Genomic DNA, 286814 nt, shown 5'->3' on the forward strand with positions numbered 1-286814 from the left:
TGTTCACGCACCCCAGCTCAGTGGCTGCCTCGGTTTACCCACTTCCACTGTTCCTTTGTCCCTGCCAGAGGGACAGTTCCCAGTTGCCAACCCTGGGGCGCCACACAAGAGAAAAGGAGCCCAGCATGACTGGGAGTGTTAAGCCATCATGTCGGATGCATCCATCAAGGCAAGGGCAGTGACATCAACGCAAACGAGCGAAGAGCCCTACTGACGTCTGGGTAGCCGCAAAGAGGTCCAATCCTGTGGGCGGGTTGTATCCCAGGGGGCCAAATGGACTGGACAAGGAGAGTTCATGCCCCTTTTCCTCGGAGCTGTCCCTTTTTGGAGCTCTATGGACAAAGTGTGCCTCTTGTTTTCCCTCCAGGAAAAAAACCCTGCATCCCAGATTATCAAAAGTTTGGGAAACACCGGATTAGAGATTCAGCTCTCTTAAAGCTATTGCATTTCTCCAGCCTTCGTTTACCTGGATAAACTAATTTCTTTTTTTAAAAAAACAACAACGAAAAACAAAGCAAAACGAAACACACAACCATGTCTCCGTACAAGACATCGTCAGGCGAGATTCGAAGCAAGCAGGTGTCTCCAATCTCCACCATCCTTCTGCCAAGTTGTGCCAAACTAGAAACTGCCCCTCACCTTAAAGCTAATGTCCTTGAGCTGCCTATTGCCCCTGCCACCCAAAGCCTGCAAATAGACACACTTCCTCCTAGCTCTTTGTAACGACTCTGACTTTCCAAAGGCACTCTTCTCTCTCTCGTCTCTACGTTAGGACCAGCCATAGACAAATAAATGGCAGCCTGCCAAGCCTCGCCCCATCTGCCACCCAAGATACCCCACCCTTCCCACCCCCTCCCACCCTAGACGTTTCCTTTCACCAGCCTCGGCCTAGCCCAGGGCTGGCATTCGCACGAGGGGCTGTGTCAGGTGGGACCCAGGGCCGGGAGAGAGTTTGGTGACCAGTGAGGGGGTTTATATAGTCATACTTTTGAGTGGCTCTCAAAACGGTCCTCAAGAGCCTTTTTTTTTTTTAAATGTACTGCATAATGTCGCTAGAACGGACGCCTACAAAATCCTAAAGCTATTTCTCAGGCAGTTTATAATAAGCCCCCCTCCCACCCACCCGGCCCACCCTGTGCCTCCCCCCTCCCACACCTCCCCTCCTCGTCCCCCCCACCTCCCCAACCACTGCCTCCCCCGCCCCCCCAGACACACACGCAGGAGAGCGGAAACCAGCTCTGACGGAGGGCGCTGGGCCACCGGGGGAGGCAGTTATGTCACCCAAGCGTCCAACCGCATGCGCTTCACGGACGGGTTCTCCCCCTCGGCCTCGGCGGTGGGTCTCAGGAGGCCGAGAGAGGAGCCAAAGTCGGCCCGGGACTGATCTTCCCGCTCGTTGCCCTCGTAGGAGCTGGCGTTGCTGCTGAGGCTGTCGACGGGGGAACGTCCCGTAGGCTCATGCCGGGCCTGGTGAGGGAAGGAGGAGAGCGGGGTGGCCGTGTTGCGTTCCCGGTTGGGTGAAACAGGCTCCGACTTGATACTGATGTTGGGGTTGGTGTTGACGGTCAAGGTGCTGGCGTGGGAAAGGTGGGTTCCTTGTCTGCAGGGGGGGGGGGGAAGACAGGCACACAGGGGCTCATTTATTTATCCAGCATATGTTTTGGAAACGGGACTGTCCACCTGTTCTCTGTTGGCGGCTCCCAACAAAAAATAGTAAAAACACAATACAACATCATACACACACATAAAAAGTTGAAGGTTCCTGAGACGGAGGAGGTAGTTTTCATCTATGGGCGCCATTTTGAATCAAGATGGCGGAACGAACCATTCCAAACTTCACTGATTTGGAAATAAGAGGCCTGGGAGGCCGGGACCTGAGATCTCCTAGTTTGATTTCACACCTTTTCCTGAATGCCCCAAGGCTGGGACCACCTACAGGGGGAGTGTGGACCTTTGGGGTTGATTTGCAAGGGGCAGCTTCAAAAAAGAAAAGATAGGGTGGGAAACCCACAGCGAGCAGTCATTTACAGAGAAGTGCATTTAAAAAGGAGAGAGTGAAGGGAAAAAAGAGCAACTAAGTGAGAACTGCAAGTCTGAGTACGGAAAGAGCTAGAGGCTGACTGAGAAATTATTTGGGGGAGGAGCAAACAGCAGCCGAAGAAAAGCACATGAAAAAACTTATTTTCTTCTTTTGGACTTTTTTAGAATTCCCCTGGCCCTGCCTACTACCAGGTGTGGTGAACACTAACATGTAACGCTATGCTTTGGTTTAGTGTTACACGCAGGTCCCACTATCCAAATGCTCGTTATACAAAAACTGACTTATCCAGACACGAGGAATTAGTACCCACACCTTGCTATACACACCGCAGATTCAGACAGCCAAACAGCTGGACCTGCATGTAGGACTGTAAACAAATAAGCAGCCTTAAACAACCCGTATTTTTTGTGGTTTGTGGCAGTCATTTTGCCAGAAACCATGGTAGAAGGGAGGGAGGGAGGGAGGGAGGGAGGGGAAGAGGAAGGAGGAGAGAGCATTTCCCCCCCCCCATTCCTTGTTCGCCCTTTTGCAAGGTTTTGGAAGGTTTCCCCAAGTTTTTTCATTATTCTGGGGGTTGAAATTCTGTGGTCAGGAACACATTAGAAATCTCTCTATAGGAATCAATGGAAATCTTCGTTATGCAAATGCTTGCTTAACAAACCATTTCCTGAGAATGCATTGTGTTTGGATAGCGAGACCTGCAAGTGAGACCAGAGATGCCCACATAAATTTCCTGGAGCCAACAAGGGACTCTCAATGTCTTAGCGTATATACTTTTTAATTTGGCATTCTTATGATCTGTTCAGCTGCAGGTTATTTTACATGTCTGGTGTACTCTCTCTCTATAAATTTGCAAGGAGAAACAAATGCAAAGCAGGTGGTCTAGCACCTTGAAAATGTCAGCATTCAGAGAGTTGTCTTCAACTGCATCAGGCCCTGGGTCCATCTGGCTCTGGATTCTTGGGGCTCTTCAAGGGGTCCTTTGCCTAGAACTGAGGTCCCTTTTGTTGGGAGATACCAGCAAGGGAACCTTGGACCTTCTGAGGGAGAGACTGTCCTCTGCTGCTGAGCTCTGGGCTTTGCAAATGAGCTGCAGAGCTCCTGGGGCAAAAGAGGCGCCTCTTCCACTAGATTCAGTCAACACAGAGTCATTTGGCTGGCCTTGCTTATGTAACCAACCAGCCCTTGGCCTCTCGCAGGTCGGAAGTTGAGGCGGTGACCGGTTGGGTTGTTTGCTCCAGTGACAGATTCATGTCAGTTCCCCCAAGCCGTCCGTCAAGAAATTTCTGCCAGCAGCACAACATGTAACTGAGGAGAGATCATGGCTGAAGGATGCTCTGGGACAGAAAGCAGAGCTCAGCACTGACATTTTTTGGTAACTGTAGACCAGGATATAGTTTCTACCCTGCCCCACAAAAAAGTCTAGTTCTTGAAACAAGCAATTGCAAAATCTGTGTTCCAATTAGATCACGTAACTTTGGATCACAGTCTTGCAAGTGGCGGGAATGTTCTGACCCACGTTCCACCTCATGGTAGTATTGCTTGGGCTCAGCCACCCTCTACACATACACACACCATCCATTTTGCTGACATGGCACACACCAATCTTGTTTGACTCAAACACTGCACACTGGGGAGAAATTCAGAGGTTTTATCGTAAGTGGGGAGCTTTGAGGGCAGAGCTGCATATGCACTCAAAAAGCAAGACAGAATTCTACATTCTGAATTCTGCCGACCTGCCTGAATTGTGGCAATTTGCCTCTATTTGTGCATCACTTATGCTAGAATGGCAAAATGTGTTGCAGGAGGGCTGAAGCTTTGCCCCAACCTTTACTGCTATGTCCCTCTTCAGGCATACTCTATATGTTTTGGATCACAACTCCCATCAGCCCCAGCCAGTATGGCTGGATGATGCTGTGGCTGAGGGGAACTGTAGTCCAAAACATAGAGGGCACCAGGTTGGGGACGTCCTGTTAAAAAGTTATCTGTTTCCACATGCTGTTTGCAATTCACTGGAATAATTTAGCATCCTTCCTCCTCCAGTGACTTTCCTTACCTGTTTCCTCACATCTCTCAGGACAAGATGCTATCGATTCTATGACTGCTATTGCTGCTGTAAAAATCTACATCACTGCCCAGCAGTGGAAAGGCAGGGAGGAGACGAGATGGCAGCAAAAGCATGCATGAAGAAAGCAAGGTCTCAAAGGAAAATCTCAAAGGGACAGAGAGGATGGTTTATCTCAGGGGTGGGGAACCTCAGGCCTAGGGGTCAAATGGAGCCTTACTGGTCTTGTCTCTCCAACCCTTTAGACTCTCTTGAGGGAGAGAAAGAAAGACATTGAGTCCTCCGCGCCTGTATGTTTGGTCAGGGTGTGTGCTGAATGTGCGTGTATGGTGACTGTGTGTAGCCTATATGCACACTCTGTTATCTGTTTGCACACATGTAACGCAACGTCTGGGGATGTGGGTGGCGCTGTGGGTAAAACCTCAGCGCCTAGGACTTGCCGATCATATGGTCGACGGTTCGAATCCCCGCGGCGGGGTGAGCTCCTGTCGTTCGGTCCCAGCTCCTGCCCACCTAGCAGTTCGAAAGCACTCTTAAGTGCAAGTAGATAAATAGGTACCGCTTTATAGCGGGAAGGTAAACGGCGTTTCCGTGTGCTGCGCTGGTGCAGGCTTGCCAGAGCAGCTTCGTCACGCTGGCCACGTGACCCAGAAGTGTCTCCGGACAGCGCTGGCCCCCGGCTTCTTAAGCGAGATGGGCGCGCAACCCCAGTCGGACACGACTGGCCCGTACGGGCAGGGGTACCTTTACCTTTACCTTTAACGCATACACATTGGCCATGCCACTATTCTGCCCTATTTTGCAACAGGGGTGGATTATTGCAATGTACTTACATTAAGTTACTTAGTGATACAGGAACCAGATGCTGTTGCTGTTGTTGCTGCTGCTGCTGCTGTTGTTGCTGCTGCTGCTGCTGCTGTTGTTGCTGCTGCTGCTGTTGTTGCTGCTGCTGTTGCTGCTGCCAAGCAGAAATGTTGCTCAGAGACAGACCAGTGGGTGAACTGAACGATGAGAGGGATGAGAGATCTGCACTGGTCAACTGGTAGTCTGAAAAGAAAAGGGGGACAAGGTTTCAAAAGCCGAAGACACACCAGTAGGGCCTTTGCAAGCAATTTCCCCTAGTACGATGTATTCCTACAGAATCATAGAATCATAGAGTTGGAAGGGACCCAAGGATCCTCTAGTCCAACCCCCTGAATTGCAAAGATTGCAGTATTTTCTTGCAGGTTATTTTCATAAATATACATATTTTTGTGCATGCCTTCCCCACAAGAACGCATTTTTGTACACTTTTTCCATTTACAAAACTGCACTGCAAGATTCAGCAGAGTGCAAATTTCAAAGGTCAGTGGCATTTCGGTTGGCAAGTTGTTTCAAGAAGGGGAAATTCGGTAGGCTCCCATTAAAATGCCAATGGAGCAAGTCTCTGATCCCTCCAGACCAGCCTCAGACACACCGGCATTTGGAAAAGGGGCCCCTTGGAAGGCAAGGCTGTCCCAAACCCTGCGCCAAAAAACACCCAGACATTGTACTGACAGAGAGCCTGTTAAGTGTACCAGAAGCCCAGTTCATCAGATCTAGCAAATGCAAATGAACACACTACTGAAGGGAAGGCATGAGCAAGGTTTATAAAATTACCTACCACAAGATGGCACCCTATGCCCATGCCCATTGCTAACATTAGAATGGAAAAATAGACACACTTTGCTTAAGGTTGAGAGGGGAGGGAGGTGGGCTGCTGAGGACCTGGTCATGTGACCATCTGGATGCAGGATTGCTGCCAAAGAAGCCTGCATATCACAGTTCCCCCCTCCAGCTGTGATGACGAGGGGGGTCATGTGCAGAGGACAACGTATCCATGAACAAGGTAGGAAACTGCCTTGCTGTTGGTCCAGATCAAGGCTTCCTTGAGTCCCGCGTTTGTCTTCTGTGAGCAGCCAACTGCCCCTGGCAGCTTCACAAGCAGAGTATGTGCAGGAATCCATTTTCGGGGAACATTTAGGAGTATTAGCAACCTGCTAATTTCCCAACCTGCTCTAAAAGCAACACAGCTGGATCACCACAGGCTGAAGAGCAGCACACCGTGTGCACTCCATGAGCATTTTGTCACAGTTGCCTGTGACCACAAACAAGCCCAATGAGTCAAAATGTTCCTAGAGGTCTAGTAGTGACATGGCTCCCATCAAACAAAAGGTAGGAAGTATTAACTGCAAGATTATGCAGCACAGGAAGTGTATTTTAACATTAAATATTTATTAGCATTTTCAAGAATTAAACAAGAACAAAAAATAAACAAAACAAAAGAAAGATACAAAAATACATAAACAACAAAAAAAGAAAAAATAGAAAAGAAACACATAAAATTATTCATACTTATTGTTCTTAACCTTATTTCTCAGACCTCCTCACACCTCCCCTTCTTGTATTCCCATTTAAATTATCAGTTCAGCAAGTCCTTAACTTATTTCTTTACCTTAATTTATACATTTATTCTAACATACCATTATTTTACTTTGCTTCTTTTTTCCATTTCCTCCATTTATTTTTTACAATCTTATTTTCAATTAATTTAAAAAAGAAGAAACCAATTTTACCTTATTAAAAACACACATCAATACTTATACCTCATTAATTGATCTTAAACCTTTTTCCTAAAGTCGACCAAAATTTCCCTTCCACGATTTACCCAATTTCCTTACCACTAATTAAAAATGAAAAGAAAAACGAATTATCCTTATGTACCCTTTGGATTCCCAACCTCCACCCGCCCTTTTTCCCGGTTCCAGTCCCCAACCAATGTCCATCAGTCTTTATGTTATTTATTTAGCCTGGAGACCTCACGTCCGAGGCCCTTTTATCTCTCTCAGTTCCTTTCTGCCGGTCTCTTTGATGGTCCTTAATGTTAAACCCCAAGTCTCGGAGGGGCTCCGGCCCAGCAGAATCCTTGTTGCTTCCAGCCAGTCTTCCATACTTGAACGCAAAGCCTATGGGGGGCTCCAACTCTTGTTTCAAATTTCTTACAGATCCAGATGTCCCCAAGGCTCCAGCTTTCACCTTCCGCAGATTTATAATCTCCCATTCAGACCAGGCTTTCCACATCCAATTTTTATTGTCCTTTTTTATCATCATGTCAGGCCTCATATTGTAACTCTCCTTTAACTCCTGCACATCTCCTGCTTCTCCTTCATTTTCTTCAAAGACAGCACCTTGCTCCATCATTTCTGCACTTTCAGTTTCATTTACTTGTTCAGTTAAGTAGACTTCCTGTTTCAAGTCCTTATCAGACTCAAAACTGTTGTTCACTGTCCAGTGTAGTAGTGATATCTTTGTAGACATAACATTGTATTCATCTTTCAAGTTTCCCAAGAGAGCGAGTGTTCTATCCAATTCTGCTTGAAATTTACGTACTCCAGCCATTTTTGTAATGTAGTATCCCTATTACCCCTCTAGGGGGATTTTAGTTCCTTAATATTCCTTTCAGCTCAAAGCCAAAAGTCCAGTTAATTTGTATCAGCCCTCGTTATTTTCAAATAAAACAACAAAAACAGCAGAAACAATGTTCTCTTTTTCCAGCTGGCAACTAGCTGACTCGCAGCTCTCTTGACAGCTGTCAAAATCTTCCATGCAACAGACTTTCTCTTAGGACGTTCCCGGGTCTCGGGGGGGGGGGGTGAAATTTCAGTCCCCAAATTCTTTCTATCCTCCAGTAAATCCTTATAGTGTCAAAACCGTGAAATCAAGATCTTTTCACTAAAAAACAGGTTCTCTCGACCTTAGTTGCCCAGTCCTTTGCTTTAAATTGTTTACAAAGAGGGGGGGTGACTTCCTTTTTAGCCCCTTCCCGCTCGTTCCAAATCCAGAATTAAGTTTTTTAACGTTCCAATCTCCGTATTACTCACGGGTTTATATTTTAGAGTCCAGTCGGTCTTGGAAGAAGTTGGCGCTCTCTGTCTATGGCTTGCGGCTTCACTCCGTAGGCGAGGGAGTACTCTCAGCACCACGCCTCACCCTGCCTCCGTTCCGAAGCCTTTAAAAAGGCTCCGGCGCGGATTGGGGGGGCGCAAATGGTGCCCGCCGAGTCTCTGTGTTCACAGGCATCCGCGCCTGTGATTTTAAGGGTCCCCGCTTCGCCGCAGCGGCCAGACCCAGACGCTACGGAGCCGATTCCCTCCGGAGCTCGGAGGGAATCCGCCATTAAACAATGGCGCCAACCCGGAAGTCCAGGAAGTGTATTTTAAATTGCAAATTCGTTCATTGCATTTATATATAACCAGCCACACCTCACTTGGAATATAACAAAGAGTGAGAGTTGGCAGGTTGGTTTGGTTACGAGATGCAGTTGAACCTCTGCCATTAATCAGTTGCTTAAACACAGAGGAAGAATGGATACTTTGTCTACTAAACAGATACGCTTGGAGGATACAGATCTACAGCTACAAACAATACGCAAATTAGAAAGTTCTGTTGGTGGTCGTGTTAAAAGTAGCAGAGTGTGCAGCGGTAGCCTGCAGAGATTTTATAAGAACAAAAAGAGATAAAGAGGGGAGTGCAAGAACAACTGTCCCGACCTGGTGCCCTCCAGGTGTTTTGCACTACAACTCCCATCAGCCCCAGTCATCACGACCAGGCTTCCATCCAGTGGCAGCATCATATGGCTGGGACTGATGAAAGTCGGGCGTCCAAAGCAGCTGTGCTGGCTGGAGTTGATGGGAGTGTTCTGGTCCAAAGCGACTAGCAGGTTGACAAAGGCAACTTGGACAACAGGGGAGGGGATAAAGGTAAGAATGAAGATGAAGGTGGGAAGCTTAGTTACAGAATTATGTAGATGCTGGGGGAAAAACCTGGCTGATACAGTGGGTTATTTATTTATTTTAAATAAAGTGTGCACTTCTCTCACTATGGACTGTGTATAACCCAGGTTCCTGGCTCGTTTCCGGGGCCAATTCAAGATGCTCATGTAAGTGTTTAAAGCCCTAAATGACTCAGGCCCTAAATATCAGCGAGACCTCCTCCTCCTCTCCAGATCCTCTAGGGTGCTAAGGTCAGTGGGTTGTTCCACTGCCCTTAGATGTTCAGGATGGAGATGACCTGGGAGATGGCCATTTCTGGAGCAGCGCCTAAGATCTGGAACTCCCCACCGGGGTGAGCCTGACACCCTCCCTTAACAGCTTCCATTGAATGCTGAAGACGCCCCTCTTTATGCTGGCCTTTGGCACCTGAGAGGTGTTATTTCTAGACCCCGCTTTATTTCTGTGGCTCTAAGTAGTTTTAAACTTCTTTTTTTAATGTTGTGTTTTAATATCGTAACCCACCCTGGGACTTTAGGGTGAAGGGCAGGAAATGGATTATCACACTCCTCAGCATCATCACCGCTGGCATCTCTAGGTGGGGCTGGCCAAACCATGGGCAGCCACTGCCAGTCAGTGTAGGTAATATGACAACAAATGGCACAACCCACACAGTTCAGCACGACAGGACTGAAAAGTGTGCTAACTATCTCACATGAAAATCAAGGAGAGTTATCAAGGCTGAACAGGCCAAGGTTGTCTGAGAACACACCATCCTGAATCGCCCAGACCGTCAGCAGAAAACTGCAGTGCTCAGGGCTGGGGAAACAATAAGGTTTGGGCCTGTTTTTCTGCATGATTTCCCCCCCCCACACTAAATGATACCCCCCCCCAGTGTTTTGGGGTGGGAAGAGGCACCAGCGCTTCTTAGACCTGCTGTTGTAATTCCGCTTCATGTTGGTTTCAACACCCAAAGTTTATTACAATTAAAAAAGCTTTTTGTGCTTTGAAAAACGGGTCTCTGTCTTCCTTGTGTGAAACTCCCATGACAAGGAGAGGAGGGGAACCCTCTTGGGGTTGCAATCAAACCCCAAGAGACAATGCCTCAAATATTTGAAGAAGGGGAAAATTCACTTGCCTCTCAAGGAGCTGTCAAGCTCCCATCAGGATTCCCTGGAGGCAGTTCTGCTGAGATGCCTTTCTGGGTGTGATGTGAACACAATGCAACCTGAATGCCGGGTGTCCCGTCCTGTCCTGTCTGTCCGTCCATCCCCCCACCCGTCTGCTTGGCTGCACTGTCCCATTCTTGCTTAGGGTGTCTGCAGTTTCTGCCACCCCTCCCCTCCTCAGCTGTCAAAACTGCTTGAGAGCAAAGCGTGAACAGCTGCCAAAGCCTTTGCTGGGAAATTCTGAGGCGACCTGCCTGCCACCCACCCTGCCCGGACAATAGGGTGCAATAGGCTGGATGGGATCTGCGAGATTCTCTTACACAGCAAGGATCAGCGAGATGGGAGGGAGCACCTTCTGCGCTTGAAAAGGCGACAGAAGCAAAGCAGGAGTTAGTGTGTCGAAGACAGGAAAGGGGGCCATCCGATTTTACTTCTGAAGAATCTCAGCTGCTTTGTTTTTCAAAATCAGGTTTTTGAAGGTATGCTCATCAGTTACTGAGCAAACAAGGCCTGCTGATGTCTCAAGGCAGAGAGGTGGCTGTGGATGGTTTCTAGTTGCCCTGGAGGTCAGGTTTCAATGCTCTGCATCACGCCAGGCATCTTATCCACCTCTGCCTGCCAGCCCATCAGAGGAGAAGGGCCAGCGTGGGCGACGGAGAGAGAGAACAGCCGACAGTCTTAAAGCAAACACCCTGCATTGCAAACTATAACCAATGCACACATGTGTTCCTATATGAACATTATCAGCCATGCAGGGAAAGAGAGAGAAAAAAGCTTGAAGCAACAGCCAGAGAAAATGGCAGTATTCACCAGCATGCTGTTCTCCAGGTGTTTGGGATGACAAACACACAGGCAGCCCAGCTGCTTTGGACTCCAACTCCCATCAGCCCGAGGCAGCATGGCAGTTCTGGGCTCCTGGCTGAGGCTAATGGGAGTCGTAGTCCGAACCAACTGGAGAGCTCCAAGTTGGTGAAGGCTGCAGTACCATAATAGAAACAGCAGCCACGTTGGAGAAAGTAGTTCTTGGGCTTGTGTGTCATCTTCTAGGCACCCATTTTGGCTAGCAGGCCATGGCCAATGCTGCGCTTCAGCCCCGTAATTATAATGTTTCAAAGGGGCGTCTCTATTTGCAATATACTGAGCCCCACAGCCCAACTGCTCTCACACACCTCAGGATGATTTGCCGTCACCCCGAGAAAGGCATCGCTTCTGAGCAGACAGGTGTCAGCTCCGTCTGCTAATTAAGATGGGTGTGTTTGACCTCGCACCTCATTCCATTCCTCAGCATCAGAGCTGCTCCTTAAGAGCGGCTCCCTCTCATTTTGTGCGTCAGCTTCAGGCTTCTAGTCCTGGTTTCTGAAACCATCCCCTCTAACCCCACAATCACGCAAGAATGCTGGAACATAGGAAGCTGCCCTATTGTACTGAGTCAGCTAATTGGGTCCACCTAGCTCATTACTGTCTGCGCTGACTGGCAGTGGCTCTTCAGGGGTCTCAGGTACGAGTCTCTCTCTCCCAGTCCTGCCCAGAGAGCCCAGGGATTGAAGATGGGACCTTCTGCATGCAAAACACCTGCTCTGCCACTGAGCTATGCTCCAAAATACAACAGGGTTCTCGTCCACATAGTTCTCTCCACTGAGCAGTTACTTTTCCTGTCCCACTGCTTTTCATTTGTAAAGAAAATAGGTCAAATTAAACCAGCCTTTGCCAACCTGGTCCCTGGCAGATTTAAAAAATGTTTTTGGACTACAACTCCCATCAGACTCAGCGAGCACAACTGTGCTCTTATCAATTTGCTGGCTGGGGCTTAAGGGGTTTTTAGTCCAGAACATCTGGGAAGCATCAGGTTGATGAAGGGTGGTATAGATCAATAACTAAGGACCAGAGAGAGGCAGCTAGTGGCTATGGGCTTCCTGTGCTTGGTTGCAGCCCCTTCCAGCTTGCTCTGTCTGCTTCGAGGGTGGCGGGATCTCCAGATGTTCATCAGTCTGGCTTGCACCCCGTGAATTTAACACACAGCTAGCCCCTAGTGGGTTGCCGTCTGTTTTCCGCAGGACTGCTTTGGAAGCAGAAGGGTGTGCAGGAGAGTTCCCTCCTGCTGTGTTTCACGTGCTGGCCTATGCAGCGGGCTCACCTGTGTTGTACGCTGTCGGCATCGCTGAGAAGGGCAAGCCTTGGGTCAGGAGGCTTGGAGTCGCCACCGAAACAACCGGTGTGGTCAGAGAATGAGTCGCCTGGGAGACCATCAGCCTCTGCGTGTTTTGCTGGGAAAAGGAAGAAGAGGGAAAGAGAGGGAGAGAGAAAGAGAAAGGAGGTCAAAATATATGGAAGGAGGCAATATACGCTTGGAGCCAAAGCGACACAGCCACTTTAAGGAAGTATTTGAAAAGGGTATAACGTCACAGAGGTACAAGCCAGGCCTGTGAAACCCTTTTGCTTTATTCAATCAATTTGAATATACTGGGTGGTGGAGCTGATATAATTTTGTTATTATTTAATTACATTTATATCCCAGCTTTCCCTCCAAAGAGCTCAAGGAGGAGTACACGGTTCTCTTCCTCCCTATTTTGTCCTCAGGACAACCCTGTGAGGTAGGCTAGGCCGAGAGACCCTGGCCCAAGGTCACCCAGTGAGCTTCTTGGCTAAGTGGGAGATTCGAACGCTGATCTCTACCAGGGTCTAGTCCAACACTCTAACCATTACCCCACAGGAAGCTGCCTTATCCTGAGTCAGACCCACTGTCCCATCTAGCTCAGTATTGCCCACACTGACTGGCAGTGGCAAGTTTCAGGCAGGGGTCTTTCCCAGTCCTACCTGGAAATGCCGAAATTGAACCCGGGACATTCTGTGTGCAAGGCAGAAACTCTGCCACTGAGCTATGCCCTTTTACTGCTGGGGCTTTCAAGATGAAGGAAGAAGGTGCTGGCAGTGCTTGTGCCACCCTGAAGCACCCCTTGACTCCCAATTACAGAGTCAAGATGATGCTGAAGATAAGCATTAAGCCCCTGAGCTTGGAGGAGCCTGGCAAGGCACCTGCAGCTTACAATAGCCTGGGATGTGATCGCTGACCCAATAGGCTTAGGGGTATTTAGAACAAATTCCCTCATGGTGCAGCTGCGGGGATTTCCCCTGCCCTCTTCTTCGCTCAGAAGGTCGTATCAGGTCCTTCAAGTGGGAGGCAGAGGTGGGGAGGAATGGGGAGACCGCAGGCAGGCTCTTTTAAGATTCATAACAGAGCATATGGAGAGACTGGCTACCACGGCTGAGTCGAAGCATTTTTATGTGGCTCTGCAGCTTCCATATCAACAAAAATAAACACAGTCCCTCCCTCTCAGGCTTACAATCTAAGAAGACACCACACAAAAGGGGAAAAAAGGGGATGAGGAGGGAAGAGGAAAACAAACAAACCCAGCCAACGAAACAGAACCCTGGGATGGGAATGACCTGCTCACTCTTCAAAAATCAGGCCTTATCAGGATCTGCTGAGAAACAGATGCAACTTTCTTGGAAGTGGCTGTAATATCGCCGGAAATTATCTAGCTGCAATCTGCTGGCCTTATGGCCACTCCTGCCAAAGGCCTACCTAGACCAGCTTCCTCTTTCCTGAGGTGGCCAGGTGGATTCGTCCAAGAAGCCCACAAGCCAAAAGTTGCAAGGAACACCACCCTCCCCAAAGGGCACTGAAGGGGAGAAGGAGTCCCCACTGGCCCCATCAGGCCTCCACGAGAGTCTCAACCTAGGAACTGCCACGTTTCCTAAGGGATACCCCTGAATGTCAACGAAGGAAGAACCGGAACAAGAGGCAGTTTTCCCCACCACCTTGGCCACATCGTGAGTAGGAAGTAGGATTAATAACAATATTAGGAACAATAAATATAAAAACAATAACCTGGGATAGCTCAGTTGGTAGAGCATGAGATTCTTAATTTCAGGGTTGAGGGTTTGAGCCCCATATTGGGCGAAAGATTCCTGCATTGCAGGGGGTTGGACTAGATGACCTTCGGTTCCCTTCCAACTCTACAATTCTAGTAATAGGAATTCCTACAGGGCCAACTCCTTTCAGCCCCCTGGGAGTTGTTTTGTACTGCGTCCCCAATGCTATTCAACATCCACACAAGGCCTCTGGGATCGGTCATTAAGAGATCTGGAGCACAGCATCATGAGTAAGCTGATGACACACAGCTCTATTTCTCTGTAGCATCTGAACCAGGAGGTGCTGAGCCAGTCCTGAACCAGTGCCTGAGCTGGATGAAAGCCAATAAACTTGAAATTGAATCTCGGCAAAGCAGAGGCCCTGGGGTGGGAGTGGTGAGTTGCCTGTTCTGGATTGGGTTGCACTCCCTCTAGAAGAACAAGTGTGTAGTCTTGGGGTCCTTCCTGACCCAAGTGGTCACTGAAGTAGTGCCCTGGAGTGCTTTTCACCAGCTTCGGCTGGTGCACCAGTTACAACCATTCCTGGGAAAGGATAGCTTGGTAACAGCGTTCCACGGACCAGTAACCTCAGGACTTGATTCCTGCAATGTGCTTTACGTGGGGCTGACCTTGAATTTGGTCCAGAAGATGAAGCTAGGGCAGAACACGGCTGCACAGTTGCTCTCTGGAGCAAACTATCACCAACATGTGACACGGCTGTGGAAAGAATTGCACTGGCTGCCAGTCTGCTACCAGCCCCTTAGGATTATGGACCTGGGTATCTGAAAAGCTGTCTCTCCTACTGCACCCCACCCTGGGTCATGTAGACCTGCCCCTGGGGTAAGGCATGCTGTGGCTCAAGCCATGTGCTCTCAGCATTGTGGCACCAGTTCTCAGGAAGGCTCCCTCTTTAGAAGCAGAGCAAGCACCAGCATAATTTTCGGCATTTGTCGAAAGATCTTTCTCTTTGCCCGTGCCTTCCAAAATTAGTCTATTTTATTTCTGCTGCAGGTTTATTTTCCTGCATTATTCTAGGTTTTTATGTTTTAATACTGTTTTCAGGATTTGTATTGTTTGTATATGTTTTATTTCTATACGTTCTCTACCTCACATGCAACACGCACACATACACTTCATTAAAAGAATAAGAATAAGCTTTATGGACTTGCTCAGTCTGCAATGCATCTCCCCCCTATAAGTTGTTGAGCTCTAGATTTCAGAGTCCACTTTTGCTTGAAAAACACAAGAAGTCACACAGTCATGAACACAAGCAGGATGTAATTCAGGCAGGAAAAGAAACTTGGGATAGGGGGAAAGAAGAAAGTGGGGGGCAGAGCAGCAGCCAGACAGAGCATGCAGATGAACACAAAGGCAAGGCACTCCCTTTCCCCATGCAATCTGGGGAGTTAAGTATTGATCAGGGGACTGCGCTTCCATCCGAGGCTCATTTGTAAGTGAATCCTAATTTTATTGCATTTATATGATTCATCTTTGGGGTGTTTTCCTTTTTCAACTGTTTGATTGTTATCTCTTTGTTGATAAGATTTTATTATGCCCACTTGCTTTTAAGTGTGATCTTTTGGGGGTACTTTTATTGTTTTATGTAAACTGCTTCAGAAGTTTGCTTGTTTTTATTTAGCAGAATATAAATCCCACTGGACAAGTAAACAAATGGGGTCAGCCTGATCCCCAGGGATATCTGGGTGGCTGTTCGAGGCAGAATGTGAGAGAGAACAAATTAAAGTAGCTCATGAAGGTGCCAGCCTCACCACAGGGACTCACTTGAGAGCCAAACAGGCAACTTCACACTGTTCTCTGGGTGCTGCTGTTGTCCAGGGTGAGGAGGGTGATGTGTGGCGTGAGAGGGCCTTCTCTGTTGTGGCACCCCACCTCCCTCAGCAGGCTCACCATTCCTCACCACCACCCCAGATTAGCTTTTGCCAACCTGGTGGGAACTCCCACAATCTGCAGGGAAATGCATCACATGCAGTGACAACGCTGAACAGGGGTAGGAGGAGGGCTGTTTGAAGGTAGCCCCTCAGCAGCAGAAAAGATGGGGCAGAGTACCCCACACAGAAAAGGCTGTTGTACAGACAGCTGAAGGAATGAGGCAGAAGAGACCCATATCTAAAGCCAGATGGGATGGACAAAGGGGGCCTTGCTTAAGCAGGCCCAGTGACAGCATGTGAGGGGGGCATTTTCCATTCTCGCCTGGTTTAGAGTTGCAATTCCACCACTCCAGGACACAGGAGAGGCAACGTGCAGGCACACATACCCATTCAATGCAGCTGCTAATGTCGTGCCAGCTGTTGGGAGGGCAGGCTGCCAACCCACCTTCCTGGACCAATCAAGGCACCCTAGAAGAGGCCTGAAAGCAGACTGAGTTTCCTCTAGTAAGTCCCTACATTCCCCTGTCTCACAATTTCAAGACAATTATTCTTTTTAAAAAGGGAACAGAACCCAAAGACACACACACACACACAGAACACTTGCAAGCATGGAAACTCACCAGATCCAAGTGATCCTCTGTCTGGGGTGTGGAATAAAAATGAAACCAAAATGAAATTGTTACGTTTAAAATGCTTAATTTTGATGCCACTTTCAACACTAATTGAGCATCCTGTTCTCTATCATGCAGGGCAGACCAGAAGTTCAAATGTCTGCTGTGTGATATTGGTTGAAAACATTGGGGGGGACGGGGACGATAGGAGGAACACCACAGAAAGAACAGGCTGTGCTTGGGAGTGCCAGATAATATCCAAGATGGAAATGGCTACTAGCTAGGATGGCGATGATACAGCTCCACTGTCAGAGGCAGTATGCCTCTGAATGCAAGTTGCCGAGAATCACATGTGTGGAGAGCAGAAAGGTATTTTCAGTTTCACACATGCTGGTGTCGTATATTTGGAATTCTCGCTGCAACATGTAATCAATTAATTGCTTAGATTAATAGATAATAAACCTTTCACTGCTTGTCACCAACTAACTGGCCATCAGGTTTTTAAAAAAATTAGAAACACGCTCTTAATTTTTTTAATCAATGTATAGACAACTCAATATGTATTTTAAAAATATCTAAGCAGTGTGTTTTTTATTTCAGAAGTTTTATTTGTTTTAGAAGTAGCATTCTGAGTGTGTGTGAGAGAAGAAGGGGCAGATTCATCATCTCTACACCAGGTAGGCAGTCTTCCTTTCTGATACACACATTTATGCAGATGCAATTGATTAACCAACCCGGGATGGAATTCTGCTTGTTAGGCAGTAATTCCCATTGAACTCAGAGGGACTGGCTTCTGCATAAACATACTTAGAATTGTGCCGTAGCAGCCCTGCTTGATACACTTATCTGCAAGCACAGCTATGGGATTTTTGCAGCGCCAGTCTAAACAGTTGTTACAATCGTCACCAGCTCTCAAGAGTGTAGCATGATCGAAAACGTCATGCGTTCTTGCGAAACACTGACAAAAAGATATCCTGAGGATTGTGGGAAGAGGTTTCCATGCAGACCAAAGTCAGGGCTAGTATCTCCTCCTTGGCTCAGCCTTTCAGTAAAATGGAGGGTGGTGGATCAGGCCCAGGAGCCTGCTGAAGTTGGAAACACACAGAATTTCTCTGCCCTAAGTTGGACTCACCAAATGGTGCATGAGACCCTTTCCGCTCTGTGAGGTGATGACGCGCAAGTCTGGTTTGCGGTTGTTGGCAGCCAGCTGAGTGCCGTGGGAGGGTGGTGGCGGCGATTTTGCTGGGATGACCTTGCCTAGGCTGTTGCCATTGGACACGGGAAGGAGACCCGGGGAGGCTCTGGCGCTGACGTAACCATTCCCTGAAGAAAAAGGAGAGAGGGGAAAAAACAGATATTATTTTTCAAAGAATGGACAACGTTGGGAAATATCTTTAACTTGTCCCCATGCCCAAACATAAGTAAGTCAAAGTAAGTGTGCCTCAAGTAATCTGTATTTTCTCCCGGTTTACACAGGAAGCTGCCCTTTGCCAAGTCAGACTCTTGGTCCATTTAGTTCAGTATAGTCTACACTGACTGGCAGTGGCCCTCCAGGGTTTTAGGCTGGGGACATGGCCAGCTCTTCCTGGAGCTGCCAGGGTTGATGATGATAATTTATTACATGTCCTTCACCCTAAGGTCACAATGTGGGTTACAATATTAAAACACAATATTAGAAACAGTTTAAAACAATTTACAAACACAGAAATAAGGTGGGTCTCAAAAACATACACCTCAAGTGTAAAAAACCAGGGTAAAGAGATGTGTCTTCAGAATTTGTCAGATTCTGTATAATGGGGGGGGGGGAGTTCCACAACTTAGGGGCTGCCACAGAGAAGGCCCTGTCCAAGGTTGCCACCACCCTCAAGTTTGTGGAACTAGTAAGAGGACCCCAAGAGGGTCTGCAGGAAGAAGGGGGTCTTTTGGGTGTTTGGGGCCTAAGCTGTACAGTTCTTTAAACACTAATGTGAGCACCTTGAATTGGGCCTGGAAACGAACTGGCAACCATTGCAGCTGTTTTAGAACACGGGTTATGTGAGATCAAAATGGAACCCTAGCCAATAATCTGGCTGCTGTGTTTCAATGTCACAATAAGGCTAGCAGGAGAAATCAAGGCAGGCCTCAGGTCACCAACCCGCCTCATGGCTTTGCGACTGGCACCAAGAGGAGGAACAAGAGGCTAGGAGAGGGCGGGTGGGGGAGGGGGGAGTGTCAAGTCTCCCCACACCCCACAGGTCCTGAGAAAGTCCCAGGGCTTGGCGAGGCCTCTCTGAGGGCCTACCCCCTGGGCTCTCCTGCTTCCCTGCTCCTGTTTCCTGGAATGAGGGGAATGTTTGGGTGACGTCAATGATGACATTCACAGGGCCTGCCAAGTTACAAGCCGGAACAGCCGCGCACGGCAGCTGACATGGGGGCTGCTTTGGAGACAGGAGAGATGCTTGGGGAGGGGGAGACGAGGGGAGAGGCAGGACGTTGTGTGTGTGTGCAGAAGATTGACAGGGACAGCAAGCGTGCCTAGGAGTCTTGGGAAGGGCCAAGGCTCGGCACTCAGGGATCTCAGGTGAAGTTAAAGCAGTATCCGCCTCCCCTTGCCACCCAGTCTGCTGCAGTTTGTTAAGAGTGCTGAAAGTTGTGAGGAGACCCCAATCCCCCTCGTAGAACTACAATTCCCAGAGTTCCCTGCAAAGAGGGACAGTTTGTTACACCACTCTGGAAACTGCAGTTCTGTGAGGAGAATAGGGGGTCAGCGTCCTTAGCAAACTGCAGCTCCCAGAACTCGGGGGGGGAGGAAGCCTTGATTGTTTAAAATGGTGTCATAGTGCTTTAACTGTGTGGTGTGAATGGGGCCTAAGAGGCATTCCCTCCTATGTAAGAAAGAAAAGGGGATACCTCTTTTAAGATGCTGCTGTTATTTATGGGGTTGTTTTTTTAAAAAAATACAGTGGTACCTTGAGTTACATACGCTTCAGGTTACAGACTCAGTTAACCCAGAAATATTACCTCAGGTTAAGAACTTTACTTCAGGATGAGAACAGAAATTGTGCAGCGGCGGCACAGCGGCAGCAGGAGGCCCCATTAGCTAAAGGTGCTTCAGGTTAAGAACAGTTTCAGGTTAAGAACGGACCTCCGGAACGAATTAAGTTCTTAAGCCAAGGTACCACTGTAAAGTTTTTTATTTTCCAATGAGTCTGGTCTCTGAATAGTCAGCACACCTTTTTAAATTATCTTCAAAAAAGCACACCCAATTAAACACTGCAATTCTAAAACAAGCAGTAATTGCCTCTCCACCATGGGGATCTGTGTTTGAGGTTTGAGGCCTTCCATCCAGTCACAGCCTGAGCTTCTCATCAGCCTTACTGTCATCCCTTCTCTCTACCGCCTTAGGCAGACCAGGCATATATCTATATGTGTTTCACTAGGATGTGTAAAATGTAAAGTTGTCATCACACAGCCCCCAATGGAGGATCTGTAGTGCCACCTCACAATCCTGGATTGGGATGAAGTCAGGATGGGGTTGGGGATCAAGCTGAGCAAGGTGGCAGCCCCATTATGTATGTATGACATGTGTATCCATATAAACACACATTTATATATCCATCTTCCAATCTGCCTCCCCCACTGAATCCTAAGTGGGGCACCAAGGTGCAACAAAGGGGGGTGCTGCCAGACTTGCCTTTAAAAGCAGCGGAAGCAGACAGCCCTTGGGAGGGTGCAGCCTCCTCGCCTCCCAGTGCTATCAAGGTGGGAGAAGCCACACCTTCAGAAATTCTCTCTGCTACACAATTATTAAAGCCACGAGAGGCAGGACACCTTGATATATTTCATCTCAAGGCCAGGATGTCTCAATGTCCAATTAGAGCCATCCCTGCCCATTGCCATGCAACGATTAAACCAAACAAAGAGTCGTTTAAAAAGGATTCAGGCATGGTTTCTGAAGCCACCCAGAAGGGTTGTCATTTTAACAGGAGTTTTAAAACAAGGGCTGGTTTTGAAACTGACAAGGTCAAATAAAGTGATCCCAAGTGCAGCACAGTCTCTAATTAAAACTGGCGCGGAAAGACTTGCTTGTCTGGACTCGGCCTGCTTTGGCCCTATAATGCGGGTTCCACCCCTTTCCCTCCTCTAAGGGCAGATTTCTGAAGTGGGTAATTATGTCAGCCTTGCAGATAAGTTTTTCAGAAAGTGTTTCCTAACCATTAGTCGAGCTGCTGTTGCTTTGCCATATTTTTAAACTGTTATTTTATAGTCTTTAAATGAGAATATATTGTCTGATTTATTTTGTTTAATTAACTGACAATAATTACCCGATTTTGGGTTGGGGTGGGGACTCTTTTCTGGGCAACCTTCCAGAAGTCACAAGTCAGCGCTGGGCAGGACCAGAGGCAAAAGTGGATGGAGCCACTAATGTGAAGGTTACCTCTGTAGTGTGGGCTAATTTCTACACACACAGTCCTGGCTCTCTGTTACGTTCCTCTGACCAAGCAAGCATCCATTCCAGCAAGACCAAAACACTCAAGGAAGGTACAAAGCAGGGCTGGGGAGGGATGTGACCTGGAGAGAGTTCTGGGGGCCAGTGAGAGAGGTCTGAGGGCCTGAGGTTGGGGCTCTCCAGGCCAAGCTTTCTCAAGGCCCACTTTGGGGAGCATAAGCAGCTGGCTCCTAGATGCTGACACTGAAATGCATCTCCGCATGACCAGCCCTGGGAGAAAACCATCAAGAGGCCTCCTTGACTCCACTGCCATCTACCCGCTCGCGATGTGAAATTTCTCAAGCTGCTCTGTGTCACCCACATAGATCAGCAGCTCCTTAGATCAACATGTGACCTTATGAGTCATTACACCCCAAACTGCATTAAGTTCTATTTCGGCTCTTTAAGCTTGGAGCTCCTTCCTCTATTGCAAGGGCTGAAAGCTCTGCTGCTCCCTTATAGTCACAGCGCCCAGGATGCAGCTTGCACGCTGACCCTAGGCTGAGTTTGCTGCGTGGGCCTCATCTACATGGCCATTCCCAGTCACCCCCTTTCTTGTCCCTGTGCATGGAATGGCTTGGACCCAAGGCCAACAACCTTCCCACCACAATTCATCCAAGGGAAGGCTCTCCAGAACCCTTTTCCTGACATCTGGCTGTTGGAACAACAAGCTTCCACTTCGCTTCTACTCACCTACTGGGCTCGGGCAGGCTCCATTTGTGTTGTTGAGGTCTCCTCCAAGCATTGCCCCTAAGGAAAAGAATATGGGCAAAGAGAGTTAGACTTGACGTTCCGCCACATTCCAACATGCTGATCCAGAGGAATGAAAGAAGAGCCTGCTGGATCAGGCCAAGGGCTCATCTAACCCAGAAACCTGTTCTCACAGTGACCACCCAGATGCCTGTTGAAAACCCACAAGGAAGATTCAAGAACAAGAGAACCCTCCCCTCCTGTGGTTTCCAGCAACTGGTATTAAGAATCATTACTGCCTCCTACTGTATGTATAGGCAGAGCATAGCCATCATGGCTTGCAGCCATTGATAGCCTCCTCTTAATTTATACAATCCTCTTTTGAAGCCATCCAGGTTGGTGGCCATCACTGCATCCTGTGAGAGTGAGTTCCATAGTTTAACAACCACCACCATCACCTTATTTGTACCCTGCCCATCTGGCTGGCTTGCTCCAGCCACTTTGGGCGGCTTCCAACAGTTATAAAAACATTTTAAAAAACCAAACACTAAAAACTTCCCTATACAGGGCTGCCTTCAGATGTCTTCTAACAGCTGTATAGTTATTTATCTCCTTGACATCTGATAGGAAGGCAATACACATGGTGGGCACCACTACCGAGAAGGCCCTCTGCCTGGTTCCCTATGCACTGCGTGAAGAAAGACTTCCTTGTCCTGAATCTTCCAGCATTCAGCTTCATTGGAAGTTCGTGAGTTCAAGTGTTACGAGAGAGGGGGGAGAACTTTTCTCTAGACACTTTCTACATGCCAGGCATAATTTTATAAACTTTTTGGTACCCATATCACAGAATACAGTTGCTAGGAATCACAAGCAGGAGAGGGACATTGTTCTCATGTCCTACTTATGAGAAACAGGATGCTGGACTAGGGAGTCATTTTGTCTGATCCAGCAGCCAGACCCTTCTGATGTTCTCATCCATTTGTGAAACCAGATATGGATAATCTTTTTGGTCATTTACTATGGTCACAGATATATATGGAAGAAGTATCAAAGTAAAACACAAAACATGTTGACCCAACAACATTAATAAAATGCTGAAAAATAATAATTTAAACATTATATAATATGTTTTAACTGTTTTAAATTATGAATTGTAAAATGTTGTAAACTGCCCTGGGACCTCCTGGTGAATATAATAATAATAATAATAATAATAATAATAATAATAATTCACCAAGAGGTCCCAGGGCGAGAGACAACAATTTAAAATTCAGATTTAAAAACAGCTAAAACATAGTATATTCATGAGAAGAGTGCAGGTCCAGAAAACACACATCTCAGTTGTCACATACAATGTTGATATCTTAAGCTGATCTAATGGTAATTGATTTTCAATGTTCTTAAATATAACTGCTTTCAGAATGTTTTTATCTGTTTTAAAATGTTTGCTTTGTTTTTGTTTTAAATAGTCCATCTTCTTTGGGTTTCTTGGGGAGGAAGGGCAGGGTTATAAATTCAATAAATAATAATAATAATAATAATGATCTGTGAAATATCTGGTACTTGTTTTATGAATGCAATTTAATTGATGTTCACCACCAATTGATGTTCACCACCATGATACACCCCCCCCCCGCTTGCCACCGCCGCCAAAGAGTTCACGGTGCAGAAACTTTTGTAAATAAAACTAGATAAATAAAGAGCGAACCTGCGCTGGCTGGCCTCTGCGGGAGGCCCGGAGAGACTGTGTTTCGCTGGAGGGTCGGTTGCTGTGGTGAGAGGAGGCGCGGGTCAGTCAAGGAGGAGGTCACGAGGGACTGGGTCACTAAGGTGCCTCCTGGGTTGCTGAACTGCAGCGTGTTCTGGTTGGTCACTGGAACCGTAACAGGCATGGCAAAATTTGGAGCTGGAACTGCAGACTGAGGGGAGAGAGAGAGAAGCATGTTTAAAATAGGAAGCTGATAGGAAGGGGGTTTGGTGTTAGGTTTGGCAAGCAGCATTCACAAGACCACAAGTGCATGTTGGAGCCAAGGCTTCCAGCTGGATGCTTTCTGTTATCAGCCACTATCCCTGGACTGTTCCAGGAACAAGAACAGAGAACCTGCAAAGGCAGGTTTCACCAACCAGATGCCTGCCAGGCGTAATGGATGACATCTCCCATCAGCCCCACCCAGGGCTGATGGGAGATTTAGTCCAAAGCAGTTGGGGGTCACATTCACACCATACATTTAAAGTACCATGATAACACTTTAAAACGTAATGGCTTCCCCCCCAAAAAATTCTGGGAGTTGTAGTTTGTTACGGGTCCTGAGAGTTATTGGAGACCCTAATTTGCTTCACAGAACGACAATTCCCAGAGTTCCCTATGAAAAGGGTTTGATTGTCCTGCCAGGTCGTGGTCCAACACTCTAACCACCACACCACACTGGTTGTCTTAAGAGGGAATGATTGTTAAACCAACCCTGGGAATTGTAGTTCAAGGAGGAGAAGTGCAGTCCCCTAACAACTCACCCTTAACAAACCGCAGTTCTCAGGATTCTTTGGGGGAAGACATGTTTCATGGTGCTTTAAATGTATGGTGTAAATGTTGCCCTTAAGAGCACCATTGGGGGTGCTCTTACCTGACATGTTTAGATTACAATCTTCACTGAGGGCACCATGAAACTCGGCAATGTTTTGATGGGTGCAGTTTCAAATGGTTTCCCCACATGGTGTAATAGCAGATGTAAAAAATATGGGGTGGGGCTGGGTTCTGCAGTGCCCCCAGCAAAGATGGTAACCAAAATGTGTTGCCTGAAGGAACATCTGTTTAATAATGTAAGAAGAGCCTGCTGGATCAGGCCAATGGCCCATCTAGCCCAGCATCCTGTTCTCATGGCGAGCAACCAGATGCTTGTGGGAAACTCACAAGCAGGACACAAGCACAAGCTCCCAGATCTCCCCACAACATCAGATTGCCACTTGAGGGCAGGGTGCACTGAAACCAATGTGCTCAGTTCTTGCCTGCCCCTTTCCCCACTTGTCCAGAGGGGAGTTGAAAAGATGCTTAGTGCCATTGAAAGGAACAGGAATGGGCTTCCTAGATCAGGGGTGGGGAACATCAGCCTTATGGGATGATGGCGGTACTCCAGGCATCCCCACCGGGCTCACGAGAATCTCCCCAGGATACACATTCTCTCCACCCCACGTCACGCCCTCCGCAAGTGCTTTTGCCTTGCCGGAGGATGTCCTTGAACTGTGAAAATGTGTCTTGCTGGCGTGGACAGAGGATGGAGAAATTGGTCTGTGTGGAAACCTTGGACTTTTGCATGACTATAGCCTACTGTGGAAAGATGAGAGTTGCATCCATCACACAGCCCATCTTTTGCCTCTGGCCCACCCACTCTTTGCTTCTGCCCATGTCCACCACTGGTATGCGGCCCCCAAAAGGTTGCCCATGACAGGATGTGGCCCTTGGGGTGAAAAAGATTGCCTGCCTATTTGTATCTTAGCCAGATACTACAGAAGTCAAAGAAAAGGGAAGATGAGAGAAAGGGAAGGAGGGTCTTATTTCAGAGCACAAGGTCAGAAAAGTGTGCCAAACAATGAGGATTCAGAAGCAACTGTCTTGGGATCATTACCTCGAGATCACAACTCCTGGCTTAGTGGGCAAGAAGTACCAGGATTTTTCAGACATGAGTCTCTGGGTTAAGGCCATAACTCATCAGCAAAGTATTTTTTTAAAATCTCAGGTAGCAATGAGGGGGAAAGCCCTTGGAGAGGTCCTACCATCAGAGAAGACCAGACTTTAGCCACCCTGGTTACCTCCAGATGATGGTGGACTACAACACCCATGAACCCCAGCCAGCACAGCTGTAGTCCAAAAAGTCTGGAAGGGCGCCAGTGCGGTGAAGGCTGTAATAAACAGTGCCTTGCTTGGATGGACCAAAGGTCTCACCATGCATTAGACAGCTTAATGTCGAGAGATGGAACGGCAACCAGAGAATCCCCCAAGTCTTTCTGCTCAGAAGCCACATTTGACTTGCTCAAAAAAGTCCCAGACCAGGGCGGGGCAGGGCCTGGTCCATCTCTCAGAAGTGCTTGGGGATTTATTTAGTCAGCCAGGTACAAATTTAGCCACACCAACAAGGCAAATTAAAATCCCAAGAATGCGGGAGCTGTTCTTGGTTTACAGGTTAGTTTGGCCAAGGATTTGGGGTTAGTTCTCATGAGAAGCACATGCTGAACCCAAAGAGTTTGAAGCGTGTGGATTTAACGTCACACGGATTGCACCCTCTTCCTTTTTAAAAAATGCTGCCTTGTTGGGACTGAATCATTATTGGTGCTCTGTTCTTGCTTTTTACAGGGTGATTATTTGACATGTGTGTGTTGGTAGCTTCATATGACACTTCTGAAGTAAGGATTGTATAAGGATTATTCTCCACCGCCTCCCCTGAAGAATAGAGCCATCAAACCTCAAACAATGAGATTAATAGATTAATAAATCTTCTGTTGCACCTTTTATAGATGCTAGCACTGTCCAGCTATTGGCACTGGACCAGTTTAAATCTAGTAGCTAGTCTGCTGTTGGTGCAGGGAGCAAACATTGCTTCAGCTTTTCCCTAGAATAGTTCATCACACTCTTTGATATTGTCTTGATCCTTTGTGCCTCACTGGTGCTAGCTGCTTTGAAATCCTGTTAATGAGATCCTTTCCCTAACCTGGTGGCCTCCAGGTGTTGTTAAGACTACATCTCCTGCCGGCACAGCCATTTTTGACTACAGTTTCCCTCAGCTCCAGCCAGCATGGTTAATGGCCAGGGCTGCTGGGAGCTGGAGTCCAAGACATCTGCAGAGCACCAGCTTGAGGAAGGCTGCTCTAGTGGAAGAGGGTGGGAAACAGATAAATAGAAATGTTTAAAATAAAATAAACATCCTCATCCTACTCCTATGCTGAGGGAATGGGAGAGAGGTTTGTATTTCAGAGGTTTATACTAAGGCCTGTCCTTCAGAAGTATTTTTCAAGAGAGCATTTCCAAACAAATTCACAGCGCTGCCTAGCAAGGCCTCGGCGTAACTAAGCATCCCTCGCTGTCCAGTACCTTAGCAACCAGGTACACATTGCCTTCTGGGTGTCAGAGGGACTTTCTCCTAACCATCTTTTTTGCTGTAGGGGTGCAAATTAGCTGAGGCTCTGTGAAAGCCAAACCATGCAAGATTCCCCCCTCCGTAAGATTCTTTTCCCCTCCCTCATGGGTTAGGGCAGCCAACTTTTGCTTAACAAACAAAAAATCCTGGCATCTGGACATGTTCTGAGTGCAATTCCTTCATGACGGGAACTGGCTATTTTATATATATATAGCCACAACTATATATGTATATATATAACTATATATGTAGCCACAACTACATCGGCTTATGGTCCTGTTACCTCTGAGCATGTGCAGAGTGCCTCACCATTAAGACAGCAAGCATGTGCAGAACCATTTCCCTGGAAGGGTGCCATCTCTTTTTTGCTGCTTCTGCGAGATTGCTTTCTTTTGTTAACTATATGAAGAAGGGAAATAATATCAAAATTCTCCTAACCCCCATCTTCCTCGGTTTGCTTCCTTGTGTTCTAAAACCGAGTAGGAAATCCAGGCCAGGCCATCAGCATTCAGGACAAGCGGCTTGACCAGCGCTTAGGCCACTTCAACAGGACAGTTATTCGTATTATTAAGAAATATCGGGCAGGTTGGCAGCCCTATCCATGGGGTGGGCGGGAGGGGCAGGCGTTGGCAGGCCACCAGCTGTTACTCACTGTGAGCCTGTAAGTCTGCATCATTTTATCAAACTCCTCATCAATCTTTTTATATTTCTCTTCCGTCTGAGGCGTCAACGTAAACACGTCGTCCCCGTCAGGGCTCTCACACTCTCTATGCTTCTTGTTCAGCGCCTGTTATGTGGCCGGGTGGGGGAGGGTGGGGGGAGGGTGGGGGGAGAAGGTAGTTTGGGTTGGGAGGGGAGGGATAAATCCAACAAACGAACGAACAAAAAAAAGAAAAAAAAGAGACAATGAAGAATTTTTTGCCTGGGGTGGCGAGCTACTTACACCGTAGCGCTTGAACAGGATGTCAAGATCCTCGCTGGCTTTACGGTATTTGTCTTCCATCAGAGGGCTCTGGTCAATGGAGTCTTCCCCGTCGGGTTCTGGACTGTCGCAACCATTAAAACCTTTCTTTCTTAATGTCTGAAAGCATAACCAGGAGAAGTTTAGGTCCAGAGATAAAACCAGAGGTGGAGAGTGATGAAGAGATAGTGGTCTGGTTCACACAGACCACTAAGCCATGGTTTGTTTAATAAGCAACCTCAAGCTGTCCAATGGGTGATCAAATAAACCATGGCTCATTTCTCCAACAATCAGTTTGTTTTCTTGCAAAATAAACCACAGTAAGGGAAGGCTGCTGAGTTCTCATGTAACACCAAGCCATAGTTCAAATAAAACAAAGGTTTGTAAGGCCAAAATGAGCAATGGCTTCAGATTGTAGTTTGCGAGCTGTAAATAAACCCTAGTTAAGCTGTTAGATAGGGTTCAGATGATCAAACAAACCATAGTTTAAGAACTCATGGCTTAGTGTTATGTATGAATCAGGCTAGGATGGTTGCTATGATGACAAGTCCCGCTGTTATGATTGGCCAAGTATGTTGATGGCAGGAAGGAGTGGAAGCCACCATGTAAATGGATCAGTTCAGATGCCACCTTGACCATGGCTTGTCATAACTACAGGTTTTAGAACTCTGGATCACAGGCTGAACTTCCAAACAACAGGAAAAACAGGTACCATGGCTCGTCTGCTTTCATTTTCCATCTACTTGACATTCCCATATTTAGGTGCAGCAACCCTGGAGGGAAAGTGTGACAACAGTAACTCTGGTTTGTCAGTTCACATGTGGTGCCAAACTAGGGTTCACATAAAACCACTATTTGCAAATTCCCTTCATAAAGCCATATTTTATTCCAGTTTGCTGAGCCATGGTTTGTAAGCATCCTACATCAGGGTTTGGAGTGAGGAGAGCCAAACTGAGCCGCTTCAGATGTTTTGCAACCCCAAACTACAGTGATTCTAGCTCTGAGGTCACCACTGGCTTCTGAAGCAGCTAATAGCAGAGCTAGTTTGAACCAGGGACCATAAATCTCCAGAGGTGGAATTAACTGGAGACTTAAGACGCTGATACTGGGGATTTGCAGTGATCTTAGATTTCCAGAATTACTCAAGGACTAATGAACTGTGAGAGAGGATTGCACTTTTCTCTCTCAAGGGTCACCTACCACTATGAAGAAGAGCAATTATACATTTCATATGCATGCTGGATCTGCATCATTAAGTCCGGGCTCGGAGAGTTGGGGCAGAAAACCTCCATCAAATACCGTGTCTAAGAAGTTTTGGTTCCACGCGTGGCAGCCAATTTGAAGATTGCTTTCCTCAGCCACACTTAATCATTGTATTTTCAAAATACCAGAAGCAATTAGCCCATATTATGGGATCATCACTTGCCAATTTCTTTTAAAAAGTCAACGCTGCAATGTTTCCTGGAAGTCTTGGGCTCTTTGCATGCCAATAAGAAACTGAAAGGGGCATGAGTAAAAGAGAAAATAAAAAGTTCTTCCCCGCCCCTGACTTTCCTAACGACAGTAACCATTTTAGCTCAAAACCCAAGTGAGCAGTCTCTGTGACCAGGCCAGCCACTTGTACCTCACCAAAGAAAAAGAAATGCATGAAAAATGCATATGCTAATATATCTGTATAGCTGAAGATTTGGAAATAATGGGTTATATCCAACATTAGTCATCCTCAGAGTGGACCCACTGAAATTAATGAATGTTATTAATCAATCCCTATCCCTATTTCCTCTTTCTCTCAGCAGTTTCAGAAATGGGGCTAGGAATCATTTTTAGAAATGGGAACCCTGACTGCTTTTGTCTCAGCAGGAAATCTCAAGGCCCATTGAAATGAATGGGCATGATGGCGCTTCTCCGTGCGCAGAACCCATTGATTTCAAAGGAGATGGAGCCCTCACAGAGCTCCAGTCCTCAGAGTGGTTCTTCTTTGGAGGTCTTTAAGCAGAGGCTTGACAACCATATGTCAGGAGTGCTCTGATGGTGTTTCCTGCTTGGCAGGGGGTTGGACTCGATGGCCCTTGTGGTCTCTTCCAACTCTTCTATGATTCTATGATTCTAACATTCAGTTCCTCTTCCCAGGGAACTCTTGGGACTTGTAGCTCTGTGAAAGGGGCTCCTAGCAACTCTCAGCACCCTATACAAACCACAGCTCCCTGGATCCTTTGGGGGAAGCCATGACTGTTTAAAGTTGCACAATACTGCTTTAAATGTATACTGCAGAATGATCCTGATACTTTAAGAAGAGACATGGAAAGCAATGGATTTATAGAAGTTTATAAAACGATGCACGGATAAAGAACAGATAAGAGAAGGGACTTCTTCACACGGCACAGCACATGGTTAAGACAGTGGACCTCACTCTTGGAGACACTGATGGCCACCAACTTGGATGGTTTTTTATAGAGGATTAAAAAACTTCGTGGAGTATAAGGCTACCCGTGACTACTAGCCACCACTCTGCCTTCATGGTCAGAGGCAGCAATGCTTCTGAATATCAGTTGCTGGAAGCCACGGGGGGGGGGGGGAGTCTTGTGTTCGGATTCTGCTTGCAGATTTCCCCATGGGCATTTGTTTGGCTACAGTGAGAACAGGAATTTGATTAGATGGGCCACTGGCCTGATCCACCAGGCTCTTCTTATACAGTGGTACCTTGGGTTAAGAACTTAATTCGTTCCGGAGGTCCGTTCTTAACCTGAAACTGTTCTTAACCTGAAGCACCACTTTAGCTAATGGGGCCTCCTGCTGCCGTCGCACCACCACTGCATAATTTCTGTTCTCATCCTGGGCAAAGTTCTTAACCTGAGGTACTATTTCTGGGTTAGCAGAGTTTGTAACCTGAAGCGTCTGTAACCTGAGGTACCACTGTATTTTTATGTTCAGGTTCAAGGAGCCAGAGACTTGTGCTGTTTCCAGCAACTGGGAGTCTGAAAAGGAAGACTTGCCAGGGACCACACTTCAACCAAAGCTGCTACCCGCAAGGATTGCTTGCTCTTGAGCAGAGCTCTGACTCCAGGTTCATACCCACATATGAAAGTCTTTGCCCTTCATTCTGACCTGGTCCTGCTTGCGGGTTTCCCGCAGTTATCTGGTCAGCCACTGTGAGAACAGGAGGCCGGACTGGATGGATCCATTGGCCTGATCCAGCAGGCTCTTCTTATGTTCATATGAATCTTCAGCATAGAAATTCAGATTGTAGGCTCCTCATCAGAATAAACTCTCCCCCACCTCCGTTTTTTAAATTGCTCCTGTTACTTTGCAAACCACCACAGAAGACTGTATGAGAGCCAGTTAACAACCGTCGTCCTTTCTCTGGGCACAGGGGACAGCCAGTGTTTGGTAGCTCAGCCTGGGGCAGCAGATAAGGGCTCAGCCATGTGCAACGCAGACTGCAGATTTCTTAGGCCCTGCTAATGGGGCCTGCCACCGGCCGGGTCTTTGAGCAGCTGGCTTGGAGTCGGAAGGAGGGAGCTCCGGCTGGGGCGATCCAGCCCGTTCCAGCTGGCAGCCACTACAAGCAACATGCTCTGCTACAGAAAGACGCAAAGTACTTTTATGTCAGTAACCTGAGCAGAGTGTCAACACAAGCAAAAACAAAGCAAAAGAAGGGGCAGCCTGCCGTTTCCTAGATCTCACCACATGGGAATTTGGGGGGGCTCAGGGGCTTTTGTTAAAGCAGCAACAGATATAAGACATACGGACACCAGAAGAATCCTGCTGGGTCAGGTCAATGGCCCATCTAGTCCAGCATCCTGTTCCCACAGTGGCCAAACTTGGAAGCAGGACCCGAGTAGAAGAACTCTCTCCTTTCTTGTGCACCCAGCAACTAGTATTCAGAAGTATTACTGCCTCTGATTGTAGAAGCAGATCATAGGCATTGTGGCTAGTAGCCATTGGTAGCCTTAGCCTCCAAAACTTTGTCCATTCCTCTTTTAAAGTCATCCAAGTTGGTGGCCATCGCTGGCTCCTGTGCCAGGGAGTTCCACAGTTAAACAACGTGCTGTGTGAAGAAGTACTTTCTTTTCTCTGTTCAGAATTTCCCAACATTCAGCTTCACTGGATGTCCGTAAGTTTTCTTCATGCCAGGCATCATTTTATAAGCGCCAACCATGTCGCCTCTACCTCACCTTTTCTCTAAACTAAAAATTCCCTAACGCTACAACCTTTTCTCTTGGAGGAGTCGCTCCATCCCTTTGATCATTCTGGTTGCCCTCTTCTGAACCTTTTCCATCTCTACATAGCTAGTGCAGTGCACGGGGAAGGCCCAAATGCAAATCCCTGCCCAGCCGTGAGCTAGCAAATCTCTACCTTTCAGTCAATCCTCCCTTACAGAGAGGAAGTGAAATGAGGATCACTCTAAACCGGGATTCCCCAAACTTGGGTCTCCAGTGGTTTTTGGACTACAACTCCCATCATTCCCAACTAGCAGAACCAGCAATCAGTGATGATGGGAATTGTAGTCCAGAAACAGACCAAGTTTGAGAAACCCTGCTCTAAATCATGGTTGGTGAACTTCAGGTCTATGGGCCAAATGCGGCGTATCCCAGGCATCACTATGTGGCCCTTGGGAGTCTCCCCAAGGACAAGCCTCTTCCCAGGCCACACCCCTAACCCAATGCTGTTTGACCCCTTCCTTAAGTGCTTTTTGCCAGGCTGGAATGTGTCCTTGCACTGCGAAGTTGCCTCTGAACATGCCTGGATGGAGAGAGGGGTATGCAGGATTCTCTGAGTTGTGTGTGGCTTAAGCGTTGCCTATTTTCCAAAGGCAACATTTGTGGCTCCATCCACTTTTAGCCACACCAAGCACTCCTAGGCAGCCTCTAGGAGGTTGCTCCTGAGGAAACGTGGCCCTCAGGCCGGAAACAGCTCCTAGGCAAACAGGGGCTGCAGAATGTTCTAGCGCTTGCATGGTGAGGCTCTTTGAGCACTTGCAACTGCTTTGGCACCCCTGGGTCCTTGGTATCCCATGACTGGATTCACACCACACCACAGGGGCAGGGGTTTGACTTGTTTCACCCTATGTCACCACCAGGCACCTTCAGTATGTGGCTAAAACAGTCGTCCGGGGCACCCAGAGAGGAGGGTGGGATGTGGCGGCACAGCCAGGCCAGGCCACTAAGGAGCCCCTTCTGAGCCCCTGGGGCCTTGGGCCAGGGCCTGACCTGGGCTACTGCTGGCGCCAGGCCTTTGCTGAAGTCAAATCCCCTCAGCCATGAATCCACTGGGTGACCTTAAACAAACCATCTCAAATCTTGTGGAGAAGTAGGATATAAATGGATTAAATAAATCTCTCAGCCACGATCCTCATCTGTGATAAGGGGATGATGACAGAGGGATGTGGGGTGGGGGAAGACTGCGGTGGAGGGTTGGTGCTTTCTTGCCCTGTGTGTGGGCTTCCTGGAAGAGGCATCTGCCAGCCACTTTGGCAAAGGGTTTGCTGGCCTAGATGGTCTGACCCAGCAGCAGAATCTTGGGTCTTTGTGGGAAAGGGGTTATATAAGCTGACAGAATTATTCATGATAGCTAACTTCCACGTCCCGTTGCAGTCTACCACTGAATACCAGGTGCTGGGGAACAAGTCACAAGGGATGGCCATAACACCCTGCTTTTGGGAGAATCCCAGAATCCTCTGTCTGACTCTCTGAGAGAGAGGGTGCTGGACTAGACTGGAACTTTGATCTGCTCTAACAGAGCTCTTTTTATGTTTCTATTCTGGTTTCCCTTACAGGGTTGTAGAAAGGGTTCCTATAGGCACTTTGGGCAAGTCATCATTGGATGGTCTTGCCTTAAGTGTCCAGATAGTGGATTCAGAGGTGGCACAAGGGTAGAAGAGTCGAGTGGGTATAGCCAAGGAGGCCCCCAGCCTCTCAAGATCTGTGAAAGAGCTCTGAAGTGGAAGGAGAAGATGCAATCTTAGAAAAGGTCAAGAAACACTGGTGTAATCAAATTAGAAGCTGAAGCCAGAAAAGGGCTCATTAAGTCTTGAGATAATTAGTCATGTAAAAAGGAAACCCAAGAAACAATCACCTAAACCAGCTTCCCCCCACCTGGTGCCCTCCAGATGGTTCAAAGTACAATTTGGGGTTTTAGAATGGTGGCACTGACCCTTTGCAATTCCTCTGTTATCTTTTCAGTGCCTGATGAAGACCTTCAGAAAGCCTTTTCAGGGAAGATCTTCATCCAAGGCTGCAGCTGTATTGGAACTATTCTTAACTAGTTTTATAAGTTTGTATTATTTTTATACTGCCTCCCTGGCAGTATAAAAAGAAAAGGTGGGTATACATTGAAATTAATAATAATTAAAAAAAATACTTTGTTTTTACACTTTTATTGTTTTATACTTGTAATTGTTATATTTGTCTAATGATTGTAAAAAACCCAATATACAAGCAAATCAACTCCCATCAGCCCCAGAAAGCATAACCATTTTGGATTCAAACTCCTTGGCAACACTGGCTGGGGCTGATGGGAGTTGTAGTCCAAAACATCTGAACTACACTAGGCTGGGGTGGGCAATTGTAAATAATTACAGCGCCTCTAGAATCTCCTAAGCGCACACCCACCTGTATTTCAACAGCCAATGCTCTCATTTTACCAAAAGTTGAAATAGGACAATCATCTCCCATGTTCTGGACAGTGCATTTGTTTTATTTTTAAATCGGTCTTCCGTTTGCTTAGCACTTTGTGTGGAGAGCACAAGCCCTAATTGTCAGTGGACTTCCCTCTCCTCCTCCTTCCACTGGCCCTACATCTCAGAACGGAAAAATAATAGGCAAGAGCAAAGCCCCGAGAATTAGCTACGTGTAACAGCACGGCAGCTGCAACCTCTCGCATGTGAGGCAGACGAGAGCCTCCTTTGGCTGACAAACAGCGGTGGAGGTTGCAATAGGGAACCGTATAAGAAGCGAAGGGCAAAACGATCACAGGAGACAAAGTAGGTCAGATATTTTTGGGAAAAGAACCACAGAACCAGAGGCCTGCTCATGGCAGGCCTAGCCCTGACCCAGCAGGAGAGATGGACTTCTCAGAGGATGAACCCAACACAGAGACACACACAACCAAGGACCTTGGGGAGCCGGCAAGGTCCCCCAGAACCAGCATTGAGTATCCTCTTGAGGGAGTGTGGTTAGAGTGTGGTCTGGGAGGCCACACCATGTAAGGCCTTCCTTTTTAGACTCCCAGTTATAGGAAACAACACAAATCTTTGGCTCCTTGAACCTGAACACAGAAACATAAGAAGAGCCTGCTGGATCTAGCCAATGTCTGAGCTAGTCCAGCATCCTGTTCCCTGGCCACCCAGATACCTGTGGGGAAATCTGCAAGCAGGACCTGAGCACAACAGCACTCTCCCCTCCTGTGGCTTCCAGTAACTGGTATTCAGAAGCATTACCATTTCTGACCCTTGAGGCAGAGCATAACCATCATGGCTAGTAGACAATGGTAGCCGAATCCTCCATGAAGTTGTCTAATCTATCCAAGTTGGTGGCCATCACTACCTCCGGTGGGAGCAAGTTCAATAGCTGAGCTATGTGCTGCGTGAAGAAGCGCTTTCTTTTCTCTGTCCTGAATTTTCCTTCATTCAGCTTCAGTGGATGAAGATAAAAGCAAATGTGCTTCATTTGCATGAAAGGTGCAAGGTGTGGGATTCAGCTCTGCAGACTCCAGTGAGACTCACTGAGAATAAACATATGTGTCAGGCTCACAAAGGGTGCAGAAATTGACATGAAAAATCAGAGCCCAGAAGCCTGTGCTCAGTTAACATCTTTGGACGCAGCCTCGCATGGTACACCACAGAGGGCTCTTCCCAGTGCCAAGGACTCAAAGCATTTGGAGAGTTCATACCGTGAGGAGGACAGGGAGACACCATTCCAGGTGCTGGTGATGCTTTTGGGCCAAGACAAATGTGTTCAGTATGGTACACTAAGAGAAGTGAATACCATCGGGCAAAGGAATACATCGAAGGTTGGGAATCTCAGACCTGGGGGCTGAATGTGGTCCTCTACCAGGCCATGTTCCTGCATCAACCCTGCTCCACTCCTTCCTTAGGTGCACAGATGGAGGGAATAGTGCTTCCAAGTACCAGTTGCTGGAAGCCACAGGAGGGGACAGTGCTCTTGCGACTGGATCCTGATCCAGTGTTTCCCACAGGCATCTGGCTGGCCACTGTGAGAACAGGATGTTGGACTAGATGGGCCACTGGCCTGATCCAGCAGGGCTTGTCTGATGTTCTTATGCTTTGCATGGCTTGTATGTGTACATAAGCTGTGATAATGCCTCTAAGCTGCTTGAATGAAGGAAAGGGGTAGGTGTATGCGTGTGGAAAAACCTCTTAACTTTTCCATGGCTATTGTACCAAGGGAAGAGTCACATCCAAAATCTCAGAAGCCCACTACACAGCACCTTGGAGCAGGGCTTTTGGTGCAGCTGCCCTTGTCCTGTGAAAAAGCATTCCTGTTGAGATATGGCAGATGCACACTATACTTACCAGAAGCAAATGAAAGCATTTTTGTTTCAACAACCTTTTCCAGCTGGGTGGAAAGGCATTCACATTGAACTGTTTTATAACCTATTTTCAAGTTGCTGTTTTTTTCTGCTTTAAAAACTTTTAAAACCATTTTTTATTTCTCTATAAATCGCCTTGAAGCAGAAATGTAAAAGGCAATTCATAAATTAATCAATACTCCATTGCTCCACCCACTTTCACCTCTGGTCCCACCCACCAGGTCCATGTGGTTCCCGGAAGACTGCCCACACTGCTTTTCTCAGGCTGAAAGGGGTTCCCAGCTCCTGGCCTACAAAGCTGTGGTCCATCCAGCCTGAAAATGTATGCTTTTGAGCATCTCAGCCCAGCCCAGCCCAGCCCAGCCCACCAAGATATTTTGAACCGAAGGCACTGTGGGTTAAACACGGAATCTTCCCCATGCAAAGCAGACCCTGAGACACAACGGCTGGGCTCTGGGACATTCAAGTATCATTTGCTTCCTCCCATCTCTTCTATCCTAGGTGGCTAGCAGTGAAATTGAACAGCCGACTCTGTGGTCTAAAGAGGCCCACCCTGCCGAGGCAGTGGGCATCCACCCTGACTCCAGCTGACATCCAATTGACTACAGGGGATGGGCAACACTCCCTGCTGACAAAGGCATAGGCAGTACGGTGCAGTGGTTCGACATCAGGGCTGAGGAAACCCAGGTTGTCAAAACCCCTGGACAATTGCCAGAAAAGGAGGCCTCATTGTTCACCAAGTATGACAAAAGAACTTCAGTTAAAAAACAGCATTTTGAATTGATATCCATTATTTTTGTCTTCATATATTCCATCTGCTGCAAATCAATGTTAATGCAATATATAGATATAGGAATGCACACGCACACACATATATTACAAACAATGTATTTACTGCAAAAATATGCGCAAACCTGGTAAGAAATGTGCACCTAGCGCCCCCAAAAGGCAACCCTTCCTGGAATGTCTACTCCTGCCCCCCCCACATACACACTCTCCACCGCTGTCCTATTCCATCCCGTCTCGAGCAGATAAATTGAATGACTAAAGGTTTTGCGTGCCTTAATTTCTGCTCACTTGTAATGTCAATAATTACCCAGCCAAACCGTTCATTTGTCTAAATCTTGCCAAGCATAAAAGGGAGCTGCCCACACACAGTTTTTCATTGAAAGGTGACAAAGCAACTGCTCCAATCTCAGCTCTGTCCCACTCTCTGGAACGTAGCGCAGGCAGGAACGAAACCTTTTGTGCTTGCAAATCCGCTAGAGAAAAAGAGGGGGAGAAGCAGCAGGAAGGGGGCAGGCAGGCGGCCACCTGGGAGGCTGAGGACTAAGACCCTGCCAGTCTCTGCCGCAGGGTGCCCTCACTTCAGACTCACATTTTACCTCTGGCCTACTGCCGCAATCACCCTGGAAGTGTTTCTGCCCCAGACACAGGAACACAGGAAGCTGCCTTATACTTAGGTCACATTCACAATGTACTTTAAAAGATCTGTGATACCACTTTAATCAGTCATGGCTTCCCCCAAAGAATCCTGGGAGCTGCAATTTATTAAAGAGCTGTTAGGAGGCCCCTATTCCCCTCACAAAGCTACAATTCCCAGACTTCTCTATGAAGAAAGAGAGATTGTTCCACCACTCTGGAAATTGTAGCTCTATGAGGGCGATAGAGGTCTGCTAACAACTCTCAGCTCCCTTAACAAACTACAGCTCCCATAATTCACTGGGGGAAGCCATGACTGTTTAAACTAGTATTATACTGCCTAAAATGTATGGTGTTAATGTGGCCTTAGTCAGACCCTTGTGTTTCAAGTACAGTGGTACCTTGGTTCACGAACTTAATCCGTTCCGGAAGTCCGTTCTTAAACCAAAACGTTCTTAAACCAAGGTGTGCTTTCCCATAGCACCGGGGGACTCAATTTACACTCAACAGGACGCGAAACATGTTCTGCTTCCAAGGCAAAGTTCACAAACCAAAACACCTACTTCCGGGTTTGCAGCGTTCTTAATCCAAGTTGTTCATAAACTAAGCTGTTCTTAAACTAAGGTAGCACTGTATAGTTTTGGTACCAGTCCTTCCTGGAGATACTGGGGATTGAACTGGGATCTTCTGTGTACAAAGCAAGTGCTCAGCCTACATCACTTGTCTGAGATGCTACAGCTTTCCCCTTCCTTTATCCATAGGAACCAGATATTATCCATAAAACAACATGGTCTGTACATGTTGCACCAACCCTTGCACCAACGGTTGAGGCCTGTGGAGAGTTTTAAATTTGAATAAGGAGGTGGTGGGAGTTTGGCAGACTTTGGCATCTGGTAAGTGCTGCTGGTTTTCTAAAGGGTTTTTCAATCGTTTCCAACTGTTTAGAGGGTGTTTCGAATGTACATAATTTCACTGATGCGTGTGATGCCTTGGAATGTTACCCCCCCTGTAAATTTGGGGTTTCCTATATTGTCTTCATCTTTTGTGCCTTGGTAGTGCCAGCTGCTTTGAGATCTTACTAATGAGATACCTTCCCCAGCCTGGTGCCCTCCAGATGTTGTTAGACTCCCATCAGCCCCTAGCCAGTGGGGCCATTTTGGTACGCAACTCCCACCAGTCCTTCCAAGTGTGTCCATTTTGGATTCCAACTGCCCAAAATACCTGGAAGGCACCACACCACCTAAAGCTAGAACACTGAGCTGTCAACAGCAAAGACAGACCATCCCAACAGATTGGGGTATTGCACTGGCAAATGCTTTGCTAGCTCAACAAGGCTAGGAACCCACAGGTTGCAGGCAGCACATCGTACCTCAATGATATCCGCGTTGGTCCGGCTCTCGTGAGGTTCGTTATACTCTGTGTATTTGAGGAGGACCTTGTCCATGTCGGTGCTGGCATACTGGAACAGCTTGTTTGAGTGGTTGAAGATGATCAGGGCAATCTCGCAGTCGCAGAGGACGCTCAGTTCATAGGCCTTCTTCATCAGCCCAAACTTCCGCTTGGTGAATGTCACCTGTGGGAAGCAAGTCAAGAAAGCAAAGAGGGTCAAATCAGGAGACAGCAACATAACTGAATGGCAGATATCACAAATTATTTGAGGTGGGATGGGGGAAGCCATAGAGATACTTCCACAATTTCTCTCAGCCAAATTTCTGGTTTTGGTGTCAAAACAAACCCAGGGCTGCACTTATGCATTATTACTATTATTTGCATTTTTATCCCACCTCTTCTCCAAGAAGGTCAAGGTGGAGTACATGGCTCTCCCACTCCTTATTTAATCCCCACAACAACCCTGTGAGGTAGGTGAGGCTGAGAGGCAGTGACTGGCCCAAGGTCACCCTTGGGTGCGCTTCATGGCTGAGTGGGGATTTGAACCCTTGTCTTCCAGATCCTACCCAACACTCTAACCACTACACCACACTGGCACACAACATTCACACAGCAGTTTATTCCAATTCCCTGATATTTCCATATCTGCTAATTTCCAGATTGTATTTGAGCTTTCCTACAGTACAAAAGCCGCTTCCAGAATATAGTTCATGTTTAGTGCTCATTTCAGTGTCATGTGATTCTAGAAAATGTCCATTTGCAGTCCCCCTGACCTAGAAAATAGCAGGAGGAAGTATACCAGCATATATATTTCTGTTGTGTTGTTTTCATGGGGGAACAGAATCAGGCATGTGCAGAAGGGGTGGGGGAGCAGTGACATTGTCCACTGATGTTGGTTCTTGTGTCACTTCACACCCAATGGTGTGAATGAAATTTAGCATGACATGCTGGTATATCGGTCAAACAGCCACAGTTCCGTCAAACAGCAGGTACAACTGTGCAAAACTAACATTAGAAAACACTAGCATTGTAATCAGGAAGACGTATGCAATATTCCCCACTTACACCCTAGGTGATTCGGAAGCGGAACTGATGCATTAGTAATTCTCTGTTTCATACCTATATTTCATACCGATATTTTTTGAGGTGTGGTGCGTGGGCAGCTTGCTGCAGCTTTGAATTCTTTCAAGTCTTTTCATCTCCACATTAACAACGCACTGAAGAACACTACGAAAAGGGCGGGGGAAGCAATCTTTTTATATGTGGTAGGCCGGCTGCATCAAGATTGTTTCAGTGTGATCTTTATCAATGCACATACTGTACATGTAGTCGTATCAGGATTATTTCAAAGGTGTTTGACTAAAGTACATTGCTAAAGCTTTATGCAAATGAATCTCCCTTCAATAAAGCCTAGAAATTGCATTTGGGAAGCCCCATCAAGGCTCCCTGTTTTGTTTCGTTTTCCTGCTGCCACAACAATGAAAAGGACTGTCACACCTGACTTTGTCCCAGGCAGGGAGTCCAAAGGAGACAACCCAGATATCCCACTGACCAATGATCCTGAATCCAATGCTGAGGGTGGTACCATGGGATATGGGACCTGGAAGGCAAGGTCATTGTGGACGAGCTCCAGGAGGAAGTGATCAGCAGGGGGAGGTGGAATGGCCTGCCTGTCTTCCAGTCCTTGAGAGCACCAAAAATTTCGGGTCCAGGCCAAAGAGCCATGACACTGTATGCCACTATGGATGGAGTTGTGGGTAGATTGCTGGACAAGTACTAGGAGTCCAGCGCTCAAATCCCCACTCAGCCATGAAGCCCACTGGGTGGCTTTGGGCCAGTCACTGCCTCTCAACCTAGCCTACCTGAGGGGTTGTTCTGAGGATAAAATGGTGAGGGGGCTAAGTTTGAGCTCTTTGGAGAAAAGGTAATAAATAAAATAAAGACCCAAATTGTTGGTCTACTCGCAAGCAAGGGGCCATCCACAAGCAACCAATCCCTGATACTCCTTCATTATCAGCAACTGTGGTAAGGGTCTGGGTTAGGATGACAGAGTAAATAAGGCCTCCCTCCTGAGGCGTCCAGATGCTGGAAGCAACACAGGTCTCTTTGGCTTCTTGTTCTCTGGCGCCTAGTTCCCAATTCTAATTCCTCCGTCTTGCTAGGCTGTACTTTACCTTAACTCCCTGCTTGGACCTAGACTGATTTTCAACTTTAGATGTTGGTTTGTTCAGACTTCGCTGTACTTGCAACCCTGCCCTCATTGGGGAGTTCTTTAAAGAACGCTTACATTTCCTGTAACTGGGACACGACTTCTTTAATTTCATAAAATCTATACACTGCCTGATTATAAGGTGGGGGACACTCAATGTGGTTTACAAAAAGAATAAACCAGTAAAATTATTTTAAAAATAGCTTTTCTGAAAAATAATTAAAACCGGATTTAAACAGCTGTCAACATTCCACATATTTGGGTGGGCTACATGTTTTTAGCAGGTGCCAAAAAGAGTACAGTGAAGACACCTGTCTGGTGTCAATAGGCAGGGAGTTCCAAAGGACACTAGCCCCTGAGGGTGCCCCCTACATTGCCACACTGCCTTTCTCTGAGGGGCCATAATGCTTTGGAGCAGCTGCCCTGATAGTCAGAAGTACATATGGAGATTTACCCACCACTGAGCTTTCAAGCCTGGGAAATCTATGCCAGTTGAATCCCTGCCTGGTATGCAGCTGTTGAAAACAGAACTACAAAAAAAGAGGTGGCAACTTCAGTCTCTAGAAAAGCCTCCCCCAAACTGCTGCCCTTAGACATTTTGGATCAGCACTCACATTAGCCCCAGCCAGCAGAATCATGCTCCCCACATCTGCACCATCATACAGCTGTGCTGTCTGGGAGTGGTAGTGCAAAGCATCTGAAGTTCACCAGGTTGGGGAAAGCCAATCCAAAGGCAACACACAAACATACTAATCAGCAGGAGAATTACTCATACACAGCCATGACACTGGGGGTATGCATGCTCCTGTGCCAAAATCTTTGTGTGTGTGTGTGTGTGTGTGTGTGTGTGTGTGTGTGTGTGTGTTTTTAAGGTAATGCAATGTTAAGGCCTACACAGACACCCTGAGAGTAAAAATCTGTAAAGGAATGGTTAGTACAACCTTTGAAAGAAGTCTGTAATGAAATAATGGAGGGGAAGCTGGCACCAGAGTCGTGGAAGGAAGCATATATTACACTTGTACCGAAAACAGAGACTGAAAAGACGCACCTTAAGAACTACCGTCCCATATCATTGCTTAATGTGGATTACAAAATTTTTGCAGATATTTTAGCTAAAAGACTAAAAAGAGTGTTAGCGGAAGAGATACATAAAGACCAAACAGGTTTTCTCCCAGGAAGACATCTTTCTGATAATGTGAGAAATATAATCAATATCATAGAGAAACTGCAAGAGAATATAAATACTAAGGCAGTTTTGATATTTGTGGATGCGGAGAAAGCCTTTGACAATATTTCTTGGACTTTTATGAAATAGAACCTACAGGGTATGGGGGTAGGCCAAGGTTTTGAAAATGGTATAAGTGCAATATATTCAGAACAAAAGGCAAAATTAATTGTCAACAATGTGGTGACGGAAGAATTTAAAATAGAAAAAGGGACACAACAAGGTTGCCCAATTTCCCCATTGCTTTTTATATCGGTCCTGGAGGTTTTGCTGAACATGATCAGAAGGGATCAGTTGGTTAAAGGTATACAGGTCGGAGCTAGACAGTACAAACTGAGAGCATTTGCAGATGACTTAGTATTGACGTTACAGGAGCCAGAATCTAGCACTAAAAGGGTTTTAGAACTGATTCAAGAATTTGGTCAGGTCGCTGGGTTTAAATTGAATAAATCAAAAACCAAGGTTTTAGAGAAAAACTTAACACAAATTGAGAGAGAAAGGTTTCAGAATATGACAGGTTTAACAGTGGTCAAGAAAGTCAAATACTTGGGGATTAATATGACAGCAAAAAATGGGAACTTATTTAAAGACAATTATGAAAAATGCTGGGGTGAAGTGAAAAAAGATTTAGAAATATGGTCAAATTTGAAACTTTCTTTGCTGGGCCGTATTGCTGCTATAAAAATGAATGTATTGCCTAGAATGTTGTTTTTGTTTCAGGCATTGCAAATTGTAGACAAGATGGATTGTTTCAAGAAGTGGCAGAGAGATATTTCAAGATTTGTCTGGCAGGGCAAGAAGCCTAGAATAAAATTTAAAATATTAACGGATGCAAAGGAAAGAGGTGGATTTGCCCTGCTGGACCTTAAACTTTACTATGAATCAGCAGCTTTTTGCTGGTTGAAAGAATGGCTACTTCTTGAAAACACTGACATTCTGGATCTAGAAGGTTTTAATAATGTATTTGGATGGCATGCATATCTGTGGTATGACAAGGTCAAAGCGCATAAAGCATTTAAAAACCATATTGTTAGGAAAGCATTGTTTAATGTTTGGATAAGATACAAGGATCTACTGGAAAATAAAACCCCAAGGTGGCTGTCACCAATGGAAGCGAAAGCTCAGAAAAAGCTCAATGTGGAGGCTAAATGGCCGAAATATTGGGAAATTTTGGAACAAGATGGAGAAAAATTGAAACTGCAGAGTTTTGAGAAACTAAAGAACAAAGTTGGAGATTGGCTCCATTATTATCAGATAATGGAGGCATACAATCTGGACAAGAAAATTGGCTTCCAAGTGGAAAAATCAAAATTAGAAACAGAATTGTTAGAACCCAAAACTAAGATTTTGTCAAGGATGTATAACTTGCTGTTGAAATGGAATACGCAGGATGAAATGGTGAAATCTGTCATGATTAAATGGGCACAAGATATTGGTCATAACATTATGTTTGCTGACTGGGAACAGTTGTGGACCACCGGTATGAAATTTATGGCATATAATGTCTTAAGAGAGAATATTATGAAAATGATATACAGGTGGTACATGACCCCAGTCAAGCTTGCAAAAATTTATCATTTGCCCAACAATAAATGTTGAAAATGTAAAGAAAATGAAGGCACATTCTTTCACCTTTGGTGGACATGCCCAAGGATTAAGGTTTTCTGGGAGACGATATATAATGAATTGAAAAAGGTATTTAAATATACCTTCTTGAAGAAACCAGAGGCCTTTATTCTGGGCATAGTTGACCAATCGGTGTTAAAGAAGGATAGAACTTTCTTTATGTATGCCACAATAGCAGCAAGAATACTTATCGCAAAATATTGGAAGACACAAGATCTACCCACTTTGGAAGAATGGCAGATGAAGGTGATGGATTACATGGAATTGGCGGAAATGACCGGCAGGATCCGAGATCAGGGAGAAGAGTCAGTGGAAGAAGACTGGAAGAAATTTAAAGACTATTTACAGAGACACTGTAAAATTGATGAATCTTAGAATAATGTTGGATTGAAATTAAGTGGTTTCTAGCTGTAATGGGTTAAAAGAATGTGAAAAAAATGGGTTTATATAAGTAAAAATCTAAGATTGCAATAATTTAAGATTAAAGAGTTGGGTAAAATAAAGAGGGAAAGAAACTGCTGAGCCAATAATTCGAATTGGAATACAAAAAAGGGAGGTATGAGGAGGTCCGAGAAACAAGTAAATGAAAAATAATGTGATGAAAAGATTGATTGTTTTTAACAATTTTTATTTTGTATTTTTTCTTTTTTCTTTTTTTATTTTGTAAGGCAAAATCTTAATAAAAAATTTATATAAAAAAAAAGAGAGTAAAAATCTGGATTGCATCACAGGAAGTCTTTCCACCCCCATCTTCAAACCCTGCTCAAGTATTAACCAATCAAAGTTTATCGTTCTAGCCAAAGGCCTTGCACAACAAACCAGCAACAATACCAATAAAAAATACATCCATAATGAGGGCCAACTTCCATGATGTAAGAGGTTACCAGAGACACCAACAAACTCAAATCTAGCTCGATTTCAAATTAAACCTCCAAATCACCACAAAAATTTATAGTGATTTTATCTAACTCATTTTTCCTGATTGATTGATTGATTTTTGCAGCCAGTGCATGGAGGGCCACTCTGTGTTACAAAACTATGATTGTCACTCAAAATAAACCAAACCGTCACCTGGAAACACAGCTCAATAAAGGCATTTCTTAAGGAAGCTGGTGAGAGTTAGGTCAGATAACTAGCTCTAAAATACTCTGTTCTCAAGAGTGGATTCAAAGGGGGAAATCTGGTATTTTTAATTAGTTGCAGGTCCTTTCTGGATTCTATATAGAAGAGCCAATCCCTTAGTTGACACTTATTCAAGGTCAAAGCAGAACTCATTTCTGGAAAATAATAATAGGCTAAAACATCTTGACAAGCTGCTTTCCAGAGTTGGTTTTCATCCAATTCCATACAGCACAGAGCAGGAAAATGCTCAATAGGCATCATAGCAATTTTTAAAATACTGTATACTTTAATTGAGCACAGCCCACTCTTGTCTCAGTTGTTGGCCACCTGGATTCTGTACAAAGAAGAGCTACTGAAATTCTTGATGGTAGAGAGGATAGCTTCTGAAAAAAAGTATTCTGCAGTTTCTAAAATCTGAATGGAATTTGAATCAGAGCCCCAGATTTCAACAACATATACTAGCTTTTGGAAAAGCACTCTGCTACCAAATATTTTTAGGGCAGGTTCAACCTGCTGCCCTCCCCTACTGTAACAGAACTTCATCAATGCCCCTATGGTTTTCTATGCTTTGACTTTGACTGCCTCCAAACTGTGTGTTGCGACACATTAGTGTGTCGGCTGAGGTGTGTGTGTCATGCGAATGCTCCCTGTGCTCCTCTGAGGGCTAGAAAGGGGTTAGTTTAACCACGTTTGCTAGTAAAATTGAATTACTGTGTTGCAAAATGATGCATGTTTAAAAGTGTGTCACCAACAGGAAAGTTTGGAAAGCTCTGCATTAAAAGTACACCCAAGTATCTACCGGTAAATGAGTGAGTTTGTTCAATAGCCTGATGATCCAAGCACCATATACACCTAGGACTGGGTCTGCCAAAATTCACAATCTTAGTCTTAGAGTAATATATAGATAGGCTTTCCTGTTTACAGTATGTGCTGAACACTTCTAAGAGATTTTTGAGGCCCAATCAGGAAAGAAAGAGAAGCACTAAATCATCTGCATACATAAAGGCTGAAATATTTCTGTTCCTAATTACTGGAGAAGGGGAGATTGCATTGGCTAAATATGGTGCCAAATCATCAATATAAAAGTTAAAAAGAGAGCAAGAGCACAGCCTTGCTTTACTCCTCGTGACTCCTCCTCAAGTAGCCTTGCTGCATTCACATCCTGAATGTCTGGAATGTAAGAAGAGTTTGTTGGATCAGGTTGATGGCCCATCTAATCTCACGGTGGTCAAATAGATGACTGTGGAAAACCAGCACCATAACTTGCTGCAGGGATGAATTTGGGATTCATTGGGGCAGCCAGGGCTTCTTGAGTCCTGACACCCAAGCACCCACCCCCAAAAGGCAGTATGCATGACATTTCTTCCAGTCCTATGGGCCCAGCTGTCTGCTGCATGTAGATGCTGCTTTTGGAGTATAAAAGAGAGGCCCTGGTATTTCTGTGAACTCCAAGGCAATGGAGTCTGCAGAGTGGGGGAAGGGGAGGAAGAGAGGAGGGGAGAGATTCTGTAGTGCTGAGGAGGAGACAGATGGAAGCTCAGCTGGGGACTCGGGTGAAATTTATTTTCCCTTTGATTCCGGGCTACGTGGCTTCCAATAGTGAGAACAGCCTGTGTGTTTTCGTAGCATCTGCCTGCTGAGGATCTCAAAGAATTTTGTTGATAGGGGAAGAGTGAAAGATACCGCACGCATGAGCAACCAGAGAAAGCAGGTGGGCCAGTCTCCTGCTCCACATTGCAGAGGCTGAAACCAAACCAGCAGCAAATCAAGTGTTAAAGCCAGGCAGTCCCACTTCAGGATGGGAGGCGGCGGAGATGGTATGCTCACAGACATACAGGCTCCTCTTCTCACAAAGACCAGAGTCTCCCAAACTGGGCAGTACCATTGGGGGGGAGCTGGGGCTGGGATTCCCTAAGGGGGTGCTAAGAGACTTTAAAGAGCTGGTATCACTGGCTAAAGTTTGTCAAATGTGCTGAATTAATTAAACTAAATAGTTTTAATTGGATTTTGAATAAATGTGCAATGCATTGTTACTGTTTTGAATTTTATTGCAGTGTTATCTTCCTTAGGGGACCATGAAAGCCGTTATACTGGATAATGTTTTTAATAGGGTAAGGTAGGAGGCACTGGGGATGAGTGGAGGAGGAGCAGTCGCCAAAAGGTTGGAACCACTAACATGGACTATCAAGGAAGAAGGCTCAGATGAACACTTTCCCCATATATGCTAGTTTGCACCATGAAGAGAAGGTTTTGGTTTGAGGGTTTCTTTGGGGGCGAGGGCGGGAGAAGAGACATTCTTATGTCTAATCCCCAGCTTGCAGGTGAAAGTACATACAGCTCAGTTTTAATAACTTTATCCAATACAATGACTGAAAACACTGGGCACCCCTGTCCCCCAAAATCTTTTAATTGTGCATTCTTGATTATTTGTGCTTGTGGCAGTACTGTGACAGTTATAGACAAACCACCTCTAATGCTCTTTGCACCTGCAGGACCTTTGAGGTGGACACACAGCAGGCTCTTCTTATATTCACAACAACAACAACGTGTGGTAGGTTAGACCGACAGACATTATAATTGTGGGATTTACTTGCATAAAATGTGCATTTTAGGCAAAATTGCATGCGCAAATGTGTATATTAGGTGAAATGCACACAAAAATGCTGAGGGCTTAAAAAAAAAGGAAGTTGATTTTGGAAATGGAAAAATGAGAGAAACTGAAATTGATAAGATTTGTTCATCCAAACAGCAGAAGAAGACAGGTTGTCTCAGGTCACCTGATCCCATGTCCAGAAGCATTCCGGGCGGAACTGGCAAGAAGCTGTCCTGGTGAATCCCCAGAGTGCCTTGCAAGACCCATCCAGAGCCTCTCACTCCCCCTGAAAGTGGTTAAACCATGAGTAGGCAAACTAAGGCCTGGGCGCTAGATCCGGCCCAATTGCCTTCTAAATCCAGCCTGTGGACGGTCCAGGAATCAGCGTGTTTTTACATGAGTCTCCTTTTATTTAAATTGCATTTCTGGGTTATTTGTGGGGCATAGGAATATGTTCATTTCCCCAAAAAAATATAGTCTGCCCCCCCACAAGGTCTGAGGGACAGTGGACCAGCCCCCTGCTAAAAAAGTTTGCTGACCCCTGGGTTAAACAGTCAGATTAAAGCCCCGTCCCAGACGCTTCTCTAACCCTGCCTGTGAATTTTTCCTTATTGCCCATCACATGCAGAGGGGGGGGGCCACCCTTCCCAGCGCTGTCCTTTGGCAATGTCACTTCCCCACCAGTTCTCAGCTGGACGGATCCTGCCTCCCGCTTTGGCTCCTGACAAATGGAGACAGGCTTGGCTGCCCTTCTCTCCTGATGAAGCCACTTGATCCATGACAGGATGCCCCTGAACATGCCACTGCAGAGGGCAGGCAAGCTGAAACCTGAGATGCCTCAGAGGATTCACTCCTTACCAGGCTCTCTGCCTGTGTGTCAAGGTGGGGCAAAGGGATAGGAGAAGCAAAGGGAGAAGCAGAGAAAACAACCAAAAGGTCCAAGGAATTAATTCCCAGCTTGACAATGCTGTTGTAGACATCTTGTCCAAAGAATTGGTCTTGTATATGACCGTGGCAGCTCGAATAGTAATTGCAACTCAATGGGAAACAGCCAAAAAATCTTACACTGAACTTTTTGGTACCACTCACTCTGGAATACAGCTATAATGGAAAAAATGGCACATAATTTGAGATTTTGACAAGGATGAGAACCTCCAGAAACCTTTCATATGATTTGGCATTCCTTTACTACGTATAAAGCGGGACAACCCTTGTCACAAGTCTGGCAAATCTGTACTTGATAATCAAATGCTCTTTCTTTTTGTGAAGACATTTCTTCTTTCTTCTTTCTTCTATGACTTAGATTTTTTTTTTGTTACTTTAAACCATCTGTAACTGTACTTATTTTTAAGTGCCTATTTTAAAGTTTTGCTTTTCGTCTTTTAATTTTCATCTATTGTTGCTACGGTTCTCTCTGTTTTATATACATTATACAACCGGGGGGGGGGGGGATATTTAAAACAAAACAAAACCCTGCTACAGAAAAAAAAAGTGGGTTGAAGGGGGGATATAGCAGAGGTGTATAGAATTAGATATGGAGTGGAGGAAGAGGTTTCCTCACTCTCACATAGTACTAGAATCCAGTGTAGTGCTCTAAAGCCGTTGTGTATCCAAATATTCTGGACAGACAACAGAAGTCCTTCATGGAGCCTGTAGTTAAACCCTGGGATTCACTGCCACAAGAGGCAGCAATGACCACCAACTTGGAGGGCTTCCCAGAGGAAATTAATGGAGGATAAGGCTACCAATGGGGACGCGGGTGGCGCTGTGGGTTAAACCACAGAGCCTAGGACTTGCCGACTGGAAGGTCGGCAGTTCGAATCCCCGCGATGGGTGAGCTCCTGTTGCTTGGTCCCTGCTCCTGCCAACCTAGCAGTTCGAAAGCACGTCAAAGTGCAAGTAGATAAATAGGTACCGCTCCAGCGGGAAGGTAAACGGCGTTTCTGTGCGCTGCTCTGGTTCGCCAGAAGCGGCTTAGTCATGCTGGCCACATGACCCAGAAACTGTATGCCGGCTCCCTCGGCCAATAAAGCGAGATGAGCACCGCAATCCCAGAGTCGGTCGTGACTGGACCTAATGGTCAGGGGTCCCTTTACCTCTTTACTAAGGCTACCAATGGCTACTAGTCACAATGGCTATGTTCTCCCTCCATTATTGCAGGTGGTCTGCTTCTGAATACAATCTGCTGGGGCCTGCAGCTGAGGACAGCACAGTTGCACTCATGTCCTGCTTGCTGGCTTCCTACTAGGACACTTTGGTTGACCTTTGCAAGAACCAGATGCTGGGCTAGATGGGTCTTTTGTCTGGTCCACCAGCCTGGATCCTCTTATTTTATTTATTACAGGTATACCCAGCATTTGAAATTCGCCTGGCACATTTTGCAACTGGCTATCGGCTGCTTGCGACCTAGAGAAGACACCCGGGCGCCAAGACAGTGCCTGACATCTCTGCCATATGGAGGTGCATGCCTGGGGATCCTTGGGTCTTGCCTGTTTTCACACACTAGCAACACATCCTGTAGAATTCTACCCGTTACATTTGATCTGCACAACCAGAATGAATTTCCAAAACAGGATTCAGATCTAACCCAAGTCAAAAATTATAGGCCGATTTCACTGCTAAACACAGACTACAAAATATTTGCAGGAATCCTTGCAAAGAGGATGAAGAATATATTACTAGAAATTATTCATAAGGACCAGGCAGGTTTTCTTCCAGGCAGGCAGATGAAAGACAATATAAGAAATATAATTAATATGATGGAATATCTGTCTGCCAGGAATGATAAACAAGCCATAGTGATGTTTGTGGATGCAGAGAAGGCTTTCGACAATGTAGTATGGGACTTTATGTTGAAAAATTTGGAACATATGGAAGTCGGCAAAGAATTTTTTAATGGAATAAAGGCAATCTATACAGAACAAAAAGCTAAACTGATTATAAATAATGTAGTCACAGAAGAAATAAAGATACAGAAAGGAACAAGACAGGGATGCCCACTTTCACCACTATTATTTATAACGGTGTTAGAAGTCCTTTTGAATTCGATTAGACAAAATAAGAAAATAAAAGGAGTGACAATCGGACAAAATGAATATAAGATTAAAGCGTTCGCAGATGACTTGGTAATAATGATCGAAGAGCCAATAATTACAGTAAAAGAAGTATTGGAGGAAATGGAACAGTTTGGAGGCGTGGCAGGTTTTAAATTAAATAAGAAGAAAACGAAAATGATCGTGAAGAATATGGACCAAAGTGCAATAGAAATAATGCAACAACAATCACAGATAGAGGTGGTTAAAAAGGTTAAATATCTTGGAATATGGGTAACTCCTAAAAATATAGATTTATACAAGAATAATTACGAGCCAGTGTGGAATGAAATAAGAAAGGACCTGGAGGTGTGAGGAAGAATGAAATTGTCATTTTGGGGAAGGATTTCTACAATTAAGATGAATGTGCTACCAAAAATGTTATTTTTATTTCAGACTATCCCCATAATTAAGGGGAATAGAGTTTTCAAAGAGTGGCAAAGAGCGATTTCAAGATATATTTGGCAGGGCAAAAAGCCAAGAATTCAATTTAAGTTGTTAACAGATATAAGAGAAAGGGGAGGCTTTGCCCTGCCGGATTTGAAATTGTATTATGAGGCATCATGCCTTTGCTGGTTGAAAGATTGGGTTAAACTAGAAAACAACGAACTGCTTGACTTAGAGGGGTTTGACAACAGATTTGGATGGCATGCGTATTTATGGTACGAGAAAAGGAAAGTCCATAAAGGTTTCGAGAACCACATCTTCCGAGGTCCTTTAATTGAAATATGGGATAGGTATAAAAACCTATTAGAACCTAGAGTGCCACACTGGTTATCTCCTCTAGAAGTTTTGAGTGTAAAGAAAATTAATATGAGTAGTAAATGGATAACATATAGTCAACTGTTATTTAAAGAAGGAGGAAAATGGAAAATGAAACCATATGAGCAGGTTAAAGATTATGTATATGATTGGTTGCATTATTTTCAAATAAATGAAATGTTTAGGAAAGACAGTAAGGAACATGGCTATGCGGATAAGGATTCTAAATTTCAGATGGAAATCATAGATAATGATGGGAAAATACTATCCAAAATGTACAAGTTGTTGTTAGAATGGAATCTAAAGGATGAAGAAGTTAAGTCAGTAATGATTCACTGGGCCAGAGATGTGGGTCACAACATACAATTTTAGGACTGGGAAAAACTATGGAAGGAAGGCTTAAAATTTACTGCATGTATGACGTTAAAAGAAAATGTTATGAAAATGTTTTATAGGTGGTATATGACACCCGTAAAATTAGCAAAAACGTATAAGACATGTAATAAGTGTTGGAAGTGCAAAGATAAAGAAGGTTCTTTTTATCATATGTGGTGGGAATGTAAGAAAGTGAAAGACTTCTGGAAAAAAATATATAATGAATTGAAGAAGATTCTAAAATATACATTTATAAAGAAACCAGAAGTCTTTCTGTTAGGGATATTAGGAAACGAGATAAAAAGAAAAGATTGTAAATTTTTTCAATATGCAGTAACAGCAGCAAGAGTGTTACTAGCCCAGAAATGGAAACAGCAAGAAATACCGACTGTGGAAGAATGGAGAATGAAGCTGTTGGACTATGCGGAGCTGGATGAATTGACAGGAAAGATTAGATACTTAAGAGACCAAAAGTTCATCGAGGACTGGGGGAAATTTGTGGAATATCTGGAACATATAAGTGAAGGACAGATAACGCTAATGGGATTTAAAGAAGCACTGTGAAAGACTAAGAAATATTGTCTAAAGGGAATAGAAAGAAAGATATAAATAATGTCAATACAAAATTAAGAAATGCGTAACTTAAATTATAACTACGGATGATTTACGGATAAGCTGGAGGAAGTCCTGAAAAGGAATATGTTGTGAAATTTTGATGTGAAACTAATATGTTTCTTGTTTGTTTTTTCTTTTGATGTAAATTAATAAAAAATTATTTTTTAAAAAAAAGACAGTGCCTGACATCTCTGCCATATGGAGGTGCATGCCTGGGGATCCTTGGGTCTTGCCTGTTTTCACACACTAGCAACACATCCTGTAGAATTCTACCCGTTACATTTGATCTGCACAATCAGAATGAATTTCAGGAAGTCAAAAGTCGTATTGAAAAATGTGACTTTCAAGCCGTCTGATGCAAAAATGGCATCCCGTTTTGCTGACTGTAACCCTGGTTTAAGGAGCCATTTATCGCCTAGCTTAAATATCTGAGTTTCTAACACTGGATACCCCATTTTCTCCAAGGAGCTCAAGGTGGTGTACATTGTTTTTCAGAGATGCTATTAAAGCTGGAGCATGAAGCAGCTTTGCAAAAGAGGCCAAGCCCTTAGGAGGTTCACCACAATCCCACAGGCAAAAATAACAGGCTGGTTTTTGTTTTTGTTTGTTTTTGCAAGGGAGGGGGGCAAGCTAGGAAAGCAGGGCCCAGGTCTGCGAATGCCTCTCTTTCTGCATTCTGCCAGAAGCAGCCCAGGCCCCACCTCCCTCCCTCTCTCTCTCTCTCTCCTAACAAGATTGGGCTCTAATCGCCTCACCCCTTCAGAGCGCAAAGATGGCACACGACACAGCTGTTCCCCGCCACGTGAGGTGGCTAAGCCGCCCCAAACTTTGTCTTCTGGGCTCGCTGCCTCAGAGCCAGCAGCAGTCACGTTGCCAGGGTCTCTGGCCTGCTCCGCGTCAAGCGAATCACTTCATTTCAGAATCAAGGTAGGGGTCAGCGGCCGGCTCTGACCTCCTCCTCCTCTTTCGCCAGCCTGTGCCGACAGACAGGCGAGGCTGCTTAGGCAGGCGGCGTTATGAAGGAGGTTTCGGCTGCAGACTGTAGGCTGCCCGTTAAGCCGAGCGGCCTCTTGCTATTTGCCCATCTGGCTCCCTGGCAAGAGAGGGGGATAAAGCGGTTCCACTGTAGTTGCCAAGTGGTTCCACAGAGAACCAGGGGGTGGAGGTGAGGTGCTTCTCAGTCCAAAGGGCACCAGAGTCACACTCACTACTTCACCAGCCTTGCTTATCTCTCTCTTGCTTATCTCATCCGACATCAGAAGAGCCTGACTCATGGAGGCTGTCAGTAGCTACCAGCCACAACGGCTATGCTCTGCCTCCACAGCAGGAGGCAGCAATGCTTCTGAATACCAGTTACTGGAAAACACATGGGATAGGATAGGGCTCTTGTGCTGGGGTCCTGCTTGGTGGGCATCATCTTGGTGGCCACCGTGAGAACAGGGTGCTGGACTAGATAGGTCATTGGCCTCACCCAGCTGGCTCTTCTTGTGCTCTTATATAACCTAATGCCCCTCCAGATGTTTTGGACAACAACTCCCTTTAAGCTGCGGGCAGTGGGAGTTGTAGCCCAAAACATCTGGAAGGCTTTGCTGCAGACTAGTTAATGCTGCACATCAAATCTCTCTTGCCTGCCTTTTACTGTCTCTCCCTTCTGGACCTTTCCTGTCCATCTATAAGCTGCCCCCTTCAGAGATGCCAAACTGCTGGAATGTTACCAGCCCATCTTTCCTAGCAGTTACTCGCAAAAAAGAATCGAAAATAAAAATTAACTGCTTGGGCAATCCTCTCTTTAAGTGTTTGGTTAATGCAAAACATTGAACCCTTAATAAGAGCAGCCTCTGGAGAAGAGCTGTAGCTCAGTATTAGAGCATGTGCTTTGCATGCACCAGGTCCCAGGTTCAATCCTTGGCATGTCCAAGTGAGGCTGGGAAAGACTCTTCTGTCTGAAACCCTGGAGAGACACTGCCAATCAGTGTAAACAATACTGAGCTAGATGGACCAATGGCCTGTCTCTGTACAAGGCCTCTTGTTATGTTGGGTCAGGTCCATCTTTTCTAGCAACCCACTCCATACAGGTACTTCCAGGAGGACAGGGAAGTGAGAATCCCTTGTGTTTGTCCCTGACATCTGGAGGTACACTGGTCCTAAATCTGGATGTTCCACTTAAAGGTAGCAAACTGCCATGGAGAGAGACCTCCCTGGCCTAAAATCTGTTCAGTCCTTGGTGAGGTTGTATCTAGTCCAGGCAGCAACTCTGAATGCCATTTCTCTGCTTACCTCCATGTCTAGTATTGAGGATATTCTTCTTCAGTACATGGAAGTACTATTCATTTATCTTGGCTAACAGTTGCTGCTCCTTCAGGCAGGGGCAGGACTAGAGCAAGACATTTGGTGCCCCCAACCAAACATCCCCTGTGTACCGTCTCCCTGCCCCTGCCAAGTCAAGGTGCGTAATACTCAAGGCTGGCCAATATATCTTGGCACTCGGGGCAGAAAATCCCACAAGTGCCTCTCCCCAAGAGTAAAAATGCAATAAATTACATAAACAACAATTTGCTGCCCTTTCATGGCCTCACTGTCATATATACAATGGAACCATCATTTTCAATGCAACCATCGTCAGAAGCTTGGCAAATCTGGAACTATACTTGATGATCAGATAACGCTGATATTCTTTACTTGGACTTTGTTATTTTTAACCCATGTGCGTATTCTATGTGACTATTTTATAGTTTTGTTTTTCATCTTTTAATTTCCACCTGCTGTTGTAACTGCTCTCTCTGTTTTATATACGTTATAAAATGACATAAAAATTATTTTACCCCCTCCTCACAAAAAAAAGCACCTCACTGCCTAATGGTAAGATCAACCCTGTAGAAGGAGCACTTTATACATGCTCAGAGGCACTCTCTCCGTCAGTCTGTCCCCACCCCCTGCAACAGAGAGGAGCTGGACGTACTCTGCATTGCTCTGAAGACCTTTTGCTAAAAAACGAAAACTCACATCTCCTTTTGGAGAAGTACTTAGACCAGTGTGAGAGAAATATTTTAAAAACGAGAGATGGCGATCCTCCATTGCTCAGTGTCTTATCTGCATGCAAAATCGGCTATCTTCTCCATAGGCTCCAACTGGCCCTGTGTTCTGGTTTCTCTCCATGATCAATCCGAGTTGCTATCTGTAGATCTGCACATGCCTTGGCAGCATTCTCCTTAAGGCAAAATGGTAGTGTTCTCTTTCACTCATGGGGGCCCAGCCAACCCTTTCGTACAAAGCAGCTGCTGAGTTAGGCCCCATTCGCACTACACATTTAAAGCAGTATCATACCATTTTAAACAGTCGTGACGTCCCCCAAAGAATCCTGGGAGTTGTAGTTTGTCAAAGGAGCTGAGACCCCTTGTTCCCCTCTCAGAGCCACAATGCCCAGAGTTCCCTGTGATGAGAGATTGCCTGTTAAAACTACTCTGGTGGCTCGGAAGTAGATGGGTCTCTCTCCAGCCCTACTTAAACTGAGAGTAGTTGGCTAAGATGGGGGGAAACAGCATTTATACAGCTGAGAGACTGAAGACAAAAACAAATAAAAAGGTTAAGAATGACTGACTTCCATTTATTGTTGTTCTGAAGACTACACCCAGACTTCTATGCATTCTAAAGAGGCAGCGTACTGTTTGGTTTGTTGCTGCAAAGGATATTGCGCCATATGTAAGATTTTATTAAGGCACTAGTCCACTCTAATCTATAACATCTTATGCCAGCCTTAGCCAACCTGGTGCCCTCCAGATATTTTGGACTACAAGTCCTTTCCAGCCCCAGATGATGGGAGTTGTAGTCCAAAATATCTGGAGGGTGCCAAGTTGGTGAAGGCTGGCTTTGGCCACAATAAAATTTTCTAGCCTTTTTTTAAAGGTGCCCCAAAACCCTTGATATTTTAGAAATAATTTAGATACTGCTCAATAGAGAAGTTTATCCTTGTTGTAAATAATGGGGAGTATTCAGAGCAGGTCTGTTGACATCAAATGGACATCAAATGGTCAATCATGAATAACTCAAGTCCATTGATTTCAATAGGTCACCTCTGAGTCTGTCTGAGCTGGATACAACCCAACAGCTTTTCATTTCTATCAATATTTAATGATTGTGTATTTATTCATACAATTTATACATCTATGTATTTCTATCAATATTTCATACAATATTTGTATCAATATTTCATACACACATGGTACTGTGCTGTTTATTTGAATAAATTTAATTTTTTTAAAAAATCAATTTTGTTCTCCCTTCCTCATATTTGCCCTGAGCACCACTTAGGAGCTTTTCAACACAACCTTCTTTTCTTTCAGTTCATTCCCGCCTTCTTCTGCAGGGTTCATGTGCACACATTTGCACAGACAAACCCCGAAAAAACCATCCCAACCAGGAATATCTCAAAACTCTCCATCACTGCAAGAACAGAAGGGAATGGATAGAGGACTTCTCTCCTCCCCTCCCTGCAACTCGGGATTCAGGACATATAAAGGAACGTATTTCTTCATGCAGCGCACAGTTAAATTATGGAACTTGCTCCCACAGGAAGCAGTGATAGTCACAGACTTGGATGGCTTTGAGAAAGGATTGGACAAACTTATGGAAGAGAATATCAATGGCTACTAGCCATGATTGCTATGCTCTGCCTCCTCGGTCAAAGGCAATAATGCTTCCATTTGCTGGAAACCACAGGAGGAGAGATGGCTCTTGTGCTCTGGTCCTGCTTGTGGGTTTCCCGCGGGCACCTGGTCGGCCACTGTGAGAACTAGAAGAGACATTGGCCTGATCCAACAGGCTCTTCCTGTGCTGGTGGGGCTCATTTGACAACAATGAGCCTTTAATCTCACTGGCCCAGTGCTGTGGAACACTCAACCGATAGAGATTCACGGCACCAACTTTTATTTTTTATTTTTTTCAATAATATTTTATTAATTTCCCCAGAATAACCAACTTTTAAATGCCAACTTTTAAACATCTGCTGAATAGTTTTCTATTCCTCAGGGCTTATGCAGGTGCTTAAGAGTATACCCCCCTCAATGGCCTTTTAAATTTCTTTTTGCCTTTAACTTGGTTTTTTGACTTTTTATGTTGCTATTTGTGGTTTTATATTTTTATATTTTTGTAAACTGCTGTGATATATTTTTTATGATACAGTGGTATATAAATATTTTAATAATAATAATAAAATATGTTATATTAACTCAGCACAGCAGAGGCACATTGACTTCTCCAAAGGAATGTGAAAACTACTGGCTACTCCCCCCCCCCACCTGAAGCAAGATTGCTACAGGCTGGCCACCCAGAAGACTAAAACCTTGTCAGAAGCAATAGAAAATAAATAAAAAATTCAGTGATGAATTTCTGAAATCCTAACAACCCCATGAAGTAGGGGAGTGTCAGTCTCCCAGATTGTGGGCAGGGGAGCGCCGAGGGAGAACAGCTTAACAAAGCCACCCTCCATGCGAGTTCCTGGCAGAGGCAAGATTTGAAGTAGGGACCTCCTGATTCACAACTCAGCCTCTTCACTGCCAGGATGCTATGGAAACACCGAGCTTGTCAGGCTTCCAAACTCCGTATGCTGCCATTGTTTGCAAGGTTTCTTGGCACAGAGGTAATTATGGTTCTTTTCTATTCTGCAGCCCCCACCGCCCCTCCTAGGGTTCATCTCTCCCTTCCCCCATTAAACCACAGGCTTCCTCCAGTTTCATTTCTTCAGCTGTCAAAAGGCAGCTGGCACACAACCCCTTCACCTGTTCAGACCACAAGCAACCGCGCACTCCCTCTTGAAGATTGGAGAAAGAAGAGGGGGTCTCCAGTTGGCTGTGTGGAACTCCTAACCCAGAGAGCCCTTTCCCCCCGTCTTTCATTATGAAATTTATTATAAGAAGGAATTAAGCCCTGGTCACTTCTAGACAACATGTTTATTGAGCATTCTTCCAGGAGGTTAGGTGGCACCAGCTATTTACTGCACATTCACTAAGAGCACAAGGCCAATGGCCCATCTAGTCTAGCATCCTGTCCTCACAGTGACCAATGAGATGCCTGTGGGACACTGGCAAGCAGTGCCTGCCGTTTCCAATTCTGGTATTCTAAAGCATTACTAGCCCCAGAACACTTCTAGCAGCTGCATTCTGGACCAGCCAAAGTTTCCAGACACTTTTCAGGGGCAGCCCTACAGAAAGCAGGTAAAACACGGGTGGTGCTGTGGTCTAAACCACTGAGCCTCTTCGGCTTGCTAACGTTAGGTTGGTGGTTCAAATCCGCACAATGGTGGTGAGCTCCCGTTGCTCTGTCCCAGCTTCTGCCAACCTAGCAGTTTGAAGGCATACCGGTGCAAGTAGAAAAATAGGTACTGCTGCAGTGGGAAGGTAACCAGTGTTTCCGTGCGCTCTGGCACTTGTCACGATCCTCCATAAGCCAGTAGCGGTTTAGTCATGCTGGCCACATGACGCAGAAAAGCTGTCTGTGGAAAAACGCCAAGATGAGCACCGCACCCCATAGTCACCTTTGACTGGACTTAACGGTCCAGGGGTCCTTTACCTTTTACAGAGAGCACATTGTAGTAATCCAGCCTTTCACAACTGGATGTCAAGAAGGGCCAGTGATCAAGAATGGTGGGAGTTGTAGTCCAACAACACCAGGAGGGTACAAGATTGGAAAAGGATGCCTGGTCCCATTTGAGACATCACTGTGGCCAGATCGGACCTCTCTAGGGTGTTTCCTAGAACCATCACATAAAAGACAGACACCTTCCTCACCTATCCCAAAAGAGATTAAGAACTTCAGTAAGCCTAAACCTCACCAGGTAGCAAAGTGTCTACCTAGGTCACCATCTTTCCATCCAGAACGAACACACACAGATCCAGCACAAGTCCTGATACCAGACAGAGCCTGAAATAGACTCATCATTTGCCACAGATGTCATGAAATCCTGATCTATTCTTCTGAGAGTGCAGCCTTAGAACATATACTGAACTCCCCCAAAGCCACCAGTTTAGGAGATCTCATTACCATGCCAACACCACCCCTAAGCAGACCTTCCACTTTTAGAGGCAGCATGTCTCCAGATAACAGCTAGGAGCCTAGGATGCTATCTTAATTCAAGTCAGACCGTTGGGTCAATCTAACTTAATATTGTGCACCCGGACTGGCAGCATTTCCTAACATTTCAGACAGAGTCTTTCCCCAGCCCTACTTGGAGATCCCAGGATTTGAACATGGGAACTTCTCCATGCAGAGAGGATGCTCCACCACTGAGCTGTGGCCCTTCCCCCCAAAATAATACAATGGCTTGGTTGGCCACTGCAGGAAACAGGATGCTGAACTCAATGAAGCCGCCTTGGTCTGATGGGGCAACCAGGCTCTTGCTAAGCTACAGAGAACAAGTGGTGGTGTAGTGGTTGGCGTGTCACGCTAGGACCTGGGAGAGACCAGGATTCAATTCCCCACTCAGTCAGGAAGCTCTCTAGGTGTAAATTTAGGTCAGCCACAGTCTAATGTGCCTCACAGGTTTGCTGTGGGGATTAAATGGGGGGGTACCATGTATGACACATTCAGCTCCTTGTAGAAAAAAGAGAAAGATAAACACCATAAATTAAATAAAAAGTATGTTCTTAACAGCTGGAATAGTGCAATGGAGGTCCATCCTATCTATGCATACATCACATTCAGATGTTATTTTGCTGCTGAACAGACTTCCCCAACCAGCAACTTATTTCTTCACTGTCTTTTCAGTAGTGGTGAAGTTAGGGGCCGATAGATATGCAGAAGCAATGGCTGGGGCTGTCTTGACTAGGGCTGACAGGATTTGTGGTTCAAAAGTGCTGTGCTAGCTGGTGATTGGAGTCCAAAACAGCCAGTCAAAACATCTGGAAGCCACCAGGTTGGCCAAGGCTGCACTAACCTCACATCTGCAGCAACGCAGCCAACTCTTAAGGGGTGGGAGGGAAAGGAAAAGGGGAGGGCAAGGCAGAACAATGATAAAAGGCTTTCACTCAGTTTGGGGCTAAGATAGGATTTAGTCAGGCCTCCTCACCCTCATCTGGAGGCATTAACCTTTTAAGACGAAGAGGGTAATCAAATCTCCTTCTCCAGGGTGTAAGCCGTGTGCACCAAGGACTGTGGAAGGAATTACTGGACCGTCCAGGCTGGCATAACTGAAGGAGGATTTCTGTCTCCCTCCCAACACATCAAGGTACCAGCCGCTTCTCCAGCCGGTCAGCCAGGCCCTGAGGACCAGTGGACTGATCTGCAATGGCAAATCCCCTCTGCAAATCCCTGTAATGTCATTAGGAACTATTACAGGCTCGGCATCCTTGCCTTTGGCTTCTGCCAACTCTCCCAGCCCAGTGAAAAACCACCCGCTCATGTCCCCTGCATGAGGGGCAAATCCAGCACTGGAATAGGACATCATCTTCAATGACCCCTCTTGACCAGGGACAGCCCTGAGTTTCTGGGATCTCTTGCAGATAAGCACCACTGTCTTATATCTTGATTTGTGGAGATGATGTGGATGCTTTTAGAAAACACAGACTCCAGGAGCCTCTGTCCTTCTGCCTTAACTTGTCCCCCCTGCCATCCCCAGGTCTCTGGAAGTTAAATCTCTTGACAGATGTGGCAGATACATCATGACCCCAGGCCCAGGGTAACCCACATATAGGAGATCTAAGGCACAGGGTTGGATCCAATAAAGTTAAACTCAGAGTAGACCTAAGTTAGCCCTGTCCATTATTTTCAATGGGCCTGTTCTGAGTAGGACTAGCACTTGATACAACACACAGCCTTCCCACTGAATGGTTCATTTTGTGCCACTGGTAAAGTACACTAGGAAAAAAATCTGCATGCTTTCAGGGCGCTTTGTGGAGTTTGTGCTGGTTTTGCACCACTGTCCTACATCTGTGCAAAATGGGCTACAGCGGAATAACTGAGTATAGTGAAGGCACATACATTGAAGGCACAGAAATACACCTGCCCAACCTCAGATTCTGATGGTTTGTGTGAGTGTAAACACACTGCAAGGTGGCAATAGCTGGCTGAAATGAGGTTTTCCAGGGATGCGGGTGGCGCTGTGGGTTAAACCACAGAGCCTAGGACTTGTCGATCAGAAGGTCAGCGATTCGAATTCCCGCGACAGGATGAGCTCCCGTTGCTCGGTCCCTGCTCCTGCCAGCCTAGCAGTTCGAAAGCACGTCAAAGTGCAAGTAGATAAATAGGTACCGCTCCGGCGGGAAGGTAAACGGCGTTTCCATGCACTGCTCTGGTTTGCCAGAAGCGGCTTAGTTATGCTGGCCACATGACCCGGAAGCTGTACGCTGGCTCCCTTGGCTAATAAAGCGAGATGAGCGCCGCAACCCCAGAGTCGGCCACAACTGGACCTAATAGTCAGGGGTCCCTTTACCCTTATGAGGTTTTCCAGAAACCTTTAGAATGCTTTCAGTACTCACTGAGAACCAGCCACATGCAATGTCTCCCATGGGAACATTTCTGGCTTGGGGACTGCTTGGGGACCACATGCACACCACTTTAGGTTCTGTGACTGAAGAAGAGCTGCAGAAAAATGTAACAAAATAAATAATAAGCCAGGTACTTTAACCTGCTAACCTGAAGAAGCCTCTCTAACAGATCTTCCTTCAACGGCTCTCTCCCGCAAAGCTTAGCTGCACAAACAGCAGCTCAATGGAAAGAGATGAGAAACAGGCAATCGATTTGGCCCTGCACTCTGACACAGGATGCCTCCCCTCCTTCCTGACGGGATTGTGGAACCTGGACTCAATCAAAGCCCCCAAAGAACTGGAAAGTATTTTCCATTCACTTTTACTGCTTCAAATAACCATGGAAAGACATACATCCAGCTTGTCCTTGGCACCTAGCGCTGGCCTTCCCTCTGTTGCAAAGCATGACCACCCCAATAAAAAGTTCCAGCAGCTTTCTTAATAATAATTGCTAATAGGAAGTTTCCTGCTAGCCTTACAAAAACCAAACCAAACAAAATGCTTTGAACAACTGGGATGCTTGCACAATTTCTTCTCCTCCTCAATCACCCCTTCCCCCACCATTTTTTGTATTGTTTTTAAATATGCTTTTATTAAAATATTTTCTTGGGTAACAACAGTACATGCAGAGTCTCTGTTTTCAAGCCATAGTATCCTTCAAACAAGTCAGTCATATTCAGAGTGAGACGTTACTGTTACAGGCAAAATGGCTCCCCCAAACTTTTAAGAAGTAAAACTCAAAAGACCCGTTGTTCCAAAGGGAGCAGGAAAACCACTCCAACCGAATTTGCCTGCCATTGTTTGCTATGGGCAGCATAATGTCCTGTTTGGAATTAAGTAGACTGAAAGGGGTATGTAAAAAAATTAAAACTCCCCACCAAGAAGACAGCTAGAATAGGATGTAGGACTAAGGCAGGGAATCTGGAAGCCTGCCGTTCCATTCTTGCCCCTGCCAGGAACTCACTAGGGAAGCCCCCTCTTCCCCTTAGCCTCATACTCATATTGCAGACAGGAATAATGGAATCATAGAATCTTAGAGTTGGAAGGGACTCCAAGGGTCTTCTAGTCCAACCCCCTGCAATGCAGGAATCTCAGCTAAAGCATCCATGGCAGATGGCTATCCAACCTCTTGTTTAAAAACCTCAAGGATAGTCCACCACCTCTCGGGGGTGTCTGTTCCACTGCTGAACAGCTCTTACTGTCAGAAAGTTTTCCCAAATGTTTAGTCAGAATCTCCTTTCTTGCAACTTGAAGCCATTGGTTCGAGTTTTACCCTCCAGAGCAGGAGAAAACAAGCATGCTTCCTCTTCCATGTGATGACAGCCCTTAAGATATTTGAAGATGGCTATCATATCTCTTCTCAGTCTCCTCTTTTCCAAGCTGAACATACCCGGCTCCTTCAAGCGCTCCTCATAAGGCTTAGTTTCCAGACCCCTGATCATCTTGGTTGCCCTCCTCTGCACACGTTCCAGTCTGTCGGCATCCTTCTTAAATTGTGGTGCCCAGAATTGGACACAGTATTCCAAGTGTGGTCTGACTAAGGCAGAATAGAGTGGTACTATTAGTTCCCTTGATCTGGACACTATACTTCTGTTGATGTAGCCTAGAATAACATTAGCTTTTTTGCTGCTGCATCACACGTTTACTCATGTTAAGCTTGCGGTCCACCAAGACCCCTAGATCCTTTTCACATGTACTGCTAGTAAGCCAGGTGTCCCCCATCCTATATTTGTGTATCTGTTTCTTCCTAAGTGCAGAACCTTACATTTGTCCCTAACTCCATTGCCCTACTGCACAGGGTAGTTGTACTGAGAACTAGATCATGCAAAATGCCTTGAACTCTCTCAAGTGCTGCATGAATGGCACATGGGATCATTATTAGGGCTGCCACTCAACTGAAAGAAATCTTAATGGAAGAATCATGTGCGTTTTAATTAATTTATTCAATAATAAATTTGCAAATGACGAAATGCTTCCATGATGCAAATGAAGAAAGCTCTATTTTTTATTTTAAAAAGGCTTTACTTTGATGGTACATGCACTTGCTGCAGCAGGCAAGACAGTTTCCCTCCTGTATGAGAGAGAAGGGGGCAGTGGAGGGCAGGAAGACAATGCCTCATTCAAGATGGGCACCTGTCAGGGAACTGCCATCGGAACGAGAGGAGGAGGAGGGGCTCCACGATGATGCTGGAGAGGGGCCAAGTAGGGAGAGAGGCAGGTCTCCTGTTGGGGAAGAAAATCAGCGCGACACCAGGGATGGAGGGAGGCCAATGGGGGAAGCGGAGAGCAGGCTCAGAGACTCTTCACTGGACACCAGCGGGGAGAGCACAGGTCCTCCGCTACCCACGCCCACCCTGCGCAGAAGGCTTCCGCGCAGGGAGACTAGGAGGAGACTGGGCGTCAAAGAACTTTTATGTTGGAAAAGGTTGAAGAAACGCCCACTGTCGGATTCTGCCAGCGACTGAACAGCCACGAAGTGAGGGGCTGTCCAGTCAGGAAAGGTTTAACCAGGCCACCTAGCCAGGAGTGGCTGCAACTTACGCACGAGCAACCCCATAACCATTATAGCACCCTTCATGGATTTGTCCATGTAAAAGTAATAAACAATTTAATTTGGAAAATGTCTATCTGATTAGTTTGGGAGCACCTTTTTTAAGATTTTAAAAATCACGCTACGTTGATTTATCAAGTAACACCCCTAATTATTATTACGAGGGATGAACACAATCAGCAAAAAGACAGACACCAGCACAGGAGGCAAGGATTCCACCCAGGAAATTTTTTAGGCTCCTTCCCTAGATTCTTCAGTAGGCTTGCTCAGCTCTGAGTTTTGGTTAAACTAGGAGAATTTCTGAAATAAAAATCTGGAATTGAAAGAGTGCCAAGTTTGCTGCAGTTTCCAATTCCTTCAGCTCAGTTTCTTCTTCCATTCTGCAGTTAGTGCAGAATGCAGTCACAAGAATTTATTTTATTATGTGACACATATTCTGTGGATTCTATTGTTGCTGCCTATATGTTACCAGGCCCACATCAAAGTGCTAACATTAATTATAAAGCCCTCAATAACTTGTGGCCTTGATATTTGTCAGAGCACCTCTTTCCACATCAGCCAGGTTGGGGCTTAAAATCAAGAGGTGGGGGCTGCTTCCAGCCCAAGTAACTGATCCTGCCCATCATGGGGAACCTGGAGCAGGGCCTTCTCTGTGGTAGTGCCCCATGAGTGGAATTTTCTCCCCTTACAGGCGTGAATGTCTACAACACTAAAAGGCTTCTGATGTGTGGTGAAGAACCCTTGGAAACTGTGTTCCAAAGCTGTTAGATTAGCCACGTGTAACTTAATGTCAGCCTTTAACTGCCTTTGCATTTTCATATAGAATGTTGCTGTCATAGCGGTGTTTTAATTGTATTTCATCTCTGTCACACAAAGCTACAATTCCCAGAGAGCTGAGAAGAGTTGCTAAAACACTCTGGGAATTGTAGCTCTGTGAGGGGAACAGGGGCCTTCTAACAGCTCTCATCACCACAAAGAAACTACAGCTCCCAGAATAGTTTGAGGGAACCCATGAGTGTTTGAAGTGAAATCATAGAGCTTTAAATGTTCCATATGAATGAGGCCTAAGTGGTTTCTAACCTTGCACAAGTGCCTTGTGGGGTGGTGGTTGAAACTGTGAGGAAGAGGCCTCTCTAGACAAAGAACAACAAACAATTCATTAACACCCTCCCAAAGCAGCTTGACAGAAGTCCTTAACACTAGAGCTTGCCTTTGTACATGTGAATGCAGCCTTCTCTCTAACCACTCACTCCTGCCCTTGGGCTTTGTCAACAGTGGAGTGAGGGGAAGGAGGGCTGGTGTTTTAATTTCTTGAAATGGGATTCACAGCTCGCTCTCAGGTGTTTATTGAAACAACCTCAGTCTGCATCAAGGGGCCGTTGCCAAGAGAACAGACCTGCTGGGGAGCTGGAAATCGAACTAGGCCATCTGTCACGATGGGTTAATTTTAAGACCTCACAACCTTGAGGGTGGTTCCCTGAAGGGTAGGAAAGTATTTGCCGCAGCAAATTTGCTGCCTGCCAGAACAATCCCTCTGCTAGCAATGGAACAGCAGGTACCTCGTTCCATGTTGTTGTTGTTGTTGTTGTTGTTAACAGTCCTCTACCCCACTTCAACAAGCATGGTGCAGGACACGGTCAAGGCAGGGTGCGGAATTTTGGTGGTAAGAAGAAATTGGGTTTTTAAAAAAGCCTTCCGGATTTCCAGGTCACCCCTGAAAACCCCAAATCTGCTTGCTTTGGGGCAGTCGCTTTTATCCTTGCTTTAAGTACGCAAGTTACAAGTCCTCATGGTGCAGTTAACAAATATGGGAGTTGAAGGAGGCCAAGTCACCCTGGCCAGTGGGAAGCAGATTAGAAATTGCCTAAATGTCCATGTTCATAAAGACACAGAATTTTTGTTATTGTACCTCCTGGTTTATAGCCTGTTGCACCCCAAAGACAGAGGGTGAGCTAAGAAGCACAAAAACCCAATTAGGGCAATTGTATTGCCACTCTAAAACCACCTTGAATAAATATATAATCAACTGAGCTCTGATTCTGGAAGGTGGGGCTTAGGAGGAGCTCCAAGGTAAGGAAATTGTAGGGTTTAAGTAGGCAAGGATTCTATCCTAGGCAGGGGGGGGTGCACATTCACACCATATATTTAAAACGCTATGGTGCCAGTTTAAATAGTCATGGCTTCCCCCAAAGAATCCTGGGAAGTGCAATTTGTTAAGGGCTACAATTCCTAGAGTCTTTTAACAATCCCTCTTCCTAAAGAACTTTGGGGGTTTTAGCTCTGTGAGGAGATGGGGGCCCATCTAGTCCAGCATCTTGTTCTCACTGGGGCCAACCAGATGCTCCACTGGGAAGCCAGAAAGCAGGCCATGAACAGCTACTCTCCCCACTCACGTATCCTAGCAACGGGGGTTGAGAGGCACACCATGTCATTACAGGAGCAGCCTGTATTGTCTTTCCAGTGCCTGTTATAGACCTTTCTTTCCCCACTTTTTTCCAACAAGCCTTTTAAATGAAGGTTGTTTTTATCCCAGTCTGTATCTGCATTGGACTTGAAATGGTTTCTGTTACCAATGTTTTTATGCATTAGATATTTTACCCAGTCTTCAGCAGAAGGCCTACTACTACAACCACCACCACCACCACTACTACTTTTCTTATTATTAACTGCATTTTTATCATACCCCTTTCTCTAAAGAGCACAAAGTAGCTCCCGCTTATTTAATCCCCACAACAAGCCTGTGAGGAATGTTAGGCTAAGAGGCATTGACTGGCCCAAGGTCACCCCCAGTGCGTGGCATGGCCAACAAGTGGGGATTCGAACCCTGGTCCCTGCCAGGTCTTAGTCCGACATTCTTACCACTGCACCACACAAGCAGGATATTAAAACCAGTTAAAACAATTTACCATCAGAAGAATGGGGGAGGGGGTCTAAAACACTATGACATGTTTTAAGGGAAGTAATTTGTAAATGAAACAAATAGATAAACAACACTAGCCACCAAGGCTAGTGGCCACTGATGGCCTTATCCTCCATGAATCTGTCCAACCCCCTTTAAAGCTATCTTAGTTGTCTGCCGCCACTGCATCTTGTGGTAGCCATATTCCTGGCCACTGGATTCATTCCTAATATTTTAGAAGTGCAGGTTATGAAGAAGCGGCTGAAAGAGCCTGGATGGTTTATTTCAGCACTTGACAGAGATAGCGTAGACAGCAAAAACCCTCAAGCCAAGCATGCCTTCCACCACAGACCTTTGATTCTGGGCCATGACTCTGAGATGTCTGTCCTTCCCCAGTGACCTTGACAAGGAAAAAATAAAGCTTTGAGGCTTCAAGCTAGACCTAGCAACGTACTGATGAGTGTTTTTTGGGGGAGATAGTGGCCACATTGGCAATACACACGTTAAGCACTATGATACCACTTTAAACCGTCATGGCTTCCCCCCAAGAAACCTGGGAGCTATAGTTTTTTAAGGGTGCTGAGAGTTGTTAGGAGACACCTTTCTCTCTCAGGGAGCCACAATTCCCAGAATTCTCTGTGAAGAGGGATTGATTGTTAAACCACTCTGGGAATTGAAGCTCTGGGAGGGGAACAGGGCGATCTTCTAACAACTCCCAGTGCCCTTAGCAAACTACAGCTCCCAGTATTCTTTCGGGGAAGAAATGATGGTTTAAAGTGGAATCAGGGTGCTGAAAATGTGTAGTGTGAATGCGACCTCAGTGGTTTCTGGCAGGAAGTTCCATCCCAGAACACACAAGACCCCTGATTTGAGGCCACCCCACATCTTTCCAACGACAATTTTGAACATTGAAATCTATGGAAAGCATCAACTTGCTTTGCTGTGCAGGAGTGACAACAAACTGTGGTGTGAACTGCTCCCCAGATGGGCACATAACCTCCAGCCTTTGCTCCCTGGCCTATAAGACCACACTCTGTAGTTCCTATGCTTCATCCACCATCACAGCTGCTCAGATCCAGAGCATCTGCTTGGCATGAGGCCCCAGCTTCAATCCCAATGGCGCCTTCAAGGAGGCTTGAGAAAGACCCTGCCCCCAGCCTGGAAGACCCTGAAGAGCTGCTCCCAATCAGTGTAGACAATACTGAGCTATATGGGCCAACAGTCCAACTCAACATAAGGCACCTTCCTCTGTTCCATCCCAGTCTCAGGAAAGAGACCTGGAAACCCAGCTAGGCTCCCAAGCAGCTCCAAACCACTTAATTGATGCACCACTCACAAGAGTCTGTGCTACTGAAAAGCACAGGTTCAACTTCAGAGTCAGCAAAGTCAAAGCACAAAGCAAGGGAAAAGTGACGTCCCCTTTGGGACTCTGCAGAAATGGCAAATTCTCCCCACCACCCATAGCACCATAAAGAGAGAAAAATGATGATGTACAATTTCTATCCATTTAATGCAAACTGACCTGCCGGTTCCTCTCGTCCGTAATCCTCTGGATCTGGATCTTTTTTCTCCCCATCTTTTCCGGAGATCCTCACGGTATGGGGCGGCTTAATTTTTTAATTTCCAAAAATTAAAAAAAAAGGAAAACACCTTGTTTTTCAAAGTGCTGTCATCCAAAAAATCGTTTTGAAAAAACAAAAAAAGTAGAGAATCACAAAATAAAAAACTAAGCACAAAAAAAGGTTTGTTGCCGCTTTTTCAGTTCATGGTATTCCCCTTGTCTGTGCAAATCCAGATGCGTTGGGAATTTGTGATGAGGTTTAATAAAAGAAGCCTACAAAAAAAAGAGGGGGGGGGAAAGAATTAACACTATTGCTTTTTTCTCTTGTTATGTGGTACATTCAGAAGTAGCTTGCAGGACAGATTTACAATGAGAAAATGGGGTGGGGTGATTAATCTGCATACATCATAGACACACTTCAGGGTTCAGTGGAGCATGATTTAAATGAAAGGTGGGGGTTCAAAGGTCTGCATGTGACAGACAGAAGAGTGTATCAGAACCCTGCAACCTGAGATGCTGCCTTTCTACCTACAGGGATAAGTGTTAAACATCTGGATATGCTTTATGAGGAATGTAATGTTGGAACAGCTGCTTGGAAGTCAGGTCTTCCCTAGAAATGGTATTATTCCCTCCATAAAGCCCCATATACCTTGTGTTCCCATTACATTACCGGTAGTATTTTAAAGAATAACAAATATTTTATGGCATAATTTAGCTGCAACAGACAAGGTCAGCAACACTTCAGGAACCTGTAGAATTTGAAAGCCACTTCAACCCCCATTTGACCATGACAGTAGTAGTTCAAAAATTGTATTTCACATTCATAAAAATGTACAACAATGGGTGAAAATGGACAACATGAATAAGTATTAAAATGTATATAAAAATGGAAAACAGCACCATTTAAGGCAGCAAAATGGCACCAATCTGTTCTGCCCTAAAAGCAACTGAACTCAGAAGAACCCAACAGCTCAGTTCTGGAACACATTTTTCTGGAGCCCTCCCCCTTCCCCACCCCCAGGGAACACCTTACGGAAAAGTTTCCACACAACTCTTTGTCTTAGAACAAGTCCTGAAAGTGTCAAGGCCATAAACAGGAAGCACTCATTGTACACCTGGAAGACCCAGGGACAAAAGAGACATAACAAACAACTGAATCATTTTCCCCTTTTGCAACTTCGAGAAAAGCAGCTCTTTTAAAGAAAAATAAAGAAGGGGAAAAGCATCAGTTGCTTGACTCCACATTCACAGCATACATTTAAAGCATTATGGTACTACTTTAAACAGCCATGGCTTCCCACAAAGAATTCTGGGAGCTGTCGTTTGCTAAAGGCGCTGAGAGTTGTTAGGAGACCCCTCACAGAGTGGTTAACAATCTATCCCTCTTCCCAAGGAAATCTGGGAATTGTAGCTCTAAGAGAGAGGAGAGTGTCTCCTGACTCAGCCCCCTTAATTATGGCTCCCATAATTCCTTGGGGGGAAGCCATGACTGTTTAAAGTGGTAGGACGCTGCTTTAAATGTATGCTGTGAATGTGGGCTCAATGTGGTATGGTGGTTATTACAATGGAGATCAGAGTTCAAATCCTACTTGGCCCTAAAATCCACCGGTTAAGCATGGAGCCCCTAAGCCTAAACTACTTCAAAGGATTTCCGGAGGGGCATCTAGTGTTTACATGTCACTGCATGAAAACTAGCAAAGACTCTTGTGGCACTTTAAAGACTACAGTTCACTTCATCAGGTGTAGGAGGTATTATCCTGGATACAGGTACACGTCTATGTGGTTGGGGGACAGGGTTGTAAACCAGAGGGAAACAAGTTTTTAAAATGTAAGAACTTAAGAACGTGTTGGATCGGCCAAGGGCCCATCTGCTCCAGCATGCTGTTCTCACAGTGGCCACTCAGATGCATGCGGAGAACCCGCACACAGGACCCAAGTCAAGAGTTCTTTCCTCTCCTGTGGCTTCCAGCAACTGATATTCAGAAGCACTGCTGCCTCTGACCATGGAGGCAGAGCATAGCCATCATGGTTAATAGCCTTTGATAGCCTTGCCCCCCATGAATCTGTCCAATCCTCTTTTAAAGCCGTACAAGTTGGTGGCCATCACTGCCTCTTGTGGGATTGAGTTCTATAGTTTAACTCTGTGCTTTGTGAAGAAGTGCTTTCTTTTATGTAAAGCATGCCAAAGAGTTCCGATGCTATCACTTGTGGATAAAACTGGGACAAAGGATTTTTAGCATACTGTATGTGTTAACTGGCTTACTGATGCCAGGACAGTGTGTGTCATCAAAAACTACTGGGTGATTTACTACTGCGAAGAAGTACGTAATTATCTCTGCAAACTTCTCTGCCTTTCATTTCTCTCTGATCACACCCCGTAACAACTCAATCAATGTGTTGGGGGTGGGGTAGGGAAGAGAAGTTGACCAGGGAGTTCAAAGCCTATAATTTCTACAGCTGTGAGCCTTCCTTGTATTTGCTGGCGAGAAACCACTGGCTCACTGGGACCTTTGCACTGCAATGAAACAATTCTGCAACTTCCCAGGATTGATGGCTCAACACAACACAAACTGGCAGCTTTTTGGAAGGTGGGAAGGAACATGTGGAAGTTTGGAAGCTGGAGCAGGAAAATGGTACCCTCTAAAAGGGTCCAACACACCCCTACTAGCAATAATTAATTTTTGATGGCAAGAAATCATTTATTTATTTACTGTTGTTAATAACAACAGCAACAACTAGACTACTGCAAGTCTACATACATTTTAAAGCAAAGTCAGAAAACAGAAAACATGGTTTTTTGCTTCTCCCCCCACAATCCTATGCTGATTTTCCACTTCCTGACCCCGCTTCCTTCCCTGGCCCAGCTGTCTTCTGAAATTTCACCAACACGGTGTTGCTGCCCACACCTTGGTGCCTGCCTTTGCTATCTTGAGGACTAGAAGCTTTTAATTGTTTGTTTGCTTTTTTAACTACATGAACACCTTTGTGGCATTGATGATGCCAAGCACAGCAATTCGAAGAAGGCCGGACGAAGATGTCCTCAGAAACACTGCGGCCTTTGGAAGCCCAAACGGCTCAGGAGCATCATTAATGCATGCCCTCCTAGTTGCTGGACACTAGATCCTGGGCCACCCAGTGAAATATGGACAATTCTCACACTGTGGGTATATAAACGGTAGAGTCCCCCAAATATCAGTATTGGGACTGGTGCCTTTCAGCTGCCCTAAAACAACCTGGAAAGAAGGAAGAACAATGAGAAAGCCAAATTTACAGATGACTGGGCAGGCAGAGGATTTGACTCTGAGATCTGGATTTCCTATCTGTGGTTTCAAGTTTTGGTGTAGCGGTTAGAGCATCAGATTAGGACCTGGGAGAGACCAAGGTTCAAATCCCCACTCGGCCATGACACTCACCATGGGCCAGTCATTGCCTTTCAGCCTAACCTTCCTCAAGGGGTTGTTGAGGGGATTAAATGAGGAAGGGGACAACCACACATGCCATCTTGGGACTCCTTCGTGGAACAGGTAGGTTATAAATGCAATAAATAACAGTAATAACACAGAGATTTGGCAGCACCAGGTTTTTCGAAGGGATGGGGACTCCTTCAAATCACAAGCTAAGAGCCACTTCATTACACTCTAAGACTTTCAATGAGGCAGAAGATATGACCACCAAGTAACTGAACAATGCAAGCAGAAAACTGTGTAAGGTGCATAAATCCTTCTCATTGCCCTTCATAAACTATTTTGCCCATTAGACCCAACAAGACCACCAAATTAATGCAAGAATCAGGGAATCCTCAGAATACAGGAACCTCAAAATTTACTGCAGTGTAGATGTGGCATAGTGGACAGAATGCTGTCGACTAGGACTGTGGAGACCCATGTTCAGCCATGACCTTAGGGTGAAGGGCGGGCAATAAGTAAATAATGAAGATCACTGGGTGTCTTTATGCCAGTCACTGCCTAACCTACCTCAAAGGGTTGTCATGAGGATTAAGGTGGTGGAGGGTAGAACCTGGTATGCCACCTTGAGATCACTGGCATGTGATTAATAAATACATCGCACAGAATGTAGCATCCCTCTGCAAAATTTTAAAGCACACAGCTATGTGTGTTAGCAACGAATGTTAGCAATGACCATATTGCTCTGTCATGAACAGATCAGTGAGTCTTCAGCACCTCAACTCATTCTTTGAAGGAACAGGAGCAAGCAGTCAAGCGCAAAACTGCAACCCTGTCTTTCAGGCTCAGATTCTTGAAGGACAGGAACTTGCTACTTTGATTTTGGGTTGGGAAAGAGACCAAAAAGAGGCCACTGGGGCAGCCAGTGTGGCGCAGGTTAAGGGTGTTAGACTAGGACCTGAAAGACAAGGGCTTAAATGCCCACTCAGCCGTAAAGCTCACTCAATCACTCGCTCTCAGCCTAACCTACCTCGCAGGGTTGTTGTGGGGATTAAATGGGGAGGGGAATACCATGTATACCACCTTGGAACTCCTTGGATGAAAGGGCCTTCTCGGCAGTGGCACCCACCTTATGGTACGCCCTCCCCTCAGATGTCAAGGAGATGTTTATATGACTTTTAGAAGACATCTGAAGATGAGCCCTGTAGAAGGAAGCTTTTAATGGTTGGTTGTGTTTTTATAGTTAGTTGAAAGCCATCCAGAGTGGCTGGGGCAACCCAGTCAGATGGGTGGAGTACAAATGTTGCTGTTGTTGGATATAAATTCAAGCAAGAAAGCAGGCAGGGACTTCAGACTGTAAGTTTACAGTGGTACCTCGGGTTAAGAACTTAATTCGTTCTGGAGGTCCGTTCTTAACCTGAAACTGTTCTTAACCTGAAGTACCACTTTAGCTAATGGGGCCTCCCACTGCCACCACCGAGCGATTTCTGTTCTCATCCTGAAGCAAAGTTCTTAACTCAAGGTACTGTTTCTGGGTTAGTGGAGTCTGTAACCTGAAGCATCTGTAACCCAAGGTACCACTGTATACATTTAGTGGAGAAAGTGGATAGAGAAAAGTTTTCCCCCCCTCTCTTATAACATTAGAATTCACAGATGTCCAATGAAGTTGAATGTTGGAAAATTCAAGACAAAAGCAGTCTTCATACAGCGTGTAAGTAATACTATGGAACTCACTTTCACAGGAGGTAGCATGGACGGCTTTGAAAGGAGATTAGACAAATTCAAGGAGGAGGAGGCTATCAAAGCTTATTACTCATCATGGCTGTGTACTTCCTCCAGTCTCAGCCTTCGCCTGCCTCTGAATGCCCAGTTGTTGAGAAGTACAAGTGGGGAGAGGGGCTGTTGCATTTGTATCCTACTTGTGAGCTTCCCAGAAGAGACACCTGGTTTGCCACTGTGAGAACAGGATGCTGGATTAGATGGGGCCCACTTTGGCCTGATCCACCTCTAAAGCTCCTCCTGGATTCTTGTGCTAATCTGATGAACCAGGGGGCAGAAGCTCTCATGGATCAAGAGCTGAACCCCAAATGGTGCTACCTGGGATGTTATGGGTCGAACCTGGAAGAATCTGGAGTTTGCCGAATCACTCAGTTTTGGGGTAGGGAGGGAGAGGAGTTGCAGTGCAAAACATCTAGCAGGCAACACATTTGCCAAGACTGGTGAAATGGTTGAGATGGGTGTGTGTGTGTTTTTTTTGCAGGCTTCGAAAATGGAAGAACTAGCCAGGTCTGTGCCGCCCCCCCCCCCGCTGCAACCCGCGCCTGAGCCAAGCAAGCTACCGCCTGGTGCATGGCACCACAAACCTTCTCTGTGAAAACCATTATGCACAAAGTATGATTATCCCAGCAATTAGCAGTCAAGTCAATTACATACAAGCAGGTGCTCGTTAGCACTGTGCCTTGTAATTCATACCCGACTCCCAATAAATTGCCTCAAATTGAAGAGGGGGAGAAGAGTTTGCTTTCTGCAGTAATGGGGGGGTGGCGGGGGGGGAGCGAGTGAGAATTAAATGAAGCCGTGTGTGTGTGTGTGTGTGTGTGTAAAAAAAAAAACCCACCCTCTTTTGGAATATACTTTTGCAAAAGCAAAAGGGTGGGAGCAGAAGTGCTTGCTGTGTGTGTGTGATTTTCTTTTTTAATTGCAGCATTAACCATGAGGAACCATGTGAATCCAACCCGGGAAATCTGAACTGCGAGTGGGGAGGAGGGAGGGAGGAGAGAAAATTCCTTCACCAGCTCCATTCCTGTCATCATCCAGACCTTGAGCCAGGAGCACAATCCAGACATGTCCCAAGGGGAACATCGACATGTTTCCACTGCCCTGTCCAGATCCTTTGTGACCAGCCCTTGCCCAGCTGATCCCGTTTCCCTTTCTGCTTAAGAAACAGGGACGCTCAAAAGAAACAAGGGGCAAGCTTTAGCCAGTTCCAAAGGACTGCTGGCCAGGCCCTTCCACCTGGGAAAAACAGCCAGAGTCCCCTCACTCAACACCAGCAGGTGAGTTCTACCTGCAGGAAGCTCAAATGATAGGACAAATTCCATCAGGTCCCCTGAGGAATTTTAGGGAGGGGAAAGAGAGAGAGAGGACGCACACACGTATATATGTTATATTCCTGACCCAGATTGAATCATTCCCTGGAGAATATCAGGTGCCAGCTGTGGCTTCACAGCCCCTGCCAAATTCTACACTATGCAGGTTGGGGTGAGCAGGAAGGGGAGAAGTGCAATCCTTAATATGTCTCTTTAAAGGGGGGGGCAAGAGGGAGGAAAATGGGCAGCTGGGGGGGGGGAGAAACCCTTTTGTTCCTGCCACTGCTCATTCTGCTCTGCCCTAAACACAATTGCTAGGGGTAGGTCCAGGAAGACTGCCCCCCCCCAATATTTTCCCCAAGTGTTTCCAGGTAGGTAATGCATTGAGGTGGGAGAAGACAACTGAATTGGGAGGTTGATCTGGGTTTAGGGGGTGGAGTATTAATTTGCGAGACTGCATTAATTTCAGATGACTTCATCTAGACATGATTTAGGGGAGATTAATGAATGGGAAGGTGGTCAAAAGGCAATTGATGCAGGCTTCAGAGGTTTTGGAGTTGGGAAATTTATTGGGGGTAAATGAATCAAAGCACAACTGGTTTGATGTGGGAGGGGATACAAATTAATTGCAGGATTTTTTCTGGTGTGAACTGGATGGGAAGATTAGTTGCCTTGCCTTCTTTGAGATTTAAATTCTAAATGCCCATGTGTGTGGGGGGGGAAGAGATAATTTGCACACTGAATTTTTTCTGCAGTGTGTGTTGCCCTCTTCTTTCCCCAGCATGTGTCCCCCCCCCGCTCATCTTTCTCACAAGAACTTCCTCACTTTGTAAAAATACTATCACTTTCTTTTATCTGTCTCACTCTGCAAAAAATCCAGGCACAATGAAAAAGAGATGCAACATCAACTCCTGCAATCAGCAGGCGGCACATGCTTCTGGACTGTCCAGGTCATATGTGGAATGTACATGCAGAAGGTTCTGTGCATGCCTCAACTCAGGATCAACTCAGTGATCATGCTCTGGAACTTTCCTGCTGCAAACCTGGCAGACTGAGCTCTAGATCTACAAGTGCACCACCTAGGCTGCAGTAACAGCCTTCTCAAGCACTTCTCAAGCACTTAGGCCCCATCCTCACTACACATTTAAAACAGTTTAATACCACAGTCATGGCAATTTGTGAGAGGCGCTGAGAGTTATGAGGCGACCCCCTATTCCCCTCACAGAACTACAATTCCCAGGATTCCCTGGGAAGAGGGAATGGCTGTTAATCCCCTCTGGAATTTACAGTGGTATCTCAGGTTACAGACTCCACTAAGAATGGACCTCTTAACCCGAGGTACCACTGTATAGCTCTATGAGGGGAGCAGGGGGTTTCCTAATAACTCTCAGGTTCTTCTTCTTCTCTGTTCAGAAATGACTCCAGGTTTCTCAAACTGCTAGCAGGGTTTACCTGTGCAATCTCAAGACACAGACCAGCAAGTCCCCTGATCTTTGCATCCCATTCTTTTCAAATGGAAGAAGGTGATCACTAATCATTTACTTATCCCTTATTGCGGGGAGGAAGGGGAGTTTAATCAGGGCACATTTTACTAAAGCATATTAGGGGGAAATCAGGTGCCATAGCAACAAGCTGAGAGCAGCCAAGCGCCTGTCTATGCATGGAACTTCGAAGTTTTTGCAGAACAGAGAACAGGCACCTGTTCCAACATACATTCTGGCAAACTAAATTAATAATACTAATAACATGAAAATAAAATAAAATAATCTTTCATCTTTGCTTCTACTGCCCAGGTAAAGGCATTCAAATCAGCAAGTGGAACCAAGACAATTTGGCCATGATGGTAACGCAGAGGAAGGCTTTTCCACTGCTGGCACCAGTCTTGGGCTGAGGTAATGTTTAGTGGGATTTTCTTTGGGGGGGGTGCTGCTGTTACTGATATTAATTCTTGTATCTTTAGATCGTCTTATGATTGATGTGAAAATTGTTCAGTTTGGTAGTGTACTTTTTAATGCGTTTTATTTATCGTTTATTACCATTTTTGAAATGTTTGTAATTATGTACATCTCATGTTGCAAGCCGCCTTGAACATGGTTTCAACTATGGAGAAAGGCGCCATACAAATACAGTGGTACCTCGGGTTAAGTACTTAATTCGTTCCGGAGGTCCCTTCTTAACCTGAAACTGTTCTTAACCTAAAGCACCACTTTAGCTAATGGGGCCTCCTGCTGCTGCCGCGCCACGGGAGCACGATTTCTGTTCTCATGCTGAAGCAAAGTTCTTAACCTGAAGCACTATTTCTGGGTTAGCGGAGTCTGTAACCTGAAGCGTATGTAACCTGAAGCGCATGTAACCCGAGGTACCACTATACAACGATAGTGGCAGTGGTGATGTTGCAGAATGCCCTCTCTGATGAAATACAAGAGGCCCTATCTCTGCCTCCTGTGGGAGTGAGTTCCACAGTTAACTATGCCGCTGAGTGAAGAGTGCTTTCTTTCGTTTATCTGCCCTGAATTCCATTCCAACAAGTTCTATTTGCTTTCTCCGTGCTATGCATCATTTTATAAACTCGCCTTTTCTCCAAACTAAGAAGTCCCAAATGCTGCAACCTTTCCTCCTGCATTCCTGCCCCTCCACTCCCCATGGAAGGGGGAACTGCCAGCTGGCAAGGAGGTTACTGACTGCTTGCCAGAGATGGTTTTCTCACCCTGCATTAGCCCAGGAAAATGTAGAGTAGGATAGAGAGAAGGTTAAGGGGGAAAAGAGGGGGTGGGGCTTTATAGTCTCAGGGCAAAGGAGGACCTGGAAGCAATTATGACAAGCAATTTCCCAAGGAAGCAGGGGCCATCTTCAAACGTCTTCAAAGTGATGGCCCAGCCCCAGGCAAGTAGAAAAAAAAGAGAGCAAGGAAACAGCTCAAGACGCATTATCACATGGCTGGCCCGTGCAATCCCTCTTTCCAGCTTCAACATAAAAAGGGACAAATCAACGCAACACCACTCAATATTGGGGGGGGGGGGACACGGTTAAGCCATAAAGGAGCTGAGCTGCTGCTGGATTAGACCAAAACCACACTGAGTCCAGCATTTTGCTTCAAACATTTTTGCTATCTCTGGAAACTCCCTAAAAGGCAATAGCACCCATTGTTGCTTGTCCCTGGCCCCCAGAAACTACTCTTCAGAGGCACCCAGCTGCTGAATATGGATATGGAAGTTCTCTTTAGCTATGAGAGCCAGTGTGGTATAGTGGTTAAGAGCGGTAGACTCGTAATCTGGTGAACCGGGTTCGTGTCTCCGCTCCTCCACATGCAGCTGCTGGGTGACCTTGGGCTAGTCACACTTCTTTGAAGTCTCTCAGCCCCACTCACCTCACAGAGTGTTTATTGTGGGGGAGGAAGGGAAAGGAGAATGTTAGCAGCTTTGATACTTCTTAGGGTAGTGATAAAGTGGGATATCAAATCCAAACTCTTCTTCTTCTTCTTATCCTGTCTACCAACCGTTAGTCCTCTCCTTTACCATGAACTTCTCGGCTCCAAAATAAGTTCATAACTCCAGACTGACCTGTACAGAGGGAGAGAAGGGGCCTGCATCAAGTCTGCTGAGAAGCCAGCTGCCCCAGGTCCCTCCTTCCCATCAAGTGGGAAAGGAATTAAAGAAGGGAAGCAGAGCCACACCATCAGCACAGCTGAGACTTTTAGGCCCTCTTCTCTTTGTGCGCCTTGTACAACAGAAAATCAAGATTTAAACAAGACTCCCTAATGTCCACAGGTTACTGAATCATATTCCTGCACTTTGGGGGCTCTCCCTCAGTAAAAGAAAAACCAGAAATTGGGGAGGTAACAGAGCAAGTCCTACTTAACAAAGGGAAGTTTCTATTGTCATCCACCAGTGGACTGAAGACCATACCACCCTCTCTGTGTCTGAACCTACAGCAAACCTCTTGAAACAACTGCCTACATCTGCCTTCTCCATGCTGGCGCTCTCCACATGTTTGGGGCTACAACTCCCACTGTGGCTGTGCTAGCTGGGGCTGATGGGAGCTGTAGTCCAAAATATATGGAGTTGAAGGAGCCTGGTCTGCATGGACACGTTTGTGCAACTCCGTTGGATAGGGGCCAATCCACTTCAAACCACATGGGTATTTTTGCTTCTTTTATCCTGTGAGCTGAAGCCTTTTCCTCCGCTCTCCATTTTCCCTTCCCTTCTTCTGATTTTGTTGCTCTCTTGATGAAAGAGGTATGAAAACTGAAAAGCTCAATAGAAGCTTACATTAAGGGATAGGGGGAAATATTTCATTTCTGCCTGAAGACAAACAAAAAAGGGTGGATAAGCAGCAGCTGACTCGAACAGAATCCAAAGTTTCCAGGGATTTCCTGTATGATATACCATAACCCTGTGGTCTTTCTACTGCCACTTTTGGTGTATCTGAAACATAGTCCAATACTTATTTATTTAATTTCATGCAATTTATATACCACTAGATTGTAAGAAAGAAAGAAAGAAATTCAGCTTCACTGGATGCCCCAACAGCCCCTGGCAGCACAGGCAATGGTCAGAGATGATGCAACTTGTAGTCCAACAATGTTTGGAGGGTGCCACATTGCCTACCCCAGTGTAAGGAAATAAGACTGGGCAACTGCCGGTGAATTTCTCTATTTCATCTCCAAGGAGCATTCCACCATCAGTCCAAAGGTACCAGCCGCAAGCCAGGTGATTTGCGTCCCTCAATCAGCCTGCACTAAATAGAACTTCCTCTCTAAATGGAGGGAAGTGAGGGGCCATTAAGCTTGCAGCCTCCACCCACACGCCTTTCAGCACCCTGCAGGGCATGAAATAACCAACTGCCATCTCTCTCTGCAAAAAGGTGGTGCTGGAAGATTTTCTCCCTGTCACTAGCCTCACAGTGGAAATTCAGATCCCTGATAATGAGGAGGTTCAGCATGGAGGATGAGAGGTGTCCTCATTAAAAGAATTACTAAAGAGAAAAATGAAAACCTCTGCTCCTCCAGGTTACCTTATCATCCTCAGCAGGATTTTGCTCTTAAACCGCCACCGGATTTTGCAAAAAAGCGGAAATAGTGCAAAAAGTTGCATTGGCAGGAGCAGGATTTTTACAGGTGTTCGGTTAGCATGAAAGCGAATTCTGTGAACCTGGCAGATGCAGAAATCAGATCTGGAAGGGGCTGGGGGAGAGGGGGAGCCCCCTCCCCAACCTGAACTGAAGCCAGTGAAGTACATGGAGAGGATAATGGACAATTTCCATCAGGATCAGGCCTAGGTTGATCCTGGAAGGCTGAGCCAGTGTGGGATAGGGGTTGAGTGTTGGGCTACGTACTCTGATATGCCAGTCACCACCCTTTTCCTCCAGCACTCCCCTGCTTCCCAGTCTTGGATCCATGGACCAGGCACCCCTAGCCGCAAGGGACGGTTAGAAGGAGCCAGACAAGCAAGACCAGGCTGGCTTGTGTCCAGGAAATGACCTGGTCAAGGCCTGGAAGTATTTTCAGCCAGGGTGTTTGGGTGCGCAGGGTCAGATTGCTCTAAAAACACAATATGATGTTTCAAGCAGCTGCGTGGTGTTTCCCCCCTTTTGGATCAGGTCTCCTCAGGGCCAAAGAGGCAAGGTCTTAGCCGACTGCTTCTTCTTCTGGGTCTCCATGGAAACGCTGTAATGCCTGGTAGCAAGGACAGGGCACCTCCCGCATGAGGAAAGGTTGCAGCGCTTGGGACCTTTTAGTTTAGAGAAAAGTTGAGTAAGAAGTGGCAGGATAGAAATAAATAAAATTATGCCTGGCACGGAGAAAGTGGATACAGAAAAGGTTTTCTCCCTCTTTTCTAACACTAGAACTCAGTGACGTGCGGTGAAGTTGAATGATGGAATATTCAGGACAGGAACAAGAAAGTCCTTCTGCATGCAGCACGTAGTTAGACTGTCAACCTCACTCTAATGGGAGGCACAGATGGCCACACTTGCATGGCTTTAAAAGAGGATTAGAAAAATTCATGGAGGACAAGACTATGAGCCATGGAGGCTATGCTCTGCGTCCAAAGTCAGAGGCAGCAATGCTTCAGAATACCAGTTGCTGAAAACTACAAGGGGGTGAGATGCTCTTGTCAGGGGTGTTTTACCCATAGAGGCTAGTGGCACGGGGCGCCAAGTTCTGGAGGGTGCCAGGGAAGAGGCGGAGACTGGACGCGGCGCCTCCCGGCATCAGCTCGCCACCCTTGCGCCATGCCGCGCCGCACCCGGAGCCTCCGTCTGCTGTGGCCACCGCGGCATGAAGCGTCCAGCTGAGCCGGGAGGCACCGCGTCCAGCCTCAGCCTCTTCCCCACCAGAGGAGTCGCCATCTAGCCGCTGCCTGCCTCCTCCAGCCCCGCCGGCAACGCCACCCTCCTAAAAAAAAGGTTGACAACTCTGGGAAACAGGGGGGCGGGCGCCGGAGGGAGCTTTGCACCACGACGCCGGATATGCTTAAAACGGCCCTGGCCGGGGCCGTTTTCCTCCCAGACCCAGACCCAGTCTTCCCTCACCATACTTTAGTCAAAGCTGTATTCACTTCCAGGCAAACCTCCAGCACTCACTTGCCAGGGGTCTGCAGGGTCAGAAGGAAGTAGGCGGAGCAACCCATGTTAATTTTATCTTCATACAAAAACAGCCCGTCTCTATACATACAAACGTCTCTCTCCCAGGCAAGCAAGACAAATTACCAGACTTCGAGTACGCATTCTAACCCAGCCAAAAACACTCAAGCAGGATGCAGAGCTGAAATGGTATGGGGGAGCGGCTTGGGGAGTCCAAAGGGCCAGGCAGAGGGTCTTGGAGGGCATTCAGCCCCTGGGAGTGACGTTCCCCATCCCTGTCTGTGCTGCTCTCCACACACACCCTTTCACTTGTCATCAGGATTGGCCCAGCAAACATGTTTTGAGGAAACACTGTAATAATTATGCACTGCAGATCAGAGAGATAAGCCGAGGAGGAGAGGCTTAAGGCTTCTTTACAAAAGAAGAAACATCACCAAGGGCAACTAGGTTATGCATCTTTCCCCTAGAGGTGTCGCCCCGACATAGGCGCCGACTCCATGGGGCTTGAGGGGGCCCGAGCCCCCTCAAAAATTCGTTTGGGGGGGCTCCGCCCCCCCAATAATCTCCGGCGCCCCTCCAGCAGAGCGCCATCGCCGCCCCTCCCCCAGCCCAAAATGCACAGGGGGGGCGGGCTGCATGCCTCCTGCCCTCCCTCCCGAGCAAAAGCTCCACCCAATTTCCTTTGGAGCTGATTAATAGGCGCAGCACGCTCTCCCCTATTCGCTCACGAGGAGGCGGCGCCACTTTATTTGCATATTCATGAGCTTATTTATTATTCATGAGCTTTCCCGGGCCCCCCCCAATATTTTTTATAAGTCCGCGTCGCTGCGCCCCGAGGTCAGTCCCCAAGACTTAGACCCTCCAAGGGCCAGTTAATACATTCTGCCTGATCTAGTGGCAAACCTTTTCCTGAGCTGTGCCACTTCACACTGTGTTGAGATGGTGGGCAGCATGAGGGGAAGAAAACACATGATTGTGCACGTCATGAAAAAGTAATCTTCTAGCAGATAGAAAACTAGCAATTCAGGAAGGGGGCAAGATGGAACCCCTTCTCTCCCACATGCAGGGAGTTTTAAATAAGGGTGAGCGGTCAGAGATGTACCTGCAAACGGATAGCATTATATTTTAGACTTGACACTTAAAGGGGAGGTCCACAGTGTATATTTAAAGGACACCCAATGCTCATTTACAGCACATGACTTCCCCTATAAGAATCCTGGGAATTGTAGTTTGTTAAGGCTACTGGCAATTATAGGTGGAATGAGAGTTCCCAGGATTTGGGGGGGGGGGGGAGTTGGATGCTCTAAATGGATGGTGTGGATCTGCCTATGATTCTGCTGAATGTGTCGTTAGAGCAACAAACCAATAAGTGAATTCTACAGCAATTCATAACTGCAAAAATACATACATATCAATGCACACCATAAGGACATGTCTATTCTCAAATTCATTTCACAACATTACAATCACAAACACCATTACTATTCGCTCTATTATACTGACATTCAAGTTCATTGTAAAAGAGCCAGTATATAAAACCAATGGATTTCAAGGTCAATCTTTAGAAATAGCAAAAACCACATCATTTTAAAATTGCTACATATTTACCACCAGAAACACAGCCTTCCCCAGCTTAGTGCCCTCCAGATGTTTTGGACTACAACTCCCATCAGCCCCAACAAGCAGCTAAGGATCATCCTGGCTAAAGATGATGGGAGCTGACATTCAAAACAGCCAAGATGACGTGAGTTTGTGGTCCAAAATGGCAGTGCTGCTTGAAGTCGATGGGAGTTGAGAGTTGGAAATAGCTACTGTACGTTGGTTGGGCTGAAGGAAGTGTGTCATCCAAAACATTTGTAAGGCGACCAGGCTTGGGTAATCAGGGAACATCATTCATCAATATCCAAAACTCTTCCCATCTGTTACCATTCTCTCACTCCACCCCAGCTGGATCCCACCAAAACGTGGCAGAAAGGCAGAGTGTGACCCCTCAGCATCACGCTCCAAAGAGCAACCCCCTTCCAATCATCTCAGAGGTCCCAAACATAGACTGGTGTCTTCTCGCTCATGGAAGCCCCAGGTTTTTCATCAGCAAACCAATAAACAAAAAACTAGAAGCACATAAGAACACAAGAAGAGCCTGCTGGGTCAGATCAATGGCCCATCCAGTCCATCATCCTATTCTCACGATGGCCAACAAGATGCCTGTGGAAAACAGGTAAGCAGGAAGCAAACAGGATTCAAGTATATTATTCCCCCACCAACCAGGCTACCTCCCGCATTACGCTTGGGGCCTCTGTGATGTCTCCCCAACAGAAGGGGTTGAAAAAGCAAGCCCTTTGTAAATACCCTGGAATCTGTCACTCACTGGAAACAAAACACACACACATGCACATAATCTAGGACAGCTGCTGATCAGCTGTGGCAGCACTTGTAAGGAACAGATTTTGCACATTTTTTAAAAAAGGGAAAGCTGTGTGCATAAAGCAAGCCTGCCTCAGTCATTCTCTCATATTAGAACACAAGGATCTACAGCAAAGCTAAAAAATAAAAATGAAGCTGCCTCAGATTCTGTCCCTCTAGGCCAGTGTCGTCTGTTCTGACTGGCAGTAGCTCGGAGGGCCTCGGGTAGAGGCCTTTCCTAGCCCTCTTTCCTCTGCCACTAAGCTATGGGCCTTCAAATCCATCTCACCAGCCTGTAATTCGTTCATAATCCATAAAGATAATCAGATGGGGAGTAAGTGCACACACACATACTTTGCTTTTCCAAGGGGTCTGGGCAAAAGTCAGATCCAGTGCAATTAACCTGAACCTTGAAAAGCAATAGAGCTGAAAGAGGAAGTGGGAGAGAGTGCCACTCCTCCAACTTCCTCCTTCGGAAGACCTGAAGGGCACCATGCTGATGTATACTGTAGGCACAGCCAATCACCTCTGGCATTTCTGTCCAAGCAGGGCTGACCCCAGAGGGCAAAAAGACCCAGAGTCCCATCACTCTCACCTTGCACAGAGTATCAGAAGCAGCAGGAATGGAAGGAATTCCATTTTGTGGAGTGAGCTCCCTGACAAGATTAGGCTCTCACTAACGATAGAGAAGACTTTCGCAAAGGTTAAAGACCCTTCTATCTTCCTGGTGTTTCCTGGTTATCGCTAATGACTTCTTTTATAGTTCTGGCTGCCGTAGCTGCTAGAATTGTGTGTTGTGGCTATCTGGATGTTTTCGTTTTAACGGTTTTCTTTCTTATTTATTTAATTAATTAATTAATGTCCAACCTTTTTCTCCTAGGAGCTCAAGGTGCTGCATCTTCGCCTCCTCATTTAACCCCCACAACAATGAAGGGTAAGTTAAGCAGAGAGGCAGGGGCTGGCCCTTGGTCAACCAGCAAGCTTCGGGGCCAAGTAGGGGATTTGAACCCTGGTCTCCCAGGTCCTAGCCTGATGCTCTAACCACTACACCACACTGGCTCTTGTTAACTTCCTTGAGATTTATAAATGAAAAGTGGCATATAATAATAAAGCAGGAGGAGATTCGTGAGTTGCAGCATATTTCCCTGCCCACTCCCCTTGCAGGGTAAGATGGGTTTCACTGTGGGCATCTTGCTCAAAGTTCTGGGGTTGTCACCAAGCACATGGTGGGGAAATGACGAATACAATCCTGGATGCTTGAAAGTCCCTGCCCTGCATCCACTCTCCTACAGCATATGTTCCAAACAGCCTGTTGTTTCACACCCTGCAACTGGTGGGAGAATATTTTGAACTGTTGATAACATATCTCAAGAGCACTGTGTTTCTTCTTACACAGCTTTAACCCAGAAAACTGTTTCCTATTTGCAGAGTCTGGGCTGTTGCTAATTCAATGAAGGCAACAGACAAAGATAGAGAGGAGCCTCCAACATTGCTTCAGATCCCACTTGACTGATCAGTTTGTCGAAGCTTTGGAGGTCCGCATGTCAGTGGTGGGTGGGGCCAAAGGCAAAAGTAGGTGTGGCAACAGATGTGACAGACGTCTGCCATGCAAGAGTCAGCTCCCTACGCTTCCCCGTCTTCAATTCAGGAAAACAAAAGGCATGGAGGGATATGGTCTGAGGAGAATCCAAAGAGCCCAATAGAGAGGCCTGAAGGGCAACATTTGGGGGACACTTAGGTTCCTCACCCTTAAATTACTGTAAGCTGCTTGTTACTGTAAGGATTGATGGAGCAGACCATTTTCTATCAGTTTTTGCAGGTCTTTATTTTATAAGTCCATTCTGTTCCGTGGCAGCATGAATCTGAAAGCTTTTTATTTATTTATTTTTTAACAACTCCCCACAAGGCTTCAAATGCATACTTAAATGTGTTTCATCACAAAATGCACATCTAAGCATGCTTTTTACCTCAATACATGCATTTCTAAAGATATTTAATATAAAATGCAGACTTTATGACTTTTGCTACAAGAACTGCAATACAAAATGCATAAAATTGAATAGTGGATCACATTACGGTCCTTTTTCTCAGTCCAGGAAGTACAAATTAGGTCGGCTGGCTTAAAAATGTGGGCCATACAAACTTCTCTGCCCCCGCTGGTTTGGACACTTTAAAGGGGTGCCTCTATAGCGTAATAAAAGACATAAATAAATGCCGCTCAGGCAGTGATCCACTGTACAAGAACCGGGGGTGTTACAAGCATGGCTCTCTTTTCCTTTATGAAATCATGAAGGGTACAGTATTTAACCCGACCCTTCTGGGACCTGACACAGCCTCAGAACATCATGATCTGCCTTATACAGTATCAAGTCATCTACTTATTCACGCAGCACATAGGTAGACTGTGGAATTCTCTCCCATAGGAGGCAGTGATGGTCATCAACTTGCCTGGATTTGAAAGAGGATTGGAGAAACTCATGAAAGCTAAAGGCTATCAATGGCTACTGGCCCCAATAGCTATGCTCTGTCTCCGCGGTCAGAGGCCCTAATGCTTGTGAATAACAGTTGCTGTAAACCACAGGAAGGAAGAGGGCTCTTGTGCTCGAGTCCTGCTTGCGGGTTTCCTACAGGCATCTGGTTGGCCACTTTGAGAACAGGATGCCGGACTAGATGGGCCATGGGCCTGATACAACAGGACTCTTACTATGTTCTTATATTTGTTCTCTGTCCTCCGCCCTCCCTCTACATCTGTTTCCCCTCTCCAAACCCACCCCATCCCACCCACACAAATGAAACACAGGCCAATGTTTTTTTGGGGGGGCGACGACAAGGAGAGAACCACAAAGGAACCCTTGCTAAAATACTTACAACATGCAAGGCTTGTGAAACTTCACATCAAGCAAAGAAGAGGCACTGGCAGGTGTCACACTGCAATGTGTGTGTGGGGGGGTCATCACCCAATTTACACACATCACCCATATTATCTCAGGCCTGTGGCCACAAATGTTGCAATGAAGGAGAGGGTGTGTGTCTAAGGGTGTATGTGAGGTGTGGGGCCGGAGAAATCCATACAGAAATTATCAACAACCTAAATCTGGCTTCACCCACCTGACACCAGATGTTTGGGACTCCTATTCCCACCAGCTGAAGACTGGCGGATTAGACAACAGTATTTATTGGTACATGAGGAAATGGGGAAAAGTCTTAGCTGGGCCACTAATCCATTTGGCTCAATGTTGCTTGTGCTGATTGACAGCAACTGTCCAGTGTTTCCAGGCAGGGGACATTTCCAGGGTTATCTGGAGATGTCAGGGATTGAACCCGCAACCTTCTTCGTGCAAAGCAGATGCTCTACCATGGGCTTTCAGATTGTTACTTCCTTACATGCCCATCAACAGGGACATGAAGAGCCCAGGTTATGGTCTGAAGGCGCATGAGGCTCCCACTTTGCTAAAGTTAAGCAGGCCCCAGTCTGATCAGAGCCTAGATGGGAGACAGTCTGGGAACCATGTATGAAATAAATCAATTAATTAACATGCACTGTTTTGGGTGGAAGAAAGGCTGCATGCAAAACCAACAAATAACTTCCAACGTTTCACAGACAAAAATTGGGCATCCTTATTTTCACCCCAAGGAATTTTCCCATCCTCTCATATTCCTGAAGGCTCCGACTGCTATATGATTTTTTATCCATTTACTTTGCAGTAGCACCGTTTCCAAAAGCAACAACAAGAAGAGGAGGAAGACTTTTGGCTAAAGATACGTTTGGAAAACAGACTCTCGTCCTACAATCTGTTATCAACAGTTACTTCTAACAGTTACACAGGTGAACTTTGCCAGTGTGTGAAAAATGACAGGCTGTGTGAGATATGCAGGTGCTATATGCACTCGAGACAAGCTGCCTCCGCCCTCCACAGTTCATATATTGAACTTATACAGGTATAACACATGGGTAGGCAAACTAAGGCCTGGAGGCCGGATCTGGCCCAATCACCTTCTAAATCCGGCTAGTGGACGTTCCGGGAATCAGCGTGTTTTTACATGAGTAGAATGTGTCCTTTTATTTAAAATGCATCTCTGGGTTATTTGCGGGGCATAGGAATTCATTCATTTTCTTTTTTCAAAGAAAGTCCGCCCCCTCACAAGGTCTGAGGGACAGCGGACTGCTGAAAAAGTTTGCTGACCCCTGGCATAACACCAGGGACCAGAAAACGGAGCCTGTTTCTTGTAAGAAGGTGTATAGTAGACCCTGTCCACACACTACAAACTGAATTAGTTTGATGCCACTTTGGTCATGCAGGCATAGTGTCCCCCTCCCTTGCCCAAAGAATCCTGGGAATTCTAGTCTTGCAAAGGTGCTGTAGTTCTCTATTCACAGATATCTGGCAACTTCACAAGCTACTGCTCTCCAGTTTGGGGGGGGGGGACTGCCAGGCATCTGGTGGCACCTTTAAACCAACCAAAGATATTATTTCCAGGGGAGTAGCTGCACTCATCTTTTGTGCAACAAAAACAACAGGGTGTCTTGTGGCACCTTAAAGACTAACAAATAAATTTGTTAAAGGCTAACTAACAAATTTGTTAATGGTTCCCCAAGGTACTATTTGCTGTAAAAAAAAGTTATCATAGAACTCATCTGACAAAACAGGCTCTAGCCTCATCACAGCTTACACCCCAATAAATCTGTTCATCTTTCAAATGCCACAGGGCAGTTGGTTGCCTCTGCTTCAGCAAATGAGTGATTAAACAGGGTGAGACACGGGAGATCCAGGACCAATTCTCCAGATCCCTCCTTTAAAAAGATACAAAATGCAGGTGGGAAGGAATTGGATCAGGGACACAGCACTGTGCGGGGGAGGTATGACAGCAGTAGGTAATAACCCTTTCTTCCTGCACAGTTCTCCCTGTCAATCATCTAAAATACACACACATTGTTGGTCAGTATTTGTCCCATCAGGAGAGAGTTATAGTTATACCTGTAAGCTGTCCCATGAAGGGCAGAATAGGAGACTGTAAACTAGAAATACAAGGAACTAAGAACTCCCAACTAACTTTTCTTCTTCTTCCAAAATTGTCTAGTTTGGCCCTTATAATGAATCAGCCTTTTGACCCACCTAACCTAATATTTTCAGTTCCAGCTCCTCCAATCCAGATGTTTGGGACTACAAATGCCATCAGCCCCACCCAGTGAGGACTGGACCCAATGGGATGGGAGCTGAAGTTCCAAACATCTGGAAGGCCCCAGGGTTGGGGAAGGCTGCTCTCCTCTGACTGGCAGCATGTCTCCAAGGTGAGAAAGCTGAGAAAGGGTCTTTCTGATGCATCAACAGCTATTCCATCCCTTCAGATGCTGCCAGCAACTTAATCTGGGACCTTTGCAGGTGCTCTTCTACTGAGCAACGGTTTAAGTCTATTAGTTAGAATATGCTCACATCAGTCACTCTACGCTGCTGATTTTTTCTTCAATTCAATTCCATTGCAAAGCATCAGGCATAACCGAAAAATACACTCTCTTTTCCATTTAGCGTTCCTTGTTCAGCTCCAGGCATCTTAGTTAAATAAAAGGGCATGGACAAATCTGGAAGGATTCAGTGGAGAAGCTACAGAAGGTTTTGAGAAGAAAAGGATGACCAATGAAGAAAAGTCAGGACTGCCCAGTGAACTAGACACCAGCCTCCCAGTTCTGGGCTCTGCCTTAGTCACTGCTTCTCTGCTTCCAACCTGAAAAACTTCAAGCAGAGCAGGTCCAACTGGCAAGAAACATACGTACATGTGTTGAAGGGTGCTGGAGTCCCACTGGGGTTGCCATTACCCAGCATGGCTCTAATCTCAGTGTTCGGTTCTTTGTTGAAAACAATAACATAAAAGTTCTGATTAAAGTATTTTAGAGCTCTACATGAGGATAGGCAAACTTCAGTTTTGGGGGGATATATTATAAATGTGAGATCCACCACCCTGGTCCACAAACCCAACAATACAACATACACTTAAGATTTCCTCTTCCCTCCGCATTCCTTTTTCCTTTTGTATCATCTCCATTGGATTGTGAGCCTGAGGACAGGGGCTGTCTCACGTTTTTAAAGGATGTACAGTGCTTTAGGAAATTTGATGTGCTCTTACAAATATAATAATGGTAATGGTAATAGAACACTGAGCCCTGCGATTTGTTTTGTGTACAAGAAGTGAGATGAGCTTACAGTCCTTCTATATCAAAACCCACTCCTGGTTACCCCAATGTCTTCATTTCAGCAGTACAATTTAGGATGGGTTCTCAACAACTGGAGGCAATTTCATACCACTGCTGCATTGCCAGTAGGATTCAATTGCATACCTGCAAAATGCACTGGAAAGTGTTGGGTTGAAGTTTGCTTGACACTGTATAACCTCCCCACAAACAAACCAGAATAAATATGCAATATGCAGCCTGTAAACTCTGAGCAAACAAATAAGGGGAAACGCTGAACAAACAGGTGGTTTGGAAGTGAGCAGCCTGCGAGTCAGAAACCCGGCAGTCACACAGAGCCCCTCCAGCAAAACCCAGATCAACCTTCGCCCTGAAAAACCCACGATGGGTTCGCGACCCCCCACCAGCTCGGCCTAGAAGCAACAGAAAAACCTCCCCAGGCAGAAACAAAACAAAAAAGTTGCGGAAAGAAACTCGGCCTCGAGTTCTCTCCGGCCCCGCACCACCTTCAAGAGCCGTCTCCAAACCGCCACGCAGCCAGCAGGAAAACGCGCCCTCCCCCACAAGCAGCACACGCCTCGGCAGGCTCTATTTTGGGAATTGCCAAAAATAAAAAAGATCCAAAAATAAAGAAAGAAATCCGTCGGAAAGAGGGGATCTGAAGCCCCCGGACAGGAAAAAGCGCACAATGGTTTGGGTGCGCGCCCAAGAGCCGGGCCAAGAGGGGAGCTTGGGGGTCCCGGCTGAACTCCCCCCCCCCAACGCTACCCCTCGCCTGGAAAGGGGGGCGGGCGGGAGGCTACCTCTGCGGTTCGCGCTTCCAGCCAAGCCCGCCGGGTCCCTCCCTCCCTCCCGGCCCTGCGGAGGAGCGGCTAATTTTAGCTCTCCAGTGGAAAGACTGAAGCGCAGCGGGACTCACGGCGCGGGGCGGAGACGCGCGGGCGGCGGCGGCGGCCTTTCTTTCCACGTCTGCGCCTCGACGGCCCTGGATCGGGTCCGAGAGGCTATTGCGGGAGCAGCTCGGGCAAGGCTCAGGCGCGCTCGGCTCTCGCCCTCCCTCCAAAGGCCAGCCTCGCCTCTCTCTCCTTCCTTGGCCCAGACCCTGCCCCGGGATGATGGCCCGGCCCGGGCTGGCTAAAGGGCAGCGACAGCTGCAGCGCCGCAGAGCGAGAGGCGAGGAGCGCACGCGGGCAGGACGTGGGGGGGGGGGCTGCAGCAGCTGCCCGAAGCCAGCCGGGGCTCTCTCGCTTCCTTTGTGGCCGAGAGGAGGAGGAGGAGGAGGGAGGGAAGGCGCGCGCGTGTGCATGAGCCGGGTGGAAATTTGGCCGCCCTCTGGCTTTGGCAGGACGGGCTCCCCGAAAGGGATCTTGACATTTTGGTGGGAGAGGCGGACTCGTGGGCCCCCTCAGGAGAGACGGATCCTGGCCGGAAGGTTGGGATTCCAGCGCACAGAAAAACCCGTCGCAACATCAGGAGTGCCCTGCTGGATCAGGCCAAGGGCCCATCTAGCATCCTGTTCCCACAGGGGCCCCTGAGATGCCTCAGTGGGAAACAGGGACCCAGACACAAGCGCACTCTCCGCTTGCGGGGCTTCCAGCAGCTAATATTCAGAAGCGCCTCCTCAATGAATGAACCCAGTCCTCTATTAATAGAACCATTAATATTAATTAATAAATAATCTATTAATAACAATCTATTAATAATAGCCACTCAAGCTGGTGGCCATCACCACCTCCTGCAGGAGTTCCAAAGTTTAACTATGTGCTGAGTGAAGTTCTTTCTTTTATCTGTACTTCATCTTCCACCATTCAGCTTCATTGGACCTCCACTAGTTCTAGTGTCATGAAAGAGGGAAATTACAAAAAAGGATGCACTTTCTCCAGGTACACTCAGAAAACGAAAGGTGGGGGGCTGCACTTAAACAACACACCTGCTGCAATTCCAGCCAAACACACCACATGCATTGTTTTTTCTTAACTAACCTGTGCCATCATCTAAAATGGGAGGCTATGGAAGCCGGGCGGGGGGGAGACAACGGCCATCAAGGAATCCTCTTGGGGTGGCTACTGGATGTGGGATCGGGGACACTGTGTTTTGGCATTTCTATTCATCCCTCACTGGCAAATTCCAGGTGGTGGTACTTTGCGAATTATTGCTCTGCTTCATGACATTTATGCTAGGCTGTATCACATAGATCAGTGTTGTCCTCCTCCGCTGAATGCTGTATACTGAATGCTCTATACTCCACCCATGTATACTGAAGACACCCATCTCTTAGTTCCTTTTTTCATCAAATTCGGGGAATGCTGTTGGAAATTATGAACCAATGCTCAGCCAATAAGGTGAAACTCAGCCATGATAAGATGGAGATGCTGTGGGCAGCTGCTTTGTCCGATTTAGGAAACAGCTGTGCAGCATGTTCTGGATGGTGTTTCATCCAGACTTGCCCTTGTCCATGCTATTAAGACTCTTTCTACAGACCCCGGTAGCCTTGTTGGCACAAAGCACCTTTCAGCAGCTTAGGTTGGTGTGCCAACTATGGACTATCCCAGATGAAGATAGCCTCCCATAGTATCCATGCTTGGAAACATGCTTTGTCTACTGCAACGTATCCAATGTGGGACTGCCCTTGAAGACTATGCTGAAATTGTAAGTTAAAACAAAAAGTAGCGGTGAGGCCTTTGGGACTTGCTGCATCAAATGCATCACATCGGCCCTGAAAGGGTGCCACTGGAGGATGGAAAGACGTATGTGGGTGCAGAAGCCTCTGACCTGTATGTGGCTGGAATGGAAAGGTAAGAATCATGTCCATTTCCCCAACCCTATTTTGGCATGTGGCCTTTGGGCTGAGAAAGTTCCATATCCCGACATTAAAGGAGCTCGGGTGGTACTGCTGGGAAAATCCCCACCCACAAGCTGCCAATCAGACAATTCTGGAGCCAATGGGCCTAGAGATGTCTGTTATCTCAGTGCTTCTGGCATTCCTATGATTTGCATCTCACTCATTTCCTTGGAGCAGGAAGAGCTCTCCAGTTGCCTCCAGGGGTGGGAAACCTCTGGTTCTCCAAATGTTGCTGGACTCCAGCTCCCGGCAGCCAGCATGGCCAATGGTTGGAGGTTATTATGGAAGTTTGGAGTCCAACTTCAAACATCGGCTTGTTACAGCAGACAGTGGTTAAGATTAACCACTGTTTAAGGTTTGAGCATGGGTCACTTCGTGTTTTCTTTTTTTTTTTATCAATACGTTTTTATTCAAATTTATGTAAATAAACAGTTGCTTATAAGTATAAGGTACACAAATAAACATACCAGTAAATATTACAATATATATATAGGTGTACATATATTTCATTTACATAGTTTATTATATCCCTTCCTTAAACAAAACAACAACAAAAAAAAACAAAAAAAAAACCTTTTGGCTCTACCAAGCCTTGGACTCCCCTCTACCCTTTTGGTAAGTATCAAAAAAAAATTCTGTAATCACGTATTTTATTTTTAATCTTATATATTAACTGCTGTTAGTGTTGCTCCATCCCCGCTAATGTCATCTACAAATTATTTCCAATGTATTTCCAGTATTTATTCCAGTTTTTATGAAATTCCTGTTCATAAAACAGGAACAGGAACAGGGTCACTTCGTGTTTTCTTCTAAGCGCTGTTACAGGCTGAAGGCTTAATTTCAGGTTTTCCAATGACTTTCTGCTTGTGGTTTTATGGTTGTGAACCACTTAAAGAGATTTTGTTATATTAAGCGCCATACAAGTTATTAAAATGAATGAAATTAGTCCAGATGTTCTACCATCCCCATTGTACAAGAAATTAAAATATCAATGCTTTCAATCCTGACCTTGCAGGGAGAACATTAACAAAAATGACTTGGTTGAGCAATTTGCATTTCAAATGCATCCAGTCTCAAATACCTTCCACATACCCCCCCCCCCTAAAACCATCATGAACTTAAGATGCCCACATTTGAAGCGCTGGGTTCATTTCCATGTGTATATTTATTTTTTGCTCCCTCCTATTGATTTCTGAACAGCAGAATGTACATTACACAAAACCAAAAACCTTTATTAAATTAAAAAGAAAGAAAGAAATAGTTTTCCCAGTACTCTGCATGCCACAAATCTCATTACAGACGGAAAAGATGCTAGCGTTTACGGTAAGGGCACTAAAACAAGGATATAAATTACAACATGAAGGAAAATATATATTTATATAAAGTGTGCCCATACATTTCTCTAACTTCACCGCCCCTCCTTTACCTTACTCCCTCAGTTTTCTTGAAAGTCATGAAGATAGCTTTAGGAACAACCTGGAGAGCCAGCATGGTATAGTGGTTAGAGTATTGGACTAGGACCTGGTCCCAATTTCAGCTATGCAGCTTGCTGGGTGACCCAGGAACAGTCACTGCCTCTGAGCCTGACTTACCTCACAGGGTTGTTGTGAGGATAAGATATGGTAGAGTTGCCATATCTTGAAGAGCAAAAAAGAGGACAGCCCAAGCTGCTGCCAGCCTGAGCCTGAAAAACCCAGTCATTTCCTTTAAAATGTAAAAATCTGTCCAGATGGGGACTTTGGGCCCAAAAAAGAGGGCATTGTCCACGTTTTCCCGGACGTATGGCAACCCTGAGATATGGAGGAGGAGAAAATCCGTAGGGTTTTGCTCTCAAATCACCACTGGATTTCTCTCACACATAAGTGGAAATGGTGCAAAAAGTCGCATTAGGAGTGGGATTCATGCAGGCCAGATTCTTGCAGGTTTTAAGTTATCATAAAAGTGAATCACAGAAACCTGGCAGATTCAGAAATCAGATCTGGCAGGGGAAAAGGGGAAGCACCCCCCGCCCCATGCTGAACTATAGCCAGTCAAGTACATGCAGAGGTCAATGGGCAATTGCTATCAGGATCAGGACTGGATCAGTCTGGAGTGCTGAACCAGCGTGGGTTAGGGGTTAAAGTGTGGAGCCAGGACTTTAGAGACCAGAGTTCAGTTCCCAGCTCAGCCCCAAATCTTGCTGGGTGAGCCATGGGCCAGTATTAATCTCTCAGCCTAACCTACCTCAGAAGGTGTTTGTGAGGATAAAATGGGGAGGGGGAGAATTACACAGGCCATCTGGTACCGCTAGGAAGAAAGGATATAAATGTCAAAAACCCAAACCCTCAAATCACCCATAATGGGATGGTTTTGTTCTTGTTTCCTACTTTGCCCAAGCGTATGCCTTTCAAAATGCAATTAGCCCAATGGGGGATGCTGGAATTGTGATGGTTGCCTCCTTGCTAGTATGTTAGCCGTCTGATCAGTAAAATCACATTCCAGTGGGCTTCTCTGGGGTCTGAAAACCAAGGCTGCCAATTTGGACTGGGCCACTTCTTTCCCCCACACTGGTTCTGCTCAGGGAGGTCAATATTTCCAGAATCAAAATCAGCAGTCCTCATTCTCTTTATTTTCAAGGTTTTGGAGCTGAAACGTTAAAGTTGTGGGCTGGCAGTCTCCTGAGATGGAAACCTCAGATAGCATCAGTAATGGTATCTGACAGACCATGAGGGTGGGGTGGAAGGGAGGGGGCAGAGAGAATTTCCCAGTAGCCACTAATGGCCAAAAGCCTGGGAACATGAATTCCCTCAGATCCTGACCATGCCTGTGTCCTGCTCCCTGGGAGCTTCTCACCACCCCCTTGACCCAAGGAAGCACAATTTTATTATTTATTATTTTTATTTCAGGCATCTGTATGCCAAATAACCAAGTTCTCAGGGTGGCTTAGGCCGAGATTAACATCAGAGTTACAATATATGAAATAAAACAGGTCAACAATCTCTTATATACCCAACCGGGAGGGGAAAAGAGATTCCTCCCTTCTCCCAAACTCTACCCCCGCCTTTCCTTTTCTGTGCAAAGCAAAAGAAGCCCAGAGACACTGAAAAGGTTGCCGACTTTCACTCTTTTGCCTCAGTTCCTGTGGTGGTAACAACAGGCAGATGTGGCGAGACCATTTATTTCTTTATTTATTGCACTTATTTCCCACCTTTTCACCATGGAGTTCAAGGTGGCACACATTGTTCTCCCTCTCCTCAATTAATCCCGACACCAACCCTGTGAAGTAGGTTAGGCAGAGAGGCCATGACTGGCCCCAAGTCACATCCAGTGAGCTTCACAGCCAAATGGGTATTTGAACCCTGGTCTCTCAGATCGTAGTCTGAAACTCTAACCACTACACCACACTGACTCTATCAGTGAGGCTTTTTCCTGGCATGGAAGCGAAGTAATGAGAACAAGTTCCTCCCACTTAATTCTGGGGAGCAGCTGTCGGGAACAGCACAAGACAGAAGTGGGGAACCACAGACTTGGGAGGCAAATGTGCCCCCCAGGTATCCTTCTCTGGCCCTCACAACTTTCCCCATGCTACACCCCTGACCGGACCTGATTCACCCCCTCCTCAGGTGTTTTTTCCCCTTGTTGCATCATCCCCTGAGCTCTGGATAATGCCTCTTGCTTCCTTGGATGGAAGATAGGGAGGGGCCTGCAGATGTGGGCAGAAACTAGCCTGCTAGCAGAGGCAGATTTAGGGGAGCACGGCCAGTTTTGTCGCACTGGGGTCCTTGGAAGGTTGCCCAGAAGAGAATGTGGCCCTAGGGCTGAAATAAAAGTTCCCCAACCCCAGCATAGGAGCAGGGCTAGCAAAATGAATGGGCAGCTCTGGATGCTTGAGCTAAATTGCAGAAAAACCAGAAGCTAACAACTCAGGTGGAACTTTCCCTCCTACTAAAACGGGGGTGAAAGCACAAGAAACCTCTCCTCAGGCCAATGAGAGTTATAGTTCAAAACTGCTAGGGGGCACCAGGTTGGTGAAGGCTGAATGAAGACACTCATTCTCTTGAGTTCTGTGGTTCTCCTCTGTGAGGCCCGTGGGCTGGCCAGCCCTTGCTTGAACCAGTCTGCAGTCCCTTCTCCGCCTGTCCCTTCTCAAAAGAGGAATCGGTCCATACCTAAAAATACAGGCCAGGAACTGGTCCTTCACCCTCAGTCCATCTCCTAAGGGATGATTCCCTTTGAAGCCTGTTCTTTGTGGGTGGACCACCGGCCTTGAGTGGCTCCAGACTGTGGCCCAGCCTAAGTAGAGCATGCCACAAGGTGTCAATGACATGCTTCTGCTCAATTTGGCCAGGGGAGCAGCTGGCACAAGTGGGTGGGCTCTTGTCAGCAAAAGCTCTTGGCACAGTAAATCAGTTGGCCTTTCAGGTACCCAAAGACCCTTTGTTGCCATGTTCCCCTTCCATCTGGCGTTGAGCAGAACTGTGTGTGTGTGTGTGTGTGTGTGTGTGTGTGTGTGTGTGTAATTACCAAAAAAGAAGAAGAAAAAGCATTAGCAATGGAAAATGCCTTTGCCATCAGCCTGCATCAGAGCCTGGAGCGTGAGGCACCCAATTCCTACAGACAACAGGAGCTGCAAAAGTTTTCCCGGCCCTTCTGGAACAACCAAGTAATCTCCTTAGCGCTAATCGATAAGGCATGGCCAGGGTGAAGTGCCAGCCCTAATCTTACTTGTCAAACAGAAGGTGGCAAAGATTTAACCCCGCCTGGCCTTTTGTGCGTCTTGTTTATGTGACACGTTCAGCTTTTATTTTATTTTTTATTTACAACTTGGGGGGAAGAAGACGGTTGCCTTTCGCAGCAAGCAGTTCCAATGAAAAGGCTTGATTTAACAGCAAACCATGCAAGTATGCTCTCCCTCCCCGCAAAAACAACAGACACACGCGTGCACACACACAGCCTAATGCACTCAAGCTAACCAAGGTCACACCAGGTCAGCTGTTCCCTTCGTGGAGGATAGAAGAGGGTTGGCAACGGGTGGCAGGAATTAAAGCGACACGGCCGCCACAGCAGCTTGCACCACCACCACTCCTCAGTATCCCCATCTTTCCACGCTGGACTAACTTGGCCGGTCACGCATCACCAACAAACACAACAGATTTGCATAAAATATGCACAGGCTAATTTATCATGCACTGCTGCAGATTTAGGCTGTGTACATACACAATGTACCTTTGGAGCACATTCGAATCACATTCTTTCCCTCAAAAATTATGCGCTCTTAAGGTACAGTGTGTCTACACAGCCTCAGAAATAACTGCTCTTGTTTAAATAGAGACACATCTCACGGTATGGAGAAAGAGTGATCAGGAGAGTTGTATGCAGGCCCTCCGTCTGCTGTCCGGGAGGTGTTCATTATGATGATAAGTTATTTATATGCCACATAATGAGCCAAAATGGTTTACAAATGAGTGAGTGTGTGTGTGACACAAAAAATATAAACATCCATTAAAAAAAAACCTGTTGATGGACAATTTCAACATCCCGCTCTCCCTTCTTAGGGTTTAATCAAATGTGGAGCAGAATCAGTCCTTCCAAAGAGAGGACTCTCCCTCCCCATTCAACATGCCAGATGCTACAAGCCAAAGGCAATTTTGTTCAGAGCCAGTAGTCTAAACAGAAAAATGAGTCTAATTTGATAACCATTTCATTTCTGTAAATATACCGTCAGGGTTCAAATAATACTTATGGTATTGATTACATTGCTATTCAAACTCTCCTCCAAGGAGCTTACGGCTTCTCTCCCCGCCCTGCTTCCACTCCGTTTTATCCTCACAACAACCCTGTGAGGTAGGTTAAGGCTGAGGTATATAACTGGCTACCTAAAGTCATACAGTGAGCTTTCATGGTTGTTAAGATTTCAGCCTAGGTCTCTAGCCCATCAGTTTCAACACTACACCACACTGGCTTGTGGTAGCCCAAGGGAAGGGAAGGCCAAGTGGAACACACCCCTGGACTCCACAATACTATTATAACAACCTCCCTCAGGTTCAAATGCAGCTTGCTATGTGACACAGCAGAAGCACTCAAATAAAGTAAGCCCAAAGTCCTTCTGGATTCAACAAATTGTTTTTCACAATTCTTTGAATCCAGGACATGGTCTGTAATGTTTATTCAAAACTGGCAAACGTGCAAGGGACAAAGAAAGGGGACAACTTTCCAAAAGTTTGCCATTCTTTCCTTAGGATGAGACCAAGGCAGGCCCATCTAGTCCCTCACCCTGTTCTCCTCAGTGACAGCCACCAAACACATGCCTCCTGGAAGCCCACAAGCATGGCATTAAGGCAACAGCTCTCCCCAGCATCTGGCACTCAGTGACAAACAGCCTGTGGATATGGAGGGTCCTACAGCTCAGCCTTCGCCAACCTGGCTCCCCTCAAGATGTGACAGCCTACAACTCCCATCAGCCCCAGTCAGCTAGGGGCCAATGGGAAGACAGCTGTGCTCACTGGAGGTGACAGATATTGTAGGCCAAAATATCTGGTGGGCAAAGGCTGCTAAAACCCATCATGCTATCACCACCAGATGAACCACATTTCTCTTTCCTGAAAGTTACTAGTCCCTTTTTAAAAAATAGATTTTAGTTGCTTTTGCGACAAAAACAAAACAAAGTATAGCATCATAAACATACATGCAGCATACAGTTATGAGCATCGGTTAGATCTCTGATGCATAGTGGACCTGCAACTTACACAAGGGTTCACACGAAAAGGTAGAATCACATAAAGTTAGGACGTTCCCAGAACTGTTGCCTGCACAACCATCCCTACCTATCCAGAGCTCTGGGACGGTCATAAGAGGTCTCAGATTGCCCCTTCTGACTCCCCCACCTCCATTTATTTATTTTCTTGCCACCTGCGCAAAGCTGCAATCACATAAGTAAATTACATGTGAGTTGCGAGTCTACTGTACTGTACTGTAAAACATTTACTCTACTTTACTTATGACTGGAATTCTCTCTCTCTCTCTCTCTCTCTCTTTGTCTACAGTGTCATCTTATGTCACTCCACAGAAGGCCACATGTGGCCAGTGATGTTCCTTTTCTGCCATGTATTTAATAAAGAGATCCCATGCCGCTTGAAACTCTCCTTCTGTCTTCTAAAGATTGCTCCTGTATTTCACCTTTTGCATCAGTTTTTCCATCAATGGAACTGCCCGAGTTTGTTGGAACCATTCCGACAGCAAGTTGTCTCCTAAATCCTCCCACTTTTGCTGCCGATAGTAAGTGTCTTATTCACAATATTCTGATTTGCAGCTAACAATGCCATCCTGGAATCTATTTTCTGACCGATCTTAAGTCCCATTTCATAAAATGCCCGCCCCCCCAGACTGCTGTATCTTCTCACATGGCCACCATATCTAAGCTACTACAACCTTATGACCCTGAATTCCATAAATTCATGTTCCGTGTGAAGGAAAGGTTCCTGCAGTCAGTTCTAAATATACTGCAAACCATATTTCACTGAATAAGTCCCTCACCCCACTTGTCCAGGTTCTTGAATTATAAAAAAAAGACTATCCACTTTCTCCACACCATGGCATAATATGTAAACCACTTAGAGTTTTTACGTTGATTAAGCACTATACAAATCTTGTTAAATAAGGAAAAAAACTTCTATCATACCCCCCTCCTACTTACTTACTCTTTTAAAAAACTAAATAACCCCCAAAATTATCATCTTTCCTCCTAGCATATTCAGTCCAACCCCTTTATAATTTAGGATGCCTTTTTTTTTTGCATCTTTTTCTGGCTCCACAACATCCCTTTTTGAAATGTGGTGAACAGAACTGTCCAGGTGTGGTCACACCACAGATCTTAATAAAAGACAAAAGAATGTGATTTTTCATGCAGCGCACAGCTAAACTATGGAACTCTCTCCCACAGGAGGCAATGATGGCCACCAACTTGGATGGCTTTAAAAAAAAGGATTTGACAAAGTCATGGAGGAGAAGGCTATCAATAACTATGAGTCATGATGGCTATGCTCTGCCTCAGCAGTTGGAGGGAGTAATGCTTCTGAATACCAGTCGCTGGAAACCACTGGGGTGGGGGAAATGCTGTTGTGCTCAGGTCCCGCTTGTGGGTTTCACATTGGTGCATCTGGTTGGCTAGTGTGTGAACAGGACACTGGACTAGGCGGGTCCTTAGCCCAACTATGGAGGCTCATCTTATGTTCTTAATAAGACACCTTTTTCATTTTCAAGTCCATAGGGGTCAGCAAACTTTTTCCGCAGGGGGCCAGTCCACTGTCCCTCAGACCATGTGGTGGGCCGGACTATATTTTAAAGGGGGGGGGGAATGAACGAATTCCTATGCCCCACAAATAACCCAGAGATGCATTTTAAATAAAAGGGCACATTCTACTCATGTAAAAACACGCTGATTCCCAGACTGTCTGCGGGCTAGATTTAGAAGGCGATTGGGCCGGATCTGGCCTCCAGGCCTTAGTTTGCCTACCCATGCCATAGAAGAAGAAATTATAGAATAACATGAATGTAGCAATCCGCAAGCGGTGCGCAATGTACAATGGCGCGGAAAGCTTCAGTCAGCAATCTGTGCTAAAAGGGGTGGAGGGTGGGACAAGTGTGGCCCTATTTGGAGGGGGTGTCAGATCAGGAGGGGCAGAGGTAGTTGCAACAATCATAATAACATGAACAGGATGCAGCAGCAGCGTTTTCGTGTGTGTGTGTGTGTGTGTGTGTGTGTGTGTGTGTGTGTGTGTTGCAATAGCATCCAGGCTCACCCTAGGCCTGCCAATCCACAGAGCAATGTGACTGTTAGAACCACGAGTTTCAGTCTCACTGATCAACTTCCTTCTTGCACAGGGAGAGACAGAAGTGAAACCAACAGATGGATTAATGTTGGAAGGGCAAGAGGTAAAAACAATGTTTGTGTGTATGCGCTTTGCGGGTGGGTTGAAGAGAACGAACACCCCTCAGAGTGGCCACAAACATTAGTGGTCAGGGCGTTATTGATAGATTTAAGAGCCTTGTTGTAATACTGCATGCGGGGGGTGGGGAGCCAAAATCTCCTTTTCTGTATCACAATTAAAAAAGCATAGGAGCTCAATCCTCTACGAAGCATCTGGTCACTCTGCTGGCACAGGCAGAAAGGACTTGTCAAGAAAGACTTCAGCGACCTGGTCAAAAGTTAAAATGAACCAAATCACGTTTTGTTGTGTGTGGTGTAGTGGTTAAGAGCGGTAGACTGGTAATCTGGTGAACCGGGTTCGCTTCCCCGCTCCTCCACATGCAGCTGCTGGGTGACCTTGGGCTAGTCACACTTCTTTGAAGTCTCTCAGCCCCACTCACCTCACAGAGTGTTTGTTGTGGGGCCTCAAGGGGAGTGAAAGGCGGGATATCAAATCCAAACTCCTCTTCTTCTTCTTGTTGTAGGTCAGAGTCCTGGACCCAGGTCACCAAAAGTTGACAACCTGTGCAGTTCATATGTTTTTATGTATGGATTGCCCCTCATGTGAAATATGAGGGCGGCGTATACAGCACATCTTTGAGACACCTGAAGCAGGTTAATAGCCAAGATGCCTGCCCAAACTCTGCAGGAGAGTGTTTCTCTGCATAGGGCTGGCGACACTCAATGCCCAATTTCTAGTTCACTCAATGCCCAATTTCTAGTTGAAGTTAGTGGGGTTCCTGAAACATGGGGGGGGGGGCAACTAACAGCACTTCCCCCAGGAGATGTCAGTGATCAAGCTGGGATATAAGAGCTTACTTAGGCAGTCCTTAATGGACCCCAGATTTAATCTGTTTGTGGCTTTCTATATCATTATAAAAACCCTGAACCTGGCCACATAGCATATGGGCAGATATTTCTGCAGAGGTGTCATATGCTGTCAGTTGTCCGCTCTAAAGACAAAGATGAATCCAGGAGTACCCCCAAGCTACATATCTACTCCTTCAGAGGTAGTGCAACCCTGTGTCTGGAACAGGCAATTGGCCCATCTTCTGGACACAGGAGCTATCTACCCACCTTCCCTGGATTGTAGCTCAAGCAACTTTGCATTCCTGAAAAGAGCGTAAGAAGAGCCCAAGGCCTGAGGTAAACAGGGATCTTTCCTTTGCAAAAGGGAATACCTGATCAAATCGGCACACACAGCACAGTTCTTGTTTGAAGTTCACTATCTAGTTCTGCCCCCCCCAACCTCGCACCGCGAAAGAAAACTGGGTTGTAAAAGGATGTTTTTCACCCAGGGCTTGGGTTTAGGATGAACAGGGGGTGCCCCTCAGCCTAGTAAACAACAGAGGACCTGCATGTACAGAAACAGCCACGTCAGACAGATGGGGCCTGGGGTGCATTCCCCACTTGGAGCAGACACTTTTGCCCTTCCCAGGCCAACCTTCTGACCTTCAAGTACTAGATCACACCTAAGCCTAGTTCACATCCCCTGGCGCCAGTCCCAGCAAGCACCTTAGGCTGGAAGGCACCCGTCCCCAGCTCCAGATTTGGTTACAGACGTTATTGTCATCATCCCCCTCGCCACTGCCACCTCCCGAGCCTGTCCCTGGCAGCATCAGAGGTGGCGAAGGCAGCCTCGCTCACTCGCCAACTGCGCTCACGTTCCTGCCTGCCAAGTCTCCGCGCTGCCCTCCCGAATTCTCATCTCATTTCTGACCTACTTAACAGCAAAGATTGCAACGGCATTAATGATTTAGAAGCCTCCGGCTAAGCGCATGCCAAGGTAGGCTGCGGCGTTATATAATACTGTCGTTATCTGCCACGCAATGGCACCTACGAGGAGGGAGCTGAGCTGAGCACCCGCTGGATTTACAGGTCTTTGGTTGCTGGTCTGGAACAGGCTTGCCTTACAGATGGCCAATTCCCACGTAGGCGGAGGTGTCACTTCTCACATATCACAGAGTGAACCTCTTCCCCCACCCTAGGCCACTGAACACACTGCAAGCAAACAGACAAGAACAGTGTGTGTGTGTGTGTGTGTGTGTGTGTGTGTGTGTGTAAAAATATCCTAGGAGGTTTGAAGGCATGGGAAGGAAGCCCTCTCCCATTTAGAAGGTGGGTGTGGGAGGTAGCAGGTAACCTCAAGTAAAGTTTTGTTTTCCAGATACCTGAGAGCAAAGCTGCAAAATCGATATCATGAACTTGCTCTGCATAACAAGCTGGATTTAGCAAATTACAAGTTATGTATATTTATTTAGCTTCCATCATGTATCATGTTTGATAGGAGGGGGTCCAGCAAAGAATTATGTCTTCTGTCCCGTTCTGCCAATGCTAGCATCCCTACTTTGGCTTCAGAGAACACAGAAGGTGCTGCTCATATGTTTTTTGAAACAGAATTCTAGCAGCATCCATGAGGGCTAAAACCTTGCTTGGGTTCTTTCAAACGAAAGGCATGATTCTCAAGCTGCTGAACTGGGAAGCTATTGCAAGAAAAGGAATAGAGGTCAAACTGAACAAGACCTGACAAACACCACCACCACAAAAAAAACAACAACCAGAAATGGGAGGTATTATTTTGGGAAGGAAAGCTGTGTATTGACGCTGGTCTCCCCCTCCCTGCTCCTTTCAAAGCGGGAGAGAAACCCAGCAGGTTGGAGATAGCATCCAGAGATGGTCAAAAGGGGCTCAGGAAGTAATGATCAAGCTATAGATCTTTCCTTCCTTCTCTGGCTCACCTACACAGAAACACACACTTGCCCTTCACATGAGTCAGCAACTTTAAAGAAACACTTCAGGCAGCAAGCCCCCACGCCTCCTGCGCAAACACCCTGCTCCCAGGTTGAGTGACAGCTGGGCCTGTCATCATCCCCATGGAAACCAAACACACACATACAGAGAGCTCCCCAAAAACTGTTTGAAGCAGAACCTCTCCTGGCTGGGGGGCAAAACACACAAGTTCAAGTCCCTCTCCTCCAAAGTCTTTGAAAACTGCCAGGAGGGGCAAACTGCTGGATGAGGTTGGAGGGAAAGCAGAAGGGTAGACATAGCCAAAAGGAGGCCACTCCAAGTGGCTTACGTATGAACACAAAATGTGTCCTGCTAAATCGGGCCAAAGGCCCACTGAGCGCAGCATCCTTTTCTCACAGCGGCAAATCTAAATGCCTCTTCTGGGCAGCTCATCATTCAGGCCAGAGACTGAGATCCACCTTCTGGCGGTTCCCTTGTTGCAAAATGTGGTTACAGGAAACCAGACAGAGGGCCTTCTCGGTAGTTGCGCCCACCCTGTGGGATGCCCTCCCATCAGATGGCAAGGAAATAAACAACTATCTGACTTTTAGAAGGCAACTCTGAATAGGGAAGTTTTTCTATGTTTGATGTTTTACTGTGGTTTGATAACTGTTGAACGGCGCCAGAGTGGATGGGACTACCCAGTCAGATGGGCAGCATATAAATTTATATTATTATTACCCAAACAACTCCTCTCCCAAGGACTATAGTCACACTTTACATTTAAAGCACTATGATACTACTTGAAGTGGTCATGCCTTCTCCCAAAGAATTCTGGGAACTGTAGTTTGTTAAAGGTGCTGAGGGTGTCTAGGAGCTTCCTATCCCCCCCCCCCATACAAAGCTAGAGTGGCTTAAACAATCAATCCCTCTTCAAAGGGAACTCTGTGAATTATAGCTCCATGAAGGGACTAGAGGCCTCCCAATGACTCTCAGCACACTTAACAAACTACAGCTCCCAGGATTCTTTGGGGGAAGCTACTACTGTTTGCAGGGGAACCACAGTGCTTTAAATGTATGGTGTGAATGTGGCCAAGGTGTGATTCTCAGCAACTGAAATGCAAGATAGCCACTTCCTCCATGAATTTGCCTAATCCCCTTGTAAAGCTATCCAAGTTGGTGGCCATCATTGCCTCTTGTGGGAGGAGGTTCCGTAGGTGAGCTACGCGCTGGGTGAAGTTGCTCTTTCTTGTGTCTGCCTGCCATCCCCTCACATGCCCCATGCAGTGGTCATTTCACCTAACCCAGGATGTGTGTGTGTGTGGGGGGGGTTATTTGCTTTTAGTTTTAAAGGAAGGGTTTCAAAAGGTTAGGCGAAAAGGCCTTTGGAGGAGAGAGGCAGCAGCTGCTAGCATTCCTGGGGAGGGGAGCTGTGAACATGAGCTGGGTGGCTCTGAATCACCTCACAGCTTTTCTAACCACAGCCTATCCACATTGCCAGGGCCTGGCAGTCAGGCACACCTGCCAAGCCTTGCAATTGCTGCTGTGCTTAAGCCACAAAATGGAGCTGAAACAGTGGCACCAGAATTTTTGGGCAGGCACAGAAAGGGTAAACTATATTTCTGGGTGGGTGAGTTGTGTACCATATGTTAAAGCTTGGGTAGGCAAACTAGGGCCTGGGGGCCGGATCCGGCTCAATCGCCTTCTAAATCTGGCCCATGGATGGTCTGGGAATCTGCATGTTTTTACATGAGTAGAACGTGTGCTTTTATTTAAAATGCATCTCTGAGTTATTTGTGGGGCATAGGAATTTGTTCATCCCCCCCCCCAAAAAAATATAGTCCGGCCATCCACATGGTCTGAGGAACAGTGGACTGGCCCCCTGCTGAAAAAGTTTGCTGACCCCTGTGTTAAAGTAACAGTACACAAGTACAAACGGAAATTAATTTGCGTACGTCCAACTAACGTGTGACTGCTAACGCATGTGGGGGCCGGAAATGGAATCCCCGTGCAAAATGGTTGACGCCTGCATGTTAATGCCAAGAGTCCAGCAATGGGGGGCAAACTCCTTGTTTGGGGGGGCATTTACCTCCTGCCCTGCCTTTCGGTGCTGCCCATGAGCTGAGGGTGAGGAAATGTGGGGAACTGGCATGCGGGGAACTGGTACAACTAGCATTTGGGGGGCCACTCTAAATGGTCCCCTCCTCCCCAATTATGTACAAAACTTGTGCCAACATAACTGTTCCTACTATTCATACTTCCACAATATACTGGCCCCTGGAAAAAACAAGTGTCCTAAGCACCAGGTGCAGCAGTTACATTCAGAAGTGCAGGAACTTTCCAAGGCTGCATTCACACTGCAGTTCATTCCATTTCCCTAAATGCTAATTTCCACACCATATTTGGGCTTTCACAAGACACAAAAACCACTTCTGGAAAACTAACGGAATATAGTGCACGTTTACCACTCATTTCCATGTTATTTGGTCTGGGGGGGGGGTCTGTTTGCAGCCCACTTAAACTTGGAAAATCGAAGGGATAAAATGGTGAAATTTGGGGCAGTACAACAGCATACAGTTCTTTCCTGCTGTCTCCAGAGAATCGTAGAGTTGGAAGGTACCACCAAAGGTCATCTAGCCCAACCCCCTACAATGCAGGAATCTCAACATGACAGATGGCCATCCAACCTCTGCTTTAAAACCTCCAAGGAAGGAAAGCCCACCACCTCTGGTGGGGGAATCATGGGGGAACAGAAGCAGGCATGCGCAGAAAGGGTGCGGGAGTAGCGATGTTGTCCAAGGACATTCATTCTTGGATCTCAGCATGGTGTGAATGAAGTTTAGCGCATCACGCTGATATATCAGTCAGAAGTACAACTGGGGCCATGACTTTAAAGTTTTGCAGGGCTTCTGAAGGGAAAATGTTGATGGTCATTTCTATAACTTCCCTCAACCTGCTTTGGAATCCAACACGGGAGGGGCTATTCTGGAGTAAAGGAATGTAGGATACCATGGGATCATTTCCAGGTGTCAGGATGTGGCTGTGAGCTTCGGTTTGATTCTTCGGTATCCTCAAGGGGCACACAGCTATATATTTGCCTGAGAGATTCCGCTCTTCAAACTATACTTCCTAGAGCCCTGGCATAGCCAGTTTTCCCTCTTGATCAAACCAGTGCAATAGCTCAATGGTAGAGGGTCTGCTATGTGTGCAGAAAATCGCAGGGGTTGATCCCTGGCATCTCCAGGTAGGGTTGAGAGAGACCCCTGCCTAAAACCCTGGAGAGACGCTGCCAGCAGTACTGAGCTAGATGGTTTGACTCAGTATAAGGGCAATTTCCTATATTCCTACATCTCCTGCCTCTGGGATCCAGCCCTAAACTACCAAGCCACACTCCCTTACCTGTCAGGAATCACCCTCTCATTCCCAGCCTCTGCTCCTTGCATCTGAGGGTCTGAGCTTCCAGAAACTTGGCAACCCTCCTTTACAGGAAATCAGCCTTCTCTAACTTGATGCCCTCCAGTGCTGGTTGGCACTGATGGGAACTGGAATCCAAAATATCAGTACAACTTCCACCGGTCCCAGCCATTTTTGGACTACAACTCCCATTAGCCCCGATACAACTCCCAGCCAGCATGTACATCTTTTGGCTGGGGCTGATGGGGTTGCCAGGTCGGAAGTATGCCAGATCCTGAGATTTCAGGGCCCAAACCTGAGAATTAAGAGGCCACCTTTAGTGATGTCATAGAGAGGGCTCTGGAGATGTTGGTTAATTGGGAGAGGGAAGCAGAGGAGGGTAGCACCCCCCCAAAAAAAATGTCTATGCTATAATTTGCAGCCAGCTCTTGCTGGGCTGAAGCTTGCAATCTGCATGTACAGTCTTAACGTGTTTTAGTTTATTTTTTATTTTTGTTAAAGGCACTCCTGCCCACCTGGAGATTAAAGCCCTCCAGCTGCCACCTGGAGGAGGCCAGGAAAACCTGGAGACTTCAGGTCAGACCTGGAGGTCTCACATCTCTAGCTGTCATCCAAAACATCTGGAGGGTACCAGGTTGGGAAAGACTTCAGTCAATAGAGAAGAGGGTGCAGGGAGGAGAAATACAGAATGAAGGCAGACAGTTTTCTTATGGACTTTGGATGAATGAGCCAAGATGGCAACATTCATAAAGTGCCAACCTGCAAACCTCAGAGAACTAGGTTTCTATCCTTGGGAGGGGAATGAACCTTTATCATGATGCTACCCCTCCAAAAAAAGCCTCTCCTTCCCAATTTGTTCAGTCCATGATAATCACATCAACCTGGGGGGCTCTATATGCCCATGATGTACATTGCTGTTAATGCCCTAAATGGAGCTACTACAACCCACGTCATTTATTTCAGTCTTTTCTGCCGTTGCTACATGACTATATTTATCCCTGTTTTCTCACGTTCAAGCCCTGCAAGGGAGGTGGGACAGTTATTTCCCCCAGATTCTGGATGACATCAAGCTTGCAAACAAAATTTGCCTCATTTGAGGGCGGGGGGCACAGCTCCGTGGCAAAGCCTGAGTCTTATATGGATACAGAAGGTGCCAATCCACAGCGTTCTCAGAGAAAATAATGCTAGGCTAGGATGTGCTTGCGGGAACAGCCTCCCCTTGAGACCTCAGAGAGCCAGAGGCAATAGAGGGCTAGAGATGCACCAATATTCTGATTCCGAGTAAGGCAGGTTCATATGTTCACTCATTGCTAGCAAGCTAACAGAGTGAACACCCTCATACATCCGGAAGGCCAATAGTTCGCCATCCCTGTGAAAAGGTGGATGGGGGAGGGGAATGCCTCCACTCAGGAGCGTCTTGCCCATAGAGGCCAGTGGCGCAGGGCACCAGGGCGCCATTCTGGAGAGCACCAGGGAAGTGGCGGAGGCTGGACCTGGTGCCTCCCAGAATCAGCTCGCTGCCCTCGCCCGCCTCCGCCATGCTGCGCCAAAGCAGCACTGCGCCCAGAGCCTCTGCCTGCCTTGGCCACCACGGCACGAAATGGCCAGCTGAGCTGGAAGCCACCGTGTCCAGCCTCTGCCTCTTCTCTGCCGGAGGAGGCAGCAAAAGGTTGGCAACTCTGGGAAACAGGGGTGGGGGGCGCCAGAGGGATCTTTGCACCACAGTGCCGGATATGCTTAAGACGGCCCTGCTTCCACCCCCTCCAAAATAACTGGGATGGTCTTCAGATGAGCATCAGGGCTCTGCTGAAAGGGCTAGTTGCCATCTGTGAAACTTTGGAGGAGGTGGAGATATTCCCCATCCTATAACCCACCAGCGCTTTCCCCCCAGAAAGTAGTTGCACTATGAGTCAACAGAACAAGCCCCTTCTCAACTCTTTCCCAAGTTGTCAGGCTGCCATACTTTGTCCCATAGAATTCAAAGGAAGCAAACCAGTCCCCATCTGCACAACCAGGCTCCTTCCATCTGTAGTTTACACCCATCCACCATCCTGGGGTTTGGTTAGAGTTGATCCTTGTGTATGTCAGAATGGAGGCTTTTAAGAGCGTAACAAGGAAGAGAATGAAAATGCTGCAAGCCAACTAAGAGTGACTCGTCTATAAAGAGAAGTTGCAGTGTTTGGGACTGGATCACGGCCATGGCCCAGCTGCCCCAGCATCATGCTCTCACAATGGCCACACAATGGAGCAACTCTCCCCTCCTGTGGTTTCCAGCAACTGGTATTCAGAGGCATGACTGCCTCCAAATGTGGAGGCAGAGCACAGACATTGTGGCTAGTAGCCATCAATAGACTTCTCCTCCATGAGTTTTTCTAATCTTCTTTTAAAGCCATCTGAGTTGGTGGCAAGCCATGCCTCCTGTGGGAGCGAGTTCCATGTGCTGCATAAAGTAGTACTTCCTTTTATCTCTCCTGGGTCTTCCAACATTCAGCTTCACTGGATGTTGGCCAGTTCTAGTGTTATGAGAGAGGGAGAAAAGAAACTCATATTTGCCCTTTCTCTAAACTAAAAAGTCTCAAACACTGCAGCGAGCTGCTCCATCCTCTTTTATCATTTTAGTTGCCCTTTCCAACCCTACAATATCCTTTTTGAGGTAAGGTGACCAGAACCATACACAGTATTCCAATTGCAGTCACAGATTTGTATAACGGCATTATGGCATTGGCAGTTTTATTTTCAATTCCTCTGCTAACGATCCCTAACATGGGATTCACCTTTTACACAGCTGTCGCACACTGGGCACAATATGAAAGGAAATTTGATGTGAACCATACCACTTGCATTTGCACTGTGCCCAATGACAATTTTCAAAGGCAATTTTTACACACACACACACACACACACACACACACACTCCTCTTCCTTCTTTCCTATAATTAAACTTGGCCCCTTGCCATCCTGTACTCTGCAGTCCTGGAAAGGGGGTCAGACTTTCTGCGTGCGTTCCAGCCCTAGGAATGTAGCAAAACTTTCTCAGCCAGAAAGAAAAGAACACTGTGGAGCTTTTCATCGAGATAAGAAACCCCAGGGACAAAATCCTCAGCCTCACCTGCCTTCACGAAATACATTCCCTTTGCTCCTTTCTACTCACTAGTTGGCAGGAGGTGAGTGGGGGAGTAATCTTTACATTATTACATGTGCCCTTAAAAAAAAAAACTATGAGAAAAGGCCAGTCTGAAAGGAATCTTAGAACAGCTCAGCCTGGCCAACAGTGCCAGTTTACTAGCTAATAATAATAATAATAATAATCTGCATGCACAACTGCCAATACATACCTATATTGATCATTTGCACTACAACAGCCTGGGAAGGGAAGAATGAGGAGGGGGAAAGGACCGACTCTCTTCCTTAATTACAGAAGGTTCCTGTCTGTTCACCCGAGAAGATTCTCTCTCGCCATAGGCGAAGGTCTATTTATAGAATCGTATTGCTCTCTTGCCAAACTATGCATGCCAGCCTGTAACTAAATAGGCTCAATTTGCAACACTCATCTATAATATTGGGGAGTAGACGCACCTTTGAAAAGAATCTCATTTTTAAAAGGGCCAGCAAGCTATGTGTTTGAAAAAAGAAGTAGTAAATAAGCAACTGGTAAAATAAAATAAAAACCAGAACATTTCAGCTTGGGGGTCCCCCTCAATATTTTTGTTCAGATTTGCTGACTTTTGACAATCTACCTGCCACCCTTTTGTGGTGTGCTTTTATGATGCCCCCTTTATAGGGGGAGGAAGTAGCATACAAAGCTCTTGAAGGAAGAGAGATATTCCCCCATCCCCACAATCCGGAGTCTCTTTGCACAATTAAAAACTCCAAATGTGTAACTGAGAAGCTCCATCCCCTTGGGAAACTCAATCCAGCCGGCAGGTCTACATCACACAAGGGAATGACACTTGCTGTCACTTTGTGTATTTATATGCCCAACCTGGCACAGTATTTGCCTTGCTGGATGAAACCTGGAGCTGGCTAATTTGTTGTTGTTGTTGTTGTTGTTGTTGTTGTTGTTGTTGTTGTTGTTGTTGTTGTTGTTAACGATATTCAAAATTATGCCGGACCTCAAGAGTGATCAATGCTTCTCAAATATATAGTAAACAGGGTGATGGATTTTATGGCTACAGATTCCAGCTCAATAGGGACATAGATTTCAGTGGCCCTAGAGCAGCCTTCCACAATCCAATGCCTTCCAGAAGCTGTTGGATGTCAAACTCCCATCAGCCAGCATGGCCAACTGCCAGGGATCAAGGGTGTTGGAGCTGGAGGGCACGAGATTGCAGGAGGCTGCATTATGCCATTACACCTAATTGAGTTATCCTCTATGAATTTGTCTAGTCAAGGTAGTTCTGTGAAACCTCCATGCTAAGAAACAGTCTAGCTCTGAATAGCAACTTCTGTGGAGCAACAGTGGGGGGATGTCTGTTGTTTTCCTGTCCTGCTGACTGACCTACCAGCTACATCCAGCTGGCCCCTGTGGGAGACTAGAGAGGCCCACCTTGGTCAGATACAACTAATACTGAGGTGTGTGAAATTATGGAGAAAAGGTTTTCTCCAGTGTTCGAAAGTCCCATTTTGCGCATTTTGTGACAGGAAATTTCATTACCATGAACAGTTTCTGAGCTCTGGGCGCAGTACTGTGCCTAAGGTTTCAGATTAAAACTGCAGAGTGGAAGGAAAGGAGGGCCTTTTTCTGCCTCCCCACTTCCAGGTACTCTCTGAAGACTGAAGAAGAGACCCTCTTAAGAATATTAGGGGGGTGCGCAAGGGAAGGACTAGACCATGTGAAAATGAACATAAGATTTTAGCTGCAGTTCTTTCATTTCTAGCTTTGTATTCTTGTTACACCTAAACATTCTGTTGTTGCGCTTATAACCTAGGTTTAAGGTGCCATTTAGAACCTAGCTTTCGTATCTCAGTTTCTAACACTGGCTTTCTCCCTCTCTTATAACACCCGAACTCAGGGCCATCCAATGAAGCTGAAAGCTGGAAGATTCAGGACAGACACAAGAATGTACTTCTTCACACAGTGCATAGATAACACTATGAAACCTGCAGATCTAGAAGATCTGAATGAGGCATGTGGTTAAATGTAAATTAGGTGAGTGATTCTATTTGTCTGTGACCCAATAGCAATTACAAAAAAATGGGAATAGTACAAAGACCTACAATCACAAATTTGCAGTGAATCGAAACCCCCTGCTGGGACAACCAGCAGGGAAGCTGGGACAAAACATAGCACCAATAAAACCGCTAATATATAAAGCTAATAATTATCAATACAAATTGAGAGTAACAACATCAATATAGTATTGCAGATGGTCCTTTTTGCAGTCCACAACAGACATCTTTAGAGAATTGCAGCATTTTTCTTTCTTTAGCTGCAGCTGCAAAACTGGAAATTAGGTAGATTCTATAGCACAGAGATGGGGACCCCTTTTCAGAATAAGGGCCACCTTCCCTTCCGAGCAAGCTTCCAGGGGAAGCAGGATGCATGTTCAGAGTTCAAAGACAAAATCCAGCCTGGCAAGGGCCAGAAAGAGAAGTTCAGAGGCCTGCTTTTGCACCCTCGGGCAGAGATTCTCCACCCTTGCTTTAGCAGGCAATGATTAGAGATCCCACCACACTGCAGAATGTTAGACAAGATGGTCTCCACAGTGCCTCAGAGCGCTATCCTTTTCATTTAAACACTGAACAGTTGCAGACAAATGTGTGTAACACGATAATGCCAATCTCAAATGCCAGGTTTTGGAAAAAGCGAGCCTGTCACTCGTTTCCACCTCCATCTGTCAGAATACCAGAAGTCCTTTCGATTCCCTTCTGGAATATTACCTCTCTCAGGTTTTAGATCCTGGAACAAAACCTACAGCACGAAGGCTGCTATCCTGCCGCCAACTCCACCAACGCCTGCTAAATGGAACTCATAACTAGATAACGAACTTACAACAAGATGCTAATTAAGGATTAGCAAAACAGCACAGGGAAGAGATTAATGGCTGGCCATTTGCGTCCAAACACTTTTGACACAGGCAGCCAGGTGAAAAGCAGCCAGGCCTTCAACTCTGAGGAGGGGGCACTTTTATTCCAAGGGGACGCACAGTGCCCCTTCCAACCACAAAATGCATTTAATTGCTGTGCCCTGCTGCTTGCCCCTCGGCAGCCAGCAATTCAAGGCAGAAGAAGTCTCATCATGGAGGCTCCATTCATGGCTGAAATATCCAAGATCAAGATTTGAAGAGAAGGTGAGCTGCAGTCACCTATGGGAGTGCAAAAATGAGCTGTTATCCTAGCAAAGGTCCCACTGGGAACATGATATCCTCAGGCAGCTCCTCCCGCTTCCTGGTCACCTGCTGGCTCCCAGGGTCCTCTCCTGGCTTCTCCCTGCTCCCATGTAGACCCCAAGAATAAAGGCCCCTGGTGGTCAGATGAGCTCTATACTCCTTCCCTGAAATGACACCATCTGCATCCTGAGGAGGCTGGCAGTGAAAGGGGGGTGTTCCTGCTGCTGGCTTAGTGTGATACCAGGTTATTTGAGGTCTCCTGTTGTGCCAGAAACCGCCCTCCACGAGGTCCCTCCTCTGCTTTGAGGAGATTCCCCCAGGGGTCCTGGGCAAGCTGTGTCACCACTATGCTGCACTGCCTTTTTCATATCATTCTACCTGCCTCTCTCTAATGCTAGAAGATCCTCTTTGGAGATGGGGTGAGGTGACCAGACCTAGACCCTGTTATCCTTAAGTATGGTTTGTATATAATCGTTTCACAGAATCTACATAGAATCATAGAATTGTAGAGCTGGAAAGGACCCCAGGGGTCATCTAGTCCAACCCCCTGCAATGCAGGAATATTTATTTCCTATCCCTTCCATGCAACACAATCCAAACAGGTTGGCTGGTTCAATATCTTGGCCTTTGAAGTAACATATATTTTCTACCCACAAAGAACTATCACGCGACTGGAGTACAGTGGTACCTCGGGTTAAGTACTTAATTCGTTCCGGAGGTCCATACTTAACCTGAAACTGTTCTTAACCTGAAGCACCACTTTAGCTAATGGGGCCTTCCGCTGCTGCCGCGCCGCTGGAGCAGGATTACTGTTCTCATCCTGAAGCAAAGTTCTTAACCTGAAGCATTATTTCTGGGTTAGCAGAGTCTGTAACGTGAAGCGTATGTAACCTGAAGCGTATGTAACCCAAGGTACCACTGTATACAGATGCCCACAATATTTAACAGCTGTGGCCTTATGCAAAAACAACAACAACAACCACGAAACTACCACTCTCAAGTCCATAACCCACCCACCCCAATGTGTTGGACTCAAACTCCCACATTGCCAGTTTGGACTCCCATCAGCCCACACAGCTGGGGCTGAGATGAGTTTCCCTCCAAAACATCTGAGGGGCACCATGTTGGCAATGGTTTCCATAATACAACAGGTGCAATCAAAACGGAAGGGAGAGGAAGAAGACTGAAAAGCTGCAAAAACTCTACAGCAAATGACATGAAGAAGTCTGAAGACAGTCCAGCTGTTTACTGGTGACGCAAATGGGTGTAGAAACAATTATCTTGAAGGAATTAATTCCCCACCCACCCTGCAAAACCATCCTTTTCTTTCTTATCAAATCGGGATCCAGGACAGGCTGTTCCTCCCTCGTTCCCACTGACCAACTGAAAACAAAAACAAACAAAAAAACCTTAAGAAAGCCAGATGCAAAATACAATCACTAGGAATTTAAGATTTTAATCTCATTAATCAACAGGCATTAAGGGCCGAAAGCAATAACCGCTCTGAGGACAGGAGAGAAGAAAACAGTGGGGAAATAGCAAACTGTTGTGGGCTGCGCCTGTTGAGAGGCTCCAGTATTCGTCGCCCGTCTAAACAGGACAGGGGCCATTAGGATGGGACCTCTTTGCACTAAACATAAGAAAAGCCTGCTGGATCAGGCCAATGGCCCATCTAGCATGCTGTTCTCATTGTGACCTCTAGGAAACCCACAAGCAGGATTTGAGAACTCTCCCCTCCTGCCAGCAACCAATTCAGAAGCATTTACAGTCTTCAAATGTGGAGGCACAGAATGAAAGTTGGCTTGTGTTTTAATTAGTTTTTAGCTTATTGCTGATTCTAATTATGATTTGTATGTCTTAAATAGCTGTTTTTATGGATGAATTTATTGTTTCACACTTTTTTGTAACCTGCTTTGAGGTTTGTTTGTTTTTTTACTAACAAGCCACATATAAATTTCTGAAATGAAATAAACAAGTAAAAATTAGTAAGTATCCTCCAAAGGGCAAAAATAGATAGGGATTTTTTTCCCAAGGACAGGAACCAGAAAATGGAGACTCCCCTCAGTTAATTGGGGCAGCTGGAGCCACCTCACACACTGTACAGGTCAAAATGCTCATCATCAGCTTTCAAACTGAGAGAGGCCTGCGGCCCACACAGCTATCCAGTAGGAGAGAACAGGCAGGTTAAGGGCAGTGCCTCCCTGTAGCCACAGGATCCAGCAAATATGACGACAACCACAAGTGACATGTTCACAGTGGTGCCAAAGTGTGACCGTTGACCCTCTCCTTCCAGGAAAGGTTCTCTAGCACAGGGTTGCGTTGACCCAGCATGAACATACCGGTACATACACACACCCCTTTACAAACTGGGTTTCTTCCTGGCCCTGCTCAAAGCTGCAAATATTTAGATACCTCACTGCAACTGTTAGGAGAGTGTCTCTCTCCCTTCTGATGTTTTAAAGATGTGCAAGACATGTCTGAGAAATTCCCCATGCCTAATCAAAACTGTTGTTGTTGTTGTTGTTGTTTAAATCTAGCGACAATCAAGTGATGCAACAGAAGACCTCCCTCAGGTCATTTCACTAGCCTTGATTTAATTATTTGAGCTTCTCTCAGATTTGAGGGGGAAACCCCAGATTTGGCCTGGATTTCTCCATAAGGGCAATTTGGGTGGCAATAAGCAGCTCAAGGATACACCAGCAGCCTGGTGTACTTTGTTCCTGGATCTGACCCTGAGAACAGACTCAGAAGGGCTCCCCATGGCTTTAGAAGCTACACCTTGCTCAGAAAACAGGCTCGCTCCATGAAACACCACCCAGGTCTTTGGCTGGTAGGCCTATACCCCATTTTAGACACCCAAGTCATCAGGGCATAGAGGGAGGTTGAGAACAGCAGCCAACTAGTGTTTGTTGTTATATAGAAACATATACACGACACACACAAACAGAAATATAGATAGATATGGTTATCACACAAAAATACATATGGATAGAATTTAATTTCTATATTTATTGCATTGGTATGCCAGCTTTATCTCCAAGGGGCAAAAGCTGGCATACATGCTTCTCCCTCTCCCTGTTTTCTCTTCGCAACAACCCTGTGAGGTAGGTCAGGCTGAGAGGCAGTGACGGACCCAAGGTCACCCAGTTAGCTTCACAGTCAAGTGGGTATTTGAACCCTGGTCTCTCCCAGGTCCTAGTCCGACATTCTAACCACTACACTACAACTGGATATCAATATCACAAAAACGTGCACACACATTTTCAGTAGGTTACTATTCAAGAGTAGCCAACCAGAACAAAGAAAAATATTTGTTCAGGGGGTTTTACAGTTGGGGAAAAGGCATGAATACTGAGGGAGGAAGATGGGTTGGCCCTGGAGATGAAGGGGTTACGCTGAAAAGGAAAACAAGAAGACTCATTGCTTCCCTGAAAGCCTATAAATGCCAGTCTAAGCTTGGCTTGCCCTAAACTTAGGCAGGAACAATAAAACCTTATGGCTACTAGGGTAATGACTTGGTTGCCACCATGACCCATCAAGGCTTCGTCAGGAAACCTGGATTCTCACACTGCCTTGAGTAGAGAAACCCGTTCAAACTCAGCTCCGAGCATCAAAGGGATGTTGTGAGGTAGATAAAAGAGCTCAGGCACTGGCATAGAGATGCAAATTTGCCAGCGCTAATTGAGATGTGTAGATAGCACATTTAGATGTTAAACGTCTCAGAAGGCAAGGCAACTAATCTCCCACCCAAATGGCCTGAGAGTTCTCCAGAGGGGCACCATTGAGGCTCCCAGCTCTCTCTCTCTCTCTCTCTCTCTCTCTCTCTCTCTCTCTCTCTCTCTCTGTGTGTGTGTGTGTGTCACACACACAAGCACATGGGAGGGGGTGTGCCAAGCTGAGTCCTTGACCCTGGGGAAATAAAGCCTAGTTTTGCCCCTGGCTATGCTGTACTTTCATCCTTAGAGGCAGGAATGCTTCAGTTGTTCCACATCTTAGGAGGGGAGAGTGCTCTTGTGTTTGAATCCTGCTTGCGGCTTTCCCACAGGCATCTGGTTGGCCACTGTGAGAACCAGAGGCTGGGCTAGATGGGTCAGAGTGGACTGATCCAGCAGGCCCATCTTATGTCATGCTCCTATTTATCCCAATACATTCAACAAATTCTGCTCCACATCAATTCAACTTCCATTCAATGACCACCTTTCATTATCCCCAAATCATCTCAAGTTGTTTTCTCTACCACCAAATTGATACCCTACTCAGTAACCAGGATATGCCTCTCAACTCTTCCCCCACACCCCCGTTCATGACCATCCCAAAAACTCTTGGGGCAGCCAGAAAAAGATTTGGGGGCCTTAGCAACCTCCTTGACCCCTGCACATGATAGAAAGCTAGTTTAAGGGCTCTCTTGAAACCTACAGCTTTCTACGGCTCTGTGCTAGGGTTGGGCGATATCAGCTTTTCAACATTGTGGTATATCACCTGCCAAACATACCACGATGCTGAAAAAAGAAGCTGCAATGGCCTCAGCCTGCAAGGTGCTGGGTGATCCACCGCACACATTTAAAGAATATTCAACCCACAATTAAAGCACACAGCTTCCACCCCAAAATCCTGAGCACTGCTGTTTGTTAAGGATGCTGGGAACTGCGATGGGGAAACTACCACTCCCACTGCTCTTTGAGGGGAGCCATGTGCTTTAAATGTACAATGGGCAGGCTTTAAACGTATAGCATATGCCAAGGCCCTCTCCACAATGGCAAGACACATATCTATTTAAGTGAGAGTAATTTGTTTTAAATTTGCATCTATACACAGAAATGAGTACTTGCAAATGTGCATCCTCTTTTTTTGGGGGGGGGGAGCAGACCCTATTCTTTTTTGCAATGGGCAAGCAACCTCACAATGGGACCATCATCCCTCATATCTGAAGGCAGTCAGCTGGCTTAGGGGGCACAGAATAGGCCCTGTGTCCGCACAGACAAACAGACACACTGCTCCATACCTGGACATCTCATTACTGCTCCCTGCTGCCAGCATCCCTGCCAGCATCCTCTGCCGAACAGAACAGGCTGTGGACCGGCCCTTCCACCCACAGCCCAGCATGAGCCACAATGGCTACACTCTCCTTCCACGGTTGGAGGCAGCAATGCTTCTGAATACCAGTTGCTGGAAACCAAAGGAGGGGAGAGGGCTAATGTACTCGGGTCCTGTTTGATTTATTGTTGTTATTTGCTGTCCCCTGCCCTTAAGTAATTTGGGATGTTACCATATAAAACCCCAAGCCAAAAATTACTCAACCCTCAGTGTGCTTATAAACACAGAACATTTGCTTCATTGCTACATCAATGTCCCATTCTTCATCCAAGGATCTCAAGGCTTCATGCATGATCCCCCTCCATTTTACCTTCACACCCACCCTGCAAGGTAGGTTAGGCTGGGAGACAGAGTGACTGACTGTTCCAGTGCCCATCCTGCAAGCTTCATGGCTGAGTGAGAGTTTTGAAATTGGGTTTCCTTAGTCCAGGCCTTCTGGTTATTTGGACTACAATACCCACCAGTCCCAGACAGCACAACTATATTATTATTATTATTATTATTATTATTATTATTATTATTATTTACATCCTGCCCTTCCTCCCCAAGCAGCCTAGGGTAGCAAACAGACATTTGAAAGAAAAACAAAGCAAACTTTCAATAAACAATTATAATTAAAAACATCTGAAACCAGTTACAGTTCAAAACATTCTAAAAGCCGTTAAAAAAAACTGAAAGCATTCTTCCATCCAATGGCCTTTGGGTTGTCTAGGACAGTTTTCTTCAGCCACCAAACGTCTGAATAAATAGGAATGTGTTCAAGTTCCTCCTGAAAGTTATCAATGATGGATACAGCTCTCCTTCACTAGGGAGGGCATTCCACAACCAGGAAACCACTATTGGAAAAAGCCTGCTGTGGGTCAGCACCAACCAGGCAGCCCCGGGTGGCAGCCCCACTACAAGGTCCCACTTGCTGACCAGGTCATAGAGGCTGATGGAAGTTGTAGCCAAAAACATCTAGAGGGCACCAGGCTAGGGAAGTCTATGCCAATGACTAGCCTTTCACAACAAAAATGGGGAATTAGAAAGAATGGAAGAGGGGGTGCATGGGAGAACCACAACCTCCAAATTCTCCAAACTGAACTGTGATAAACTTCTAATTTGATAAACTTCTAATTTGGCCAACAGAACCCTAGCTGGGTTGGCAGACTTTCCTTCCCTACGTGACATGCTTATACACTGGCAATTACTGAGAGACCAAGCATCACTCATTTTTTTTCAAGCACTCCCAGTGTAGCATCATAGTTAAGAACATGATGCACAAGGTTCCCAGTTGAAAACTCAGCCCAGCCACACATTTATTAGGAATGCAGGAAGCTGCCTTTGTCACTGACCAGGGGGTGCATCTAGCTCTGCCTTGCTTACACTGACTGGAAGCAGCTTTCTAGGATTTTGGGCAGGGGTCTTTCCCAGCCTCACCTGGAGGCGCCAGGGATTCAATCTGGGACCTTTCCCATGCAACCACAATGGCTATGCTCTGCCTCCATGGTCAGAGGCAGAAATGCTTCTCAATACGAGTTGCTGGAAGCTATGGGCTCTTGTGCTCCATTCCTGGTAGCTGGCATCTGGTTGGCCCGTGAGAAAAGGATGCTGGACTAGAAAGGCCACTGGCCTGATCCAGGAAGGCTCTTCTTATGTGCTTAACATACATGAAGGGTCCTGAGCACTGAGTGTTTGTACACAGCTTGTTCTTGTATGAGCGTTGCATCTGCAAAAACAAACCCCAACCACAGTACAGTATTCCAGCGTTCACATTACCAACCCCACAAGGTTATTAACCATGGCATTTACATAGAATGGAAATGTACTGGAGAGGTGAGGTTAGATTGTCCAGCCATTTCCTGGAGGGGGGTGGGAATCCTCTAAAAATAAATATCCTAAATAAATAAATAAAAGCCCAACAAAAAGTTTCCCTCCCATTTTATTTCCCCTGTGGCCAAACCTAACTGCTGTGAGTAACTTTTAGAAGGAAGGAGAGCAAGAGAGTTGGGCACTTTGCCATCCACAACAGCAGCTCTGGGGGTGTGGAGAAAAACAACAACAGTGTGTTTATTTGTGTGGAGGGAGGGGGGGGACACAGCAGTGCCTAAACCACAGCGGCAACCCAAAATATGCTGCCTTAACACATGCAATGCTGCACCAGAACCGTGGCTGCATTGGGGGCTGGCAGTGGGAAGAGGGAGAGAGATTCCAAACATATAAAAGGGTGTGTTCAGATATTATGGGACGTCCAGACATACAAGGTGATGTCAGGGACTCTGGGACTTCTTCAGAAGGCAGGAAGCTCTATGTTCACCTAGTTTAGTATCATCAACTGATTGCATTTACATCCCATCTTTTTCTCCAATGAGCTCAAGGTGTGGCAAACATGGTTCTCCCCAAGCTCCTCATTTCATCCCCACAACCACCCTGTGAGGTAGGTTAGGCTGAGTGGCAGTGACTGGCCCCAGGTCACCCAGTGAGTCTTATACCCAGGTGGGATTAGAACACTGGTCTCTCCCAAGCTCTAGTCCATGGGTAGGCAAACTAAGGCCCGGGGGCCGGATCTGGCCCAATCGCCTTCTAAATCCGTCCCGCAGACGGTCCAGGAATCAGCCTGTTTTTACATGAGTAGAATTTGTGATTTTATTTAAAATGCATCTCTGGGTTATTTGTGAGGCATAGGAATTTGTGCTTTTCTTTTTTTTTTCAAAATAGAGTCTGGCCCCCGACAAGGACTGAGGGACAGTGGACCGGCCACTGCTGAAAAAGTTTGCTGACCCTGTCCAAGACTCTAAAACTGCAGCACATTAGTACTTCTTCAACCTGGTACCCTCCAAATATTTTGGAGCTCAACTTCCACCATGGCAGTGCTATGTTACAGTGCCAGTTTCAAGCGAGAACAAGACCCAAGAACATCTGGTGGGCCCCACAATGGCTACCTCTGAATTAGATGAAGGGTCTTAGCTCCCTAGTAGAACACCTGCTTTGGTCACAGAAGGTTCCAGGTTCAACCCCCCAGCATTTCCAGTTGCTGGAAACCACAAGAGGGGACAGGGCTCTTGTGCTCAGGTCCTGCTCGCGGTTTTCCCCACAGGCATCTATCTGGTTGGCCACTGTAAGAACAGGATGTTGAACTAGATGGGCCATTGGCCTGATCCAGCAGGCTCTTCTTATGCTTAACATCTGGAGGGAACCAGGTTGGCAAAGGCTGGCATAGCATCTTCCTGGCTGGCATGCTGTTGGGGGGAAGGATCCATTTCTTAGTATCTAAAAGTGTCCCTGGCATGCAATGAGGCAATATTACTTTCATCCCTATATCGCTTTGCATTTTCTGCCTGTTTGCAAAGTGCAAGCATTTAGAATTCTGAAAGACAAGAGAAGGGGGGGGAGAAAACCCATCCTATTCTCTAGCTCCCTCCTTCACACCTTTACTGCCTGATCCCCCCACAATGAAAACATAATCCCATGACTTGTCTGGATGCCTGGCTTTAAAGAGGGTTGCCATGGGAACCAGCAGGATGCTACAGAATCAGCACCAGCTATTCTAGGGCAGGAAGAGGGTGGGAACAAGGAGGGAGGGTGAACCAGGGTAGAGGATCTAGGAAAAGGAAAAGGAAATCAAATTACCAAAGTATCAAAAAGAGAAAGTCAACGGCTGTTACGGTTTTCGAAACGGCAGGGAGACGCCATTGCAGTCTGTATGACTGCTTGCAAAGGGGATGGCAAGGGGGGGGCAGGGAGAGTCATCTGCTCTCATCTCTGAAGCAAGACTGGCTTCGCTTCAGCAAGCCGCGGCTGTAGCTTCCTTGGGATTCTGACTCCAGGCTGGGGAAAAGCAATCTGAAGGGTGACCTTAGCCAAGGTCACCTGCCGCTTCCTCACTGCCTCAGTTTACAAGCTCTCTCTACATGCACCATCATCATGGCACTGACCTTCTTTCCTTAAAGTGCTCCGAGGTCCTTGACTAAAAAGCCTTACGTAAGTGAGTGAGCGGAGGAGCGAGCGAGCGAGCATTACCTATTATTTATGATGTATACTTGAGGGTGTGAGCAGCTCTGAAAGGAGGCAAGGTCAGGCCAGGGTAGCCACACCACCCCAGGGCCCTTTGGAGAGAGTGCTCTGCTTCATCTTAAGAGGTCAGATCTCCCCGGATGCCCTCTGGGTCCTACAGTGGAGCTCCTTGCTCAAACTGGAGGCGGGTGGCTGCTCATGCTCTTTACCAGACCTGTGGGGGTGACTATGTTTCGTGCAGGGATTCTAGCTTTGGGCTAGGACCTGAGAGACCTGGATTCAAATCCACTGAAGCTCCGTGGATGGCCTTGAGCTCAGTCAGTCACCGTTTCTCAGCCTAACCTACTTTGCAGGTTTGTTGTGAGGATAAAACGGGGAGCCCACCTTGAGCTCTTCGGAGGAGATGCGGGATAGAAATTTAATAATCAATGAGTAAGTGGCAAAGGCTTTCAACTTAGGAGCGACACCCACCAGCACCAAGTCTACTCCGCTTGTCACTTTCAAAAACAATCTCCGCAAGTCGGATGCACACTTTCCAAAGCTGTAATATCTAAATTGCCTGCCCCAAGGAGATATGCTACCGTGCTCATGAGAAGTAAGTTAGTGGCATAATTTACTAAATGGAAACCTGTTTGTGAAATAATCTCCCCTTGCAGGTACATCAAGCAGAGACATCATCATCATTCCGGCACCAAGTGAAGACATTCCTCTTGACTCCAGCTTCTTAGATTCTTAATTAGGAACATAGAAAACCAATTTATACCAAGTCAGACTGGTGGTTCCTTAGCTCAAGACTGTCTACACTGACTGGCAGCTGCTCTCCAGGGTTTCAGGCAGGGGGCCTTTTCTAGGCCTTGCCTGGAAATGGCATTGAGGTTTGAACCTGGGGCCTTCTACGTGAGAAGTAGGTGGCTTAGCAGCCAAATTATCTGCTCCAAGAAGACATTCCCTGTTGCAACTCATAAGATGCCCTCATGCCAAACCCCAAAAGCTCTTCAAGCATAAGAAAGGCTTTTCCTTCAAGATCCATTCAGAAACCCAAGTGCTGCATGAACACTGGACGTTTGGAAAACACTACGGCAGAGTTCCACAATACAGCCCCCTCCTCCAACGCACGTACAGTTCCATTCAAGCACAGCTGGGCTATCGTGAAATCCCAAATGCACCCGTGAACTGTGAGAGGGCAGGAAAAAATTAAGAAGACACGCACACAAAACCCCTTGCAAAGAAAACTGCCTAGCCTGTTCAGCAAAGATCATACAGGAAGCCAAAGGTCTCCCGCTCCCATCAACGCCTCAGCCCATTTCTCCCTTGCAGTTCAGTCTTTGAGCACCTACATCAGTCTCCACCAACCTCATGTCCTCCAGATATTTTAGATAGGGTTGTCATAATCCCAAAAGTGAAAATCCGGACAAAGTTGTTAAGCTTTCTTTTCTTTTCGTCAACATCTCCAAAAAACATCTCCAACATCTCCATTTCTATTGCTGTAATTGATTTTTTAAAAATTATTATTATTTCATTCCTATCCTGCCTTTCCTCCGAAGAGCTCAGGGTGGCAAACATGGTTCTCTTTCTCCCCATTTTCTCATTGCAACAACCCTGTGAGGTAGGTTAGGCTGAGAGACAGTGATTGGGCAACCCAGTGAGCTTCATCGATGAGTGAGTACTAGAACCCTGCTCTCCCAGTTCCTAGTCCAACACTCTAACCACTATGGTTCACCGCCTCTCTTTATTGTACTGTTTTCATATTTTTTCTTTCATATTAATATTCTGCTCACTGCTTTGGGGGTGCCTTTGGGCCAAAAAGCAATGTATAAATAAACCATGACCACAAGCATTATTGCTCCTTTTATTTACTGCTCGCTCTTCGTTTAAAAAATTCCAGAGGGGTTTACAGTACTAAACTAATAAAACTAAGCTAAAATAAGAAATACCAAACTCTACGCATCATTAAAAATGGCACAGACATGAAACAACAAATACATTTAATAATTACAATAAGCAGCAGAAAGGCAGAATTTAAAACTGCACTACAGACCAGAAAGAAGCCCATTGATAATATAAGGTTGCATATATTATTTTGAGAATACTGTACTGTGACGTACTTGAGAGCATTTTGTCTTTGTACACGGGTGACATTGTATAAATGAGAACCAGTGCCACGTAGTGGTTAGAGCATCAAACTAGGGCCCAGAAGATCATGGTTCAGGGGTGTCAACTTGAATAACATATTGGGGTGGGTTCAGATTAGCTCTGCTCCACATAAATCAATCACATGATGCAGCGTGCACACGCCATTTGAATAGCATTGCCCATTAACTTTGCAGGGGCCCAGCTACCTCAAATATTTTATTGGGGGAGGGGAAGAGACCTCGGCCCCAAGGAGTTGGCTCCTATGCCAGGGTTTGAATCCCTACTCTGCTATGAAACTCAATGGGTTGTTGTGGGAATCAAACCATATACGCCACCTTGAGCTCTTTGGAGAAAAAGGTGGGATATAAACACAAACATTAAATAACACTGCCGAGAGGGACAGGGGAATAGTGACCGCTGCCTACCTGATCACCACCTAGCACAGCAACCTCCAACCTGGAGCCCTCCAGATGTTTTAGATGCAACTCCAAGTCTCCCACCAGCTCCAACCAGGGCACCCTGTTGGCCTAATGCTCTAGAGCAGCGGTTCTCAACCTGTGGGTCCCCAGATGCTGTTGGACTACAACTCCCATCATCCCTGAGCTCTGGCCTTGCTAGCTAGGGGTGATGGGAGTTGTAGTTCAATAACATCGGGAGACCCACAGGTTGAGAAAGGCTGCTCTAGAGCCTTTAAAGCACTTCTCCTAATCCTTACAACAACTTTGTAAGGTAGAATGATCCCTCAAAGGGACTGAAGACAGACAGGCCAAGGCAGAGAGCAATGGCCGCATTCAGGGCCACCTAGCAGGTTCACCACAGAAGCAAGATTGTTCTGTGTTGCTTAGTCTCTCAGCTAAGAGGCCTAGCAAGCAACATCCACCCTCTCCCACTCCAATAAATACTCCCTGGTGGGTCCCCACCTAGATCCAGTGACTCAGCAGCGTCAGGCCTTGACAGAGCCAAAAATATTTCTGCTCCCCACCCCCCTCCCATGTCCTTCCTATCCAATTGTGAGTTTGCTTTTCCCAGCTGTCTAGATGTGTCAGATTAAGGTTGTACCATCATGGGGAGGAGGCTCTGTTTATGCATTTTCAAAACAGGAAAGAAGGGGAGACATTTAAAATCAGGGTACACAAAATGAAATTGAAACAGATTGCTGCAGAGGTTCATGTATGTTTGTCTGCATACTGTTCAAAAATTGGGACAGCGGGGAGAAGAGACAGGGATTGGCTGCGTAGGAGGGCAGGTGCTGGTTTTCAAAGGAGACAAAGGTCGCAGTTTCCTGACATGACACTGAACTTGCTGGCACCTTCCTGGCCTATTGATTTTGCTCCCTTCAAGAGAGCCTGGGAATTTACAGGGGATTCCGCTCTTAATGTAAATTAGAGACTGAATGCGTCACAATTTCCAGTAAACGGGTTTGGCGAGAGGCAACTTTTATAGCTACGATACAGCAGAGCTACACAAGACAACTTCAATATACGTGGAAGTCTAAGATCTCCAACAGGCGCAAAATGTTAGAAGTGTTGCCATTAGAGTACCAGTGCTAAAGCCTTGCCTTTCTTGGCTCTTAACATCCAGAGGAAGAATACCATCTAGCTGGATCTAGGAAGTCACAAATGCCTTATTATTAGAGGAAGAGGCCATGGTCAACCTGGAAAACACTGTTGCAAGAACATCTCTCTGGACCAGACTTATCCAACCTGCTGCCTCCAGATGTTTGGTACTACAAAGCCTCACCCAGCGCTGTTTTGTTGTTGTTTTTAAAACTATCATCATTACTGGGGGATTTTTCAGTGCCTGTTCAATAAACCATACACATAAGAGCAACTGTGATCAGAACTATGAGTGCCAAGTTATCACTGTTGGCCACACAGTCCAGCAAAAAACATCTAAGTTTGGAAATTACTTTTACTTGTTGCATTTATATCTCACCTTTTCCTCCAAGGACCTCAAGGTGGTGTACATAACTCTCCCCCTCTTCATTTTATTCTCACAACAAACCTGTGAGGTTAGTTAGCCTGAGAGTGACTGGCCCAAGATCATCCCGTGAGCTTCATTATGAAGTGGGGATTTGACCCCGGTCTCTCAGGACCTAGCCCACAACTCTACAACCACTACACCACACGGGCTCTTCTAATTAATCCTAAAACAGCTGGCCTCAGATTTTCCTAAAACTCCTGAGATAGCCTTGGAAACCACAAATTTTTAAGCTTCTTGTTCAGAATCATCTTTGACATAAGAGATTTCTCCCACCACCCAATATTTTTTTTCTCTCTCTCTACTACAGGGAAAACTTAACAATGAAATCTGGCCCTCATAAAAATAACCAGAGAAATCGCCACCCTTGGGAAAACCAAGATTCTCAGTGTGTGTCTCAAATGCCAGCAAATCTTTTTGTGTGTGCCAGCCCCAAATTTAGCAATATCATAAGCAAAGTCATAATTTTAAAGGCGAAAGCTGTGCCAAAACTCAGCCCGCAAAGGAACTGTTTCTCTGACAGTAGCCTGGGCTGCAATTGCAACTCATTCTAGACCTCTGATCTAACGTCACCACTTCTAGCCAGGTTATTCCCATTCTTTCAGGGGAGGGGAAAATGGCAAATAAGAGATGCATCCTACCCCTTGGAACTCTCCCTCTTCCTTGCCAAAGAAAATCTCATTTCCCTCTGCCTTGCATCTCAGCAAGTCAGGAACAACCAGTATTTAAAAGGATAAAATAGGTCCCAGACATTTTCCAGGAAATCAGGAGGCGGGCTTTCACTGCCCGGCTGGAGGCCAGATCTTGAGTTGAACTGGCACAGAGAATTTAATAATCTGCATGGTGCTTCAAGAGTTGACCAAAAAAGCAAGAGGGAACAAAAGTAATAAAACAATGCCGCTGTCAATTACACACAGACAGAGCAGAGGACTGCAGAACACAGGTATTTCAGGGATGGTGCTCAGCCCCTGAATTCTTCCATGGAAATTGTCCCTGTACAATCCAAGCATATCTTCACAACCATAAGGACTAGAGACTTACTTTTTAAAAGCCAAAACAGAAATGAGGATTTTTGGGTATGTGTCCAGTGCCACCCACCAGCATCCGTGGCCACTGGTCACCTCTGGTAGGGCACCAAACAGACTTATTTTCTTAATCCCAATCAAGTTACTCATCAGATTCTGTCCCTTTCCTCTGTTTTCAAATAACCAGCAGAGCTGCTGAAAGTCCAAACAAGGCAGATGTTCCCCCCCACACAACACATCTGCTCACTTTCACCACTAAACTTCCTGCACCCTCCCAGACTTTGTGCAAAGTGGATCCTGCCACCTGAGGTGGCTGTCTCACCTTGCCTCATGGGGGGCAGGGGCAGCCCTGGAACCAGCCTTCAAATACTGATTGCCCTGATGGCAGCTTAGTTGTTGACCGGGGCTCGCTGGGGGAACCAGGGGAAGACCTAGGTTCAAATCCCTACTCAGCCTTACTTCCTCTTGAGGGCTTTTCCAGAGGCACCTGCCTGGCCACAGCTGGAAACAGAAGACTGGACCAGATGGACCCAGCCTGATCTGACCCAAATGGGTGCTTCTGTTGTTCGTTCAACCAGACTGGTGCTCTGCAGATGTTTTGGACTACAACTCCCATCAGCCACAGTTGGGAATCCAAAATGGCTGTGCTGGCTGGGGACTGTAATGGTTATATGGGGTTGCTCGTGCGTAAGTTGCCGCCGCTCTTGGCAAGGTTGCCTGGTTAAACCTTTTCCTGGCTGGACAGCCCTTCACTTCGTGGCTGTTTCAGTCACTAGCAGAATCCGTCAGTGGGCGTTTCTTGAACCTCTTCCAGCATAAAAGTTCTTTGACGCCAAGTCTCCGCCTACTCTCCCTGCGCAGAAGTCTTCTGCGCAAGGTGGGTGTGGGCAGCGAAGGACCCGTGCTTTCCCCGCTGGTCTCCAACGAGGAGTCCTGGAGCCCCCTCTCCGATTCCCCCATCTGCCCCCCTTTCTCCCTGGTGTCACGCTGATTTCCTTCCCCAGCCGATGAGTCCCCTCTCTCCCTGCTGGGCCCTTCTCCGGCATCGCTTGGGAGCCTTGCCTCCACTCCTGGCTCCGATGTCAGTTCCCTGACAGGGACTGATGGGAGTTGGAGTCATATAACATCTGGAGAAGGGTACCAGGTCAGCAAGGCTGTCTAATAATAAAAATAAGAATATGATTTGATTGGGATTCATAGTCCTCCCTTTAAAAAACTTTCACCTCAAGATTTTGTACGGTACAAATTTATTTTCTTTGCTTGGAGAGTATTTTACAGCTTATAGAAAGAGCTAAAATCAATCATTCAGGAGGCAATTTATAATCAATATCTTTTAAAAAGCCAAGCAGTTGCTATTGACTGCCTGAAAGGTCACTCATAACCACTGGTGTTCTTACAACAATGGCTTAAGCATTAAGGCATTTGCTTTGACCCCAAACCCCTTCTATTAACCTCATCCCAAAATAATTATATCATCCATGACAATAATAAAAGGTCTGACTGGTCCTCCTTTTATAGCTTCTTCAGCTGCATCCTCAACATAAACACTTCAGAGAGAAGGAGTTGAACTTGAAAAGACATTATTATTACTGCAATCCCTTTTACTCTTACTTGGGAGTAAACCCCACCAAATACACCTTGAGTGGACCTGCATCGGGGTTCAGATTCCAGCTCACACTCCCCCTGACTAGTTTTTTCAGTATCTCATCCACAAAATGGGAACATTATTATGGCCTACCTTGCAAAGGGTGGAAAGTCGAATGGCATCAGGCTTGTAAACCAAACACTGCAAGTGCTGAGTAAATGACTAACCATTAATTGGAGCAGTTCAACTTGTCAACATGTTTAGTTAAGGCCCTACATCCTAGAGATGTCTCAGCCAAGAGAAAAATTAAGTCTTGCTGGACATCATTGCTTTGAACTGGTTGAAAAGCAAAGACAGTATCTGTCCTTTCAATTAAATATTATTACTTTATTATTACTTGCTATATTTTTTAGACCACCCTTCATCTGAGAATCCCAAGATGGAGCATAGGAAATATTGTAAAATATATAGTAAAAAATCAACAATAAAACCATACAATCATCACACTCAAAAATCAGCTCCAAATACATCATTCATAGTGAACAGAAAGGAGACCATCTCATCAGTCCCCAACAGCCAAACAGAGTAAGTTTTTGTTTTTTTTAATAGATGGCAGAAACACCTCAGTGAAGGCGGCAGACTTGCCTCTGGTGGTAGAGAGTTCCATAGTTGGGAGCCACAAATAGGGCTGCCATATGTCCAGATTTTCCCAGACATTAACGGGATTTCAAAGGCGGAGTTGACGTCCAGGGGGCAGGGAATTCCAAAAGGCAGAGCTTTGTCCTGGATCTTAGGCCAGTCAATTGAAAAAATGTGTAACAAAAACCTCAACTAATTTTGGGGTGTCCTGGTTTTACTTTTTGAAATATGCTCTGTATTCTTCCTTTAGGCCCCCTGTCATCTACCGACCCTACTTACCAATCCTCCTCTTACCCTCACGTGCCATTTCAATCCCAGTCAAGCTGACAACTGTCCCTTCCCTCACAGTTTCCAAAACAAGACCCAAACATTCTGTGCCACCACAACAGCTCAGCCAATCTCCATTGGGGCTTCAAATCCACAAGGATAGTACAGGCAACTCCCCATTTACACACGTTCAAGACACGTGCACACACGCATCGCTATGAACCTGGAAGTAGCACGAAAAGGGGCAAAAATGACCCTAAAAGAGTTAAAAACGGCAAAAATACCACATAAACAGTGTCTAGCAATCCCACACAAGCCTTTGCAAATGCAATCCCAGGAGCCTTTGCACCGACCTTTGAGGCCTGTGGAGAGTTGGAGTTTGAGCAAGGAGATTTGGAGGGTGTTTGCAGGCTTTTTCAATGGTGTTCCAAAATACATGCAATGCATGGTGCCTTGGAATGTAACCCTGCATAAATGGGGAGTTGCCTGCACAATATTATATAGGCCTGCTGATGGCTACTGACCATGCTAGCTAAGCAGAACCTTGATGAAGAGACTGCTTGATCAGGTCTGTGGTGCATCTTCTAGACTGGCATGCTATCAGTGGCCAACCAGATACCTGCGGGCAATTTGCAAGCGGGACATGTTAGCAACAGTGCTCTCCCCACCTGTGATCCCCAGCATCTGGCATTCAGAAGCATTGATGCCTCTGACTGTGGAGGCAAAGCATAGTCATTGCGGCTAGCAGCCACTGATAGCCTACTCTGTCATGAATTTCTTCAGTTCTCCTTTAAAGCCATTCAAGTTGGTGGTCATCACTGCCTCCTGTGGGAGACAGTTCCACGGTTTAACTATGCACTGCATGAAGAACTTTTATCTGTCCTGAATCTCCCAACATTCAATTTCATTGGACAGTCTCCACTGTCTCTCCACTTTCTCGCTCCACTTTCTCCATGATAGGCATAATTTTATTGTAGCCATTCTCAACTTCCAAGTTAAGATTGTTTCCTTTAGATGTTTTGGACTACAACTTGTGCTGGCTGGGGCTGATGGGTATTGGAGTCCAAAACATCTGGAGGGAACCAGGTTAGCAAAGGCTGTCTTATTAATATCAAACTTGGAACCATTTTATCATACTTGACTCTAGAGGGCTTACACATTTTAACAACAGATAAAGAACAGGAACTGATGTGGTGCTTTAATGATTGACATTGTCTATTTGTAATGAATTTAAAATGTTACAAAGCTGCAATTATGACTGAAACGAGGTGTGCTTTTATTTGGATTGCTGTATTCTGTTTTGAAATTGATTGGTTAAACAATAGACTGTTGTGATGACGCTTTGATATGCATTGCTGTTCTTGTTCTTGATTTCCTCGTCTTGTGAGCAACCATGGACACACTCGTGTAGAAAGATAGAATACAGATTAAAATAATGAGAACTTTAACAGGACACCTGTGGCACCCGTCTGCTGACTTCCTGGAGATTTGGGCATAGAAACAGGATACTGGACTAGGAGGCCTGATCCAGCAGGGGTGTTCTTCTGTTACAAAGAAGGGAAAATCTAGCAATACACACTAACCAAGTATTTCATTCACTTATTGATAATTGAATCAATAGGTTGTTTCATTTATTTAGATTCCAAGACCCACTTAATCAGAAAAAACAAACTTGATTTTATGTATTCCACAGTCTTTTTATATTAATATTTTAAATACATTTTAATTGCTGATATTGGTTTTAATTGGCTGTGGGAACAGTGTTGAAAAGCAGTATATATAGAGAGAGAAGATAAGGACAGGCATTGATCAGGGATGAGGTATCTAAAATCCACGTCACAACCATTGCAAAATAGTTTGAGCAGGTGAAGTCCTACTCTGTAAGAGGGTTTGGGGTGTCCCCAAGACCCAGCAACCCTGAATAGTGGTAGGCCCAAGCCTTCACTCAATTTGTCCTACTCTTCAACTCACTGTCAAGGAGGAGGAGGAGGGCAAATTAACTTCCCTTCACCCTCCAAAAAATTGGTATGAACTGCTTGATATTCCAGCCGATGGGCTTCCTCACTGTGGTTTTGCAATCTTTTTAAAACCTTTGAATCCTATTTCGCAATGTAAATCAAAACAGATCCTCACACATACTTAAAACTGTTGACAACACACAAAAAATAGTAATCCCAATTTTTTTAAAAAATATATATATTGCAAAAGAAGACAAAAAGGGAACACTATGGTGGTTTTCAAATCCTCCCGATGTTTTATCAAAACACATCCCAAATTTGCTATTGCCGTGGCCAATTTCCCCCAGATTACCTGCAGATTTTCTCCACCACAGATTTCTCAACAGTGTTACTGGCCAATAGCTGAACAGAACAGCCCTTTGCCAACCTGGTGCCCTCTAGACGTTTTGGAATACAACTCCCATCACGCCTCACAAGCACAGAGCTGATGGAAGTTATCACCATTCTTTATCAAAAGTTGAATGCTGCTTTTCCATATAAATGTGCTCAAAGCAGCTCACACAAAACAGAACAAAAAAGGCCACATCGACACATCATTACAGTAACAATCAAAAATGAAATCATTTCAAAACACAAACCAGCGGGAGTTGTCGCCAAAACTTCTGGGGTGCAATGAGTTGGCATGGTAGAGGAGGGGAAGGAAAATCAAATTATGGTTTGCGCAAACCAATCGTTCATACAGCCAAATCTATGATTTAAATTTTCAAACAGCGGCCAGCTAGTATCCTCTAACACCCATGCTTCTTAATTTCACTCATGCTTCCCTGGTGCACCAGTCCTGAGTGATGGAAACAGAATTATAACCAAGCTTTACGATTCCATAAGTCAAAAATCAGAGTTACCGTATTTTTCGCTCTATAACACGCACCAGACCACAAGACGCACCTAGTTTTTGGAGGAAGAAAACAAGAAAAAAATATTCTGAATCTCAGAAGCCAGAACAGCAAGGGGGATCGCTGCGCAGTGAAAGCAGCGATCCCTCTTGCTGTTCTGGCTTCTGGGATACCTGCGCAGCCTGCACTCACTCCATAAGACGCACACACACTTCCCCTTTCTTTTTAGGAGGGAAAAAGTGAGTCTTATAGAGCAAAAAATACGGTAAGTTTCCTTAACCATTGCACGACCCCATGTCAGAATTGAGCCACTCTCCCCCAACATAACCTACCATACCTCACAGGATAAAAAAAATAAAATCCTTCCAGTCGCACCTTAGAGACCAACTAAGTTTGTTATTGGTATGAGCTTTCATGTGCATGTACACTTCTTCAGATACCAAGTGCATCAGATACACTGTGATTAGGCTTGAAAGAAGCATCCTGTTGTAGCCAATGTAAGAGGTTGAGATGTCTGTTTGATTGCAGCGTGTGTATGTGTGTGTAAGGCTTGTCTGAATTCTCCAGGTTTTCCAGGGCCCCTCCAGGTGGCAGGAGGAGAGCTTGAATCTCCAGGTGGGGAAGTGCGCCTTAAATTTTATTCTGATGATTACTTATGATGGTGGTGGTGCTGATTAAGAAGACTGTGCATGCAGCTTACAAGCTTTAGCCTGGCAGGAGCCAGCTACAAATTACTGCATAGCCTCTCTGAAGTCCTATGTCCTCCTTCACTCTCTCCTTTTAGATTAAATATTCCCTACCTAGGCTCCCTAAGCAGGTGAGAAGGAACGGTCCTCTCACTTCTGCTTTAGCTAAAGTTTCGATCTTAAATTCCAACCAGCAACATATTTGCTCACTTGTGATACAGTACTTTTTTATTCTAATGACATGCTCTCAGGGACTGTGGTTAAATATAATAACACCACCCCTAGATCTCAGGTTTGGGCCCTGAAAACTCAGGGTCTGAGCAGGCAACCCGTGTGTGTGTGTGTGTGTGTGTGTGTGTGTGTGTCAGAGAGAGAGAGAGAGAGAGAGAGAGAAAGAGAGAGAGAGAGATGCCCACAACAATTTCTCCCATTTGCAAATGTGCCCATGGACCCAACTCCTATCACTAGATTGCCGTTCCTATGGAACCAAGACCCTCTTCTGTCTTGTCTGGATTCAGTCTCAGGTCAGTTATCATTATTAGCTCCAGACAGTGGTTCAGAACCCAAAGACCGTCAACTATCATCTTAATATTATTTTTTTACAACAGGTTCTTTGATGCTGACGATAAAGTGGAGGGAGGAAGGAAACAGGAAGGGGAAAGAGCAATAAGCCCCACCGCACAGCGTTAGAGACATGGCCACAGGCAGGCAGTTGAACCAGCTGGTGGAAGGAAGGAAGAAAAGAGAGAGAGGGAGGGAGGGAGGGAGAGAGAGAGAAAATAAAACTTGAGAATGAAGGCAGAAAAACAGAGTCACCTGCCAGAGACACATTGGGCAGCCAAACAAAAGACTCAAACACTCAGGAACCCAATTTTCCCTAAGGTCATGTGTTAAAACCAAATCTGGGTGTTTTGTGGGTGGCCCTTGAAAATGGCTATGAGTTTGGGAGCCCACACAGATGAGCAATTCAAGGTGTTGATTCTGGCGTATGAAGCCCTGAACGACTTGGGACCCTCTCCAAACACTGTCCTGCCTCTAAGTGGAAACCAGCTAGCGAGGCTCTATTGGTAGCCGCATCATTAGCAAAGATCTGATTGTCCAGAAAAAAACAGAACAGAGCCTTCTTGGGAGTGGCACCCCATACCCAGAGGACTCTCCGCTTTCATATTAGACAGGTACCCATGGCGGGCAGGTTCCAACACCAGGTAAAAATGCTGCTTTTTCATTCTGCCTCTGACCGGCAGGAAGGATTTATTTATTGTGCCACCAAATAAAGGAACTGCACAACAATATTTTCATAGGTGTAAAGTGTTTGCATTGCTGAGTAGTATTTGTGATGCAATGTAACCTGCCCCAACAGCATGTTGTGAAAGACAGGATATAGATTATCTTAGTATATAAATAGAAGTGTGCTCTCTTGGTAAAGTCCATCTCTATCAGGAACAGAGGCCAGATGGACTAGTCCTAAGAGGAACCCAACAAACCTTGTAGAAGCAACACTGTCCATCAAGACATCTAAAAACACGCCACCTTAATACAGCCTTTCCCAACCTGGTGACCTGACCTCCAGATATTTTGGACTACAGTCCCCCTCAAGCCCCAGCCAGCACAGTCATTTTGAACTACAATTCCCATCAGCCCCAGTTGACACCACATTTGGGGAAGGCTGACTTAAGATGTTTCTAGGCCATGAAGAAACCTGAAATCTGAGAGCAAGTGTGGTATAGTGGTTCAAATGCTAGACGAGGACCTAGGGAACCAGGGTTCAAATCCCCACTCAGCCATGACGCTCAGAGGGTGACATTGAGCTCAGCCACTACTTCTTACCCTGACCTACATCACAAGGTTGACGTGAGGATAAAATGAGGAGAGGAAGAACCATGTTGCCATCTTGAGCTCCTTGGAGGAAAGACAAGATATAAATGCAATAGTAATAATAATGATGATAGGGATGCGGGTGGCGCTGTGGGTTAAACCACAGAACCTAGGACTTGCTGATCTGAAGGTCGGCAGTTCGAATCCCCTCGACGGAGTGAGCTCCTGTTGCTTGGTCCCAGCTCCTGCCAACGTAGCAGTTCGAAAGCACGTCAAAGTGCAAGTAGATAAATAGGTACCGCTCTGGCGGGAAGGTAAACGGCGTTTCCGTGCGCTGCTCTGGTTCGCCAGAAGCAGCTTAGTCATGTTGGCCACGTGACCAGGAAGCTGTACACCGGCTCCCTCGGCCAATAAAGCGAGATGAGCGCCGCAACCCCAGAGTCGGTCACGACTGGACCTAATGGTCAGGGGTCCCTTTACCTTTACCTTTGATGATGATGATGGTGATGATACAAGTATCTCAATAGGATATTTTTATATCTAACCATCCAAACTTGGCGTATGAATTTTACAGGATAACAGAGGCCAACATCCCTGCGGAGGGCACATCAAAGCAGAAATGGAGTGCGATACTGGGCTGAGGGTTGTGGAGCTCCCCTTTCTCACACCTGCTTAGAGTTTGGATATGGAGAGAGGGACTCTTAACAGCAACCAAGACTGTGCACCTCTGCTTACAGAAGTGAGCCTATATTTACTTGAGTGAGGGTGGGGTGAACATGTGCACTGATGGTTTATGCCACTGGGCCACATCCCAGCCTGCAAAACGCCTCAACTACAACATTTATAAAAGTGACAAATTATAACAATAACCATAGAAACCAGCAAAAACAACAGGAGGCAATAAGAGTGCGCACAAACCGGTGAAAAGCAGCCAGCTTCATTACCACAGATTATCCCTCTGGAGCTGAACTCAGCCAAGCCTAGATTAAAGGGCAGGTGAGCCAGTTAACATCCTGGGGAAACAGGCTGACGGCTTCAAACCCCAGGCTTTCCATTCTGCCATCCCCTCAACTGTTCAAACAGGCAGCACCAGCAACGGTTTATATGACACAGATACAGTAGATACAAATCCTGTTCTGCCCATTTATAATCTTCTGCAAGAGGGATGGCGATAAATCATACAGGCAAATCATACACCTCAAAGTCTTGAAATGGGGGTACACAAGGAGTTAAAAAAAACCCATTAGCCAACGTCAAACAAACAGATCAAGCACTGAAGACACAGGCCCTGAACTGGCATCTGTCTATTTATTTTATTCACATCATAATCTATATACTTGAAACAAAAAACAAAAAAGACACCTCAAAAAAAGCCAGCTGATGGGAGTTGTAATCCAAAACATATGAGTGGAGGACACCAGCTTGCAATGGTTGCACTAAATGGCAGCAGCAGCAGCAGAATCATCACCCATCAGAACAGAAACAAAGTAGGTCAGCGATGGGGGAACCTGATGTTGCTGGACTACAACTCCCATAATCCTTGCCTATTCACAACTCTGGATTTGGGGAAGAGACAGTTTGCTAAATATAACTACCAGGCCCCATCCACATAGCATATCCAAACAAAACTGCTATTAACATTGACACACATATAAAAGGGTATTGGGAAATGTTTTTAAAACAACACATACTGGTGTGAGAATCTGGAAGGCTTCAGGTTACACACAGCTCTTCATTATTTTCCAGCAGAGAATTCCGTGTAATACAAAGGCTTGCACAGCTGTGTTCCAAGAGAATCAGTCCCACTGGAAGATGGCACTTGGCCTAATTCGAGCTCCGAATTACTTCTGAGGCCAATGAGGTCATAAATAGTTTGTCATATAAATGTCTGTTTGGAGGTTTGGGGTAGCGTAGCAAATCTAATATTACTGCCATAAATCTCTCTCTCTTAAGCACTCAAAACTCTTTACATGCCCTGTGATGGTAATTCTTGCAACGGGGCTGGCAAGAAGGCCAGTATTATGAACTCAAGAATTGCCTTGCTGGGTCAAGTCAAGGTGGGTCCAACAAAGACTCCCAGGAAGACCATATATAGGGCACAGAGGCAACAGCCCTTTCTTCAGAATCTAGCGTCACAGGTACCCTGTCTCCAATTTGGGAGGCTCTATTTGGCTCACCATGGCTAGTAGCAATAATTATTTGCTTTGATCAAGACATATGGGGGCAAGGTGTGTGTGCTGAGGACTTGGCAAAGGGTATCTGGGGAGGTCATGGCAGAGGTAATATCTGAACCCGAGACTTCTTGGCTCATACTCTTGAACCAGCAACAGCAAACATCCTAGAGACTTTGTGATGCTTTAAAATCAAGTGCCTCTGTGAATCTTAAGCCTCCAAGCCAGCCTTCACAAACCTGCCCCCTTCCAGATGTTTTAGACTACAACTCCCATCAGCCCAGGCAGCACAACTGACAGTTGTAGCCCCAAACTTCTGGAGGGTGCTAGGCTTGCAAAGGACACCTCGTAGGGGCATAAAGCAATTCCTCACAGTCCTACACACAACACACAGGACAACCCACAAATCCTGTGTGGCTGCTCTGTTGTTTTGTGCTTATGTTGATAAGGACAGTGAGCTGCCAATGAATATCCACACATAGAGACACAGTTTTCAATTTGGGACAGCAACTGAGGGCCAACATAAAAGGTCCTGAGAAGGGCTGTCCCCAGATGACAGAGCAGATTTCTTTGCTGTTGCTCTAGAACCGATGGATTCAAATGACAAGACAGGGTTTGTGTTTTTTTAATTCAAGCATACTGACTTAGGAACAGCCTTCCTTGGAAGGTGGTGGACTCTCATCTCCATTAGTGGCTTTTAAGCAAACTTAGGCTGAAATACTTTATGTGCTTAATTCTGAGTAGTAAGTGCCATCAAACTAAATGGGGTTTATTTCTGGGTAGGCACATATGCCTGCACTGCTGGTCTCTCTGGGCCTCAGTCCTCCATTTGTCAAATGGGAACACTGTTGACTTGACAGGACTTCAAGATCTAGAGAGGCTAGCACATTTTAAAGAGCACCAGTTACATAAAATAATAGTTGGCTTTTTTGCTCCAAGATGCTCCCCTTTAACCCTCTCCCCCCACCACAAACCCTTACACTTCCTGCAGAATTGCTTTCCACCAGTTCCTTCCACATCTCAAGAAACCATTCCTCCAGTTTTGCATGATTCTTTCCCTTATATTCTTCAGCCAGACTGCATAATTTGTACCCATTGTATTTCCTTATTATCCTTCCTCTTTCCTTTCTAACCACTCACTCTTCCCAAGTCAGTGGGGCGGGGAGGGGTGTATTCTTCCCCTCCTCTCTACGAATGCCGTCTCATAACATCAGAATCTAGGCACCCCAATATTTCTCCCTCAGTTCTCATCATCCTCTTAAAAAAACAACTCACACTTAGAATTATTCTTCCAATGCACTTTTCGCCCCAAACCTTTGACTACACACACCATAATGAAACCTGCATTTCAGGATAACCCCAAGATACGTTATACTGGGACAATTTCCCTATCTATTTTAAAGTTCCCTGTATCTCTCCCTCCCACCTCTGAAGAGGCACCCAAGCACTATGCACCCCACTTTCTAATGCACCCCATTACCTGCACTTTCACCCATAGCTCTCCCTTTCGCCTCATTTTCCAGCAACATTAGATTTCACACCCCAACTCTCCACATCCATCTCAAGTGCTTGCTCCCTTCTCTGCCTCTCTTTTTACACCCCACCACTCCCACCCAAACACACACGGATCAATTCTCTAGCTTTTTCCACTGGAAGCTGCCCATCTCCACTTTCTCCCTCATCTTCCCCTCCCTACCGGTGACCCCTAAAAACACTCACACACATATCTCCCCCCACTTAAGAAAGCAGCCACTTCTGCCCTGACTCTCCTTGGTACATCTCCTCCCCGCTTCCTCGCTTTACAGTACTGTACCATTTTGCTGGTTTGTTTGTTTGCGGGGTGGGAGGAGGGGGGGTGGAAACAGAAATATCATGAGGAAATGAGCTTGGAAGAGTCCATGTCTTATTTTTCTGTTGAGCCTCCTGCCGTCTTCCTCTCCAAACAACCCCAGGCCCCGGGAAGGGGGGGGATCTGGTCTCCCCCACCCAATTTAAGAAATATCCTGCTTTGCACCCCGGAAAGAGACGGGGGTGGGGTTGGAGGACACAAGAACAACACCATCCCCAAGAAAACTGACACAACGCGTGTAAGTTTCACTTACCTTCTCCTCTCTCTGCCTCTGGCTCCTCGGAGCGCCTCCAAAGACAGCTGATCTCCCAAGAACAGGCTGGCTGGCTCAAGGGCCTCTCTCGAACAACAACAACAAAAAGGCGGCGGGGAGTGCGGGGGGGGGGGAGAAAAACCAGGCAACCTCCCTCCCCCTAAAAGGAGGGCAAGCACATTCTCAGCATACAGCCCCGATGCCAATCTCAGTCCCCCTCAGCTTTAAAGTTCGTCCTCCTGGGAGCCGCCGTCGATTCTTTGCAATCCTGCGTCCTTGTTTGATTTTTTTTTTAATTTTTCCTCCTCCTCTTCCTCTTTCTTTCTTCGCTCTGCCTCTCTCTCTCTCTCTCCTCTTCTCGCGCTTCTCTTCCTTCCCTTCCTTCCTAGCGACAATTCTTTTTTAAAAATAATAATAATAAATTAATAACAAGGCAACTACATTGCACAACCGGGGGGGGGAGGAGAGGCTACAACGTTGCCAGAGAGAGATTTTGTGTGTGTGTATGTGTGCGTGTGTGTGTGCAACCCAAGTATTGGAAAAGGAGGGGGGGCTAAGAGGAAGCAAAGCAGATGGCGACGGGGGTCCAATCAGAGGGCCCAGAGAAAGGAAGGGCGGGGCCAACCAGGCCCCAAAATTTTATATATATGCATACATACACACGGACATCTCAATACACACACTCCTCCTCCTTGCAAACATGCAAGCTAGGTTGCAGTGCGGCCTCTGCCTGTATATCCTTCCGCCTGCGGGAAGTTGGTTCAGCTCGCCAAAGGAGCGCTTAAAGCGGCCCGCGCTCCGCCTTGCCCTCTTTTCCCTCCACCTCCGAATTGCAACTGGATTTGGGCCCCCTCTGGGCGGCTTGGCAGAAATGGCAGCACTAGGATTTCCCTCTGCTCCTCCGCACACTTTTTCTTTTAAAAGTGTATTGCATTCTTCCATGCTACCTTTTTCTTCAAAAGGGCAGCGGACGTGGCTTTGCCGCCGCCCCCCCCCCAGTCTTTTACACCAGCCCTGCAAGACGGGTTAAAAGGTCTCGCCCTTTAAAAGATTTATAGCGTTTTAAATGGTTTTACGAGCTATTTTTCAAAGGTTTATTTGCGTTTTAATGCTACCGCTTTCTCAAAAGGGCGATGGGGCCGGTTCTTTCCACACAACAGTCCCGCAAGGCAGGTCAGCTGCGTGGAGAATGCAATGCCTGCTAGCCCCAAGCTCTAACCATTGCACAACACTGTCTCTCGTGTGTGTTTGTTTACCTTTTCTTTCGTTTCTTTTTTCTTAATCAGGCTTTTTTCCCTCCCAGCCTCCAAGAACAGCTGGACACATCAATATTCAGTGCGTTCATTCCTAAAGAAGCCATGAGGGAAAGAGAGAGCAGAATAAACAAGAGGGTGGTGACATTTAACTGATTGGCTGGTTAGATTAATCGCTTAAAACCGCATTTGGTCAAGACAATTCCAATGCAACAACCGGCCTTATGGATTATTTTCACTCATCAAACTTGACATTTTGCTTAAAATGTGATAGAAATCAAGGTCACCTAATACATATATGCAAAGCTCTTTGAACCATAATTGGCTTTTTGTACATGAATACATTGTAATATTGTATTTATATTTCATGCTTACATATATAGAAAACACATTCTATTCTTTTGCAGCTATTTTTTTTCACTTTTTTTTTATAAAGAGAACTTTTCAATCAACTAAAAAGGTAGCCAAAATGTGGCAGCAGGCGTTTTTGGTGGTGGTGGGGGGGTTGTTTCAGTTCAAGTACTATAAAAAGTACTACGGCAGACCAACATGGCTACCTACCTGTAACTAGTAATAATAATAGCAATAGTAATAATAATATTTAACGTCTCTTCCCTGTATGTGTTCGCTTCAAAGTGCCAGAATATCAAAAACACTTCTCTTTAGAGAGCTGACACTGTCCCCTCAAGGTTTGAAGGGCCAGGGAACCGTTTCCACAGGCAACAGCTGGAGGGCCTGTTATCTCTTCTAGAGGGTCACCATCAAATAAATAAATCAGATTCAAAAAGGGGTTTTTTTCCCCTTAGGAGAGGGAAACTCATTGGAACTCAGTTCCAGCACCTTTCAGGGGGGCACCATTGCAATTCTAAGAGAATGAGGGAGGTGTTCCTGGTGAGTTCTGGCACCTCTTTTTCTGGAAAGAAAATAGCACTGAGAGAAGACCTTGTAATATATATACATAGAAGCATTTGCAAGGCCAGTTAGCACTTCTAAATAGGTACAGACTAGAATGAATGAATATAATTCCCTCATGCGTCCATGAGGAGTCTGAAGGGTTCCCCTAGGGCACTGTTTCCAAAAGTGTGGCACACATACCCCCCAGGAGGTACACAAAGGTGTTTCAGAGGGAACACGGCAGACTTTTCTCTAGTCTAGATAAAATAATATTACTAAAACTACCCCCCAAATTATATTCGCCCGAGAAGAGGTATGCCTAGGGGATGGGCTTGAGATACCCTGGTCACGCAGCCTTTCTCAACCTGTGGGTCCCCAGATGTTGGACTACAACTCCCATCACCCCTAGCTAGCAAGGCCAGAGCTCAGGGATGAGGTGAGTTGTAGTCCAACAACATCTGGGGACCCACAGGTTGAGAACTGCGTGAAACTGAAAAATGGGCTTGTCTCTTCTTCAAGAAAATAGGGACGTACTAGATGATAATGATGGTGGTGGTAATGGTGATAATTTTATTATTTATACTCTACCCATCTGACTGGGTTGCCCCAGTCACTCTGCGCAACTTCCAACGTAAATAAAGACATAATAAAGCATTAATCATTAAAAAAACTTCCGTATACAGGGCTGCCTTCAGATATCTTCTAAAGGTTGTATAGTTACTTTTCTCCTTGACTGGAGTCGAATAACTCCATACCCTCCAACATTTCTCCGATGAAAATAAGGATGTTCTAAGGAAAAGCAGAACATTCCATGATCAAATCAGAAACTCGGACGGCTTCTGTAAATCTGGGACTGTCACTGGAAAATACGGACACTTGGAGGGTCTGACCCAATCCCTCTTCACAGGGAATTCTGGGAATTGTGGGTCCATGAGGGGGAAAGTTGTCTCCTAACAACTCTCAGCACCCTTAACAAACTGCAGTTCCCAATATGCTTTGGGAGAAACCATGACTGTTTAAAGTGGTATCATAGTGCTTTAAATGTACCGTCTGAATGTGGCCACAATCTTGCCTGGAAAAAAGTCGCAGGACTTGTGATTCATGGTGAAGTGGGTGAAGATTCCCGTGTGTAATTAAAGAACATTAAATGCACTTGTGATTTCGGCTTTCTTCTCATTTACAGTGCAGCTAGAGAGAATTTCTCCAGGTGCCACAGAGCAAAATCAGCCGCTTGCAATTGGCAAATCAGGAAACAGAAATCTCACACTCACACCCACTCACACCTACACACACCTTACTCGCTTTCCACACAGCTGAGAGACCAGTTACACTGCATGAATTCACACCTAAGCCATTTTCAGTGTCAGAGAACAATGCAACCTCTACAACAAAATATCACATTTCCAGAAGTTTAACTTAGAAACAAGGAGGGTAGGGGACGGGGAGAGAAGAATCCATCTGCGAGTTAATTGTTAAAATGTATTTTGCATGGTGAGTGATTTCCCCTTCTTCAAGCCATTTCAGAGCCTCAGTTGCTTGAGTCTGGTTTTGCAAACAAAGCCATCACACTTCAATTTTTATTCCTGGTCTGACTGCATCTATTTGCTCCTGGAAGAGTTCTCCATCTGGATGTGTCCTAAGTATCCTCATGAAGCTGCATTCTAAAAACACACACACTGACTCACAGCCAAAATAAAATATCAACCACATTCACCAGACTCATTTCCTTGTACTAATTATTTCTTTGTGTGTGTGTTCCACAATCTCCTAGATCAGCTCCAGTATGGGTAATTACATCCAGTTTCCCCAAAGAGCTTCTAAACTGGACATATTATTTGCAAGTTACCCATTACCATTGTACAAACCCCCCATGTAACTAAATAGCTCTCCTTTAGGGCGACAACTTCCTGCGTTGACAATTTGTCCACTGAAGAATCTGTCATCTACAGGGGAAGAGTTTTGTATGTAGAAGAAGCCAAGTCTGATCCCTGGTATCTGCAGGAAGAGCTGGGAATGTCCCCTGCCTAAAATCCTGTAGAGCTGCTGCCAGTCAGTGGAGAGCAATGTGGAGAACCTTTGGCCCTGTAGATGTTGCTGAACTACAACTCCCACCAGCCCCAGCAAGTACGCCCAGTGGGATGATGGGAGTTGTAGTTCAGCAGCCTCTGCAGGGCCAAAGTTTCCCCACACTTTATGTAGGCAATACTGAGGTAGATGGGCCAATAATGTGACAGTATAAGGCAATGGAGCTATGCAGGCAGCCTTCATCTGATTTGCCTATCTTGGCCGTACAGTTCCCAGAACAAGTCACAACCCCAGAAACTTTACTGGTGATTTTTAAAAATGCAAATATTATTCCCACAATCTTTCTGAGGTTCATCTCTAAGACTTCAGAAGAAACATTTTTTAAAAGCATTTTTACTAATTAATGCACTCAAGCATTTTTTTCTTATCATCACACTGACCTTTCTGGTGTTCAAAGACAACCCTTACCATGTTTGGGGCAACAAGGTACAGAGAGGTTGTGGCACTCTATCGCCCTCTGGTGCCGAGTACAAGATTCCAGGAAAATGTTGAGCCGTGCAGGTCTTCTGCAGAGAAGAACGTAAAGCCCCTTATAGGAAATGCCTAATTTTTAAATGTCTTTTCCAAGTCATCTGTCAACTTGCACTCCAGATTTCCTACCTCAAAGCCTCTTCTAGCACAAAAGCTCTGGTCAGCAACAACTTTCCCTGGAAAGGTGGTGTAGAAGATAAGATAGGGGCTATGCGCCACACATGCCATCTCCTTTTGGCAATCTGTGGCAGGGGGTTCTCCACTGCTCATGGCAAATTTTGATCTTGGGGCTGTCAGTCACTGATTCCAGGTGGGAAAAATGGGTTGTCATCTGACAAGGAAAAAAGCCTGGCTTGCTGTTCTGTCTTTAATGACAGCTTGATGTGCATAAATTTTTCACGCCATGAAACTGATTGTTGACTACTGCTGCTGCTAGAAATAAAAATGTGCTAATCAAGCCACAGTTAAGAGGGAATCAGTGGGGACACAGGAGCCCAACTCTATAATGTTAGAATGCTGGCTCCTGCAATACGAGCATAAGAAGAGACCGCTGGATCAGGCCAATGGACTATCTAGTCCAGCATCCTGTTCTTACAGTGGCCAACTACATCTCTGTGAGAAACCCACAAGCTGGATCCAAGCACAAGAGCTCTCCCTCTCTCCACCCCTATCTCCATGGCTTCCGGAAACTCATATTCAGACGCATTACTGCCTCCAACTGTGGAGACAGAGCATAGCCATAATGGGTAGAAGCCACTGATAGCCTTATCTTCCATGAATTTGTCTAATCCTCTTCTAAAGCCATCCCTGTTTAGGGAAGTTTTTAATATTTAATGCTGTACTGTTTTTAACACTCGATTTGGAGCTGCCCAGAGTGGCTGGGGAAACTCAACCAGATGGGTGAGGTATAAATAAATTATTATTATTATTATTATTATTATTATTATTATTATTATTATTATCCCTACCTCTTGTGGGAGGGAGTTCCATTGTTTAACTATCTACTGCATGAAGAAGTATTTTCCTTTATTTGTCCTGAATTTTCCAACATTCAGCTTCACTGGATGTTGCCAAGTTCTAATGCTATTATGAGAGAAGGAGAAAAACTTTTCTCTATCCACTTTCTGTATGCCATGCATGATTTTATACATCCCTATAATGTCACCTTTTCTCTAAACCAGGGTTTCCCAAACTTGGGTCTTCTGCTGTTTTGGGACTACAACACCCATCATCCCTAGCTAGCAGGACCATTGGTCAGAGATGATGGGAATTGTAGTCCCAAAACAGCTGGCGACTCAAGTTTGGGAAACCCTGCTCTAAACTAAAACGTACCTATGCTGCAGCCTGTCCTCAGAGGGGGGGTCACTCCATTCCATTGATCATTCTGGTTGCCCTTTTCCAAACCAATGAAATAGATGGACGACCTGGCCAATCAGAAGAAAGTTTTCCTCCACAGAATGGATACAGAATTCACCACTACAAGGTGTATGGATGACCACCGTTTTAAGAAGGTCAGGTCTATCATTAGCTAATAGGCATAAGAGCTAAATTTGATTTTAAAGAATTTATTTATGCCCATCACCATGCATTTATGCCCATCACCCAGAGCACTTTACACACAGCTCAATACAATTAAACCACTTAATATGTAAATGCCAAATTTGAAAGATATTCTAATCTCATCCTCCAGCCCCCAAAGGCCTGTGCAAAAAGGTGCATCTTGAGCTGACATCAAAATGTGTACAATAAATTTCATCATCATCATCATCATTCTGTCTATTAAATTTCTTGGCTGCCTATTACAATAAAGCATCTAGACAACTTGCATAATGCATACAAAAATTAAAACTGATCCGTACAATAAAAACGCAGCACTAAAAAAAACCTACAGAAGCTCATTAAAATACCCAAATAATCACGTACACAGTCATCAAATGCCAAACGGAAACTAACCATGAATCTCTCAGAAATCAACAACCAGTCCCTCAAATGTCTGGGAGTCAATGGAGCCCCCATGTTCAGAAACAGTCTGCCTCTGAACACCAATTGCTGGAGAGCAACAGCAATGGAAATCTGCCGCTTCCCTCTCCTACCTGTCAGTTTCCTGGTGGCCATGGTGGAAAACAGAACACTGGACTTGATAAAGATCCCAGCAGCAGGCCCCTTCCGTTCTTATCTACACTAAGCTTAAGCACGTGGCTTTCTCTCTCTTCAATACATTATAATTTGGGGAAAATGAAACTGGCCTACCCTACTGAGTTATTGTAAGAATTACAGAAATGAAGCATGTCACACCTGAAATGCGCTGCATAAATGCAGAAGGGTGAGCATTAATCTAGTCCTCCTGCTGCTGCTTAGAAATATATCAGCTCTCCTATTATTGTTCACACTGACCAGCAGTGTCTGTCCACAGTTTCAGGAAGCCCTGTAGCCACAGCTCTACATATGGTATAATGTATTAATATTTTAAATGTGCTGCAAGACTTTTGGGTAGCATCTGACCAACAAGCCTCATAACTAAATGTCTGGAGGTGTTGGAGCTTGGACCTTCTGCATACAAAGCCGGTGCTTGACCATTGAGCTTACACCCTTCCCTCAAAGTAAAGGTTCTAACCCACATAGGTAAAGGTAAAGGGACCCCTAACCATTAGGTCCAGTCGTGACCGACTCTGGGGTTGCGGCGCTCATCTTTCTTTATTGGCTGAAGGAGCTGGCGTACAGCTTCCGGGTCATGTGGCTAGCATGACTAAGCCGCTTCTGGCGAACCAGAACAGTGCACGGAAACGCTGCTTACCTTCCCGCCGAGCGGTACCTATTTATCTACTTGCACTTTGACGTGCTTTCGAACTGCTAGGTTGGCAGGAGCAATGGGAGCGCACCCTGTCGCGGGGATTCGAACTGCCGACCTTCTGATCAGCAAGTCCTAGGCTCTGTGGTTTAACCCACAGCGCCACCCGCGTCCCACCTAACCCACATAGTTCTGTGCAAAGAACTGATTTACATAGGAAGCTGCCTTTTATCAAGTTAGGCCCATCTAGCTCAGGACTGTGCACACTGACTGGCAGGGGCTCTCCCGGGTTCCAGGCAGGGAACTGAACCTGGGACCTCCTGCGTACAAATCACCTGCTCTGCCACTGAGCCACGCAAAATAAAATAAGGTTCTCGCCAACATGGCTATGAATCAATACTTCTGCTGGGTCAGAGCATTAGCCCATCCAGCTCAGTTCTGCCTACACTGGCTGGCAGCAGCTCATCCGGGTTTCAGCCAGGAAACTTTCCTAGATGCCAGGGATGGAACCTGAGGCCTTCTGCATGCCAAGCTGATGCTCTAGCACAGAGTCGAGGTCCTTCCTCCTCTTGAGACATCCAGGGGAAGAGAACCGTTGCCAGAAAAAGTTTCACCTGCTGCCTCAGGCAGGTAAGGAAAGTTGGGGTTAGGGACAGAGTGGCTGCGCCTGGCAGGCGCAACCCGCCCGGCCAACCTCCCTGCCCCCGCTTGCACACGCGCAGCGCTCACGTGTCCCCTCCCTGCCCTCTCGTGCTGCCGCTGCCGCCACCGCGGGCAGCGTGTCACTGAGTGACAGCAGGCGAGGGATTATTTCAGGCTGGTGGCGCGGAAGGACACGCTGTTTACTGCAGGGCCTGCGACTGTGAGGAGACTGCAGAGGGAGCCCGAGCTCGGAGTGGGGGCCTGAGGGGGCGTCTCTGCACTTTGGTGCCCCCCCCACTCCCACCTCCTCGTCGTTTTTCTATTGCGCCCCTTCCCTCTACCAGAGAACCAGGAGGGCGGGGGAGCAAATCCTGGCCGGCCCTTTAATGCAAATGAGCTGACATCTCCCTCTCTCCAGCTTCCCCCTCCCTTCCCCGGCTCTAAATTCTCCCCAGCGCCCATTGACGTCACAAGTGCGTCACCGTCTCCAGCACAACCAGACAGCACGTGGGAGAGAGCGATTTAAAGAGGCAGGCAGCTGTTTTGGCTCCCAGAGGCAGCTGCAGATGGCAAGGGGCGGGGGCGGGGGAGAGAGGGAGGGAGTTGGTTGCCTGCCCGCCTCGCCTGCTTGCTTGCATGCATGCAGCGAGGCAAGCCAGCACGGCCTGATCCTGAGGCCGTTTGCACACCATAAGCGACGCAGTTGACATACTCGCCTTCCGATGCTTTGGTTAAGGGCCCATCGAGTCCAGCATCCTGTTCTCACAGTGGCTGACCAGATGCTTCTTCGGCGAAACCTGCAAGCAGGAGCTGAGCACAAGAGGCCTCTCCCCTCCCGCGATTCCCAGCAACTGAGAGCCAGAAGCATGGCTGCCTCCGATTGTGGATTTGTCCAGTACTCTTTCAAAGCCATCCCTGTTATTGGCCGTCACTGCCTCCTGTGGGAGGGAGTTCCACGGTTTAACTAAGCACTGCGTGAAAAGGGGCACTGTGACCAGACTGAGGGAGAAAAACCTTTCTCATCCCTGTTAAAACCAATGCTTTTTTTAAAAGAAAAAGTGCCAGAACTCACCAGGAAGTGCCACACTCTTAACCTTGGGATAGAGGTGGGGAAGGTGCCGGTACTGCGTACCCTTCAGTACCAGCAGGAAAAAAGCACTGGACTCAGCACATTCAGGTCTGCTGGGAAATAATTACACACCAATGTTCTGCAGCACCACCATCTGCTTTTATGAATTAGATGGGGAGGGGGCTGCCATCGTGATGTGCTCCTGGTGTTGTGGGCTACTACTTACCTCAGTCTCCCCCCTCCTGAAGCCATCATGGCCAGCAATATTCGGAGGGATAATGGGAGGAATAGTCCGAAAACATCTGGGTGGCACCAGTTTGACTACCTCTCTGTTAGATTCACCTGCTGAATTTTTAGATGGATGCTGAAAGCTGGAAGATTCAGAGCAGATAAAGTCCTTTTTCACGCAGTACAGAGTTAAACTGTGGAACTCACTCCAACAGGAGGCAGTGATGGCCATCTGAGGAAAACCTACAGAAGGATTGGGGCACACACCACAAAACTGGGAAGCCTCCAAGCTTTCTCAGCCTTGTACAGGAGTTCCATGCTGCCTTGGTCCAGTGCCAGCATTTCCTTGCAGTGCTGCTGTCTTTTCCCACTCTCCCCAGCCCCCCCCCCCGTTGCTTTCGTTCCCACACTTCACTTCCCTGATGTATATATTGGCCCAGGGAGCCAAGTGCCTTGTTCCACCCAGGAGGCCTGAGTCCCAGAAGGGATGCTGCTTATCAGCGCATGAGGCTACGAAAAGCCCCTATCTCACGGAATAAAAATGCACAGCATCTCAAACGAACCAGCTCTCCCTCCCTCCCTCCCGCAGCCGGGCCTCTACAAGTTTTCCTTTTTTGGTGAGTAATAACATCTCTCTCTCTCTCTCTCTTTCTGAGCCTCTCCAAAGTGAAGCAAGTTCGCTGTCCCACCTAGGCACATCTCTTCAGATGCATAATGAAAACAAAAAGGGAAGCTTTAAAGTTTTACTGGGGAAGGGCTGTAGCTCAGTGGTCAAGCACCTGTCTTGCATACAAAAGGTCCCAGGTTCAAGCCCCAATGGCATCTCCAGGTGGTTCAAAACCCTGGAGAGCCGCTGTGTAGAAGTGAGGATTTCAACAGGTGCTGACTGCAGTTGATGAGAGTTACAGTCCAAAACATCTGCGAAGTATCATGTCAGGAAAGGCTAGTTGGGAGAATTTCAGCTTTTTTTAAAAAGGGGACAAATTCCTAGTCCTTAAGATGGGTTTGATGGATGGTGTGTGCTAAGACCTCAAGGTTTGCTGAAGGCCCTTCCTTGACTGTTTCTTGTGTTCCCCTTAAGTACACCACCCACCCCATATATTTAGGAGGCTGTTGCTCATTTGGCAATATGTGATTTTTCATTCAGGCTACTCAAATTCTCCCCCAAGCATCTTGTGCAGAAATTTAATGCCAAACATGGGCTAGTGGCCAGACTGGTCTTCATTAGGTTACATAAAATTGCATTTATGTTGGGAAAGATGGAGGGCACAAGGAGAAGGGGACGACAGAGGACGAGATGGTTGGACAGTGTTCTCGAAGCTACCAGCATGAGTTTGACTAAACTGTGGGAGGCAGTGGAAGACAGGAGTGCCTGGCGTGCTCTAGTCCATGAGGTCACGAAGAGTCGGGCACGACTAAAGGACTAAACAACAACAACAATGGGCTAGTGGCCAGTCTGGTCTTCATTAGGTTACGTAAAATTGCATTTAAGCTCTTTGACATTTGTGTCTTGGGGGGAGATAGTGGGCGGGGGGGCAGGTTCAGGCTCAGATAAGGGAGGGAACCCTCTCCTCTGATCAGTACTCTGTGGCGTGGCCTATACGTGAACCCACATCTGTCTGGGGCATTGTGGGCAAGGGATGTAGGATTAGCATGTCAACAGGAGGGTTTAAGATATGCAGGTTCAAATCCCACCTCACCCGTGAGGCCAGTTACCATCTCTCCACTTCGCCTACCTCACAGGGTTGCTGTGAGGCTGTAGAACCATTTATGCCCCCCTGAAAATAAAACTTCTGATATCATAACGCCTTTGTACAAATATATGGTGTGACCACATTTGGAATATTGTGTACAGTTCCAATGCCCTGACCTCAAAAAGGATATTGCAGAGTTGGAAAAGGTTGGGGAAGGGCAAGCAAAACGGTCAAGAGGGTGGAGCAACTCCCACTTAGGAGGAAAGGTTGCAGCATTTGGGACTTTTTAGTTTAGGGAAAAGGCAAGTAAGAGGCGACATGATAGAAGTTTATAAAATTATGCCTGGCGTGGAGAAAGCGGATAGAGAAGTTTTCCTCCCTCTCTGATGCTGCTAGAACCAGAGGACATCGAATGAAGCTGAATGTTGGAAGATTCAGGACAGATAAAAGGACTTCTTCATGCAGCACGTAGCTAAACTATGAAACTCGCTCCCACAGGATGCAGTAATGACCACCAACCTGGATAAATTCATGGAGGGTATAAGGCTACTCGCCATGATGGCTGTGCTCTGCCTCCAGGGTTGGATGGAGGCAGCAATGCTTCTGAAAACCTGTTGCTGGGAGCCACAGGACGGAAGAGTGCTGCTCTGCTCAGGTCGCCCTTCCCTCAGGCATCTGGTTGGCCACTGTGAGAAGGAGAGACGCTAGACTAAATGGGCCTGGCTTTGGCCGGATACAACAGGGCTCTTCCTATGTTCTTCAGTCTGTGGAGGAATGGCTGGATTTTAATTCAGTCTTATTTATTTGTTAAATTTATACTCCGCCTCAGGGTGGCTGATAACCACAATACAAACAAAATAAAGTACAATAAACTAGGCACAACAACAACAACCAGGTATGTAAAGCATCAATCAAATTTGTTAAAATAACCACTGAGAACCAATTACCACATATTTACAACTCTGTTTAATAGGGAAGGGTGTCTCTGGGTGATCTAAGCCTGGGCAAGCTCATAAGATTGAGGCGCAAAAAAAAAAAATGTGGGCAAGTTGAAGTCAGGGAGGACCTAAACCTGCTTTGCAGCATAGGCAAAATAAATAAAAAATCAGAGAGGTATTTGCCTGTTCCAAAGAAGCTTTCAAGTATAATAAACCTCCAGAAGATCACATCTCCTTAGAGCCGGAATGTGTTGTAAGCTCCTTTGAACTGAGGGAGAGAGGTGAGGTGTGTGAATGTTTTAAATAAATGCAGCCTACATTTTGAGAGGGAGAGAGAAAATATCTGAATTGAGTGCTATTGCAAAGATTTGTGAATGGTTGGAAGGGCAATGTGAGGCGGGACAGGGTGAGGCGTGGGGAGACCTTCCAGAGGGGAGGCTAGGCCCAGGATAAAGTATTAGAACAGGCAAAGGCCTGAGAAAACACCACAAATGTTTAAAGTAAATGCTGTTATGTGCTCCCCGCTTCCCTGTTGTGAGTTCCTAGGGCAGCACCAAAGAGCCCAAGAACAGAAGAAGAGGCTGGCTGGATTAGGCCAAAGTCCTGTCTGGCCCAGCATCCAGATTTTCACAAGGACATCCTCTCTCTCTCTCTCTCTCTCTCTCTCTCTCTCTCTCTCTCTCTCACACACACACACACACACACACACACACACTTCTCCAAGCACTTTAATGGGTATCTCACTCATGTTTTAATATCTCGGAAACGTTGAATTGTGCACATTATGTTGCTGTATATTTCTGAGGCCAGAGATCTAAGAGTTCCCATGGCCTAGCCCTACAGCAGTCTGTTTTGAATTCCAGTATGGCGATACTGGATGTGGGTGGCACCGTGGTCTAAACCACAGAGCCTAGGGCTTGCTGATCAGAAGGTTGGCGGTTCGAATCCCCGCAATGGGGTGAGCTCCCGTTGCTCGGTCCCAGCTCCTGCTCACCTAGCAGTTCAAAAGCACGTCAAAGTGCAAGTAGATAAATAGGTACCGCTCCGACGGGAAGGTAAACGGCGTTTCCGTGTGCTGCTCTGGTTCGCCAGAAGCAGCTTTGTCATTCTGGAAGCTGTCTGCGGACAAACGCCGGCTCCCTCGGCCAGTAAAGCAAGATGAGTGCCGCAACCCCAGAGTCGTCTGCGACTGGACCTAACAGTCAGGGATCCCTTTACCTTTATGGTGATGCTGACGTAGGCTGAGGAACTTTAGTCCAGACCAGCTGTGTTGGCGGGGGCTGATGGGAACTGTAGTCCCGCATCAGGATGGGGAAGGCTGGTTCATGGCATAGCAATGATGTGTAAGTCATTTCAGCTGAAAGATGGTTCTGACTCATTACTAGTAGGGAGTAAACAGACAAGGATGCTGCTCCCCAGAGAATGCTTCTTTCCCCTTAAATATCCTGCCCACATTTCATAGCTCTCTGTGCTATTTTTGGCTTCCTGTCTGCTTAATTATAGTGAAAAATCTGTCAGCAGCACCCAGGAGTGCTCCATCAGGACATCTGCCTTGACAACCTTCCCCTTCCACCAGAACAAGCTGCATGAGAGGCAGCTTACAAGCTAACCGATCAGCAGCCATTGGTAGAGTAGCTGTGATGTCACAGAAGTTCAACAGACTGATCTTAAAAGAAAAGTGATTGGCCATTATGCTTGAAAGTCTCTCTCTCTCTCTCTCTCTCTCTCTCTCTCTCTCTCTCACACACACACACACACACACACACACACTCCCTGCACCATTTTAATTGGGGAACTTTAGGCATTCACCTTTCAAATGTTCCCATTGTGTGTTGTTTAGTTGTACCTGCTTTGTACCTGTGGATGTTTTCCTGAAAAGCAGGATAATCAAGTGGTATATCAATTATTATTATTATTATTATTATTGAAATAAAGTTATTATAGTTTACAGGCAAAATGGGGTCCACATCTTGAGCAAGGCCTGAAGACATTCAAGGCCACCCACCCCATGTCCCATGCTGCCTTTGGTTCCATGATGGAAGGAAGATGGAATTATTAGAGTAAGGAAATAATGCTGGACAGGCACTAGAGAAACATACTCTGAATAGGGTTTAAATAATCCTAAACCAATGCCTGCAGTTAGTATATTCTGAATCTTACTTCTTTTTTTTTAATGTGTAACATGCATTGTAACAAACAGTATTGATCTTTTTGTTTGTTCTTTTTTCCTTCCTCCTCTTATTTTTTGGCGACAGGGGCTCAGTTGTTTGTGTGAAGGTTAAAAATTATGGAAAATCTTCACAGGCAAAAACATCTAAGTGGGATTTTCAAAACAACCTGTTTATGATAAGCAATGGTACATTTTGTACAACCCAAGCTGCCTGATAAGGGGTGAGGAACCCAGAATGGGTGGGGCCAAACATGCCCCTGGGCAGGGCCATATTCTCTCACACCCTTTCCCCACTCCAGCTGTGACCCCCAAAAAAACAAAATACCCCCCCAACTAGAGTTAGGCTTTTAAAAAAAGCCTTTTATTGATGTCAATAAAAGTGTGGGGTGCGCACCGACCCCTCTCGCTCTCCAGGCTTCAGGAAGCTCTCCGCAAACCTTGGGAGCTCTGCGGGAGTTCCCGTCGGGCTCCCAAGGCTTGCGGATAACAGCCTGCATCCCGAAGCCTGGGGCGCGCTGCACAGCGTGCCCCAGGCTTCGTGCAGATATCGGGCAGCCCCACAAGCTCGGGGGACAGCGGGGAGGCACAGCGCTGCCATCCCGCTGTTCCCCGACCTGGTTTGGAGGCTGGCGCTGGGGAGAAGTGCGCTTCTCCCCAGTGCCAGCCCCACAAGCTCGGGGGACAGCGGGGAGGCAGAGCGCCGGCATCCCGCTGTTCCCTGACTTGGTTTGGATTCCCCGACCTGGTTTTGGGGGGGAAATAAAGGAAAAAAATTTTTCCTTTATTTCCCCCCCAAAAAAACTAGGCGCGCCCTATGGGCCGGTGCGCCCTATGGGGCAAAAAATACGGTACATGCACACCTTCCTCAGCTCACCTGCAAAGATACATGAACACCACCTTCACCAACCTGGTGTTCTCCAGATGTTTGGATTACAACATGCTACCTCTACCCACTGGTTGGCCCCAGAGGGAAGCTTGAATGTGGTGCAAGTCCCCCTGCTTAGCGCTTTCTCTGTGTCCTCCCAACTCCCCCCCCTCACTGTGGCCAGAGGGCCAGCTTAAATGTAGGAGGGCACTGGAGAGTTAGAGGCCTTGGGCCGGCTGCCGCTATCCCGTGGGTGGGAGCTGACTCCTTCTCTCCGCCGCCTCCCCTTTCGGCCCCCCCACTTCAAAAAATTATTCTCGCTTCTCCCCCGTGTTTGCTAACGTGACCCTTTATTAAACTCCGCCAGCTCTGCATCGCCGCGGTTGCCAAGGCGACGTGTCGTCACCTTGGCAACCATGACAACCTTATGTTCATTAATTTTAAGAAGGTTCGCCATCTAACAAATGAAATTGTTCTAGGCACTGGTGTTGAGGGGCTGAAGGAGAAGCCAGACAGCCCCCGGTAATTATTGTGGGAGTGGAAGGGGTCTCATATGGCAGACGCAACTTCTTCTTGCAGTCAGTATGATGCTCACCAAGTTCTTTTTCTTTCAGGCAATACAGAACTTGCATTGGTATCTATACATGCCAGGGATGTGGAACCTGTGGCCTTCCAGATGTTGTTGGGACTACAACTCCCATCAGCCCCGGCCAACATGGCCAATGGTCAGGCCCCAGCCATTGGCCGTGGAGGAAGAGGCTGATGGGAGTTGCAGTTCAGCAACATCTGCAGGGCCACAGGCGCCCCATCCCTGACACAGGCATTGCAGCGTAAGAAGCTACCTTATTAAACCAAGTCAGACCATTGGCCCACCTGGTTCAGTATTGTCCACAGTGATTGGCTGCAGCTTTCTGGGGTTTTCAGCCAGGTGTGTGTGTGTCTCTCCCAGCCTTACCTGGAGAGGCCATTGGAGATCAAAGCAACACTCAACTGCAGCCTTACCCTCAGAGGACCTTGCCCTCCTTTGGGTCTAAATATGGGGAATGTCAACCCCATTTCACATTCATTTTAATATGAGCACTAATACTTAAGCTTGTTTTGAACCAGATTTAAAAACAAGAGAGTAGAAGCTAAGAACAGAATTCTTGGGTCCTTCACAAAATAACGATCCCAACATTTGGGAAGTCGGTTCTTTGGGGAAAGCTGTGACAGGTAAACAGGTATCACTGAGGGATGGAGGAGATTTTCCTTTGGCTCACATTTTAAAGCCAACTCAGCTGATCCACATCTCCTGGACTAACTGATGGGTCAGATCATAATAATCCTTCAGATTTTGCAATCCTTCAGATTTTGCAGTGCAGTTCCAGGTTCAAAAAACATACCAAAGCACATTAAAAGATCCTAAAAATGCATATTTAGAAATGCATGCCTTGAGATAAAATATGTATTTAAGTATATAATTTAAAGAGTATGTAAGGCCTGGTGGGAGCATAACGGCACACTCAGCCCTCGGCTGATTTCTGGACAGCCAGGAAAGTAGTTGAATGCAGAGTCCAGTTTTAGCAAGACACCAACATGGGGGGGTTACATACCACCCAAATAGGACAAAAGATGTGAGTCCTGAGGGCTAGATAGAGAGGGCTTGGACCTGCGTTTCCCCTCCCTTGTTTATATTTTATATATAAATATCAATTTTAATATAAATATCAATAACCTTCCCTGCCCCAAAGCAGCTGACAGGAGCCCCAAAGGGTGTGGGAAGACTCATTCTTTCTCAGTTGACTCAACAAGACGGTGCTGCGTTAGTCTGGATTTAAAGCAATGCAAATGTGCTTTGAATCAGCTCATGCCCCAATTGCAACAGCGAAGCCGGAGAAAAAGGAAGGAAAAACTAGGCCAAGCTTAACATCTAACTGCTGGAGAAGAGAAGTTGGGGTGGGGTGTGTGTGTGTGCGGGTGGAAAGAGAGGATGGGAATCTGCAGCGCAGACTCAGAATGATCAGAGGACGCATCTCCAAAGACTAGAGATCCGTGAAGGAGAAATGAAGGGCGAGGAGACAGGAGGAGGGCATGAAGGGCAAAGAGGAAAGGCAGCCACCCTGGGCCCTGCCAGGCAGAGAAACAGTCCCCCAAGTTTGCCTCTGGCCAAGGAGTGCCTGAAACCATTTTAGACACCTCAAGGGAGGAAAATACCCCAGGAGGACTGTGGCCAAGGCCTGGCTTCTGCCCTCTGCACTTTGATGGACGCTAAGTGTTTTGGCAGGACAGAGATCCCCTGTGTCCTGCAGGGTTCTGGTGCCCTAAGCTAGAACGGCTCCATGGAGTCTCAGAGGTGGAAGGTCTCTCCAAGGCCGTTAGTGCAACCCTCTGCTGACGCAGGAAGGCGCCTCCTACAGCATCCCCAATAGGTGGCTATGAAGGCTTCAAGCTTAAAAGCCTCTAACAAAGGAGAGAGCAGCCTGCTTCCCTGTCCCAACTGCTCATATCGTCAGGAGGTCCAGCCTAACGTTTATTGCAGAAACAGGCAGCCATTTTGAGCCTGAGGATCATGTTTCCTTTCAGGTGGCCTTCTGGGTTACATGGCCAAAGAGGCCAGAGGCAAAAGCGGGAGCAGCAGCAAATTTTTGACCTTGGTGCAATAAACTAGTTTCCACACACACAGAGAGAGAGAGAGAGAGAGAGAGAGAGAGAGAGAGAGAGAGAGAGCGAGAGAGCCCTCTCTGTCCTCCATCCAGGCTATCGTGAGCCAGGCGGAGAGCCAGTGTGGTGTAGTGGTTAAGAGCGGTAGTCTCGTAATCTGGGGAACCGGGTTTGCTTCCCCGCTCCTCCACATGCAGCTACCCGGTGACCTTGGGCCAGTCACACTTCTCTAAAGTCTCTCAGCCCCACTCACCTCACAGAGTATTTGTTGTGGGGGAGGAAGGGAAAGGAGAATGTTAGCCGCTTTGAGACTCCTTAAAGGGAGTGAAAGGCGGGATATCAAATCCAAACTCCTCCTCTTCTTCTTCATCTTGGGGCATCATCCGAATTCAGGGCACATTCTGGCCAGGCCAGAACATTCTAGGAGGGTAGGAAGCAGAGTTGGCATGGGATATGGCCTGTGCAGAGGGGGTGTGATGGAGGTGCAGGCAGAAGAGGAGCTACCCATGGAGAATTCTGGGGGCAGATTGAGAAGCCTGAAGGGCCACATTTACCACTCCCCCGGGCATGAGGTTCCTCATCCCTGGTGTATTTCCTGCAAAGGGAGGTCCCTTGCTATAAGGGGGTGAAATCTATGTAATAAAGGCCTCCACATTGCTGTCCTATTTATTTTTCTATTTAGGTCCCCTTAATGACACATAATATGTTTTACCCCTCATGTCTTCCAAGGAGCACAGCGAGACAGCAATGATGTCCTCCTTTTGTCTCACAACAAACACGTGAGGTAGGCTAGCCTGAATGGCCCATCCCCTTCATGGATGGACAGGGGATTTGATCCTAGGTGCCCCAGTCCTGGTCTGACACCCCACGCACCATCTCTCATGAGAAACTTTCTCTCACACATGTGCATATGGATTTAAAAGCAGGGGTGGCTAACCTGTGGCCCCTTTGGCTATTATTGCTGGACTCCAGCTACCTTCATCCCTGACCATTGAACATGCTGGCTGGGGCTGATGGGAGTTGGATCCAATGACATCTGGAGGGCACTGCGTTGTCTAGCCTTGGTTTAAAGCACAGTTACATATCCTTAATTCAAAACATCTATTTTAATCATCAGCTCCCTTTCCACCCATTACCTCCCCTCCCCCCTGCCTGCCTGCCCACCCGCCTGATCTCCTGGCTTGTCTCCCTTAGAATTTCCATAGCAACAGGAGAAAACACACAAACGCAACAGCAACAACACAGTGCAGACAGTTGGCAAAACATTCGATTCCCTGCTTTCATGCGAACCCGCTTCCCAAAAGGAGGCCGCCGCCGCCACAATCACCACCATCGTGAGGAAACAGCATCACAAAGAAAACTTCCCCATTGGATGTGATGATGGCCACCAACTTGGATGGCCTTAAAAGAGGGTTAGAGAAATTCACAGAGGAGAAGGAGAAGGCTATCAATGGCCACTTGCCAGGTTGGCTATGCATTGCCTTCAGTGGATTTCCCACCTGCATCCAGTTGGCCACTGTGGGAGGCTAGACAGGCCTACCTTGTTCAGATACAACCAAAAATGATGTGGGGAAAGTGGATAGGCAAAAGATTCCACCCCTTGAACATCCAAGGAAGCAGAGTGCGGGAAGACTCAGGACAGATAAAAGGAAGGACTTCTTCACCCAGTGCATAGATGAACTATGGAACTCCTTTCCACAGGAGGCAGTGATAGTTGCCAACATGGATGGCTTTAAAAGCATATTGGACAAATTCATGGAGGACAGGGCTATCAGTGTTTACGGAGCCATGATGGCTATGCTTTGCCTCCATGGTCGGAAGCAGAATTATCATTGTTGTTGTAATTAAATGTGTTTATGTACCGTTTTTCATTAGAAGTGACCCTCAAAGCAGATTACATTAAAAATATATACATTTTTTTACCAATGACAGAACATAATTACAATAGTAAACTTTCCATATTATCCATGAAATAATAAAAGCACAAAAACCAGCACTATAGGAACACAGGGAGTTGCCATAAACCAAGTCAAACCATCTAGCTCTGTATTGTATGGCTCTCTAGGATTTAAGGTAGAAGTTTCTCTCAACCCTTCCCGGAGATGTCAGGGATTGAATGTGGAACGTTCACCACTGAGCTATGGCTCTTTCCCAAACAAAACTGTAAACCAAAACAGGTTCAAGGCTCCAAAACAGACTTTGAATGCCAGTCACTGAGAATCGCAAGTGAGGATAGTTGTTGTTGAGCTACAATTCCTATGAAGTTCCCCATGAAGAGGGATTGGACTGTTAAGCCACTCTGGGAATTGTAGTTCTGTGAGGGGAATAGGGGCATCCTCTCAGTACCCGTAACAAATTACTGCTCCCCAATTATTATTTTTTTTGGGGGGAGCCATGACTGTTTAAAATAGCATCATGGCACTTTATTGGTGGCCTTAGCTACGAAGAAACACCCGCCCTCTGGCATACCTTGAACTTTTGACAGCATTTCAAAGGATCCCCAAATAACACAATATTGGTGGAACACAGTTTTCATTATTTATTTTAAATAAAACTGCACTATTTCACTTGAAAATATGGATGGATTGAAACAATAAGCTCACACAAACTCGTTTCAAAACACCTGTTCATTCACCTGGCCATGTGGGTTGTCTCTCTCCTCCCCAACCCCACACTCCCCCCCCCCGCATATCCTATATTTCTGATTCCATTCCATCCCCAATCTGTCAGTTCATTTAACATACTTTATGCTCACACAAACAATTATGATAAATAATGAGACAAGATGGGGGGGAGGGAGTCAGGCAGGGCAACCATAGAAGAGGAACACGGTTGCTAAGGGGTTGCGTGGCAACTGGGAAAGTGTATGTTTCTCTTGTTTGGTGAGATATCTCTGGCTGGGATGACTGGGAGGGTGGCGAAAGGGCCACCTCAGGAGGGCAGGAAGCTGAGTTAGCAATACGATCCAATTGGTGGTTTCTAAACATGGGACCACACCACAAATTTCAGACGTTTCCAAAAGTGCAAACTGGGGAGTGGACAGTGGTCAGGAAGGTAAGAAGTAGATAGCGGCAGGAGCCATGGAAAACAACCACAGCATGTAGGAAGGAGCGTGACAGGGTACATGGTAAGGATAAAGCAGGGCTCGGTGCAGGAAGCACATCCAATCTGCCATCTTGCAAAATCCACAGGTGGGCAACACCTTTGTTTCAGGGATGGAGAACCCGATGTCCTCCAGCCGTTGCTGGACTGCTGCTCCCATAACTCCTGACCGCTTGCCATGCTAGCAGGAAACTGGAGTCCAAGAACATCTAGAGAACACGAGTGTGGCAAAAAAACAGCACAAAATGCCAGCAGCAGAAGATTCAGCACTGTCTCTCCTCAGACCAGGAAGGGAGCAAGGCAGGACTGGGGACCCTGATATGGCTGGACTACAGTTCCCATAATTCCTGGCTGTTGGCCATTCTGGCCGAGGCTTATGGGAGCTGGAGTCCAACAAGGGCATCAGGTTTCCCCAACCCTGTAGCTGGGGAAGAAACTGCTTCCTAAGGATAATAAGTATTATTATTTACATTCGTATACCGCCCTTCTTCTGAAGATCACAAGACGGTTCACAACATAAAAATACAAAATGAAATAACAAAATACATAATAAAACAAAAGCGTAAGAAACCAATGACCTCCCTCATTTAAAACAGAAGATTAATCAGCCACAGAACATTAATCAGCCCAACACCTGGCTGAAGAGGAACGTTTTCACCAGGTGCCTAAAGATATGTAATGAAGGCGCCAGGTGAGACCGATCAGCACAGCTTCAATGCATCTTTTATCATGTGCAAACAAAAGCGTTATTCATACACACACACACACACACACCAAATGTTGTTTTGAAATAGTTTGGGAACAACATATACTAGTGTGGGAATCTGCAAGGCTTTAGGTTACACCAAACTCTTCCTTTTGCCCAGCACAGAGTTCTGGGCACTTGCACTGTTGTATCCCAAGAGAGCTGATGGGAGCTGTGGTCCAAAACATTTGGAAGGTGCCAGGTTGGTGAAGGTTGCATTAAGCCATCTAACCCAATTTTGTTGGCTCTTGCTGCCTGCAGCTCTCTGGGGTCTCAGGGGAGAGTAGTTCCCAGCCCTGGCTGTTCATAACCTGGGAAATTTACTATGGACAACTGCTAAGTTACAGGCAAAACCAGCCTCCCCCCAGTGGGGCGCTGGCTGGGGCTGATGGGACCTGTCATCCAGAACATCTGGAAGGCACTCAGCTGGGGGAAGGCTGGACACAGGCTGTGCCTTGAAGCTGCCTTGCGATGCAAACTTTTTTCTAAAATAGGGGTTGAAAAATCCATCACTCACCATCCTCGCTTCTTTCCCGTTTGAAGCAGGGTGCCCTTTTGACCTCCAACATCAGCTGCCGACTGGGAGAAAACGGATGCCAACCCTGCCAGCGATTACCGGTCCCCTTTGCCTCTGGTTCCCTGCATAATGATGCCACCTAGTGGAGCAACCTTCTCTGCAACTCTTATTTGGAACGGGTGTTTTTCCATCTATCTCCTATATTTGTAATAGAGGCCACTTTTCTAAATTAGAGGTGAAACAGAGCCAATATTCTGTTTTGGCATCGATGAGTTGTGTTTCAACAAAACTCTGTAATTGCTCATAGGAAACACAGGAGTCAGACTTATACAGAGTCAGACTACTGGGTTCATCTAGCTCAGCATTGTCTGCACTGACTGGCAGCAGCTCTCCAGGGTTTCAAGCAGGGAACATCACCAGTAGGGATTGAGCCTGGGACCTTCTGCACACAGAGCAGATGCTCTGACACTGAGCTATGGGCTAGGCAGGTCAGGTGGCCCACAAATGGTTACAGATGCTGCTTGTTTCTCTCCCTTTAAAAGGATTCGATCATTTTCTACACCAAATGACACTTTATCCCAAAGCAAATGCATTTATTTATTTAAGGCATTTATGTACCAGAACGATTAGCATATCTAAGTGGTGAATTTAGCATTAGGGGAGAAGTTAAGTGAGTTTTTAAAATGCAAATCTGCATTTCAATCACAGTTAATGAAAGTGGCTTTTGTTTGGGTCCCGTCCCCCCCATCTAACATCACAGGAATACAGAAGCAGTTGGAAAGCATGGGATAGAGGTGGGAGGAAAAAAATGTTAATTGTCTTTAGATGGCTATGTGAAGCAGTTAAGTCTTTGGTCTAAATTTATCTAGCTCAGTGGTTTCTCTGGGCCACATTTTCAGAATAAAAACTTGCTCATGCCACACCTATTTTTTTATTCATAAGAACAACACTGGAAAACATAACTAGGATTGTCCTCAATATCACTTGATGCTCTTGCTCTCATTTTGAAGAGATATCTATCCATATTCTGCAAATTAAAAAATAAATAATTTTTTTTATACTATACTATACTATACTCTGTTGCACTGAAATGTCTTCATGTTTCTTTGGTTGTCCCTGAATCTTCACACCACACTTGCCATCCTCTCCTGCTACACTGTTGTATTACGGTATTTTAATATTTTGTTGGAAGCCGCCCAGAGTGGCTGGGGAAGCCTAGCCAGATGGGCGGGGTATAAATAATAAATTATTATTAATGTTATTATTAACCACTGATCTAGCTCCATCACTGACTATAATTCCCATCAGCCCCAGCCAGCACAGCTGTAGCTGCTGATGGGCTTTGTAGTCTAAAGCACCTGGAATGAAGACATTTGGTGAAGGCTGAACTAAGTAACACTCAAGAGGCAGACTAAACCCTTCATATTCAGAAGGAACCTTTTCACTCTCTGGGGTAAATGCTACTAATAAATAATTGTGGTCCAAAATGGCCATGCCAGCTGGGGTCAATGGGAGTTGTCGTCAGAAGCATCTGGAGGGAACCAGGTTGACAAAGGCTGTCCCAAGAACTCATCTTTGAAACTCTATTAAGAGTGAATTATGACCCACAAATTAAATACAATTCTATTTATTTATTATCAAATCCCTTGAATATATAATTTTTAAAAAAGCCCACTAGACTTCCACTAGTTCAGCAATTACATAAACCAAATCTAAATGCTGCTGAATGGTGGAATATATCTTAAAGCAGCAATAATGATATAACCCAGAAGCTGACAGCATTAATGTAAACTAGATATCATAATTAAACATTTGCCGGTCAATACTTGGATTTCCAGAGATCAGGCAGGGGCCCTTAATTTTCAGTATTTTTGCAATAGCATTCCAAGCATTATTTTTAAAAATGCACTGATATATAAATAACTTTTTTTAAAAAGCACACTGGAATTTTAAAAAACAACAGTTGAGGGTCTTTGGTATCTCTAATGTCAAGTAAGTCTATTGGAACTTATTTTCTGTTGTAGTTGCATCAAAGAAGGAAGTAACACAGAAACATATGGAATCAGTAGAAATCAGAGACACAGAAAAACAAAGCAGAATAGGAGTGAAATTTTCCTGGTGTGTAAAATTTCCATCCATCACTAATTGGGGAGTGTATGGCAGTGGTGTAGCGTGGGGGGTGCAGGGGGGGCTGGCCGCACCGGGCGCAACATCTGGGGGGGCGCGCTCGCCACCTCCGGAGTCGCCGAAGAGCCTCGGGCGCAGGCTATAGCAGAGCCCCATGTCTCGGGAAGGAGGAAGCCCCGGCCATGGGCGCTGCCCCCAAGTGGTGCAGCCGGAGCCAGGCGGCGAAGGGGAGCCTGGGGGAGCGGAGGTGCCGCGGGGACACGGCTCGGGAGCTGCCGCTGAGGAGCCAGAGCATCGTCCCCGGGAGGAGAGGAGGAGCGGTGGCAGCGGCTGCTACTGCAAAGCAGGGAGAGAAGGAGGCTGTGGCGGCGGCGGGGAGCCGGGCAGGGAAGTTGCTGCTGGGGATGAAGAGGCGGCGGTGGCGGGAGGCGGACTTCTTTCCCTCTCTGGTGCTGCTGCTGTGAGGCGCTTGCCAGCCCACCGGCCCCTCCTGAGCGGTATATGGGTGGGCGGACGGGGTGGGTGGGGGAGAGGCGCCGGGCCCGCCTCGTGCCCTGACAGGAGCCGCCACTGTGCCCGCGGGCGCCCTTGACGCGGCGCCCCTTATGCCGCCTCGAGAGGCGTTGGGGGGCAGCGAGACTCCGCCGGGCCCCGCCCCTCACTCCGCACTCGGCTTCAGGGCTGTCTTGCGAGGGGGCGGCGGGAAAAGGCTCTGAGGAGAACCCCGCTCGCTGTCCCGCGTCGCTTTTCCTCACGTCGTTTTCCCTTTCCCTTGAGGGGACGGGGAGGTGAAGGGAGCCCGCCTTCCTCCTCGCACGTGGTGAGTCGTCGGTGGAGGTAGAGAAACCACGCACATTAGATATTCATCATCATCATCATCATCATAATGGTTTGAAATTTAAGACTCCCCCCCCCCAAGGAAAAGGCACTTTCTTGCCCTGCCCGTGGACCAGGAGGTCATGGAGGGCGAGACCTTCAGCAGCGGGGCCCTTATTTGCGCTGCCAGCCTGACCTTCACCCTCTTACATATAGAGAGGAAAGGAGACAAGGAGGTGCAAAGGCTTGCGGGGCAGAAGTAAGCCCCGCTGAGTTCATCAGGGGTGCCAACGTGAATACAGTATGATATTGGGGGGGGGGAGGCAGGTAAGCCCCGCCCTGCATAGTTGATCACATTGGCAATGCCCATCAACTGGGGGACTGGCCCCCTCAAATGTTTTATTGGGGGGCCTGAAGCAGTGGCGTAGCGTGGGGGTGCAGGGGGGGGGCGGGCGCAACATCTTGGGGGGGGGCGCGCTCGCACTCGAGTGCTAAAATCCACGGGTTAGGGGGAGCAAATTACTTGCCTTGCCCCGGGTGCTGACAACCCACGCTACGCCACTGGTGTATGGTTGACTCTTCATCAGAGACTGGCTGATGAAGGATTGCAGAGCATGGTTTTCTCCAATCTGGTCACTCCAGAAGTTTTGGACTATTGATCCCAGCATGCACTGGCTAGGGCCAATGGAAGCTGTAGACCAAAACATCTGGAGGGCATCAGGTTGAGGAAGGCTGGCACAGGGCCAGCATAAATATCCCCCTCTCCTCTCTGATAAATCCAGCCTTTGTGACTTTAAAAATACTTGCATCTAGTGACTCTACATGGGGGCCCACATTATTATGGAAGACCCCACTGTACAAGTAAATTCCCAGCACATTGTAAACGATCCCAGAGAGAACAGTTCTACCTTAGACTTCTCCCTGAGATGCAAGCATTCTACATGCCAGGATTAAAAGAAAACAAAAATTTGTGCAGAGAAGCATCTAGTCCTGTCTTTCTGAAGTGGTCCAGCCCGGATGCAGGTTGACCACCACCCCAGTGAGAATTAAGCCAGAATCAGGAATTTTGAGTTGATTATCGTGGGCTTGCTTGCGGTTCAACACAAAAGCACTGTGAGCACCACTGTCTCTTTGGTACCACCGAGCTACACCTAGAAGACGTTGGTGCCCATTTGACCTTCAGGCCTTCAGTTATTTCTTGAAAAACTTCTTATTGAGGAGGAAGATCAGGAGGTTGACGTTGATTCTGGCTTTGTCAAACATTTTCATGATAGCGACACCCTCATACTGGAGCTGGAGGAGGTCCTGAGAAAGAGCAGGTATGGAGAGAGGAAAGTCAGCCGCATTTAAGTGTGGTAGCGTCTGCCCTATGGAACTCCCTGCCTATTGATACAAGGCAGGCACCTTCACTGTACTCTTTGGCTCCTGCTAAAAAAATTGTTTGTTTCAACAAGCCTACCCAGATGTTGTTGTGTGTTTTAGTCTGCTTTTTTGTTTATTTGCTGATTTCAGTCTTTAAAAATGTTTTAAATTGCCTTGAGATTTAGAAGGCGATTAATAAATTAATTATAATAGCAATAAAGCACACTACCTTGAGCTCCTTGGAAATAAACCTAAGAATGGAACTGCCCTTGTGGACCTAGAATTGCACACTGGCAATGCTATAATTTGAGCAAAAGGACAGCTCTGCCAGCTCCTTACCTGGTAGTGGAGCTGAAACTTCTCCATGTCAACTCCCATAAATTTTGCCTTCACCTGGAACTTGCCAGCTTCACCGCAAGGGATTATTTCAAATATCACATTCCTGAGTCTGGGAAAAGAGGGAGGAGGGGGGGAAAATGATGGCAATTTTAAAACCATAGGGGAGAAAGAGGGCAACTGGAGGTCAGGATCCTGGGATAATTCTTGGTACCAAGTGACAGAATGGAATAGTGGCTAGTGGTTTGGTTTTCAGTGGTGAACAAACTGAACTCAGCCACCAAATGCATTTGGGAAAGGTATTCCTGTCTCCACTGACAGGTAGTGGCTCTTGTCAGGGGGGATTTCCAGAGAGGGAAACCAGGGATTGAACCTGTGAGACTCTGCACACACAACACATGGTCTGCCACTGAGCTAAAGCCCTTCCTTATGGAACAGAAACTCTGATTTCGTGCAAGCTTGCCGGTTCGACCTTAGATGGCTCACACTAGCAGACCACGCAAACGAGCTGGCAGCCATTTCAAGAACCAACACTCTGGGGAGAGGCTAAAGTTACAAAAGCCTGAGAGCATGGAGAGAGGAGCTGTAGCTTCTATTGGATGGAACTGGAGAGGGCAGGAGGTGCCTGGACTTACTGGCTGGCTGGCAGGTCTTCAATCTCCAGCAAAACACCTTTCTCAAAGAGGCGGGCTGCCGTGTAATGCAAGGTTGCCTGTTTCTTGCTGGGCCTGTAAAAGAAAGGGATATGCATGGTGTTTGTAGACAGGGCCTTTTTAACAACCCTAATGGTCCCTTCCGACTCTGCCCATCTACTTGCCCTCTTTACTAAACACAAGCCGAGCCAGAGAATGCCTCAACTGCTGGTGTAGCCCAGGGCTGGCTAGTCCTTTTAGGCCAGATGGTCACTCGCACCCTTGGCCAACCCCTGGGGGGAGGTTCATGTAGGCCATCCCCCCACCCTCACACACACTCTTTCTCACATATACAGGATTATAAAATTATAAAAACCATACGATAAAAGCAGTAGTAAAAATATACGAATAAAACTCTTTGGCAAGGATATACAATCGGACCTGGGATCTCAAACGCCTCGGCTCCCGAGTAAATCAGCTCCTGAATGATTGAAATGTGGAAGTGAGTGTTCTGGTTTTCGAATGATTTTCGGAAGCCAAACGTCTGACATGGCTTCCGATTGGCTGTAGGACACTCCTGCAGCCAATTGGAAGCCGTGCCTTGGTTTTCGAACGGTTTCGGGGGTTGAACGGACTCCCGGAACACATTCTGTTAGAGAACCAAGGTACGACTGTATACAGCAGGGGGAGGGGGAAAGTAACTTCAGGCCCAAGTGCCACAATTGGTCCTCCAAACAGCTCTATCCAGCCCTAAGGATTCTCTCCAGCCACAGACCCCCCACGTCAAACTCGCCCTGCTTTGAGCCCTCCCCTCAAGTGCTTTGGCCTGGCCAGAATGTATGAGTGTAGGTAGCATGAACAACTGAATTCAGATAGAAGTGAGATTTATTCATTTCATTTTATTGATTAAATTTATATTGTGCCCTTCATCAGAAGATCTCGGGGTTTTTCACAGAATTAAAAAAAATAGATGATAGAAAATGAAGGTGCCAAGAAGGACAGAGTGGTAATTACCTAAAAGCAAAATCCTTAAGGAAGTCCCATTGCAGTAATCCAACATGGAGGTTACCAGGGCATAGATACCCTTGGCCACACCACATTTTGCCAGGGACCTGATGCAAGCGGAGAACATGCCCTGCGCTACAGCCCCCCCCCCCCAACAATTTCTGGCTCAGGTGCATCAGTTACAAGCCTGAGATTAATACCAGGCTTACTTGTTTCTAGCTGCCAGGTTGTCCAGACACGTCCGGATGTACTGGTTGTAGTAGTCGACCTGCTCCTCAAAGAACATCCTCTTGGTGCTGAGGCTGTGCAGAGTCTGGCGCAGCTTGGACAGCTCCATCTTGCGCTGTTGTCGGTATTTCCTCTGGTTGCGGATGTCCTATGGGCAAGAAGGGCAGGGTATGTGCAAAGGAGATTTGGCCCAGCGTAAGCTGAGACCGTTGGAAGCATAGAGATGTTTGCCTACCAAGCCAAAGCCCTTCCCCCAAAGTGGACTGTCCTGTTTTGTTGGCTAGAAAGAGATCTTATGAGCACCCTCCAGATGGTTTGGACTACAACTCCCATCAGCCACAGCATTATATGGCTATGCCAACAGGGACTTGCAGTTCCAAACAACTTGAGGGTACCAGGTAGGTGAAGGCAGATAGATCCATCCCAGCAATAAAAAATATTTTGCCCCTTGTGATGCATGGTACATCTTCTCCATTTGCTGCTCATTGTCTTGTTCTTCCCTTGAGATTTCTCAGGCACAGAGCCCTGCATACCTTGGCCATCTCATTGATGATGTCCTGGTACTGGTTGGCAGAGTCCACCATGCCCAGGCTCTCAAGACGCCGCAGATTCTTGAGGACGATCCGCTGCTTCTCTGCTATTGAGAGGTGGCTGTTACTGACCAGAGTGTGGTTGCATCTCAACTTGTCTGGGGCTTGGGTGTTGCATAAGGCCCTTCTCTTCATAAGGTGGTGGTGGAGGGCTTCCTGGAGAGAAAGAGAAGACTGGCTCATGCTTTTCTACTTACGCTATAGTGAAAATATTTCACAGTAGGTGGGAAGGGAGAGTGGTGCCTTGCCAATGTCCTGCATGATGGGTTTTATTAGCTTTAAAGCTGCATCGATGGCCAATCGTTACATGCTGAATTTCACTTACTAAGAGTGAGAAATGGTCTCATGATCCTGGTACAAAAACAGTTTTTTCTCCCCAACTGCATACACTCAAGATTTACTTGCAAATATTTATCCATCCAGAAATTGATTTTGTTTTTAACAACTTAAAAACCTTTCGGCTGTGCCTTCCATTTTCTGCAATACACACAGGCACCTATGTTGCAGAATGGACTTACCTGTTCCTCTGATGCCTTCGTCTGCAGTATCTCCACAAGAGAATCGCCTGGTTGGAACTGGATCACATCAACCAGCATCTGCTTAGTACTTTAAGAGATAGAAGAAGATAGTGATCCAGTTTTGGTATCTGCAGAGGAAATTTTCACTTGCCCCACCTCCCCCAAGCATTTCCTAAACTAATAGTGGGGGGGGGGTAAGAGAGCTGGAGGGGGGAATCACATCTGGCAACCAATGAGCCCCTTTGGTTTCAGACAGTACATGGGTTGCCGAGTCTAAAAAGCTCAAGACACAAATTTTCACGGGCCTCTAGCAGCTTTTGTGCTCACTGGAAGGACAGATCGTGAAGCTGAGGCTCCAGTACTTTGGCCACCTCATGAGAAGAGAAGACTCCCTGGAGAAGACACTGATGCTGGGAAAGATGGAGGGCACAAGGAGAAGGGGGCGACAGAGGATGAGATGGTTGGATAGTGTTCTCGAAGCCACAAACATGAGTCTGACCAAACTGCGGGAGGTAGTGGAGGACAGAGGTGCCTGGCGTGCTCTGGTCCATGGGGTCACGAAGAGTCGGACACGACTAAACAACAACAACAACAGCAGCTTTTGTGGCTCATTTACCAGGTGCAATGTATTCAGCATTAACTCTGGAAGTGTATACTTGATTCTGACCAAACTAAGCCTCCTGATGAAATATCTTGTCATTATTTTCAGCTCTGCCACCACACTACAATTACTGTGCTTTAATGCAGGATAGTTGCTTTATCATTCTAGCTGGAGATCTCTATGAAACCTCAGCAAACAGGAGTTGAGGGTCTGCTTTGCAAGCCCAGGTTCAGTTGTTGGAATTTCCAGTTAAAACTACCATGGAAATAAGGGCTGAAAATTACTGTATTCCTTTGGCTGAGCCACTACCTATCAGCGTTGACCAGCCTCCACCAATATCATACTCTCCAGATGTTTTGAACTATAGGTTCCATCAGCCCCAGCCAACTTGGCCTACACGCTGGACTACAGCTTTGCTACCTGGAGTGAAGGGGAGTTGTGGTCTTCAAAACATCTAGACAACACTAGGTTGGGCAAAGCCTGATGTTCAGCAGTACTGAGCTTAATGGACCAATGAGCTGACTCAGTCTAAAGCATCTTCTTACATTCACAGCAAAATAGGATTGACAGGCACCTGGGCAAGGACATCCCTTCTTTAGGCAAAATTTCACACTGGGTTGTTGGAACAAGAACCAGGATCTTAGGCATGGGATTTTGGCTCTAACCCTGCACAAATTTAGGCAGCTTCCTGGGAGCACTTAGATTATATATCTGGCCCAGGAAGTCAATTCACACACAAAACCTGTTTGGGCAGGTTTGCTTGTAATTTTCTGCCAGTTACAAAAATGATAGTGATGCACTCTGCCCTGTCTCTGACATTATTTAATATTTGAAAGGTTTCAGGTCTTTAAATGTGGGCGTGTCCATTGTTTACTCTTGTCACTTTCTTGGTGGTTATTATTCATTGCAATTCTAACTATTCTTCCTGTATGAGCCCAGAGTAGTTATGCATCATCATCCTTTTTAAAAAGGCTTTTGCTATAATTGATACACCTAAAACTATATCTTTAAGATATAGAAACATCCTCATGTTGCTGAGTCCTCAGATAGCATTCGTATCCCAAAAGCCAGGGTAGGCCTGTTACGATGCAGTCATAAACCCACCTCAACAACAAGCTTTCCGTATCCTTTCCCCCCTCAATATTGGCCTCCGCCACATCAAATTTGTTGCCAAGGATGAGTGAAATTTCCGTCTTGGCGAGCTGAGTCAGAGTTTGCTCCGAAGTCCCATTTGCTCCGTGTCCCACACTGTCGCCTGCAAATAATAATAAAACAAACATCAATAATATAAAATAAGAAAAATCAGAAGTACCACTAGCTATCTCAGCTTCAGATTAAACCTCGGCATCTCCAAAACAATTCACAGCAATATAATCTAACTCTTTCCTTCTAGTCTTTTTTTTGCTGCCAGTGCAAAAAAGAGCCACTTTTTGTATCACAAAGCCACTTGTGTCACTCAAAATAAATTTGATTGTTTCTACCAAGGCATTCCTGTTTCAGTATGTCAGCAAAGGTTTCAGAAATCTCTCTTGGAATCCCATATAAAGGACAGATCAACAGACAGTGAACGGCATATTCCACCTGATATTGGCTACAAATACTGCGAAAAAGAAATATTTTTACAAATGAAAAGTAAGTCTTTACTCATGCGTGCAAATGAATAGATGGGGCCTCAATGTTCAGGAAGGGTTGTGGGTAAGCCTGCGGAGGATTGAATTATACTTTATTCTTTTACTTCCCTACCCAGTCTTTATCAGTGATCTCTCCCCCTCCTATCACAGGGACTGTTCAAGATAGCACTTCTACTGCTAGTACTGCCACATTCTTAGGAGTGTTAACTGGGTTATCATTCTGGCAACATGCATCTGATGAAGTGGTCTATGATTCATGGAAGTTTATGCCACAATAAATGTGTTAGTCTTTAAGGTCCCACAAGTCACTCTCGTCGCTTTTCCTGCAAGAGACTAGCACAACTATCCCTCTGGAAAATGAAATTTGTCAAGTTGAAATTTGTGCTGTGCTTTACCCATTAGAGACTGGATGGTGGGCAAGCCTCCAAGGTCTTCTAGAAGTTCGTGTAGAGGGTCTCGAGGATCAGGAGCCACGGAGCGCTGGTGCTCCAGCAGCAACTATCAAAATACCAAAGGCAGAGAGATGGGCAGAGATGAAAGGCCATAAATGCATTGCTTGTTTATTTATGTGCATAAATATCTTAGGCTGCTTTTCTGCCAAAAAGGCATTCAAAGAAACATACAAGGACACCAGAATAAAATAAATGCATCAGAATGCTGAAAGCACCAATCAACCAATATAAATATAAAATGCTATTTTAAAAACAGATGTAAAAATCCAGTTTAAAAGGGGAACAGGAGTTAGAACAAAAATGGAACTGGGAAAGAAAAATGAATCAAGAAGAATAAGGTAGCCAACTGAACTCATTGCCACAAGAGGGTGCTATTACAGCAAATACAAAAGCATCGATGGCACAGTTAATTACTAATATCCACAGAAAATGATAGCTTAGTGTGAACAAGTAAACCTGAAGTATCCCAGAGTGAAGACCACAGCCACATCATTCTTCCCCCAGTGCTGTTGCTACTGGGCTACCCGGCACTAAACCATGGTTTGGTTTAAGGTAACATCTGAACCCAGGATCATGGTTTATGAATGGCAAATCAAGAACAATAAAATTGTGGCTCAGTCGGGTAGCACAGTAGCATCAGAACCAGGCAGGAGCACTGTTGCCACGGTCTTTACTCCAGAAACCCACAGGTTTGAATGTTCCTTCTAAAGTTCCAGCCCTTCTCAACCTTGGGTCCCCAGATGTTTTTGGCCTACAACTCCCATCATCCCTGACCACTGGTCCTGTCAGCTAGGGATCATGGGAGTTGCAGGCCAAAAACATCTGGGGACCCAAGGTTGAGAACCACTGTTTGGCTTAGTGTTTTCTGTGAAGCATTTGTTAATAACTTCATTGTGCATAGTTTGGATCAGTGGTTCCCAAAGCAGATAGACAGATAGAGTGGTGAATGGCACTATTTAGCGGGAAGAAACTCCAATAAAAATCCTTGTTATTACCTATTTTTACATGGCTGTTTGTTTGTATATCTTTCAAAAAAATTTATATATATGGATGTTTTATGATGGCCTATATTTGTAATGCCTAATAAAGGTTTGGCTAAGTAAGTAAGTAAGTAAGTAAGTAAGTAAGTAAGTAAGTATAATTTCACCCCCTCACCTTATGTGTGTTAATTAGCTCCCCAACTGTTATGTAGACCACTGGCTTTGTGATGGCCACCATCTCTGAATACTTGTCAATATTAAACCTCTCTTCTGGTTCAGGGACAGAACAGGCAGCACTGATGAATCTTCTAAAAGGTGCAGAATGAAAAACCAAATCAAACCATGAAGGGTGTCCCCCTCCCCACATACTCATGCTCAAGTCGGGTCGTTTCCTTCAAGGCTAGGATATTTGGAGGCCTGACACTCTCCATGATGCCTTTAATTCAATGCAGTCATGCATAAAAGCCCATACATTTGATTCTTTACTAGTCTGATGTAACATATTAGTGGCTTAAGGTAAAGGTGGCAAGACTTCAGACTTGCAGGATCTAATCTTTTTCTCATCAGTCAACCAACAAAACAAAAAAACCAAGCAGCAGAGCAGCACAGGGATCAGGTGCAATGTAACTGGCTGATACTCCCATTTTACAGATAGAAACATAAAGGCCAAGAGAAAAAAAATTAGTACAAAGCTTGCCAGTGAAGCTTTTGTATGTTCAATTTTAACTTCCAAATATCTTTAGGAAATTGATTAATAAGAACGCAGGAAGCTGCCTTACATTGAGTCAGACCATTGGGTCCATTTAGCAGAGTATTGTCTGAACTGACTGGCAGCAGCTCTCCAAGGTTTCAGGCAGGACTCTCTCTCAGGCCGACCACTGGGGGGCTGAATATGGGACCCCACTCCACACCCCTACAACCCTCTATCCTCCTTCCAGCCAAGCAAGAGATAGGATCACAGTTCAAGAGCACATTCTAGTCAGGCAAAAGCACTCAAAGAGGGCGTGGAACAAGGCCTGTGAGAGCCCCAAGGGCCAAGCAGAGAGGCGCCCATTGTTTCCAGGCCTCATTCCACTCAGCAGTTCTTCAAACCAACCTGAATTTAAGGTGGGTTTCCTCTAGGTACTGGTTCACTACCCGCAAGTGGCTGTTTTCCCCTTCAAAGAGTTGGTTGGCAGCGGCGTGCTGCAAGACCTTCGCAATGGAGCCCAGGTTGCGCCTGTGGTCGGGGTGGAGCGCTACCCCAGCCGAGACGTCAACAATATCAAAGCCATCAGGGGCCACCACAGCCGGGTTCATGAAACGGTAGTAGAGCAGGTTCCCAACCACCTAGGAGAGGGGTTGGCCGACTGTGTTAAACATTTACAGCTGAGCAGGGTCGCCTTCATTAGAGCCCAACTTTTTAAAGCTTCCATCCCAAGCAGAATTGAATAACTGATAATATTTGTTTAACGTATTATACTATGGTGTGGGGAGGCCATTTTTTCTGCCAAAATGCCAGGACTACATCGGTACATCTTCTTTCTCTCAGCCTCGTTGTCAAGTCCCCAATTCCCGCCATTTCTCCTTGCCCTTTTCAATTTCCCTCTGATTATTTTTAAAGGAATGATTAAAAACAGAACAACAGGCAGTACTCATAATGTAGTACTATAAATCTTAGACCCAAGTCCTGCCTTCGAGAAGCCGAGGGTCAGAAGAATACAAAATGGCTAGTGTGGCAGCCATCTTAAAAGTCACTTCCCAGCGCGGCTGCAGCAAGCATTTGGCCCACGCTAACGCACCCCAGAAACCGCAACTCGAACTCTTGTCCTGCTGATTACGGCCATCCGTCCCTCAAGGCCATAAATACACCCACCTTGTAGATCTCGTCCTCTGTAGAATTTGGAAACTTCTCTTGTAAGGACGTCTTCAAGACTTTGGCAATGTAGCGCATCCCATAACTAGAGGCGAGGGCAGAGGGAGAGCAAAGTGCCCATTATAGTGAAAACTGTAGCTCATATTCGTATTCGTCATTTTCATAGGGATACAAGACCCTGATTTATCTCCTCAGTACTTCTTCTGCACCTGGGGAGCTCAGATAAATTCTATGCTTTAAAGACAAATTCTAGCACTAGGTTTACAGAAAGCATAGGCATGGGATGTGGGGGGTTGTGAGGAGCGGAGAAGGGAGAATCCCTGCAAGGTGAGGGGTGTAAGGCTGGTGGCTTGTATGATGCAGAAACTCAAGGAAGGGAAGCAGCGTAAGGCGGCTGGATTTCTAAGATGGGATGGAAAGCTGGGCGGCCATCTTGTTTTCCCCTGTGATGACCAAGCAAAGTGAATCATAAAAACACACACGAAACAACAAGAAATTCATACGGAATTTGGTCCACAGAAGATGTAATGGCCGAGAGGAACTTGTCTGTCACCGCCAGGAGATTGCGGATGGAAATGTCCAACCTCCTCTGCACCTCAGGGTGACCCAGGGCTTGCTCAGGGCTGACATCGTACGGGAGATTACTGTGGAAACACACAAATGCATTCCAGGCCTCATCCAAAACCAACCAAACAACAAGAAAGACATGAGTTGAAATGCCCCCTTTTTCAGGGTAGCAGATTAGACCTGGGAGCTCAAAGCTCACCAGGGGACCTTGTAATTGTTGTAACCCACCCTCAATTCAACCACTTCCTTCCTCTGACCTCCCCCTCAGCCCAGGGAGGAGAAGGAGAGAACCCCTCAACCCCTCCTTCCCAAAACATCATTTGACTTTCGCAGGAAGATTTCCTTTATTTATTTAGAAAAGTTCATACACCTTTTAATCCAGGAGCTCTCTAAAGTGACGTAAACCATAAAATTATGGATAAAAATGAAGTTAAAATCCACAAAACCTACTGAAAAGCAAATATACATAAAGGATAACACAGATAAGAATCAGTCAAACTTCAAAACAAATTATATGCCTAGGCAGGCTTCTGAAATAAAACAGTTTTCGGCCTGCGAAACGCCTATGTTTGAAGAAGTTTTAAGTTAGATCACGCCATATTACGCTTCTGTCAATATTTACCTGTTTGTGAAGAGTCACATAGCTCAATATTTTCTTTTTTAATGAAGCCGAATTAAAAGATACAAAAACACATACAGACGTTCCTCCTGACCTTTTCTGCCCACTCTGAGACTCCATCTGGTTGATCCACCCTCTGTAGATTTCCACAGGGCTGGTACGGATACTCAGGGTCTTGTTCTGCAGGACCTCTTGCACGGGGCCCTCCAAGATCTGGCGCAAGGCATTCTGCCCACGGGCATTGCGGTAGAAGCTCACCACCAGGCGGATAACCGTCGGATTCCCCGTGAGGATGTCACGGATTTGATCGACTTTCGACCTGCAAGAATGCAGCGTGATAGGAGCAGTTGAGCTGCAATGCAACATGAGCACAGTACTCAAAGCACAAGCTTTTTCTGTGGTGGCTCCCTGTTTGTGGAATGCTCTCCCCAGGGAGTTTGGGCTGGCACCTTCATTATACACCTTTAGGCACCAGGAGAAAACGTTCCTCTTTGGCCGATTGACGTCCAATGCCCTTTTTACACCTGGAAAAAAGGTCTACTTTTGGAGCTAGTAAGAGAAACAAATTAGCCCCCCTCTCTATATTCCTGCATACCAGTGATCTGGGTGGGTTCCCAGGTTCCACCAGAGCAGTGACTCACTCGGAGACACACCAGGGAGCCTCCACAAAGGACAGGTCATTCTACCGCATATTTAACCAAATCAGGCCACTGCAAATGATGTGGCGATGCGGCAGTGTGACAAGCCACTCGAAAATAACCAGTTAGAAGACAAAACCAGCACCGCATTCAGAGTCCTCTTCATCATCGCTAGTTAAAAAGGGATGAGGTGATAGGATAAGACCCTTCTCTGCCTGGGATGCCAGAGAGCCGCTGCCAGTGAGGGCAGGGAATACTGGGACTAGGTGGATCTGTGGTCTGACTCAGTTCCTAGGAAAGGGAGGCTGACATCTTTACTAAGGCGAGAATGCTGTCAGCAACCAGGACAAGGAAGGCAGAAGCCTTAAGGGGAGAAGGGAGAAAATGTAGGATCAAGAAACAGGATACTCACTCAATCTCCTCTTGCAAGGCGCTCCTGAAGAGCTGGAGCAGGAGGTAAGCCTCTCTGGCGTTGGAGGCGTAATTGTACAGGGTGAAGACCACAGACTCCATGAACTTTGTGGACTTGTTCTGCGGCATCTGCATGATCAGCCGGGCCAAATAAACCGGGTGGGTCTGGGAGGAGAGACATTTTCATATGCAAAAATCTGCTTCAGCCTTATTGCCTCAGCCTGTGGAAGCTGATTGTGGCTAGTAGCCATAGAGTGCCTTTCCCTGCATAAATTTGCTCAGTCCTCTTTGAAAGACTTCTAGGCTGATGGGCCATTGGTGCCTCCTGCGGGAGGGAGTTCCATAGTTTAACTATGAAGAAATGTTTGGTGTAATGTAACGGAGAAGGGCTTTTCTCTACCCCTCAGTTTGGCAGTAGGGACCAAAATGTTGTCCCATACAAAGCAAACACGTACAGAATAAGTGAGGGTGAGACTTTAAAGCTCAAAACTATGTCCAAGGAAAACCAACCCTGCTGGGTAGCGCTGCCGCCACCCCCCGCAGTCATTCAAATCCTGAGTCAGGGGCACGATGGCTCTTGTGTTTGTGAATCCCAAGGATGCCCAGAAACAAGCCTAACGTTCACTCCTTGTGGTTGGAGCCCCAAGCCCACAAATGGCTCAGTAGCAGATAACCAAGCAATGAGGTACCTGATTCAGGGCCAAAGCTCCCTTTTAACAGGCTGCCCAAGAAAATAAATGCAAATATTTTATTAAGGAGGCTGCAAAACAAAAACAAGAACCTTTTTAACATAAAAAGAGAGTGAAGAAAGGCTAACAGTGTAAAGACAGCTTTGGGAATTTGAGTACAGTACGATCGCATCTTTCGCGGGATTTCAGTTCCAAGGGTTCTGTGTATATGCAAAAATATGAATATTCAGAGCCTCGGCACCATCCCCACGTGAGCATCCTGGGCTTCTGGAGCTGGTGTGCGAGCAAGGCAGAGAGTGTAAAAGCTCTCTTCGCCCCTGGCTGAACTTCCACAAGGGGCTTATGATGCCATCGCCCTTTGCAGACTTAAAGCTAGCTTGCCACACAGACCCCAATTGCTTTTGAGGTTGCTGGTTTTTTATCACATGGTACATAAATTTTATGAAATAAAAAGAATAGACAATACTAATTTTTGCCTTGGGTATAGTATAGGAATACGCCAGCTGACCTGCAGTTGATAGAAGAGGTGCTGATATGCCTCCAGGATCTTCCGCTTCTCCCTGCTGAGGGACTTCAGCCCTTGCTCTTTGCTCCGGCCCATCAGATCAGAGAGTTGCTCCTTGTTCTTCTTCGTCAGCTTCTTGCAGTGAGAGACCACCTCCTGCCAAGGGGAAGAGTTGACGACTGATAGACACACACAAAGCATTCCCCCCCTTGTTTGCAGAGCACCGACGACAAACGAACTCGCCTCTTTCTGAACTCAAAGCTACATCCCCCGGATAGCAGAGAAATCAGGCTGCAAACAGGTTGGTCAGCAAAATCATGGATTAAATGGCAACAACTTCTTTGAGAGAGAAAAAGAATCAGAAGAGGCTGTACTATTAGCAGAACCTTAACTGATCCACAGCACAAATTATCTGCCTGGAAACTAACCTGGCCACAGCAGAAGTGATATGTGGTTTCTCTAACATGGACTTTGCCAACCTGGTGCCCTCCAAAACACCCGGAGGGCACCAGATTGGCAAAGGCTACTCTAGAGCATGCCCTTGGAGGTCACAAAAGCCACACCCCAACAGAAAAGCAAGGGGAAGAAGGACTGAGCAAAGGACGAAGCCCGGCACTGGAGAAGCCCAGATGGCCTTTTAAGAGGTGGGTGGGTAGTGATGCTGCTTCTGGATGGGTGCCTAGCTTGGTTCCCATCCTTGGTGGCCACTTGCCACTTTAGCTCACCCTAAATAAAATGTCCCACCACATAGATCTAAAATGCCACCTGGAGCCCCAGTGAGGAGGAGGATAAATGGTGTGGCTGCCACTGGTCTGGCATTAGTGGCTGCATGAAAAAAGGAAGGGGCAGCCACATTGGGGTGGGGGCCCACGGGAGGCACCGTGTCAAGGGCCCCTGATCTGCTGCTCCCTTCTGACCTGGAGGGTGATCCTGTTCTTGACCAGCAATCCAATCTTGATATCCATGAGGTTGAGGTCACTCTCCAGCCGCTGGTTAAAGCGGATTCCCCTCACCACAGTCTCCTGGAGATCCAGCAGCTCCAGTTCCTCCCAGTAGTCCCTCTGGCTGCGTTCTAGCAGGTGGGCAAAATGCCGGACGATGCTGAGAGGTGGCTTCCCACTGTGTACTAGCAGGAGAGAGAGAGAAAGAGGTTGGTCGGTTTCAGAGTAGGACCTCTTGCCCAAGTACATCACATGAAAACAAGTTCCTCACATCCTTGGGTAAGACACTTAGCTATACAAAAAGCCTGGAAGGTGGTTAGAATAACAACAAAAATATTGAAATGTGAAGCTTCCTTAGATCCAGTACTGAAGCCGCTGAACTACACACACAGTTAATCTGCTGAGCCAAACCAACATCAACACACACCAAATCCTGGCCAACTGAATAATATTTATTGGATCTTAGTCAAGGCTCAGTATGGACTTCCAAGGTTGTTTAGGAGCCAGGGAGAGGTTTGCTTGAAAATAATAATAGTAATAATAATAATAATAAATAATAATAATAACAACAACAACAACAGTAATAAATAACAAGATTGATATACTATTTATAAGAAATCTCAAGCAGTTTACACAAAGCTGTATGAAATAGCCATTGAAAAATAGCAATAAAAATAGTAAGTTATGAAAGCAAATATTTAAAAGTATCAATAGATTTTAAAAACAAAAGCCATGAATAATATCACACATCTGGGTAAGTAGAGAGTTTTGAAGCCATTGATAAAGACTCCACCCTTTGGAGCAGAATCCTGCCAATTTTGAATTTTAAAGTTATTACCTAAATGCAGACACACTGGTCAAGCCTGTGCTAAGTTAGGATTTGTTAAATTATGGTTTATTTGATCACCCAAAACAGGAGTGGGGAACAGGATCCAGCCAGCAGGCCTGATCCTGCACTTCACTACCTCCCCCATTTTGTCAAGCGGCTGAGTCTACCCATCTGCCAAAGGCTTGGTGTCACCATGAAGTCAGGGGACCCAACAAGCCCTGCTTTGTGCCGGGGTCAGATGTACTACGCAGTTCCCAGTGGGTTAACTCTGTAGTTCAACCAGTATCAATGGAGTTTGCTGTAAGCTGACTGGTTCTGACAGGAAGCCCCTGCAGAATCTTTTGAATAGCAAAGGCGCATTTTTCCTTTGCATTTCTAAAATTCAAGCTGAAGGTTCAAAGGAAGAATTCATTTCCATCAAAAAGTTGATGCTTTTTTAATTCAAAAAAGGAATTAGGAGCAAACTTCTTCTGCTTTCCCATGCCTGACATGTACCATCCGGTATGGGACAGGTGGGCACAATTGGCCCCAAACAGCCTGATGGAGCTAACTAGGGCTTTGAGTCCAAAGTTCACACACACACACACGGTCCAAACCCTGCTCAGCGGTTTTGCTATGGTTTGTTTGCTGCCAACAAACCATTACCTGAAGCCATAGTTTCTTGTTCCCTTACAAACCTTGGTTTGCTTTAACTATGGCTTGGTGTTACATGTGTACTCAGCACAGCCGTGGTTTTGTTTGGCTGCCCCACCTCAGATGTTCACCAAGCTACAAAGGCACAAGGCAAGAGCAGCTGCTGAATAAGCCAAATCTTGGGGAAGGGGGAAAACCAAGCCGTGGTACATTCAATGGTCTGTTTGACAACTTGTGGCTAACTCATGGTTTGTTAAACAAACCTCAGCTTAGTGTTACATGCCAATCAGGCCAGGTTGCAAACTCAGGTTGCATGAAACCCAGGTACTTACCCAACATCCTGTAATCTTCTCGTGCCTTGTTAGCTCGTACAAATGCCTGGATTTTGATTACGGCCTTGACCTGTTGAGGGATGTCAAAAGGGGGAAAGTGGTTGGAATGCAGGAGCAGGGAAGGGGTACGAAAACATCCTGGTGGCAAACAGCAGTTGCAAAATCACAGTGGGTATATTTATTATTTATTTAATGCATTTAGAGCCCAACTTTTTCCCAAGTGGGGATTCAAGGCAGCTTTCAGCATTTAAAAACATTATTATAAAATACTCATCTGGCACCTTCGTTATGCATCTGTGGCACCAGGTGAAAACATTCTTCTTCAATCAGGCCTTTGGCTGCTTAATATTCCACGGCCTTTTAAATGTGTTTGTGGGAGGAGGGATTATGGGTTTCATTCTTGTTTTTAATTATGTATTTTGTGGTTTTATTCTGTATTTTTATGCTGTGAACCACCCTGAGATCTTTGGATGAAGGGCAGTACACAAAATTTTAGTAATAATAAAAACAACAACAACTATAATAACCACTATACCACCACTGACTATCTTGGAGCACCTGGCTGACTATGGCTAAAAATTGTTAGAATTCCTGCTCCATGACTGCAGTCATGGGATTTTTGTCTATCACATGACGGTGTATGTTTTGACTTTACAGAGTGGAAAGTGACGGAGACAGGATGTTTGTGTCACTGTGTTCCATGAAGTGGGGCTATTGTCCTTTGTTCTTTTTCTCTTTGATGTCTGATGCTAGAGAGAGAGGGAGCCATGTTGCAGTGCTCCGTGTTTGTTTATATGTAAATAAAATATATTAGCCAAAATGCTGAGTTGCTGAGGTCTGTTACGTAAGCTGTGAAGACTCTGCGGTTCCCTAAGTGTGCCAATTTCTGTTGGCATCGGTCGCTGTGATGCTTGGGCAAAAGCTTTTGAAGCTCCTGAACGATCGACCAGGAAGGAGGGAACATGCCAGTCAGGTGTGTATCTCTGCCAGGGTCCTACTCGAGTGTAGGATGAGCTCCTGACAAAAATGGGTTTGGTATGACCCAACAAGGCAATTTTACAGTGCTGTTATACACAGGTGTGTGTGGGGGGAACACAACTTACTCACATTCTTCCTGAAGTAGGCCAACCTCTGTCGATATCGTCTGCGTATTTGCCACATCCGTACCCAGGCTTGAATCTGAACACAGCAGCAGGAACAGCATAGGTGTGACAAGACCATTTTGGGCTGATGAGTCAAAGAAAAAGAAAGGCAACACCCCCCCCCAAAGTATCTCTTATCTTAACCTGATTTATTTTGTTAACAAATAAATATGGACAGGCATGTAACTGATCTGGTGGTTTATCGTTTGTTTCATAGCCCATAAAATATTGGTGCTGGTGACAGCAAAAGGTGGGCTTTAAAGATAGGAATAAAATAAATACGGTACCTTGATGACAGCACTTGTGTTCTTCTGGAAATGCCGCAGCCTTTCCAGGTAACGCCTCCGTTGTTGGTACCCACGCCAGTAAGCCTGTGAGGAGACAGCATGGGAACTGGTTTGGGGCTGAAAAAGGCCTTGGATACAAATCTGGTCCCAACTACTGCATGATGGCCTTAAGTCAAATTTGCTGCTCTGGCCCACTTCTACCTCCTTTAAGAGGCAGCAAGCTCTGGGGGCTTCCCCCAGCCCAGGAACGCAAACCCAGGATCCAAACTGCCCCCCCCCCCGAGCTGCAGCTCTTCCCAGCTGTGATATTGGAGCATCTAACCTAAGGATCCCACTCTGCAAAGAGCAGGTTCCTCCACCTCTGGGCTGGCAGCCTCCCCCGTAATACCCAGGATTTATGCACCTGTTAAGAACACTCAAAGGTGCCTCACGTAAATGTTGCAACAAGACACTGTACAGCAGGGGTGGCAAACTTTTTCTGGTCTGAATGCCACCTGCACCCTGGTGGCTGCAGGTCATCTGCAGGTGTGGCCAACAGCAGGTGTGGTCACCCCACACTCTCCTCACACCCACAGGACAGTCTCCCCCCCCCCATTGATCTGTGCAGATCCACTGAGGAGGGGGGTGGCGGTTCCAAGATGGTGACAGCTTAGCAAGCAGGCTTCGGAGCACCGCAGATTGAAGGACTGTAATTAGCGTCAATTGCTACCCAGGGAAGTAAATTTTCCTTTTTTTCACTTTTCTACTTTTAAACTTACCAACCTACTGAGATTCTATCAGCACCTTCTTATCTATGCTACGAGAAACACCTTGGGCAAGTTCTGCAAAATATCCTGGGCAGGCCACCAGCTGCTAGCTATTAACCGCCAGCTCCCTTTTATACTTTGCTCCTGGAACTCCTGGCAGTCACCACACAAAGAAACAATTAAATCGAACAAACTGAGCACTGAGGAGAGGACATGATTGCCTCCCCCTCCCCAAGCAACAGATGAATGCCCACTTCCCCGGTCGCCAGACCAATCTTGCATCACTTTGCCCTCGTCAAATTTTCCTTTTGGCCCACCCAAACTAGTGGGGTATCGAGGCAGCAAATTTTGCTCAGAGATCCAGAGCAGGCCCCCAGACTGAAGGCCAGCCACCCTTGTGCCTGTCAGGTAATTCCCATGTTCCTGAGTCAGACTTCTTGTCCATAGAGCCCAGTAATTGGCTGTGCTGACTGACAAAGACTCTCCAGTGCAGAGGAGAGCCTTTACAACCCCTCTGACATGAACCTTTAAATAATAATATTGATAAGCACTAGAAGTCGAGCCGAGGGCATTCTGCATGCCAAGTAGGTGCTCTGCTCCTGAGCCATATCATTGTCCCCACAGCACAGGTGTGAGCTCAAGGCAGAGATGAGATTCAAAGGTGGGGTTTCTAATTATTTGCTACACCCACATCAGCTGCCCCATCACAGGGGAAGAACAACTTTAAAGTATGATGTATGCCTGCAGCAAGAAGTTCTTTGGTCAGGGAATGGAAGACATGATGGGGCTTCAACCTCCCATTGGGGTGCAAGAATATGTGGGCTCTGGCTACTGCAGAGAAAATAATTTACAAATCACGCCTTTCTACGGGTAAGGAAGACCTGGAACATTTCTACACCATTTGGTGGGATTTCATTTCTTCTGTATCAAATTCAGATATACAAAAACTCTTTTCTCCCACCAAATTGTGAAATTTGGTTTTTGTTGTATTTTGCCTCTTTTATTTTTCTGCATTATTTCCTCTCTGGTTTCCCCCCCCCCCCCAGAAAATGCAAACTTCTGTACTGCTCCTATGCCTTGTGTGTAGCTTTGATTATGCTTTTTTGTACTTTCAATTTTATATAAATTAAAACCTTTACTATTGTTATCTGAAAAATATGCAACATAAAGCCACCAAAATTACAGATTTAAATATTTTTTTGGGGGGGAACACAATGAAAAGGACAATTCTTAAAAGTCTAGGCTCAGGGCAGCGGCATCCTCCTACCTGGATCTTGAGAGCGGCTGGCACCTGCTTGAACCATAAGCTGCGCCGGGTTGCAAATTCCTGCCGGGCCAGGAAGCCCCTCATCCGGGCCTGCAGCTTCACAACCAGTGAGGTGCTCGATTCCCACAGACGCTCCCTATCGTGGGCAGCTGTGACCCGGGCAACAGTGGACTGTAGGCACAGAGAGATGCATGGGGTCAGAAGATCATCATAAGAGCTTGGTTGCTGGATCAGGCCAAAGGGGCCCCATCTGGTCGAGGCCTCTGCTCTGAATCAGATGCGCCCCAATGAGAAGCCTGCTCTCACAGCAATTGGTATTCAGAGCTAGACTGCCCCTGGACATGGAGGTTCTGCTATCCCTGTAGAGGCCAACTGGATTGGACCAAAGGCTCCTGCAGTTTATTTAGCTTTACACACACACACACACACACACACACACACACACACACCCAAACATACAGCTTGCTAGTAGGTCAAATCAGAATAGTCATTAAGCAACTCCCTTCAGAAGGTTGCTATGGGGCTGGAGAGTGGGGCAAGGCAGCTGGAACCAGCCACCTCCTGATGGCAAACCCAGACACCCCCAAAACAGCTCTCATCCCCCACAGTTGTCCTTCTGGCAGCAGCTCCCTTTTGAGTTGGAAGATGGGGCACAACAGTTGGGAAAAGCTGCCCCACCCGAGTGGCCAATACAGAGCCTCTCACTCCTCCGTTCTGCTTCCTAGCTCACAGGTACAAAGAGAAAGACCTGGATTTCCTCCCGGCTGAGATGCTCCGCATTAAGGGCACAGGGGCGAGGCTGGTCCCAGGAGCCTTCAAAGGTCTGCAGGCTGAAGTAATACTCTGCCCCATCCTTCAACTTGTGCCGGACCCAAGGTAGTTTGGAGTTCCCTGCAGGTTACGTTTTTAAAAAATGAAAACAAAGTTAGAATTAAAGACCCCACAGAGACACTGTTGTAAGAAAGTGCAAGTTTTCAAATCCTTGAATTTGAGCATTAATGACAAAAAAATGTGGGTGGGGAGAGTGACACACATATCCCACTTTACCTGCAGCTTTTTTGGAAGCCATGAGAGCACTCAGCTGGGCCTGGTAGGAGGCAGCACACTCCATCGCCACACCACAGATAGAGACGTCCGGATTGCGCAGGACCCTGACTGTCTGTGCCGCGTTCCCTTCCTTTATGGCTTGATTGATGGCAGCGGTGCCAAGAGCCACTGTGGGACAGATGGCAAAGGCAAAATATTTTGAAGCATTGGTCCAGGTTCACCCCGCAGGGACAAGAAACCTGACGACTTTGATGCACTTATTTAAAACATTTTTAAATTACACTTCATAAAAAGATCCAGGGTAGTGTACAAGCAGGACCCAACTCTCCCCACCAGTGATTGCAAGAAACTGGTATTCTGAGGCATACAGCAGGGGTAGGGAACATTTTTTGCTCCGAGCGCCAGATCCTTTTCAGGATTGGCACCACAGGCCGTATATGAAAGATGGTTGGGAGGTGCTAACATGCCAATCGCATGTTATCATCATATCGCACGACTGACAGGTAAGCAAGGTTGCCCATCTGTCAAAATCATACCCACAGCTTTGCGAGCCTTCCCGTTTAAACCAGTGTTTAAAAGAGGAGCCTGGGGAGACTTGCAAAAGCGCCCATTGAAGCAGCCTCCACCACCTCCTTCAAAGGGTGCTTTTGCAAAGTCCTTTAAGCTGCCTTTGCTTGCAAAACACACCTCTTTTTCTCTCTTCCCCTTCACACTTGATCAAGTGGATGTGGTATGGGGAAAAACTTGTAGCAGACAGATTTAACCCACTGGCAGGCCAAGAGTAGCCTGCAGACTGAAGGTTCCCCATCCCTGGGCATATGGCCTCTGACAAAGGAGGCTGAGCATGGCCATCATGGCTAGTAGCCGCTTGAATGTGTCAATCTTCTTTCAAGGCCATCCAACTTGGTGGCTGCCGTAACACCTTGTGGGAGGAAAATGCGAGTTTGCCCAGGCTTTCTTGTTCCTGAGCCTTCTCCCACCCCCTTTGCTCAGGCCTCCTCACGGCACCCTAAATGGTAGCAGACAGGACCATCCTTTAAGCCCTGCAGTTCCAATTGAGCCAGGAAGACCCAGACGGTGCACATACTTCTCTTTGCAGCTTCAGTGTCATGGTTAGCTTTGGAGACGCCCTCCTGGATTTCTTCCCACCACAGCATAGCTCCGGTGTCCCCTGCCACCTAAGGTAGAAAAGATAAAAATGATCGCAGAATTGTCTCTTGAGGGAAACACGGGTCAAATATGCACTTGACTCTGAAGTTCACTGGGTGCCTTTGAGTCACCCACTACTTTCTCTCAGCCTAGCCTACCTCACAGGACTGTTGCGAGAATAAAATAGGAGAGGGAAGAATACAAGCACACACACACACACTTCAGGAGATGGGAAGCCAAGCTCACTCCACCATGTCTGCTGTGACAGGCAGACCTCATCAGGCCTCCTCTCCCTTGACTGTTACCTGGAAGCAGTCATTCCATCAGTGGCAGATATAGAAAACAGAGCTCACTCCATCACCTTTACCGAAAGCCCAGCCCAGCTGCATCAAACACCTCCTGCCCCTGAACTATGCCAGTTGGTCATTATAAGATCAATTCTTTAAGAACTGGTGCCTGAGTTTGATCCCCCCCCTGTCCATTTTCCCTTGTGTGTTGCTTTTTTTTTTAGATTGTAAGCCTGCAGGGGCAGAGACCGTCTACTTTCAATTGATTGTTAAGTCAGCCATTCTGGAAGCCATCTTGGTTGAAGAGCAGTGTGGCGTTCGTACGGAGCCCCCGGTCGTCTCACGGACTATTGACCCGTACACCACTAATCCGCTGCCACCAACTAGGTCCTCCCTGGTAAAATCACTTCAGTCTCAGTCAGCTTTTCAATTCATAAAGAAGAGTGTATTTTATTTCAGACTTAAAACAAAACTATTACAGCATTCCAAACAGTGTTCCTCTTTACTTTCTAAGTCTTATGTTCCTCTCTCTATCTCTGCTACCACCCCACACTCAAGGACCAACTGCCCTGTCTCTCTATTACCAACTGCCTTTTCCATCCAGCCAACCCACTCAAACCAACCAACTACCCACCCACAACTCCCAACAAACTAACCCCCAGAACTCCTCTCAGAACTCCTTTATAGACCCACTGACTCCACCCCCCTGGGTCCCGTCGGTGCAACCTATTTAACTATTTTCCCTCCAGCACTCTCATATATGGTAACGTCACAAGCAGGGTTACAGCCGCTCTAAATAAATAATAATTCAGAGATGCAAGTAGCAAGGCAAGACTTAGAGATGGAATTGCAAACATGCACAGCACCAGTCAAAACATACTGGAATAGAACAAAAAACCTCCTAACCCCCAGCCCATGCCAGTTTATTCAGTCTAGTTTATGTGAATTCATAAACACACATTCTGAAGCCATAATAGTCTCCATCAGGCTTCTGGAAATGAACTTCTACAATGAAGTCTCACAGTTCTGGAGAGCCAGAGAATTCTGCAAGAAGTTAGTGTGGTTGCCTACCCCACCACCTTGGAACCTGAACTTCATTCTCCTCTGCCTTCCTCTCCTACCTGGGCCTTCTGCTTCCGCATGCGGGTCAAAACATCATGGTAACGCTTAGCAACGGGGAGCGTCACATCGCAGAGGCCGGAAGAAGGAAGCAGCAGGGCTCTGAGGGTTTTCTCTGAGCTCCTCTGCTCCAGAGCCTCGTTGATCAGTCGGACAGCAAGGATTTCTGGGGACGAAAAGGAGATTTCAGGAGAACCGGGAAAACGTCTTGACCAAGCTCAGTTCAAAGACTGAGTAGTCTATAGGCCTACATTTGACGTATTAAGCTCTGATCTTTGGGCTTTCAATGTGCTTTTCCAAGCCCTTTAAACCTGTCCCAGAGAACTTCCACCAGCACCACCTATGGAATCTCTGGCTCTCCAGATGTTGCTAGACTGCAACCCTTTGGCTGTGTCTGAGTTGAGAGAAAGCAGTCAGTGTACATAATTTGGAGGTGGTGGCAGTGGGGAAACTGGGGTTAAGCTGGGTGCTGTATGGAAAGCCTCTGAGGGTGGGTTTAGGAACACAGGAAGCTGCCTTATGCTGAGGCAGACCATCTGTTGTCTATACTGGGCTCAACTGCATGCCACTTTAACCACTGGAACTATGGTTTGAATGTGAACACACAACATGCTGATGTACACCACTGAAATCATGGGTGCTGTGCTCTAAGCCTGCTCCTGCTGAGAAACAAGCCATGGTTTGGCTTAGCATTAATCCGAAAGCAGGCTTGTGATTCGGAGAGAAACAAACCATGGGGCCAGGTTCAGATGCTGTGCTAAGTCAGACCATGGCTTTGCTTTCGCTAGCAGCAGAGCGGCCAGGGTTTCAGCAGCATGTACTACTTTGCTGTGCATTAGGTTAGCTTGGCTAAGTTTTAGTCTAACTACGGTTTAGAGTGTCATGCAAACCTGGCCACTGACTGTCAATGGCTTTCCATGGATTCAGGCAGGAGTCTTTTCCCAGCTAAACCTGAAGATACTGGGGATTGAACCTGGGACCGTCTGTACGCAAAGCAGATGCTCTACCACTGAGCTGCAGACCTTCCCTAAAGGGCCTCCAGTGCCTGTTTCACATTCACATCACTAAAATCAGAACTGAAAATGTTTTGAAAAGTGAAAGGTGACTTACTATTATTTTCTTCTTGGGCTGAGGCATTCACACTATTCACTGAAGCCTGGATGTCGTTCCAGCTCAGGAAGTCAAACTTTGTGTCCCGAGATCGGTGCTTCCATTGTGACAAGTCGTCAAAATAACTGAGAAATTAAAAACAAAAAAGCAAGACGTCGTCTTTGCATCACCCCTTTTAGGAAAAAAAGCAGCTATTCCCCAGGTTTGTGCACATGGCAGGTAGTTTATAGGAAGTGATTCTTTGGAGGTGCTGAAAGGAATATTGGGCATATCACTTTCAAGCTGCCTTCTTGTTTTTAAGGACAAGTTTCTGGTTGTAAAATTACAACTTACCATACATAATTATAATGATGATATTTATTAATACCCTAAGTCTCATGGTGACTTACAGATAAAATAACAGCTAAATAACATGTACATTAAAGCCAGCATAAAACAAAACAGAGAAAAATCTATAACACATTCATATTTTTCAAAAGGCAGGATTAAAACATCCCACCCGCTCAAGGAGACCACAGATAATTCTGTGCTTCTGTTGCCTCTTACTGACCCGTTTCATATGCAGTACTAAGCCACACCATGGTTTAGCATAAACACACAAGTTTCCAGAGAGGAGACTGAAGCCGTTTTACTCCATTTCCTTCCTGCTGTGCTACCTGGGGCTAAGCCACGGTTTGGCTCAGTGTGTTGTCTGAACTGGGGCTCGTGGTTTGTTTCACTCCAATCAAACCATGAGCTCAGTAAAGATGTGTTCTGAATTGGATAGTGGTTGATAGATCTATGCTTTATTAACCAAGGCAGCTAAGAATAAAACCTCTATGCTCAAAGTACAGGGTCTTAGTGACAGATTGTGCTGGCTAAGATATTTAAAAGCCTGCAGATCTTCAGACCAGCCTGTGCCTCAAGATCTCCAGAGCTACAATTTCCAGAGTGGTTTAACAGTCAATCCCTCTTCCCAGGGAATTATGGGAATTGAAGCTCTGTGAGGGGAACTCTCAGCACCCTTAATAGACTAAAGCTCCCAGAATTCTTTGGGGGAAGCCAAGGCTGTTTATAGTGGTATCAGAGTACTAGGCATGACAGAGAAGAGATTTGGGGGGAAGTGGGTTTACCGCTGCGCATTGCTCTCTTCTATCTCTGACAGGCCCAAAGCAGGGCTGACCAAGCTCCTCCAGAAGCTGGAGGCATCTCCGTCCTTGAGGGCCTGGTTGACCAGTGCCACTGCTGAAAGCATCTCCACAGCGACAAACAGCTCCTCTTGAACCAGCTCCCCCTGCAGAAAAAAAGGAGATTCACAAAGAATTAAATGCAATAGCTTTTTGTGGGTGCTTTTTTTAATGCTGCGTGTTTCCTGAAATTGTTTGGCGGGGGGATCCTTCAGAAAAGGGAGCTGCCTGGGAAACTCAGGGTACGATGGTCTCAGGGCTCCTGGGCTTTAGGAAGTTAAGAGGGGTCCACCAGGGAAATGAGCAAGCTGCTTTGATCTTGGGTGGCAGAAGGCTAATGGAAGCTAGCCCTGCTTTTCCCAGCAATTTGTGATCAGGCTGGACTGCACAGTGCACTGGCTCAGCCTTTTAAAAAAAGTACCATATTTTTCCATACTCAAAAATCATGTCAAAAAACTGGGGCCGTCCAATACACAGATAGTAGCATGAGGAGGGGGGGGGAGAGAAGCACCGCACCAGTCATTCAGTTGGTGGGAGCGTGGCTTCTCCAGATGCCGCAGCGAGCGATCTGGGGGGTGTTTCCTGCCCACAGCTGCATGGGTGGGGTGGGGAAGCTGCGCACCGCCAGCCAGCTCTTTGGTGGGAGTGCAAATTCACCTGATGTCGCTGCGTGCGGGAAATGATCTAGGGAGTGTTTCCTGCTTGCAGCTGCATGGGGTGAGAGGCTCAACAACTTTGGGCCATCTCCCCTCCTTTTCTTTAAATGTAGTCCCCGAATATGGGGTGCGTTTCTTATACAAGCGGGTGTCTTATAGACGGAAAAGTACAGTAATCACTTTGGCACATGCCAGGGCTCTTTCCCATTTGGGCTGCAAGCATGAGTGGGAGGGTGGTAGCAGCCATTACTGGACAGCAAATCTCAACAGCAACAATAGCAGCAATAATAATAACAATGATAATAATACCTTTATTGTCATTGTACAACCTGTGTACAATGAAATTAAACGAGCCTCCCCCGCAAACACTCAATCTCCTATCGAACAACACACCACCTCACAAGTCAATTTTGCTATGTAATTTTCCGTTCAACAGCCTAACAGCCCACAGACAGAAGCTATTTTTTAGCCTGTTGGTACAGCTGATTATACTTCTATATCTCCTGCCCAAGGGTAGAAGATTAAAGAGGTGATGGCCGGGGTGTGAGTCATCCCTGAGAAATTTTCTCGCTCTCCTAAGGCAACAATCCCTTGCAATGTCATCAAGGGACAGCCCATGATGTCATGTGCTGTATTCACCACCCTCAGTAGAGACTTTCTGTCAGTGGCTGTCAGGCCAGCATACCACGCTGTGATACAATATGAAAGGACACTTTCTATTGTACACTAGCAGCACTGCAGGGCTGTTGTGCAAGGAAAGGCCCCTGGCATTGCACTCACCTGCGGGTGCTGCCGCTGAAGGGCAGACAGCTCTCGCTGATAGAGCCCCGCAGCAAAGAGGAAGACATCCGGCAGCTGAGCTTCAGGGTCTGCCAGGGAGCGCACCGTCTCCTCCGCTACCCCTTTCCGAATGGAGGCGTTGATACGGCTCACGGCCTGTGTCACTGTGTGTTAGTAGGGTGAGATAAGAACATAAGAATGCCAGGACTGTTAAAACGGAAAGGGGTCAAACCATTGCAAGCGGTGTTGAAATTTTGGGAGGTTGGATAGTTGCAATGGAATGGTCTTGGGGTGGGATGCACATTTTTATTCTTATTTAAAGGTAAAGGGACCCCCGACCATTAGGTCCAGTCGTGGCCGATTCTGGGGTTGCGATGCTCATCTCACTTTATTGGCTGAGGGAGCCGGCGTATAGCTTCTGGGTCATGTGGCTAGCATGACCAAGCTGCTTCTGGCGAACCAGAGCAGCGCACGCAAGCACTGTTTACCTTCCCGCCGGAGCAGTACCTATATATCTACTTTTTTAAAAAATATTTTTTATTAAGGATTTTCTTGTTTTACAGAAGTGTAGTGGCTCGTATTTTTTTCTTCTTCTTCCATGTAGTATTTTTTTCTTCTTCTTCCATGTAACATTTTTACAAATCCGTTTCATTTTTTGAGGCATTAGGGGGAGAAGAAAAAAGAAAGAAAAAAGAAAGGGGGGGTGGAGAGAGGGAAGATGGATGGGGGTGGGGTCGGGTGGCGGTGTTTCTATTATGTTTAATGTATGTAGAGTTTGGTGTCAGCGTTGCTTGTGTTGTTCACTTGTGTTACCTATATATCTACTTGCACTTTGATGTGCTTTCGAACTGCTAGGTTGGCAGGAGCAGGAACTGAGCAATGGGAACTCACCCCGCGAGGGGGATTCGAACTGGCGACCTTCTAATCAGCAAGTCCTAGGCTCTGTGGTTTAACCCACAGCACCACCCGCGTCCCTTTTTATGATTATTACTTTGTCATAATTAAAAAAACTTTTAAAACACAACTTAAATTGGGTACAACTGTATGAGTCTTGAAATGATCCTCACTGAAATCTAAACATTGGAAATATATGGAGCAAATTTCTCCCCGCTCTTCATATTCTTCCAGTGGAACTTTGCATCTTCTCTAACTGCAATTTCAAACATATTTTTCTGCCACTAACCTCGCACAGGTAAAGTAATGCCTTTGCAGGTCCTCTGTTAATGCACCCCTTGTGATCAAAAGTGCTTTGTGAAGAGACAGTTTCAAGCAGTTGTCAAAGGGGCCAAACAGATGGTATGGATAACCAAGAATTGCGATGATAGCAGAGAGATTATTCAAGCTGCACAGCCAATAATTCTTTCCACTTGCTGCCATAATGAGTACAGTACTGGTCAGCTCCTGGGGGTATGTTGCAACTCTCTAGCACGCGTTCATGGTTACTTGTATTCTGGCAAATCTCTGCAGTACCCAATAAACGTTTAAGTAATTTTTTAAAAAAGACCACCAGGAGAACCTACTCAATCAAGCCAAGGGCCCATCCTGCTCAGTACGTGACTCACAAAGGTGAGTTCAGATCTCTGGTAATGCGTCTCAACCTGGTGCTTGATGACAAAATCTGCTCCTAAGTGGGTAGCAAAACCAGGGGGGCTGATGAGCGCACAGCATCCCACACATGGTATACACAGGGTATATTGGGTTCTTGAGCCATCCACCAACCACAGCTCAGCGACAGAGTATCCCCCTTCCATGCATAACAACCCCACAGGCCTAAGGTTCATCACCACCCCATCCCTAAACAAATGAATACACTAATAATTATTCTGCATGTTACAAATAAAGTATAGGCCAGACAGCAAGTTCCCCCAGGAATGAATGGTTTCTGGCAATTTCTGGCCAAGTGACACATATCAATCATTTGAGGCACAACACACCGAAGAATTCTGAATATGCCTAAACCCCCAGGACCCACTCACTAGAACTCAGTCCTAAGGGCAGATCCTCACTCACCAGCACGTTCTTGATCTCCGCTTTCGTTGGCCACGTAAAGCCCAGCTTGGATTTCCTCTTGCTCAAGCAAGTCCGCGTAGCCCAGCTCCTGAGAAAAAGGGCAAAAGGATGGCTTAAATGCAAGCTAATAGGGAGTGTGATTGGCTGGAAAGAACAAGGTTGGCTGGGGAATCTCACTGCAACTGGGCAGTTTAAGGCATTGCACGGAAGCCCAACGGTAGCCTGGCCTCTGCAGCGGAGTCAGAATTGTAATGAGAAAAGGCTCTTCCAACAGCCTTTGCCAACCTGGTGCCCTCCAGAGGTTTCACACTACAACTCCCATCAGCCCCAGGTAGCCCAAAACCTCTGGAGGCCACCAGGTTGGCAAAAGCTACCTTAGCACAAAATTTGAGCTAAAGTCCCCAGTTGTTTGTACTCCAGAAAGGGCTTTTTGCTTCAATGTGGAGAAGGAGCCTGCAAGCATCTTTACAGATGTGTCCAGAACAAGATTGCTTCTGTCCTTGGGAACTGTCAGTCAACTTCTTTGTACATAGCCAGAGGCCTTTACAAAATATCAGATACAGAATTTCCAAAGCGTTACATGAATTAAAGGAGAAACTTGTTATGGAAGGTCACAGGACCACTGTTAATAATCACGTATACCAGGGATAACAAAACACTGACTTAGAATCGATAATACTTTATAAATCCTGCCTTGGGAATTGTGGCCAATCAGCTGGGGGGGGGCAAATAGTTCCGATTCACAACTGCCCTTCTTCTCCTCCTCCTTCTCACCAAACCAAATGAGCCTTACCAGAGCCTTCTGTTCCCGGTCAGCGCTCAGCTGATCCAAGTACCAGTCCGCATTCTCTCGCCGCAGGTTCCTCAAAGCCAGGGCAGGATCCTGCAAAGCGCAGTACAACCCCTGGGGTTCCTGTTCCTCAAGGGCATCGTCCACCAGCTCCAGAGCACCTTTCGCTATATGTTTTCAGAAAATAAAAAGTAATCGCGAAGAGTGCTTGTGTATCGAAAAGCAAATCGCTTCTCCCTCTTCTCAGGGCCATAGCGCAGTGGTACAGCACCTACCCTGCACTGATGCTTAATCCCCCCCGGGGGGACAAGAGGAATTATTGGGAGCAGTTGGAGGAAAGTAGAATAAATACACCATGTCTCTGCAATTACTAAGTTGGAATATTCATGGACTTAACTCCCTGGAGAAGAGGAGGAAAGTTTTTTATTTATTGAAAAAGGAACAATTGGACTTAATTTGTTTACAGGAAACACATGTGATAAGGCTACACAGGAAAGTATTGATTAATAAAAGATTGGGACAAGAGTTTATTTCATCAGATAAGGTCAAGAAGAGAGGAGTTGTAATTTATGCCAGAGAGCCTGTCACCGAAATTTGTTTTTAAAGATGATCAAGGAAGATTTGTGGCAATCGAAATTCAATCACAAGGAGAAAAATTCTTAATAATAGGAGTTTATGCACCAAATGAGGGGAAATCTGAATTCTTTAAGAAATTGCATGAGACATTGTTAGACTACATGGATTACAACATCATTATGATGGGAGATACGAATGGAGTGGTATCTACAAATATGGACAAGTCGCAGAGACAGATTGTAACTAAAGACGGCAGACTACCAAAAACCTTTTTTTAACTGACTGACAATATGGATTTGATTGACATCTGGAGAACATAGAACCCCTTAGGAAGAGAGGGAACTTTATTTTCTGAAGCCAAAATGACATGGACAAGAATTGACCAAATATGGATAACTAGAGGACTGGCACCTAAGACTCGAAAAGTGGAAATTTGCCCAAAAACTTGCTCCGACCATAATGCGGTGAAGATGGAGATGAAATTAACACCAATTGGTTCTTTCAGATGGAGGATGAATGACACCTTATTTAGAGACCAAGAGGTTACCAAGAAGGCCCAAAAAATCTTGAGAGACTATTTTGAGATAAATTTGAATACTACGGTTGAAAAAAGAGTAATCTGGGACGCAAGTAAAGCGGTCATGAGAGGGTTTCTGATTCAACAGAACACAATAAAGAAGAGAATTCAAAATGAGAAAAAAGATAAAATCCTGGAAAAAATAAAAGGAGAGACGAAATTAAGAGCGAAACCAAAGTCGCAAGAGATTCTGAGAGAAATAAAGTTATATCAGGTACAATACATGAAAATGATAAATCAGGAAATAGAATGGAAAATTAAGCAGATGAGACAAAAGACATTTGAATCGGCTAATAAATGCGGGAAACTGCTAGCTTGGCAGATGAAAAAAAGACAAAAACTAAACACTATCACAAATTTGGATGTGGAAGGAAAGAACATACAGAATCCATTGGAGATCAGATAGTGCTCCCAGAGATATTTTAAACAACTATATACACAAGGGCCACAGAAAGAGACTGAATTAGACCAATTTTTAAGAACAAACAGATTACAAAAAATCTCTCAAGAAAATAAGATAATGTTGAACCACAAAATTACAGAACAGGAGGTGGAAGGTGCCATTCAGAACATGCAGTTGGGTAAATCTCCAGGGCCGGATGGTCTAACCTCCAAATATTATAGATCTTTGAAAGACTGGTTAATTCAGCCACTAAAGGAGGTCTGCAATGAAATTCTGGAGGGGAAAAAGGCGCCAGAGTCGTGGAAGGAAGCTTACATTACACTTATACCGAAAACTGAGTCTGAAAAGACACAACTTAAGAACTACCGTCCCATATCCCTGCTTAATGTGGACTACAAAATTTTTGCTGATATTTTGGCTAACAGATTAAAAAAGGTATTAGTTGAAGAGATGCATAAAGACCAAGCCGGTTTTCTCCCAGGTAGACATTTGTCTGACAATACGAGGAATATAATTAACATTTTGGAGAAGCTGCAAGTGAACATTAATACCAAAGCAGTTTTAATTTTTATAGTCGCGGAAAAAGCCTTTGATAATATTTCCTGGAATTTTATGAAGAAAAATCTTCAGGGAATGGGGGTAGGCCAAGGGTTTGAAAATGGTATAAGTGCAATTTACTCAGAACAAAAGGCTAAGTTAACAGTTAATAATGTGATGACAGAGGAATTTAAGATAGAGAAAGGTACACGACAAGGCCGCCCAATTTCCCCATTGCTTTTTATTTCGGTCCTGGAGGTTTTGCTAAATATGATTAGAAGGGACCGTTTGATTAAAGGTATTCAGGTCGGAGCCAAACAATATAAATTGAAAGCTTTTGCAGATGACCTAGTTTTGACGTTACAGGAGCCAGAATCTAGTACGAAAAGAGTATTAGAATTGATTCAAGAATTTGGTCATGTGGCAGGATTTAAGCTGAACAAGTCAAAAACTAAAGTTCTAGAGAAAAATTTAACACCAATTGAGAAAGAGAGGTTTCAGAAGGAGACAGGTCTAACATTAGTTAAGAAAGTAAAATATTTGGGGGTTAATATGACTGCTAAGAATTTAAATTTATTTAAAGATAACTATGAGAAATGTTGGACAGAAGTGAAAAAAGATTTGGAAATATGGTCAAATTTGAAGCTTTTCTTGTTGGGTCGAATTGCAGCTATAAAGATGAATGTATTGCCAAAAATGTTATTTTCGTTTCAGTCATTGCAAATTTTGGACAAGATGGACTGTTTCAAGAAGTGGCAGAAAGATATTTCTAGATTTGTCTGGCAGGGCAAGAAGCCCAGAATAAAATTTAAAATACTAACTGATGCAAAGGAAAGAGGTGGATTTGCCCTGCCAGACTTTAAACTGTATTATGAGTCAGCAGCATTCTGCTGGCTGAAAGATTGGCTGCTTCTTGAGAACACAGACATTTTGGACTTAGAAGGGTTTAATAATGTTTTTGGGTGGCATGCATATTTGTGGTACGACAAGGTTAAAGCACATAAAGCATTTAAAAACCATATTGTCAGGAAAGCATTGTTTAATGTCTGGATAAGATACAAAGACTTATTGGAAACTAAAACACCAAGGTGGTTGTCACCAATGGAAGCAAAGGCTCAGAAAAAGCTCAATATGGAGGCCAATTGGCCGAAATATTGGGAAATTTTGGAACAGGATGGAGACAAATTGAAATTGCAGAGTTTTGAGAAATTAAAAGACAAAGTGCGAGATTGGCTACATTATTATCAAACAAGAGAAGCCTACAATTTGGACAAAAAAATTGGCTTCCAGGTGGAAAAATCAAAATTGGAAACAGAACTGTTAGATCCCAAAACTAAGATACTTTCAAGAATGTATAGTTTGCTGCTAAAATGGAATACGCAGGATGAAACGGTCAAATCTGCTATGATCAAATGGGTACAAGATGTTGGACATAATATTATGTTTGCTGACTGGGAACAGTTGTGGACCACCAGTATGAAATTTACGGCATGTAATGCCTTAAGAGAGAATATTATGAAAATGATATATAGGTGGTACATGACACCAGTCAAGCTAGCAAAAATCTACCATGTGTCTGATAATAAATGTTGGAAACGTAAAGAGAATGAAGGTACATTCTTTCACCTCTGGTGGACGTGCCCAAAGATTAAGGCTTTCTGGGAGATGATATATAATGAAATGAAAAAGGTATTTAAATATACCTTCCTGAAGAAACCAGAGGCCTTTCTCCTGGGCATAGTCGGCCAATTGGTGCCAAAGAAGGACAGAACTAACTTTATGTACGCAACAACAGCAGCAAGAATATTTATTGCAAAGTATTGGAAGACACAAGATTTACCCACCCTGGAAGAGTGGCAGATGAAGGTGATGGACTATATGGAATTGGCGAAAATGACTGGCAGAATCCGAGACCTGGGAGAAGAGTTGGTGGAAGAAGATTGGAAGAAATTTAAAGACTACCTGCAGAAACACTGTAAAATTAATGAATGTTAAAATGATGTTGGATTGAAAATAAGTGGTATTAGCAACAAAATTAATAAGAATATGCAAAAATGAATTGATATTGGATGAAACTATTGAGTTATAAAATGTTAAGATACAGAGTTAAGGTAAATGAAAGAGGGTAAGGATTTGCTGACCTGATTATGTAAATAGGAATACAAAAAGGGGAGGTGTGAGGAGGTCAAAGAAATAAGCTAAGGAGTTTAAAGTTATGAAAAACGGATTTGTTTTTAATTTTTTCTTATTTTTTGTTTTTTGTATGTTGTATTTTTTATATATTTTTTATTTCTATTTGTTCTTTTTTCATGTATCTTTTCTTTTTTTTCATATATTTCTTTTTTCATGTGTTTTTGTATTTATGTTTTTGTAAAACTTTAATAAATATTTCTTTTTAAAAAAGTGGATTAGTCAAATTCACAGAGAAGAGGGGTATCAATGGTGACTAGCCACAATGCCTCGGCCTCCATGATTTGGGCTCTCAACAAAAGTTGGGGAAGGATGGGGAACCTGCAACCGCCCCAAGGTCAAGGCTGCTGGGGAATTGTGGTCCAAAAACACCCCAAAGGCAAGATATCAGAATCTTATCTTTAATTTCACTCCTTTATTGTGAATAGCATTTTATAGAGGTATAAATAACTGTAAATATGAAAAGAGGAAAAGTATTCTCTAATTTTTTTCCTTGGTTATATGTATTTTCTTTTTCCTTTGTATTTTCTTTTGTTGTAAATATGTATGTTTTCTAATTTGTACTTAATAAAAATTTTAAAAAATTAAAAACATAAACACCCCAAAGGCCACAGGTGAGCCAATGCTGCTTTAGGGCAAATCATGCTTAAGCGCCATATCTAGACTGAACTGCTGAACTCCAAAGAGGTCGCCCTGAGTAGGGCAGAGAGGCTGCTGTTCTGCTTACCATTTGCGTTGTTGATGCTGCTTTGTATCTCGGCCTGGGTCAGGCACCGATCATAAATATCTTCGCCATCGGGGATTTCTTGTAGAGGCTGAGTGTGAGGAAGAAAAAGGCAACACTTTTGGTTTCAATCTGTTGCCCTCCAGACTGTGCTGGCTGGGGCTGATGGGAGTTGTAGTCCCAAACATCTGGAGAGCCCTAGATTGGCAAAGTCTGTTTTAAGAGCATCTCTTCTAGCCAAGCATTCTGGGGGGCTCTAAATTGTGGACGTTGATTGAAAAAAATAATATATATATATATATATATATATATATATATATAGTATACAATGATATTTTTATGATATTGTAAACATAGAATCATAGAGTTGGAAGAGACCACAAGGGCCATCGAGTCCAACCCCCTGCCAAGCAGGAAACACCATCAGAGCACTCCTGACATATGGTTGTCAAGCCTCTGCTTAAAGACCTCCAAAGAAGGAGACTCCACCACACTCCTTGGCAGCAAATTCCACTGTCGAACAGCTCTTACTGTCAGGAAGTTCTTCCTAATGTTTAGGTGGAATCTTCTTTCTTGTAGTTTGGATCCATTGCTCCGTGTCCGCTTCTCTGGAGCAGCAGAAAACAACCTTTCTCCCTCCTCTATGTGACATCCTTTTATATATTTGAACATGGCTATCATATCACCCCTTAACCTCCTCTTCTCCAGGCTAAACATGCCCAGCTCCCTTAGCCGTTCCTCATAAGGCATCGTTTCCAGGCCTTTGACCATTTTGGTTGCCCTCCTCTGGACACGTTCCAGTTTGTCAGTGTCCTTCTTGAACTGTGGTGCCCAGAACTGGACACAGTACTCCAGGTGAGGTCTGACCAGAGCAGAATACAGTGGCACTATTACTTCCCTTGATCTAGATGCTATACTCCTATTGATGCAGCCCAGAATTGCATTGGCTTTTTTAGCTGCCACGTCACACTGTTGGCTCATGTCTAGTTTGTGGTCAACCAAGACTCCTAGATCCTTTTCACATGTAGTGCTCTCAAGCCAGGTGTCACCCATCTTGTATTTGTGCTTCTCATTCTTTTTGCCCAAGTGCAATACTTTACATTTCTCCCTGTTAAAATTCATCTTGTTTGTTTTGGCCCAGTTCTCTAATCTGTCAAGGTCGTTTTGAAGTGTGATCCTGTCCTCTGGGGTGTTAGCCACCCCTCCCAGTTTGGTGTCATCTGCAAATTTGATCAGGATACCCTTGAGTCCATCATCCAAGTCGTTGATAAAGATGTTGAATAAGACCGGGCCCAAGACAGAACCCTGTGGCACCCCACTAGTCACTCTTCTCCAGGATGAAGAGGAACCATTGATGAGCACCCTTTGGGTTCAGTCAGTCAGCCAGTTACAAATCCACTGAGTGGTAGCATAGTCAAGACCACATTTTACCAGCTTCTTTACAAGAATATCATGGGGCACCTTGTCAAATGCCTTGCTGAAATCAAGGTAGGCTACATCCACTGCGTTCACTTCATCTACCAGGCTTCTAATTCTGTCAAAAAACGAGATCAGGTTAGTCTGACATGACTTATTTTTCAGAAATCCATGCTGACTATTGGTGATCACAGCATTCCTTTCTAGGTGCTCACAGACTGTTTGCTTAATGATCTGCTCCAGAATCTTCCCTGGTATTGATGTCAGACTGACTGGGCGGTAATTATTTGGGTCCTCTCTTTTCCCCTTTTTGAAAATAGGGACAACATTTGCCCTCCTCCAGTCTGCCGGGACTTCGCCTGTTCTCCAGGAATTCTCAAAGATGACTGCCAGTGGTTCTGAGATCACATCTGCCAGTTCTTTTAATACTCTTGGATGCAGTTCATCTGGCCCTGGAGACTTGAATACATCTAAACTAGCCAAGTATTCTTGTACTATCTCCTTAGTTATTCTGGGCTGTGTTTCCTCTGCTGAATCATTTGCTCCAAATTCTTCAGGTCGGGCATTGTTTTCTTTATCGGAGAAGACTGAGGCAAAGAAGGCATTGAGGAGTTCAGCCCTTTCTGTGTCCCCTTTGCATTTCACCATCTTCTCCTCTGAGTGACCCCACTGTTTCTTTGTTATTCCTTTTGTTACGAACATACCCATAAAAGCCTTTTTTGTTGCTTTTAACCTCTCTAGCAAGCCTGAGTTCATTCTGTGCTTTAGCTTTTCTGACTTTGTGTCTACACGTGCTGGCTATTTTTTGAATTCCTCTTTGGTGGTTTCCCCCTTTTCCATTTTTTGTACACATCCTTTTTAAATCTTAACTCAGTTAAAAGTTCTTTAGATAGCCACCCTGGCTTCTTTAGGCACCTTCCATGTTTCCGCCTCATTGGTATTGCCTGAAGTTGTGCTTTTACTATCTCCCTCTTAACAAACTCCCAGCCATCATGAACTCCCTTTCCTTTTAGTATTACTGTCCATGGGATCTCACCCAGCACTTCCCTAAGTTTTATGAAGTCGGCTTTCTTAAAGTCAAGAAATTGAGTCCTAGTATGCTTGGCTGCTCCTTTCCGCTGTATAGTAAACTTCAGAAGAGCATGATCACTCGCGCCTAATGATCCTTCCACTTCTACCCCACTAACCAGGTCATCAACATTGGTTAGGACCAGATCTAAAATGGCTGTTCCTCTTGTTGCTTCTCCCACTTTCTGGACAATGAAGTTGTCTGCAAGGCCAGTGAGGAATCTGTTTGACCTTATGCTCTTGGCTGAGTTTGACATCCAACAAATATCCGGGTAATTGAAGTCCCCCATTACTACTATCTCCCTTCCTTTTGCATGCTTGGCCATCTGTTCCAGGAGGGCATCATCTATGTCCTCCGTTTGGCTTGGGGATCTATAGTAAACTCCCACAATGAGGTCACAGTTATTCTTCTCTCCCTTAATTTTGACCCAAATGCTCTCACTTTGGCTTTGAGGTTCTAAATCTTGGATCTTTTCACAGTTATACACATCCCTGACATATAACGCCACTCCTCCTCCTTTCTTGTCTGGTCTGTTTCTCTGAAATAGATTGTATCCCTCCATTATTACATTCCAATCGTGGGACTTATCCCACCAGGTTTCAGTGATGCCTATTATGTCATATTTAGTTTGCTGTACCAAGAGCTCAAGCTCATCTTGTTTATTTCCCATGCTTTGCGCATTAGTGTACAGACATTGAAGTCCATTAATCATTCCCCCGTGTCTCTTATTTAAGGATTTTTTCCTCCCACCACTAGGTCTGCGTGCTGTTTGCTCCATTTGGTCTATGACATTTGGATGATCATCTTCATCAATTGATAGACCTTCAGGAGCACTGTCTCCCTCCCCCACATTAGTCAGTTTAAAGCCCTCCTGATGAGGTTTCTGAGATTTTTGGCAAAAACATTCCTCCCAACCGTTGTGAGGTGCAGCCCATCGCTTGCCAGAAGTCCATCTTCAAGAAACTGCAGTCCGTGATCTAAGAATCCAAACCGTTCCTGTTTACACCATTTGCGAAGCCAGCTGTTCACTTCCACTATTTTCCCCTCTCTCTCTGGGCCACGTCGTTCAACTGGGAGGACAGATGAGATGACAATTTGTGCATTTAATTGCTTCAATTTCCTGCACAGAGCCTCGTAGTCTCTTTTGATCTTCTGGAGGCTATTGCTTGCAGTGTCATTGGTTCCCACATGAACCAAGAAGAAGGGGTATTTGTCAGTGGGTTTTATGATTCCTTGCAGTCATTCAGTTACATCTTGGATCTTAGCCCCAGGGAGACAGCACACTTCCCGAGACATCTTGTCAGGCCCACAGATCACTGCTTCTGTTCCCCTCAGTAGGGAATCCCCTATCACCACTACACACCTCCTCTTAGGTTTGGTCGGGGTTCTTCCGTGAGCTGTCCGTTCCAAGGTCGCCTGCACGTTCCCTGAGGACTGACTTTGCTGCTCGTCTTCATATACCTGATCGACTGTAATGAGGGAGAGATCCTCAAATGGAGTCTGCTCTTCGTCTTCCATACTAGGGGAGAGGACCTCAAAGCGATTGTGTATTCCTAAACAATCAGAGCGAACCCTGGGCCTCCTACTTCTTTGAGTCATGTTTCTCCATATATCTGGCTCCTGTGTTGGTGAACTAGCCTCCTTCTCAGGGGAGTCCCCTGTCTCCTCCTTGGTGGAGACGGTGTGCTCTGTTGCTTCCAAGAAGAGCTCCAGCTCTCTAATTCTTTGGAGCGTAGCTACACGTTCCTCCAGTTGCTGGACTTTGTCTTCTAAGAGGGCAATCAACATGCAATTGCTGCAGGTAAAGCTGCCTGCAACCTTTGGCAAGATGGCAAACATTTCGCAGGAACCGCAGGCGACTGCAGCTGTTCCCTCACCCTCCCTCTTGAGAACGTGTCGTTGGGGGTGGCTACAGCGGTCCTCCATCATAAAAAGCGTGAAGACAGGACAAATAACTCCCCCCAAAAAAAACCTAGGTCTCCCCCAACAAACGTTTGAGACTAGCTCCCCTAAATCTAAAAGATGGATCAAACTGTGCACGCCGCTGCCCTGCAAGCTCTGATAAGCTCCTCCCACAGCTAATCACCTGCCTCAACAGAAACCCTGCCCCCTCTGACCTTTGCACAGGGAGAGCAGCTAATCAGCCACAAAGAAACACACACACACGAGAAAACCCTTTTTGCACCTTCTTCAGCTGCTGCCCTGCAAGCTCAGAGATTTCTTCAAAACAGCTCAGAGATTTCTTCAAAATATGGAAGGGTATACAAATGACCTAAATAAAACCACCACCACCACTTTCACCACTACATTTATCCAAAATGCATCAGTGTGACCACCTCCACCTCAGACAACCTTTGCTTACCTGGTTCTTCCCATTCTTGGCTTTCTCTGCCTTGGCCAGGTAGAGAACTTCCTGGTAGATGGCCCCGAAGCCCTCCCGAAGGCTGGAGAGCATGGCATTGGGGTTGTGCAAGGCCAGGACAGTCTCCTCCGCAACCCCTTTTTCCACTGCTTTGTTGATGGCCAGGACTGCGGCGTGGACTAGGGGGTGGGAATAAGAAAGGCAAAGTCCAGTGTTAGGCAGCAAAGACACAAACGCCAAACGCCCTCCACCCCACAGTGACATAGCACAGTTTCCATCTTGGAACCTGCTTTAAAAACAACGAAGAACAAAGAAACAAAGTACAACGGCTGTGTGGAGTTCATTATTGCAGTTGGAATAGAACAATCAGGAGGTTCGGTGCACTTTTGCAGACACTCCCACAGGATGGGGGAAGCCATGTACCTTAAATGTGTGGTGTAGATGTGGCCTAATATAGTGACATGAGAGAGCCAGCAGTAAATCATACTGAGCAAGCTGGGGTTAACTCTTTATTGGCAAAACAGGATTTGCACAGGAGTGTCAGGTCTAATGAGCACAGCAACTCAGGTCTTGCTCCCATGAAGCAGTTGCCGAGGCCAAAGCTCCCCATCTCCCCACAGTTGGCTAATTCTTGTCTCCAGAGTGTTTCCCAAGCAACTGGGAGACTTTGTCTACATTCTTGCCTTTGCTCCTCCCACCGCATAACTCTCCTGGTTCTGAGAGATCAGAGGGAGGGGAGCTTGTTGCAGCAGGAGGGGGAGACACCCGTGCCTCTTCACCAGCCTGACCCACCTCTGCCTCTTGGCCTCTCTCCTCTCCAGTCTCCACTTCTGCCTCCAATTCTGGACTGCTCTCTGCCACAGCCTCTTCCTGCTCACTAAACCCTGTCACCTCTTCAGCTTCCGACACCTCCTTCCAGTCTTCTCCCTCTGATCACTTATCGCCGTCCCATCATCAATCCCTGAGCTCTGAGCCTTCTTTTGGGGTTCCCCAGCTGGTTCCTCCCACTATTCCTCTGCATCCAACCAGTCCATTATATCTGGCTATCCCTCTGGGCCACCTGTTCTTTTCTTGATTTCTCCCCTGCTGGTTCAGAGGAACAATTTGTTCCTTGCATTTTCTGGCACAGGGCAATGGGAACTCAGCTGGGTTAGACCAAAGGTTCACCTTGCCCAGTATCCTGTTTCCAACAGCGCTTGGCTGCTCGCCTCTGAGAAGCCCGCAAGCAGGGCATAAAGGCAGGAGCTCTCCCTGACACTTGGTACAGAGAGATATACCGTATTTTTCGCACCATAGGACGCACTTTTCCCCCTCCAAAAATGAAGGGGAAATGTGTGTGCGTCCTATGGTGCGAATGCAGGCTTTCGCTGAAGCCTGGAGAGTGAGAGGGGTCGGTGCGCACAGACCCCCCACGCTCTCCAGGCTTCGCACACCTCTCTGCAAGCAGCGGGAGCCCAGCGCTGGGCTCCTGCTGCTTGCGGAGAGTTGCCTGCATGCTCAGGCCTGCGCGCGCTGAGCTCAGCGCGCCCAGGCTTCGCGGACCTCTCCGCAAACAGCGGGAGCGGTCCCGCTGCTTGCGGAGAGTTGCCAGCATGCCGAAGCCTGCGCACGCTGAGATCAGCGCGCCCAGGCTTCGCGGACCTCTCCGCAAACAGCGGGAGCGGTCCCGCTGCTTGCGGAGAGTTGCTAGCATGCCGAAGCCTGCGCGCGCTGAGCTCAGCGCGCCCAGGCTTCGCGGACCTCTCCGCAAACAGCGGGAGCGGTCCCGCTGCTTGCGGAGAGTTGCCAGCATGCGGAAGCCTGCGCGCGCTGAGCTCAGCGCGCCCAGGCTTCGCGGTTCTCTCAGCAAGCAGTGGGAGCGGTCCCGCTGCTTGCGGAGACTTGCCTGCATGCCGAAGCCTGCGCGCGCTGAGATCAGCGCGCCCAGGCTTCGCGGACCTCTCCACAAACAGCGGGAGCGGTCCCGCTGCTTGCGGAGAGTTGCCAGCATGCGGAAGCCTGCGCGCGCTGAGCTCAGCGCGCCCAGGCTTCGCGGATCTCTCCGCAAGCAGCGGGAGCGGTCCCGCTGCTTGCGGAGACTTGCCTGCATGCCGAAGCCTGCGCGCGCTGAGATCAGCGCGCCCAGGCTTCGCGGACCTCTCCACAAACAGCGGGAGCGGTCCCGCTGCTTGCGGAGACTTGCCTGCATGCCGAAGCCTGCGCGCGCTGAGCTCAGCGCGCCCAGGCTTCGCGGATCTCTCCGCAAGCAGCGGGAGCGGTCCCGCTGCTTGCGGAGACTTGCCTGCATGCCGAAGCCTGCGCGCGCTGAGATCAGCGCGCCCAGGCTTCGCGGATCTCTCCGCAAGCAGCGGGAGCGGTCCCGCTGCTTGCGGAGACTTGCCTGCATGCCGAAGCCTGCGCGCGCTGAGATCAGCGCGCCCAGGCTTCGCGGACCTCTCCGCAAGCAGTGGGAGCGCTCCCACGGCTTGCAGAGAGCTGCCTGTTTGGGGGCTGGGGTTGGGGGAAGCTTCCCCCGCCCCAGCCCCGCGCCTGGGGGGGAAATAATTTTTCCCCTTTATTTCCCCCCCAAAAAACTGGGTGCGCCCTATGGTCCGGTGCGCCCTATGGTGCGAAAAATACGGTACTGCCCCTGAACATGGCCATTCCATTGGGTTCTCACAAATGGCCTCTCCTCCTCCACAAATGTTATCTACCTGCAGCCTCGTCCACCGAGAGCTCGTTAGCAAGGATCCCACCAATCTTGCTGAAGGATGGAAGCTGCAGACCATATTTCTCCAGCTCACGTTTCATGTGGTTTATTTCCTCCTCTAGGATAGGGAAAGAGAAAAGGTTCAATACGTCACACTCATTTAGCAGCAGCCACAAAGAGCACAATGCTTGGGCTGGGATTTCCAGGTGAACAGAAAACAAACACAGGGTCAGCAGCTGTCCTCCATCTGCTCCATAACACACAAACTAAGTGTCAACAAGGGAAACACCCAACTCCCCTTCTTACCTGTGAATTTGACTTTCCCATACAAATCCTGGATCTGGGGAGCCAGCCCAAGTTTAAAGAGGTATAAACTAGGAGAGAAGACACACAAAAAAATCTGGATTTGCTTGTGCACACACAAAGGACCCAAGAGACTCCAAAACATGCTCACAGCAAAAAAAGAAGGGGAAATAAAGAACCAACTTCCACTACTCTTGAGGAGCCACAAAAGACTTGCGCTGCAATCCATGGTGTGGGAGGGAGAACAGTCAGAATTCCAGCCCTCGTATGAAGGTTGTCCCGCCTTACCTCAAAGCATGAATACAATACACCACACGAGGCATATTCTTTTTGTCATAGATGTCTGTTGTTTCAGGGTGAAAGATCTGTTGAAAAACAGAAGTGGAATTTCAAAAGATTTACTTCAGAACACCCATCAAGGAAATGCCTTTTTTATTAGGGCAACCAATTCGGACACTGTGGAAGCTTGATGAAGAGCTCTTAAGGACTCAAGAGGCTGCACTTTATTTTTGCTAATATTTAGGTTGGTGTAAATTGAAAAAACACGGCGCTAGTATAGATTTTGGAATTATTTCATAGGGCCCAGCACAGCTACTTTTACTATTCACAGGAGTAATATGGGGGTGAGGAACTGGTTCCAGCCAGCAAACTAAATCCTTATCTCTGCCAGCCTCCCATAAGTCAAGTTTGACAGATGGGCTGGGTGCATCTTGACCTGCCCAACACCTGATGTCATATATGTACAGCAGGTGTAGTGCAGGTGGGTGTGACTTGGCCAAAACTGCCCACCTCTTGGGCCAAATGCAGAGACTCACCAGAACAAAAGAACTGGCTGAATTGGGCCAATGGCCCATCTAGTCCAGCATCCTATTCTCACAGTGGCCTACTAGATGTCCCAATGGGAAACCCATTTGGAAGCATTTACACCATCCGACTGTGGATGTATGATTTCATAACGCCATACATGCATAAAGTAGAATATTCCATGCTGACGCCAAAAATAAACTGTGGAGGCAGAGCATAGCCATCCTGGCTAGTAGCCATTGGTAGCTTTTCCTCCATGTACAGTATTTTTTCGCCCTATAGGGCGCACCGGCCCATAGGGCGCACTTATTTTGGGGGGGGGGAGGGAAAAAATTTATTTCCCCCCCGAGCCCCAAAGAGCAAAGAAGCCATGACAGCTAGCAGGATGGATCCCGCTAGCTGTCTTGGCTTCGTTTTTAGCCTCGGGGCTGGGGGTCCGGGAGCGAAGGCGAAGTTGCGCTCAACCTTGCCATCGCTCCCGCGCTGCCCGGACTTCGGGCTCCAGGCAGCTATTCGCAAGCCTTCGGAGCCCGCGGGAGTTCCCGCCGGGCTCCGCAGGCTTGCGGATAGCTTCCTGAAGCTATCGCTTCAGGAAATGCAGCAAAAGCTGCATTCACCCCATAGGACGCACACACATTTCCCCTTCATTTTTGGAGGGGAAAAAGTGCGTCCTATAGGGCGAAAAATACGGTATTTGGACTTCCGGGTTGGCGCCATTGTTTAATGGCGGATTCCCTCCGAGCTCCGGAGGGAATCGGCTCCGTAGCGTCTGGGTCTGGCCGCTGCGGCGAAGCGGGGACCCTTAAAATCACAGGCGCGGATGCCTGTGAACACAGAGACTCGGCGGGCACCATTTGCGCCCCCCCAATCCGCGCCGGAGCCTTTTTAAAGGCTTCGGAACGGAGGCAGGGTGAGGCGTGGTGCTGAGAGTACTCCCTCGCCTACGGAGTGAAGCCGCAAGCCATAGACAGAGAGCGCCAACTTCTTCCAAGACCGACTGGACTCTAAAATATAAACCCGTGAGTAATACGGAGATTGGAACGTTAAAAAACTTAATTCTGGATTTGGAACGAGCGGGAAGGGGCTAAAAAGGAAGTCACCCCCCCCTATTTGTAAACAATTTAAAGCAAAGGACTGGGCAACTAAGGTCGAGAGAACCTGTTTTTTTAGTGAAAAGATCTTGATTTCACGGTTTTGACACTATAAGGATTTACTGGAGGATAAAAAGAATTTGGGGACTGAAATTTCACACCCCCCCCCGAGACCCGGGAACGTCCTAAGAGAAAGTCTGTTGCATGGAAGATTTTGACAGCTGTCAAGAGAGCTGCGAGTCAGCTAGTTGCCAGCTGGAAAAAGAGAACATTGTTTCTGCTGTTTTTGTTGTTTTATTTGAAAATAACGAGGGCTGATACAAATTAACTGGACTTTTGGTTTTGAGCTGAAAGGAATATTAAGGAACTAAAATCCCCCTAGAGGGGTAATAGGGATACTACATTACAAAAATGGCTGGAGTACGTAAATTTCAAGCAGAACTGGATAGAACATTCGCTCTCTTGGGAAACTTGAAAGATGAATACAATGTTATGTCTACAAAGATATCATTACTACACTGGACAGTGAACAACAGTTTTGAGCCTGATAAGGACTTGAAACAGGAAGCCTATTTAATTGAACAAGTAAATGAAACTGAAAGTGCAGAAATGATGGAGCAAGGTGCTGTCTTTGAAGAAAATGAAGGAGAAGCAGGAGATGTGCAGGAGTTAAAGGAGAGTTACAATATGAGGCCTGACATGATGATAAAAAAGGACAATAAAAATTGGATGTGGAAAGCCTGGTCTGAATGGGAGATTATAAATCTGCGGAAGGTGAAAGCTGGAGCCTTGGGGACATCTGGATCTGTAAGAAATTTGAAACAAGAGTTGGAGCCCCCCATAGGCTTTGCGTTCAAGTATGGAAGACTGGCTGGAAGCAACAAGGATTCTGCTGGGCCGGAGCCCCTCCGAGACTTGGGGTTTAACATTAAGGACCATCAAAGAGACCGGCAGAAAGGAACTGAGAGAGATAAAAGGGCCTCGGACGTGAGGTCTCCAGGTTAAATAAATAACATAAAGACTGATGGACATTGGTTGGGGACTGGAACCGGGAAAAAGGGCGGGTGGAGGTTGGGAATCCAAAGGGTACATAAGGATAATTTGTTTTTCTTTTCATTTTTAATTAGTGGTAAGGAAATTGGGTAAATCGTGGAAGGGAAATTTTGGTCGACTTTAGGAAAAAGGTTTAAGAACAATTAATGAGGTATAAGTATTGATGTGTGTTTTTAATAAGGTAAAATTGGTTTCTTCTTTTTTAAATTAATTGAAAATAAGATTGTAAAAAATAAATGGAGGAAATGGAAAAAAGAAGCAAAGTAAAATAATGGTATGTTAGAATAAATGTATAAATTAAGGTAAAGAAATAAGTTAAGGACTTGCTGAACTGATAATTTAAATTGGAATACAAGAAGGGGAGGTGTGAGGAGGTCTGAGAAATAAGGTTAAGAACAATAAGTATGAATAATTTTATGTGTTTCTTTTCTATTTTTTTTTTTTGTTGTTTATGTATTTTTGTATTTTTTGCTCTTGTTTAATTCTTGAAAATGCTAATAAATATTTAATAAAAAAAAAAGAAAAATACGGTATTTGTCTAATCCTCTTTTAAAGCCATCTAGGTTGATGGCCATCACTGTCGTGCAACGGTAATCGACGGAGAGTCTTCTTTATAAACAGAATGAAACTTTCCTGAAGAAAATAAACTTGTTCAGAAACAGCATAGTTAAAGAGCATACACAGAGGCACAGTCTTAGTGATTTACTAGAGTCCTGGAGCCACTCTGTCTGCCTTAGCTTTTCATAGCAACAACAGCACTATTCCACAGACTACTCCATACACAATCCATACAGCTCTCTGACTGAGGCCCATGGAGAGACTGGCTACTTTTATAGGGAGATTGAGTCATCACCCGTCACAGTGACTTAGCAGTTTGCTGTTAGCAGGCTTAGGCTTGAATAACTGTGTAGGCCTTGTAGGCCTTACTGCTTCTTCTGCTCTCAAGAACCTTTGTCTCATGACAATCACTGCCTCCTGTGGGAGCGAGTTTCATAGAAGGAGGACTGTCTTTTACCTGCCTTGCATCTTCCAACATTCAGAGTCATTGGATGCCCACGAGTCCTAGTGTTACGCAACAGAGGGACAAAACTTATCTCTATCCATGGCATGCATAATTTTATAAACTTCTGTCATGTTGGGCTTGCAGGCTGGAGCTTCCCAGCTGGGGGATTAATGCAACCTTTTTAGGTACCAAGAGACTGGAAGGTGAATCCATTACCGTGGGCAATCCAATGTGGCTCATGGCGTCCCGCCAGCGGTTGATGTTGTCCGTGTGTCGGAAGTGCAGCCCGCAGGCCTAGAATGAAGGAAAGAAGAAGCACTTCATTCGGGGCAGCCTGAGAACCAAGACTGTGGGCCATCTCTCTGCACTTTACTGTGTGCAGTGTTAGAAACTCAGCTATATAATCTAATTGCCAAATGGCGCCTTAAACCTAGGCTGTGGTCGCCACAATGGAATACCTAAGGACCATTCCCCTCCCCCTGACTTGTTATTATTAATATTATTTATTATTTCAATTTCTATACCACTTTATATTTTAAAGAACAAATCTCAAAGCTGTTTATAACACATTAAAGCATCAAATAAAACAATCCAGAATAAAACTAATTCAAGCTTCAAGGAAAATGTTCCAAATCTTTCTGTAAGTGGCATTTTGCTTTCCCCAGTTGCCAGCCTGGCATCCAGAGATCTCCACATGGTCGCAATTGGACCCGTGCAAGTCACGAAACACACCTGGCACCTGGCTAATTTTGATGACTGATTCCGTGGTATCTGATAGGACTGAAGACAGGATATTTACTGTGAGTTTGCTATTACTCACAGTTGCTGTGCGTTGCTCTGCCTCTGAAATTTTGCCCACTATAAGGAAAAGTGAACTGTAGTAGAACCATCAATCCCTATCAATGTATTTTACACGGAATGAGAGGTAAATAGCTACTTCCATGCCAAGTTCTTCCCTTATTATTTTGGTTACTGCAGCTTTTCGATGTTCAATTTTGATGCCTCTCCTTTGAAAGTATTTCAGATTTTATGCCTCTGAAATAGATCAGATTTGTATGTTTGCGGACCCACCTCGTATGCTGAATTTTTATTCTGTTCCATTAATAATGATTTTGTGTCTTTTGTAGCTGTAACTTTTAAAATAATTTTCTATCGCTGTAGCCTGCCCTGGGACCTTATGAAGGGTTGGACAAAAGAAGAAGAAGAAGAAGAAGAAGAAGAAGAAGAAGAAGAAGAAGAAGCTTATAAAATAGAAATAAATAAAAAGAGGGTCTACATTTTCGCTCTCTGGGGCGAGGGGCACACTGCCCTCCATTAAGTATGACTGAGCCCAGCTTCGGTCTCAATCTTGGAGCTGCAGATGGGAGTGGAAGTCACAACCCCACCATTGCACACGGATAATTCCCTTCTTTGGGGGGGGGGTGCGTGTGTGGTGTTGCATAACCAAGGCAGCTGGAGAGCCTTGGACTGTGGAGCGGGGGGGGCAACAATAACCCAACAAGCCCCCTACCCTTTCCATCTCCAACCTCGGAGATGGGTGGTGGAGGAGAGAAGAGAAAGCAAGAGATTGGTGTTCTGCAGAGGTGCAGCAGGAGGAACTGAAGATACTGGCAACTTCATGACCCAACAGAGCCAGTGAAAAAACTGCAGACTCCTGATCAAAATTAAAGCTAAAGCTGCCTGACGCAGAGTCCCACCATGACTCAATCTAGCCCAGTCTTCACCAATTTAGTGCCCTGCAGATGTTTTGGACTACAGTTCCCACCAGCCCCAGTGAGGCAAAATGGTCCTGAGCTGAGCTTCAGCAAGGGGAAGACACTCACCTTGAAACGGGCCTGGTCAAGGTCATAAATCTTCCTCAAGGGACACACGTCAGGTGCAAAGAAATGACCCAGCTTGGCCAGAGTGACCCCATTCCGCAAACTCTCCTCCAGTTCGGTTGGTGAGGCCAGATCCTCCTTCAAACAGCCCTCCATCCAGCTGAAATATGCAGAGAGCAATGGAAAGGATGCCTTTTGTTTCCTCGGCACACATACCCAGAGGTGGCCAGATTTATTCAATGGCTGTCCCCTTGTGCCTTCAAAAGCCATTCCGGGGTCCTTCCAGACCCCATCCCATGCCCCCCAAGCAATAGTGGCAGAAGAACATAAGAAAAGCCCTTCTGGATTAGACCAATGCAGGCCCATCCAGTCTAGTGAGCCTTGTCCTACAGGGTACGGCAGTGTAGTAGTTAGAGACCTCAGACCTGGGTTCAAAACCCCACTTGACCACAAAGCTCCCTCAAGGACCTGATCTAGGCCCTCTTAGACCCTCACCCGACCACAAGCACCCTCACCGTTTGGCTTCTTCTAGATGACAGAGATACTGGTAGGCGATGTTCTGGTGCCTCTTCTCATCCATTTCATCCGCTGTAAGGCGCTCATCTGGGGAAAGCAAGCAAAACTGCTATTTGCACACTCAGTTCAAACTGAGGTTTTCAGAGATCTGACTGGCGTTGATTGGTGACGTATGATCAATCTCATAGCAGCCTCTGGTTGCTACTTTGCTCCTGGAATCAATTCAAGGAGCTGGTCTTGGCCATTTGAAGCTCTAAAGGGCCTAGAATCTCTCTCTCTATATATATGAATGAGATTCTTACAACATTTCATAACACCATACATGCATAAAGTAGAATATTCCACGCTGACACCAAAAATAAACGTTTGTATAGGAGGCAATAAACAGTGTATGCTGCTAATCGCAAAGTTGTATACTGTGAAGGGAGTCCTCTGTTTTCATTCTTAGCCATGTGACTAATGGAGCTGCACCAATCAGTTGTAAAACAGTTTTTTATGCTTCAAACCTTATGCCAATTTTATTTTAATAGTTTCAACATGTGCTATTTGCCAGATTTTATTGTACCTATTTTTTTCAAAGAAGCACCCTCCAGGCTTTTGCAGCACCACACCTCGTTATTACCAGCCAGACTGCCAGTAAAAGATAATTTACCAGGGGTTAGTATTATCTCCCATGAAAAGATTTGAGCCTAACCAGCTCTGGACATTTAGAGTTGTTTAGAGAATGTCTCAAGAAACAGCTTCCTGCCCACCAACTTTGAGCCTAGCTGTGCTCTAACAGCAACGCTATATACAGCCTCTGTCCTGTTGGCATACAAAGCAAATGCAGTTCTGGAGAAGTAGGAAATCATTCCTCCAGAATGGAAAGGAGCCCATTAAAAGAAAGAAAAAGAAAACAGAAGCATAGGTCAAACAGCTCCAGTCAATGTTATGACTCACTCACTTCAGACTGTATCCTTATGCCAAACTGGCAAGGCATTTCACAGGCACTCACTTCATTCCTAACGGTTCTTTCGAAAGCATGTAAACAGATATTTTGCATGGTAGGAGGGGTATGTGTGGTATGTCTGTGTGCTTACTCTCTCTTTCACACACACCCTGCTGCTTTAAGAGGAAAGTTAACAAAACATTGCTTCATAGGCAGTTGGGTGAGAGTGGATAAATATCAATGGAAGAATTGCTTGATAGGATCACATCCAACATCCATATCATCCGGCATCCTTTCCTACGTGGCCAAACCATGCATTGTATCTACCCCCGCAAAAAGAAAAGAGACCCCTGCCTGAACTGCCGCCAGTTAGGGTAGACAATACTAGCTAGATGGAGCATTGGTCTGACTCAGTATAAGGAAGCTTAATATTATTTATTATGATAATTAGGCTTGTCAATCCAATTAAGGTAAGCAACTAATTCCTCTGAGTACACAGCAAAGTTATTTGCCTTTCTGCTGGTCCACAGACACAGGTTTTGTGGTGAGGGGGACCAAGGAGTCCATGGGTCAAAATCAACAGCCCAAAATGTCAATATGGGAAGCTAAACAGGTTTTAACAGCTGCTTAATTTTATTAAGGGCTGATTTTACAATAAAAATAAACTTCCATTCTCATTCACCTTTTGTAAGTTACGATACATACCAAGAGAAACGAAGAAAAATCTGCAAATGGTGGAATGCAAAGTATTTTGAGATGCAGATGGCTGCACACACTAAGCTGGCAGTAAGTTCCATTGAACAAAACGGAGCTTACTTCCAAGGAGATATGCCTGGATAGAATTACATGGTAAGTGAATATGCTGCACCTGGAACAGGGGCATATCCCTGTGGCTCCCCCAGGCACATTTACCGGTACTCAGAAGAAAAGCCTTACTAACTTCAACTGCACCTCCTCCCTGTCACAGGGAGACTTTGGAGGAGACCTTTTTTAATTAGGCTGAGTGTTGTAGCCATGAGGTCACACTTAGGGACTCAGGTCCAAGATAGAGATTTCAGGTTAAATAAGCCCCCCCTTGCTCCTTGCTCCTTGCCCTCCCCCTTTTATGTAATATTTCGTCCGATAAATAGCTCTGAGCAGATTGAAAGCTCGCCACGTTTCGGTCGATCCCACCCACAAAGGTGTGGTCGAACTGTGGATCTCGTTTGCTTGTCTTCAGTTCATAGAATCATAGTTATTATTTCATAATGACATCAAAGAGTGTATAGGATTGCACCTAAATCACTCACCAGGGATGCAAAAGAAAAAAGCGACATAATTTGAAATGCAGTCAGACAAATAGATATCTGTGCTACATTCCCCTCCCCGGGTCCCCCACCTTCGACTCTCTGGGCTTGTGAGCCCGTCCCCCACTAGCCCAGCCCAGCCCAACCTCGACGGTCAACTCACAGGTGGGTCGGGCCTGCCCGCACCCCGCGCGCTGGTGGGTCTGCTCCATCTCCGGCGGCTCCGCTTCCTCTGGGGGAGCCAAGCAAGCTCCGCGCTGGAAGTTTGAATCTCCCGCCGCCTCCCTTCGTTCTCTTTCCAGCTGAGGCCGCCGCGGAGGATCCTGGGATCTGTAGTTTCCTCGGTGAGTCCAGCCAAGGCAGTTGCATTGCGGGATGCTTTGTACGCCTTCCCGGGCGGGGTTTGCAGGGAGAGCTCGGGAAGCAAGGAGGAGCAAAGCGTGTTAGAGCTCCCCAGTTTCCAGAAACCAGGGACGGGGAAACCCGCTGCGGGGCTGCAACAGCTGCTGGACTGCAACTCCCATCATCCCTACCCATTGGGTATGCTGACTGGGGCTGATGGGAGCTGCAGTCCTCAAACTGTCTCCGGAGGGCCACCTAAAGGCGCAGCAAGACTCTTGTTGCTTGTTAGACAAACGGATTTATGGGCGTCCTTTTGCTACAGTCACGAGTATTTGTTCCAGTATTTTCAGTTCATTTGCGCGCATAATCGTGCTTGGTGTCATTTTCCTTTTCAAATGGGCTGATTAAAGAGAGAGGTTCTCCAACTAGTCAGGCCTGCTTGAGAAGAAGTAAAAACGGCAAAGAAGATCGCGCTAGTAAATTTATTGTCGCATACGCTTTCGTGGTCTGAAGTCCCCATTTTTAGTCCTCGCTATCTTTATATGCATGCTTTTGAATTATGGTGCTGGAGGAGACTCTTGAGAGTCCCATGGACTGCAAGAAGATCAAACCTCTCCATTCTTAAGGAAATCAGCCCTGAGTGCTCACTGGAAGGGCAGATCGTGAAGCTGAGGCTCCAATACTTTGGCCACCTCATGAGAAGAGAAGACTCCCTGGAAAAGACCCTGATGTTGGGAAAGACTGAGGGCACAAGGAGAAGGGGATGACAGAGGATGAGATGGTTGGATAGTGTTCTCGAAGCTACCAGCATGAGTTTGACCAAACTGCGGGAGGCAGTGGAAGACAGAAGTGCCTGGCGTGCTCTGGTCCATGGGGTCACGAAGAGTCGGACACGACTAAATGACTAAACAACAACAACATCTTTATATGCATCTGTAAAGAAGAAAGCAAAGGAGGGACTGCTTGCTAAAATTCCAACACGAGGGGGGAAAAGGAAAAGGTGTCAATTGCCAATCTAATCCCTACTTTCACCCACAACTTTTTTTAAAATAAGAACAACTCTGCATAACACTTGTGAAAACAAGAAACTCACTCACCTGTTTTTAAACCAAAATTAAGAAATGGCACTGTACCTGGAAACGCTGCAATTCCCGGTTCAGTGCGTGGAGCAACCCACAAATCCATCTCCTAGTTTCAAAAATCTCTTTAATAACTGGTAATATTCTCCAGGTGTGAACAAAATGTGAAACTGTAAAAAAAACCACAGATACTTCACTTTTATCTCAGCCACGAGATTGAGAAGCGACACCCTCCTTAGAACAAATGCCCAGTGCATTCTAGCCTAGGTTTCTGAGGGCACGGCTGCAAGTTCTGAGGGCACGCTGCCGGGACTGCACGCTTTGCTATCCCTGCACAAACGCAGCTCTTCCGTCCCCTCCACGTGAACAACCTTCTGCTGGGTCATTTTAATCATAAATTTAGGGACCCTCTGCGGTTCGTTCATTTCACAGAATCAGAATTGTAGCGTTGGAAGGGACTTCGCAGATAGGTCTGTGGTTTGCACAAATCACATTTGCATAAACTTTACATGGATCACACAAAAACCCTTTCCTAGAATGCTGTGTCAAATCTTTTGAGCATCGCCGGTATGGTGCTGGTATTGCGGGGGTGGGGGGAGGACTTTTGTTAGCGGGAGGGCAGAGCTATCTGCCACTCAATTGGTCAGTTAGTTGAGTATTTTTATTTATTTACTTGATTTAGAGGGGGCAACTGCTCCCCCTGGCCACACCCGTGACTGCTGGTAGATTTTGTTAGGAGGTGCTTTGCAAAAAGTTTACCTCCTAAGACCAGATGGGAGCAAATGTGGGCACATTGCTATCTAGTTCCTCCTCCTGGGACTCCAAAATACAAACACCTGACCTCAGTCCCACGCCTAGGGGTACCAAGGCAGAGCACCACACACACACACACACACACACACACACACAGAAAGGGGAGCGGATGCTGTCAACAAAAGCTAGTAATAGGCTGCCACCATTGGCTCTCTGCCTACCCAGCCTGAGGCAGGATAGCTCAGGCTGCACCCTGGATGTCCCCAAGATCCCAAAATGTAAGAGCTAAAGTAGCATTCCCTGCATCTGGGTCCTCAGACAAAAGAAGCCAAATCATACAGCAGGAGATGTGACCTAAGAGGTATAATAATAATAATAATAATAATAATAATAATAATAATAATGTATTTGTACCCCACCCATCTGACCAGGTTGCCCCAGCCACTCTGGGTGAATTCCAACATATATAAAAACATAATAAAAGATTACACATTAAAAAGCTTCCCTATACAGGGCTGCCTTCAGATGTCTTCTTAAGGTCTAAGACACTGGTTTTAGAACCAAGGCTTAATCCAAATAAACACGCCAAAATGAATAGGTAGATCCCCGCCCCAGGGTCTGGCCAATTCTCTGTTTACACTTGCATGCTTCTGCCAGGCACAAGTCTGTGCACCTCATAAGAATGTACCTGTGTCTTTAAAAAGCAACAGGAGACTGGCTGCATGCAAATATCATTACAGGTAACCTTGGGGAGAGAGAGAGAGATGTGGGTCCTCAGTTGTTAGAGCTGGTTGTCATGGAGAGAGTCAGCATGTCTCAGGCATACTGAAAAGAAACTTGAATCCTTGCAAGCCATCATGGGAAGGAGGGAGGGAGGCCAGAGTTTGCTCTGCAGGGACTGGGAGATTGGCATGGTGACAATTTCTTACATTTTCCTACAAAAGGCCTCCATCAAATTGCACATCTGAAAGATATATATGTACATGATCTTGAAAAATGTTTGTTGTACTCTACGAAGAAAGCCTGCGCATAAAAATGTCTTTTAAATAAGAAACCCTTGAAAATTTCACCAAATGAACTTTCCTGCGTGATGCTGACATTTGACAGCATTTGCAAAAGTGATCTGTAGCTCCACAAATCAGCGTTCACTAGAAAAATATTACTGACTTTCATCTCGGTGAGTCATAGACCTTTATTATTATTGTAGGCATGTGTTTAAATAAATTAGTTACCAACTTTTCTTCTTCTTCTTCTTCTTCTTCTTCTTGCACAGGGGCTCCTGTTTCTTTCTTTCACGGCTGCAAAACAGGAATAAATTCAACAGCTGAAGCCAACACTCACCCAATTTCCTGTTGTTATCTCTCCTCTCCCTTCTTCCCCATTGCTTTCTCACATCATGTTTTCCCTACACTTTGTTTTTGCATCCATCCAGGTCTCCGGAAGACGCTTTGCACCCTCTCTCTCTTTTTTTAAACCTCCTGAGCTGATTTTGGTGTGGTGGTGTATTGCAAGTGCTGTTAACGACATGAAACGATGACAAGGTTTCCGCTTTACTGGATGTTCTCCACGTGACGCTCTTCCTTGCTCCTATTTCCCCTAGAAATGGACTCCCACCAGCTCAGCAGCAACCACTGATGGCTCTGGAGGAATCCTCTGTACTGGAGGCACAGCTCAGCCCAGAAGAAGGCGGACGGCAGGGCTCTAAGGTGCCCAACAAGAAAAAGAAGAAATGGAAAGGAAAGGCAGAGGCAGAGGCACCCGGGGAACCTGAGAAGGAAGGCGAGGTGCCCTTGAGGAAAGAAGCCAAGATTGAAGACCTCACCAAAGCTGGCCACCAGGCCCTGCAGCTTGGTGCCGTTGGAGAGGCCTTATCATGCTTCAAGAAGGCCTTTGCCCTCTCCTTGGAAACCTCAAGTGCCCAGGCCCGGAAGGTGTGCGCTTTCAACCTGGGTGCAGCCTACGTGGAGGCCGGGAAGCCGGAGAAGGGCCTGGAGTTCCTCCTCAAATCCCACTCTGAGGAAGGGGAAGCCGGGGAGCATCTCGGGGACCTTTTCTTCAACGTTGGGGCAGCCCACGAAGGCCTGCGGGATTTCCCCAAGGCCTTGGAGTCTTTCCGCAAGGCCCAGGATCACTACCACTCGGTCCAGGCCGGCAGCGAGGCCAGCACCTACATGAAGATGGGCTACTGCTACCTGGGCATGGAAGACCCTTCGCGGGCCGCCCAGTGCTTCCAGGAAGCTGGCCGGGCCTACGTGGAAGTCGAGAGCCTAGAAGCCGCCGCAGTGGCCCTCAGCAAAGCTGGCAACTATATGCTTCAGAGCGGAGAGTATGGTGCCAGCGAGATCGTCAAGGTGTTGAACGAGTGCCGTTTGCTGTGTGAGCGTCTCTCGAACAAAGCTCTGCTGGGTATGTCTTAAGGGACCCTGAAAGGAAGAGTTTGGGCCAGCCACATGATGCCTGTGTACCATAGGTAAAAACGTTCCCCTTTTAACCAGGCTTATGGCTGATTGACATCTAATGCCCTTTTAAAATTTGTTGGGGAGCGGGGGATTATTGGATGGTTGTTGTTGTTGTTTTTATTATGTACAGTGGTACCTCGGGTTACATACGCTTCAGGTTACATACGCTTCAGGTTACACACTCCGCTAACCCAGAAATAGTGCTTCAGGTTAAGAACTTTGCTTCAGGATAAGTACAGAAATCGGGCTCCGGCGGCACGGCGGCAGCAGGAGGCCCCATTAGCTAAAGTGGTGCTTCAGGTTAAGAACAGTTTCAGTTTAAGAACGGACCTCCGGAATGAATTAAGTACTTAACCCGAGGTACCACTGTATTTTATGTTTTTATATTGTGATTTGCGCTTGTATTGTAACTGCACTGGGACCTGCTGCTAAAGGCTGGTATACAAATTTAATAATAATAATAATAGGGTTGTGTTTGCCTGGCCTCTTCCAGGTGGTGAGTCAAGGTTTTGAATCTGCAAGTGGTCAAGAGTGCCATATACTCTTGTGTGTGTGTAATCACTATGCATGCAGATTGCAAGCTCCAGAACGGCAGGAGCTGGCAGCAAATTATAGTACAGACCTTCTGGGTGGTCTGCCTTCCTCCACTCCCTTTCTACCAATTAACCTGCATCTCCAAGGTCAGCCTCTGTGACCTCACCAGGAACCTCCTCTAGGTCTCAGGTTTGGGCCCTGAAATATCAGGGGCTGAGATGCTCCTGACCTGGCAACCTTAATGTATTACCTAGGAATCAGGTGAGGTGGGAAGAGGCCCACCCATTTGTCTCTATGACAACATGTCTTTGGACATGTAAATCATGACACTTAACTGACGAGCGAGGGCCATGACCTTAACAAAGGAATTAGTTGGACCTGTTCACCAGGTTCCCTCTTACACATTCAGCCCTCACAGATACAGGATTACTTTCTGAAAGGGACCCATTGGCATCATTCAGACGGAACCCCCCAAACCTATAAAACTATTTTAATATTGAATTGATTCATATATTTATCAATGTATACTGTCTCCCCTCTCTCTCCCTCCCTCTCTGCCGCTCTCCCCACCCCAGGAAAACTCTATAATGACATTGGGATCTGCTTCTCCCAGCTCAAGATCTTCTCCTTAGCAGCGGAAAGCTTTGAGAGAGCTCTTCCACTCTGCCAAACCGATGCTGATGGCCGGTGTGAAGAAGCAGTCGTCCTTCAGAACCTTGGGGCTGCACATAACACCCTTGGGAACTTCCGGAAGGCTCTGGGGTTTCACCGGAGGGCCGCATCACTACACAGTAAGTTGCTGTAGAGGACACCAAACTGGCCCAGGTCACTTGTCCAAATGCCCAGATGGGGTCTGACAAGAAGCACACAAGTGATGTAGAAAACAAGAGACAAAAAGGGGTACAGTGGTGAAATCTGAGATAAAGTAACACTTAATAATTTTTAAAGAGCCTTGTAATCGATAAAGATTTATTGCACCATGAACGTTGGGCATCAAATGCATGGAATGCTATCCTCAGTGAGGAGATCTGTTTACTGAAAGCAACAAAACAGCACTACAAAAACAAGGAGCCTCTGAATTCTAGAAGGACATGAGCCAACTTTAACCTCTTGGGCAAGTAGGGAGTGAATAAAAGATAGCATAAGTAAAAAGAAGAAAAATATATCTGTTCACCAGCCTTTGCCAACCTGGTGCCCACCAGATGTTTCTGTCTACAACTCCTATCAGCCCTAGCCAGCATGGCCATTTTGGACTACAACTCCCATTAGCCCAGTCAGCATGACCTTGCTGACTGCAGCTTATGGGAGTTGTAGTCCAAAACATATGGAGAGTACCAGGTTGGTGAGCGCTGTCCCCTCATATTTGCAGCATTATTCTTTTTCAAGTTGATCTCCTCCTCACTACTGCTGTTGTTTTCCCAGTTGTCTGTTTTAGATCGTAAGCTCCTTTGAAGCAGGGACTCGTTGATTTTTGCCAACAAAGCTCTTTAAGGCCCCATGTACACTGGTGGAACTTAATATGATGGTGATGTCAGAAAACTGGGCAGTTCTTTTGAAAACAAAAATGGCTGTGCCTCAGAATTCAGTCCCTGTTCAACAATCCTTTTACTAGCTGCCTAACTACACATTGGGACGCGGGTGGTGCTGTGGGTTAAACCACAGAGCCTAGGACTTGTCGATCAGAAAGTCGGCGGTTCAAATCCCTGCGACGGGGTGCTCGAGCTCCTGTTGCTTGGTCCCAGCTCCTGCCAACCTAGCAATTCGAAAGCACGTCAAAATGCAATAGATAAATAGGTACTGCTCCAGCGGGAAGGTAAATGGCGTTTCCGTGCGCTGCTCTGGTTCGCCAGAAGCAGCTTAGTCATGCTGGCCACATGACCAGCTGTACGCCAGCTCCCTCGGCCAATAAAGCGAGATGAGTGCCGCAACCCCAGAGTCGGTCACGACTGGACCTAATGGTCAGGGGTCCCTTTACCCTTTTTAATTACACATCTTGGATTGAACATTATCACCTCCTGTGTATTTTACAACAGTGACAGGCAAAAACCCACCAGGTGAAGCTTTTTCCTGGCCCAGATGTCAAGTGAAAGGGAACACTTTGCTCCCCCTCCCCAATCTCTCTGTGTGAGGCACAAGAGTGGGGCCTGTGAAAACAAAAAAATTGTTCAGCAATAGGTGGAACGCTTCATGGAACCCACAATTTGTGGATATTTTTGTGCAGGTGCCCTGGGAAACAGGAGAGCTCAGGGACAGTGTTTTGGCAACTTGGCCTATGCGCTGAGCCAATTGAATGACCACGAAGCTGCTGGGGAACATTACCTTCATGCGCTCCAAGCCTTCAAGGACTCAGGTGAGAAATGAGGTGTGGAGATGGGAAAGATGGGAGAGAGATCCAGGGAAAGTGTTTTCCCAAACTGCATCACCAAGGCCAAAGGGGGTTGTAACTGTTTTGTAAAAAGCAGTGAAGGCAGGTCCAGACTCATGTATTATGATTAGATTTATCACCACCCTTCAGCAGCAAATTCCAGGGCAGGTTACAACAATTTACAATTCAGAATGAAAAACAATTAAAACATAATATATTCAGAAAAATAGGGAGCATCCTGAAGACACACATCTCAGGTGTCAAAGGCCAGCCTAAAGAGGCCAGATAGTGAAGAGGTGAGACGTGGAGAGTTCCACAATTTAGAGGCCGCGGCAGAGAAGGCCTCTTCCAGCGGCCACCCCCTAAACCTATCAGGGTGATGGAACTACTAAGAGGACCCTCTCTGTTGCTCTTAATACCTGGGAGGGTCTGTTGGGAAGGAGGCGGTCCTTCGGATATTTGGTGCCTAAGTCATTTAGGGCTTTGATTAGTAATGCGAGCACCCTGAATTGGGCCCAGCAAAGAACTGGCAGCCTATAACAAGTGCCTCTATCCATGGGGCACTTCCTTTCACTTTTGTGTTTCTGTTTACCTTACCAAAGGCCAACCTAAAGGGCCAAAGCCCCTAGGCTGCATTCTTCCTGGAAGTGGCTGGGGGAGCTGTTGACAGGGAATCTGGCTTCTGAAAGTTTCCTAAACTTAAGATACATGTCGTGACTGGCAGCAGAACTCTGGTTAGGAACACAATACGTAAGAGGAGTAACAATATATATCACACTTTTGCCCTCCCACTGTGGCATTTGATAACCATGTGTTCTCTTACTCTCATTCAAGTTTGAAAATCAGGCTACAAGGGGTAGAAGGATCCACCAATTTCATTTCTCTGTTTCTCATTTGTCAAGTCTTAAATTCAGTCCTTCACATTGTTCAGCAATTTGCAATGGGTTTTTAAAATATATATAAAAATCCTCATGAAAATTCATCAGCATTTTGGTGCAAATTTCTCTTAATAAACAGCTGTGTGCAGTTTTGACATGTGCACATTTTTGTGAGCAATCTTGCATTTGTGCATGGTATTTTCACAAATAGGGACTCGGGTGGCGCTGTGGGTAAAACCTCAGCGCCTAGGACTTGCCGATTGCATGATCGGTGGTTCGAATCCCCGCGGCGGGGTGCGCTCCCATTGCTCAGTCCCAGCGCCTGCCAACCTAGCAGTTCGAAAGCACCCCCGGGTGCAAGTAGATAAATAGGGACCGCTTACTAGCGGGAAGGTAAACGGCGTTTCCGTGTGCTGCGCTGGCTCGCCAGAGCAGCTTCATCACGCTGGCCACGTGACCCGGAAGTGTCTGCGGACAGCGCTGGCCCCCGGCCTCTAGAATGAGATGAGCGCACAACCCTAGAGTCTGTCAAGACTGGCCCATACGGGCAGGGGTACCTTATTTTCACAAATATCCCAATTTTTATGCTTTCCCTTAAAACGTGGATTCTTTTGGAACCAATTGTTTAGCAGGAGAGCTGCATCACAAAATTCAGATAAGGAAGAATTTCAAAGGCTAGCTGTGTTTCGGTTTGCATGCTGTTTTGGAAAATGATAATTTGCTTTAAATGTGAACTGACTCTCATTTCTCCCCCAACCCTACAGACAACAGAGCAAGTGGCTGTGTGGCCATTGTCCCAGCCAACCCATTAGCAGCTGGCCTCCAGAACTTAGAGATGTAACTGCTGTGACTAGCTGTCCATTTTTTACTGAGCCAGGTTCATAGTCCTTGCATTCATTTACAAAGCCCTAAACCTCTTAGGTCCAGGGTACCTCAGGGACCGCTTTAGCCCTTCTATCCCAGCTCATTCATTGAAGTAATCTGCAGGAGTGCCGTTTGTAATTCCCTGAGTTGGCAAGTCTCATTTGATGGCAACAGGAACCTGAGCCTTTTGTGTCATCGGTCCAGCCCTGTGGAATACTCTTCTGATAGACATTCAGCCAGGGATCAACCATGGCAAAACAACAGGAAATGAGAACAGAAGATATGGAACTGGGTGCAAACAGATGAATACATAATATGTAAAGAACTATAGGATCACAGAAGAGAGTCTCTTGTGGACAAAGATGGAAAGACTTATTATTGTTAAAGATGGAGGAATGGTTGTTGAAGTTATTGGAGACAAAGCTGGAATGTTTGGTTACTTTTAAACATCTGCTGAAAACTTTTCTATGCCACTGGATCTGTGCAGACAATTAAGAGTTCATTCTTCCACAGTAGTCTATTTCTGCTTTGATATTTTTTAGAAAGAGCAGTATCAAAATATTTTTTATAAGTAAAACAAAATAAATAATAGGGGGCTCATTTGTCTGTTCTTCAGACTGAACCCTGCTCTGCTTCTCTCCAACCCCTTCTCCTCCTTTTCTGCACAGGTGACCTTCCAGGCCAATGGCAAGCTTACGAAGGGCTTGGGGCATCGCACGCTCACCTGAGAGACCCTGGCAAAGCCATTTTGTATTACAAAGAGGCACTTACCTTGCTCTCTAAATGCCAGGTAAGGCTTGTTGCAATAGCTGGTTCTGCATTTAAATTTCAGCCTGTATTTTGATTATACAAAATGAACCTGTTGCTGACATGCTGTGGACTTGATCAATGTGGATTCAGAATTTAGGAATTTGGACTAACTGATGGCATTTCCAGACTGTCGCTCTTTTTTGGGTGGGATTCAGTCACATACTGGCAAATTCAGGTTGCGCAGTTATGGTTGGCTATTTTTCAAATTTAATTACATAATTGATTTATATCCCCTGCTTGCTCCTGAAGGAGTGCAGGGCGGTGGACAGAGCAATAATTAAAAATAAAAAAGGTAAAGGACCCCTGACAGTTAAGTCCAGTCACAAAGGACTCTGGGGTTGCAGCACTCATCTCGCTTTACAGGCCAAGGGAGCTGACGTTTGTCCGCTCTGCAGACAGTTTTTTCAGGTCATGTGGCCAGCATGACTAAGACGCTTATGGCGCAACGGAACATCAAAACTAGAGCAGCACATGGAAATGCCGTTTCCCTTCCCGCTGGAGCAGTACCTATTTATCTACTTGCACTTTTTGGGGTGCTTCCGAACTGCTTGGTTGGCAGGAGCTGGGACCGAGCAACGGGAGTTCACCCCATCGTGGGGATTTGAACCGCCGACCTTCTGATTGGCAAGCCCAAGAGGCTCAGTTGTTTAGACCACAGCACCACCTGCAGCATCACAAAATAAAATCTAAGAACAGTTTTAAAACATTCTAAAAACAGTTAAAAACATTTTCTCACTCCATGGCCTCAGGGGGCCAGGAACGGTGTCTTTCAGCTGTCAAATGCCTAGGTGAACAGGAATATTTCTAAATTTCTCCTGAAATTTAACAGTGAGGAAGACAAGATGCACCTCACTAGGGAAGGCATTCCACAAATGAGGAACCACCATGGAAAGGGCTCAGTCACAGGTCAGTGCCAGCCAAGCAGTCCTCAGTGACGGTGCCTCCACCAAGACCATGTGGGACACGGAATGTCATGCACAACAAAATAACTTCCCCAGAAGATCAGACTTTTAGTGATGAGGAAAGTGTTGGGGAAATTGGCTGGAAAGTGGGTGACAGCACTTGCGTTGATGCAATTTCTCGTAACCTCTACACAAAGAAAATCAGGAGAAATGATACACAGATCATCTGGAAGTGTCCTATGTCTGTTGCAAATTTGTCTGAGGTGAACAATGGTTGTTGCCTGTTATTGCCCTCGTTTCAAAGATCAGTAGACGTGAGACCCAGATCCTTGAGGTGGTATTTGCTTCTAATAACAAGCAGTTATAAACTTGTAAGCTTTCACCCCTTTTAGAGAAAACCGTGCCTTTTCATCTTAGAAACCTGAAAAGAACCACTGTTGAACCTACACCAAGGCTCCATAGCTCTAACACACTGGCTAGTTAGTTGATTAACTAAAGAAAATTGTGAATCCGCACTAACTTCACTGAACCTATTACATATATCTTTTCTTTAATGCCAGGATGTCTCAGGAACAGCCCAGGAGCGAATTGTGAACAAACTTACAGATGCCCTCCAGAACAAACTGTCTATGAACAGCAATTTCTTCCATGGTGGGGGGATTCTTCCGTCTGCTTCCATGGTGAGTTCCCTGCCTGCCACCTTGTGCCATTTTGTTGGCATTAAACATGTGAGCCCCTGCCCTACCCACCATTGGACAAGCATTTGCAAAGTCATGGAATATTCACAAACATTATTAATTACTGGTGAGGAAAGGTTGTTGTTGTTGTTGTTGTTGTTGTTGTTGTTGTTGTTTTATACCCCATCCCTCTGGCTGGGTTTCCCCAGCCACTCTGGGCGGCTTACAGCATGTCCAGAAACATAATATAAACATCAAGCATGATGAGCAAACCATGTCGGTTCTCTGAGGCAAGTTAAATTTTTTTTTTTGGGGGGGGAATCACATGGGACCCAGATACAGGCCAAAGTCTCCCACATGTTTATAGCAGTCTACATCTGTTTTAACAGCTGTGCTAGAATCTTCTAACATGTTACACAGAGGGAGAACAGCCAGGTAAGAAGAAAATAACAGCGCAAAACTATACTTCAGCTGTTTCACTTCCTCCTAGTGAGAAAAATAATTGAAACTTGTAGAAGTATTTTTTTTAAGCCAGGGGGTTGGGCTAAATCAGCTTCCTCCCAACCTGGTGCCCTCCAAAGATGTTGGACTCTGACTACCATCTGGGTTAACCAGCATGGGATGATGTCTAAAACATCTGGAGGGTATGAAGTTAGGGAAGCCTGGGCTAGACTATCCATTAGGACTCTAGCTATGACCGTTTCTCTCTCTGCTCAGAAACAGCTTCCTACATCACAGACCTCAAGCCAGGTTCGATTTGCTATGTTGCCGCATCGTAAGAATGAGAGCCTCCCTCCCATGCTGTGCCACGCCAGCGAATCGTAAGTAAGGGAAATGTGCATGTTATGGTGCCTCTGTCCAAGTTCTCGTCTCCTTACTGTTTCTCTCTCTCCCTAGACTGATTTCCAGAGATGAGAGAGAATATAAATCACTGAAATAATAAGTGGACTGAATAACTTGGCAAAATTTACAAGATAATAGGACCAGATTTATGATTTATAAATGTATGGAGAACAGCCCATGAGGTAGCAGTACTGAAGAGGGGAAAGAAACAGACACTTTCTATGCCACTAGGTGGCCATTTTTTACACATATTAACATGTCCAGAATGGAGAACGCCATGGGTTTATTCACACATCCATTTGCCCCACCAGTACTGCCCTGGGAACGCCATGGTTTAGCACTGAATTGAGTTTTCCGCAGACTGCCATTGGTTCCAATTTAGCGCCAAAGAGCAGGTTGTCCGAGGGGAAGTGATGGGGCAAAGTCTGTCTGAGTTGAGGGGGGAGTGGCACTGCTTTGCAGTGGTTCCAGTACTCCTTGGAGAGAGATTTCCAGAGGGACTTCCGGGTTGGCGCCTCCGGACAATGGCGGAATTCCTCTGATCGGGAGGAATTCGCTTCGTGGAAATTAGGGTCTGACCACCACGGCGAAGGCAGGGACCCATAAAAATCACAGGCGGGAGAAGCCTGTGAACGTGGGATTCGGCTGGCACCTTTTGCGCCTCCCCTACTCGCGGGGAAACCCGGTTTCGGGGATCCGGAGCGAAGTGGGGTGAGTGGCGTGGTGCTTTGAATCGACTGCTTTTTTCACGGAGTGAAGCCGCATTGCTGTTGCCGGAGAGCGCTGACTTTTTCCTGTGGACAATTTGATTTTAAAACAACTACCCGTGAGTAGAACGGAAAATTGGATTTTTAAACGTCTAAATTTGGCACCGAAACGGGGAGGTTTCAAACAGGAAGTCTGCCTCCCCCTTTTGTAAATAGACTGAAGCAAAGAGGCTGCAAGCTAAAGTCTTGGAAAGCCTTTCGTAAAGGATTAAACCTCCATCGGTTAAAATTATTAAACCCCCCTTGGAAGCAGGAGAAGAGGGGGGAAATTTTGGATCGTGTAAGCCTGCAGGAGAGAGTGAAGAAAGTCAAATTGCCACCGCTCTGAACCTGGAAACGGGCTGCCAGTAAGACACGTTTTGGGAATGCTTATTGACTGTGAATAGAACGTTCGTTGACAGCTAGTTAAATAAGAGAAATATATTGTTTCCATTGTCACCTTCTGCGCTTAAAAAGGAGTAAAAGTAACTGAAAACTGAAACTAACTTTATTGTTTGAATTGTGCTTAAAAGGATTGATACAAATAGAAATTGTTTCCCCCTAGAGGAAGCCTTTGAAATTGTTACATGAGCTGAGCTGGGGGAATTCTCCAGCTGCAAGATAAAATACTGTGAGAATCTGGGATTGACCTTGGAGTGCTAAGAATGTTGACAGAAGAAGCCTTAGTGGTTGCATTATGTAAGATAAATAACTCACTGGAACAGCTCCATAAGAAGACGGATGTTATGACTATAAAAATTGAGAATTTGGGACAAAAAGTGACTAACTTGGGACATTATTACAGAAACTACTCAGGAATTGATACAGGGATCTACTTTGACAGGGCGAATTGTGGAGAAGGCTGGGGAGAAAGTCGTAGTTGATGAACCTAGAGTGGCACAGGTGGAGAGAGAGAGAGCCCCAGCCTTGCAGATGCAATTTGATGATTATAAGTTGATGCTATTTATGAGTGAATTTAGAGAAAGTCAGATTTCGAGAATTGGAGCCCTGCTTGGACTGGAGAAGGAAAGTTGGATAGATCCCTTGATGCAGGGATTTATTGACCTTTGGGACCTGTACTTGGGCCAGGAGGAGACTGGAGTTGTGGGGACCTCCAGATTTGGAGGAACTTTGAAATATGTCCTGAAATATATTTTGAATTTTAGTTTTAATTATGGAGAGCTGGCTGACCTGTCGAGAAGGAATAAAAACATTGCTAGGTGGGAATTTCCCCGAGATCTACTCTTTAGCTTCAAAGGAAGGAAAATAAGAACAAGATCAGAAGAAGACAAAGTAAAGTGTATGTATAAATATGAAGAAGACTCGCAGAAGGGACTTGGAAAAGAGTTAAGAGCCTTGGACAGAAGATCATCAGGTTGATGGACTATATGGAATTGACGGAAAAGACTGGCAGAATCTGAGACCAGGGAGAAGAGACGGTGGAAGAACATTGGAAAAAGTTTAAAGTTTATATATAGAAATAATGTAATATTAATGAGTGTTAGAAAAATGATGGAATGGAATTATATGGCTTTAGTAGAAATGTTATAATGAATTAAGTATAAGTAAGTACTATAGTGTTAATGGAAAATAAGGTTAAAATATGTTAAGATGTGTTAAGATAAATTATAGAACAAAAATTGAGAAAGATGGAAAGGATTTGCTGAAATAGCTAAGTGAACTAGAATACAAAAAAGGGAGGTGTGAGGAGGTCGATGAAACAAGTAAATGAAAGACAAAGATATGGAAATATTGGATGTGTTTTTAATTGTTTTTGTTTTTGCTTTTGTTTTGCCGTATTGTTTTTTTGTTTTTTTATGTATTGTAATGTATTGTTTTGTTTTGTTTAACTTTTCTCTTTTTTTCTTCTTTCTGTAATCTTTAAACTTTTAATAAATATTATTTTTAAAAAAAAGAGAGAGAGAGATTTCCAGAGGATGCTGCTTGGGGACTGTTCTTTGGCCCCATGGAGCCTTTGGTGTGGTGTTCCTCAAGGTTCGATTTTATTCCCTATGTTCTTGTTTCCATTATGTATTTTGTGTTTTCCTCTGGTATTTTTATGTTGTAAACCACCCTGAGATCTGCGGGTGAAGGGCTGTATACAAATTTAATAAATTAAAATAAATTAATTAAAAAGTGATTGTCCCATGCCTAGAAAGCACAGGACAAGTGGGAGTGTGGTCGAGTCTCGTGCCATTTGCTTCAGTACTTCCTGATAGCTTTCCCTTTGTTAAAACTACGTTCCTTTAGGTGACATAGACTAGGGTGATATGATGTTCAAGCTCCCTGTTGAAGGGAAATCAATAATAGGCAGTAAATGAGCATGAATGAAGATCTTACAATAGAGTATGGACAAGAATACTTTCCTGGTTTCTGGCAAGAGAAGGGAGGACGTTTAACATTTTCTCGTTGCATGGTGTTTATCTTTTTCATTTAATGTATATTATCTCAAAGTCAATTAAAAATACATTCCAAATATTATTATTAGAAATAACACATGAACACTGTTTGGTCACAGCTGATCTTTAGGAAATCCTGAGCTTACAACCCCCAGATTAAAAGAACATGGCCACACACAGGCACCATCAAAGGCTCAAAATAAACATTTGTATTGTCTGAATATCACACCTCTGTTTCATGACTCTTTGCAGCTCTGTCACACAACAATGGCACCAGGCGCAGCCCATAGAAGAGCAGTCTGCACTGGCCCCATGGAACCAGAGATCTTCTCAGTGGGGGGAAATGGTAGTCCCTCATAGCAGCCATCTGAAACCACAGCAGGCTGCCTATGGAGCATCAGGTAACCCCCTCTCTACTTCTGGTCCTGCAGTCTTCTCTGCATGGTGCCATTTTTCCCCTAGTACAGAGATGGAGGCTCAAGTCAGACATCAGGCCAAACCATGGTTATGAATAAGAAACCATGACTTGCTATGTGAGTCTTGCCAACCAAGGTTTGTGCCAACCGTGGTTTGGTGTGATGCAGATCCACACCACACAATCTAAAGCACATCAGATGCACATTTAAAGCACACAACCTCCCTCAAATAATCATGGGAAATGTACTTTGTTGAGGGTGCTGGGAACCGTAGCTCTGTGAAGGGCAAACTACAGTTCCCAAGGTTCTTTGGGGGACATCACGTGCTTTAAATGTGCATTGGATGTGCTTTAAATGTATAGTGTAGATCTGTCTGGGACTGACAAACTTATAGAGGTAACTGCAGCTCGAGATGGTTATGCTGAGGAGCTCTTAACCATGGTTGGCCTGTGGTGAAGATGGAAGCTCAAACTGTGGTTAGCGCAAACCTTGACTTAGTGTGATGTGTGAAGACAAGAGCCAAATTTGGTGGTGAAATGGTGAACTTGCAGTTAAGGTGAAATAGGTAGATTGCAGGTCGTCAACCTTTTGAGGACAGTGGAATTTTGAGCAAGTGCTGTCACAAAATGTCTGCAGTGGTGGTGTGGCAAAACGCAAAATTACTGTCACATCTAAAAGAGCAGAAAGAGAGACAGCATCACAAAATAGTGTGGGTATGTCCCCCCCATCAGCCTCCCCATCAATGGGAAAAGGCACCCACATTAGCTGTGCTACATGGGCTCACAGAGAGCAGCTCTTTGCACATACCCTCCATTCAGATCAAAGGGAGGTCCTGGCTTCCAATGAAATGAGGGTATGTTTAAAGGGAGCTTGTTCAACATGGGATAGTCTGAGTCAATGCAAACAGGAACTGAGCAGGAAGAGAAAACAGTCCTTCATGCATTGTGTTTTGAGGGGGTATTTACTGAGACCTTTCATGGGCACCATAACATTGGTGATGCATCCGCAGCTTTTCCTCTCAACCACTTTGCCTCTCAACGCTTTATCTTCCTGTAGTGTTGGTTGCTGCAACACATGGAGACAGGATCTCCACTCCTGGAATTCCGAACGGACGTGCCATGTTTGTCAGCAGTAGCACTGAAGACACCAAGCAGCCCATGGGGACTTCTGCCTGTCGCAATCAGACACAGGCTAACAGGTCAGCTCAGAAGCAATAGCTGCTCCCCAAAAGGTGCTGGCACTGGGTATATCTGCACGTGCCCTTAATTTCGAAAAAGGAAGGTGTTCAAAACATCTTTTCCTTTAATAGTTTAGAACATTTATTTACCTTTTTTGCAATAAATACCGTATTTTTCGCTCTATAACACGCACCAGACCATAACACGCACGTAGTTTTTAGAGGAGGAAAACAAGAAAAAAATATTCTAAATGAAATAGTGGATATATGATTTTTGTGGTTCATGCTGTGGCCACAGACATGTGATCTGACAGTGAGTTTGGAGTAGCCCAATGCAAAAATCCTGAGGATCCATGTGGATCCATGCTTTGTAACCACAGAGGAGGGAAGGAAGGGGAACCATGGATCCTCTGCTCACGACTGCAGCAGATCCCCCCCGCCACCCGCAGGCATTCACTCCATAACACGCACAGACATTTCCCCTTACTTTCTAGGAGGAAAAAAGTGAGTGTTATGGTGCAAAAAATACGGTAAATAGCAACAAATTCCCTTACTCTTCATCTGATCTGCACCAAACCATGGCTGAGTGTTAAGTCATACTCAGAGTAGACCCATTGAGCTCAATGGACAAGTTAGTTGGACCCATCAATTTTCATTGAGTCTGCTCTGAGTAAGTGGAGTCAACCCAAGGCAAGAATGATTTGGGGAAGGAGAAGGCCTGTTTTTCCATGAGCATTTCCACCCACAGTCTCCCTTCCAAATGTTGTGCGTTTGCAAAATTAAAAAAAACAGAGGAGGAAACAGAAAAAAGACATAGTTTAGACTTTAAGTTGTGAATCTGGAAATCAGATCTCAGTGACATCCTTTATTCTTTTCTAGCAATCTCAATGCTTTTCTGCACCTGGATCCCTCCTGCCACAGCTGCTTACAGAACAGGAAGTCCCACAATTCACAACTAAGTAAGTACAGGGATGTCTACAGGGCTCTTGATCAGAAGGGGCAAAACCAGGGCTTTTTTCAGCCGGAACTCAGTTCTGGCACCTCTCAGGTGGGTGCCATTGTCATTATAAGAGAACAAAGGGAGGCGTTCATGGTGAGATCTGGCACCTCTTTTGCTAGAAAAAATAGACCTGAGCCAAACTGTAACCAAGAGGGGTAAATTTTGAAGGAAAGCCTTTCTTTCATCTGTCCTGAAGCTCAATCCAGATAAGACCGAGCTACTGATAGTGGGTGGTTCTGTAGACCGGATGGCTGGGAGATGGCTTGCTTGGGTCAGAAACTGAGGAGGCCTGTTGCAGAAAAATCTTGTCTTTCCAAAATGAATATTTCTAAGTAGGCCAAACAGCATGGCCTCTCATGGCTTTCCCCCAATTCAAAGGTTCTGAGACCTTCTGTCCCCAGGGCTCACTTGAGAGAGGGCTGGGAATTACTGTAGACCATGAGTCACAAAATGGTGGTGGAGGTAGAGTTTGGCATAACCAGCTTGCAATTTACTAACATAGGCCATATCACACCATACCTTTAAAGCACTAGGATGCCACTTTAAACAGCCATGGCTTCCCCTCAAATAATCCTGGGAGCTGTAGTTTGCTAAGGGTGGAGTTACCATCCATACCTGATATTCTCAGGGAACTCTGGGAATTGTAGCTCTGTGAGGGGGAATGTTGGCCTCTTAATAACTCTCAGCACCCTTAACAAAGTACAGCTCCCAGAATTCTTTGCAGGAAGCCACAGCTGTTGAAATTGGCATCATAGCGCTTTAAACATATGGTTTGGAAATTGCTGGAATATTTGCCACAGTACTTTGGTTATGGCAAGGCCATTCCACAGTCTATTTGAGAAACACTGCCCAAAACTCTGGTTTATTCTGCTGTTTTTATGTCACACCCAGCAGGCCCCCACGAGTGCGAGTCTGGTCAACTGAGAGCAAGGGTCTTAGAGAGGTAGGTCGGTTCACAGAATGTATAATAAGGATAATAATTTATTTATTTATATGCTGCCCATCTGGCCGGGTTGCCCCAGCAACGCTGGGCGGCTTCCAACAAATTATAAAACCACAGTAAAAAACTTCCCTGTACAGGGCTGCCTTCAGATGTCTTTTAAAAGTCAGATAGTTGTTTATTTCCTTGACATCTGATAGGAGGGCATTCCACAGGGTGGGTGCCACTACCAATAAGTCCCTCTGCTTGTTTCCTGTAATCTCACTTCTCACAATGAGGGAACCGCCAGAAGGCCCTCGGAGCTGGGCCTGAGTGTCTGGGCTGAACGATTGGGATGGAGATGCTTCTTCTCATGTACAGGGCTGAAGCCCAAGGCACTGTCCACCCAGTGACCCACCTTACCAGCCAAACACATTTTGGCACCTAAGGCGAACCACAAAATGGTGCCTCCCCCCTCCCTCCCTCCCCCAGCCATGGAAGAAGGGGTGAGTGAAGCTCTACATCAGGAACAAAGGGGGAAGAAAGATCTCCACTGGAAGTAAGGGTGGGAGGAGACCTGCAGTGGCTCCTATTTGCCATGATGCCACTGTGGCATAGCGTGGGGGGGTGCCAAGGAGACGGCAGATCCAGCCTCCAAGGAGTGCACTGCAGCAGTTGCTGCCACTGTGGCAGCAGCAGCGGGTGATGCGTTCCTTGGAGGTCGGATCTGCTGCCTCTGTGGATCCTGTCCACAGAGGCGGCCACCTCACCTCAGTGGTGGACCTACATTTTCTGGGCCTCTTCACAATCAGCAACGACGTCTGCATAATCGCTCTTGTCTATTTCAATGGGGTTGTTTACAACCACCTTTACAATATTTGGGTTACTGACTCTCAAACTTTGGGATTGGTGAAATACATACCAATTTATTTATTTATGAATCAATTTGAGTCATGTGGCAAAAATTGGCTCTACCAAACCCATTTTTAAAAAAAGCAGCATGGATTGAAGTTGCACTGACTGGCAGCAGTGGCTGTCCAGGGTTTCAGGCAAGAGCCTCTCCTATCCTAGTTTTCCTGGAGATGACAAGGATTGAACCTGGGACCTTCTGTATGCAAGGCAGAGACTCTACCACTGAGCTGTGGCCCTTTCCTTCCCTCGAGGACCCCTGCTGTGGTGGTCCACAGAGAAGTTTTGGAACTCGCTTCTTCTCTTTTCTTTCTAGGGCTGCACCAACTCCTGCCAGACCCTTTGCCAGCCAAAGTTTGGAGCCTCGCCGCCAGCAAGGATGGGGAAACAGGTTCAAGTCCATAATATGTGCTCTGATGTGACAGGTGTGTCTTGCTGCTGAATTGACTGTCTGGTGGGAGCTTTAGAAGGGTCTTGATGCTCTTCAGGTCCAAACCACCATTCGTAAACTGTGGCACACCGCTTCTCTGAGGAACACAAGTGCTCTTCCGGGCCCAGCCAAAGTGGGACCACCTAGTCCGGCATCCTGTTCTCAGCACTGGCTGGCCGAGCGCTTCTGGGAAGTTCACGCACAAAGCATGAAGGCCACCCCAGGATTAATTGGGTCCCTCAACATCATTGGTGCTCTGATAACACCAGTTTAGTCGCATTGGAAGCTGCCTTCTTAGACCACAGATCCAACTGGCTCACGGCTCACTACTAGATATGTGCACAAAATTTCTTATAAAGTATTGTGTGTTTAATGAGATGATCAAAATTACATATCAACACATCACAAACCCTCCAGAACTTGCATTACTGAATCTGTAATGCAACTGTGCTTCATGGATAAACCACTAATTGGATTTCTTTAAGGGGCCGCATCTATGGCTCTAGATAGACACATTATGGAAGGACTTGGAAGGGACAAGTGTGAGTGCTTGCTACAAGAGAGGATGGCATATTGCCCTTACAGAAAAAAACTGACTTACCAGTTTAGACCAGCAAGGGGAACAAAGCACAAAGTGTGATTGCTATTGTGTGCCTTCATAGAAGCAAGTGCACATTGGGTGAGATTCTGCGAGCGTTTGTGGAATTATGATGCCCTGGACCATATCATTTTCAAATCTTCTTTTTTTTGTAATAATACATCCTGCTACACTAGTGTCACTTCACACAAGTAATCTCCTTTCCATATACATGTATCTCATGTGCCCATAAGAAAATTGCATAAGCCCAAATTTGTTACCAAACACCTGGCTGGAATGCATGTTACGAAACACACATCAAAGATGTCTGAAACAATTGGGTTGCTGCTAATATTACCCAAGTATGGGCTATGGAGTAAATTAAATCTCTTACAGATGCCTCCATCTCTGTCTAAATGTGTGGCTTTGCAAAAGAGCAAAGAGCTCTGGTTGTTCTGTTTTGAAGAGTTGGAAAAACTGAAGTAAAGGAATAATGTTCAAACCAACCGGGGGGCTAGCACAATTTAAGGGCTTCAAATCCTCCACTAAGCTATGAAGCTCATTGGTCGTGATCTTTCAGGCCAGTCACTGCCTCTCAGCCTGGCCTACCTCACAGGGTGGTTGTGTAAATAGAGGTGGAGGGGAAAGAACCATGTACACCACCTTGAGCTCCCTGTAGAAAAGATGGGATATCATTGTGATAACATACACACAATAGCACGCAATCAGAGCTTTCCAAACCGCGTGTTATGACATGTTAGTGTGTCGGCTGCAGTGTGTAGGTGTGTCGCGTGAATGCGCTTCTCTCAGGGCCGGAAAGGGATGAGTTTAACCTCTGGTTTGCTAGTAAAACTGAATTGTAGTACTGTGGCATGAAATGATGCATCCCTAAAAAGTGTGTCGCCAACATGAAAAGTTTGGAAAGCTCTGCACTAAACACACAAGGCACAACAAAGCAGGAAGTTCTCCTGCAGAAGCAGCTTTCAATCCAATGGGAACTCAAGCAACAGCACTGCCCTGTGGGGCAAAGCTGACACACCCAACAAGACAGCCCCAGCCTGCCTTTCCCAAAATTAGAGTTCACATTGGGGTGAAGAGGGCAAAACAAGATTAAGAACAGAAGCAGAAATATTTTGTTATTGGGGGGTGGGAAAGAAAGCATGAAGCGCACAGCACAGGACACACCTGCAGACATTCTCCCTGCCCCATAAAGCTGGGTGACTGTTAAGGAGAAGGGGGATTGGTGCAGGCGGGGGGAGGGGGGAGGTAGCAAAGAAGAGGAGGGAGGGATGTTAGGGTGGAAGGAGAGAAAAACACAGAAGACACTTTGTGATTTCAGGTTTTTTTTACAACCCTCCTTATAGAATTAGGAGACTCTCAAAAAAGAGGGAGGTTATTGATGCTGATGGGGATTTTTTGGGGAGAGGGGTGTTACAAAAAAAAAAGCAAAAACAGCAACACAGGAGAGGGCACACGCTTCCAGGCACACACACCTTCCAGCTATTTTGCTATTTTCTTGCATTTCTCAATCCCTCTCTGTAAAACAAAGGAGCTGTTAGGCAGGGAGTATTACTGAAGGTGGGGAATATTTTATATCCCCACCCTTGGGTTTCACTATGATCCTGTCTAATGTTGGTGTAATTAACTGAGTTCTTAAAAGGTAAAGGTACCCCTGCCCGTACGGGCCAGTCTTGACAGACTCTGGGGTTGTGCGCCCATCTCACTTAAGAGGCCAGGGGCCAGCGCTGTCCGCAGACACTTCCGGATCACGTGGCCAGCGTGACAAAGCTGCATCTGGCGAGCCAGCACAGCACACGGAAACGCCGTTTACCTTCCCGCCAGTAAGCGGTCCCTATTTATCTACTTGCACCTGGGGGTGCTCTCGAACTGCTAGGTTGGCAGGCGCTGGGACCGAGCAACGGGAGCGCACCCCACCGCGGGGATTCGAACCGCCGACCTTTCGATCGGCAAGCCCTAGGCGCTGAGGCTTTTACCCACAGCGCCACCCGCGTTCCTTTCTTGAGTTCTTATTTCCTGAGTTCTTATTACTCGGTTTATCTTATTGCACAGGAGATCCTGCCCTATTGCTAAATAATTAATATTAATACTACATTGTGGAGCGGCAGTTGGAAGAAGCTAACTTGATGACCCAGTTGGATGGCTTTAGAAGAGGATTAGGCAAATTCAATTGCCCACCAACCAGCCATGGCCATTATTCCATGGACTCCATCTTGAACATGATACCATGTCACTCCATTGACCTCTAGTCACTTCTTGAACAACAGCCCATCGTCCCGGAGAACATAATACTTGCAGCTTAAAATGAAAGTATCAGGGAGATAGATGTCCATCTGTCATTGATACGTTCCATGGGGGGGATGCACTGGGACAACCTATCTCAGTGATCACTGGTAGGAGGAGTTACGCTAAGACCAGATCATGTCATTACTGAGGAGGCAGGTTTAGTCGTTATTTGAGGGCTATCCCTGCCTCCGGGTCTGATCTTGTCCAGACGGATACTGGAATCAGCAAGGGATACCCACATGACCTGAAGGTGCTGCTGTGCAATGCCAGGTCAATGATTCACAAGACCATTGCCATCCATGACTTGATCATGGATGGAGGACTTGACATGACATGTGTAACAGAGACTTAGTTGGATGAAGCAGATGGGCCTGTCCTTGCCGCTGCTTGTCCACCAGGTTTCTCTTACACACAGCAACCCAGGCCTTGTGGGCGGGGGGGGGGTTGCAGTGATTTTGAGGAAGTCATTAGTTTGCACCAGCCGTCCTATTGGGAAGACCCAGTTCTCTGAGTGCATGTTCTGGAAGTTGGGCAATAGGAGCAGTACAGGATTCCTTTTGGTGTACTGACCTCTCTGCTGCACCAAGGATTCCCTGCCCAAGCTGCTTCAGGTCGTGGCAGATGTTCTTCTGGAGACACCTAGTTTGGTTGTCCTAGGGGATTTTAACATCCACGCCGACACGACCTTACAAGGGGTCGCTCGGGACTTCGTGGAAAGCATGGCCTCCATGGGGCTGTCCCTGAATAAGTCTGGCCCAACTCATAGCTGCAGACATGCCTTAGACCTGGTGTTCACCTCTATGGATGTTGGTGATCTGACACTAAGTAAAAGTGAAACTAAAGAAGTGTCATGGTCAGATCACTTCCTGGTGCAACTGGACTTCTCTGCGACCCTTCCCCTCAGCAGGGAGGTGGGACCGATTCAGATGGTCCTTCCCCGCCACTTAATGGATCCAAATGGTTTCCAAAGAGTGGTAGGGGATGCTTTGTCCCATGTTGATGGCCTTTCAGCTAATTCCCTGGTGGCCCACTGGAATGTGGAGTTAACCAGGGCTATTGACTGTTTGGCTCTGAAGCATGGAGCCCGGACAGCCCCATGATTTTCCATGGATCTGAGGGCAATGAAACAATCGCTCAGACGGGTAGCGTGCCGGTGGCGGATAATTCATTCTGAAGCTGACCAGACACGAGTTAGAGCTCAATGTTGAGCCTACCAAGTGGCGATAGCGACGGCGAAGAAGACTTTCTTCACCACCTCTATTGCATGGAGAAAATAAACAGCAGTAAGAGACTCTTTCAGGTGGTTTGCAATTTAGCAGAACCACCTGCTCCATCAGGGCCCATTACAGGCCACATGATCTCCTGCAATGATTTTGCAAAGTTTTTTGTAGATAAAGTCACTCAGATTCGGGAAGAGGTAGACTCCACCGTGGGAGCAGGGCCGGGGCGGGAGAGTGCTAGAATCCTGTCTATCAAGTTGCATGGGATCAATTCCAATCTGTTACCTCCGAAGATGTGGACAGGCTGCTTGGACGAGTGAAACCAACCACCTGTCTCCTTGATCCTTGCCCATCCTGGCTTATAAAAGCTAGCCGGGAAGGGCTGGATGATAGGCTTTGCAGGGGGGTGGGGGTGAATGCTTCTCTCTGTGAGGGAGCCTTCCCAGATCTGCTGAAAGAGGCGGTCATTAAACTGCTTCTTAAACAAACATCTCTAGACCCAGCCAATATGGCCAACTATCGCCCACTCTCAAGTCTTCCATTCTTGGGCAAAGTGATTGAGTGAGTGGTTGCTGAACAACTCCAGGCATGCCTGCAAGAAGTGGACCATTTTGGATCCCTTTGTGATGGCCTGGGAATCCGATTCAGAGGCTGAACCGGAGGAATCCCAGCCTGCACAGGAGTCCCCGCCTCCAGGGCCGGCTGAACTGGGGCAGGGTCTTGATTCTGAAGCGCCTGCACCTGTGCCGGATCCTCAGGAGCAGGCACCAGGTGAATCCACTCTGGCTCCGGAGGTGGTTGAGGACTCAGTGCCTACAGGTGAGTCTCCCCCTGGGTCCAGTAACCCTTCAGCCTCTGCAGAGGCTCAGGGCAGAGGCTCAGGGCAGAGAGGCGAAGGGAACTGGTTTCTCCCAGGAGGAGTGCTCGCCTTAAGGCCAGGAGAGGTGGGTCTCCTGGGGGCCGGGGCCGCCCCTGGCCTCAGAGAAGATAAAGGCCAGTCAGCCCGGTCCCAGGTTGCGGGAGCAACGTCGTTAAAGAGCTGTTTTGGCCAGCATCCAGTCCTGTTCCTCCAGTATTCCTGTCCTTGCCCGGCTCCTCGCTTTGAACCCCGCTTCGCCCGTGGAGGACTGTCTGCCGTCCCTTGACTCAGGTCCTGGACCTCGCCCCACAGTAACCTCCCCCTGGGACCAGCACACCCTTCCAGCCAGGATTCAGGCCTCACCATGGGACTGAAACTGCCTTGGTCGCGCTGGCTGATGATCTCCGGCAGGTTAGGGACAAAGGTGAGAGCTGTTTCCTAGTTCTGCTGGATCTTTCAGCGGCTTTTGATACCATCGACCATAACATCTTTCTGGACAGTCTAGAGGGGCTAGTAGCTGGGGGCACTGTTATACGGTGGTTCTGCTCCTTCCTCCAGGGCCGTGTTCAGAAAGTGGTGGTGGCGGATGAGTGTTCAGACCCCTGGGGTCTTACTTGTGGGGTGCCTTAGGGTTCTGTCCTCTCCCCCATGCTTTTCAACATCTACATGCAGCCACTGGGAGAGATCATCAGGGGGTTTGGGTTGGGTGTTCATCAATATGCGGATGATATCCAGCTCTACCTCTCTTTTAAATCAGAACCAGTGAAGGTGGTGAAGGTCCTGTGTGAGTGTCTGGAGGTGGTTGGAGGATGGATGGCAGCTAACAGATTGAGGCTGAATCCTGACAAGACAGAAGTACTGTTTTTGGGGGACAGGAGGCGGGCAGGTGTGGAGGATGCCCTGGTCCTGAATGGGGTAATTGTGCCCCTGAAGGACCAGGTGTGTAGCCTGGGAGTCATTTTGGACTCACAGCTGTCCATGGAGGTGAAGGTCAATTCTGTGTCCAGGGCAGCTGTTTACCAGCTCCATCTGCCCGTGGACTGTATCGCCTCGCAGACGTGGGGATACAGGGCATAGCCCATAACTGGTTGTGCTCTTTTATCTCTGGTCGGGGACAGAGGGTGGCACTAGGGAGGGAAATGTCGTCGCGCCACTTCTTGGTGTGTGGAGTGCCGCAGGGCGCAATTCTCTCCCCGGTGCTTTTTAACATCTTTATGCGCCCCCTTGCCCAGATTATCCGGAGCTTTGGGCTGGGCTGTCACCAATATGCTGATGACACTCAGCTCTATCTGCTGATGGATGGCCACACCGACTCGGCCCCGAACGCACTGACCAGATGCTTGGAAGCTGTGGCTGGATGGTTTCGTGGGAGCCGATTGAAACTAAATCCTTCGAAGACAGAGGTCCTATGGCTAGGTCGGAATGGCATGGGGATGAGGGACCAACTCCCTTCTCTTGCGGGGGCCCAATTAGTGCCATTGCCTTCCGTTAAGAGTTTGGGTGTAATCCTTGACGCCTCCCTTTCCATGGAGGCGCAAGTTACAGCAACAGCCAAGGCGACATTTTTCCACCTTCGCCGCATCAAGCAGTTGGTCCCTTACCTTTCCCGCCCCGACCTGGCCACAGTGATCCATGCAACGGTCATCTCCAGGCTTGACTACTGTAATTCGCTCTACGCGGGGCTGCCCTTGAAGCTGTCCCAGAAACTCCAGTGGGTACAGAATGCTGCAGCGAGGCTCCTCACGGGGTCTCTGCCATGGGAGCATATTCACCCAGTGCTTTTCAAGCTGCACTGGCTCCTGGTGGAGTGCAGGGTCAGATTTAAGGTGTTGCTTTTGACCTTTAAAGCCCTTCACGGCCTAGGACCCTCGTACCTACGGGACCGCCTCTCCCGGTATGCCCCACGGAGAGCCTCAAGGTCCATAAATAACAACACCCTTGTGGTCCTAGGCCCTAAGGAAATTAGATTGGCTTCAACCAGAGCCAGGGCCTTTTCAACTCTGGCTCTGGCCTGGTGGAACGCTCTGCCTCATGAGACCAGGGCCCTGCAGGATCTGATTTCTTTCCGCAGGGCCTGTAAGACAGAGTTGTTCTGCCTGGCCTTTGGCTTGGAGCCAATTTGATTCCCTCCCTCCCTCTCTTTCTTTTTTCTTTTCCTTCTCCTCCTGCGATGAGGCTACATTTTAATATTTTAATGTTCCATTATTTTAATGTTGTTTTTTATTTTTGTTTTTAAGTTGTAATCATTCATCTTGTTTTTATTATTGCTTGTAAGCCGCTCTGAGCCCGGCCTTGGCTGGGGAGGGCGGGGTATAAATAAAGAATTATTATTATTATCGCCAGAGTGGTGCATGCTCTAGTTATATCTCGCTTGGATTACTGCAATGCTCTCTATGTGGGGCTACCTTTGAAGGTGACCCAGGAACTATAACTAATCCAGAATGCAGCAGCTAGACTGGTGACTGGGAGCGGCCGCCGAGACCACATAACACCGGTTTTGAAAGATCTACATTGGCTCCCAGTACATTTCCGAGTACAATTCAAAGCATTGGTGCTGACCTTTAAAGCCCTAAATGGCCTCGGTCCAGAATACCTGAAGGAGCGTCTCCACCCCCATCGTTCTGCTGAGGTCCAGCACCAAGGGCCTTCTGGCAATACCCTCACTGCGAGAAGCCAAGTTACAGGGAACCAGGCAGAAGGCCTTCTCAGTAGTGGTACCCGCCCTGTGGAAACCCTCCCACCAGATGTCAAAGAGAATAACAACTACCAGACTTACAAGACATCTGGAGGCAGCCCTGTTTAGGGAAGCTTTTAATGTTTAACAGACCACTGTATTTTAATACTATGTTGGAAGCCCCCCAGAGTGGCTGGGGTATGAATAACAAATTATTATTATTATTATTATTATTATTATTATTATTATTATTATTACCTCTTTTGTCACCACAATGTCCTGGCAAGGGCAGTGATACTGCTGTTGGCAGGAAATCAACACTGGCATGAATGTGTCATCCATGAGAACCTGGGCTCTCTGAATCATGAGGGATGAAAGAGGCCAAAGTATGAGAACGCTTTGTGAAGATGCGTTGAAGAATGTTTTAATGAGAACAATTTGTGAAGAACAATTTGTGCAGGCATGTTGCAGGGAAAATATTTTAGATAAAAGAAGGATGCATGCCCTGATCTGATTGGCCTTCAGAGTATAGAAATCCCACGCACCTCTTCTTGGCTGAGGATGTTCTCTTGCATATGCTGGAGACTTGTACAAAAGCCACTTGGCATCGGTCAAAGGGAAGGTGCCTACCTCTGTGCTTCTGAGCTGAAGGGAAATGGCATTTGGTGGAACTCTGTGGATGCTGATATTATATATGATCATTTTCATTCACTCCTTGCTGTTTGCACGGGGAGTTTATTATCATTTTACAAGGCCCTGTTGAATGGTTTATTTAAATGTAAAGGTTCATCATTGTTGCACCCGATGTGTATGTCTTTAAGGGGCCAGAGCAAGGGCCAGAGTAAGATAACGCGACCCAGCTTTACAGCTGTGAAACGTAGCAGGTGCTGCTGAGTTGTATTTGATTAAGATGTGTCAGCATTTGGGTGTAGTATATAAGGAGCAGCACCTAGCTCTCCCATTACCCTGGGGGATGGGTTGGTGGTTGGGTCTGGTTTGGTTGTTAATGTATTTAGTGTAAAAGGAGTTTTTCTTTTTCTTATTAAAACCTTGTTTAAGTTATTTTTGAGTCCTTTCTTTTTAATGCATGGTCTCCCCAGCAAGCTCTCTGCGCTACTAAACTGCAAATAGCCAACATCTTTGGTTATGGGCCCAGCTGCTGAGTGGATGACTGCATATTTTTGGACTCTGAGAAAGGTTTGAAAACTCCTTCTCCTGTTAGCGTAGTTCTGTGGGTCTGGAAGAGTTCCAGAATGGTTGACCGGGTTCCTGAAGCTGAGAAGGCTCTGGTCTTCCCACAGCTAACAGATGAGAACTATAGTTTATGGTCTTTTCGGGTGGAGGCGCTTTTGACCTCTAGAGAAGTATGGACCTATGTAACTGATGACCCTCCTGACCCTGTGACTAATGCTTGGTCGAAAGGAGATGCAAAAGCCAGGGCGATAATTAATTTGGCAGTCAGCGACCATCAAGTAGTCTATATAAGAAATAAGAAAACTGCCAAAGAAATGTGGGACAGTCTTGCAGCAGTGCATGTTAGAAAAGAGTCAGCATCTGCATTGACGTTTTTCAAGCAGTTGTACCAGACGAAGTTGCAGCCTGGTGGTGATTTGGCAGCACACTTGAGACGTCTGGAGGCAATACGTGGCGAATTAATTCGAAGAGACATGGACATACCTGATATTCAGTATGTTTTTATCATTCTATGTTCCCTTAATGAGGACTTTGATGGTATAGCTAGCCAGATATCTGCTGTTCCACCAGCACAATTAACTGTGGAAGGGGTGACGGCAAGATTAATGGGCGAGTTGGACAGAAGGGAGGCTTGTGCCATAAGCACTCCTATTTCCAGAAAGAATGAGGAACGCCATATGCAAACCTGTGGTGATACAACTGCATTTAAAGCTGCAAAGCGTTGTTGGTTCTGCAATAAACAAGGACATTTTGCAAAGGACTGCAGATCCAAAAGAAAGCAAAGTACTCCCAAGCCTGTTTCTGTTCGTCAGTCACGGTTGTCAGCCCAGCAGCCGACATCGTATAGTAGAGACAGAAACGAGCCGCGAGTTTTCCATGCTAGGACAACAGATCGTAAAAGACTTAAACGTGCCAAGTGGAAGTCTTTTGTTGTGGACTCAGGAGCATCTCAGCATATTTGCAACGATCGAAGCTTGTTTATTTCTTTCGAAGAGGAAACTGGTAATGTACATTTAGCCAATTCACAAGTCTTGCAGTCGCTTGGCAGGGGTACTGTTAAACTTGACTCTTTAAACATTACGATAGCGAACTGCATTTACTGCCCGTCAGTGGACAATTTATTGTCAGTAAGGTGCTTTGCTCGTCAAGGCATAACTGTGCGTTTCTTAAAGTCAATGTGTGAGTTTTTCGATGGGAACAAACGTCTATTATATGCCCGGGAATCTGATGGTTTATATAGACTGTATTTTCGCACCTACTCCCAATCACCTATAAATTGCAGAGCAGCACAGTCAAGCCAGGGGTTGAGGAATGTAAGGCCACATTCCGGGTGTGTCCATGAGGCACACAGAATTCTGGGACACCTGAATTTTGCTGATGTAATTAAGACAAAGAATATTGTTAATGGCCTCAACTTAAAACCATGTAAATTCTTTATGCAATGTCTATCCTGTTGCAAGAATAAGATTAAGGTTGCACGCAAGGGTAGGTGCTCAGATAGGAAAGTAACTGAGCCATTTGAGCGTGTACATTGTGATTTAGTTGGGCCACTCCCACCATCATTAGGAGGTTCTAAGTACTGGCTTACTCTGATAGACCAGTATAGTAGATATTGTTGGACTTATGCAATAGCTGAGAAGTCCCAAGCATTTGAGAAGTACAAAGTTTTTTGCAACTGGGTAAAAACGCACTTTAACAAACCAATTAAGAACCTGTTTTCTGACCGGGGCGGGGAATTTGTTTCTGAGGATTTTGAGAAATTCCTGGAAGCGCAGGGGACTACTCATGAGTTATCTTGCCCCCGAAGTCCCTGGCAAAATGGGCTTGTTGAAGTTGTGCAGCGTGACCTACAGGCAGGGGTTAAAACGTATCTGCACGATGCTAATCTGCCCAAAGACTTTTGGGCTGAAGCGCTTAATGCGTTTTGTTATGTAAGAAATCGCAGTTATCATTCTGGTTTAGATGTCACCCCCTATGAGAAGCTGTTTAAAAAACGCCCTAATCTGAAATACCTACGCATTTGGGGTTCAGATGTAATTATGCATTATCCCGCTAAGCAGAAATTGGGTGAACGTAGTGTCCAGGGAAAATTAATGGGCTACCAGCAGGGGGCATACAGAATTTACGTACCAGCAACTGGCAAATTTCATATTACCAGAAGCATGATACAAACTGTAAATTGGAATGGAGTTGCTGTCTTCCAAGATACTGATGGTATAGATAATACTGAGGAAGAAGAGGAAGAAGCAGCAGCAGCAGGAAATGGTGCTTCTGAATTAATGGAAAAAGACAAAAAGTCTGTTGAATCTGATTTGTTTGATGATTTAAAGTCACAGGCACCCAAGGGGAGGTTAGATTCTCTTGAGTTTTCTGACCGTGAGCTTAGCCTACAGGCATCTCTTCAATCTGACAATGATTTACAACCTGAAACTAGTGGTTCACTTAGTCCCATTAAGTCTGAGGAGTCTGACTCTCCTTCCGGACTGAGACGTTCAGATAGAAAGAGACAGAAGCCACAACGTTTTGCAGATGAACATTTTAATACTGTGTATGCCAATAAGGCCGTTTTTGAGCCAAAAAGCTACAATGATGTTCAGAAATTACCTAAGCAACAAGCTGCAAATTGGTATAAAGCTATGAACTCTGAGATAGCTTCTTTAAAAGAGCAGAACACTTGGTCTCTTGTACCACAAACCCCAGATATGAGACTTATTGATTCAAAATGGGTTTATAGAGTTAAAATGAATGACAAAAATGAAGTTGTAAGGTACAAGGCTAGATAGTTGCTAGGGTTCTCAACAAATTACAGGTGAAGATTATGATTTGTGTTATTCACCAAGCGTAAAATTTGAAACAGTTAAGCTTTTGTTAAAAGATGCATCACAACGTGGACATTCTGTTTTGAAAGACATGTACAAAGTATGCTTTATGTTTTTGTTCCACAATGATGAACCGCAGGGGAAATGTTGAATGGTTTATTTAAATGTAAAGGTTCATCATTGTTGCACCCGATGTGTATGTCTTTAAGGGGCCAGAGCAAGGGCCAGAGTAAGATAACGCGACCCAGCTTTACAGCTGTGAAACGTAGCAGGTGCTGCTGAGTTGTATTTGATTAAGATGTGTCAGCATTTGGGTGTAGTATATAAGGAGCAGCACCTAGCTCTCCCATTACCCTGGGGGATGGGTTGGTGGTTGGGTCTGGTTTGGTTGTTAATGTATTTAGTGTAAAAGGAGTTTTTCTTTTTCTTATTAAAACCTTGTTTAAGTTATTTTTGAGTCCTTTCTTTTTAATGCATGGTCTCCCCAGCAAGCTCTCTGCGCTACTAAACTGCAAATAGCCAACAGGCCCCACATTCCTCCAGGAATCACCCACGGCAGAAAATTATCTTTTTTATCTTAAGATGTCTTCTGAATGTCAGGTAGTTGTTTATCGCTTTGACATCTGATGGGAGGGCGTTCCACAGGGCGGGCGCCACTACTGAGAAGGCCCTCTGCCTGGTTCCCTGTAGCTTTGCTTCTCGAAATGAGGGAACCGCCAGAAGGCCCTCGGTGCTGGACCTCAGCGTCCGAGCAGAACGATGGGGGTGGAGACGCTCCTTCAGGTATACTGGGCTGAAAAATCCTAAAAATGTCAAAGAAGGTGTTTCTGCTTCATGTACCAAGGGACTTCTATGAAAGGGCTTTAAGAGGTGATCAGAAATAACTGGAAAGAAGCCAAGAAATGTGGGTGGAAGTTTGTTTTTGTTTTTTACCCACTGACACTGCTTGATCTCTGTTACAGATCAGGAGAGGGTAAAACCACAGAATGGTTTTTAGCTAGTGATGCCCCATTTAAAAAGAGTTCAGTGCAACTGAGTTTTTCCCAGAGGAACTTCATTAAAAGTTGTTGTTTTCTACAGTCAAGTGGCATACAGTGTACAATTTATGACATAAAAATAAATAAATAAGCTCATCTAAATTAGCTACCGGTATATCTCTTGATTTCAACAGATTTACTTTTAGGAGGACTAACCCTGTGTCAACTCACAATGATTTCAGTGTGAATGAGCAGGGGAAATTGTAATGGAGGGCTTGTGGGGCTTGTGTTTTCTTCCAGGAGCCTGTGAAAACGTCTGCTGTTCCATTGTCCACGAAAATGATTCAGTGGTTGTGAATGTCGGGTAAGTGGTTTCACTCTCTTGGTATCCGAAACAATGCGTAATGCCTTTCCAACCTTTCCTGAGTCCAGAGGAATGATGCTGATGCTGCTGGATAATAATAATAATAATAATAATAATAATAATAATAATAATAATAATTCTTTTTATGATGCCAATCTGACTGGGTTGCCCAGCCACTCTGCATGGCACCCAATGAAAAAAATAGTAAAAGACAATACACCAAACACTAAAAGCTTCCCTGGACAGGGCTGTCTTCAGATGTCTTTTAAAAATCACATAGATGTTTAACTCCTTGAAATCTGCTGGGGGGGCATTCCACAGGGCGGGTGCAACTACAAAAAAGGCCCTCTGCCTGGTTCCCTGTTACCTCACCTTTCACAATGAAGGAACCACAAGAAGACCCTCAGAGCTGGGTTGGACGATGGGGATGGAAATGCTCCTTCAGGTATACAGGGTCATAGCTGTTTAGGGCTTTAAAGGTTAGTACCAACATTTTGAATTGTGCTCAGAAACCTACTGGAATCTGTGGTAAGAATTCACTTCAACACCACCTTGTTCGTTACTCAGGTGAAAAACCACCTTTTAAATCACATAAAACTATTTTCAGGTCCAGCATCTTGGTTAGGCACCTGGTGTTTTTATTTATCTATTGCAATAGGACAGAGCTCAATTCAATGTGCCCGTTAAGAAGGTCTGTCCGAGGCACATCAGATAGAAAGCTTATATAGTAACACAGCACACAAAGAGTCATAAAACTTCCCCTTTACATGCGTCAAGAAAGGTCATAGGTCATTGGATAGAAAACAAGTATGGCGTCTTCCTGCTGTCAACTCCCCACCCCCCATAACTTGGGACCTGTGCTCTTTAGGGGCACAGTTTCCCCATTCAGTTTCCCGCACACCTCCCCCCGCCTCCGTTCACCAGAAACAGTTGTTGTTGTTTAGTCGTTTAGTCGTGTCCGACTCTTCGTGACCCCATGGACCAGACAATGTTTGCCCCCCTTCTAGCAGAGGATGACATAATCCACCAGCTCCCAGAGACTTTCATTCTAACCTGTGAATATGATGTTCTCCGGGATGATGGGCTGTTGTACAAGAAGCGGTTAGAGGACAACGGTGTGCCAGTGACATGGTATCATGTTCAAGATGGATTCCACGGGATAATGGCCTTTGCTGGTTGGGGGCCACTTGAATTCCCGAGCACACAGAAATGTTTGCAGAGTGTAATACAGTTCTTAAAAGGTTTATAGAAACGAATGACCTTCTTTGTCTTCCAATGGCAGCCTTCCCTTTCTGTGGGGGGAACAATCCCCCTTTCCTATTGTCCCAGTCTTAAAGTAAGAAGAAAAGGTCAGGTCCACAATTCTACCCAGTCAGATTTATTAAAATCACCACGACATCTGTAAGTACATAAGCAGCATTCATTGCCATACAACCTGTCATAATGCAAACGTACCTATAGCCTCCTCCATGAATTGGCCTGATCCTCTTTTAAAGCTACCCAACCAGGTCACCAAGTTAGCTCATTCCATTGATTAGCTGTCGCTCCATAATACCATATTGGTCCAAATATAAGCCACACCTTTAAAATTCAACAGGGGGAAAAAAAGACAATACCCGAATATAAGCCGCTCCCTTAAAATTCCACAGGCACTCACAAACATTCTGTTTTACCATATGTCTGTTTGAGCAGCAATATCGTAAAAAAGCAAATTTTTGTAAGGTCGTGAATTTAAGCCGCACTTTAACTTTTCATGGTTGGAATTTGGGGGGGAAACTGCGGCTTATATTCAGACCAATACAGAATTTGGAAGATATTTAGCAATAAGAAAGGAGCTCCTGGGCAAGAAGGTAAATGGAGCTAAACCCTTGTGAATGATATGAACTCATTTAATTACACCAACATTAGACAGGATTATAGTGAAACTGAAGGGTGGGAATATATTTACCCTTCAAAATTAGGGCCATGATACCTGAAGTATCTTTCTATATGTACCTCTTCCGACCAGATGTGTACACCTGAAAGCAGACTGGGATCTACAAAGAGGGTGAGGGACTGATGAGATATGGTTCTGCTGCACAGCCCCAAGCTATGTCCCCACAGCTATTGTCAGCACTAACCAAAGTTTCCAGAACATTTTGAAGGTCACCTTCATGTGGAACCCATTGCAGTAATCCAAATGGGAGGTCACTAGTGCTGATCCTGACAGGAAGATAATGCCACAGGCCAGCATGGGGAGATGATGGGGGTAAGGAGGAAAATGACACAGAATAAGAGCTCCCTCGTAACTTGCAGACCTCATTTGACTCAGAGGGAATTATCTTACCTGCTCTCTCCAATTTCTGTGTTTGGTGGAAGGAGAACCATGCCTCTATGCAGAAGGAGGACACCAGGATGAGGTGGGTGCTAGAAGCTGGAGTGCAACTCAGCTTGCAGAAGAGGCATGGGGTTAAGGCAGAGTGAGGGCCCCCCAGACTATCCCTGTGCCTTTAACCTCTCAGCTGACTTCTCCATCTCTTCCTTGATTAGTCTGCTTCATCTGAGGTTACAGCCTGTTTTCCTTTTCCTCCTCCTATTTCTCTCTTGGAGCCTTCAAAGTATCCCCTGAGACAACAAACGACCAGGCAGGGCTGCCTTTTTCTTCTCAAGTCTAGTTCATAAGTCTAGAACTTGATACCATTTCCTTCCAAGTATTTCCTACAATAACTAGCTTTCCTGTTTTCTTACGTACAAGAATCTGTCTGTGTGTGATTGCGACAGGTAAAGTCTGCTCTCTAAAGTCTATTCACAAGAACGATGCTATTTACTGACCCAAGAGCTTCAAAAGGTAAAGGGGGTCAATAAGAGCAAGCCTATTTTAACAAATTATTGACCCATTTATCCCAATAGCGTGGGAGAAAGGAGATCTACCTTATAACTAGAGTGAATGATTTCAGCAAGAAAGCAAATACGGTACTTTTTCATTCCCTTCCCCAAAAAAAAGGACGACTTTAAAGGTTCTAAGCTGAAAAGCCCCCTGTGACAGACATCAGAGTCAGACCCCAATCTGGTGATGCAGTTACTTAGAATTCCACCAGAATTTTCACCAGGGAAATGTTAGAGGGTATAGAGTTATGCAAACCCCAAGGCCAAGGAGTAACTACCGGTATATAGCCTTTAGAAGACATCTGTAATGGTTCTAGGGGTTGCTCGTGCGTAAACTGGCGGCACACCTGGCTGGGTTGCCTGAGTGAACCTTTTCTGTCCGGACAGCCACTCGCCCGTGGCTGTCTCAATCGCTGGCAGAATCCGTCAGTGGGCGTTTCTTGAACTTCTTCCAGCAAAGAAGCTCTTTGACGCCTAGTCTCCTCCTACTCTCCCTGCGCGGAAGCCTTCTGTGCAGGGAGGGTGTGGGCAGTGGAGGACCCCTACTCTCCCCGCTGGTTCCCGGCAAGGAGTCATGGAACCGCCTCGCCGCTTCCCCCATCTGCCCCCCTTCTCCACTGGTGCTACGCTGATTCTCTTCCCCAGAAGATGGGCTGCCTCTCCCCATCCCGGGGCGCTCTCTGGAGTCCCTCTGGAGGCCACTCTCTCCCTCCGGCCCTGATGGCAGTTCCCTGAGAACATCTGAAGTCTTGGGAAGTTTTGTAATGTCTTATGTTTTGTTATGTTTTTATATATGTTGGAAGCCACCTAGAGTGGCTGAGGAATCCCAGTCAGATGGCTGGCGTATAAATAATAAAATCATCATCATCATTATCATTATTGAATTGGACTCCCCAATTTTCATCAGAGAAATGTTTGAAGATATACACCATTTGAATGGCAATGCCTGTCATCTTTGAGGGAGGGAGGCCCCCTCAAATATTTTCCCGGTGGGGGAAACACCCTTTAGCCCCTTGGCGTTGGCTCCTTTGTTTTCTGGCTAGAATGTGTCCTTGAACTTCAATAAACGCCTCTTGTTGCCTTGGAAGGAGAAGGGCTTGTATCAAAACTCCATCACTATTTAGAAGACAAAATGTTGTTGTGTTGTTGTTTAGTCATTTAGTCATGTCCAACTCTTTGTGACCCCATGGATGAGAGCACGCCAGACACTTCTGTCTTCCACTGCCTCCCGCAGTTTGGTCAAACTCATGCTGGTAGCTTCGAGAACACTATCCAACCATCTCGTCCTCTGTCGTCCCCTTCTCCTTGTGCCCTCCATCTTTCCCAGCATCAGGGTCTTTTCCAGGGAGTCTTCTCTTCTCATGAGGTGGCCAAAGTATTGGAGCCTCAGCTTCATGATCTGTCCTTCCAGTGAGCACTCAGGGCTGATTTCCTTAAGAATGGATCGGTTTGACCTTCTTGCAGTCCATGGGACTCTCAAGAGTCTCCTCCAGCACCATAATTCAAAAGCATCAATTCTTCGGCGATCAGCCTTCTTTATGGTCCATCTTTCATTTCCATACATTGCTACTAGGAAAACCATAGCTTTTACTAAACGGACCTTTGTTGGCAAGGCGATGTCTCTACTTTTTAAGATGCTGTCTAGGTTTGTCATCGCCTTTCTCCCAAGTAGCAGGTGTCTCTTAATTTCGTGGCTGCTGTTGCCATCTGCAGTGATCATGGAGCCCAAGAAAGTAAAATCTCTCACTGCCTCCATTTCTTCCCTTTCTATTTGCCAGGAGGTGATGGGACCAGTGGCCATGATCTTCGTTTTTTTGATGTTGAGCTTCAGACCATATTTTGCCCTCTCCTCTTTCACCCTCAATAAAAGGTTCTTTAATTCCTCCTCACTTTCTGCCATCAAGGTTGTATCATCTGCATATCTTAATTTCGGCTAGGGATTCATCCAGCCCAGCCTTTCGCATGATGAATTCTGCATATAAGTTAAATAAGCAGGGAGACCATATACAGCCTTGTCATACTCCTTTCCCAATTTTGAACCAATCAGTTGTTCCATATCCAGTTCTAACTGTAGCTTCTTGTCCCACATAGAGATTTCTCAGGAGACAGATGAGGTGATCAGACACTCCCATTTCTTTAAGAACTTGCCATAGTTTGCTGTGGTCGACACAGTCAAAGGCTTTTGCATAGTCAATGAAGCAGAAGTAGATGTCTTTCTGGAACTCTCTAGCTTTCTCCATAATCCAGCGCATGTTTGCAATTTGGTCTCTGGTTCCTCTGCCTCTTCTAAATCCAGCTTGCACTTCTGGGAGTTCTTGGTCCACATACTGCTTGAGCCTTCCTTGTAGAATTTTAAGCATAACCTTACTAGCGCGTGAAATGAGTGCAATTGTGCGGTAGTTGGAGCATTCTTTGGCACTCCCCTTCTTTGGGATTGGGATGTAGACTGATCTTCTCCAATCCTCTGGCCACTTCTGAGTTTTCCAAACTTGCTGGCGTATTGAGTGTAGCACCTTAACAGCATCATCTTTTAAAATTTTAAATAGTTCAGCTGGAATACCATCACTTCCACTGGCCTTGTTACTTCTTTCTAAGGCTCATTTGACTTCACTCTCCAGGATGTCTGGCTCAAGGTCAGCAACCATACTACCTGGGGTGTACGAGCCATCCATATCTTTCTGGTATAATTCCTCTGTGTATTCTTGCCACCTCAAAAATAAAAGTGCCCATTTCTGAAGCCGGTGGCTTTCAGAAAAGTCAAGAACGTCCTGCTGATTTCTACTTCTGGTGGCTGCTGGGAGGGACCCTCCCTGCCCCTGGCAGAAGAGGGAGATTTCTTTGGAAATGTCTTACAGTGTGAACACCTAATCCTTCCTATTCAATGATGTCCCTCTCCTCATCAAGAAAAAGAGTGAGGAGAGTTACACAGTCCTCAGCTGTGCCGTGCTTGACCAGCTGTCCACAGAGAAAACTGAAAAGCTGCATGCTGCCTCTTTTTATAAAGAAATGAAATAAAGAAATAAATGAAAGTGGAGTTGCATGTGCAGCAATCAAATTTGTGCAAGAGCAGGATTGGCTCCCATTGTGTGCATGGACAGTGCCAACCTCTTTGCTCAACACACTGTCCTGACAGGGGCAGTGATACTGCTGTTGGCAGGATGTTAACGCTGACATTGATGTGCCGTCCCTGATAACGTGCGCTCTCTGAATTACGAGGGATGAAAGACTCCAAAGTATTTTGTGTGGGAGGGCAAGCACCACAAAAATGAAGACGTGTTGCAAGAGCAGTCAGTGTCTCTTGTAAGGAAGGATGCTTGTCATGACCTGCTTGGCCTTCAGAGCCTATGGAAATCACATGCACCTCTTCCCTCTGGAGGAGGGATGGGGAAAATTCACACACCTCCACATACACTCCACCCTGTGTGAAAAACAACCACAGCAACCAGGAATGCAAGAAAGCCTGCAATCTCTGAACAGATTACAAAATTACTTTTTTTTCTTCTCAATTGAAAGCAATGTGGGTTGGCCGAGGATGTTCTCTTGCACATGCTGTAGACTGTTCTTCTATAAAAGCCACTTGGCATCAGTCAAAGGGGAGGTGCCTACCTCTGTGCTTCTGAGCTGAAGGGAAATGGCGTTTGGTGGAACTCTGTGGATGCTGATATTATATATGATCATTTTCATTCACTCCTTGCTGTTTGCACGAGGAGTTTATTATCATTTTACAAGGATCCACATTCCTCCAGGAATCACGCACAGCAGAAAATTATATATTTTTTCTTTTGCATTGGGATATCTCCTTGAATTGCTAAGTTTGTTTTACATATATCACAATCAAGGGGTTGGGGTGATACTTCCCCCCCCCCCCCATTAAAAAAGACTGCAGTGTTTGGGATTTTTTAGTTTAGAGAAAAGGCAAGCTGCAGGTGACATGATAGCAGTCTATAAAATTTGTGCATGTCATGGAGAAAGTGGATAGAGAAAAATGTTTCTCCCTGTCTCATGACACTAGAACTAAATGTTGGAAGATTCAGGAAAGATATAAGAAATGACTTCTTCACAACGGACATATTCAAACTATGGAAGTCTCTTTCACAGGGGGCAGTGATGGCTGCCCAATTCACAAAGGAGAAGGCTATAGATGGCTGCTAGCCAGCATGGCTATGCTCTGCCTCTACAGCTCAAGGCAGCAAAGCTTCTGTACACCAGTTAGGGGAAGGGGAGAGGGCTCCTGTGCTCAGATCCTGCTGGAAGGTTTCCCACAGGCACTGTGAGAATAATCTGCTGGACTAGATGGGCCATTGGCCGGGACCAACAGGCTCTTTTTACATTCTTATGGGGGGGGGCGCTTCATGCCAGCCCAAACTCCAAGAGGTGAGTGGTGAATGAAAGGATATACAGTGGTACCTTGCTTTGCATACATATTGGTTTGCATACATTTTGGATTACAAACAAGTCAAACCTGGAAGTGCATGTCCCGGCTTGCAACCTTTTTTTGGATTACAACCCATTTTTTTAGATTATGAAAAAAAAAATTTGGGGAGGCCCCTGTGGCGAAAGCGTGCCTTGGGTTACAACCCAAGGGACCGATTCGGATGGTCTGATTCGGATGGACCGATTCGGATGGTCCGCCCCCGCCACTTAATGGATCCAATTGGCTTCCAGAGAGTGGTAGGTGATGTTTTATCCCAAGTTGATGGCCTTTCAGCTGATTCCCCGCTGGAATGCGGAGTTAACCAGGGCAATTGACTGTCTGGCTCCAAAGTGCCCTCTCCGATTGCATGGAGCCCGGACAGCCCTGTGGTTTTCCCCGGAGCTGAGGGTGATGAAACAATCGTTGAGAGGGCTAGAGCGCCGGTGGCGGAAAACTCATTCTGAATCAGACCGGACATGGGCTAGAGCTCAACGTCGAGCCTACCAAGTGGCAATGGCGATGGCGAAGAGGGCCTTCTTCGCCGCCTCCATTGCATCTGCAGAAAACAGCAGCAGGACACTTTTTCAGGTGGTTCGCAATTTATCAGAACCACCTGTACCACCGGGGCCTGGTAGGGACCCCAAGATCTCCTGCAATGCTTTTCCAAAGTTTTTTGCAGTTAAAGTCGCTCAGATTCAGAGGGAGGTAGACTCCACCGTGGGAGCAGGGCCAGGGCGGGAGAGTGCTAGAGTTCTGTCTAGTCCTGTTACATGGGATCAATTCCAATCTGTTACCTCCGAGGATGTGGACAGGCTGCTTGGACAAGTGAAACCGACCACCTGTCTCCTTGATCCTTGCCCATCCTGGCTGATAAAAGCGAGCCGGGAAGGGCTGGGCGATGGCCTCTGCAGGGTAGTGAATGCTTCCCTCTGTGAGGGAGCCTTCCCAGACCCGCTGAAAGAGGCGGTCATTAAACCGCTTCTTAAAAAAACATCTTTAGACCCAGCCAATTTGGCCAATTATCGCCCAGTCTCAAATTTACCATTCTTGGGCAAGGTGATTGAGCGGGTGGTTGCGAAACAACTCCAAGCACGCCTGCAGGATGCAGACCATTTGGATCCCTTCCAATCGGGATTCAGGCCTCACCATGGGACAGAAACTGCCTTGGTCGCGCTGGCTGATGATCTCCGGCAGGTTAGGGACAAAGGTGAGAGCTGTTTCCTAGTTCTGCTGGATCTCTCAGCGGCCTTTGACACCATCGACCATAACATCCTTCTGGACCGTCTAGACGGGCTGGGAGCTGGGGGCACTGTTATACGGTGGTTCTGCTCCTTTCCCCGGGCCGTGTCCAGAAAGTGGTGGTGGGGGATGAGTGTTCAGACCCCTGGGGTCTTACTTGTGGGGTGCCTTAGGGTTCCGTCCTCTCCCCCATGCTTTTTAATATCTATATGAAGCCGCTGGGAGAGATCATCAGGGGGTTTGGGCTGGGTGTTCATCAGTATGCAGATGACACCCAGCTCTACCTCTCCTTTAAATCAGAACCAGTGAAGGCGGTGAAGGTCCTGTGTGAGTGCCTGGAGGCGGTTGGAGGATGGATGGCGGCTAACAGATTGAGGTTGAATCCTGACAAGACAGAAGTGCTGTTTTTGGGGGACAGGGGGCGGGCGGGTGTGTGGGATTCCCTGGTCCTTAATGGGGTAACTGTGCCCCTGAAGGACCAGGTGCGCAGCCTGGGAGTCATTTTGGACTCACAGCTGTCCATGGAGGCACAGGTTAATTCTGTGTCCAGGGCAGCTGTCTACCAGCTGCACCTGGTACGCAGGCTAAGACCCCACCTGCCCGCGGACTGTCTTGCCAGAGTGGTGCATGCTCTGGTTATCTCCCGCTTGGACTACTGCAACGCGCTCTACGTGGGGCTACCTTTGAAGGTGACCCGGAAACTGCAGTTAATCCAGAATGCGGCAGCTAGACTGGTGACTGGGAGTGGCCGCCGGGACCACATAACACCGGTTCTGAGAGATCTGCATTGGCTCCCGGTACGTTTCCGAGCACAATTCAAAGTGGTGGTGCTGACCTTTAAAGCCCTAAACGGCCTCGGTCCTGTATACCTGAAGGAGCATTTCCACCCCCATCGTTCCGCCCGGACACTGAGATCCAGCGCCGAGGGCCTTCTGGCAGTTCCCTCATTACGAGAAGTAAGGTTACAGGGAACCAGGCAGAGGGCCTTCTTGGTAGTGGCGCCTGCCCTGTGGAACGCCCTCCCAGCAGATGTCAAAGCAATAAACAACTATTTTACTTTTAAAAGACAGCTGAAGGCAGCCCTGTTTAGGGAAGTTTTTAATATCTGATGCTGTACTGTTTTTAATATTCAGTTGGTGCTAAACGAAATCTAAAGAGAAAACAAGATATCACCCACACTCAACATCATACACTTCACAGAAAAGGACCGTTTTCCTGCATTATTATTATTATTATTATTATTATTATTATTATTATTATTATATTAACCTGGTTTGGTTTACAAACGGATCTCCAGAATGGATTATGGTTGTAAAGCAAGGTACCACTGTACAATGTAGTTGCCCCACATATGAGAGGTTCATTCCACAGGCAGTGCATATATGCAAAATATGATTTTTATATGCAAAGCTATCAGAGGCTGATCATAAATGCTGAATGTTTTGGTTTAAACAGGGAGTGTTTCTGGAAAAAATGGGCATTTGCCATAGATATGTCATCTGCAGGGCTGTGTACGATGCCATACCTACAAAGAAGGACTTAAACTTGATCAGAAAGGACCTGGTTTTTGATGGGGTGCCAGTGAGGGTGTACTGGCCCAAGACACCAGCTGCTGGGAACAGGAGAGGAATCATCTATTTTCATGGAGGCGCTGGACTCCTTGGAAGCATTCGTAAGTTCTTTGAAAGAGTCTCAAAATGGTTCACTGTATTGTTTGAGGAGAATTTGGGCTGGCACATTAGTATAAAAGTCCTGAAATGTTTGCTATGGAGGGCTTTGGGTGGTTTGTACTGCCCCTGTAGGCAGTTTAAGTTTAATGCAAGATGGGACCATGAGGCAAGAAAACGGGGCTGAGGCCCCCTGTTCCAAAGGCGTCCAGTTCTGTAGTAATTCTGTGAATGGCCCTGAGACCTCCGGGTATAGGGTGGTAGATAAATTCAATAAATAAGTAGAAATGTATAAATTAAAATTAAAATTCCTAGTGTCACAGTCAATGAAAAATCCTAAAAATGTCAAAGAAGGTGTTTCTGCTTCATGTACCAAGGGACTTTTATGAAAGGGCTTTAAGAGGTGATCAGAAATAACCGGAAAGAAGCCAAGAAATGTGGGTGGAAGTTTGGTTTTGTTTTTTACCCACTGTCACTGCTTGATCTCTGCTACAGATCAGGAGAGGGTAAAACCACAGAATGCCCCATTTACAAAGAGTTCAATGCAACTGAGTTTTTCCCAGAGGAACTTCATTAAAAGTTGTTGTTTTCTACAATCAAGTGGCATACAGTATGCAATTTATGACATAAAAATAAATAAATAAGGTCACCTAAATCAGCTATATCTCTTGATTTCAACAGATTTACTTTTAGGAAGACTAAGCCTGGTGTCAACTCACAATGATTTCAGTGTGAATGAGCAGGGCAAATTGTAATGGAGGGCTTGTGGGGCTTGTGTTTTCTTCCAGGAGCCTGTGAAAACGTCTGCTGTTCCATTGTCCACGAAAGTGATTCAGTGGTTGTGAATGTCGGGTAAGTGGTTTCACTCTCTTGGTATCCGAAACAATGCGTAATGCCTTTCCAACCTTTCCTGAGTCCAGAGGAATGATGATGATGATAATAATTCTTTTTATGATGCCCATCTGACTGGGTTGCCATGCACACAATGAAAAAAATAGTAAAAACACAATACACCAAACACTAAAAACTTCCCTGCCTTCAGATGTCTTTTAAAAATCACATAGATGTTTAACTCCTTGAAATCTGCTGGGGGGGCATTCCACAGAGCGGGTGCAGCTACCGAAAAGGCCCTCTGCCTGGTTCCCTGTTACCTCACCTTTCACAATGAGGGAACCACAAGAAGACCCTCAGAGCTGGGTTGGACGATGGGGATGGAAATGCTCCTTCAGGTATACAGGGTCATAGCTGTTTAGGGCTTTAAAGGTTAGCACCAACAATTTGAATTGTGCTCGGAAACCTACTGGGATCTGTGGTAAGAATTCACTTCAACACCACCTTGTTCGTTACCCAGGTGAAAAACCACCTTTTAAATCACATAAAACTATTTTCAGGTCCAGCATCTTGGTTAGGCACCTGGTGTTTTTATTTATCTATTGCAATAGGACAGAGCTCAATTCAATGTGCCCATTAAGAAGGTGTGTCCGAGGCACATCAGCTCGAAAGCTTATATCAGTGGTCGGCAACGTGCAGCCCATGGGCCAGATGCGGCCCACGAAGACTATTTTACAGGCCCATGAGCCACCCCGGAACTGGGCCGCCCGCTGGTCAAGTCCCCCGCTAAACCGACGCAGCGCAGTGCGGGGACTCATGAGCGGTGCTGGAAATCGCTTTTGCGCATGCCCAGACGCTGAAAACCGCTTTTGTGCAGGCACAATTTTCAGCATCTGGGCATGCGCAGACGCAATTTCTGGCACCGTGGACGTGCACAAACGTGATTTCCAGTGTCGCGCTGTGCCGGTCTGTCCCACGGACGATCTCCGTGGGAGTAGTTCAGCCCACGGCCGGTAAGCGTTGCCGACCCCTGGTTTATATAGTAACACAGCACACAAAGAGTCATAAAACTTCCCCTTCACATGTGTCAAGAAAGGTCACAGTCTTCCTGCTATCAATCTCTCTCCCCCCCCCCCACTAGTACCTTGTGCCCTCCATCTTTCCCAACATCAGGGTCTTTTCCAGGGAGTCTTCTCTTCTCATGAGGTGGCCAAAGTATTGGAGCCTCAGCTTCACGATCTGTCCTTCCAGTGAGCACTCAGGGCTGATTTCCTTAAGAATGGATAGGTTTGATCTATCACCATAATTCAAAAGCATCAATTCTTCAGCGATCAGCCTTCTTTATGGTTCATCTTTCACTTCCATACATCACTACTGGGAAAACCATAGCTTTTACTATATGGACCTTTGTTGGCAAGGTGATGTCTCTACTTTTTAAGATGCTGTCTAGGTTTTTCATTGCTTTTCTCCCAAGAAGCAGGCGTCTCTTAATTTTGTGGCTGCTGTCGCCATCTGCAGTGATCATGGAGCCCAAGAAAGTAAAATCTCTCACTGCCTCAATTTCTTCCCCTTCTATTTGCCAGGAGGTGATGGGACCAGTGGCCATGATCTTCTTTTTTTTGATGTTGAGCTTCAGACCATATTTTGCCCTCTCCTCTTTCACCCTCAATAAAAGGTTCTTTAATTCCTCCTCACTTTCTGCCATCAAGGTTGTGTCATCTGCATATCTGAGGTGGTTGATATTTCTTCCGGCAATCTTAATTCTGGCTAGGGATTCATCCATACCTTACAGGCCTTCAAAGTAGGCCCCCTCTGATACAATGCACCATTGACAACAGCTTCCCTTGTCACAGCAGCTTGGACGTGTGAAATGTTGGAAAATCTGTGCCCTTTCAGAGCAGATTTAAGTTTTGGAAAAAGAAAAAAATCAACGGGGGCTAGATCGGGAGAATATGGAGGGTGGGACAACCCAGTAATGATTTAATGCGGAATACGCAATTCTTCCGCCATCATTCGGATGGACAAATGCCGACCCCGCATCAGTAATTCACAAACTCTGTTGACATTTGCTGCCATTCTGCTCATCGATGGTCTTCCAGACCGAGGGTCATCTTCAGTGGTTTGCCGCCCTTCACGGAAACGCTTAAACCACACATACAGTGTCTTTTGAGTTACAGCTTCATCTCCGTAGACAATTATGAGTATTTCATGGGTTTCCAATGCCAATTGTATGCTTGAATATTTCTCACTGTCCCATTTTTGTGACCATTCACCAAGCTTTCCAGCCACACCTTGTATATACAACTTGGATCTCTAATTTTTATATCAGATCCAATATATTTATTTTAAGACTGGTGTCATAAAGCAGGACCTGAGCAGGAGAGCTTTCTCCCCAGCTGCAATTTCCAGCAGCTGGTATTCAGAAGCATTACTGCCTCTGATAGTGGTGGCAGCACACCATCCTTGTGACTAGTACCCATTGGTATGAGTGATTGCTAGGAGTCTTGCTAACTTGATCAGGAGAGCTGCAGTGGAGCCTGCTAATGGACAAGGGAAAGCAAAAAGGAAGCCGCTGGAGGGTGGAGAAAGGTGTGTTGCAATGAAACAGCCTATTTGTCCAAAGGGAAGATTTGCATTTGCTTTCCATTTTTGTCTCAGGTCCCACCCACAGCTGCCATGTGGCCCCCACAAGGTTGCACAGAAACGAATGTGGCCCTAGGGGTGAAAAAGATTCCCAGCACTTGCAATACGTAATGCAGGAAAACGGTCCTTTTCTGTGAAGTGTATGATGTTGAGTGTGGGTGATATCTTGTTTTCTCTTTAGATTTCGTTTAGCACCTGAGCATCTCTATCCGGTCCCTGTGCTGGACTGCTTAACTGCTACAATACACTTTCTGAAGAATGCAAAGGAATACGGAGTGGACCCCAACTGCATTGCCATTGCTGGGGAGAGTAGCGGAGGCACATTTGCTGCAGCTATTTGTCAAGAACTGGTGACCAGAGAGGACCTCCCAAGACTGCGAGCTCAGGTCCTCATCAACCCATTCCTACAATCACTGGACTTTGATTTGCCATCCTATCAGCAAAACCAATCAGTTCCTCCCTTGTTCAGGAAACGAGTTATCAAATTTGGTTTAAGATATCTCACTGGGAAGGACATGAACGTGGACCCATTTATAAAAGGTGCCCATGTCCCTCCTGATTTGAGAGAGAAATACAAAAAATGGATAAGTGTTGATAACATTCCAGAAGAATTTAAAGCTAGGGGCTATGTTCCTGTAGAACCTGCTCCATTTTCAGAAGAACTTTATGAACAAGTTAAAAGAGGTACTGAGGCAATGTTTGCCCCCCTTGTAGTGGAGGATGACATAATCCGCCAGCTCCCAGAGACTTTCATTCTAACCTGTGAATATGATATTCTCCGGGATGATGGGCTGTTGTACAAGAAGCGGTTATTGGACAACGGTGTGCCAGTGACACATCATCATCTTACAGATGCATGCCATTCAACAATTTGCTATTTGGGTTGGGGGCCACTTGAATTTCCCAGCTCAAAGAAATGCTTGCAGCATGTGGTACAGTTCTTGAAAGGTTTATATAGATGAATGACCTTCTTTGTCTTCCAATGGCAGCCTTCCCTTTCTGTGGGGGGACAATCCCCCTTTCCTAGTGTCCCAATCCTAAAGTAAGAAGAAAAGGTCAGATCCAAAATTCTATCCAGTCAGATTTATTAAAATCACCATGACATCTGTAAGTACCTAAGCAAAGCCCTGCTGGATTGGCCCACTTCATCCAGCATCCTGTTCTCACAGTGACCAAAAAGAGGCCTCTTGAGATGCCTGCAAGCAGTACCTGGGTGCAAGAAAATTATTCCTACTTGTGATTCCTAGCAAGCAGCATGCAGTGGCTTACAGCCTACAATTGTGCAAACGTACCTATAGCCTCCTCCATGAATTGGCCTGATCCTCTTTTAAAGCCATCCAACTGGGTCACCAAGTTAGCTCATTCCATTGACTAACTGTTGCTTCAAAATATTTGAAAGATTTAGCAGTAACAGAGGAGCTCCTCTGCAATAAACTAGACCGATCTAAGCCCTTGTGAATGATATGAACTCATTTAATTACACCAACATTAGACAGGATTATAGCGAAACTGAAGGGTGGGAATATATTTACCCTTCAAAATTAGGGCCATGATACCTGAAGTATCTTTCTATATGTACCTCTTCCGACCAGATGTGTACACGTGAAAGCAGACTGGGATCTACAAAGAGGGTGAGGGACTGATGAGATATGGTTCTGCTGCACAGCCCCAAGCTATGTCCCCACAGCTATTGTCAGCACTAACCAAAGTTTCCAGAACATTTTGAAGGTCACCTTCATGTGGAACCCATTGCAGTAACCCAAATGGGAGGTCACTAGTGCTGATCCTGACAGGAAGATAATGCCACAGGCCAGCATGGGGAGATGATGGGGGTAAGGAGGAAAATGACACAGAATAAGAGCTCCCTCGTAACTTGCAGACCTCATTTGACTCAGAGGGAATTATCTTACCTGCTCTCTCCAATTTCTGTGTTTGGTGGAAGGAGAACCATGCCTCTATGCAGAAGGAGGACACCAGGATGAGGTGGGTGCTAGAAGCTGGAGTGCAACTCAGCTTGCAGAAGAGGCATGGGGTTAAGGCAGAGTGAGGGCCCCCCAGACTATCCCTGTGCCTTTAACCTCTCAGCTGACTTCTCCATCTCTTCCTTGATTAGTCTGCTTCATCTGAGGTTACAGCCTGTTTTCCTTTTCCTCCTCCTATTTCTCTCTTGGAGCCTTCAAAGTATCCCCTGAGACAACAAACGACCAGGCAGGGCTGCCTTTTTCTTCTCAAGTCTAGTTCATAAGTCTAGAACTTGATACCATTTCCTTCCAAGTATTTCCTACAATAACTAGCTTTCCTGTTTTCTTACGTACAAGAATCTGTCTGTGTGTGATTGCGACAGGTAAAGTCTGCTCTCTAAAGTCTATTCACAAGAACGATGCTATTTACTGACCCAAGAGCTTCAAAAGGTAAAGGGGGTCAATAAGAGCAAGCCTATTTTAACAAATTATTGACCCATTTATCCCAATAGCGTGGGAGAAAGGAGATCTACCTTATAACTAGAGCGAATGATTTCAGCAAGAAAGCAAATACGGTACTTTTTCATTCCCTTCCCCCCAAAAAAGGACGACTTTAAAGATTCTAAGCTGAAAAGCCCCCTGTGACAGACATCAGAGTCAGACCCCAATCTGGTGATGCAGTTACTTAGAATTCCACCAGAATTTTCACCAGGGAAATGTTAGAGGGTATAGAGTTATGCAAACCCCAAGGCCAAGGAGTAACTACCGGTATATAGCCTTTAGAAGACATCTGTAATGGTTCTAGGGGTTGCTCGTGCGTAAACTGGCGGCACACCTGGCTGGGTTGCCTGAGTGAACCTTTTCTGTCCGGACAGCCACTCGCCCGTGGCTGTCTCAATCGCTGGCAGAATCCGTCAGTGGGCGTTTCTTGAACTTCTTCCAGCAAAGAAGCTCTTTGACGCCTAGTCTCCGCCTACTCTCCCTGGGCAGAAGCCTTCTGCGCAAGGAGGGTGTGGGCAGTGGAGGACCCGTGCTCTCCCCGCTGGTTCCCGGCAAGGAGTCATGGAACCGCCTCACCGCTTCCCCCATCTGCCCCCCTTCTCCACTGGTGCTACACTGATTCTCTTCCCCAGAAGATGGGCTGCCTCTCCCCATCCCGGGGCACTCTCTGGAGTCCCTCTGGAGCCCGCTCTCTCCCTCTGGCCCTGATGGCAGTTCCCTGACATCCACCTCCTCCCCATGACCCCCTCCACCCCCGGCACGATTTTCCGAGACAACCTCCTCTCTCTCCTCGGCCAACGATGCGGGGAATCCCCTGAAGGAGCTGTCATCATCCTCTGAGGATTCAAAACCAGCCTCCCATCCGCTCAAATCTCTTCCCGCAGGTTGAACCTCCCAGGCTGATTCTTCTCCCTCGGACACCTCCGCTCCCTCCTCTTCGGAGGCAGGAAAACCCACAAAGTCCCCTTCATCGTCTGTGGGTCCAAATTCTTCCTCCCAGAATCTAGCTAGGGGTTTTGGCTTATCTGGGAACAAACTGTGGAATTCCTCCACCAGATGCCCGTCATTGATTGATTCAGCGGGGACCCACGTGTTTTCCGAACTGGGTTCTCCTTCCTAAGCTACCAAGTACTCCACCTGGCGACCTCGCCACCTTGAATCGAGTATTTCCGTGGCTTGGTTACAGTGTTCCCTCTCCTCTACCTGCGGGTGGGTGGTGACTTCTCCCTCCCGCCCCGGAAATTCCCGCCCCTCCCTGTAAGGTGAAAGTAGGGACCTATGGAACATCGGATGTATCTTCATGCTGTCAGGCAACTTGAGTTTGAATGCTACTGGGTTCACCTGCTGTATTACCTCAAAAGGCCCCAGCTGCCTCGGCTGCAACTTCTTGCACCCTCCCTTTAGGGGTAACCCTTGGTTGACAACCACACCCGGTCTCCCACCTGTATGGCCTCCCCCTCCCTACGGTGCCTGTCCGCCTGCCTCTTGTAAACTTCCTTGGCCCGCTCCAAGTTCATCCTGAGTTGCTGGTGCAAGGCCTCCATTTCCTCCACAAATTGCTCAGCCGCAGGTACACTCCATCCTTCCTCCCCCCCTCCCTGGGAAAGCCCTGGGGTGACACCCATAATTGGCCATGAAAGGGCTCATTCCCGTGGACACATGTTCAGCATTGTTGTACGCAAATTCAGCCAAAGCTAATTTCTCTACCCAGTCGTTCCGTCTCTCGCTGACGTAGCAGCGTAGGTATTGTTGGAGTATACCGTTTGCTCTTTCTGCTTGTCCGTTGGTCTCTGAGTGCCTTGCCGTCAAGAAATTCACCTCAACCTGTAGCAAGCTCATGAGCTTCCTCCAGAACCGGGAAGTAAATTGTTTCCCACGATCCGAGATTACCCTCAAGGGAGTCCCATGCAGTCTAAAAATGTGATCCACAAACAGCCTGGCTGTCTCCTCTGCCGTTGTTGCATGTGAGCAAGCTATAAAATGGCACATTTTTGTCAGTAGATCGACTACTACCATGACTGCTGTCTTCCCCCTTGACTTGGGCAGATCTGTCATAAAATCAATGGACACCACCTCCCAGGGCTTTCCCTGTGTAGGTAAGGGTTCCAGTAACCCTGCGGGCGCAGCCCTCTCCCCCTTAGCCCTCTGGCATCGGTCACAGCCTCGTACATATTCTCGTGCGTCTTCCCTCACCTTTGGCCACCAGAACTGCCTGGTGACAAGCAGCATGGTCTTGTGCTGTCCAAAGTGCCCAGCTGTCGGGTTGTCGTGGAGTTGTTTAAGTACCTTCCCCCTCAAGGTCTCCCCCGGTACATACAGTGCCCCCTTATAGTACAGTAGCCCTTCCTTTTCTTCAAACCCACCATTGTCTTCCCTTCCGTCTCGGAGTTCCCTGATTTCCGTCTGAGCGAACGCATCGTCTCTAGTAAGCCCTGCCAGTTCTCGTTTCCCAACCAACGCTCCCCCACACACCCACCTGTCCTCGGGGAACACGTGTCTGGTCTCCGGCGGTCCCTCTCCTTCCATGTACTCCGGTTTCCGGGAGAGAGCATCTGCCCTTACGTTTTCCTCTCCCGGCACGTATCTGATCTCGAAGGAAAACTTGGCGAACTCCTGGGCCCACCAAATCTGTTTCTGGTTGAGCACTCGCGCGGTCCGCCAGTATTCCAAGTTCTTGTGGTCAGTTCGGACCTGGATCTTGTGCCGCGCCCCTATCAGTAGATGTCTCCATTGCCGAAACGCCGCATAGATCGCAAGCAGTTCTCGGTCATACACTGTGTAGTTTTGCTCTGACTTGCTCAGCTTCCTTGAGAAAAAGGCACACAGCCTCCAGTCCTGCTTGGCCCCGGGCTGCAAAAGGACCGCTCCAATGGCTCGGTCGGACGCGTGTGTCTCCAGTCTCATGGGCTTCTCCAGGTCCACGTGCAGGAGCTGCTCTTCTGAGGCGAACGCCTTCTTCAGCCTTTCAAAGGATTGCTGTGCATTCTCTGTCCACGCGAACTTCTTTTTGCTACTAAGACAGTCTGCTGTCAAGTTAGCGAAGTTCTTTATGAACTTCCTGTAGAAGTTGCTGAAGCCTAGGAACCTCTGCACATCCTTGTGGTTTTGGGGGGCTTTCCATTCCAGCACTGCCTTTACTTTGGCTGGGTCCATGGCTAGGCCTTTGTCTGACAACTTGTACCCCAGAAACTCGACCTCCCTGGTGTGGAACTGGCATTTTTCCAGCTTGACCCACAACTGATGCTTCTGCAATCTCTGTAGCACCTCCCTGACGTCTCTGACGTGTTGCTTCTCATTGTCCGAATAGATTAAGACGTCATCCAGGAAGGCTACGCAATTCTTGTACAGCAGGGGCCCCAACACATGGTGCAAGAAGGCTTGAAAGCAGGTGGACCCCGATTGTAATCCAAATGGCATAACTAAGTACTCAAAAGCCCCCAGGGGGGTGAACATGGTTGTTTTCCATTCGTCCCCCTCCCTTATCCTAATCAAATTGTATGCTCCTCTGAGGTCCAGCTTGGTAAAAATCTTCCCCTGCCTCACACGTGTTAAAATGTCGTCAATCCTGGGCATTGGGAAAGTCACGGGTTCTGACACCAGGTTCAGGGCCCGGTAATATACGACTAGCCTGGGCTGATTGGTCTCCTTTCTGTCCACAAAGAACACTGGACTGCCCCCCCCGCCTTTGATTCCCTTATGAACCCTCTCTTCAGGTTCTTGTCAATAAACTGCCACAACTCCTGCATCTCCCGGTCGGACATGGCATACAGCTTACCCACCGGCAACTGAGCTCCTGGGAGTAGGTTGATTTGGCAGTCAAAGGGCCTGTGGGGGGGTAGTCTATCTGCCTCCCTCTCGCTGAAGACCTCCTTCAAGTCAGCATATTGTGGTGGCACCTCCCCTTTTTGTTCCAAGGCCAGCCCCGCCACCCTGGCCACCATCATTCTTGGTTTCTTCCCTCCCAGACAGTGTTCTAAGCAGTAAGCTGACCCAAAGGTGACTGACCGCTGATGCCATGACACTACTGGATCATGTATTGCCAGCCAGCTCATTCCCAGTATTATTGGGGGTCCTGCCAGCGTGGCCACGTGAAAGGCAATGGTTTCCGTGTGCCTGGAGACCCTCATTCGCATTGGCGGTGTCTGGTGTGTCACTTCCCCTCCCAGAAGTTCCCTGCCATCGATGGTGGTCACCTGCAAGGGAAAATCTAGTGGTAACAGGTGGAGTTTGTGCTCCAGAGCGAAGTCTCTGCTGAAGAAATTACACGAGCTGCCCGAATCTAGCAGTCCCTTCACTTTGACAGGGTGCCCATTCGGGAGTTCTAGCACCACTTCTATGGCTATAGCTGCCTTGGGAGGGGGTCAGGCTGGGGCACTTCTATTGGTCGCTGGCCTGGCTGCTGCCCCTGCTGGTTGGCAGCCAGGCGTTGTCGTTTCCCTGCGCCTGCCCTTCCTCCCCCTTCTCGTCGTGGCCTGCAGCCCCCACCATCCCTTGCCAGGCTTTTCGTTGAGGGCAGACCTTAGCAAAATGTCCCGGTCGTTGACAGAGGAAACACTTCTTGGTAGTTTTCCGCTCCTTTCCCTCCCTTTTCCGCCCTTCAACAGCGTTTGAAACTTCGCGCGCGCGCCATCAATTTCCATCGGCTCCACCGCCTGGGAAGGCTCCCTTGGCATCTCAGGAATGCGGTTGTCATGGAAACGTTCCCCTCTTATCTCCCGCTTCTCCTGAGCCCGCGCTTCCTGGCGTACGCCGATCTCAAGCACAGCCTTTGTGAGTTCGTCCATCGACCGGGACCGGGGCGCTCGGGACAACTCATCTTTCACTTCGGGGGATAAACCCACCTCAAACAACATTTGTATCGGTTCAGAGTCCAGATCCCACCCGAGCCTGTGGACTAACATCGCAAAACGCGACCAGTAGTTTCTGACGGACTGGCCCCCCTGCTTGCACCCCATCAGTTCCCACCGCGTCACGTTTTGCTCAACCTCGCTGGAGAACATTGCGTCCATTCCCTGGAAGAATTTCTTAAGGTCCTTCGAGGCATCATTCTGCGTCACCATTAGGGGCCTGATCCATTCGCGCACCCCATCCTGCAGATGTCCCACAATGTAAGCCACCCTCTCCCCGTCATCAGCAAAGTCATTTTTCTGCAATTCCAAAGCGTACTGAACTTCCATTCGGAAGGCATTGTAGTCTTGGGGCTTTCCCCCAAACCTGTGTACCTTCCTTGCGATGGGGGTGGTTCTGACCTGTGCATCCTGAGCCCGTCTCTCCTCCAGCCGCGCCGTCAGGGTAGCTACATGCACCTCCAGGTCTCGGTTCCTCTCGACCAGACCTCTCACCACGGCTTGATGCTCCATCTCTCCGGCTGTCCCTGTTTGGCTGATCGTGCTGCCTCTCTGGGGCTGCGCACAAGCAACGTCAGTGACTGACGAATTGCTGTAATGGTTCTAGGGGTTTCTCGTGCATAAACCTGGCTGGGTTGCCTGAGTGAACCTTTTCTGTCCGGACAGCCACTCGCCCGTGACTGTCTCAATCACTGGCAGAATCCGTCAGTGGGCGTTTCTTAAACTTCTTCCAGCAAAGAAGCTCTTTGACGCCTAGTCTCCGCCTACTCTCCCTGTGCGGAAGCCTTCTGCGCAAGGAGGGTGTGGGCAGTGGAGGACCCCTACTCTCCCCGCTGGTTCCCGGCAAGGAGTCATGGAACCGCCTCGCCGCTTCCCCCATCTGCCCCCCTTCTCCACTGGTGCTACGCTGATTCTCTTCCCCAGAAGATGGGCTGCCTCTCCCCATCCCGGGGCGCTCTCTGGAGTCCCTCTGGAGCCCGCTCTCTCCCTCCGGCCCTGATGGCAGTTCCCTGAGAACATCTGAAGTCTTGGGAAGTTTTGTAATGTCTTATGTTTTGTTATGTTTTTATATATGTTGGAAGCCACCTAGAGTGGCTGAGGAATCCCAGTCAGATGGCTGGCGTATAAATAATAAAATCATCATCATCATTATCATTATTGAATTGGACACCCCAATTTTCATCAGAGAAATGTTTGAAGATATACACCATTTGAATGGCAATGCCTGTCATCTTTGAGGGAGGGAGGCCCCCTCAAATATTTTCCCGGTGGGGGAAACACCCTTTAGCCCCTTGGCGTTGGCTCCTTTGTTTTCTGGCTAGAATGTGTCCTTGAACTTCAATAAACGCCTCTTGTTGCCTTGGAAGGAGAAGGGCTTGTATCAAAACTCCATCACTATTTAGAAGACAAAATGTTGTTGTGTTGTTGTTTAGTCATTTAGTCATGTCCAACTCTTTGTGACCCCATGGATGAGAGCACGCCAGACACTTCTGTCTTCCACTGCCTCCCGCAGTTTGGTCAAACTCATGCTGGTAGCTTCGAGAACACTATCCAACCATCTCGTCCTCTGTCGTCCCCTTCTCCTTGTGCCCTCCATTTTTCCCAGCATCAGGGTCTTTTCCAGGGAGTCTTCTCTTCTCATGAGGTGGCCAAAGTATTGGAGCCTCAGCTTCATGATCCGTCCTTCCAGTGAGCACTCAGGGCTGATTTCCTTAAGAATGGATCAGTTTGACCTTCTTGCAGTCCATGGGACTCTCAAGAGTCTCCTCCAGCACCATAATTCAAAAGCATCAATTCTTCGGCGATCAGCCTTCTTTATGGTCCATCTTTCATTTCCATACATCGCTACTAGGAAAACCATAGCTTTTACTATACGGACCTTTGTTGGCAAGGCGATGTCTCTACTTTTTAAGATGCTGTCTAGGTTTGTCATCGCCTTTCTCCCAAGTAGCAGGCGTCTCTTAATTTCGTGGCTGCTGTTGCCATCTGCAGTGATCATGGAGCCCAAGAAAGTAAAATCTCTCACTGCCTCCATTTCTTCCCTTTCTATTTGCCAGGAGGTGATGGGACCAGTGGCCATGATCTTCGTTTTTTTGATGTTGAGCTTCAGACCATATTTTGCCCTCTCCTCTTTCACCCTCAATAAAAGGTTCTTTAATTCCTCCTCACTTTCTGCCATCAAGGTTGTATCATCTGCATATCTTAATTCCGGCTAGGGATTCATCCAGCCCAGCCTTTCGCATGATGAATTCTGCATATAAGTTAAATAAGCAGGGAGACCATATACAGCCTTGTCGTACTCCTTTCCCAATTTTGAACCAATCAGTTGTTCCATATCCAGTTCTAACTGTAGCTTCTTGTCCCACATAGAGATTTCTCAGGAGACAGATGAGGTGATCAGGCACTCCCATTTCTTTAAGAACTTGCCATAGTTTGCTGTGGTCGACACAGTCAAAGGCTTTTGCATAGTCAATGAAGCAGAAGTAGATGTCTTTCTGGAACTCTCTAGCTTTCTCCATAATCCAGCGCATGTTTGCAATTTGGTCTCTGGTTCCTCTGCCTCTTCTAAATCCAGCTTGCACTTCTGGGAGTTCTCGGTCCACATACTGCTTGAGCCTTCCTTGTAGAATTTTAAGCATAACCTTACTAGCGCGTGAAATGAGTGCAATTGTGCGGTAGTTGGAGCATTCTTTGGCACTGCCCTTCTTTGGGATTGGGATGTAGACTGATCTTCTCCAATCCTCTGGCCACTTCTGAGTTTTCCAAACTTGCTGGCGTATTGAGTGTAGCACCTTAACAGCATCATCTTTTAAAATTTTAAATAGTTCAGCTGGAATACCATCACTTCCACTGGCCTTGTTACTTCTTTCTAAGGCTCATTTGACTTCACTCTCCAGGATGTCTGGCTCAAGGTCAGCAACCATACTACCTGGGGTGTACGAGCCATCCATATCTTTCTGGTATAATTCCTCTGTGTATTCTTGCCACCTCAAAAATAAAAGTGCCCATTTCTGAAGCTGGTGGCTTTCAGAAAAGTCAAGAACGTCCTGCTGATTTCTACTTCTGGTGGCTGCTGGGAGGGACCCTCCCTGCCCCTGGCAGAAGAGGGAGATTTCTTTGGAAATGTCTTACAGTGTGAACACCTAATCCTTCCTATTCAATGATGTCCCTCTCCTCATCAAGAAAAAGAGTGAGGAGAGTTACGCAGTCCTCAGCTGTGCCGTGCTTGACCAGCTGTCCACAGAGAAAACTGAAAAGCTGCATGCTGCCTCTTTTTATAAAGAAATGAAATAAATAAATGAAAGTGGAGTTGCATGTGCAGCAATCAAATTTGTGCAAGAGCAGGATTGGCTCCCATTGTGGGCATGGACAGTGCCAACCTCTTTGCTCACCACACTGTCCTGACAGGGGCAGTGATACTGCTGTTGGCAGGATGTTAACGCTGACATTGATGTGCCATCCCTGATAACGTGCGCTCTCTGAATTACGAGGGATTAAAGACTCCAAAGTATTTTGTGTGGGAGGGCAAGCACCACAAAAATGAAGACGTGTTGCAAGAGCAGTCAGTGTCTCTTGTAAGGAAGGATGCTTGTCGTGACCTGCTTGGCCTTCAGAGCCTATGGAAATCACATGCACCTCTTCCCTCTGGAGGAGGGATGGGGAAAATTCACACACCTCCACATACACTCCACCCTGTGTGAAAAACAACCACAGCAACCAGGAATGCAAGAAAGCCTGCAATCTCTGAACAGATTACAAAATTACTTTTTTTTCTTCTCAATTGAAAGCAATGTGGGTTGGCCGAGGATGTTCTCTTGCACATGCTGTAGACTGTTCTTCTATAAAAGCCACTTGGCATCAGTCAAAGGGGAGGTGCCTACCTCTGTGCTTCTGAGCTGAAGGGAAATGGCGTTTGGTGGAACTCTGTGGATGCTGATATTATATATGATCATTTTCATTCACTCCTTGCTGTTTGCACGAGGAGTTTATTATCATTTTACAAGGATCCACATTCCTCCAGGAATCACGCACAGCAGAAAATTATATATTTTTTCTTTTGCATTGGGATATCTCCTTGAACTGGTAAGTTTGTTTTACATATATCACAATCAAGGGGTTGGGGTGATACTCCCCCCCCCATTAAAAAAGACTGCAGTGTTTGGGATTTTTTAGTTTAGAGAAAAGGCAAGCTGCAGGTGACATGATAGCAGTCTATAAAATTTGTGCATGTCATGGAGAAAGTGGATAGAGAAAAATGTTTCTCCCTGTCTCATGACACTAGAACTAAATGTTGGAAGATTCAGGAAAGATATAAGAAATGACTTCTTCACAACGGACATATTCAAACTATGGAAGTCTCTTTCACAGGGGGCAGTGATGGCTGCCCAATTCACAAAGGAGAAGGCTATAGATGGCTGCTAGCCAGCATGGCTATGCTCTGCCTCTACAGCTCAAGGCAGCAAAGCTTCTGTACACCAGTTAGGGGAAGGGGAGAGGGCTCCTGTGCTCAGATCCTGCTGGAAGGTTTCCCACAGGCACTGTGAGAATAATCTGCTGGACTAGATGGGCCATTGGCCGGGACCAACAGGCTCTTTTTACATTCTTATGGGGGGGGGGCGCTTCATGCCAGCCCAAACTCCAAGAGGTGAGTGGTGAATGAAAGGATATACAGTGGTACCTTGCTTTGCATACATATTGGTTTGCATACATTTTGGATTACAAACAAGTCAAACCTGGAAGTGCATGTCCCGGCTTGCAACCTTTTTTTGGATTACAACCCATTTTTTTAGATTATGAAAAAAAAAATTGGGGAGGCCCCTGTGGCGAAAGCGTGCCTTGGGTTACAACCCAAGGGACCGATTCGGATGGTCTGATTCGGATGGACCGATTCGGATGGTCCGCCCCCGCCACTTAATGGATCCAATTGGCTTCCAGAGAGTGGTAGGGGATGTTTTATCCCAAGTTGATGGCCTTTCAGCTGATTCCCCGCTGGAATGCAGAGTTAACCAGGGCAATTGACTGTCTGGCTCCGAAGTGCCCTCTCCGATCGCATGGAGCCCGGACAGCCCTGTGGTTTTCCCCGGAGCTGAGGGTGATGAAACAATCGTTGAGAGGGCTAGAGCGCCGGTGGCGGAAAACTCATTCTGAATCAGACCGGACATGGGCTAGAGCTCAACGTCGAGCCTACCAAGTGGCAATGGCGATGGCGAAGAGGGCCTTCTTCGCCGCCTCCATTGCATCTGCAGAAAACAGCAGCAGGACACTTTTTCAGGTGGTTCGCAATTTATCAGAACCACCTGTACCACCGGGGCCTGGTAGGGACCCCAAGATCTCCTGCAATGCTTTTCCAAAGTTTTTTGCAGTTAAAGTCGCTCAGATTCAGAGGGAGGTAGACTCCACCGTGGGAGCAGGGCCAGGGCGGGAGAGTGCTAGAGTTCTGTCTAGTCCTGTTACATGGGATCAATTCCAATCTGTTACCTCCGAGGATGTGGACAGGCTGCTTGGACAAGTGAAACCGACCACCTGTCTCCTTGATCCTTGCCCATCCTGGCTGATAAAAGCGAGCCGGGAAGGGCTGGGCGATGGGCCCTGCGGGGTAGTGAATGCTTCCCTCTGTGAGGGAGCCTTCCCAGACCCGCTGAAAGAGGCGGTCATTAAACCGCTTCTTAAAAAAACATCTTTAGACCCAGCCAATTTGGCCAATTATCGCCCAGTCTCAAATTTACCATTCTTGGGCAAGGTGATTGAGCGGGTGGTTGCGAAACAACTCCAAGCACGCCTGCAGGATGCAGACCATTTGGATCCCTTCCAATCGGGATTCAGGCCTCACCATGGGACTGAAACTGCCTTGGTCGCGCTGGCTGATGATCTCCGGCAGGTTAGGGACAAAGGTGAGAGCTGTTTCCTAGTTCGGCTGGATCTCTCAGCGGCCTTTGACACCATCGACCATAACATCCTTCTGGACCGTCTAGACGGGCTGGGAGCTGGGGGCACTGTTATACGGTGGTTCTGCTCCTTTCCCCGGGCCGTGTCCAGAAAGTGGTGGTGGGGGATGAGTGTTCAGACCCCTGGCCTCTCACTTGTGGGGTGCCTCAGGGTTCCGTCCTCTCCCCCATGCTTTTTAATATCCATATGAAGCCGCTGGGAGAGATCATCAGGGGGTTTGGGCTGGGTGTTCATCAGTATGCAGATGACACCCAGCTCTACCTCTCCTTTAAATCAGAACCAGTGAAGGCAGTGAAGGTCCTGTGTGAGTGCCTGGAGGCGGTTGGAGGATGGATGGCGGCTAACAGATTGAGGTTGAATCCTGACAAGACAGAAGTGCTGTTTTGGGGGGACAGGGGGCGGGCGCGTGTGGGGGATTCCCTGGTCTTTAATGGGGTAACTGTGCCCCTGAAGGACCAGGTGCGCAGCCTGGGAGTCATTTTGGACTCACAGCTGTCCATGGAGGCACAGGTTAATTCTGTGTCCAGGGCAGCTGTCTACCAGCTCCACCTGGTACGCAGGCTAAGACCCCACCTGCCCACGGACTGTCTTGCCAGAGTGGTACATGCTCTGGTTATCTCCCGCTTGGACTACTGCAACGCGCTCTACGTGGGGCTACCTTTGAAGGTGACCCGGAAACTGCAGTTAATCCAGAATGCGGCAGCTAGACTGGTGACTGGGAGTGGCCGCCGGGACCACATAACACTGGTTCTGAGAGATCTGCATTGGCTCCCAGTACGTTTCCGAGCACAATTCAAAGTGGTGGTGCTGATCTTTAAAGCCCTAAATGGCCTCGGTCCTGTATACCTGAAGGAGCATTTCCACCCCCATCGTTCCGCCCGGACACTGAGATCCAGTGCCGAGGGCCTTCTGGCAGTTCCCTCATTACGAGAAGTAAGGTTACAGGGAACCAGGCAGAGGGCCTTCTCGGTAGTGGCGCCTGCCCTGTGGAACGCCCTCCCAGCAGATGTCAAAGCAATAAACAACTATTTTACTTTTAAAAGACAACTGAAGGCAGCCCTGTTTAGGGAAGTTTTTAATATCTGATGCTGTACTGTTTTTAATATTCAGTTGGTGCTAAACGAAATCTAAAGAGAAAACAAAATATCACCCACACTCAACATCATACACTTCACAGAAAAGGACCGTTTTCCTGCATTATTATTATTATTATTATTATTATTATTATTATTATATTAACCTGGTTTGGTTTACAAACGGATCTCCAGAATGGATTATGGTTGTAAAGCAAGGTACCACTGTACAATGTAGTTGCCCCACATATGAGAGGTTCATTCCACAGGCAGTGCATATATGCAAAATATGATTTTTATATGCAAAGCTATCAGAGGCTGATCATAAATGCTGAATGTTTTGGTTTAAACAGGGAGTGTTTCTGGAAAAAATGGGCATTTGCCATAGATATGTCATCTGCAGGGCTGTGTACGATGCCATACCTACAAAGAAGGACTTAAACTTGATCAGAAAGGACCTGGTTTTTGATGGGGTGCCAGTGAGGGTGTACTGGCCCAAGACACCAGCTGCTGGGAACAGGAGAGGAATCATCTATTTTCATGGAGGCACTGGAATCCTTGGAAGCATTCGTAAGTTCTTTGAAAGAGTCTCAAAATGGTTCACTGTATTGTTTGAGGAGAATTTGGGCTGGCACATTAGTATAAAAGTCCTGAAATGTTTGCTATGGAGGGCTTTGGGTGGTTTGTACTGCCCCTGTAGGCAGTTTAAGTTTAATGCAAGATGGGACCATGAGGCACGAAAACGGGGCTGAGGCCCCCTGTTCCAAAGGCGTCCAGTTCTGTAGTAATTCTGTGAATGGCCCTGAGACCTCCGGGTATAGGGTGGTAGATAAATTCAATAAATAAGTAGAAATGTATAAATTAAAATTAAAATTCCTAGTGTCACAGTCAATGAAAAATCCTAAAAATGTCAAAGAAGGTGTTTCTGCTTCATGTACCAAGGGACTTTTATGAAAGGGCTTTAAGAGGTGATCAGAAATAACCGGAAAGAAGCCAAGAAATGTGGGTGGAAGTTTGGTTTTGTTTTTTACCCACTGTCACTGCTTGATCTCTGCTACAGATCAGGAGAGGGTAAAACCACAGAATGCCCCATTTACAAAGAGTTCAATGCAACTGAGTTTTTCCCAGAGGAACTTCATTAAAAGTTGTTGTTTTCTACAATCAAGTGGCATACAGTATGCAATTTATGACATAAAAATAAATAAATAAGGTCACCTAAATCAGCTATATCTCTTGATTTCAACAGATTTACTTTTAGGAAGACTAAGCCTGGTGTCAACTCACAATGATTTCAGTGTGAATGAGCAGGGCAAATTGTAATGGAGGGCTTGTGGGGCTTGTGTTTTCTTCCAGGAGCCTGTGAAAACGTCTGCTGTTCCATTGTCCACGAAAGTGATTCAGTGGTTGTGAATGTCGGGTAAGTGGTTTCACTCTCTTGGTATCCGAAACAATGCGTAATGCCTTTCCAACCTTTCCTGAGTCCAGAGGAATGATGATGATGATCATAATTCTTTTTATGATGCCCATCTGACTGGGTTGCCATGCACACAATGGAAAAAATAGTAAAAACACAATACATCAAACCCTAAAAACTTCCCTGGACAGGGCTGCCTTCAGATGTCTTTTAAAAATCACATAGATGTTTAACTCCTTGAAATCTGCTGGGGGGGGGGCATTCCACAGAGCGGGTGCAACTACCAAAAAGGCCCTCTGCCTGGTTCCCTGTTACCTCACCTTTCACAATGAGGGAACCACAAGAAGACCCTCAGAGCTGGGTTGGACGATGGGGATGGAAATGCTCCTTCAGGTATACAGGGTCATAGCTGTTTAGGGCTTTAAAGGTTAGCACCAACAATTTGAATTGTGCTCGGAAACCTACTGATATCTGTGGTAAGAATTCACTTCAACACCACCTTGTTCGTTACCCAGGTGAAAAACCACCTTTTAAATCACATAAAACTATTTTCAGGTCCAGCATCTTGGTTAGGCACCTGGTGTTTTTATTTATCTATTGCAATAGGACAGAGCTCAATTCAATGTGCCCATTAAGAAGGTCTGTCCGAGGCACATCAGCTCGAAAGCTTATATCAGTGGTCGGCAACGTGCAGCCCATGGGCCAGATGCGGCCCACGAAGACTGTTTTACAGGCCCATGAGCCACCCCGGAACCGGGCCGCCCGCTGGTCAAGTCCCCCGCTAAACCGACGCAGCGCAGTGCGGGGACTCATGAGCGGTGCTGGAAATGGCTTTTGCGCATGCCCAGACGCTGAAAGCCGCTTTTGTGCAGGCACAATTTTCAGCATCTGGGCATGCGCAGACGCGATTTCTGGCACTGTGGACGTGCGCAAACGTGATTTCCAGTGTCGCGCTGTGCCGGTCTGTCCCACGGACGATCTCCGTGGGAGTAGTTCAGCCCACGGCCGGTAAGCGTTGCCGACCCCTGGTTTATATAGTAACACAGCACACAAAGAGTCATAAAACTTCCCCTTAACATGTGTCAAGAAAGGTCACAGTCTTCCTGCTATCAATCTCTCCCCCCCCCCCCCACTAGTACCTTGTGCCCTCCATCTTTCCCAACATCAGGGTCTTTTCCAGGGAGTCTTCTCTTCTCATGAGGTGGCCAAAGTATTGGAGCCTCAGCTTCACGATCTGTCCTTCCAGTGAGCACTCAGTTCTGATTTCCTTAAGAATGGATAGGTTTGATCTATCACCATAATTCAAAAGCATCAATTCTTCAGCGATCAGCCTTCTTTATGGTTCATCTTTCACTTCCATACATCACTACTGGGAAAACCATAGCTTTTACTATATGGACCTTTGTTGGCAAGGTGATGTCTCTACTTTTTAAGATGCTGTCTAGGTTTTTCATTGCTTTTCTCCCAAGAAGCAGGCGTCTCTTAATTTCGTGGCTGCTGTCGCCATCTGCAGTGATCATGGAGCCCAAGAAAGTAAAATCTCTCACTGCCTCAATTTCTTCCCCTTCTATTTGCCAGGAGGTGATGGGACCAGTGGCCATGATCTTCGTTTTTTTGATGTTGAGCTTCAGACCATATTTTGCCCTCTCCTCTTTCACCCTCAATAAAAGGTTCTTTAATTCCTCCTCACTTTCTGCCATCAAGGTTGTGTCATCTGCATATCTGAGGTTGTTGATATTTCTTCCGGCAATCTTAATTCTGGCTAGGGATTCATCCATACCTTACAGGCCTTCAAAGTAGGCCCCCTCTGATACAATGCACCATTGACAACAGCTTCCCTCGTCACAGCAGCTTGGACGTGTGAAATGTTGGAAAATCTGTGCCCTTTCAGAGCAGATTTAAGTTTTGGAAAAAGAAAAAAATCAACTGGGGCTAGATCGGGAGAATATGGAGGGTGGGACAACCCAGTAATGATTTCATGCGGAATACGCAATTCTTCCGCCATCATTCGGATGGACAAATGCCGACCCCGCATCAGTAATTCACAAACTCTGTTGACATTTGCCGCCATTCTGCTCATCGATGGTCTTCCAGACCGAGGGTCATCTTCAGTGGTTTGCCGCCCTTCACGGAAACGCTTAAACCACACATACAGTGTCTTTTGAGTTACAGCTTCATCTCCGTAGACAATTATGAGTATTTCATGGGTTTCCAATGCCAATTGTATGCTTGAATATTTCTCACTGTCCCATTTTTGTGACCATTCACCAAACTTTCCAGCCACACCTTGTATATACAACTTGGATCTCTAATTTTTATATCAGATCCAATATATTTATTTTAAGACTGGTGTCATAAAGCAGGACCTGAGCAGGAGAGCTTTCTCCCCAGCTGCAATTTCCAGCAGCTGGTATTCAGAAGCATTACTGCCTCTGATAGTGGTGGCAGCACACCATCCTTGTGACTAGTACCCATTGGTATGAGTGATTGCTAGGAGTCTTGCTAACTTGATCAGGAGAGCTGCAGTGGAGCCTGCTAATGGACAAGGGAAAGCAAAAAGGAAGCCGCTGGAGGGTGGAGAAAGGTGTGTTGCAATGAAACAGCCTATTTGTCCAAAGGGAAGATTTGCATTTGCTTTCCATTTTTGTCTCAGGTCCCACCCACAGCGGCCATGTGGCCTCCACAAGGTTGCACAGAAACGAATGTGGCCCTAGGGGTGAAAAAGATTCCCAGCACTTGCAATACGTAATGCAGGAAAACGGTCCTTTTCTGTGAAGTGTATGATGTTGAGTGTGGGTGATATCTTGTTTTCTCTTTAGATTTCGTTTAGCACCTGAGCATCCCTATCCAGTCCCTGTGCTGGACTGCTTAACTGCTACAATACACTTTCTGAAGAATGCAAAGGAATACGGAGTGGACCCCAACTACATTGCCATTGCTGGGGAGAGTAGCGGAGGCACATTTGCTGCAGCTATTTGTCAAGAACTGGTGACCAGAGAGGACCTCCCAAGAGTGCGAGCTCAGGTCCTCATCAACCCATTCCTACAACCAGGGGACTTTGATTTGCCATCCTATCAGCAAAACCAATCAGTTCCTCCCTTGTTCAGGAAACGAGTTATCAAATTTGGTTTAAGATATCTCACTGGGAAGGACATGAACGTGGACCCATTTATAAAAGGTGCCCATGTCCCTCCTGATTTGAGAGAGAAATACAAAAAATGGATAAGTGCTGATAACATTCCAGAAGAATTTAAAGCTAGGGGCTATGTTCCTGTAGAACCTGCTCCATTTTCAAAAGAACTTTATGAACAAGTTAAAAGAGGTACTGAGGCAATGTTTGCCCCCCTTGTAGCGGAGGATGACATAATCCGCCAGCTCCCAGAGACTTTCCTTCTAACTTGCGAGTATGATGTTCTCCGGGATGATGGGCTGTTGTACAAGAAGCGGTTATTGGACAACGGTGTGCCAGTGACACATCATCATCTTACAGATGCATGCCATTCAACAATTTGCTATTTGGGTTGGGGGCCACTTGAATTTCCCAGCTCAAAGAAATGCTTGCAGCATGTGGTACAGTTCTTGAAAGGTTTATATAGATGAATGACCTTCTTTGTCTTCCAATGGCAGCCTTCCCTTTCTGTGGGGGGACAATCCCCCTTTCCTAGTGTCCCAATCCTAAAGTAAGAAGAAAAGGTCAGATCCAAAATTCTATCCAGTCAGATTTATTAAAATCACCATGACATCTGTAAGTACCTAAGCAAAGCCCTGCTGGATTGGCCCACTTCATCCAGCATCCTGTTCTCACAGTGACCAAAAAGAGGCCTCTTGAGATGCCTGCAAGCAGTACCTGGGTGCAAGAAAAGTATTCCTACTTGTGATTCCTAGCAAGCAGCATGCAGTGGCTTACAGCCTACAATTGTGCAAACGTACCTATAGCCTCCTCCATGAATTGGCCTGATCCTCTTTTAAAGCCATCCAACTGGGTCACCAAGTTAGCTCATTCCATTGACTAACTGTTGCTTCAAAATATTTGAAAGATTTAGCAGTAACAGAGGAGCTCCTCTGCAATAAACTAGACCGATCTAAGCCCTTGTGAATGATATGAACTCATTTAATTACACCAACATTAGACAGGATTATAGTGAAACTGAAGGGTGGGAATATATTTACCCTTCAAAATTAGGGCCATGATACCTGAAGTATCTTTCTATATGTACCTCTTCCGACCAGATGTGTACACCTGAAAGCAGACTGGGATCTACAAAGAGGGTGAGGGACTGATGAGATATGGTTCTGCTGCACAGCCCCAAGCTATGTCCCCACAGCTATTGTCAGCACTAACCAAAGTTTCCAGAACATTTTGAAGGTCACCTTCATGTGGAACCCATTGCAGTAATCCAAATGGGAGGTCACTAGTGCTGATCCTGACAGGAAGATAATGCCACAGGCCAGCATGGGGAGATGATGGGGGTAAGGAGGAATAGGACGCACACTTCCGGTCCACTGCAAAGGGAAATGGTGGCGAGCTCTGTGTTGTCCTATTAAGGAAGAACACGGTCCAGGCTGCCAGGGCTTTGAGGGTGAGCACCAGGGCTAGGCGCCCCCTGAAAAATCCCCACGGAAGTGTGGGGACTTCAGGGGTCCAGCGGAGCATTGGTAACTCGTCGTAATCCGACCCCCCGGCTGCTGGCGCTGCGTCAGGGAAGAAAGAGGCTTGAGTTCACTCCTGCAGCCAAAGCCACACACCGCCACCGTAAGCAGTGGATTTTCCAATTAAGAGGTACCGTATTTTTCGCTCTATAAGATGCACCAGACCACAAGACGCACCTAGTTTTTGGAGGAGGAAAACAAGAAAAAAAATATTCTGAATCTCAGAAGCCAGAACAGCAAGAGGGATCGCTGTGCAGTGAAAGCAGCAATCCCTCTTGCTTTTCTGGCTTCTGGGATAGCTGCACAGCCTGCATTCGCTCCATAAGATGCACACACATTTCCCCTTACTTTTTAGGAGGGAAAAAGTGAGTCTTATAGAACAAAAAATACGGTACAAACCAAATAAAGCTTTTAGAGAAGAAATTAGGTTTAAATTGACTGATTTGGTAAAAAGGAAGTCAAAAAGGAAGTCAGCTTCCGATTTCTGCAGGCAAGCTCTGCAAGGTGACTTTTTGTGAATGGGAGCAGAGTAATGGCAGCTAATGGAGACTTTGTAGTATTCTGACTTTTGAGGGACTCTCTTTCTATTAGACACATATTAGTTCCAGTTGTGTCAAGTTGTCCTTTGGATACTCGTGGGATACAATTTGACAGCTGGACAGAGTTTGACAGATTGATACTTTGGCAGAGTAGAAAGCAAAAAGACTTGTATAAAAGAGTTGTGGAAATACAAGCTTTAATTTTAAGCCCTGGAACTTGGTGGTACAAAACCGAGGCTAAGCAGCAGAACTCTATTATATTGGGGAAGAAATTCCCCAAGAAGGAAAGAGAACCTGGAATAGCTGGAGTTATATTCAGTACCTACTGTAGACCAGGGGAATTTATGCAATACTACCTGCCAACAATTTTGGATATTCTTGGACACATATCTCTCAAACCTTAAAATTGGAAGACTTGGATTACAATATATTGGAGAACAATACATTTGGATTTATATTTTGGATTACAATTATAAATTTGGATAACCTCTTATTTGCCGCCACCTCTTTGAAAAGGAAAAGAACTACTGAAGAGAAGTACACAACTCTATATTAATAGTTTCTGTTGGTTTTTGTTTAATTCTAGGCTTTGATCTGGGTAAGAAATGTCCTATTTGATATAGGGTATGTAATTTTGAACATAGAAAGATTTGGCTGGGGTGCAAGGGGTCTGAGAGCAACAACAGTCATTTTCTGTTTTTTATGGGTTTATTGGACTTTTTAAAAAATTTCTTTTTATTAATTTTCATTAACCAAACAAAAACAAACAAAAACAAAAAACAGAACAAAAAAAACACAGACAAACAAAAACAACACTAAATACTAACATAATGATAATTGACTTCCCTCCATCCTGATTTTGGACTATATAACATAATAATTCCTTTCTGCAGTTTTCATTTTACAACATCTACACATCGCAAGAATTATGTTAAGCCTACTGTGG

The 286814-nt window shown here is 46.4% G+C and overlaps 5 protein-coding genes, 2 long non-coding RNA genes and 1 other non-coding gene across 17 annotated transcripts; 5 read left to right on the forward strand and 3 right to left on the reverse strand.

Annotated features, from left to right (window-relative positions):
- Positions 1–1183: 1183 nt before the first annotated feature.
- Positions 1184–142834, reverse strand: MEF2D (myocyte enhancer factor 2D). Of its 7 annotated transcripts, XM_053370094.1 has the most exons (12): positions 142744–142834; positions 141488–141884; positions 69187–69498; positions 39061–39264; positions 27702–27839; positions 23341–23551; positions 21636–21692; positions 17607–17797; positions 16484–16504; positions 12197–12326; positions 4940–5153; positions 1184–1600 (listed from the first exon to the last, which is right to left on the reverse strand). In XM_053370094.1, exons 3-12 carry the CDS (start codon positions 69238–69240, stop codon positions 1273–1275), a joined length of 1548 nt encoding a protein of 515 aa, XP_053226069.1. In that variant the 5' UTR covers positions 69241–69498; positions 141488–141884; positions 142744–142834; the 3' UTR covers positions 1184–1272. The 7 variants fall into 7 exon arrangements, with proteins under 7 accessions (XP_053226069.1, XP_053226070.1, XP_053226071.1 ...); XM_053370095.1 differs by lacking the exon at positions 141488–141884; XM_053370096.1 differs by lacking the exons at positions 27702–27839; positions 142744–142834 and adding an exon at positions 27411–27545 and having other exon boundaries at positions 141488–142058.
- LOC128404458 (uncharacterized) lies at positions 113082–128202 on the forward strand. The gene is made up of 3 exons (XR_008328108.1): positions 113082–113389; positions 113830–113966; positions 127948–128202. It is a non-coding gene; the product is annotated as an uncharacterized LOC128404458 (long non-coding RNA).
- A 19253-nt stretch (positions 142835–162087) lies between the features above and the next one.
- On the forward strand, positions 162088–163838 carry LOC128404457 (uncharacterized). Its single transcript, XR_008328107.1, has 2 exons — positions 162088–162278; positions 163615–163838. It is a non-coding gene; the product is annotated as an uncharacterized LOC128404457 (long non-coding RNA).
- A 3262-nt stretch (positions 163839–167100) lies between these two features.
- On the reverse strand, positions 167101–218237 carry IQGAP3 (IQ motif containing GTPase activating protein 3). 2 transcript variants are annotated; one of them, XM_053370075.1, is made up of 38 exons: positions 217952–218237; positions 215574–215661; positions 215062–215218; positions 213455–213532; positions 209576–209652; positions 209291–209358; positions 208989–209102; positions 206296–206474; positions 201452–201539; positions 196445–196608; positions 195652–195739; positions 193642–193805; positions 192152–192312; positions 191040–191164; positions 189932–190095; positions 188462–188552; positions 187375–187542; positions 187076–187218; positions 186328–186498; positions 184315–184398; positions 183993–184064; positions 182886–182955; positions 181068–181276; positions 180154–180306; positions 178958–179121; positions 178002–178226; positions 177225–177365; positions 176722–176806; positions 175963–176195; positions 175042–175174; positions 173830–173932; positions 172908–173058; positions 171203–171290; positions 170628–170840; positions 170076–170242; positions 168865–168957; positions 168233–168341; positions 167101–167836 (listed from the first exon to the last, which is right to left on the reverse strand). In XM_053370075.1, the coding sequence occupies exons 1-38, from the start codon at positions 217998–218000 to the stop codon at positions 167723–167725; spliced, it is 4944 nt and encodes a 1647-aa protein (XP_053226050.1). In that variant the 5' UTR covers positions 218001–218237; the 3' UTR covers positions 167101–167722. The 2 variants fall into 2 exon arrangements, with proteins under 2 accessions (XP_053226050.1, XP_053226051.1); XM_053370076.1 differs by lacking the exons at positions 213455–213532; positions 215062–215218; positions 215574–215661; positions 217952–218237 and adding an exon at positions 212916–212995.
- Positions 218238–219247: 1010 nt separating this feature from the next.
- LOC128404521 (U2 spliceosomal RNA) lies at positions 219248–219437 on the reverse strand. The gene has a single exon (XR_008328122.1). It is a non-coding gene; the product is annotated as a U2 spliceosomal RNA (small nuclear RNA).
- A 1663-nt stretch (positions 219438–221100) lies between these two features.
- Positions 221101–239272, forward strand: TTC24 (tetratricopeptide repeat domain 24). 3 transcript variants are annotated; one of them, XM_053370089.1, is made up of 12 exons: positions 221101–221139; positions 221563–222368; positions 223531–223746; positions 225177–225305; positions 227731–227852; positions 229335–229454; positions 230169–230272; positions 233692–233840; positions 234912–235053; positions 235912–235991; positions 236924–236975; positions 238177–239272. In XM_053370089.1, the coding sequence occupies exons 2-12, from the start codon at positions 221597–221599 to the stop codon at positions 238280–238282; spliced, it is 1992 nt and encodes a 663-aa protein (XP_053226064.1). In that variant the 5' UTR covers positions 221101–221139; positions 221563–221596; the 3' UTR covers positions 238283–239272. The 3 variants fall into 3 exon arrangements, with proteins under 3 accessions (XP_053226064.1, XP_053226065.1, XP_053226066.1); XM_053370090.1 differs by having other exon boundaries at positions 236927–236975; XM_053370091.1 differs by having other exon boundaries at positions 230175–230272.
- A 21836-nt stretch (positions 239273–261108) lies between these two features.
- On the forward strand, positions 261109–266543 carry LOC128404444 (arylacetamide deacetylase-like 3). The gene is made up of 3 exons (XM_053370106.1): positions 261109–261468; positions 262252–262315; positions 265119–266543. The coding sequence occupies exons 1-3, from the start codon at positions 261234–261236 to the stop codon at positions 265897–265899; spliced, it is 1080 nt and encodes a 359-aa protein (XP_053226081.1). The 5' UTR covers positions 261109–261233; the 3' UTR covers positions 265900–266543.
- Positions 266544–275479: 8936 nt separating this feature from the next.
- Positions 275480–285079, forward strand: LOC128404454 (arylacetamide deacetylase-like 4). The gene is made up of 4 exons (XM_053370118.1): positions 275480–276329; positions 279619–279835; positions 280619–280682; positions 283499–285079. Exons 1-4 carry the CDS (start codon positions 276153–276155, stop codon positions 284277–284279), a joined length of 1239 nt encoding a protein of 412 aa, XP_053226093.1. The 5' UTR covers positions 275480–276152; the 3' UTR covers positions 284280–285079.
- Positions 285080–286814: the final 1735 nt, after the last annotated feature.

This window comes from Podarcis raffonei, chromosome 16 (assembly GCF_027172205.1).
Source record: "Podarcis raffonei isolate rPodRaf1 chromosome 16, rPodRaf1.pri, whole genome shotgun sequence".
In the NCBI taxonomy this organism is placed as follows: Eukaryota; Metazoa; Chordata; class Lepidosauria; order Squamata; family Lacertidae; genus Podarcis; species Podarcis raffonei.

What these genes read in the sequence shown, in the direction of transcription:
- LOC128404454 (XM_053370118.1), top strand. Translation starts at nt 276,153, where the DNA reads ATGGCGTTTGGTGGAACTCTGTGGATGCTGATATTATATATGATCATT. An exon ending in TGGGATATCTCCTTGAACTG is followed by an intron (nt 276,330 to 279,618) that starts GTAAGTTTGTTT and finishes TGGTTTAAACAG; the next exon opens with GGAGTGTTTCTGGAAAAAAT. An exon ending in TGGAATCCTTGGAAGCATTC is followed by an intron (nt 279,836 to 280,618) that starts GTAAGTTCTTTG and finishes GTTTTCTTCCAG; the next exon opens with GAGCCTGTGAAAACGTCTGC.
- MEF2D (XM_053370098.1), bottom strand. Translation starts at nt 69,240, where the DNA reads ATGGGGAGAAAAAAGATCCAGATCCAGAGGATTACGGACGAGAGGAAC. An exon ending in CGGACGAGAGGAACCGGCAG is followed by an intron (nt 39,265 to 69,186) that starts GTCAGTTTGCAT and finishes TGCTTCCCACAG; the next exon opens with GTGACATTCACCAAGCGGAA. An exon ending in GCCGACAGCGTACAACACAG is followed by an intron (nt 5,154 to 12,196) that starts GTGAGCCCGCTG and finishes TTTTCTTTTCAG; the next exon opens with ACTACCAGTTGACCAGTGCA.
- TTC24 (XM_053370089.1), top strand. Translation starts at nt 221,597, where the DNA reads ATGGCTCTGGAGGAATCCTCTGTACTGGAGGCACAGCTCAGCCCAGAA. An exon ending in GAGGGCCGCATCACTACACA is followed by an intron (nt 223,747 to 225,176) that starts GTAAGTTGCTGT and finishes ATTTTTGTGCAG; the next exon opens with GTGCCCTGGGAAACAGGAGA. An exon ending in CCTTGCTCTCTAAATGCCAG is followed by an intron (nt 227,853 to 229,334) that starts GTAAGGCTTGTT and finishes CTTTAATGCCAG; the next exon opens with GATGTCTCAGGAACAGCCCA.
- IQGAP3 (XM_053370075.1), bottom strand. Translation starts at nt 218,000, where the DNA reads ATGGAGCAGACCCACCAGCGCGCGGGGTGCGGGCAGGCCCGACCCACC. An exon ending in TGGGAAAGTCAAATTCACAG is followed by an intron (nt 209,103 to 209,290) that starts GTAAGAAGGGGA and finishes TCCCTATCCTAG; the next exon opens with AGGAGGAAATAAACCACATG. An exon ending in CAGAGGACGAGATCTACAAG is followed by an intron (nt 176,196 to 176,721) that starts GTGGGTGTATTT and finishes CCCCTCTCCTAG; the next exon opens with GTGGTTGGGAACCTGCTCTA.
- LOC128404444 (XM_053370106.1), top strand. Translation starts at nt 261,234, where the DNA reads ATGTTTTGGTTTAAACAGGGAGTGTTTCTGGAAAAAATGGGCATTTGC. An exon ending in TGGACTCCTTGGAAGCATTC is followed by an intron (nt 261,469 to 262,251) that starts GTAAGTTCTTTG and finishes GTTTTCTTCCAG; the next exon opens with GAGCCTGTGAAAACGTCTGC. An exon ending in TCAGTGGTTGTGAATGTCGG is followed by an intron (nt 262,316 to 265,118) that starts GTAAGTGGTTTC and finishes TTTTCTCTTTAG; the next exon opens with ATTTCGTTTAGCACCTGAGC.